The sequence below is a fragment of the Camelus dromedarius genome, chromosome 26 (genome assembly GCF_036321535.1).
Source record: "Camelus dromedarius isolate mCamDro1 chromosome 26, mCamDro1.pat, whole genome shotgun sequence".
Lineage (NCBI taxonomy): Eukaryota > Metazoa > Chordata > Mammalia > Artiodactyla > Camelidae > Camelus > Camelus dromedarius.
In genome coordinates, this window is record NC_087461.1 from 26,891,006 (window position 1) to 27,173,765 (window position 282,760).

At 51.3% G+C, this 282,760-nt stretch overlaps 3 protein-coding genes and 2 long non-coding RNA genes across 28 annotated transcripts; 3 read left to right on the plus strand and 2 right to left on the minus strand.

Moving 5' to 3' along the window:
• Window positions 1–17,288: 17,288 nt before the first annotated feature.
• LOC105093249 (uncharacterized) lies at window positions 17,289–145,064 on the plus strand. 19 transcript variants are annotated; one of them, XR_010377975.1, is made up of 9 exons: window positions 59,393–60,298; window positions 60,444–60,547; window positions 95,183–95,284; window positions 102,268–102,891; window positions 103,026–103,221; window positions 134,882–134,972; window positions 135,056–136,085; window positions 136,437–136,504; window positions 137,777–138,659. It is a non-coding gene; the product is annotated as an uncharacterized LOC105093249 (long non-coding RNA). The 19 variants fall into 19 exon arrangements; XR_010377976.1 differs by lacking the exons at window positions 102,268–102,891; window positions 103,026–103,221 and adding an exon at window positions 70,898–71,007; XR_010377977.1 differs by lacking the exons at window positions 102,268–102,891; window positions 103,026–103,221 and adding an exon at window positions 96,153–96,286.
• On the minus strand, window positions 139,458–144,728 carry LOC105093248 (uncharacterized). 6 transcript variants are annotated; one of them, XR_010377993.1, is made up of 4 exons: window positions 144,519–144,728; window positions 141,576–142,469; window positions 140,614–141,044; window positions 139,458–139,982 (listed from the first exon to the last, which is right to left on the minus strand). It is a non-coding gene; the product is annotated as an uncharacterized LOC105093248 (long non-coding RNA). The 6 variants fall into 6 exon arrangements; XR_010377991.1 differs by having other exon boundaries at window positions 140,614–140,742; window positions 140,862–141,044; window positions 141,576–144,728; XR_010377992.1 differs by having other exon boundaries at window positions 140,614–140,997; window positions 141,576–144,728.
• A 426-nt stretch (window positions 145,065–145,490) lies between the features above and the next one.
• CCNY (cyclin Y) lies at window positions 145,491–198,822 on the plus strand. Its single transcript, XM_010985093.3, has 10 exons — window positions 145,491–145,674; window positions 172,375–172,449; window positions 177,152–177,186; window positions 180,367–180,467; window positions 182,019–182,054; window positions 184,838–184,895; window positions 184,982–185,101; window positions 190,077–190,243; window positions 194,711–194,873; window positions 196,256–198,822. The coding sequence occupies exons 1-10, from the start codon at window positions 145,521–145,523 to the stop codon at window positions 196,370–196,372; spliced, it is 1,026 nt and encodes a 341-aa protein (XP_010983395.1). The 5' UTR covers window positions 145,491–145,520; the 3' UTR covers window positions 196,373–198,822.
• Window positions 198,823–211,434: 12,612 nt separating this feature from the next.
• GJD4 (gap junction protein delta 4) lies at window positions 211,435–212,931 on the plus strand. Its single transcript, XM_064479257.1, has one exon. It carries the CDS (start codon window positions 211,450–211,452, stop codon window positions 212,359–212,361), a length of 912 nt encoding a protein of 303 aa, XP_064335327.1. The 5' UTR covers window positions 211,435–211,449; the 3' UTR covers window positions 212,362–212,931.
• A 13,795-nt stretch (window positions 212,932–226,726) lies between these two features.
• FZD8 (frizzled class receptor 8) lies at window positions 226,727–230,601 on the minus strand. Its single transcript, XM_031447375.2, has one exon. It carries the CDS (start codon window positions 229,867–229,869, stop codon window positions 227,818–227,820), a length of 2,052 nt encoding a protein of 683 aa, XP_031303235.2. The 5' UTR covers window positions 229,870–230,601; the 3' UTR covers window positions 226,727–227,817.
• Between the last annotated feature and the right edge of the window lie 52,159 nt (window positions 230,602–282,760).

Genomic DNA, 282,760 nt, shown 5'->3' on the forward strand with positions numbered 1-282,760 from the left:
TGTAAAAGAAAGAGAAGCAGAGGTGGAAGAAACAGAGGCAGGGGGCGTGACAGAGACTTTCACCAGCTCAGCTGCACTCTTGTCCTGTGACGTCCTGGTGTCTTTATAGTAAAATTTCCTTCTTTATTCTTTGTTTGGGCTGAATAGTGTTTCCCCAAATTCATATGTTTTCCTAAAGCCCAGGGCCTGGGTGTGTGACTATATTTGGAGATAGGGTCTCTAAAGAGGTAATTGATGGGTGGGCCCTAGTCCTGTGTGACTGGCGTCCTCATAAGAAGAAGAGACTGGGGCACGGACTCACACAGAGGGAAGACCACGGGACGACACAGGGAGACGATGGCTGTCTATGAGCCAAAGAGGGAGGCACCTGAAGAAACCAACCCTGTCTGCACCATGACCTCAGAATTCCAGCCTCTGGAACCTCAAGACAATAAATTTCTGTCCTTTAAGCCCCTCAGTCTGTGGTCCTTTGTTCAGCAGCCCTAGCAGACTCACACAAGTAGTCTGAGCTGTTTCTGTCGTCTGCCGAGTCCTGCCGGTGCACCTGCCCTGCACTTTGATCTCCGGTCCTGCCGGGCCGGTCCCCCCCCCTGCCTCCCCCAGCTCACGCCTCCAGCGGTCTTGCTGATCCCCCTCCAGACGTGCTTCCTTAAATGAGGGCTGGGAATCCCTGCTGGGACTCAGGTGTCCTGTGCATTACAAGGACCACTTTTTAAAAATTTACTTACTTATTTATTTATTTATTTATTTATTTATTTATTTTATTGAAGTATTTACAATGTTGTGTTGGTTTCTGGTGTACAGCATAGTGATTCAGTTATATGTATATATTCTTTTTCATTATAGGTTATTATAGGGTATTGAATATAGTTCCTGTGCTCTACAGTAGGACCTTGTTGTTTATCTCTTTTATATGTGGTAGTTTGTATCTGTTAATCCCAAACTCTTAAGTTTGTTTTCTATGTCTGTGAGTCTCTTTCTGTTTTGTAAATAAGTTCACTTGTCTCATTGCTTTAGATTTTTGAGCAGGACCCTGTCTTGGAGTCCTTCTGCTCCCTGGCGTGAGCTCTTGGAGGGCAGGCAGACTCACACTCACCTCCGCCTGCTCTGGAGGTGCGAACCTGGCACACAGCGGGCCCTCAGAGCTGCTTGTTCCGTGCTCACAGTCAGGCAGCTCAGTCCCCTCCCCCCGGAGGAGGCTATTTGGGGAAATACTATTGAGTCATCCAAAGCAGTAAACCCCAGTGTTATTCCTTTTATTTGTGTTTTTAAACATTTTGCTTTGAAATCCTGTATACATTCTGAGGAGAGGGAGAGGGGTATCTAACACGAAAGCCACTTTGCGGTTTTCAGTGTATTTTCCCTTAGAGTGAAAAGCAAATGTCACCACCCATAACTGCTACTCAACGTCCGGAAAGAAAGTACAGGATTAAATCCTGCAAGTGACAGTGCGTGTGGAGTGTGTCCTTACCCAGAAACGTGACAGCCGGCTGCCAGGTGACGCTTCCATTCGACGAATCCTTCCTTGGGCCGACTCTGTAACAGGCAGTGCAGAGGGTGGTCAGGACGCTTCCCCAATTCTGTGAGAGGAGACCGCAAACCAGAGAATATCCGATGGTGACATGTACGTGTGATGCAAATTCTTGACACAGGTAATGAGCTGGGGGTGGTGGGGCAACTCTGGCTGACAGTCAGGGAAGCCACGTGTGGGGTGCTCATTTGAGCTGACACCTGGTGACAAGAATCAGACTCGTGCAGGCTGCTGGGACGAGCATTCCAGAGGAAGGGAACAGACAGGGCAGAAGGCCAACAAAGAACAGAGGGACAGAAGGGAGGCCCCTTCCAGGGCGGCCGGAGGGAGCTGGTGGGAGGGAAAATGTGCGGGGAGGTGGGAGGCAGGAACCAGATCATCTCCTGAGGCTTAGCCACTAAGTATGGTGGAAAGTCATTTAAGGGTTTTAAAAAGAGGAGTGGCACAATCTGACTCATGTGTTTGAAAAGATCATCTGGCTTCTGTGTGGGAAATAGGTGGGGGCGGGGTGGGGATGGCAGGAGTGAAGACAGGCAGGTGGCTAGGGGGCTGCAGTAATCCGGGCACACGATGGTGGGGCCCTGGAGAGAACTGGACAGATTCCAGGGAGGAGGGACGTCTCTGAACTGTGAGGGGCAGAGAGGTGGGGGAGGACTCTGGGTGAAGGACAGGTTGGTGGCTGGAGCACCCGGGTAGATGGTGCCGCCACTCACGAGATTCAGAAGCCAGGGATGGAAGCGGATTGAGGATGAGTGGGTGGGGTATCTGGGGTTCTTTTTAGATTTCAGATGCCTTGTCTGCATCCAGGAGGCAAAGTCTTTGGACAGATGGAAAGAGGTGTCGGGAATCAGAGGTGAGGTGGGGGTTGGATGACCATGCCCACCCCTCCAGCTGCCCATCTGTCTGTCTCTCTGTCAGGGTCATGGGTGCTATTTAAGCCCATGGACCGGCCGGGATTATCTAGGCAGCCAGGAGAGATGGAGAAGGTAGTGGGGCTGCCCCTTGCTGTGCCCCACGACTGAGTGACTCCTCAGAGTTGAGACATCCAGCCAAGGGCCGGGAAGGGAGCAGCCAGAGAGGCAGGAGAAAGATCGGAGCGTGCGACACCGTGGCAGCCCCGGGAAGAGAGGTGTCCAGAGGAGCGGAGAGGAGGGTGCTGCCGCCAGGTCAAGTAGGCAAAGAGCAGCTGCTGGATCTGGAAACAAGGAAGATGGTGTGACCTTGACCGGAGGGGTTTCAGTGGAACCGTGGAGACAGGACCGTGATTCTAGACGGTTCAAGAGACGATGGGAGGGTGGCTGTACCAAACAGTCCTTCACAAAGTCTTGCTCTAAAAGAGCCACAGGAAAAACGGGGCACTTCCTGGAGGGACACGTGGGGACAAAGGAAGGTGTTGGGGTTTTTGGGTTTTGTTTGGGATACAAGGTTCTGGACCTTTTTTGTATGCTAGTGAGAGTGATGTAATACAGACGGCAATATTGACGAAAAACTGGGGACCCGAGTTCTTGAGACAAGAGGGGATAAGGAACACAGACTTTGGGTTATTGTCAACAGGGTGTCACTAAGGATTTATTTTGGGAAGATCAAAGTTGTTCCTCCAACTCTGGACCACGAGATGTGGATTCATCACAACGACAGTGACCATGTTTTTGTGACGTGCCTTCTGTAAGTCAGAGACGGCTGCCATGCTGGCTTTATCACTCTGACAAACCCCAAATGAAAAATTTATTACTATTTTTTTTTCACAAGTTTTTACCAGTGAAGACGTTGAAGCTCAGAGATTTCACTGGTTGCGATGAACAGGTGGCAGAGCAGGACCCGCATCCCGTCTTGCGAGCGCAGGCGGCTCCGGATGCGCACGTCCGGGTGTGGCAGGCCCCGCCCCGCCGGCCCGCGCGGCCCTCCGCCCTGCGCTCCCTCGACCCCGCAGAGCACGGCGCGGGGCGTGGCCCCAGGATGCCGGGAGCCGGTCTCGCGGTCTGCGAGACGCGGCTCCGCACCCCCCCCCCCAGCTTTGCTCCCCGTGACTGAGCCGGTTACCACCTTCAGCGTCGGAGCCCGGCTCACACGCCAGCCACTGCCCGGAAACAGCCAGTCCTGCGGGGCCGGCGCCGGCGGGCCGCGCTGCAGGGCATTCACGTCCTGCGAGGGCTCGCTGTCCGAGCCCGAGTCGGGGAGCAGCGCGCCGCTGTCCTCTGGAGACGAGGAGCTGGGCTCTCCGTGCTTCGCGTCTCCCTCGTACCTGGAGAATCTGCCGGCCGTCGTGCGCGGGTGGCCTCGTCTGAGCACAAAAAGCTACTCACGTGGAACCCACTTCCAGTGGGGAACAGAATTTCACAGTAATTACACTTGTTAGATTTGGTGGGGGTGGGATTTATCTGGAAAAATGAAACTAGATCCTGTGAAAAACTAAACTTCTAACGATTTATATTCAGAAGGTTTAGATTAGACCACATTATAGTGAGAACTGTTAGCGTAAAGCAGTGAACTGTTTACCTGGGGAGGCGGTGAGCTTTTCTGACACGGCTGTGCATTGCAGTCTCCTTTGCTTTGTGGCTCATCTTACAGTCTGATCACGAAAAGGCCTGTTTTTAGAGAAACACCTCCTAGCTTTGTCAGTTTTCCCCAGGGCCCTTCTTGACCCTTTGATGTTCAAACCGTTCATTCCTGAAGCCCCGTCTTCACCACCCTTAGAATCTCTCTTCTGTTTTCAACAGTCCAGCGTGGGCAGACCCCCCTCCCTCCCCGGTCCATGGCGCTGCCTGTGACGAGGGCGAATGTCCAACCCGTTTCCATGAAAACCCACGCGTCTCGTGAGACTGCAGTTTCCCTTTGTGCACGTCTGCACCGGGTGTTCCTCTCTCAGACCGTCAGATCGTTGATGACTGACGACCTTGGTGACCCGCTGGGTGACAAAGACGTGGACGTTGAGCAGAAAGAGACGCCATAGTGGGAGTGCGCGGAGCTCTGTCCGTGGCCCGTTTTTGCTGCTGTTTCTCTAAGCTACGTAATTCTGGAGCTACGATGAAAACGTGTTCTCACTGCTATTTGAAGTGGTGGGGGGAGGGAGAGGAGGAAAGAGAGAAAAGAACTAGAATGATCTCAAGGACTTCCTCTCACCCCCTGTCCCGCGTCACCGCATCCTGGTCTCTTCCTTATTCCTCCAGAGTGACGTCCTCCCTCCTGCTTTAACCCCGGTGCAATCAACCCCATTAACAGCGGTTCCTATTCACCCACTCCTTCCCCCAACTCCAAGCTTTGGGGGGAAAGAAGTGGAGCCAGGAAGGTCCTGGAGGGTCAAAGTGGCATTTGGCCCATTCAACCAGGAGGAGGTGGACTTAGGCCCTGAGAGAAGGTGGTAGGGCTGCGCCTTTGGTCCCCATCCCATAATTTAAATTCTCCGCACAGCCCAGGGACCAAGGCGTAGCTCTGTGGGGCAGCTGCTCTACTACAGCCCTTGAGGGAGTGCAGTCGCCCTACCTGCAGTCTCCTGCTCCAGCTCCCCACCCACTGAAGCCCTCACCCCGCTGGCCCAGTGCCGCCACCTCCCTGCCCTGCCCTGCCCAGGCCTAAGCCCAGGTGATGACCCTGTTCCAGGGGCACCGCCTTAAACCGCAGTGGAATTCCTGTACGTCCGCGGGTCACGTGCTCTCTGGACTGTACCAATCTCTGTTAATGAGGTCAGTCTACTGGGACTGACATGAAAAGAGGCCCGAGATATATTAAGTGAATGGAAGTGTGCAAAACTGGATTCAAAACATACCATTTTGTTAAGATATTTGCACTCACATGTATGTAAATTCATGGAACTAGATGTTAACATAGAGGATTCCATGGAATCGACAGTGTGGTGCAGTGTGGATGAAAGGTATCAGGTACCACGTGGAGTGTGGCCCAGGCCGCCCAGGAAGAGCCTTCAAAGGAAGTTCTGAAAACTGATCCCGGGACCCTTGAACCCTGCTGCCCACCCTGAGGACCTGAGAGCACGGATGAAGGCTTCGGGGGCGAGGTGTTTGAGAAGTTCTGTGACTGAGGGCCGGGGGTGGGCAAGCCCTAGAGGATGGGCTTATGCAGACGCTCACCGAGCTGGGTGTGTGTCCCTCGGGGTGGGGCCCCAGGGTTGGCACTTGATTCTCGCCTGGCGAGGCAAAGCGGCTGTGGCAGGGCGGAGAGTGGGTGCTGCCTTCGTGAAGTAACTACTGTCCGCTGGACCCACGTGTATGACACGGAATATGTACTGTCCCTTGAGCTCCCGGGTCAGGAGGGAGAGCAACCTGGCCTTTAGCCACTTCAAGTCCATTTCAAGTCCAGAAGGAGGGCTGGGGAGGGCCGGCGCCTCCATCACAGAGAGTCTGGGTGAGGAGTGGATCCTGAGCCCTGAGGGCTGACCTGGGCAGGATCCACTGAGGAAGAGGCCTCACCCCGGCCTGGGGGCCTAGCAGGGGCCCCACGATGGCCCCAAAACACCCGGAGAGGAGGTGTCACCTCTAAGCCCTTGTCCACCCAGTGGCAGCCAGCTTCTGAGTGAGGAGGTCAGAGCCTCCCCTCCCCCGGCTCCCCCTCCCCCGACTTGGCCAAGCCAGCATATGGGGAAGAGAAGAAATGAAATCAGACCCGCCCCTGCAGGGAAGGGAGCCTCTCCTTTGAACGAAGGCTGGACGGATGAAGAGCAGCTCGGACTGGATATCCTATTTCTGATTTGATACTGTGTTTTATGATTGCACGACAGTCTAGTACCCCAAAACTGAGCAAGAATATTGACGAGCCTGCCGAATTTTCAGCCGGTGGTTCAGGACCATTTCCCCACCGAATGAACTTTGAAGGGCTGGAGGGAAACAAATACAGCAGCGTTTCTCCTGCACCCTGCATTGTGCTTTGTGGAAAGACTGGGCTCGTGGACAGGGTCGGAGGATGCACCAGCTCTGGTTATCTCTCGGGTGGGGGTGGGGAGTTGTTCCGTTTTCTCTTATCTGTTTCCGTTAGGGCTGAATCATGGAAGCTGAGCATGGTTACTTCTGTCATCAGCAAAGCCATGATGATGGACATGCCCGCCTATGACATCGGGGGAAAATATTCCCCGTGAGTAAAATATTAGGGTGAGAAATGTGGCAAGCTGAAAAACAGACTAGCAATCGTCTGAGCCAACATTGGGAGACTGCACTCCACTTTAGAAACTATTTCCATTTTCATGAGCTCTTTGGATGGTTACAGCAACCCTGGAGATGCGCATTGAATTATTCACGTTGTGCAGGTGTTGAGAGAGAAAGCGTCGTGATTGCGGTCCCTCCCCTTGGCCAGCAGCACTGCGAGTGACGAGAACGCTCACATCAAGCCTTCCGGCTGGAAGTCCCGTGTTTCTCCCATTTCATAACCCCGAGTGCCGCCCTGCAGAGACACCCCCCGCCAGGAAGTGTTCTTCCGGCCTCTCCCTGCGGCCGGCACGTGGTGCCCTGGTGGACGCCACACCACGAAGGCACGTGGACACAGCCCGCGCCAACAGTACCTTTCCAAACGATATTCCACTTTCAACACTGGAATCCATGCATTTAACCCTCCACTTTCCCCGCCTTCGGACTGGTAGTCTGGCAGAACTCAGCTGTTGACGACTCCCTCATTTTTCCAGTATCATGGTCTCCAACTTCAATTTTCTCATTTTATTCCATCCTCGGTCACTTTTAAGTCTCTTTGCTTCTCTCCTGGAGGAACTCAGATCTGTCCATAATCCGTTTCCATGGATTGGACCTCCCCCTGGTTTCAGACATTTCATTTCCTCAGTGGCTCACTGCCAATCATCCATTTTTAAAATTACCCTTTTCTAGAAGCTTTGTCTGACCACCTCTGGCCACCAAGACTCCAGCCTTTGTGGTCCCACAGTAAACTACACCGCGTGCTATCATGTCCTGTTTACATCAAGCGCCGGTCCTCCCCTCCCAAGAGGGGGACATCCTTGAGGGCAGAGATGACGTCTTAGCTTTTACAACCATTTAGCTGAGTGCTTGGACAAATAGTGATTTCCCAATAAAAGTGGAAGGAGTGAGTGAAGAGATTTTTCACAGAAGGACATCTCTGGGGCCTGGGATGTCAGAAATGGGAGAAGCGATGCCAGGTGTTGGGAGAGGGAGGGAGATGCCCAAGGGAGGCCCCAGGACCCTGGGCTGCAAACCAGATCTGCTGAGAGAGAGGAGGGGGTGATGATAGGCATCGGGGAGATGGAGCTGCCTCTGGGCCCCAGCCTGCATACTCCACCCATCAGATCTGGGCAGCTTTAGAGGAGGGCAGGAGGGGTGAGCTGCGGGGTGCTGAGGAGACACTGCAGACACGGCCGGAGGCGTGACCGTGAGTCATGCAGTGGTCATGCCTGGGAGAGCAGCAGAGGGAGCCCGGCACGAGCAGCTGATGGTGGTGCAGCCTTGCCCAGGGGAGACCCTCTGCAGCAGGGTGGGGGGCGCTCTCCTAGGTCCTAGCTACGGGGGAGGGCAGCACCCCCCAGAATCACTCCTGTTACCATCCTGCCAAGATGGTCAGGTGGGGGGGCCAGCCAGCTGATCTGAATCCTTTCCCCACCAGACACTCCCCCATCCCACACATGTACCCCAAATCCTTCAAAGACGACTCACTGGCCGTGGAATAAAAGGGACATTTTAGCATAAAAGGCCCTCCATGGCCAGATCCCCCAACACACCTGTTACCTGTCACCTCCAGCAACCCTCACTCCCACAAGGCCTGTCTGCTCATCACCGATTCCCAGAAAGCCTGTGCCCTCCTGCCTCTTGCTCTTACTCAGTGGGACCCCTTCCTGAATTGCCCGGGAACCACCCCCAGGATGCAGGCAGGAATGTCCCCACACCTCTGGGCTGAGCAGAGACCCAGGGCAGCAGAGGGAGGCTGTGTGGGCATGTGCGTATTCACACGCACACACAACACGTGCATGCCTCTGCACACACGCGCACACACGTGCACAGACATGCACACACGACACACAACACGTGCATGCCTCTGCACACACGCGCACACACTTGCACAGACATGCACACACGCACACACAACACGTGCATGCCTCTGCACACACTTGCACAGACATGCACACACAACACGTGCATGCCTCTGCACACACGCGCACACACGTGCACAGACATGCACACACACGTGCATGCCTATGCACACACGTGCACAGACATGCACACACGCACACACACGTGCATGCCTCTGCACACACGTGCACAGACATGCACACACGCACACACACGTGCATGCATCTGCACACACATACACAGACATGCACACCACACACGTGCACACGTGCACATGCACACGTGCACACCACGCGCACACATGCACACAGATGTAACAGCCCCTAGCATGTTCAAAGCAAGAATCTCAAGGGAAAAGCTGAGGGAATCTGTACACTAATTAGCATCCTAAGTGATTCTTAGCATCAGGCTAAGATCTTCAGAGGAACCTCAAAATTCCAGGGTACTTTAAAACGCAATCCAAAGACCTCTTTGTGTGGAAGTATTAGTTTTCTCTTGTTATGTGACATTTGCCTCATGTTTAAGGGCTTATACCACACGCATGTATCCCCTCACAGTTTCTGTGGGTCTGGGGTCCAGGCACGGCTGGGCTGAGTCCTCGGCTCAGGCTGCTCTCGTGGTGCCAAGGGCTGTGGTCTCATCCAGAGGTTTGATTAGGGAAGATGCTGCTTTCAAGCTTATTCCTGGGGGCTGGACGGTGGAGGCCTTGGCTCTGGGGCACCAGCGGCTCTCAGCCACGTGGCCTCTCCACATGTGGTTCATGACGTGGCCAGCCAGAGTCCCCTTCAGTCACTGGGGGCTGGGGGCAGGGAGTCTTATAGGATGGAATGTCATCGCCAGAGGGCATCCCAGGACGTTGGCCAGAGTCTATTGATCAGAAGCAAGTTACAGGCCTGGCCCATGTGCACGGGGCAAGGGTTACACCACTGGCAGTTCACTGGGGGTGCCTTATGGTGCGTCTGCATAACAGAAAAGGACACAGATGCTCTGAGAGGGTAGCGTGTCCAGGTCCCAGGAGAACGAGAGGCAGCGTGGACCAGTCGCACTCCTCGCTTCCAGGCCCTGTTCTTTCTGCTTCACACTGTCTCTCACCTGGTCACCACGTGCCACTTTCAACCACAGTCAGCACACTTTTCCTGTAAATAGTCAGACAGTGAACGGTTCAGATCTTCTGGGCCACATGGTCTCTGTTGCAACTGCTCACCTCTGCGGATGGGGCCCAGAAGCCGCAGATAATACGCAGTGAGTGAGCGTGCCTGAGTTCCAGGAAACCTTTGTTTATGGGCACTGAAATTTGAATTCCATGTAATTATCATTTGCTGCAAAATATTATTTTGGTTTTGATTTTTTTTCTCAACCATGGAAAAAAAAAGTAAAAACCATTCTTAGGTCACAGGCCACACAAGCAGGTGGTGGGTCAGATTTGGCCTGTGTTTACGTGAGTTCACACCTGCTGTGTGTGGAGAGGCTGGACCACTCAGCAGGTGCCCCCACCCAGCACAGTGCTGGGGACTTGGCTGGTATCTACTCTTCTTTTTTATTATTAAAATATAGTCAGTTTACAATGTTGCTTCAATTTCTGGTACACAGCATGTTTCAGTCATACATATACATACATACATTCCTTTTCATGCTATTTTTCATTATAGGTTACTACAAGATATTGGATAGAATGCCCTGTGCTGTACAGAATAAACTTATTGTTTATCTGTTTTATATATGGTAGTTAGTATCTGCAAACCTCAAACTCCCAATTTATCCCTTCCCACCCCCTTCTCCCCTGGTAATCATAAGTTAGTTCTCTATGTGAGTCTGTTTCTGTTTTATAAATAAGTTCATTTGTGCCCCTTTTTTTTCAGATTCCACATATGAGTGATCTCATATTGTGCTTTTCTTTCTCTTTCTGGCTTACTTCAAATAATGATCTCCAGGTCCATCCATGTTGCTACAAATGACATTATTTTATTCTTTTTATGGCTGAGTAGTATTCCACTGTATAAATATACCACAGCTTCTTTATCCAGTTACCTGTCGACGGACATTTAGGTTGCTTCCATGTCTTGGTTACTGTATATAGTGCTGCTATGAATACTGCAGTGCTGGTGTCTTCTCAGATTCGAGTTCCCTCTGGATACCTGTCCAGGAGTGGGATTGCTGGATCATTATAGTAAGTTTGTTTTTAGTTTTTTAAGGAACTTCCGTACTGTTTTCCATAATGGCTGCACCAAACTACATTCCCACCAGCAGAGCTCTTTTCAAAATAACAATAACTTAGGAAACATGGTGACATCCATATGCATCTAAAGGCTGCACTCTGAAGTGAAGATGATGCCACAGGGCCAGTAGGTGACCATGTTTCCCTCCACGTGACAATTGTCTTGCTGGTCATTGGTGATGGAGATGCACTTAACAAATCTATACTGAGCCCCTGTGTGGACTAAGCACCCCTGCAGACACCGAGGACATGGCGCTAAAGAAAAACAGAGAGGTTTCTGCTTGAATGAAGATGACATTCCTTTGGAAGGGCAGGCAGTTGATTAATAAGCAGGCATGTATGCAGTGTGTCCGATGGTGATATGTGCTGTGGAGAAAAATAAACCACGGGGGACAAACAGGGACAGGAGAGAGCTGTTGTTACTCTGTGTCAGGGGGCCAGGAAGTGCAACAGTGACATGGGGCAGAGGCCCAGGAAGCCAGGGAGGCGGCCAGCAGACCCTGGGGGAAGGGCATTCTAGCCGAGGGAAAAGGATGTGCGAAGGCCCTGAGGAGGGGCACCTCCAGCTAGTTACGGATCAGCAGAGCTGCAGGGGCAGACAGGACAGGGAGGGTTGTAGAAAGGTTTGGGGGCAGTGGGGGGGGGGTCACGGAGACCTTGTAAATCACCATCAGGACTTTGGTTTTGCATCTGAATGAGATGGAGGTGCCGTGGGGCTCCCAGCAGGGAAATGACGAGGGCTCCCACGTGAGAGAAGGGCTGGGGAGGCAGGACACGTGCTGCTGTTCTGTGGGCACGAGGACTTCCTGCTCCTGTGGATTCTGGGTCCAGGATGGGGCCCAGTGCTTCGTGCTCACCCGAGCGAGCAAGCCCCTCATCGGGAGCAAGCTGGCGGCCTCCGTTCAGCTCAGACACAGCAGATCTCATTCCGAAGCAGCAGGGCGAGCTTTTGAACAGAGTAACCTGACAGAGGCAGGGAGGATGAGTCCGCGCCTCAGATCAGGGACAGGGCATCAGGGGAGCGGGGTGTGCCCGGGTCGCGCACACCTGAGTTCCTGCGGAGAACTCTGGGGCCTAGGCACTGGACTTCATCACAGCCAGCCTCACTGCCACTCACCTCCTTCTGACACCAGCAGGGCTGGCCCGGGGGCAGGAGGATTTCCCGCCTTCAGCCTGGTGGGGCGGCGGGGCGGCCGGGGTGCAGGGGCCGTAGGAGGGTCTCGGGCTTCTAACCAGGTGGGCGTGCAGGCCCAGAGGCACTCTGAGACGGTCCCCATCCTTGGTTAATTCCACCACAGGGACAGCTCTTAAAGCTTCTTCATCACCCATTCTCATTGTTTCAGGATTTGAGAATTTCAAACATTTAATCTTGACAAGGTCAAGTGGATTATTCCAATTATCAACCTCAATGTGGCTTTTTTTTCTCTTCTCTTTCCTGAATGAAACTGCTTAGCCACATTTGTGAAAAAGTCTTAAAAGTTGATTCCTATCCCCTGACCAGAGGTCCTTGCGAGCTGGGGTTTACCTGACGTTGGTGTGAGGCTTTGTGTGAATTCATTGCATCCTTTTCCTCTTAACCATCAAAGCTGAAGTGTCCTCTGGGTGAGGAGAATTCCACTTCTCAGGAAATGATTAAAATCGTTTCCTTGATCTGCTCCTATTCCCACCTCATTGTCTCAGTTTTTTAGAGTAAAAATAAAAAACAAAAAAATGACTTTCGGTACTTCAAGTTTCTGGAAGAGCGTGCCCACCTTGGAGAGAAGGCGGATGGTTTGCACAGCTGGGGGTCCTGATCAGACTCCGACCCACCACCCACACCCGGGCTTCCCCCAACTGAAAGGCCAGCGCTGAAGGCCTCGCTGGAGACCTTGACCCTGAACTTTGCCCTCAGGGGTTCCGCTGAAAGGACATCTGGTGGAAAGGCCTCTTCACGCCAGTGCACGCTCGGATCTGCTGCGGGTCCGGTGGCCCTAGGGGGTAGGTGGTGTAGACGGCTCTGCTTGAACCTCCTGCAGATTTGTCTCCAGTAGTTGGGTGTTAGCGTCAGCAGCGGGGCTGCCCCCACCCTGCTCCCACCCTGTTGGGACGTGGAGGGCTTCCTTCACAAGCTTGCTTGCTCTTAGGTTTTGGAGCCTGGGAAGGAGACAGGCGTTTGGCTGGGGATCTGGGCTCAGAGTGGTGGATCACAGGGCGGAACTGAAGGACTCAGGCAATGGATTTCTGCTAGGAGTCGGGCCTCTCCCGGCATTCTGTGGTTGGGTGACAAGGGGCATCCAGAAGTGGTGACCTCAGCCTAGACTCCAGCGGTTTCTGGGACTCCTTCCAGGCATTTCTGGGAACTGTGGCAGGACAGTAAGAATGTGGGGGACACTGTGGTGACTGTAGCTGATGACTGGTGGAGGGTGGGCGGCCTGGAATATCTTCAAGGTGAGAACTTGGATGCTCGTGGTCAGGCATGAAAGTCAACCCTACCCCACGTGAAATCATGAGCCAGTGAGTCAGGTGCCGCTGGGACTGCACCCGCCTCTCGGGTGAAGACGCGGTGCTGGGTGTGCAAGGTCAGGAGCTGGGCCCCCCCGGGCTGGGCGGTTTTCTTCTGTTTGGAACCAAGTCACACCCTGTGCTTTTCAGGCCCACCGACAGCTTTCAGGAGGTTGCGGGATCATGTACTCTAGTGATTGCCTGCTCGCATCTGAAACCTTTACCAGACTGGGCATCTCTTGAGGGAGGAACTCACTTGCATACCCAGCCTGCAGTGCGGTGCTTGGTATGAAGGAGGTGGACCGTCATTATGTGGTGGGTACTGATCCAGTTCTCCTACTGGATTAAACTTGTGTGAGGCGAGGCACGCAGGGTTGGTAACATGATCTGAAGCATCATGTTGAGCAGGCGTCCAACATGTGTGTGAGATATTTCAGAGATAACTTTGCTTTCCAAGGTATGAATTTTTAAAAGTCCTGTTAACATTTAAAAAATTCCTAATTATTAACTTTCCAAGGGTGAGATGCTAGGTGATACAGTACTGTTCCTACACACAGAGGGTGTGTGTTTACTTCCTGGTGCACACGAATGCTGCTGGACGTAGCTGGAATTACAGTCCACATGGTCACACCTGCCCATTTGCAAAACAGGCACAGAGCCCAGCTCGATTCTAATTAATTCTCAGAATTCCCTGCTGTTTTCAAACCAGTTTAATCAATGGTAAATGAGAAGTATAGAGATGAGGAACATAATTTTTTTTATCCTGGAATATGCAGAATTTAAGACAAAAACACACTAGACAATATTTATGTAACACTTGACCGTTGCCTTGGATGATTTTGCTCCCACTGGGACCAGATTTGCCTTTATGCTCACCTCAGCCAGAAGCAGTTCGGTCAAGGGAACACTTTAGAGATGTGAAATCAGCTGGCCCTGATAAATAAGTAAAAATAAAGCATCTTTATGGCTCCATGTGCAGTGGGCATATCAGTGAAAGCAGATTATTTGCGAGGAAATTTTACGCAGTTGAACCAAGACACCAAAGTGTCTGCTGTCTAAAATTAACACAGCATTAGTTTTTCATCACTGACTAATGTAAAGAGAATCACTGCCTCTAGATAAACTAGGTAGATTTAAATAAAGCTTTAAGGCTTTCTCTGGTTAGTTAAGATGTTAACACAAAGACATAATTGTTAACCCTATGATCATATTTTTGAAAACCTGTCTAAACCCTTATTAACTACTGACTAGTGGAAGGGATTGGTGGAGATAGGTGGTACCTGTGTGCTCAGAAGCAGGTCTCCCCCCAGCACTGCCATAAACTTGTTGCTGACACTTAGTGTTTAATGTCTTGAATTACAGCTATGGAAGTAGCTGTCTTATTCTAAACTCTATATTTTTCTTCCTCACTTCAAAAATTGTGCAATGCTTAGCCAGTGCTTTCCATGTGGAAGGTCTTCTCCAACTGTGGGTGGAATTGGATTAAAGTGAAATAGCTCAGTGGTGGAGTGAGTGCCTGCATAAGGTCCTGGGTTCGTTCCCCAGTACCTCCAATAAATAATAATAAACAAAACAAAACAAAACAAAAAAAAACTTAACTACCCCCCCCCAAAAAAAGAAATGTAGGAAAAGGTGGGGAGGGTTTAGCTCAGTCGTGGAGTGTATGCTGAGCATGCGGGAGGTCCTGGATTCAGTTCCCAGTACCTGCACTAAAACACACACAACATTACAGTGACGTGAGTCTAGACCTGAGAGCCATGAGCCAGGTCCCGGCACTGAATGGTGGTTATCACCAGCCCAGCGATTTCCCTGAGCCTTGGGCTCCTCCTCCTCCTTCTCCACCCCTCCCGCAGCACCATCCTTTGCCCTCCTGTCTTGACTTTGTTGCCCTTCACCTAACTGGACTCTACCAGCTACACACTCCCATGTGGCAGCACATACTAACTGTCTTAATATATTATTTTATTTTTTTAAATTGAAGTATATAGTCAGTTACCATGTGCCAATTTCTAGGGTAGGACACAATGTTCCAGTCATGCATAGACATACATTTGACACTTGCCTTGAAAATATATTCATTTTCATATTCTTTTTCTTAACACATTATTTTATTTAGTCCTCACCAGTTATGAGCTGGAGAGCGGCAGCCCCACTTTTCAGCAGATACAACTGAGGCCGGAGAGGCACTGGGCGCCGCGTCCAAGGCACTCTTCAGTGGTAGACTCGGGACCTGAACCCGGATCCCCGCGATGTCCAGTGTGGTCTGGCTCTTCCTGAACTTGCCTTTCAGCTAGAACTATTTTGAGAAAGCCCCTCCCCAAACAAAGATTAAAACAGAAACGTCTGTAATTATCAGTAATTGTTATCCTGGATCCAAGTTCTAATTCAAGGAGCAAGAAGACCTCAGCAAGAGCTGTCCTCATTGTCACAACCTTAATTATTGGGTAGACATGTTGAGCGCTGCGGCTCAACAGACGTATGAGATCCTTTCCCGGGAATGCGCGCAAAGAAAGTGGGCTCTCTTCTGGGTCTGCCTCAAGTTTCCCCTGGGGCCTTGGGCAAGTGCTTTCAACACTGGTTAGTGTCCTGGGGTAAAAGATGGCACAAGGAACCTACTTACGGCACTGCTTTGCCAGGACAACTGATTGTGTTTGTCAAGGGCTGTGGATGAGAAGAAGCACAATGTTTTATATGACAAACTGCACCGCACCTGGGGCAGTGGACTTGCGGGGACCTGGGAGGCAGCTGCATCTCTGTCCTGTCTCCTTATTTTAAGGTGGGAGGTGGGCGGCCACCAGCTCTTCCTGCTCTGGCCAGAGGTTCTCCTGGAGCTCACGGAGCGGTTGGTGCTTCCCCACACCCTAAACACGCGGGCAAACACGACGAGGGCCAGGACTCTGTGGATATCTGCCATTCTCTCAACGTAGCGACACACAGTGGTAAGGGACACTGAGTCTGAGCGCCACAGCCGAGACACGGGGAGCGCCGCTTTTCTTGACTCGGTCCCAGTCCCTCTGAACTGTCGCTATGGGGCCACAGGCAGGTAGCTCCTTATGGAGCTGGGTTCCTCTCCGAGTGAGGTGCCGGCGTTCTCAGCGTACTGTTCACAGCTTCGCGTCAAGATTGCTTGCGTTGCAGAATTTTAAGAAATAAAATGATCTGAGTTGCTGATGCTGGAGTTGTGCCCGTTGAGGCGAGCGGGTCACCAAGGGGTCACGGGGCTTCAAGGTAAATAGTGGCCTCGGGAGAAGGGCCTCCCCCCAGCAGACCCCTCATTTCTGCCGGTGACGCGTAGCCGCCTCGACTCCGCCTGGCCGCCAGGGTGGGAGGCCCCGGGCGGGAGCACCAGGCCCTCTGGGGCGCGATTCCGCCCCTGCCCAAGCGCCCGGGGAAGGGGGTTCACAGTGACAAAGGAAGGGGGGCTGCGGAGAGCACGCAACAGGCGGGGGGCGTGGGCGGGCGGCCGCGGAGGGAGGTGGCCGTGCGCCCCGCCCGGCGCCCCGCCCGGCGCCCCGGCGCCCCGCGTGCCCGGTGTAGAGGGCCCGCTGCGCCCCTCCCCTCCCTCCACTCCCCTCCCCTCCCCCTCCTCTCCCCTCCCCTCCCCCTCCTCTCCCCTCCCCTCCCCCTCTTCTCCCCTCCCCTCCCCTCCCCGTCTGCTGCGCCCCTCCCCTCCTCTCGCCGCCCCGCCCCCGGGGCCCCGCCCCTCCCCGCGCCGGCGTCCCCTCCCACGCGGCCCGGAGCGAGCGCCGCGCCAGCGCCTTACGGCCCCAACGCCGAGCGCGCCGACACGCCGAACAGGTGGCCGGAGGCTGCGGCGCCGCGCGGGCACAGGCGGGCGAGCCTCGGGCCAGGCCAGGAGAGGCGAGGGCGGCGGGCCGGGCATGCAAGCCGAGCTGGCCCCCGGCCCCAGCCCCTAGCCTCCCCCCGCGCCCGCCCTGCGCCCCGCGCGCAGCCGCCCCGGGCCCGGGCGCTCCGCTGCTCGTGCCGCCGTCACCGGCGGGGCGCGGGCCGGCCCGCGGAGGCCGCATGAAAGTGACCGTGTGCTTCGGGAGGACGCGGGTGGTCGTCCCGTGCGGGGACGGCCACACGAATGTTTTCAGCCTCATCCAGCAAGCGGTGACCCGCTACCGGAAGGCCATCGCCAAGATGAGGGGCCGGGGGCGCGCGGCGGAGGGGCGGGCGCCGGGATCAGTACGGGGTAGGCCGGGCCCGGGAACTTTTCTGGCGGAGGAGTTCGCTCCCCGCGCCGGGAGTGGCTCGCTGGGGCCCCCGGGCGGGGGGCGCCCCTCGGTCCCGGGCGGGGGGGTCCCACTCCCACTGGCTCGCAGGCTTTGCTGGAGCCCCGCACCTCGGTGCCCGAAGTCGGTCCCTGGGTGACGAGTTTCCCGGCCAGCACCTCTGCGTGGTCCCGTCTGCTCCATGCGGAGCCCGGGCTGCGGCGCCCGGATCTGGGGTTGAGTGGATTTCCCTCTTTCCTCGCGGAGTGATAACATGGTCTGCTCTTAACTGCGTTCCTCTACAACGTGTCAGAAGTGAAAAGGCGTTTTGTTAAATTGTTTTACGGTTTGTGTCTGTTTGACAACAGCCCACGCCTCCCAGATTTCTCCCAAGCACCTGAGGATATTTCCTTTTCTGCAGAGTAATGTCGGGTGGAAAGCACATTCACTTTTACAGTTTCCCTTTTGTCCCCGACCTTGGAGTGGTTTGGGTCCTGTGAGCTTTGGGGCCGCAAGTGAGGGGGACGGTGGCTTTGTCCGCCTGATTGAGTGTATAGGGGGTGCTGGGGTGGCGTTCTCCAAAGTCTCTTTGAAATTTAAGGAGAAAAAAACTTTTTACACTATTAAGTACAGAGGAAAAAAATAGCATAAATTTGGCCTTTTTAAGTATAATCTTAGCGATGTTTAATTACCTGACAATGGTGGAAGATGTTGACCTTAATTGTTTTAAAATGATATACTTGGTTAAAGTTTTTTTAGTGAAAATCAAATAAAATTTGTGGAAATTGGGCACCTGTTTATCTTGAACCTCTGTGGAGGGGGGAAACCCCCTGAACCTACATTTAGCATTCTAAAGGGTTGGCAATTTGTGATTTGAATGTTCTGTGTCAATAATCGGGTTGCACATGACTCAGGAAATCAACACAATAAATCTTGAAAGGAAAGAGAAATACAATAATGTATACTCTGCAGTGGCTCAAGTTCCTGAGGGGCGGGAGTGATCCACATTTCTTTGCTTACATGCTTAATTTAAACCTTACTTGCTTAAAAATTAGTCATTTACATGCTTAAAATTAGTCACATTTTGTTAACGCACCCGATGCATGTTGGTTGAACAGCTTGTTTGGGAGACACAAACGTAGTTGTTTGATTGAGTCGTTTGTCCGTTCCACAGGAATTCTACAGCACTTACTGTGTCCAAGGCACTTCCCCGGGGTGCTGGGCACCCCCGGGACCGGGAGAGTCTGGGAGAGAGGCTCCCTATGGACCTCCAGGTGAAGGTGGCCGGCCGCGCGGCTGGCGTGTGGCGGTGCAGTGGGAGCAGATGGCGCGGGGATGCCGGGCAGACGGAGCAGAGAGGCCTCGGGGATAGGGCCGGACCTTGTTCTTAGGTATCAGCGGTGGGGGTTTCACAGTGACCTGGGAGCGTGGTCGGCTCCCCTGGAGAAGAGCTCAGAGCCGCGTGTGGAAGGGTGGGTGTGAGAGTGATGGCCTGCTGCAGAGGGAGGAAGGAAGGGCGAGTCTCAGAGTGACGGTGTTGTTGGGGTTGGATATAAACGATTCAGGGATGATTCAGGGGTTTCTAGAATTATTAAAATTCTCTTGAAGTGCAGCTCACAGGTCAGCAGGTACATTTTAAGATGGGTTTTGTGTTCTGCAGAGTAGTCACCGGCTCACAAGACTGCTGCCTCTCAGGCGGTCTTCCAGGTCCACTCGTAATTTTACCTCTGAAATGATTAGGGAGTGGCTGAGATTAAACAGGAGTCACTCTGCCTTCTCCCACCCGCTTTAACATGAGTATGGAGCAAACACATAGTAACACTTACTCTAACTTTTATTCTCTTATCTCTTCCTTACCCTTTACTGTTGAGTAGAACATGATAAATTCTGTGTGAGGACCTGGGTAGCTGTGGAGTGGCGTTTGGTTGCTAGGTGACAGGTGCCATGACGAGCTCCCATCTGGTGGGGAAGATGGGGGAAGAGCATGCTTGTGGCTTTGTGTAAAAACCGACCAAGGTGAAAAGAGAAAAGACAAACAGGAAAGGGGAAAGAAGGATCCTGAGCGTCTAAGCCTTTCTCTGCAGAGAGCATTTTGTGGTGTGGTGGGGCTAATTTTTTGACATTGTATTTGAGTGGTTTTCAGGTTAAACAAGTCAGTTCTTCTGGGCTGTGGAGTGGTGTGACTTAATACCAGAAATGTTCTCAGGAAGCAGATACTTGAAGGCTTACACTTACTTGTAGCATTTTTTTATTCCTCTAGTGAAAAAGGGTTTTCTCTTTGTGATCATTGATGGGTGCAAATGTTTTGGCTGTTGCTTCCCATCCACCCATCCTTATCCAGACCGTCTCTAAGGAGGGTGCCCTGCTAGACTTCGAGGACCCGGGTACACGGACTTCTCTGTGGACGTTTCTGCGGCCCGGCTCCCCTGTGGTCCCTGGTGGACACAGGTGCAGAGTGCCACCTGCCCCGGCTTTGTGGTCTGATGCCTTGCTTTCTCAGGGCTTTGATGGCCCCTTCTTAATTCTGAGGGGATCAGGGCAGGCCTGAGACTTCCCATTTTTCCTGCTGTGCATCCAAACTCTGACTAGGAGAAAGATACGAAAATCTCCATGCTTGGTTTTTTGTTTGTTTGTTTGGTTTTTAAAAGATTATTGATTTGTTGAATGGCTGCTGTACAAATCTCATGCTTTATGAAGAAATGTAAGACTGAATTCTTACACTCAAGAATGCAATCTAGGAGGCAGGGTGAGTATATTAGACTGTCAGTCACAGGAGAGCAGCGTTGATCGGTAACAGGGTGGTGCAGACGAATAGCAGTTGCTTCTGGATTTCAGAGATGGGAGGGGTCATGGTGGCGTCGGTGGGGGAATTTCATGTAATCACTAGGGTTTGCCTTGTGCTTGGTAAGTGGGAAGACTGGCCTTGGTTTAGGGCAGTGCTTCCTAACTGGATGGTGGGGTGACCTCAAAAGGCGCCTGCCTGGCTGAGGTGTTCTGGTTCTGTGGGTCAGAAGTGGTCCAGGCGTGTGGATATGAAGAGTGTTCTGACAGGTGGTGGGGAGGCGTTGCAGGAAGGGCAGTGGTCTGAACAAAGGTGGTTGGGCCCCAGGGCTCTTTGGCTCCTGTGGTGCCTTCGAGTCCGATGGTGGGGCGGGACCAAGCGGAGGAGGACGGGGAACACTGGGGCAGAGCTGGGGACTCCTGCCGTGTGCTGGTGCAGGAGGACAGGGCATTTGGGCGGGGCAGCAGGTGGACCAGCGCTCCTGCTCTTCAGTACGGAGAGAAGTGAGGGAGGGGCGTGGCTCTTAGCTCACTCCCCATCCCCCACAGCCCTCTTCTGCAGGGGGGGGGTGCGACTTTTGGATTGGGTTTGAAGACCTAGGTGTTTTCACATTTGACCTTGGGCAAACCAGCCCTACAGAGCCACATTGTCTCATCTCCTAACCGGGTCGCTCCCTTGCAGGGTTAACGTGAGTCCTGAGTGGGGTGATGAATGGGGTCCCCTCAGCACTGCATGTGGATCCCTAATATGCTTTACTCACCACGCAGTTTACTGCCTCTGAAACTCCCCAGTGGTCTCCTCTTCCTGTTTGGTCTTTGCTTAAGAAGGCAGTGTGTAGCTGAACTAAAGAATGGGTAGAAATGCTTATCTTTGCCTAAGCAGCACCACAACCAGAAGAGCAAATTGTGTGTGTGTGTGTGTGTGTGTGTGTGTGTGTGTGTGTGTGTGTGTGTGATGGGGGGCAGGGGACATAAAAGTCATGGATTTTGGCTCTAGGTTGATTTCTGGGCCTCTGGTGTTGGGGCCACTGCTTCTGTCCTTCAAGTGTGGAAACCTTGAGTTATTTACTAGCAATTTGTTGTTATTTGAAAAGCTTAAATTTATGGACAGTAACTTTTGAAAACGTGCTTTCCTTTTTGGGAGGGAGGGAGGGAGGACTGTTGATTACTAAAGCCATATAAGTCATGGCTTTTATGGAAAATCTTGTGGTTGGTGTGAGACTTTTTGTGAGCAGATGGATGACTGCATGTTGTTACACATTTACAAGCTTAACTGAGACTTTTAGGGACATAGTTACATTGTTGCAGAGTTTGAATGACAGTATTTTTGAGTAGTGAAACGAAATAAAATTTATTATTTCATTAACCTTTTCCCGCCTTCCCTTTCAAAAAGGAAAAATACACGAAACGTGTTTGAAAGTCTGGCCTTTCTAAAATGCACATCTCGGCGAACTCTTCTACACCCGCTTTCCCTCAGCAGGGCCTCCCCCCACCCCCAGCCTGTCCCTCCCCAGACCCCACCCCTGCCCGCCTGGACCGCTGGCAGTTGCTGCCTTTGCGCAGCATTTTCGGTTTCTTCCGCCTGGAACACGTGCTCCGTGCCTGCTCCAGCCTAAGCCCGGCGCCGCGTGCCCAGACCGCCCGAGGTGCCCCTGCCTGGGGCTTCCCCGGGACCCCCCCCCCCCCGCCCCAGCGCCTGTGCGACCCCCGGGAACGGGCTCTGCTGTGGACACTTCGGGGCGCTGGATTCAGGACAGAATTGCCTCTCGGCCCGCAGGGGAGGTGCGCGCTTGAAGGCGGCGGCCCTGCCCGGCCTGGCGGGTAGTTGTGGGGGAGGCTGGGGTGCGCGCGGCGTGGGGGACACACATCAGGCGCCTTCCCACGCGAAAAGCGCACTTTCACTTTGGAGACTGCACAGTTTTAAGGACTTTAAGGTCCGGCATGTTCGGCATATTGGCACAAAGAGATTCCAACTCAAACTAGGATTTCGTGTGATTTTGGAGTCCCTGGAAGTTATTCTTTTGTGTCAGCTATTTTCAGGGAGTTCAGGCTGTTTTTCAGACCAGGCAGAGGGATTGCCCGGTGGTTTGCATTGGGCCTGGTTCAAGGGCAGGTGGCCAGGGCTGTGTGGGAATCTGGCCCCGACACACCTGTGCTGGGTCTGGCGCTTCTCATCCTGTCAGTTGGGGCCCGTGGGTAAGTGCCAGGAGTGAAGAGACGTTTAGGACCTGGGAGTCGCAGAGGGGGTGCTGTACGTGGAGGAACTGGGCACGGAGGTGACATTCAGAGTCCCACTTGTGCATACGCTCCATCTGTCCTTGGAGGTCTTTCCCTGCCTGTACAGTTGGATGCAGGTGGGTGACAGTGAACACTTGAAAGGTGAGCAGAGCCCTTTGCATTTTTTTCAAGGATGGAAAGAAATGTGTAAAATTGGTCCAGGAAGGTGCTTCCCACAGGTGGGGGTGCTTTACTGGGGGCGAGGCCCACAATGTGCACTCTCCTGGGCCACGCACACAGCAGTCCTGGCTGCCACCAGGGTCACCGGCAGCAGAGCGGGGGCTCAATAAATTTATACCTTTTGCCTATTTTTGGTATTTTTTTCTGTTTTGCATGGAGAATAGAAACACCTTTATGAAAAGAAGTGCAAAGTTCTGTGAACATGGTAGAAAGGTGATTGTCTTTTGTCTTTTAGTCATTATTTTATCCTGTTAAAATTGTTTTCCATTTGGAAGGATTATGTAAAAATGACTTTCCTCTGTAGCTGTGTCTTCCTGTGTGTGGCCTGCCGTGTTTATGTGGTTCGTGCGGCTGAATACTACTTTTGTTTATTCTTTTTTCCTCCATCAACTAATACTGGAAGTTAGAAATAAAATTTCAAGCTTCATTCTAAATGACTTGAAATGTGAATTACTTATTTTTTCCTCTTAAAAATAGCCCCCCCCCATGCATGAGAAATGAAAACATGTGTCTACACAAAAACATGTGGATAAACGTTTGTGGCAACATTGTTCTTAATAGCCAGAAGACAGAACAACCCAAATGTCCATCAACTGAACAGAGCGTGGTCTATCCATACATTAGAAAATTATTCAGCCAGGATGAAGTTCTGACCCGAGTGTTACCAAAGATGAACCTTACAAACATTGTACTACATGAAGGGAGCCAGTCATGAAGTCCATGTGCATGGAAGGTCCAGAACAGGGGAGTAGTGGTCGCCAGGGCTGAGGGTCGGGGGTAATGGTGAGTGACTGTTTATGGGGATGGGGTTGGTTTTCTGGTGATGAAAATGTTCTAAATTTAGACAGTGGTGATGTACTAAACATAATTGCATTGTACACTTTAAATGGGTAAATGTTATAGTACATCATTGCCTCAAGAAAGATGTTAAAAAGATAGACTACATTAGCTATTGTGAACAAAGCCCCATTTTTAGATGTTTTATGTGCTGAGAGTCCCATAAATCGTGTTTTTCTGTGTCAGAGATGCTCAAAAACCTCAGGTGAAGGCTGGCTACTTCTAGGAGTTTTCCATAGTGTGCGGACCTGCTTTCATAAGCCGCCTGCCCTACCCCGTGCTGTGCAGTAAGCCTCCGAGTCCCCAGTCCCCCCGGCCCCTGTCAGGGCTTCACCAGCTAACCGTTCACCTGTTCTGCCCTGTTCTCCCCACCTGAGAGTCCCGCCCGCCTAGCTACCAGCTGCCTTTGCAGTTGACCTGGACACCCAGAGATGCCCACGGTGGAAGAGCTTTTCCAGCTTTTGGTCTGTAGTTTCAAGCTTTGGCAGATCCCACAAGCTCTGTGAGCATCACTTTTCCCATTTTCATCTTCCCACATTCAGAGGTTCCGGGCTGGGCTCCCGCTGTCCGTCCCCCGAGCCACAGAAGCCCTGAGTCTGTGTGGTTGGTCTTGGTAGCCTGGACCGAGAGGCCTGGGGGTGTGCAGTGCCTTTGCAGACAGGAGAGCCCCCCCACTGTGGAATGTCCCCCTCACTCACCTCCTGTGCAGTGACGGGCGTGTCCCCGGGGCAGGCACACACTGTCTGAAAGTTAGGCTGTTGTCCCTCAGCATTCCTCGCTGTCTTTTAGGGTAAATTACATGCTCAGAAGTGACTTGTGGCCATTTCCTTTGTGAAGTGTAGCTAAATGTGTGTGTGGCTCTGCATGAGCCGAGACGCGTGGTGTGTGCACGCACACGCACACGTACATTCACACCTCCGTGTTCTTACGGCGGTGCACGTAAAGCGGTTTTAGAGATGACGGTCAAGTCGGGACGTCCCCGCCTGTAAGGCTCTCAGCGCTCAGACACGGCGAGGCGGCCTCCGGGGCTTATTTTCCTCCTGGTGGTGGTTCTTCTGGTGGCTTGTGTTGCTTCCCTGCGGATTAGAGAGCGAATCTGTATGACTGAGTTTATGTTTCTGAAAAGTCCTCTTTGGGAAATTCTGTGATAAAAATCAATGTTTTCTTTTCTGTGTTTATTTCAGAAAACAACTCGCTATATGTCAGAAACCTAAAATTGCTAAACACTTAAATATGTTGTATTAACAGATCAAAACCACTGAAGAGAGTACAGATTCTGTGCAGCTGGCTGGTACGAGACTGGGTGTTTTGATTTAGTTCTTCAAAGTCTAAAGTAAAAAAACTGGGAAGTTTTTTCATGTTTGTGTTTTAATTTTTTTTCTAAATCTAATATTAAAAATCAGAATTAAAAAATATACCATTTTCCAGGGAACACACGAAGGCATTTAAGGTGTGTAGCTTGTGACTCTGAACTCCAGTGTGCAGGGTCCTGTGTGAAAAGTGGCTGGCCAGGCTCCTGCCCGGCAGGGCTGCGCCCTGAGCTGGGGTTCTCTCACAGCAGCCAGCAGCACCTGCAGAGGAGGGAGGTGGCATGTGCCGACCGCCACACGGGATGCGGCTCATCACTGAATCCACTGAAGCTGAATGTAGGATTTGGCACCTTTACCACTTTGTTAGAGAGCTGGAAAAAACCTTTCAGACAAACCAAGAGGACCTCTAAGTGAACGTGCATCACTTGGATGGATGGCTGCTTAAGCAGCTGCATCTGGAAAGTGGTGGTTTTTCAGCGTTTGTTCTGTCTGATGAATAGGAAATGGGTCATATTTTAAATTATGAAGGACATACTATTAGGATTTTTTTTTTCAAGGAAACCTGGAAAGCTAATAAAACCCTGAAGTTTTTATGGTGGATTCAGGTTTATCTTTTGTATTTTGTGACCCACTTCTTAGCACAGATGTTTGCAAACACACAGTTAGCTGGAGGTGGAAAGTTTGGTGGTGGATCTCTCTCTCCTAGGAGGCGCGCACGTCCCGTGACACACTCTGGGCGGTGACGCAGAGGAGGAGGTTGCATCATTTGTCTGAGAGCAGGATCGGTAACCTCTGGAAGCCCAGGATCCTTGGCTTCTAAAACCACATCCTTCGTGGGATTGTTGAGAGTTTGAGGAGAGAAGGTGAAAAAGCGTTGCAGGAGGTGAAACGGAGTAGCTGTTAGCTGTACTGCTCCCTTGCTTTTTGCTGAGAATGCTTTTTCCAGTGAAGAAGTGCTTCTAAATTGCTTCTTCTCATCCTGCTTAGAACTGCTCTAGATGTGGGAAATTGAATGTCTGGTGAAAAAGTTCTCCCTTAAACAGTTCTCAGAAAGTCTCTCACAACGTAAGAAACAAAATCCCACTGATGCTGGTTTAGTTGCTCCAAGGATGTCCACAGTGGAAGAACTTTTCTAGTGTTCGGTTTTGGACACAGTAGTTTTGAATTTTGGCCTGTCCCACCAGCTCTGTGAGCCTCAGTCTTCTTGCCTGTAATTTGGGAATGTTTTTGTTTGTTGACAGTAATGGAGATCAAGGGATTTAATGTAGATAATTCTTCTGTCATTTTATAGACTCTTAGTGAGTTTTAGCTTTTTCTTTCAAGTTTTACACGTAGATAAGGCCACTTTTAATGGCTAATTCTTCAAGGCAACTTGATTTTCATTTAAGATACCAGTTGTCATTTTTCAAGATGACTTGTTAAAAGGGTTACCACTTTATTCTTAAAAGTACTATAGAAATCCCAGTATTAGTACTTACTAATAAACCAGTTGGAAATAGGGAAAAAGAATGTTCTGATAACCCAGTAGTTAAAGCTGATTCTTCTGCAGATCAGGGGGTGTGTCTGTCTTCGTAGCTGTGCTCCTTTCTCTGCTATCAGCCCTTGTGATTTTTATAAAACACTTGCAGGTGCTACACTGTTAGATGAATGGAGATTACGTAAAGTTTCTTTGCTCTATTTACCATATTTTAAAAGGCATTGGTTACACATTTTCCATTAAAATCTTTTGAAACTTGGAAAGAGCAGCACTAGAAGTTGTAAGTACGATCGATATTTACACAATGCACAGATGTTTTAATTTAAAGACCCTTGGTGTTTATTAACTAGTGGGAGTTCTGAGAATCCCCTGGAGCTCAAAGAGAGAATCTGAGTTGTAAAATACAACGAGAAAGCCGGCGTTTTTGTGACCTCTCTAACCCCTTATTATATAAGCCTCTATAATTCACGTGCCCGTAACACTTCTTTACGCCTCTCTGGACCTTCAAGACGGTGATTTTGAGGCAGCTACTTAGTCAGCAGTAAGTGAGCAACAGAGCATCTTTTGCCTGGGTCGGTACACTGATTCGACTTTTAATACCTTAGTTCAGCTAAAGACACCCAGCGCCAGTCAGCTGGAAGCTTCACCCAAGAACTGACCTGTTCATCATCCGAGTGGGGAGTGGTGTCGGGGAGGCTTGCCTGGCTCTGGGTGTGGCCGGGCTGCGGAGTCAGGCCTGCCAGGTCATCACAGCCCACTGGCTTCGTGCTCCAGACCACCACCTCTTATTCGCCTTTTCCCCACCACAGTACTGAGACTTGTTTTCCTCTCTTGGAGGACTTTAAACAGCTTACTAATTAAAGCGGTGCTTCCTCCCTCTCAGCATATGTGTTTAGGGAAGTTGCTAAGTGGTGATTAAAATAATAAAGCTTATCTAGTTGTGCAAGACCCTGTTTGACTTTGATCCCTTCCAGTATTTGTAAACATTGTCTCACATGAGTGCCTTTGAAATCCAAAGCCTTTGTTTCATACAGGACGTGAGAGACATCCAGCGTGGGAGATTGAAATTTATACCCGTCTCTTCCATTTGCAGCTTCCTGTGTTTCGTGGTTTGTAATGAAAGTGGTGAGTGGTGCCTTGCAGAACACTCCAGCATTTCATAACAAAACCGAAGAGAAATAACTCTGGGGGAGCCCCCCCCCCCTTTACTGAGGTGTCATTGACAAATAAAATTGTGAGATATTTAAAGTTCACGCCGTGGTTTGATATACATACACATTGCGCAGAGCTCCCCCCATCAAGTTAACACAGTCACCGCCTCCCGTATTTATTTGTTTTTGGTGAGAAGATTTAAGTTTTACCCTTTTACCCGGGAGAGTTTTAGACAGAGCTTAGTCTGTTTTGACGGGTGGTTGGGGTGGGATTTTAGTCCAAAGCAGAGGCGTTTTGGGGACCGGGAGGGAAGCCGCTTCCTTTATTGATCTGGGGGAGTGGTACTTTCAGGTCTGTCTTTGCTTTCGGTGCAGAAAAGCTTTTCGGGTCAGGACAGATGACCGGAAGCTCTTGCACAAGAGGTGCTGTATCAAGGGCATTACTTACCCGCCCTTCAGGTGGGGGAGTTGTTGAGAAGGTACCCCGCACAGCGATACGCGTGGCGTCTTCTCGGCCCCAGCTGACTGAGGAGCTTCCGGTGGGGAGGAGGGGCACAGGAACCAGTGGTGTCGGCAGACGCCCTCTTTATGAAGAGTGAAGCCTAGCGCCTTGGGGCGCTTTGTCTCGGGCCCTAAGCGCTGGGCTCAGCGCTCCAGGTGTGTTTGTGACTCCCAGGGAAGTTGCTGGTGTGCCTGCAACCCCGAGCTTACCGGGGAGGACGCTCGGGCTGAGGAGGGCTAAGGAAGTGGCAGCAAGTTGTGCGTCTGCTGTGACCTCCGGCTGCGGAGCCGGCACTGGGGCTGCGGGCGACTCGCTGCCGTGGCCCCCGCGCTTTAGGCGGTTGCTGCTCCTCAGCGGAGGGAAACGGGGCCGGCCAGGCTCCCTCGCCGCCGGTGGGCAGGTGCGCGGTGACTCAGCAGTGTTGTTCCGCACGCGCGGCCCCCTGATTGGGGCCCAAGGCCGCGCGCTGCCCACGCGCGCCGGCGCCCCGTGGGTGCACGTGGTGGGCCCGGGTGATAAGGGGAGGGGCTTTCCAGCCGCCGTACAGCCCGGGTCTTCCTCCGCGAGGGCACATCGGAGGTACCCATGCCTCTGCCGGTCTTCTCCGGCCTGCCCGAGCCCGTGCACCTGCTAGGCCTCGAGCCCCTGCAGTACCCTCGGGGTGAGGTGAACGGTACCCGTCGGAGGAGAGAGCTGGGTTTCCGACCGGCCCCTGGGCTTAGGAAGAAGTGCCCCTTCGGAGTCGGAGCTGGCCGGGTCAAGGAGGCCTGGCGCCCGTGCGCTTGGCTGGACGTCGAAGCGCCTTGCTGCTCAAGTGTGGTCTGAGGACCCGCAGCACTGGCCTCGCTCCTTGGAAGCTTGTTGGAGCCGTGGACCCCGCCCCAGACTCTCAGAAGCTGCGTTTTAACCAGGTCCCCAGATGACTCCAGAGCAGTCGCTCTCCGCCCTGGCTGCAAGTAGGGGCACCCGATGCCCGGCCTTCCCTCAGGCGCGGGAAGCAGGTCTCCGGGGCGGGGTCGAGGGGTGGGGGGGTCCTGGGCCTGGTCTCAGTCCCGGTCCCGGTCCTTGTTCCAAGCTCCTCGGGCACGTCCCCGTGCCGCCAGGGTGGAGGACCGCTGGGTTAGCGCAGCCTCGCCCTCCGTGCTTGGGGTGGTTGTGTTGTGTTGTGTGACGTGGGACCTGCCGCCTTGGAGCTGTGCGCAGAAATTTCCGGAACACGAGTTGAGAGGATCAGCCAGGGCGCTCACAGGTTGGCCACATTCGTGACAGTAGCTCAGTCTTACACTTTCATTTCTGACTTTAAGTCACTCATTCCTCCTGCCTGTTCGGTTTGAGCTTTAGTTGTGGAAACACTTGATGGCGCCTTGGTAGGTATCCTTGGTCTTAGCCGTTAGCTTTTCACAACGCCTGGTCTTTCAGTGATGGAAATGAATGAAAGGTCCAGGAGGAGCAGTAAAAAGACTGCACGGGGGTCGGGGGTGAGCGGGAGGAAAGGTCACACCAGTGAATCACCCCAGTTGTGTGAGTGGGAGGAGGTCCTCTGGTGCCTGTGGTGTGGAGAAACAGGACAGCTCACACTTGGGTTTGGGTAAGGAGGGCCTGTGGGCGGTGGACCGAATGCTACTTTGGCTGCAGTTTCTTTCCCGGCTCGCTGGTGGCTCAGCCCCGTGTGCTGGGGAAACCGTGGGAGAGGAGGCGTAGGCACACCCACGGGGCAGGGGCTTCCTCTCCTCGCTGCACACTCTGCTGCCTGGGATATTTCCCTCCGACAGCCCGGTCCGCACAGCCCAGAGCCTGAGGCCAAGGGCAGACACGTGCCCCTGAACCCGAGCACGGCTGGAGGCGCTGCCTGCTGCACCCCCCTCCCCCCATCAGCTTTATTAACTTGAACGCAGCCTTGGTTTTGTGTTTCCTGGCGTCCTGGCTCCTGTCTCCCGGGTGTTTATACATTTCCTTTGTTACTTGAAGTCAGGAAGAGGGGACAGATGCCCGAGCTGTCATTCTTCATGTGGGCCGTCATCTGGACCATCTGCATGGGGGCCGGGATCTTGGCATCCCTGCAGCCCTGGCTCCCTGGGCCCTTGGGGCCGCTACTGTGTGGCTTGGGCACTCATAGTGTGACCGGCGAGAGGTGATCAAGACGGGAAGCCATTTCCTCAAGGGTGCTTGAGAGCGGTAAAGTGCAGGTCTCCGTGAGGACATTTAAAACATTGTCTTCATGTATTCTGCAGCTCCAGGGACTTGCACTGAATCTTGCAGACCTGTTAGGAATTACTTTAGTTAGAGGCATGATGTGTCTGGGGACAGTGCTCATGGGAGAATTGTTTCTTATTGAGCAGCTTCAAATAGCACTTGAGGTAGGTTGGTTAGTAACAATGTTGTTTAAAATCCATGTATGTTTAGGTGTTGCTGCATAATAAAGCACCCAGGACTTCATGGCTTCTTCAGTCAACGACTGATCACATCCCTTGATTTGGAGGGTCGGGAATCTGGGTGGGGCTCCACCGTGGCTTCTTGGGGGCATTCCGCCGGCAGGTGACCTGGGCTGGAGGGTCCTGGTTCGCTCCGTCACGTGTCTGGCGCTGGTTGGGGTGGTAGAAGCTGGGGTCTCCTGGGCCTGTTGACTGGAGCACCTGGTCGTCATGTCTCCCGCGTGCAGGGCTCAGGGCCTGGAGAGGATGTCCTAAGAGTCAGGAGAGGAGAGACTTCTCCAGAGACCTAGGCCTGGAGGCCAGCACAGAGTCATTACCCCTGTCTTCTCTGGGCCAGACCAATCACGGAGCGGCCCAGATTCTGGGGTAGGGGACGCTGGCTCCGCTTGTCAAAGCCAGAGTGTTCAGAGGGGCTTGTGACCATCTTTATTCTGCTCTTGGGATGTGTGTGTGTGTGTGTGTGTGTGTGTGTGTTGCGTGTAACATCAAACGTTTAGTCTTTTTATTTGGTGTCATGTTTTAAAATTGTCCTTTTCTTGATCTGGGCACAGCAGTAAAATGTATGTCCTGAACTTTCAAGGCTGACAGACCTAAGAAGTATTCTGAGTTCCTAACTCATGGTCTGACAGCTTTCCCAGGCTGTGCTGCAGAAGGAGACTGATGAGAACACGTTAGGTTACACGGCAGCTTCTCTGAAAGGTTCAGGGCGGCTGCACCACTGTAGATGCCTTTCCTGGAATGGTGAAGTAGCCGTGTGCACGTGAGTTCATATGCCGACGAGGCAGTGAAGTAATTTCATCCACCTGCTAATGAACGCTGTGTAGAAGGCAACTCCTCCAGTTATTAGACTCCAGCTGATTAGAACTTGAGTGTGAGTCTTACTTTTCTAAGTCAGAATTCTGCAAAATGGATTGAGTTTTGAACATCTGATAATATTTTGGATTATATGCCATTTGCCAAAAAAGTGTTATGTTTAAAGAGGTTATTTTTCTAATGTGGGTTTTGTTTGTTTTTTGGTGGAAGCTTATGGGTATTGCATCAGTAGGGTGTTTCATTTTAATCGGCTAAATTCTTCATGCTCAGCAGAGACAGGCAGACATTAGATGGGGTGATGATGGCCACCCTCTGTGGCGTGGAATGAGGGTGGCGCTGGAAGTGGGAGACCCCGTCCCTTGTGTGGTGTCTGTCCATCCCTGAGTGCCCCCATTGCGGGGGCATCTCCTTATGCTTTTGGGTGATTAAATGGAGTTTTCAAGGGTGGTTTGACTATATGTTAAATTCACTTTACTCATGCGGTTGAGCGCCCAGCCTTTGGCCAGGGTGCAGCTCCACTGCAAGGCTCTAAATGTGGTTCATTCAGATTTGCTTAAAATGAGATACTTGATGTGTAATTGGTAGGTGTCAGGCTTTGGGAATGAAGCTGTCCAGCCACTGCTTGTCGAGTGTGTCTGCTGCTCACGCCCCCTCCCCCTTGTGTGGTGACCCCCACATGTTCCCAGCGGGGAGGCTCCCCCAGGACAACTGTCATTACCACACTCTCCAGTCCGTGTGGTCCGCTGGCCCTTCCAGGTAAAAGTAACCTGTGTTGGCCTGAAAACTGGCCCTGTCCCCTTCCCCTTTGTCTCCAGCACGTCTCTCCAGGTCCTGATGGGTCACCTCTCCAGTCTCCCCAGAGTTGTTCTGTTTCCCAGCCACCTTCACTTCCTGCATGGCGGCCCTGGCAGGGAGTCGCTCTCACCTCGGCCCCTCCGTACCTTCCTCTGTCCTGTGCCCAGAGCTATATGCCTTTTTGCTCAGAGTTGGAGGCTTGCGCTGTCCCAGGACAGACGGTCTCCTTTCCGCCCCCTAGGTGGCATTCCCTCTGCCTGGCACCACGTGCTGCTGTGCGGCCCTGGAGATGTCTCTGTCACCACCCTCCCCTCCCCCCACCCACAACCCAGGGAGGGCCAAAAATAGACATGTCCAGTTACTGGGATATAAAGCATCACTGTGCACACATGTGCTTCTTGAAAGGAAGTTTATAATTTCTACTGTTATTACATGTTTTATTACTTGTAAATAAAATTGGATACACTTTTAAGAAACACGGCTTGTGTGTCCCGTCAGGAAGGATTTCTGGCGTGTTCCTTTTGCTTGCGGTGCAGGTCCCAGCCCCCACCTCCAGGAGGACTGCTGTCCCTGCTGACAGCTGTGGCTTGACACTCTGGGCTTACTGCGCTCAGATGTCACCATGAAGATTAAGTGGGACATGCAGGTTGCAGGTGGTGGATGGCTTTTCCATAAAGTGTACAGAAGAGAGTGAAATTTATCCTTTGTGGAAAAACTGCATGACAACTGTGACTAATACTGGAGTTAAGTAAGAAATAGTCCTGGTGGTGAGGAGCCAGACTTCTTTGTCTTTTGTAAGTGAACCTGAGTGGGTATTCAGGTGTGTGTTTGGCGTTTGCTGTCCTCTGGGGCGTGGAGTCTGCCTGGCGTCGCTGACAGGGCAGGCGCTGCCGTGCTAATGACAGTGTCTGGATCGAGTGCGGGAAGTGAGCTGGTGGCTTGAGCTGGGTATGTGGGACACTCCTGTTTCCTTACTTCCTTCTAAGGGTTGGCAAGACCGTTCGGGCCCCGTTCTGTCAGGACTGTCCTCGGCCCTGTGCTGGGCACAGCGGGAGGTGCGTCGGAGTGAGAGCAGCAGGGCGCCTTCCACGTGGCCGAGCCTCCGTCCTGGCGGGTCACCGGGGTGGCTGGACGATGGGCAAGTTGGGGGCAGTTAGACAGCGGATCCGGGCAGTTAGGTGAAGCTGTCAGGCGGAGGCCTTGGAGCCGTCCACGTGTAGCCCTGGACGGTGTCTTGGATCTTCCGGCTCGGCCCCGTCCGTGTGTTGGGTCCTGACGGGTGAAGTGTGCCGACCCATCCCCGGCGCTGCTCTCTCCCCCAGGAGCTGGAGTGGTTCTCCAGAGGATCGTGTCCTCCCACCACAGCCCCACGGTGGCTCCCAGCACACCTTCCGGAGGGAAGTGCGGCAGGCCTTGGGCCCCGTGGCACCATCACTGCTTGGGGGTGCCGGCTGTGGCGGCAGCAGGCTCAGTGTCTTGGCAGCTTTGCAGGGGGTAGGTTTGGAGGTGGAGCCGGGAGGGGACGTGTCTGCCGGGCTGTCAGGGCTGCCCGGGCTCAGCTCAGGGCGCCCTGAACTGGCAGGTGGTCTCCTGCGTGACAGGTGCTCACTCTGAGTGGCGTAGGACCTCATAAAGTGGGCGTGTCTGGCCAGATTTAGGAATGATCTCACAGGAAAAGAGCTGTTTTGTGTTGACTGACTAAATGGAGGAGCAGCATTTTGAAGGAGAGTTAGGCCCCCGGTTCCTTCCAGTAGAATGATTTTCTGTTCTGTGATGCTCTCAAACTGTCAGCCAGAGTGTGTGTGACTGGGTGGCGTCTGTGCCCCTGCGCACGTGTGGGTCCGTGTGCACCACGTCTGCGTCTGTGGGAGGTGGGGCGGGGGTGGTTCCTGGACTGGGTGAGCTCTCTAGTGAAGACTTGGGATTTATTTTTTAATTAGAGGCTGTCTGTTGGTGTCTCCCAGGTAATAAATGATTCTCTTATGCAATTCAATGGATGAAAGAAATGCAGTTTCTGTTTGGCTCATTAAATCTTTAAAAATTCATTTATACTAGAGTATGTTGCTGGAATATTTAGAAAAGAGGTTTATAGTAAAACTTCATTTTTTTCCCATTTTGTTTATATTCACTCAGCTATAACTTGATTTTTCCTGTTTCACGTACAGACTTCTCATTTACTTAAACTGCTGCATTGCATGAATGCTGGCTCTGCGGCAGGGCAGCTCTGGGGACGTGGGGTGGGGCGGGGCGGAGGGGGCGGGCAGAGCCTCCCTGTCCCCACCGCCACTCAGCTGATCCACGTGGGTGCTCTGCTCTTGCCAGGGAAGTAGTTTCAGCCTCTTACCCTCTTGTTTGCGTGTCAGCTCCGTTACTGAGCATGGCTCCTTGGGGATCTGACTGGTAAATTAGCGCTGGCGGAGGAAGTGGGAGACAATGCACCAGTGTTTTATTTAAACAAACACATGCTACAGTGTATTTTATTGGATTTTGTCCTTTGAATGAGAACACCAGGAGTAATCCTATTACATCCTAGAAACTGCTTGCTCTGCCAGATTACAGGCTTCAGGCTGTGCGGCCGAGTCTTCGAGAGCACATAAGTCTTTAATAAACAGGGCCGTTTCCAGGTTCATCAGTAATTAACCGGGGATATGACAAGTTTATCCCAGCCCAGCGCTGCGGCGTGTGAGCCGCCTGCGCCCGCAGACGAAATCTGCCTGTCGTTAACGTACAGGTGATACTGTAGAACATAAGTCGCTGAGAGTCCCGCCAACCAGAATAGTCTAAATCTGAGTATTTCTTCTCAGTCTGAGTTTCTGTAGGTTTGTGTGTATATAAACATAGATGCCTTTTAAAAATAGTTGAAATCATGTTGTATGATCGTTACTACTTATTTCACGTGATAGATTCATGTTTGCCCGTGTCCTTTAAAAAATGGTCATAATGTTAAAGGCCATATGGCGTTTCCCTGTGTGGATATGTACATATTTATCTAGCTATCTGCCTGTTGTTGGCAATTTGTTACCCTGTTTTTCACCACTTAAAAATATTGTAACCATTTTAGCACATAAAAGTTGGTCCAGCTTGGATTATTCATTTAAATTAGGTGTGTAGTGACTGGGTGGGGAGCCCTGAGCTCCAGTGTGCGTGTTTTGCCATGTGCCGGTGCATGCCTGGCTGGCCCGGGAGGGTCTTCCTGCCTCCTCCAGGGAGACCTCCCGGGTCGGTGGGTGCACTTGCATCCACAGCTGTGAGTCCCTGGGCCCAGGAATGAGGGCTGCAGCCTCCTTTGATAGTCTGTCCGCTGGGCTGTAATACCAGCACCCCCTCTTTGGAGATTAAATGAGAGACGTGTGTGAAGGGCGTGGCGTGCAGGCTGCCCAGTGCAGGCGTTTGGTGCTTGGCAGTTGTGGCGCGGGCGATGGCTCTTACGTCCGGGGTGTTGATTCTCCCATGTTAATGGAGCCGAGCAGTGGCTTTGGAGATGGACAGTAACCATGTCAACTTGTCACCCACTTTCAGAGAGACACACAAAGTGCTTCCTTGAACTGAGATTCTGTGTAAAACAGTTTGGCAGCCAATGTCTCGTATTAAAAAAAACCAAAAAGACCCAACACAACTCTTTTTTCCCTGAGGACGCTGTGTGGGTGGAATGCATCGGTGTCCTCGTGCCTAGATGATGGCCCACCGCGCCTTACGGACCCTGCAGGCGTTAGTCTGCACAGCACGTGCCCTTCTGCTCTGTGCTTTGGGTGACATTTTGGGGCCACATTTTCCACAACGTTCCCTCCAGTCTGACAGGATTATGATGGTGAAATTTGTTTTTTCTCCACTTAAGGACGCACACATTTCCTCTGCCTCTGTGTCGTCTCCCAGGATCCCTTCCGTGTTGACTGAATGCAGGGATGCTGAGGTCATGCTAAGGTCTGCACCGTGGTTCCTCCCGCTGCCTGCGCGCTCCCAGACCTCACGTGGACCAGTGATGAGGTCCTCTGGCCGTGGCCGTCCCTGATAGCTCTCCTCTGCCCGCTCCCCTTCTCAGGGAGATGGCTGTGTGAGCAACACTGAGTCTTTTGTTAAGATTCTGCTGTTGGAATCGTCACTGTTTTGTCCTTTCTTTTGAGTGTCACGTTCCCGTCGTACGTGAAGGCTGTGTCCTCGTTACCTGCTGAGTTTGGATGCGTCTGTGCTGGTTTAGCACTGGTCTTAGGAGCTAGGTTTTATCTTTGTGTTCTGGACATGTGTAATAGATTTATAGGGATTTGTGTTAGGTTTCCAAGGATTGAAAGAGTTGTGAGAGACCTAGTGGTTTTCAGGTCCGTGACTCCAGGCTGGGTGCGGTGCTGGTTTTCAGACTGCTTGCTTTCGAGAGCGTTTCCCAAGCCTTGCAGCCCCGTGCCCCGGTTTTGGTGTCTGATCCTTCTGAAGTAGGGATGCACAGTAGTCACTTCTTCACTGAAGTCTCATGACAGTCTCGGACTTTTGGAGACAAATCTGTATGTGCATTTCGGGAAACAGGTGTGCACAGGATCCTAGCTTGTGAAGTGGCAGGGAGTGTGAGCAGTGGGTGGATTCTGGGTGGATGTTGGAGCTGACGGGTGTGGCTTTCCCGCTGTCCCTCTCTCTCCGGCCAGCGCCTCCATTCCTCTCTAATCCCCGGAGGTAACGAGACACCTCTGATTGTCATTCCTTCCTGTCGCCTGCCCCCCGGGTGGCAGTGGTGTTGCCTGCTTTCAGAATGTCAGGACTTCACTGCCCCTCGGAACCACTCGCGTCCCCTTGAGGCTCTCACCAGTTGGGGTGGGAGTTTGTTTGGGCTCGTCCAGCATCAGATGCTCTGCTGTCACTTGGCCACTTTTCGTGAGTGATGGTGGGTAGCACTTTGGCCAGAAGAAGTGGTCGACAGACGGAGTCAGTTGGGTTGTCCTTAAGCTGCTACAGAAGAATGGATTTCAAAATGCAAAGTTAAGGAAATAAGGGGCAAACGATTAAAATCAGGGATTTAGATTTCTGGGGTTTCAGAAGCATAACTATGTGATGCTTGTGCAAGTTTTTGGAGATTGAGGTTGTTTGCGATTTGAGAAACCATTCATTTTTAAAAGGCTAAAATCATTCCTCATTCCTCACTTGTGTGTTTAAGTAAAAATGTTCCCTAACATCCCAGGTGGCTCGACTCTGGACTGGAGGATCAGCCACTCCCCTGAGAGCACTGGCCGGTACTTTCCACATGAGAGTCTGTAGAACTGCAGTGCCTTGTCTAGCATGAGACAGTTTAGTATTTGTTCCTATAAATTAATTTAAATTCCAATATCCACTGTAACCATTTCCAGCAGTTATAAGGCAGTGAGGAAACTTAGTTGGTGATTCGATTTCTGGAACCAGCTTTCCAAAGAGGACATGAAGGTGAAGTCTGAGGAGTGGGGACCAGTAAAGTTACTGTTGTGCTGCGTTTATTAGGAGGGTTGCACGCCCATGAACAGTTACGTTCCTACTCGACAGTGCGGGAAGTTCGGGATGCCTCCCCAGTTCCACGAGAATAGGTAGGTGAGACAGGGAAAGAAGAGGGAGGAGAGTCTTTGAAAAGTACATTTGGAAACACCAGGAGCCGGTTCTCTCCGCCGAGACCTGCTCTTCTGTTAACACCCAGGTCTCTGTCGGGACGTCTACCTGGGCACTTTTCTCCCACTGTTCCGTGGCGGGGCGGAGGGTGGGGTAGGGTTTTCTGTGACTTTTAGGTCTCGCCATTTATGTTGTATGGCTTGGGCTACTATTAACTTTTTAGAATCCTTGCTTTAAATATTAAGAGGGTGTTTATAAGAAGTGTAGCACTCTCAGGAACCACTTATGAGGTGCACATTTTACATTCAGTAAATATGCTTCCAAGTGGTTAAAGAATGCACTGAATAACTTGGAAACATACTAAAGCAGTAACAATACTTGCTTTAGAGTGATGGAGTATGGTGGCTTTCCTTTTTTTTCCTTAAATTTTTATAGTGTGATTGGTTATGTTTTTGTGATACAGTAAAGCTCTTTACTCTTATTTTCAGTGTGCAAAAGGATTTATTATAGTCTTAAATAATATACACCCTGAGGCAATATTCCGCGTTAAAATTAAAGTCTGTCAAATATCTAAGAGTTCAAATAAATGTACTTTAGAGAGAATATTTAGAAACCAAAATTTTTAGATGGGACTTATATCATTTAATTTGTTATACTCCCCAAATTAATTCTTTTTGCCTATTCTCCCTTGGATTAAAATAAGTTCACCTTGATCCATCAAACCTTAAGGTTTAGCACTCCGACAAAGATGGTATCTTAAAAGGTGTTTTAAGCTAAATAATGTTTAGATGCTTACTTTCAGTCCTCCTTGGAATCAAGCTGGCGTATGGGGCAAACAAGTTGCCCTTTGTGAGCTGCCGTGCTGGGGGGTGACTCCTAGTGCTGCAGGGCTTCCGAGCAGCCGGCTGGAGCGGCCAGCTCTGAAATGGTTTGATGTCTTTGTGAGAATTGCAGTTAATTAAAGGAACTAGTGTGGGGCTCATCTCCCCATCTGAGGTTGTGAAAAATGGAGCTCCTTAAGGAGACGTCTGAGCCTGGGGGTGGCTGGGCACGCCTGGCTCCCTCGGGGACGCTGGTCCTCCTTCAGGACGTGTGCAGCCCTCAGAAGCTCCCCAGCTCCCCTGCTCCCCCCGCGCCTCTCAGGCCTGTGGGGACAGCAGGTGCTGGTCTCCACGCTGCTGGGCCACACTGCGTCTGGGTTACACGCTGGCCTTAAGTCTGGCCGCCGCAATTTGCTGGGGACTCTGCTGTGATGAGGGGGGTGGGACTCCAGAAGCCAGTTAGGAGGATGACTGAAGGGAAATTGTATCCTAATAGTGGAGGCAAGGTGTGTCCCCTTACTCTTGTCTCCTTACAAGTAAGTCAAAAACAGCTAAAAATTGCAGCAGGTATGTCACAGTTTCTCAGTAGGTGCCAGGTTTAGGCCACCTTTTAAAATGCTCAAGCACCGTGAAGAGAGATTCCACTGACTATACAGTTTTGTTTCTCTAAAAAGTCCAAAAAACCCCTCTGCACTGCCGTCCTGTAATCAGGCCTGGGTGGTTGGTGTTTGCTGGGTGCACCCCCTCCCTCCCCGCTCAGGCCTTAGCTCCTCCCCCACAGAGACGTGGACTCCGGCCCTGGGTGGCGCCCCGAGTCCTTTACACTCTGTACGCGTGGACGGTGCCCAGCGGTGCTTCTTGTCTGTCCTGCTCCCCTCCCCCGCTTTCCCTCCCAGAAACCATCATTTATTGGAGAACAAATAACTTAAGGTGAACGTCTTAGAGGAAAGGGCATTGTGCATGTGCAGCATGAGACCCCGCCTTGCTCTGACGTTCTGTCACAGCGTCATGCCAACCTTCTCCTAAAAACACCATCAGACTCTTGGTTTTAAAGGCTTTTGCCTGTTAGTTTCCCTTTGGAATCAAGCATTAGCTGTGAGGGAAAGCTGAAATCTGGCCACCTCTTCTGTTTTCTGAATGTGGAGACCACCAGAATCCAGTACAAAGACTGGGAAGTGTTGAAGCGTGGACAGGAAGCACCAGCTGCCCCAGTGAAGCACCGCGGCTCACCGGAGCCCGGGTCCGGGTGGGAGAGGGAGCGCTGCCACAGCCGCCCCGCGGCCAGCCGGCTCCGGGAAACGCCCGGTGTCGTCCAACTCCTGGATGCCCCGTCCTGTGCACGTGCGGGCGCTCTGGGGGGTTGGGGGGCTGCCCCGGCCCCCGAAGGTGTGGAGCGGCGCTTGGGTGCTGAGCTGGAACTGGGAAGCGGGAGAGGGGAGAGTGATCGGCCCCAGGTTCAGGAAAAGTACAAAGTGAACGGAAGTATTTCCTTTCACGTGTCGGAAATCCCGAGTTGCCTGTATGTTTCCCCTCACGGCTGCGTGAAGTGGCGTCTGGCAACCTAGCCCTGACGCGGAGTTTCAGCTCCCTGGCTGCGTGGCGTCCTGAGTGCTGGTTCTCGGTGTTTCCTTACTGCGGTGCGTTGTGTCTCGTGTCTGCGCTGGGCATTGGTCTTTGTTAATTTAGCCAGAGAAGCAAAGCAGAAACAGCAGTGATTTTGAATTACAGCTCTCCCCCTTTTTATTTTAAAAAATACAGCTTCTGTAGGAGCCGTGGCAGGAGAAAAGAAGGGACGTGCTGTGTCCCTGGGGATCAGACAGGCAGGAGACCAAAGATTTCAGTAATGGGTCCCAGTGGAGTCTTCACAGCAGAGCAGGATTTCCTCCTAGTGTGATTCTCAGCGACCTCCAAGATATGGTTCCTTAGCACAGCCCTCGTGTGACCTCTTTCTGATTGCAGGCCTGTAATAATTAGATGTTTATCTCCAATTAATATCTATTGTATTAATAGTGCAAAGGAAATGCTTGTGCACCTTGTCATGTAAATCACTGTCTTATAGTCTGCATCATTCCAAAAGTGTTTTTTTTTCTTTTTCTGAGTAGGTAAGGTAGGTAGTTTTTTTTTTATTTTCTAATTTTTTAAATTTTTAAATTTTTTCAACAGAAACACTGGGGATTGAGCCCAGGACCTCGTGCATGCTAAGCATGCGCTCTACCACTGAGCTATACCCTCCCCTCCAAAAAAGTGTACTGAGAAGGCCGTTGACCAGGAGTTCTTCCAAAATCCAGTACTTGGGCTTGCAGAGAATTGTTGTCCATTGTTGGAAAACATTAACATCTCAGGGAAGAAATGGAAAACCAGGGAAATATTTGGTGGTTGGTTTTTGAGGTTAGGTTGAAGGCAAAGAAATACAAAATATGTATCACCAACTTTTAAAACTGTTCCTGTAGGAGATGCAGAGTCAAAAGAAGTGTGACTGTGTTTTTGTGTGGTGACTGTCAGGTACACGGCATCTCCTGAGCACAGAGGAGGCTGGAGGCAAGAGAGGGGGAGAGGGTGATGGGGGCTGATGCCGCGGTGGCATTCATGTCATTGTTTGCTCATTTCTAAGCCTTTGGCTCCTCAGCTGCAAGGGATCAGAGAAGTCGGGGACCCAAGGAAACCACCGAGGAGGTTGCCCTTGTGTACGAGTTCCTCTGAAACAGGCACATCTTCCCGAAAACCCCAAGGGGGAGAGCCATGCTGAATTTTTTTCGCACATGAATCTCCTCTGGATGGTATTGGCAGTTTTACATGGTACGTGATTGCAACGCTTGTAAATGTCCATGTGCACGTCACTCCAGAGAAGCAGTGAGTCCGGTGGGTTCTTGCAGAAAATTCAGAGAGCGGTGATCTCTGCGTGGCCGCTGTGTGTTACTGGGGCGGTGGCTCTGCCTTCACATGGGTCATTGCTGACTGACGGCACATACTGTGTGTGCTGTAGGGTGCCGGGTTTTCCTGAGTCGGAGCCTGACAGCTTTGTCCATTAGCTGTAATTTGTCCATCCCCGGTGGGCAAAAATGCTGGTGTACCTGCCTCACCATAAGGAAGCGTGATGGGTGAGGAGGAGATGCGTTTTAAAGAGGCTGCACTGGGGAGAAAGTCACACTAGGTCTTTTAAACAGCAAAGTCTTTATTAAAAATAGTTTGTCGTTTACATCAGCTCAGCATGCATACAGTTCCCCACAAAGCTGACAGCAGGTGGTAGAGCCCGCAGATCCGAGATTGTGTCTAAGCACGGAGGCCTTCTGGGCAGCGTGGACGCACTTTCTTCACCAGACGCTCTGGGGAGAGGGGTGACCCCCATGGTGCGTGCACTCTGCTCCGGTCCCAGTAGCCAGTTCTGAGGGGTAAAGACTCTTGGTGGAAAGGCTCTGTCGGCCTGATCCTGCTTCATCTCACCCTGGTGCTTGTCACTCAGCCTGAGGGACCGGGCCTCCTCCCGTCCGTGGGAGGCTCCCAGGTGGTGAGACTGAGGCAGCAGAGACACTGCTACCTGCTGGGCAGGTGGCTTTGAACCCGCTGCTGTCTTGTGTCTGTCCTCAGCCAAGGAGTGTAGAATCAGACAGACTGGTAATCAGAACTGGGGGTCACCTGGTGGCTCCCCCCCAACCTGCCCACTTACAGGGATGCCTCGAGACCCCGCAGGCTGTGTGCGCTGCCCAAAGCTGCGTGTGCTGGCTGCGAGCTGAGTGACTTTGGCTTCAGGTCTGGGTTCAGTAATGAAAAGGTACTTTGATCTCCGCATTGAAAAGCTACTGGTTCTTGTTTCTGAGTGTGGTTTTGACCGGCTTGAACACCCGAGGACATTCACCCATCCATTCAGTTCCCCATCTAATGTAGAAATACAGTAACAGCAATGTGGGAAGTTACAAGCAGTGCTTTGTAGGCATTTGGCACAGTATTACAAACACGAGGCTGGTTTCATGGTCCCGGCCTGAGTGGTCCCAGGGTAGGTCACGGCATCCCTGTCTCCTGGTGATGCTCCGAGGCCACTGGAATCTGCCATGCCTCCTCCCCTCCCCCAGCTCTGGAGGCACGTGGACCTGGGGTTCAGAACCGCTTCTTAGCTCTGGGACCTCAGGCAAGCTACTCAGCCACTGAGTTGCAGCTTTTTCTTTCTTGAAAGGGCTTGGTGCTGCCGATATCTGGAGGGCGCTGGGCAGCAAGATCTAGGTCCGAGCCTCCTCGTGTGCAGCCTCGGGGAGGCCAGCCCCGCTCGGCCTAGTTTTCTGATCTCTTTCTTGTTCTTACGATCAGGATCTCAGGGAATCAGCCATTAGGTGATTGATTACGGAATCGGCATCTCTTCCTGGGTTCCTGGTGCTAGGGATGTGAAGACGCCCCCTCAGAGCCCCCGGTCCAGTGAGAAACCCTGGCAGCGGGGTGGAAAGCGGTGCAGAGATGTAAGCACCACGTGCCCTGGGGCCCAGGGGAGGCCGCCTTCCCTGGGCTGGTGGCAAGTGAGAACCCGTCCAGGGACGTTGCCGTGGAGGTGGATTGGGGCGCGTCCACCGGGAGGAGAGGGACTGACCCGGGAGGGCAGGGCCTCGAGGGAGGGCTGGCTGTCAGGCAGAGGAGTTTGCACCTGCTCCTGTGACAGCTGAAGGCTCCACAGTGGGGGAAGTTACACAGAACTACTGAAAATGCCTTGGAAATGTCCTGGTCTTTTATTTTTTAATTTTTTTGGAAGGAGAGGGAAGCTACTCATTCTCTGCTCAGTGCTGTTTCTTTTCCAGCTTGAAGTTGTGCTGTGAAAAAAGACGAGCAGGAACAGGACTGGTTCTGTCAGCCTCTGCCACCCAGGTGGCCCGCCTCTCCTTGCTCCAAACGCAGCCAGAACCTCACTTTCCTCCTCTGCTGGCTGAAAAAACCGTCATCCTTGCACTTCCGCTAATTCGGGGCTTTGCCTTCCTGACAGAGTTCTTTGCGGTTTGCGCCCCATTTGTGTTTCCTTCTTGGCTGTGTGCCTGCCCCTCCAGAGTTCAGAGACACTGTTTTATAACCGGAACTACCCGGTTAGTCAGACTCATGGCTTTGGGTGTGCGGTCTTTCTCAGGCTGTCGTGTTTTATTGTCTCCTGTCCTACAAAAGCAGTGGTCTTTTTAAAGTGCAAAATGCACCTTTTCTTGGACTTTTCAGAGTCAGGTCTCTGAGCCGAGAGATGGTACCTGCTGTGCGTGTTATGTCCTTGTCTTGCAGTCTGTACTTTCAAAACTGGGTGCTTCCAGGTTACTGACTGCCTGACTGATTGGTTCTTGTTTAGTCCAGATTGTGGGTGAATTTGATTTTCTTCGTACTTTTCCAGCATTCGTCCGATGAGCTACATTACTCTTGTTAAAGAACAAGTTGTGAATTGCAGAGAAGGAAGCCGAGGACGGTAGCGCCTCCTTCTGCTCCTTCAGGGCAGGTCGAGGGTTCTTACGACGCACGTGTAATTCTAGAGTGATACCCCGAGGTTTCCCTTACTTCTTGATTCTGCACAGATTTGTGGTTAGATATAAGAAAGTTCCACGCGTGCATGTTTGGTTTCTCTGGACAGTGAGTGGGGCACTCTCCTAGCAGTGCTCCATTTTGCTTCCCGCTGATTTGCACCCCAGCTTCTTCCTGCTGCCACAAGTACATGCATTTCCTCTTGTGATGCATTTTCTGAACAAAGGGTCCCTTTGACTGGCAGCCCGCGTCCCTCGTGTTTGTCCAGTTGTGGTCCTGCAAAGACATTGGTTCCTCTGGCTGCTCAGTCTTGGTCTCAAGGGGCATAAAGGCTGGAGAACTGCTGTGTTTTAAGCAGCTTCTCTGCCCCACGACCGTGACCTACTGGGTGCCATGCTCCCTTTTTCTAGGTTGTACAAGTCTTCAGAATAAAGGGATTTTGGAGTTAAAAAGATTCCTCCTCTTTTCCCTCAAAGTACATTTCCTTTCTCTGGTTGGCACTTGTCTCCAGAGTGGTGATTTTCACAGTGTAATTACTGACGAGCCTTCAAGGCCGACGCAGTTCCTTGGGCTCTTCCATTTCATATGCTTTCATTTAAAAAAAAATGAACTTTTAGCAGTTACTGAAATTTGGCATCTGTTACTGAAAACTTAGTGTGAGAGTTGAGTTCAGTATTTTGAAGCCCAGGTGTCACTTAGTCCTGGACGAGGCCACACAGCAGTGACGGGTGTGAGTGTGCAGCTGATTTTCCTTCAGGTAGAACTCGAGAGGGATGTCGTATCAGCACAAGGTCAGCGTGGTTTCCAATGGCTGCATTTGTTTTGCTTCTGAATTGTAAATTCGTCCACTTGGCATCATCCTTACCAGTTTACAGTGCATTGTGTCGTGTGCATTTAACTTACGCTAACTTAATTACAAATGCTTGCTTAAAATTAATGAATAGTATGTGTTTTTTCCATGCAGCGTTCCCTTGTACGAGCCAGGCTTCCGGCGTTCAGCCAAGCAGAGGGCGGTCCCTCCAGGAGCACAGGAGGGCCCAGCAGTGCTGGGCTCTGAGAGAGAGAACCCGCACGCAGAGCCACGCGTGCTGTGCCGTCTGCTTAAGTGATTTTCAAGGATAATTTTGTCTTAAACTTAGCCTCGCTCTTGGAAGCCTGTAACAGGTGACTCTGCGCGCTTTGGTGTGACTTCTTCAGCCAGGTCTACGGGGTGAGGGGTGTGCTGGGTGTGCTTTGCTATCAACAGGAGGGGATGGTGATTTTCTTTTTTTGAGGGGGAAGGTAATTAGGTTTATTTTGTTATATTATTATTATTACTTTAATGGAGGTGCTGGGAATCGAACCCAGGACCTTGTGCATGCTAGGCAGGTGCTCTACCCCTGAGCTACCCCCCCCCCCATAATTTTCTAATGAGAATTTAAGTTAGGTCTGCTTTGCTGGCCCTGTTTCGCGGGATGTGTGTTTTCACCCTCTGTTTGTACAGGGACTGTCCAGGCTTGTCACTGAGTGTGTTCTCTGTCGGGAAGCACCGGTGGTTGGGGAAGGTGGGCTGGGTTACAGACACTGAGAGCAAAGCCGTCTTTACCCCCGGAGGTGGGAGTCCCCTGAGTTGTTTACCTCTGAGCGTTCATCCAGCGGAGCAGTGATAGAATTAAGTCTGTATCATTCTTCGTCTGCTGCGAAGGCTTCTCATGGAAAACGCAGGGCACTTTTGGGCACTTTGACTCCGTCAAATTAATAAGAAGACCATTGCGAGCCCAGCGGGTGCTTGGCCAAAGGACTCAAGTGGGTAGTTTAGAAAGGAGGGAATTAACGAGTAAAAAGCCATGGAAAAATGTTGAATAAACCAACTATTTAAAGACCCATAAATTTAAATATTGCCATTTATCTTACTAAATCGACGAAGCAAAAAGTGCACATAACACACACCCAGGGCTGCAAAGTCACGGTGCCCGTGCGTTTGGGCGTGTTTGGAGGCTGTCGTGCCCCTGTGCAAAGTGTGCGTCACCTTTTGAAAAGCAATTTGGCAGGATTATCAGGGCCTGCAGAGCCTGGGATGTTGCCCTGTGTGGTGTCGTTCACCCCTCGGAGAGTGAAGTAACGGGTGGCGGTATCCAGCCGGCATTGTCTACATTCTGAAACTGTCAGAATGACTTCAGAGGTGTGACAACAGGAAAACCGTTCCGTAAGCCACAGCTTATCCATTAGAAGAGACAGTATGTAGCCAGTAAATGGAAAGGCGATAGATAGCAAAGTGAAAAAAGGTTATGCTAGGTTAAGTGAAGAAAGGTACCAAATTAAACGTACCTGCAATTAGAACGATGTCGAACAGGCTGTAACCAGGGTGACACCCGAGTGTTGCTTGTTGGAGGGTGGGGAGTCTATAGACGCATTTTCTGTCTTTTGGTTTGTGGTTAAGAGCTTCATCAAGGTAAAGAAGAAATTAAGGACTTAGACGCAGCTATGGTTGGGTGAAAATGAGATGCGAGGGTGACTTTATTTGTAATCCAGGGGACTGCGTCAGCCCCTTTGATGTGCCTCCTGGCTCTGCTCACGGTTCGTCTGCTGCGTAAATGGTGTTGCTCTCCTAGCTGCCTCGGTATGAATGGGAAGCAGTTTTGGTAGTTAAATAACATGTTAAGGCCACATTTTGAAGCTCACATTCCATCTGCTGAGTGTGTCTGTTTTTGTAAAAGTATTTATTGCAGCTTCCCTGCTCTGTTGAGAATACAAGCCACAGAACCATGTAGAAACAGATTTTCTAAGTATTTTAGAGTAAACCTTTGACTCATCAGATGTTTTGACTCCTACTCCTCATTGTGGGCCATTTTTATTTCTTTGTTTGCAAAGATTCTGTCCTTGGAAGCTGTCAAGTTGATACCCACATTTAACAACTGATCTGTGATTGAGGTACCAGTGACTCACGCTTCTTGGGGGAACGTATTTAGCACATTTTCCATAGTACGCATCTCAGAGATACTCAGATAACTGAGGCCACGCGTTTTGGGATGAAGGCTGAAATTTGCATGAATGCTTATTCATGCAGTGTGGGTGGATCTTAGCCAAAAAGAGGCGTATCTACTCCATATATTAGTGACCTCCAGGTGTGTCTGTTGAATGTGTGTGTTTTCCTTGCTGTTCTAGAGGAGGCTTGAAGTTGATTTACAGAAAATACACTTTGACAAGCATTTATGGAATCTTTCGATAGCTGTTTCCTGTCGTGAGGAACCATGGGTGCTGTATTTTCTGCACTTTTGTTTGTGGTGTGTGTTTGGCAGGGCTTTCTTGAATCAGCAGACAGTGGTCAGTCACGGTTTGAGTTTTTTCAGTTAAATTTACATCTACCGAGGAGCCTCCTCGCTGACTGAAATCTGCGTTTTGGAGGAGGAGCTGAGCTCTGCTCCCGGCAGGTTCTTTCCCGCGTCTCTTCAAATCTTCTTTTTTTATTTGGCCTCTTTGGTTCTTTACTTGCTGGAGTCTCTTTATGTAATAAGTGAAAAAAGGAAGCCCCGTCTCTTGATTTCACAGGTGTGTGCTGAGCACTTAGCTGCCACCAGGCATTGTGTAAGGTGCTGGGACAGTGTCCAACACCAGAGTACTTTAGAGGGATTTAGAAAGTAAGATTAATCTCCGCTTTTGGGATATAGTAATTGGCATATTATAAGGCCTGAGTTTGGAAAATTAGTGAGGGGACCACTATCCTCATACATATAACACTGTCGTGAGGAAAATCTCAGTGAAGGACCCTTCCCTGCTCCCTGCCTCCTTCATCCAGAAATTTACTTAGTTGGGTGGGTTTTGGTACCACCTTGGAAGACATTCCTTTCACTGCGTTTACTTACTCCCTGCTGTATTTCCCTGTCGGACGTGTCATGTTACAGGGTGCGCAGTGCCATCCTCACCCTGAGGAGCTCGCCCACCTGGCAGGAGAGAGGAAGGCGAGCGAGTGCCCCTGACCGTGAGCCCTCTCAGGGCTCGCGAGGACTCAGGAAGCCGGTACTCACCTTCTGTATCCCTGAGACATCGAAAGCTTCTCCCCTGCCCTCCTCCAGGGCTGGTGCTGTAGAAATATTGCTATTTAGAAAACGTTTTACGTGTGAAACTTGGCATCTGAGTAGTGATACTTCCTAATGCTGAGGAAACCTACGTGGCCCAGTGGCAGCTGTGAGGTCTCGTGTGTCTGCAGGTGGCATTTCCGAGCCGACCCGGAAGAGCCGACAGGGTGTGTTTCACTGGATTCAAGTAAGACGGCTTCCTTTCATTTTGAATCATGACTGCACGGTGGAATAAAATGTCCCGCGAAAATACTGGAATTAGAGCGGTGCAGTTTTAAACATCACTTTGTACCTGTCACGTTTTGTTGCCAAATGATTGGAAGCAAAAGCGGCTTTAGCTGCTTAAGAAGATAATCATGGAGAGAGAATGCAATGTTCTTTCTTCGGGAGGTTGGCTTCTGATTTTATCTCTTCTCGAGAAATACTGTAAACAGGCATTTTAAATAAAGGGAAATACAGAGAGATCAATTTTAAAAGACGGATTAGGAAATCAGTCCAGTTTCCAGCATCCATTTTCATTGAGTTGTCTGTCTGTTTTGGAAAATTTTATGTTTATTGCTTCATTGCCAATGTTTAAAGTACTATGTATGTGTTTTTTTACATATATATATAAAGTACCTTAAAAAGGTCGACCTTATTAACTAGATACCTGCTTCTTCTTATGTTCAGAATTCTGAGGATGTGTGTGTCAACCTGAACTGTGTCCTTGGGTTGTTTCTGAATAGGAAATAAAACATTTTGAAGTTCTGGTAATAAAACCACTTGAAAGACTTCCTGTCCACGTTAGTATAATTGGATCTCTTGGGGAACAACTTGGTTTTTGCCAGCGTCAGTGCGGTTCCTCCGCTCAGACGTGCGGTCAGTGGAGGTGCATCCGTCTGGCTGTGTTTCGGCGTCGCGGGCCCCGTTGCGAGGGTCACCGGCCCACGGTGGTGGCAGCAGAACCATGCGTGTCCATCTCTGACTGTCGGTCGTTGGCGTGGTGAGGGGACCGCCCGCACCCCGGTCCTGGCACCCACGTTGCTGCAGGGCTGGCCTGCCTGCCAGCTGCTCCCGCTGCTGCTTCAGCGGCAGATGTGGGAACTGTCGCCCCGACACGGAGGGTTTCAGAGCGATTGGCTGCCTTGGGAGCATGGGCTTCAAACCTGGTAACACTCACTGTGCAAAGTCTGTTTTTATATTTGCGTCCTGTTTCTATCCTGCCGCATTCGCTTGGTTTATATTCAGCTCGGATGGGCCTGCGGGTCTGTTTAAAGCAGGCATTGTGACCTGGTGGGTGCGTTCCTGCTGGGAGCTGACCGGGCAACAGCCATGCTGGACGGAGCAGGGACCCTTAGCGGCGCGTCCTGTGCTTTGCTGGTCGGGGTGGAGGTCGGCGGTCCCGCCTTCCCGACTGAAGAACATCCTTTGTGATCGGACCTGCGACGTGGTACCGACGTGGTACCGCTGCTCAGGGCTGCCCTGCACTTGTTTCCAGGTGTGACCTGCCTTCGTGGGCTTATCCTGTGGGCTGTTAGGAAACACTGTCATTTTAATCTGCCCCATTTCTGTGAGACCATCAGGCAAGGTCTGGGCTCGCCCTGTGGAAATTTCGCCTCTTTGCGTCTGCCTAAGAGGACAGGATGCTGGCATCTGTCAGACAGGGTCTTTTCAAACCCCAGAGCATCTTGATCCAAGGAGTATGAACTTGAAAAAAAAATTAGGAATTTACTTGTGTGGAGTTTCCTGATGAAAATCGTAAATGCGTGCATGCTTTAAAAGGAAAGATGTTGATGCCAGGTCTTCCCGCCTCCCTCCCTTCCCCTCCTTCCCCACTTCCCCCTGCCCTGTCCTCGCTCCCCCTCTCCTGCTGCTCCTCCTCACCTCCCAGAGGGAGCACCCGAACTTCATTCCACGACAGCCTCATAGACTTTAGGTTTTTTTTTTTTTAGAATAACTTTCATTTTCTTTTTAAAAAACATTTTTATTTATTGTTTTTGTTTATTTGGGGGGAGGTAATTAGGTTTGTTATTATTAGTTTTTAATTTTAGTGGAGGTCCTGGAGATTGAACCCAGGACCTCATGCATGCTAGGCATGCACTCTACCACTGAGCTGTGCCCTCCTCCCTAGACTTCAGGGTCTTGAGTCCCCAGAGGAACATTGCAAAACCTCCCCAGACCCAGTGACGTAAGACTTGAAGGTCACAGGGCATGGGCAAACCCATGGCCTCACGTTGCCGCCCAGCTGTCCGGTCTGTGGGGGACCCTGGGGACGGCCACATGTTCTCTGCCCAGAGCTCCCACGTGACCGCAGCCGTGGCCGGCGCCACCAGGGCCCTGGAACGGGAACTTGACCTGCAGTTTACTCGTCCCCTCTAATTTACGCTCAGAGCAGACATTCTCGGTTAGGTTCCTGTGGTCCAGGGGTGAGTCATCTGCCCACAGTTACATACCTGGTAAGTGGCCGGCGAGTTTTGACTCCCAGGCTAGTGCTTCCCAGTCTGGGAGGCCACCCTGCTCCTCCGAGAGTGGGCCCCTGGCCCATGAGGCAACTGCTCAGAAACATCCACGCGCCCTTTCACCCCTGAGCTGAGGGTGCTTTATCAGACCCAGGTAAAGCCGTCCTGTGCCGGGTGCGTGGCAGGGGCGAGGGGAGGAGTCAGATGTCAGAGCTCTGTCTTCAGGGAGTTTACTGCCGGCTGGAGGCAGAAGCTTGGTTCAGAGACACTTAGAGTGCCAGGCAAACAGGTATGGTTTTAATCAGAAGGAGAAGGTGCTTTTCAGTTCAGAGGCCCGAGAGATGACCATTGGTTGAATAACCAGGAAAGGCTCTGGAGGGGATGACGCCGAGTAGATGTTAGTGGAAGCACAGACACGTGGGCGTGTTGGCCGGGACGCGTGGCGAGGCACAGGGCGGACCGGACAGCTTGTGTCGGGTGCGGGGAGCACTTGGTGGCTAACGCAGCCGCCGGTGGAAGACCCGTTGGGAAGATGGCTTCGTGTAACAGAGGGTCTGGAATGTGAGACCATCGCTGGTGCTTAATTTAGGAAGTAACTGGAAGCAACTGGACATTTTTCAGCAGGGGAGTTAAGTGTTTGGGGCCGCGTTTTAAGAGGATAAAGCTGGCTTTGGTGGTGAGGGAGGATCAGAGCGGGGGACCCTCCCTTCCTCATTCTGAATTAGTGTCCCAGGAAGAGAGCCGTGGAGACTCTGCGGCCGAGGGTTCAGGTACCGGGGCTAGCGGGCCTCACGGCAGCCTCAGACACAAGCGCTGCCGTCAGTCCGGGATGCGGAGGAGCCGAGAAGACCAGTGCTCTGCGGAGACACGGCAGTGGCGTTGGTGCTGACGTGAGCGTCTCCCGGTTTAATCAGACGGCTCGTCGAGGGAACTGTCCTCTCCGGAGAACGGGCAGGGCGGGTGTCGCGTGTGACGCGGGTGTGAGTCTGTGGCTGGCGAGCTGGGGACCGACTCGCGCGCGGAGAAAGCCGGCACTGAGGCTTTGTCTGCTGCAGGTCTTTGAAGTTCCCCGCAGCCCTTCTGCCAGGGTTGATGGCTGTGCTCGTGTGTAACTTTTTATTTTTTTTAAATGACCTTTGAGTTATTCGGAGCATTGTGGTTGATTTTTCATGGTATGTGAAGTATTGCTCTGTTTTCCGAACTGAGGACAGTTGAGGCCGGTTCTTTGGTCTAATTCTCTTGGGGCGGAAGTGGCTTCATGCGGACGAGAGCCACCCTGTGTCCTGTCATGGCTGTTTCCCCGCTAATCTGTGTGATTGCTCGGTTAAGAGGGCGTTTTTGACAGACTCATCCTCCCCGCCGGCCCCACCTTGGGCACAGTTCTGTCCTCTTGCTGTTGGCACCCGGCCCTCCTGCCCCCGGCCAGCCCGCCGTGCCTCCCACGTGTCACTGCACATGTTTCACGCCCTGTGTGCCCCCGACCGCAGCCTCCCTGAGAGCCAGCTCCTGCGCCCGTGCACCCGGCGTGTGCTCAGTGGACCTCAGAGAGAAGGGTGACCTGATGGACGCCTGCACAGAGGCTGGAGAGGCTTTGGGGAGTAACGTGAGATCTGTTGTAACTGATGGAATACAAGCAGACAGTCTCAGTGTAGGAGAGGCTGGTACTGTTGTCCCCCGCCCATTTTATAGGTTAGAAAAGGAGGCTTGGCGGCCACCGAGAGTGTCAGGACCACGGGAAGGGCACTGGTGACCTCATTTTTACACCTTGGTCAAGCTTGTGTGAGGACTTTGACAGAGCACGTGTGAGCGCTTGCAGGCACGTCGGAGGGGCCCGACAGAGGCTGTCACGTGATGGCCCGTTGTGCACGTTTACAGGAGTGCGTCCATGGTCCAGCACAGTCTCACGGCAAAGTTGTTGGTGACACTTGGGAGGGTGGGCAGGAGGCAGGCCAGCCCTTGGTCACTTGTGTAAAGGTTGTCTCGTTCAGAACAGAGGCGTCACCGCAGTACAGTGGGGGTGAGGATGGGTGCCGGGCAGACCGTGTTCTTCGATGCCGAATTTGTCATTCAGAGGCTTTCGATTAAACCAGCTGAAGGCGATACTTGAGGGGAGAAGTTGGAGGTAGAGATGGTGGGCTGGAGCTGTGGCCGAGCCTGTGGTGTGCAGTGTCACTGGGAGGCTGCGCCATCCTGAGGGTCGCACCTGCCACGTGGCTGCAGGCTGCGCCTCGGAGCAGTGTGTGGGCAGCTTGGTTCTTCGGGGAGTCGGGGTTTGTGGGGTAGGGGCTTCATTTAGCTTTGAAGGAGGCAGAGTCAAGGGGCTTGGTTGATGGGGGCCTGGGAGGGGAGGTGGTGAGCGTGAGCGTTAGCACAGGGAGGTCTCCACGGAGGGCCGGGCCCTTCCCTGTTAGGACCTGGGGAGCTGCACCCGGCCAAGCTGGGTGTCCCTGCCTGTGCTGCAGTGGGGGCGTGGGCTCAGGGCCTCAGCCAGGCTGGGAGCCGGGGGTCAGGCCTTTTGCCTGCCTCTGCTGTCCAGTGCTCAGAGAGTAAAGGTGGACAAGGGCCAGGTCAGGCCTTCTTTCCCTTTTCCTTCCGAGGTGACACTCAGGGTGACGTCGGAGGCCCGGGTGTGGCACACGTGCACCTCGGGAGAGCCTTAGCACCCTGACCTCCTGTGGCGCCGTGGAGCTGATGGCAGGTGGAGGCCAGGTTGATAACAGACTCAGGAAAACACTTGTATGGGTGTTTTTTCAAATTTTTCAGTTTTATTAGGTAGAATTGTTACAGTTTGGCTGCACATATACATTGCATGTAAATACATGTATGCAATATACAGCACTTTTTTTTAGCTTATGTATATGTACTGATCGTTGTTTCTAAGGACAGTTTAGAGCTTTAGTTTTTTAAACTTACATAATTATCAAAGGAATAAATCTAACCACAAAATAAGAATCAACAGAATGCGGTAATCCAGTCATTAAAGGACAGTCAGATTGCACAGGTGTTTTTAAAAAAACAAATTCATGCTTCTTACAGAGATTGGACTCTCATCACATACATTTTGTATTTTCACCTTTTATTTCTCTCATATTATGAATTGGGAGGTCACACCAAGATGATCAGTTATTACTTTAAAACCTTGTTAATGTTTTCTTCTAGTAATATTATTTTATACGTTCTTAATGGCTTACGTATTTCTTTGTATGGACATAATACTTACATAACTTTTCACCCTAAATATTTAACTTGTTTTTATAAACAAGCCTGCACTGAGCTTGTTTCTGCGTAAAGGCTTACCAACGTGTCCAACGTTAGGCTCCAAAAGAGGAATTACTGGGTGAAAGGAAACAAGCTGTGTGTATGGGCACGGCGCCTTTTTTATTTTAGAAAGGCTGTAGTTTTATAGCCTCCAGCATGCCAGCAGTTGTGGACGTAATGCTTCATTTTACCTTTATCTCTTTCATTATATAAGTTTTAAAAATTTGCTACCTTTGTTCAAAAATTGTAATTAAAAGTCTGCAGCTGTCCTCGGCTCCCTGGAACTTAGGGAGGCGGGCGTGCTGGCTGCACACGCCCAGCAGAGCTTGGATTATAGGGGTAGCAGGAGTGGAAGAGCTCTCCCACCAAACCCCCCAGAGAGCTGGAGGCCGCCTTTCAAGACGCTCCTTCACTTGTCCCAAAAGGAAGCCCTTGCTGAAGCCGCCTCTCGTTAGCTGGTTAATCCAGGTTCGGTTCAAAAGACTTGGAGTCAGCTGACTGCTCAGGTGTGCAGGGGCGCCGTCTGTCCCCACAGCCCCGTGCCTGGAGGAGCTGTCCGGCCGCTCCGGCCCAGGGCCCCTTCTCCCTGCCCCTCCATCTCGCTACCCGGGCTCGCTTCTCTCCCCTGAAATGGTCTCTGTCTTTGATTCTGTCTTGGCCCCGGGAACCCCAGCTGTTGCTGCAAGCACTCCCGGGACCTGGCCTGGAAGTGGGGCCCAGTGAGCCTCAAGGCCCTCCTCCCCGTTGCCTGTGGAAACAGGTGTGGACTGTCACCCCTCGTCAGTCTGCCCCAGCTGCTCCCCAAGACTGCCCTCCCGAGAGACCCTGCTGGGAACCCTGGGCTGCCCCCTGGGTGCAGGTGCCTGCGGCCTGGGGCCTCCTTCCTCCCTGAGCCACCAGAAGGCTTGTGGAGTTCTGAGGGCCCAACACAGTGTTTGGCTTGTCTCCCCAGCAAAACCCTCCCTCTCGTGCAAACTGGCCCCAGTGCTTGGTTTTCTGCACCTCGGAGAGTTATCCTCTGTCTTAATATAAAGTGCCTTCTAACCACGTGCTTGGTGTCTAGGTGCCTCTGGGTCAGGGACCCCCTGCTCACTCTGGTCCCTGGTCCACACTGAGCGCCTGCTGAGCCTTTCGCTCCAAGGTCTTTGTTTCCCAAACTGCTTTTTTTTTTTTTTCTCTAAAAAATTTTCAGCATCTCTCACCTCACCTGTTAAGTTGTGTATTTCTTTGTCAATGGCTGGTGGGAGTCCTGGCCAATTCCAGTCTCATTAGAATACGTACCTGCACTGTGGTTTTCCCATTAACTTTTGCTGCAGGAGTTTCTAATCAGCTTTGGGGCTGGTAGCAAATGTGGATAATTGTTTCCTGCTCAGAGTCAGATCTGACACTTCCTGTTGAAACATCCTGCTGTCTGGGCTACGAAGCAGATGGTCGCTTGCCGCTGAGCAGAGGTCTGTTCAATCAGAGCGTTTTAACCTGCTCTTGTGCCTTCAGGTGTTTCCCTTGGCAAATACCCGCTTCTGACCTGCTTGCCTCGGCTCTGGGGGTTTTCCCTGCCGAGGGGCTCCATAGACGCTTACAGAGAAGTCTGGTGAAGTATGAGGACTGAGACGTAAATAATTCAGTGCTGCTCAGTCCATGTGTTCATTCAGCGCGGGCACCGTGTGTGGACCGACTGGGTGAGCGGCTGTTTGTGGATAAGCACGCGGTTAATAGGCCCTCTCGACCGTGGCACTGAAACAGCCAAACGCAGTTTGCTTCTTCAGACTGAGTGCAGGCTGCAGGCAGGCTGCCTGGCTTTGAAGCCGAGCTCCGTCACTGAGGCCTCGCCGTTCTGTGCTCGGGTTCCTCATCTGTGAAGTGGGAGTTGGGGGCAGTAATGACGTCACCGTAAGGGCTGAGTGCGGGGCACATGAGTTCATGGCGGAAGGTGCTGAGGATGCCTCCTGGCTCGTCCATCATCACCGGAGAAACGTTGGCTCTGTTGCTAATATCATGAGCGTGTGGTCACCTCATCCCACCTGAGGGTCAGAGCTCCCGCCGCCCGCGTACCCAGGGCAGAGGCTGGAGGCGCGCCGGGTCCGAATGAGGAGCGTCCACTGGGACCTCTGCGCGGTCTGCCTGGTGTGGCTTTGTCTGTTTCTAAGGAGCTGGCTGTGCGATGTCTGGGCCAGTTTCTTTGAAGGTGTGGGTTTTGGACATCTCGTTGAGGTGGGAGTGCCTGTTACTCATTTTGAGGGTGGAGACGTTACATGGAGAGATTAGAAGACAGTGTGTTGAGGTTGAACCATACTTTTGGGGGCAGATGTGACTTTTCTCAATGCTCTGTCTGCTTTTGGCCCAGACAGCACTGACCCAGGGAGGACGTGAAAGTCTCACCATCCGCAGGTGCCGTGGTTCCCAGAGCCTGTGAGGCCGACCCCACGTCCCAGCGTTCCGCCGCGTCGGAAGGTTGGCAGTGCGGCCCTGTGGGGGCGGAGAGGGCTCTTTACCTGGTTTGCTCGGGTTGAGTGCTGTGTGCTGAGCTGATAAAGGCCCAGGAAGCTCGTCCAGAACCGTCCTGTCCCGGGAAGACAGTGCCGAGCCCTGCGGAGGAGGAGACCCCGCCCGCTCCCTCTCCGCCTCCCCTTCGCTTTGTCTCCAGCAGAAATTCCCACCATTTACGTCTTCACAAGCGGCTGTCCACACGGCCCAGCTGTGTGTGTGGTGTCTGTGTGTGTGGAGGGGGCAGGGTAGCTTTGCGTCATGGATGTTGTCAAGCAGGTGGAGGTGAGAACTGACCGATCCCTGGGACCTTCCCCCGGCGTCAGCCGCTACCAACATGCAGCCCATCTTGTTTCAGCTGCAACTCCCGTCCCTGCTGCCCCTGCTCCTGCCGGATTATTTCAAGGAAAATCCCAGAAAATGGACCTTCCCCCCCATAAATTCTGTATGTATCACACAAAGATAAGGACTCTTACCAAGCTTTTATGCTAAGCTGCGTTTTCCACCCAGCGCCTCACTTAGGGAGAGAGATTGCGTGCACTGGCTGATGCGGGTAGACTTGCCGGAACGTGGCCAGAGGTTGCATACTTTGGAGATCCTGTATTTAACGAGCAATCCAGATTTAGATGACATTCCTTGAGGAGTTTCAAAGGAATCCAACATGGCTTATCCTCCTGAAAGCTTGGTGGACGTTTGACCCCTGTTGATAAATTTTTGTGGGCGTCTTGAAAATTCTAAACCTGTGATGATTATGGCCAAAGACTGGGGACGCTCATCCTTCTAAGATGGTGTCTTCAGCTTAGGAGGGGGTTCTGAGTGGGGTGAAGATTGCCATGGCCTTGGGGGAGGGAGGGAGGGGGCAGAGGTGACACACTCCCTTGAGGCTGGTGTTCTCAGAGTGGGGTTCTCAGCCCTGAGGACTCAGCATCTCTCCGTTTTGAGGTAACTGCAGACTGGCAGGAAGTGGCAGTGATGGGGCAGGCAGTGCCCCGCTGCTCTTCGCCTGGCTTTCCCCCGCGGTCACAGGAGTGCGATGGCCGGCTGCTGACTGAGTCCGTGGCTCTGGCCACTCAGGGTCACAAACAGCTTTGCTGCAACCGCAGACTCTTCCAAAATAGTGACCAGCTCTCAAAGTCGCAGGCTGTCTTCACTCAGTTTGCGTGGTCACTGCATTCCTGGAACATTGAATGCTGTTAAAACTGGGCAAAGATACTGTGTAAAGCAAATTTAAGCTCAAGGCTCCGAAATTTATTAACAGCTTGTTACTTCCTGAGTGTCTGGTGGGACCTTCAGAATGCGAAGGTGATTTCTTCCCTCTGGGAGACTGTCCCATGCTGCAGGGTGTCTGGCTTGCAGTAAATGCCAGCGTTCCCCCACCGTTGTGACAGCAGCGTTTCCACGGGGCTGCCAGGGAGTGGCACCTCCCCTTGGGGAGCTCCTGAGACGCAGGCAGAAACCCGAGTTCCTGATGGGGTTTGTCCCCGGTGCCGGTGTCAGAGAGGATGTGCTCAGAGTGCAAGTGTTGGTTCGGGCCTGTCTGATAACAGCGACGTTCTGATGTCCAGCCTTTCCTTCCATCGCCTGCGGGGCATGTCGTGTTTGCCCAGGACAGAGTGCCCCGCTGGGTGTGGGAGCCCCACGTCCTGGGCACACTCATGTTCTCAGAGGTGCAGCGCCCCACCTGTCCCGGCACCAGAAGCTCTGTTTCTTTATCACTAACAAAATCCCCTTTCCTGACCTCGGTCTCCATTGTATCCAAGCAGTTTTGTGGAGGATGAGTTTTTGTCATACATAGAGAAACCACGCAGAAGTCAAATGTTTTGTGAGACAGGTTGTGAAGTGTTCTTGGGTCTTGGGACACAGTCTGCTGGGGCTGGGCCGGGTGACTCTCAGGGTGAGAGGCAGAACCCGGGGTTCTGTTTTTGTGATCTTTTTTCAGGACGGACTTGTTTCAACGTCCTCAAAGGTGTAAGTGTAAACTCGGCACCAAAGTAGCCCTCTCAGGGGCGCCGTGCTCGCTTTGGGGGGGTGTGACGTGAGTAAGTGTCACGGCTCTCAGGCGGAGCATTCAAGGCCGGCTACCTGTGTGGAAGCGGTTTTCCGAAGCCCCTCCTTGAGCCCCCTCCCTCCTCCATCATGAGCCCTGGCTCCTTCCGTGGTAGCACCTCGTCCCTCTGGGGAGAAGGGCGGTGCCCCAGACAGCGTGAAGCACTGCGGGGATCCCATGGAGGGAAGACGCTGGTCTCTGCCCCTGATGATCCTCCAGGGCACCCACTCACTCGAGCGCCCCGGGAAGAACGCTGGAGTCGTTTTATGGGACTTGGTTGGAGAAATGTGCCATTTTCTGCCTCTGGAAACCTCCTGGGAGTTTTGTGTTTCGCTTGATTATTTCTTAGATAAAAAGTAATAAATCCTAATTGTATAGTTCTAGACCACCCTGGATTCTAGAATGTGTGTGTGACTTTTTTTTTAATGTTTGAAAAATAATAAATCCAAATCAGGATTCTTTGTGTTTTCAGTGAGGGTAGGTACTTGAATGCGTATGTTTTTAATAGGTTGGTTGAACCTTATGCCCAAATACTGCTGTGTCTTCTATGACAGTCTCACTATAAAAAGGTGTATTAATTATTGTTACCCAATTTCCAGGATTTATCTATTGCAGTATAGAAATTACCCCCAAGCCGACTGGCTGAAGGCCCCAGACGCTCGTGGTCTCTGCGGGCAGGACTGCGGTGTGGCTCTGGCCCACCTGCTGTGAGGCTGGGTCACCCGAAGGCGCGAGTGGGGACGGGGGCCCGCCTCCCTGGCTGTCAGCAGCAGCCTCGCTCAGCTCCTCACCAGGGAGAGAGGCACCTGAAGCAGAAGCCACCTGCTGGTTAGAACCTGCTCTGGGGGTGACACCCCACCACGTCTGTTGTGCTCTGGGCACCAGAAGCAGGTCGGGGACGCGATAACTCCGTGGAAACCGGGCGAGGAGAGGACAGGGTGCTTCACAGGAGCCTTCATGCACTTAACACGTGGCTCCCTCCTGCTTGGGGTGCCAGGGAGCCTGCTGGAACCTGCGTCCCTCGTGCCAGTGCGAAAGGCTTTGATGGGTAAAGTTATGCTTTTGGAAATGAATAAAGAGATCTCCAAGGAAAATGAAGGATTTTTTAAATTCATAAATGTCCTAAGTGGATCCTGACAGCGGGAAAGCAGGAAACTTGGGGGTGCGTGTGGGGTCTCACTGTATTAACTCGTCAACCGCGAGACAATTTTCTCTTGTTTCCTACGTGAAGTAAGCGATGTGCGAGCTGCCGTAGGGGTGAGCTCGCTTCGGTAACCTCTAACGCTGGTTTTGACCTCGGTGTTAGCGTGCTTGCTGGAACCCGGCTACGCTCAGCGTCGTCTGCTCGAAAGACCCCTGCCTTGGTTTTGGGAGAGGAGTGTTGGATTGTCTGCCCGAAACCTCTCAGTTCTTTTTATCCTGGTATTTTTTTCCTTCACCCTCTTTGCTTGTTCTAAGTTGGAATGTTTGATTGCTGAGTGCATTGTCCTTCAGTGAGGGGCTTGAGGCAGAAAGTTCTCGTTTATTTTCCCTTTCTGCTGAGGGGCCTTTTCTTGTGGAAATAATCTGGGCGACTCCAGCCAGTGATGTAATGTTTTCCTGGAGCAGGGCCACTTTTGAAACAGCTCTCCAGAGTGCATCGTGCCCTCTGTCAAGCGCGCTCCGTGCAGCGCTTTGTGTTTACTGGCTACGTTTTACTCACACACTTGCACAGTTTCGGTCCCGAGTTTCCAGATTCGACAGTGTGCCCGAAGTCAAACCTGTGCTCGTGTACTTTTCTGTGCACTTGGGCGTTTCTTTGGTTTCTTACGAAAAGAAAGAACAGGTGGATTTTAGATTCAGTGCTCACTGCGGTTTCTGTTCTCAGTGCTGAGTCTCGGTTACTGGAAGCAGCGGTGAAGTGTTTCCTCTTCCTTTATTTCAGCCCTCACTCATCTCCGGTGCCTGTGACTCCAGAGCTTGCTTTCTTTCCTTTTCTGTTCTCGGGCAGCAGTGAGTATGAAAAAGAGCCGTCAGTTTGAGCCCTTGCGTAATCTCGGTCTCACACCACCTTCTGTCTGACTGAGCGGTTTCGGTCACACCCCTCACAGTTGAGGGATTTCCAGGGTTGTTGGCCCTCCTGGTCACTGAGTCCAAGGTGTGCCTTCCGGGGGGCGGGGCTGCGGCTCTCCCGGTCTTGCATTTTAGGTGGGAGGTTTTTTCCTTCTGTGAATGAGCAACAGTGAAATTAATCCGAACACAGTGCTCCCAGGATTAACACACATTTACGAATTAAACTGTAGGTTGAAGGTCCACGGTACCTAACTGCCCCGACTAGAAGGTGATTCATCGTTAGGTGTAGTTCTGCAGAGAGTGTGACATCAGAGAGGAAGAGGAAACATTGCAGGTGAGACAGCCCCTCTGACTTAAACTCCCTTGGCTTCTCTCACGTCCTCTGAGTCAGAGCTCCTCTCCTGCAGTCCAGCATGAGATGCCGCGCATCGTGGTGGAGGGGCTTTGGGGGATGTGGGGTCATTCCCCGATGCGTGACCTGGAAAAACTGCTTATTCTCTCTGAACGTGGGTTTCCTCATCTGTAAAACGGGGGGAACGCCAGTTTTCTGGGGAGACTGGCTGAGGTCCCTAAGAATGTGAACCACGTGCAGCAGCGAGTGGTCATCACTGGCCCCTCCGAGACGCTGGGCGGGATTGTAAAGCCCTTTTTCTTTATTGAGCTGACGTTCTCGAGCCGAGTTCGTCCTGAGTCAGCGCAGAGACCTGGGTGAGGGAGACTTGGTAACGTGGCCTTGTGGGTGGCAGTGGCGTCTGCAGCACGTCGTGGTCGTGGCAGCCTTAGAGCTCACAGAGGGGCAGCAGCAGGCGAGATATATGAGTAAAGATCTAGGTGGGCCCGTAACCGGTTAGACACTCAGGAGTGAGCTTAGGAAATTAGATTTCATGCCTAAAACTTCATGTGTGAAAAGGCGGCTTTGCCTTGAAAGGGAATTTAAGGACACGACTGTGCAGCACCCGCAGCCCCGCTTTCCCCCGAAAACCCCTGTCTTCTGCCCCCTCCACTTATTTTAGGGACTTGGAAAGTGGCAGTGCCTCCTGGTTGACGTGCTCAGTTTGCGCATGAGCTTGGGGGTTTCTTGCTTGTGGTCCTGCATCTTTGCAGTCAGCCCCTGTCCTCATTGCTGACGACACCGTGTTGTTGCTGCAGCGTCTCTTCCTGCTGTTCGCTGCCCACAAATGCCACTCGTTAAAACGGGGCAGGTTATTTCTCTGAAAATCATTTGTGATGAGATGTCTGTATGTGTGCAGTTCAAGTCAGGGGATTGTCTGCAATCTGACATCGTCTGAAGTAGCTTTTGGAAGTTGGTGTGTTTTCAGTTTAGCCTCGAATTTATAGATGTTGCTTGAAGATGGAAAAAGAAAGCCTGCCTGATTTTGAATCAGTGACTTTTAACAAGGTATGAAGTGAAAAGGGCAGATTCTTTGTAACAAAATATTCCTTATTGCTAATAAAGTGTTTGAGTATGTCTTGTGCAGCCATGTGCATGCATAGAAAATAGGTAAATATGAGACACAGTCCTCGCTTTCAAGGAACTTGTTTGAGAGTCAAGGAACAAAGTTGTCCCCTAGGGCGGGGGCTCTGTTATGTAGCCATTCGACTTGGAAGAGTTTTCGTTGCTTGTACGTTTCTCAATAAATCGGTGATTCAGCAACATTAAGAAAAAAAGCTATATGCCATCTGATCTGTGACAAGGATTTTTTGTTTCTTCCACAGTTTCATAAAAACCACTTACCCTGTGTGATTCAGGGGAAGCCACTCTTGGATGTTTTCGTTGTAAGCACACCCTCTGCTTGGTTAGCGGGCTGTCAGCCTGAAGTGCCCGCCCCCTTTCTGTCTCCAGCTGCCTCTTCTCCCTGGGCCTCCACGTGCACTCTGGTGTGATTCTGTGCCCCCTTTCCCGCAGCACCACCTTCTGCCTGTGGTTCTCTGCTTCTCCACGGGCTGGGTTTGCTGGTCTAGGGAAGAGATTTTGAAGCTTTTGTTAAGCAAGCGTTTGAACACCCTGAGTTCGTGCCTGTGGGGCTGGGCTGTGGGAGGGTGTTCCCTCTTCGCCGGGAGTTAGCTCTCCCGAGTCGGAGTCTCGGGACCTGGGCTGGGACTCTGGCCTGGAAAGCAAGTGGGGGCGTTTTGGTTCCACCACGTAAGTCAGCCCAGGTCAGTAGACAATTCTTTACGTTGGAAACTAAAAATGCCCACGTGCTTTAAACGAATGCTTTATCCATTTCAGTAGGCTTGAATTTTGTGGTGTGAAATCACTGGTGTATATGCTGCATTCCGGTCGGTTAGGATTTAAGGGAGGGGGAGGGGAAGAAAACTTACCACTAAATTCATGGGAATAAAGCGTTTCCTTTTACCCTTTCCATCTTGGTCTAAAGCTTTGCTTTCAATCCTCTAATAAAGTTATTCCTGCTCGGACTGGTATTCTGTAGGAGAATTGTAAATAGCTGAATGTTTACTTTCATCCCAGTGGGTGTTTTGTTAGGCAGCAGTGAAATACAAAATTGCATATTTAACCAGAGTGTGACTTATTTTCTGTTACTTTCCAGGCCACGTGGTGGGGCCTTAGGAGCGTTTGCCTGTGCGTTTGCCATTTTAAGTGGCTGCTCTCCGAGGCTTCCCTGGTGGTGACCTGGTCTCTCCAGCGTGGGGCGGGGGGCGGGGAGGGTGTTGAAGGAGTCATGGCTGGTGTGTCACCAGATGTGGCACCGGGGCTCACGTTGGCAGCGATACGCCTGTTCTTCCAGGTTTGCCCGGAGCTGGGCTGCCGGCTTCTCCACGGGTGCCCGGCGCTCTGGGTTTGCTTTTCCATTTGCCAGTCCAGGTGCCCTTGGGTCGGGGGTCCTGTGTCCAGTTCCACCCTCAGCTGGGCGTGTGCGTGGAGGGGGGCTCTGGTGCTGGGGGCTGGTCCGGGGGATGGACCCCTGGGGGGCTGACTGCTGCTCTGACTCTCGCTCCATCCTGACACATCTCAGGATGGGACATGAGGAAGAACGGGTGGTGGGAGAGGATGGAGTCTCCGCTCTGACTGAGGCCCCTGCTGCGCTGCTGCTTCGGCTCAGGAAGGATGAGCTCCCTTGGAACCAAAGCTTTGGTGGCGGGCCATGTTCTCAGACGGCCCCTGGCCGGGCACCCGGGAGAACAGCCACCAGCTGGCTGCGTCTCCCGGGAGTTCCTGAACCCCAGGCCTTTCAGGTTTCGCTGTGTGACAGGTGATAACACCACCCTTCCGAGTGTGGACGGGTGTCTGCTGTGCATCGGACCTGCCTCTTGCATTTTGTTTGAATGTTTTGTGAAGAGATTCTCTTGAGAGACAGGAGTGTTTGAGGTCAGTGATTATACTTGACCCCATAAAACACTCTGAAATGGTCTTCAGACCCGTCAGATTTGACTTAGCCTCAGTATACATACCATATTTATATTCTCAAGCCTTTCTTAGCTTTTGCTGTTGTTCTGGGGACATCTAAATGACTTTTCTTAAGAGCTTATCCCATAAATGATACAAAGGGCTGCCGCACGTTAGCGCAGCGTGCCCCGCGCTCACTGCCCAGCTGGGAGCGCTGTCTGCGTGGCAGGCTGACGTGATCGAGTTATGTTCGCGGTGCCTCGCTGAGGGTTGAGCCGGGGCTGGAGGGGACATGGGCTCCATCAGACGCTCCTGCTGTGATGAGCAGTTCCCTCCTGGTTCAACTCCTCCCCACTAGGACTTTCTCGTTTACGGGCACCTTAGAAGCTGGGTTTTCTTGTCCCACAGAAAGATCTCCCACAAAAATAAGTTGTTATTCTCTAAGAAAATAGGACTAAATTTTAGTTTACTTGGAAAGCGTTGGATTAGCAAATTAGGAGAACCGTGGATCTCAGACTTGTAGCCAGCTTCGCCCCATCTCACGAGCTGCAGGGTGCACGGAGTTGTCCCTGCCAGCAGAGGGGGTGCCCCTGTGGACGTCCCCAGTCCGCCTGGGCTCCATCCTGCTCTGGGACCGTGTGCTTAGGTGTCCCTGGTCAGGGAACTGTGAGTCCAAGGTGTGAGCTTGTCTGTGCTCACACCGATTTTGTGACGTAGGTGTGTTCTCCCCACTTTGATAGGAGACAGCACTGAAGCCTGGCGAGGTGGAATGATTTGCAGTACCTCTCAGAGCCTGTGTGTGAGAGAGGCAGGCATGGAGCCCAAGAGCCTCCCAGCTGCAGAGCTCCCTGCTGGGACGTAGGAGGTCAGGTCCTTGGGCTGGGAGGTGATGTGCGCATTCACTTGCAAGCACAGTTTGTCGGGGCGGAGGGAGAGCCTGGGGTTTCTCCCTAGTCTGAGATTGTAAGGTTCCATTTACCTGTTTTCCTAGAGGAGATGCTGTTTGTTAAAGGTAACACTCATGGGAGTTTCTCAGGAATCAGGGCCGACACACGACCACTCACCCTGCACCACGAAAGCAGCTGCAGCAGAGGCTTCTGTGCTGGGGCTTGCACATCCTTGTAAAGTGGGACTATCTCCTAACTTTCAAAGTGGTTTTTGAAAACTAATAATCCATTCTGTAGTTACCTCTTACAGTGGGAAACAAAAGGAAGGCACTTTGGCACTTAGAGAAAAACGTACTGGTGACCTGATGGTCACTTTGGGACGGAGGGAGCACCTGTGGGTGTTGGTGAGAAATACCTGACGTTTGCAAACGCTGGGCATTTTGCTGATGTATTTACAGAACTGTAATCTGCTTTCTAGAAAGATGTGATGTTTCATTTCTTTAGCTTTTGAACTAAAAGCATAATATGGAATGGCCATTAAGCATGACTACCAGTGCGTTAAAATATTAGATATGTTTGAAAAAAGTTAAATTTTAAGAAGTTGCATGTATCAGTTCCCAGGACTGTTCCTTCTGGGTCAGGGCAGATAATTCTGTTGGAAGTTCTGTTATATGAGTATTATTTTTGTGGCCGCCAGTTTTGACTTTTGAAGACTAATAGGCAAATGGGAAGAGCTTTTTGGATGGAAACATGTAAGGGTTAGTAACTGTTGTGCAGTCCACGATGCCGATTCCCGGGACTGTGGCCCTGGGCGGGGCCGGGAGGCGATGCTGGTTCCCCGGGACTTCAGCCTGGGCGGGGCCGGGAGGCGTGGGCTCTTGTCCCAGCCTTCCCACTGACAGTCCGCGGGCCCAGAGCGTGTGTGCTCCTCTCCGGAGGTTGCCTCTTTGAGTCTTGTTTTCTCTTTTGTGCACTGATGTTTGGTGTCTTGGTTTTCAGTGTTGATTTTCAGGATGCAGCAGGTGCCTAGGAGGACACAGAGGTCCTTGTCACCTCTGCCTCCTCCGCTGACCCTCACCTGCCTGGAGGTGGAGGGCCGAGGCGGGAGGCTGCCCTGGGCAGAGGGTTGACGTGAAGGGACTGGTGACAGGAGGGGCCGAGCACTAGCTGAAGCCCACAGCCTCTGTTCTCATCCCTGGGGGGAGCAGTGTGGCCTGCGATGATGATGAGCACTTGGAGAGAAGTTTTTTGAAATCCTCTCTCATCGGCAGGACCCTCAGATGATCTGTTTTTATTTAAAAATTTGACATTTTACTAATCATGAATTTTTGGCATTAATTTTGATTTTTTCCCCTAAAATTGCGTTCAAATATTTTATCACGACTGCTTTTCGATCCCCTCTTAAACTGTCTCCTGGACGAATGCCTCCTGTCTCACCCGGCCCTGCTCCAGCCACTGCCTTGCAAAGACTGTAATTCTTTGTTGTGTGTCATAAAGAGTGGTTATCAAAGCCAGGTGATTTGGAGGTTTAGACGAGAGATTCCAGAGATTGCCGGTGAACAGGTGCCTGTTCCTGCTGTAGTCAGCAGCTGGGCGGCCTGCTGGAAGGCAGGCGTAGAGGAGGTGCCAGGCTCTCCCCTGGGGGCGGGAAGAAGCCTTTTAGCCTTTCGTCCTGGAAGGTAGATGTAAACAGCCAAATATTGGATTAACTTAAACACATTTGTACTCCTTTTGAGATGGTGAAGGTGATATCCTTGCTCCTGAACTCCTCTTACTGGTGAACGTTTTTTTTTAAACTGGGCTCTCTTGTGCTAAATATTTCAGGATTTACATGGATAATGCAGAGCGTCCTCCAGCATGGGTGATGTTAGGGGAAGCAGTCCCGTTGTCTGGCCTGCTGCCTTTTGCTGTGAGACTTAGCTGTTGTGCTCTTCATTCTGGTCTCTGAGTGAGACCTGGAGGGTCCTCAGAGCAGAGTGAGATGCAGGCGTGGGCCTCGCGTGACCGGCGGGGCCCCTGGGGTTGCTGTGGCCTGTCCGTCCCCAGGGCCGCCCGGCTACTTCCCCAGGACCCGAGTGTCCGGAGGTCTCGGACCAGCAGAGACCTGCTTCTCTCAGCAGTTCTGCTGTGGGTGGCCGAGCGCTGCTTGTGTGGCAGGGACAGCTCCTTGGGAGGGACACGTGGCTCACCGGCCTGCAGCCCAGCTCTGTTTTCTCTTCCCTCCCTGACTGTGGCCTTGACTTGGGACCACTGACCTGCAGGACACTCCTTCACATTACGTGGGACAAGTTGCTTCAACTTCAGATGCTCATCTGCCAGCCGGCGGTGCGTGTGGAGCCCCTCCGGGCTGGGGGGTCTTGGGGAGGGGGCGCGGCTCTGTGCGCTGCGTTACTGGGCCGCTTTCAGGACCTTAAGCTGAGAGCCGATTTCAGCCCACTTTGAAAGGCAGGTGGAAGGTGAGGCCTCCGTGTGGAGGTGCTGGTTAGGCCGGGGTCCTGTGAGGGCCGGCTTGTCCCGCATTCAGCTGTGGGCTCATCTGATCTGCCGCCTGCCGCCTCCTCTCCCAGGGTGACAGAGCTGTCTGTGTTGGGTCATTGGTCCTGAGCGGTCGCACGAGAGCACTGAGGCTGCTGGCACCATGTGGGTCTGGTTCCTTAGGAAACTGCTCACAGTGGCGTCACTGGCAGGCCCGCACCCAGGCCTCTGGTCCTGCCGGTGCACGGGCCCGAGGTCTCCTGCTGGGAGAAAGATGTAATGAGGAGATGCTGCTCACAGAGTGCAGCTGATGTCCACTGAGTCCAGTGTGCTCTGCGAGGCCTTCAGCGTGAACTGACAGCCCCGTGAGCTAGGTGTCACTTCGTTTCAGACGAGGGGGGACTTTGGCGTGGCGATGTCTGCATAAACAGACTTGTGGAGTCAAGTTTCACATTTGAGACATCTAAAATCAGAGTTAATTGATTTTATTATTCTGTGAAGCTTGGATCTAGTAAAAAAAGATATATGCCAATTTATGTGTATTTGGTTCAGAATAAAGATTCCATCTTTGACTCACTGGGAGGTGGGAGGGAACAGAACTTGTTCATAGAATATAATGGAGGCTGGGGGGCACCGAAGCCTGGGAACAGAGTGAAGTGGGGCGGGGACAGGTGGGAGGAGCGGGGTGTGGGATGGGGCGGGAGCCGAGGGAACACTCCAGCTCTGAGCACGCTGTCGCGGTGGGCTTCCGTTCTGTTGTCGCCACACAGGTGACTGGCAGAGGAGCTATCTGGTGCCACTGCCGCCGGTTCACAAGGCTGGTGACTCTGACCTGCTTGGGCCATGAAAGAGCAGGTTAGTTTACGGGGAGACCAGACCCACTGAGCCTGGTTTTTTTTTTTTTTTTTTTTTTTTTTTTTTTTTTTTTTAGCAGCTCAGTTTGCCTTCAGAGCGTCCATGTCTGCTTGGTGTACGTGCGTCTCGGAGTCCAGAAGGGCTCTGATGCCTCCCCTGCTGCACTGCTTGGAGCCTCCCCAAGGACGTGTGCCCGCCTCCCAGCGCAGTGACCTGGGAAGAGGCCCTGCCCCCCTTCCCTCTCACTGTGGTTTCCTGTTTCCTTCCTCGTCCTCCTGGGCTGAGTGGGGGGGCGTGCTGTCCCCAGCTGCCGGCCTTCTGTTTCCTTGTGTCTTTAGCTGCAGTCATCTGTCATCTTCCTCCCCTCCTTGGCCTCTCGAGCGTGCATGCTGTGTGCGAGGGGGCCCTGGTGGCCATCCGTGCCCCCCACTCCTTCCGTGGCTTACCATGTTACTTACCTGAACTCCAGATTTTACTTGGTTTTCACCATTTTCCTTAATATCGTCTTTCTGTTCCGTTACAGCTAGTTGTCAACTGTATGTTGGTAAAAACTTGTATGCATTTCAGTGCGCAGTAATTTTAAGGGGTGGAGGTGGGGTTGGGCGCAGTGCCTCCCAGCTGTCACCTGTCCTCTCTGCGGTGGGAGGTGTTTCTTCTAGATGCGTCACTTACAGCCTTTCTCCCAACAGCCCGCTTGTCCTTGTTCTGGTTTAGGTTGTGCAGCGGTGTGCTCCTTGGACACCGTAGAAGTAGGATTAGTGAGACTTTGTATGAGGGGCAGTAGGCTTCCCTCCCGTCTTAATGGGGTTTGAACACCCAGCAGTTTTGGTGTGCTTGGAGCTGAGCAAAGGTGGCGTCTGCTTGTCCGACCCCACGGGTCTCGTGCCAGCCTTCCTGGGACCAGCGGTGCTCGTGCAGGTGTGGTCATTCCATTTTGGTATCTGAGGAAGGCATCTCCCTTCGAATTACGGATGTGTGTCACTTAGGGCGGTGAGTCCAGCGTGCAGGGAGGGGCTGGGGGAGAGGAGGTCATGTTTCTTAGTACGTTAAAACCAGCATTAAAAAAAAGAAGAAAAAAGGGAAACGGCGAACATTTCACGGAGCCAGACCCACAGCCATGCGAGGACATTCAGTCTCTGCTTATGGCACTAGACGCCCACGCCTGGCCCTGCCTCGCCCAGCCCGTCCCTGGCGCAGGTGCATCCTCAGCCCCGGGTGCTCTGCCTCAGCGGTGGTGGCACCTGCCCCGGCTTCCTGGCCGCGCACCCCCTGCGCGTGTTCCTGTTGTGGTAACTGTGGGTGCTCGCTGAGCAAGGGGAGTGACTTTCACTTTCCTGGCCTCGGGGTGAGTGCTGCTCTGGGGTGTTGGTGGCAGACTGGGTTGACTGCAGGACTCGGCCGCCGTCCTTGAAGGCGGATGTACCTACAAGGGTTTTCCGCCTTTGACTGTCGTGGCTGCAGAAATAGGAAATCCTCCTGGCCTGGCCGCGTAATCACAGAATAAACTTTGGCTCCTGTTAAAAAGTGAAAGGCAGATTGTTTGAGTTTGGTACCTTTGGCCTCACAGCTGTTGGCTCAGCCACCTACATCCACGGGGCGCAGTGAGTTCTTGGGCCAGGTAAGCCCCCCGCGCCTCCCCCGCACTCTGGCCGCTCGTGTTGCTGTGACTGGTCCCCGATCTTGCCTGTGGAGACTCGGCTGTGAGATGGGAGGGGTACGTGTCCAGACTCCTCAGCGTCTGGAGCAGCCAGTATCCAGCACTTCAAGGTGTTCTTAAACTTTGTTGTGTACATGTCCCTTTTTAGTGAGCGTAGACAGCGCTGCAGAATTACTTATTTCTGTCCCGTTTCTTTCATAACAGTGTGTTAATGAGAAAAGTCACTCTAAATTGAGTTTAACCAGACACATATAATAAATGATGGGGGACCATGAACGGTGAACTTCAGTCTTTCAGAGGAAGCTGTTTCTCTGTTCATTTCTTTTGCAGACATCTGCAGACCACGTGCTCTGTGCCGAGCCCCTTTCCAGGTGTGGGGCCTGTGGCGGCCGGGGAACCCCAGGCCCCTGACCTGGCGCAGCTGGCTGTGTGCACACGGCGTCCGTCACCGAGGTTGAGGTGCAGGGAGCAGCGGGTTTGGAGGGACCCGAGGGAGCTGTGCTTGGCCGGGTTGAGTTTCAGATGCCAGCAGTATTTAAAAAATTTTATTTTTGTAAGGGCCAAAATTCAATAGTCATTTGTCATTACACTCTCCTAATTCTGTACTTTGTAAGTCTTAAATTTTGTTAGTTTCCTGCAGTTATAATGTCGTTCACGCATTAGTTGTAAACGAATCTTTGACTTTGACCTGCTTCTCTTCCTGCACTGGGGAGGGAGGGAGTCCTGCACTGGGAATACGGGCCGACCAAACCCAGGACACCTGACACTGGACAGGTGCGCTGGTCAGCAGGTGGTTTGAGTATGCCCCCAGGCCAGGGTGGGGGCCTGGCACGCTGGTCAGGGGTCCCCTTGGGAACAGAGGGAACCAGCAGGGAAGTGGGAGGCAGTGGGTTCGAGAGGACGGGGTGACCCCTGGTTCCCCCAAGGGGATATAAGGGGCTGGTGGGGAACTGGAGGCTGTTCCCCAGGGATGAGTGGGAGCTGAGCCTGGTCCCCACGTGGGGGGTGGTTGGGTGGGGGCCTCGTCTGCGGGATCAGAGTGGGCAGGATACTAGAGCTAGGGTGTTGGAGACGCTCCTGGTTTTCCAGATGTCAAGGCAGAACATACTGTTGAGCCTTAGTTTTAGACCTTACACCACATACTGGGATTAAAACAATGCTTTTACTTACTGACTGCTCTGGAGAATGGGTGCTGCACTTTAGAAGGCAGTGGCATGTTTGAGAAGACAGGTGCACAGGCAGTTACAGCACCAGGAACGCACGTATCGTGGAACGATGTAAACCAGCCACGAGCGATGTGTGGTCGTCCAGCTGCTTCCATCTGCCAGGCCTTGGGCAGGCCCAGCGGACCGGTTGCTGGCAGCTCCGCGTGGCCGCAGGGGAGGTCGGGGCTGAGGTGGCCTCTGGGGAGCAGCCCCTCAGTGTGCAGGGCTGACTCTAAGTCGGCTTTGGTTTTCCCCGTAGAGAGGGCGTCCTTCCAGTGCGGTGGCGCTGTGACCGGCCCAAAGGCCTTTCTGCGGGCAGTTTTAACCCGTAATCTGTCTGGCCGAGAGGAGGAAAACATGACTGGATAAGTAAGTGTTTCAGATACTGACTTCTAATTAATGATACGCATGCTGAAGTGTTTAAGGGGAAAACATCTGCAACTTACTTTGAAACGCGTCGCTAAGTAAGATGGCAAGTGGGTGGGCAGAGGGGTGAGTGGGTGGGTTTGTGATAAAGCAGTCGTCGCAAACCCTTCATCGTGGAATCGAAGCTGTGGACTCTCAGGAGTTCCCAGTACAATTCTTTCAGCTTTCTGTGGGTTTGAGTAGTTTCATAGCACAATGGTGAGAGAAAAGTGTTTAGAAGTAAATGGAATGTGTTCCATTAGTGGGTAAAACTGGCATTGAAAAAGGGTTGGAAATATTTGCGCATGAGTAGGACTGTTCAACAAGGTTTTTGAGCGTGCGTGTGTAATGCAGGGTTTTCACGTGAAAAATCCACATTTGAGAGTTTGACAGCACTGGTCTCGGGTTTGTGATGGGAGTGTGGCAGTGGTGGGAGGCCCTAGAGGAGCGCTCCACCTTCTGCAGGTCTCCACCTGAGCTGGAGTAAGTAAAGGGGATTCCAAGTGCCTGACTTCGCAGTGGATTTTTCTTCAAGGGTTTAATGTTGCCGAAGAATTTAGCATAAGAATTAGAACGTACCATCAGCACTGGCTATTTTTATCTTGTTCTGTTTTCAGCTGTAGGCAAAGGAAAGGGAAATCTTATGAAAGCAACTCTTGGATTATTTACTTTTTTAGGACTTTCTCCCTTTCAGAACTACTCGTTGTGGGTATGATTTTAAAAAGTCTTAATTGCTTATGTTAAATATTTGGGGAAAAACACACATGAAGGAAAAAAAAAACTAGTTTTTCTCACTCCAAGAAAAGTGTTTATGACACCAATGGGGTGTGTGCCGTAGATCAGCATTTCTGTTAGAAGCAGTGGGATTGTCTACATACATTGCCTTGCTGAAAGGATAGCAGGCAGAGTGTACTGACATCTGCTACTGACTTTGAAAAGAATAAAAAGTAAGGTGGACTAATTGTTTCCATTTTTTCTATTATAGAGGATGTCATGAGAATCTCCCCGATTCAGTGATTGCATCCACGGACTTTACTTTCTCAGGCAGAATCTTTGAAGCCTGTTTGATAAGGTTGGGTTGTATTTTGACAGGCATTGCTGATGAAAGTCAGGGATGTGGAATGCTTGACGGAGAAGCCAGATTTGCGGGATGGGCAGGTGCTTTTGAGTTGGCACGGAGCACTGGAGGAGGAGGGGGAGTGGGAGGTGGCAGGGGATTTAGACTGTGGTTGGTCACGTGGGGGTGCAGTGCCTGACTGAGTCTGGATTTTGGGTCCTGGCGTGATCAGCACACATCCCATAATAGCTCGCAGTGTGGAGGTGGCGCAGCTCAGGTAACCGTGCCGCTGGTGCTGATTCCTGTTCTCCAGGGTTCTGTTGCAGAGAACCCCCGGTCCCGTGTCTTTGCAGATCTGTTCTTGGTGTGGGGTTTTCCCATAGAACCTGAATGTGCTGCTTGGAGCAAAGGAAGTGCACATCTTACGTTTCATTAGCTATTTGACAAATGGCACTGAGAAGGTAATCTATGCTCCCTGCCTCTGGCGAGCACCGTGCTGTCTGCTTATCATCACTTTTGGCCACTTTGGTGTCAGAAGTTGGTGTGTGATCATTTCTTCAGCTTCCCTTAGTGCTGGCAGGTCTCAGTATCTCACATGGTTTTATCTTTTGCTCACAATTTACTATTTATCTATTTTTCCTTTGGTTTTTTTTTCTTTATGAGCCCCTTATAATGGTGACTTTGTGATACATGTTGAAAATATATTTTCCATCTATCATTTAACTTTTAAAAAATGATACGTACCATACTCTACAGAAAATTTTAACTTCCCGGCTTTTGAGTTTTACATCACGAGTCTTGCTTAAAAAGGCCTTACTCATCCCCAATTGCAAAACTGTTCTCTGTTTTTAAATCTGATGCTTTAAACATGATGAAACAAAACACTTAGAATCTAATCTTAAATTAATCTGGCATTGATTTCCTGTTTGTTAAGGTAGCAACCTAAATCCCTCCCTGCAGTACCCCTGCCTGCCTGGGGGGCCAGGTGCTCTAACACAGTATCTGAAATTGCCGTTTTCTGTCTGTTTCGTTTCTAAGGTGCCCACATACTTCCTACACACAGATAGAGCAAATCTTCACTGGTGGGAATCTGACTGATCTTTAGGTACAGAAATGTGTTGTCCTGGGGCTTTTGTGAGTTCTTAGTTGATATAATATCCTGTGTTTACTTTTTGGATTGGATGACAACTGATGCATTGCATTGTGACAGAAGTTTTTAAGAGAAATTATTTTTTTGAACCTGAGAAATTGTAACTCTATGTCATAAATTAATGAGATTAAGAAATGTTTTATTTTGCAGTTCATTCTTTATGATTTTTAAAAACATGGTTTGCTTACATACTCTGTATACTTTTTTTTTTCTGAATACGTGATGGTTTTGCTATTTATGGGGTTCATTTTGTCAGCAGGAAGTAAGTGGAAAACAGCTTTCATTTCACTTTTGCAGAGGGATGATTTACTCTTTTGTGGCTTGCAGTTGATATTCGGGATTTTGAGAAACATGGTTCATATTAAGCTTGAACCTGCTTTACCAGAACAGACACCTGATAAAAACCCTGATCATGCTCATCAGCAGTTGTTATTTGTGACACCGTGGAAATGTGTTTGCATGAAAATCTTAGACAATTAGTATTAAAGGAAAATTTTGTTTCTCCTTAAATTTTGTCTTAAGGAGGAAGCGCCCCTTGCAGAGTGATTGTAAGGGGTGCGCTCAGCACCGCTGGTTGTGGCAGTGCTGGGGTCGGGTTCAACGCCCACGTGCAATGAGGAAGTCACTGGTTAGTGACGGCCGCTTAGTCAGGCTTTCACGCGTGATTGATGGTGTTGTCTTTGAACTTTGGAATAAAGTCTGAGGGAAGCACATGAGTCATTGTGCTGGTGAGACTCAGGCTTGCAGCTGAGAGATGATTGCCCCTGCGCTGCTCTTGGGACACTTCATGTCTCTGATCCCCGCTGGCTCCTTTCTTGCAGTGCCACTGACTTCCTCCAGAGGGCAGGAGAGAGGGAGATGCAGAGAGCCGGTGGATGGCGGCTGGGGTCTTCAGGGAGGGAGGGGTCGGCGTCTGCGAGCTGCTGAAAGGGGGAGGCTCTCTCCCATGCTGACACTGGGAGTGAGTGCTGCTGGGGTCCCTTTGTCCAGCGGCTCAGGTGTGTTTTGTTAACACAAATACAGACATTAAGGCATAAGATGTACACTTTATTTACTTTAAAGATAAAAACCAAGAGCCTCCAGAGGAGGCTGCCCAGACCTTTGTGCTGAGGGGGAGAGGAGGGCTGCGCTGGGTGCCTCTGGCCTCCCTGACTCTGCTTCCCTTAATGTCACCGGCACCTGGTCGCACGTTTCCAGAAGCTCGTCCCGGTGGTGGCTGCCGTGTAACGTGTCCTCTAATAGCTCTTTCACGGGGGCCTTTTGTAAGAGACAGGGACACCTCCCTGCTGCCTGTTTTCCAGGGAAGGATTAATAGCTGTGATTAATTTTGCAAAAACCTGTTCTTACCGAGATTTAGTCTTGCAAAAATTCTTCCTCTTTTGTTCTTCACCTGTCAGTTCTGAGAACCTAGGAACACGGAGCCTCAGGCTTACACCCCATTATGCTTGCCTCGTTGAATTTAGTTGGCTTCTTTGCTCCGCTCTTGTAAATATTTGCAAATTCATTACAGTATTTAGTTTTCCTGTGGTTTAGCTTAAAAAAAAAAAAAGGTTTTTGCAAAACATGCTGGCATGCTGAAGGAGCATGGACCAGCCGCTGGGGGCTGGAGGTTTTGGATCTTGTGCTCCAGTTACTTGGGCCTTGACTTTCTCAGTGGTTATCTGTGCCCTCCAAAGTCTTTGCTTTCACTTGAAGCTCAGTGGTTTTAATGACAGATAATTGTTTTATATTCTTTAATGCCCTAAAAAGTATTATTTTAGGAAGAACTTTAATTTATAGGACATGTGGCTATAGGATTTTCATGTTACTTCCAGACAGGTTGGGGACAGCTGTTCAGGTAAGCGGTATTTGCTTGGCACCTGCTCTGGTCGGCCCTGGAGCAGTGAGTGTACCGATCATGACTGTGTCAGCCGTCAGTGGAGAACAGCTCCTCAGGGAGATCTTTAGGGGCACTGAGGCTCTCACGAGAATACATTTTCTGTGCATGCAGCCTCAGACTCAGACCTGCTCTGTTGAAGAGTTCTTAAAAGATGATCAGTCCTAATTTTGTATCTTGACATTTTTCTGAATCGGAAAAAAAAAAGGCACAGAGAAAACAGTTCACAGAAATAGCTCAAAGCCTATTTGACAGGTTTGTGATGGTGACCCACTCACATACACCTTCATGGAGGTCCAGAGGTCGGTCCAGAAGTCTTTGTAACACAGAGACCTGCCCATGGGGGTCTGTGGCTGTAGAATTCTCAAGTTTGGGGAACAGATAGATCCGGGTTTGTGTAACAGGACCAGATTATAGGCATCTGCCCCTCCCCGTTGCTTTTGGCATGAGGTCATTTCCATTTACTTGGGAGACAATGAAATAAGTATTCCTGTGGAGCTCAGGGCTGGATTTGTTAGAGAATGATGCGGAGAGTTTACTGTGCCTCACACAGCAGTCTCCCTGAGAAGCCACGGAGAAATTTCCTCCTGGAAAGTGTGTGCGCCAGGTGAGAGGGGGTCTGGAGACCTCCTGGGGTGCATTTTGAATATCGCCCTTGGCTTCATCTTAGTTTTCTAAATTTAATTTTGATTTCAGGTTATTAAAAAAAAAATCCTGCTGCATTATGCAGATTTGTAGCTTTGTAATACGGTATAATGTTGGTGAAAAGTTTTCAGTCTGCAAACTCATTAAGTTGCAGACCCAGTTAATTTAACCTTTGGAAAACAAAGACAGTTTTGGATTTTGGGGAGGGAGAGGCTCTTAAGAGCTGCGGTTGTGGACAATATGCCTTTATACCCCGACGGCTGCTTTTATATTTTTCTGGGTTTGATGTGCTCATGTTTTGTTAAGGATTTCTGTGCCTGTGTTCGCGACGGAGGTAACACGTATTGTAACGTCTTTGTCTGATTTGGGTAGCAGGTTGGTGCTGCCCTTCCAACATGAGTTGAGAAGTGTTCCCTCCTAGTTCTTAGAAGAGTTTGTGCAAAGCTGGCATTGTCTTCCTTGGACGTTTATGAGAGAGTTCGGTAAGGAGGCTTTCTGAGCTTGGAGTTTTCTTTTTGGGAAGGTTTTAAATTGTGAATCTATATTTAAAAACAGGGTTATTCAAATTTTCTGTATCTTTTGGTATCAGTTTTGGTAATTTGTGTCTTTCAAGGAATTGGTCATTTTATCTAAGTTGTCAAATTTATCAGCATAACGTTGCTCTTAATGTTCTGTTACTTCCTTTTTAATATGTGTTTGGTGGTGTCGCTCTTGCCTTCCTGGTGTCAGCATGTGTAATTTCTCCTTTTCTTTGATTCCTGTAGCCAGGGATTTACCAGTTTTATTAATTTTCTAGGACCCAACTTTTGGTTTGGTTGATTTTCCCGTATTTGTCCATTTTCTATTTTGTTGATTTCTTACTAAGTTTTTCTTTCTACTTACTTTGGTTTGATTTGCTTGCCTCCTTTCAAGCTTCTTAAGACAAAAACTTAGATAATTGTTTTTAAACTTTTTTCTCTTTTGTAATATAAACATTTAGAGCTATAAATTCCCCATCAAGCTTTATCTGCAAGCCACAAATTGTGACATGTTGAGTTTTTATTATTCAGTTCAAAATCTTTCTAATTTCCCTCATGAGTTCATTTGCCCTTGAGTTATTTAGAAGTATGTCCCTTAATTTTCAAATAGATTTGAATTTTTTTTATTCAATTTCAATTTTCTATTTGAATTTTCAAATAGATTGGTTTATAATTTAATTCTGTGGCTAGGGAACATACACTGTATTTCAGTCCTTTGAAATTTACCAAGACTTGTTTTGTGACTCAGCCTGGGGTTGAATCTGGGTGAATGTTCCATGTGCATTTGAAACCTTTTTTGTTTCTGTTTTGGCCAGAAAAGGAAAGATAGGTTGAATTGAGAACAAAGCAGCATCTCTGTCCAGGCTGAGGTGTGGGAGTGATGCAGGCTGCTGGGTTCACTGTGACTTTCTTGGTGTGTTTCATGTGGGAGGGGATCTGGGGTCCCCTCCCCTGTGACTGACCGCAAAGCTGTAGTAATGAAACCGGAGGCAATTGTAGGCTATAGGAGGAAGATTGCTTTATTGGTTACTTCCTCAAATTGCAAATTCGCTCACATTCTTTGGGCAGCTCAAAATGATGGAAGTATGATGTGTCCTAAGGAAATTCTATTTTTCAGCAGTAGGCTTTTTATGTAACATACATACAGTTGTCCCTTGGTATCCACGGGGGCTTGATTCCAGGACCCCCTCGGACACCAAAGTCCATGGATGCTCAGGTCTCTTGTGTAAAGTGGGAGAGCATTTGCATATAACCTACACACACCCTCTCGATGACTTACCACACCTAATACAACGTAAATGTTGTGTAAATGATTACTGGCGTGTCGCAAATTCAAGTTTTGCTTTTTGGAACTTTCTGGCAGTTTTTTTTCTGGAATATTTTCGATCTGGTTGCATGAATCCTTGGATGGGGAACTCGTGGATACAGATGGTCAGCTGTATGTGTTTTAAGAATGATAATCTCACAGGTGGATGAACTCAAACTGTTCTATTATAAAATGACAATTTAGCCACTGTGCATTTTCCTGCAGAAATAAATACTAAAATTTGATGCCTTGATCCCTTTCCATGTTGACTTAGAGTTTTGCAGCTAGAGGGAGGCAGATTGAAGAAAAGACACTGGGATAGCTGGGACAGGTTGAATTACCTTCTCTTTCGGAATTTTGACTTTAAGGGACTCTGTCAAATAAATACGACCATTTGGCAACATAAATTCAATTTAGTTTTCTAGGAATATTGACCTAACTGAATTTCTCTGATTCCTAGATAGTGGTTTTTTAAAAAGCATTTTCCTCCTGCTGGATTTTGACAGTTTTAAAATCATGACAAATCGCAACTGCAGCCTAAAGTTTTACCTCAATACTAATGCTGCTAATATGTTGCTCAGCTCACATCAGGGTGAGAAAGGGTAGAGGAGGCACTTCTGTGAAAGTCTGATTTCAACCAGTTGATTTATATTATCTTGCTGGAAGTTTTGAAATATTTACTATGTTTTTTGGAAATCCGGGTGATGTAAAATTCTCATTGTGTCCTGATGTAATTCAGTGTGTTTTCCAGGCTCAGAATCTCCCTCCCGACAGCCGGCGCTCCAGCCTCCATCCAGGTACTTGTGCAGAGGGTCTAGTTTCTAACGGGAGCTGAATGGTTAGCAGCCTGGAGCCGCTCACGTTTGACGGGTGAGCCGTGGTTTTTCTGTGAGGTCCTCGGAGGGCGGGGGCGGGGGCGACACTCTGCTCGGGTCAGGGTATCGCCCTTGGGAGGCTGTTTCTGTGAGCACTTTAAGAAGCACACTCAAATTCTTTTTTTAAAATTTATTTTTAATTTTTACTTTTTGGGGGGAGGTAGTTGTTTATTTAGTTATTTTAATGTAGGGTACTGGGGCTTGAACCCAGGATCTCCTGCATGCTAAGCATGTGCTGTAAGCCACTGAGCTATACCCTCCCCGCTCACACTCAAATTCTTTATGAACTGCTCTTTAGTTTTCTGATTCAGACTGTAAGATGTATTAAAATTCTCCAGTGCGTATTGAAAAGCCCTGATTTTGCACAAGCGAGGCAAGGGGGATGTTGGAAGTGGTTTTTATCAGAAGGATCTTTCCTTCTCCATCCTTTTAAATTTAATCCGTCCCCAGGGCTGGAGCACAGGTGCGGGCACGGCAGGCGGCCTGAAGCGCGGCGAGGTGACCTCCGGGTGCCTCTGGGAGGTTGCTCGTTGCACGGGGTTAATTGGCTGTGTGTAACGTCCGTAGTATATTTTGAATTAAGTGGGATTTTTATGTGCCCACGTTTATCAGGTTGGTTTATAGCCACAGACCTTCGTGTTACATCAAGTCACACTGTTTGAAGATGTTTAGCGCCCATTTCACAGGTAGAATACTCACAAGTCTCTCAGGGTGTTTTTATTCATAGCACTGTGTCTTATAAAAAGTAGGCTACTTTCAGCCTTCTAAGGGTTTACGTGTGAGGATAGTTTGATGATTTTGCCAAATGGGAGGATTCAGAGTACTGCACTAGACGTGACAAACGATTTTGAACATTAACGCACCTCCTGAAAATGTGGAGTCTTTGATTGCTGCTTCCAGGTAATGAGAAAGAAAAGGTGGGTGGAGTAGTGTCTGTGTTCCGCTGGGCAGTGACAGCATTTGCTCCGGTGCAGTGACACCGTGTGAGGAGCACTTAGAAGGAGGCAGCGGTGCGGTGTGACTGCGAGCCGGTCAGGAGCATCAGGACGGGGGGTGGGGGGCGCGGAGTGCTTTCAGGCGGGGAGGCACTCTGTGGTGTGTATGTTCCCTGCTTCTGTTACTCATCTTTTAGGTGCTGATTTCGGATTGAGGAGAATTCTGTTCCTTTTATTTCTGAAGTGCCCTGTGTCGTCACAGTCTGTGGAAGTGTTTAAGATTAGGACTAGCTGGCTACGAACGTGACTTTCAAACCTGTGAAGGTTCACAAACGACCCTTATTACCAGAGTCTATTAAGTTTTATTTGTTGTGTTTAATGCACTCATTTCCTGAAGGATGTCTGTATGTTTGAAGCGCTGTATAATTTTGTTCAGTATTTGAGAGCTGAAATGTGAGCGCTTTTCCTGAAACCTGTTTATCAATTATGGTAGATTCTTAACTAGGCTGAGGGAAACGGAGAGTGAAGGGCTTTGGCTGTGCGTGCTTGTCACCTGCGGATCCATCGAACACAACACGCTGTTAAGCCTCAGACCTGGACTCCAATCACACAGACGGAATAAACGTGCTCTTTGACCCAGAATGCGTGCAGGGGCCTGGTGTTAACCTGTCTCGGTGCTGACGCTGGATGTGACATGTCCGATGTCAGGTGCCCACAGGCTGTGCCCAGGGCACCGAGTGACCACGCCCGAGGTGGTCAGTGGGGCAGGTGGAGTGGCCTGTGCCTACGTGTGGGGGGGGGTGGCTATTTCCCACACCCCCAGCAGGAAACCCCCTCTTCTCAAAGAAGAGAGTGTTTAACAACAACAGGACTGTAGGAGTTTCATTCTGGCCACAGTGCTGGCCCAGGGACGGAGAAGACCAGAGGCAGAAAGGAGTCTGAAGGGCTCCGAGCCCACGAGTCACCAGGCTTGTACCTTGGCTGGCTTCTGACGAGGGGGACACGCACAGCGGCGCTCTGGTTGGTGTGCTCAGGCTTGCTTCAGTTAAGTCAATTTTGAGTCTTCCGAAGCTCCAGGTGAGAGTGCTTTGTGCTTTCAGACTCACTGCCTGGAAGGCTGTCGTGCCCCCCCTGTCGGGGTGCGGGGCGTGATCTGGGCAGCAGTTCCTCCCCACTGTCTGGCCCGGCCACCTGAGCAGACGAGAAGCTGCCACGTGGATCACGAGGACACCCAGACGGGAGCAAGCCCACCCCTGCAGCTGGCCTCCTCTTCACCTGCTTTGCCTGTTCTCTGGGTCCCCGTAAGCACATGAGCTCGGGGCTCCCGCCCCACAGCGTTCAGGCCTGGCTTCTCTGAAGGTGGGCCTCCCTCATGCTGTGTGATGTGGGAGTTGGAGGGCCGGTGTTTGCGGCCCCAAGGGTGGGGGTCCTTAGACCTCAGCTGCCCCTTGGTAACTGCGGAGAGGGAAGCGGCCGGCACTCCCACCTGCCTGAGCTGAGTGGGGACCAGCGCCGGTTCCCAGTCCGCAGGGACGTGTGGACGTGGCCAGCCCGCCAGGGCCCAGGGTGCTGGGAGCAGGAGCAACCCCCACACACACACACCGGGCCTGGGTTCAGATGTGGTGCCGGCCTTCCCTGAGTGCCTGAGGGAGAATAGCTTTTGTTTCAGGAAACCACCAACTCCTGGCTATGAAAATCGTTACAGCTGAGAGCTTTAGGAAGTTACATTGCATCTGGCTCGGAGAAGGTTGACCATTGATGGTTAAATTTAGGCAGAAATCCACAAGGTGCAAATTGATCATCAATACCGACCCTTGGAGCTGGGACCAAATCTCAGTCGGGGAATTTATGCTTAGACACCACGTGTAGCTGCCGCGTGGCCGAGAGCAGGGCTTGTAAACCACGCGCGTGCTCACCGTAATGGGAGAGTCCGCCCATGCCACGCAGACGCCGCTCCTGGGGGTCGTTCAGGCACGTGGCCATCGCGGGAGGTGGGCGGGCACTGGCTTCTCTCGTCTGGCCTGGGCTGGGTGGTGGGTAGCTGGTTAAAGACGCTCCTCACGTGTTTCTGGTGGAGTCAGTGCTGAGAACCACTGCGTACACCCTGTCTCCCTGTTGAGGGAGAGTGACACTAGGCACTGTGCCCCCAGTGTGCGGCACCAGCCTGCGCTGTTGATGAAGGGACTTTTTGGAAGATCCTGCCCCTAATAATAGTAAGTAACCAACTGAGCAGCGACTAAATGCCGTGAGCTGCTTCAACTGCTTTAAAGATTCCGACTCCTTTAGTCTGTTTAACTAGTCTGTGTTTGGGGACTCTTGTCACCTGCGTTTCTCAGGAGGGGATTGAGGCAGGGGGAGAGGCTCAGGACTCGGCTCCAGCGAGGCGCAGGGCTCCCGCTGCTCCTGCTGTGCGGGCCAGCACGACAGAAGCCCCTCGGCTGGTGACCTGATGGACGGCGCTGGCATTGCTCTTGCCCAGGCACTTCCTCCACGCACGGCCGTCCCTTGAACCACGGCATCCGGACCCCGGTGTGATGTGGGGGGGGACGCCCGCCCGCCGCAGGGCTGCCTGATCCTGGCGCCTCCTCGCTCCGACCCCCGGTGCTTCTCAGGATGGATAACGCGGCGAAGAGGTGAAGGGAGAAACGAAAGTGTCTCGTGGTTTGTGTCCAGGTCAGCTGAGATGTGTTTTCACTTAGTATTTCCTGTGGCTCTGTGTGCTGTGTTTACTGTGATGGTCACCAAATTATTTTAAATGGTTTATTGACATTAGGATTAGAGCAGTTTATTATATCCAGTTTAGTTATTTTACAAGCAAATTTAGAAATGTACTAATACACTTGGAAACATTTTTCTTGCAAATATAGAAAAGTGTAAGCTTAAAAAACACTGCTCCTGTTAGAGATCTGAAGAGGGTAACCATCACCATTGCTCTGTTCCCGAGGGCGACTTGTGTGGGTTTCAGCGTGGGCCTGATCTGGGAGGAGGTTTTAATTGCGTGGCCTCAGACAAATGCAGCTTCCAAACACACTTTGTTGGGTTTTTAAATTTTTTTTTTCCTCCTTAAAAAGTGTTTTATGTAGGAAAATATTCCGAACAGTATAGGATTCGTTTTGCAACATCCACAGACTTCCTGTTCACTTTCTGATGAGCACACAGTTTATTCTGATTTCTGACCGTGTTCTGGATGAAAAGCCACAGTTACTACATGCGCTTTGCCTCGATGGGGATGAGCTCCCTCCCACACCTGCCGCGGGGATGGGACCTCTGCTTGTGGGTGTCCTCTGCTGGCGGCTCTCGGTCCTCACGGCGGTCCCAGAGCCACTGCCCTGAGTCAGGGAAGCTGGACTGGACCCAGCATAGAGGTCCCCGGTCCCGACGCCCCGCTGCGGGCCCCGCCCTGCGCCTGGAGCCAGCCTCCCGCATCCCTGCGGGGTCACCACACCCACCGGGCCTCGGTGCCTCTGCTGTGCCGTCGGGATGCTGACGGGAGTGTATCCGAAACACAGTGTACTAGGGGAACACACAGTGTGCGGTGCTGGGTCTCCCACCCCAGCCCCTGGCCGGAGCGAGCTGTGAGATGGGGAGTTTAAGTGGTTTCTTGACGTGATACAGCTGCGATCAATTCCTCTGCTCTGACTGATACCTGATGCACTTTGGTTTTTAAAGGATTGTGTGAAATAGTGATCTGAGTGGAAAAAAGTAGAGAGATCAGAGGTGGGGAGTCAGGCACCACACTCCTTTAAGGGGGAAACACTGCAGAGAGTCGTAGTGGGCAAAAGGCTTTGCTGGTGTGTGTGCGTGTGGCTTCAGCTGTCCTTGACGGCTTCTCCTCGAGGTTTTGTTGGTACGTGTGAGTGGGGGCACCCTCTGCCCTTCGGTCCGTACGTGCATTTGACGGGGGGAGCACTGGACTAGCACATCCTGCTCTTGGCTGTGCTTCGTAAAGGCGCTTCTTTTTCGGAAGAAGGTTTTAAAAATGCTTTGCGACATCCCAAATGCAGAGGCAAACAGTGTGACACTAGACGTTTTTGAGGTTGAAGCCTTAAAGCCTGTGTCCCGACGGGGTTGGGGTTGGGGGACCATGGGGGTGGCCCGTTGAATCCCACGTGTGAGGCCCCCGCTCCCCCTGGCGATGAGCAGTCCCTCCCAGTCCTGACCCCTCCGTGGATGTGTCCTGTGACCACGGTCGACAGTGACCCTGTGCAGAAGCACTGAGCCAGTTTACTCTTGGAACTGGGGTAGTTGTTACAAAACAAACTGTAACTTGTTTTCTGTGGAGGTGATGTCACTGGAAAGTCCAAGGGTGAATAACAGGGTGGCTGCGCATGAAACCTTACTTATTACCGTTTGGAAAATAAAGCCAGTGTTTTTCTAGCATTAGAGTTGATACGTTTGCAGTCTGATAGACGCTTAGTTGAAGGTGTTGGTGGAACCTCAGTACACATCTTTTTCATCTCACTCAGGTTGGTGGTGATACAAATGCGCATTTATTTTTTCTATCAGATACGGAATCAACCTGCTTGTTAGGTCTCTCACTTTCTTCTTTAATCTCATCCTAAGTGGCAGAAGCGTGGCTCCTGACAGCTCCCGGAGACGCCGGTCCAGCAGTGTCTGCGACGTGGGGTGTGGAACCACAGCGCCCGGCTCCCTGCTGTCCCTGCGCGAGTGGGGCCTGTCACCTCCCCGGCCCTCGTGCACACCGGGCACTTGCAGGGAGGCCCCCACACCTTTTTCCCGTCCAGCCCGGCGTGTCCGCACCAGCGGCGGTGAGGGTCTGGGGGAGGGGTCGGCTCCTTCGCTGCCCTGCCCTGCGGTCCCCAGGGGCCTCCATCGCTTTCCTCCTTTCATGTGGTTTGCACTTGGTTCTTCCCACACTTGTTTGACTCTCTCCAAAGACATTGTTGAGATACAGGACAGAAAGAAACGTGGTCTGGAGATGACAGTTCTGCTGCCTTTAGAACGCAGTCCCCTCTGCTCTGGGGCTGCCTTCTGGTCGCCGCTGGGCTTTGTGCAGGAAGAGGGGACGTTGCTCAGGAGTTAGACGCCCCACGTCAGGTCTGCTTCAGTGTCATGTCCCTGTCCTGAAGCCTTGTCGCGGGTGCCGGAGTGTCTGGTGTGGACTGAGGAGCAGCGAGTCGCCCTCCGCAGGGTGGGCCCTTTGCCTTCCTGTTGTGAGGCGGGTCACAGTTGTGTCAGATGCCCTCCAGGTTTTAGTTCAGAACGCGTGACTTCTCATTAAATGAGACGGACATCCTTAGGGACAAGTTATTCTATGTAAATGGTGATGGATCTCCTCCCTAAATGACTTGGAACATATGTAGGACTTCAGTGGTATGTATTTGTGTATCTATGGGTTTTATTTTAGGTGAGTCAAGAATTCTTGACAGGGTACAAAACAGAATCTTTCTGTCAGAAGAAAAAAAAGACAGGTGAGTGTCAGTAACCCACGGGCTTTTCAGATTCGCCTGTGAAGAAACTGCTTCCTAACACACTCTGCACCATGAACTGAAATTTTGGTTCCAATCCTTTTATTTTTTAAAAAAACTAAATCTTTTTTGGGAGGAGGTAATTAGGTTTTTATTTATTTAAATGGAGGGACTGGGGATTGAACCCAGGACCTCCTGCACGCTAAGCATGCGCTCTGCCCCTGAGCTGTACCCTCCCCCTTCCAACCCTCTTGGTTGTGGGTCCATCCAAAACAGAGACAGGTTTTTGCGGGAGTGTCATCTGACTGGGGACGGGCCCACACAGAAGCTTTGCACCAGAGCAAGTGCACACGTAGGCCAGACGGTGTCGCAGACTCAGCACGGGCTCCCGTGTCGCACGCAGCTCAGGTACTTGGATGTGCCGACTTTATGCTAATTCAGCCCAGTGTGTGGTGTTGGCTGCTTGGTGGTGCTGCGCCCGGGCCGTGGCTCCATGGCGGGGAGGCCGGCAGGGCTGTGCTGGCCACACGTAGAGCCTGGCAGGTGCCTTGAAGAGCGGCTGTTTCTCTTGCGCTCACAGGGGCACATGTCAGACGGGTTTTCTGTTTTCCTGGTGGAGCCTCCTTGACCCGCCGTGAGGTCCTTTGACAAACAGGAAGAGCCCGCGTGTGCCCGGAGGGGAGGCTTGAAGGAACCCTTGACGCTGCACAATCTGAGGGCTGGAGTTTGACCCGGATGGGATTTAACCTCAAACAGAGGTGGGATGAGGGGAGCGCGTGGCCCCAAGACAGTCACTCAGTCTTGAAAATTTTGGAATTCTGAAAAGTTGATCTGCGGTCTTTTGAAGTGCTTGTCAGATCTCAGCTTGTGGGTGGAATTTGCTGCCACTGTTGGCGACGTTACCTTGTTTTACCAGTTGCTGAGCGCAGACATGAGACTTGAGATGACACTGGGGCTAGGACTCAACTCGGGGTTTGGAAGCCACCCCTCGGCCCGGCCCCGGCGGGGCCTCGACCGTGCGGCTAGGCTGTGCTCAGCTCACTGCGGTCCCGGGAGGGAGGACGCGTCACGTCCGCCTCTGTCCTGAAGTCCCCGACTGAGGTCAAAACGTTCCTTCATGAGGTGCTGTCCTCGGTGTTCTCTGAGCGTAGTTTCGGTCACCAGGTGTTGTTACTGGCGAGCTTCCCGCACCTGTGCTGGCCTCGCGGCGTTGACCCTGAAGTCTCGGAGGGCAGGGTCTTACGCAGACCGGCTCTGCCCCCTTCATTCTGAGATGCGAGCGCTGTTCTCTGTCCGCGCGGGAAGGCCTGCGCTGCCTGGTCGTGTGTCGCTGCGGCTGGTAAACGTGTGCAAAGTGTCGAGTGTCTCAGTCATCCGGAGCCTCCCAGTGCACGTCTCCCGCGTCCTCGACGGCTCCTGCTGGCGAAGCCCCGGGAGTCTGGACGGTCCTTGCTCCCGGACTTCGGGGGACGAGGAGCGGGGGGTCTGACACCACTCCAGGGCTCTGGGTGAGGAGAGCCGCTCTGGTGGGTGGGCCTGTGGAGCGCCGCGCTGTGCTTCTGCAGACACGAGTGTGTGTCATGGAGCATGTGGGGGGAGGTTCGGGAGGCATAGCTTTGTCTTTCAAGCTGTTTCCAAGGTCAGATCTGGTGTTTGTGGAAATGCTTGTCTCCTTTCTGCCTGGAGCGGGTTGAGTTTTCGTGGCCGTGAGCATCTATGAACCTTAGAGATGACCCCCCTCATTTGCACACTCGAGGCCTCGGCGCCATGTTGGGACACACCCGCAGTCCCCTCCCTGCCCCTTTCTGTGGGGTGGACAGGGCGCCCACTCGGAGCCGCTGTCACCAGAGCCGCGCTCTCATCCCGCTGCTCTGTCCGCGCGTCCTCAGAGCCTCATCAGCCAGCCTGGCTGCTGCCTGCTGCCCCTCACCCGCCGGGGGCGTAGAGTCACACGTGTGCTTCTTGTTAGCTGGTCCATTTCACGTTTTAATTACGGACTCGTGTAAGGAGGTTTTGCCCTGGTTCTGGCGCAGCAAAGTTGTTTCTTTGCTTCTGTGTAGGATTTTTACCGGAAACTTCACTTCCAGGTTTGCTGCGGAGGGAGATGGTCCAGACGGGTGGGGTCTCTGCTGGCTGCTCTGTCTTTGTGCTTCGCGTGTGCTGCTTAGTGGCTTTCTTTTTTCCTGAGGTGCTGTGTCCCATGGTTTCCCAGAAGCAATGGACTGAAGGCACAGTGACCTGAATTTCAGATGCCTTGTCAGGGAAGCTTGGTGAGGGTGGTGCACCAGCCGTGGGTGGAAGGGACTAAGATGCCGCACGGTGGGACCTGCACTGGCCGCTTGGCGTGTTTCAGGGAGCACCTTGGAGCGCCCTTCCTTCCAAATTCCCCCATTTGAAATGTATTTGAGGTTCAACAGATGGGCCCAGGTAAGGTCTTGAGTCACATAAGGGATTTTCAGGAGAAATCTAAGTGCCAACAAGCTTTGAGACACACGGGTTAGTAAGGGGCCGCAGGCTGAACTTGGCCTCGATGCCTGGCAGCTCACATTGGTGAGCTGGGGGTGTGGGGCTGTGTTGGAGAGAGAGCCCCGCTGGTGCGTGAGCAGGGCTGGAGGCTCCGGGGGAGGGGCCCTGCCCGTGGTCAGCATCCACCACTGTGCAGCAGGTGCCCCACGCGGGTGGGGGTGACTGGGTAGGGTCCATGGCTCGTTAGGGCCACCCCGCACAGCAGCGTGTCCTCACAACGTAGGAGCCTTGGGGAGACAGACGGGCAGCAGGTAAACTAGGGCTGCAGACCCTGTTGTGAAGAGGTGGGTGGTGGCAGGAATTGAAATTTGGGTCCGCTTTCCGGGGGGACACACAAGCCAGAGAAGGGCACGCAGCAGGGAGACCCCCTGGACTGACTGGCTGGACTTGAGGTGCGTGGCGCCTGTGTGCCCTTTGTCTGTCGCTGCCACTCCCTTCCCGCTGAAAACCTCCCCCAAAGCTGACGTGTGTCCCAGAGAGAGATGTCCTGGTGATAAGATGAGGCTGGCCTCGGACACGTCCTGTGAAGATACCGTCAGGGCTCCCTCCCTGGTCCGGTTTGGGTTCTGGGAGGCGGAGGGAGTCCCGCCTCTGGCACCAGCTGTCCTGAGAGACACACAGGGCAGGCCCTCCGCCTCCCGGGTGCCTGTGGTCTGGGCTGCGCTCCGAGGCCACACTTGTGATGCTGTGTTGCTGTGGGGCTCCGAGCCGGACCCCACGCCAGGGGGGCGGCCCTGGATGTGGGCCTGGGGGCCGCAGGGGGCAGCTGCAGAGCCATTTGCCCAGGCTTCTGAAGAGGAGATCCGAGGTGCAAGTTCTCTGCCAAAACCCACCGTCTCCTGTGGCCTCTTCTGCATTAGTTTTGGGGGCGTTTCTTCTGATTCAGGGATGCTTGGCATCGCCAGGTGTAAGGAACTGAGGGGTTTTACGCAATTTGAGGTAGTTTCTGGAAGAAAAATGGGGAGGTGGTGTTTGGATTAAGTGACACGTTGTGGGGAGGTAGAGAGCTGCTTTGGGGTCAAGGTTTGTTGGTTTGGTTGAGAATTCTGAGCTGTTTAGAGTTTATCATATCTCAGGGAGGTTTTGTCTCCAGGTCAGAGAAAATCCTTTGGGTCTGAGTCAGCCTGTCTTGTTTGCTGGTTGGAGAGTAAATAGGGGAGGGCAGGGCTTTTTATTTTTGTTTTTTTTGTTTTGTTTTTTGGGTGATGCTGGATGAGAACCTTAAGAGCCTCTCAGGTTGGTTATTTCTTCTGTAAACGCCAGGAAAACGGCCCGCATTTCAGCCAGCTTTGAGAGCGCCCAACGGTGTGGTCCTCGCAGTCTGAACGGCGGGCGGGGGGTGGGGGCTGCGAGGCCGCAGGGCGGGTCTGGGCCGCGAGGCGCCGAGGCCCTGTTCACTGGCTGTGAGCTGCTCTCCTGCCGCTCCAGGCCCAGCACTGCCGGGTGCATCTCAACCAGGCTCTTCCTCGGTCCCTGTGCTTTGAGGGGTGACGTGGTGCACAGCACTGCCTCCTCGTAGCGAAGTTAGTCACGTTTCCAGCTGGTGGCTGGTATGTTTTCATCATTTTTTAAATCATTTTAAGCAAAAAGATAAAGAGAAAGTGCCCTATCTTGATCCCTTTTTCCTTCCACATTTGTCCCCCTGACAAATCTCTTTGATGCTCCTGCAAGAGGCAGAGAGTCAGACACGAGCACCATGGCTTTAGACGTTGGAGTGAAGCTGAGCTCACACCGCCTCCCTCCTCAGTGGCAGCTGCGGGTGCGATGATGTCGGACCAGGTGGGTGGCCTGCCTCTGGTCCCTCCCTCTGCCCGGGAGCCAGGCGGGCACTGGCCATGATGTGAGTGCCAGGGCGGGGCTGATAGGCTCGTCCTGTTCTGGGGACCCAGGCTCCCCCACCCCGCCCCCATCCCTTCTCCCATCACGGTGGTCCTGGCCTCCCCGAGACCAGAGAGGGCGGGGCCCTGGGGGGGCCGAGCTGAGCTGCCGCCTGGCGCCCCCTCCCGGTTGTTGGCAGGTCCATCCAGGCATCAGGTCGCTTCTGTCCGGGTCTCCAGGCCAAGGTGCTGGGGACTCGGCTCTGTGAGCGAGAATGAAGGTGTTTATGCCAGAACTTGGCTCTTGCCGTGGGAGGGGAGCACCTGAAGGTCTCCCCGCAGGTCTCCGGCGTCAAGAGTGTCCGTCCGCCCGCATTGTCTCCTGAGCTGGTTCCGGAGCCGGGGGGGGGGGGGGCGGTGAGGGGCACGGGGCCTGCGTGCCCCTGTGTTTCTGTTCGCAGCGAGGAGAGTGCCAGCCTGTGTCTGTTGCTTCTAGTGTCTGAGGAAGTTGGGTTTCAATTGTTTTCCTTGCCCCGTAGGGTTATGACTTTTATTATGTATGTTTTACGCCTTGTTTATGCAACAACTGGGCGCTTTGTTCTTTGTTTATGCTAAAAAAGCAGGAGAGGGTCCCTGCCTTGGGGGGCACTGATCTAGAGAGGAGCAGAGCAGGGCGGGTGTGCAGGGAGCTGGGCTTCTAAGTGAAGGAGGTGGTCGGGGAGAGCGCCTCGGGGCTGGAGTGCGCTTCACCGAGGCAGCGGTTTGGGTCGAGGCTGGGAAGCGGCAGGTGGGGGGGAGTTGAGCTGTGGGGGGAGGTGTCCAGGTGCGTGGGCAGGGGTGACAGTGTCTGCTGAGCACCTGTGCTGGGCGTGGGGTCTCGGGAGAGCTGAGGGCCTGCGATGGGACCTGGGGAGATCCGGGGCAGCAGGCTTGGAGGGAGTGTGGGTGCTCGGCCCGGGGTGCTGAGTTCTGACGTTTGGGAGGTAGTGAGTCACTGGAAATGACTCATCGCGGGACAGAGACGAATGTTCACTGACGGTGGAGGTGGCAGCAGGGCTGAGAGGCCGGGGGTCTGGAGGCAGTGGGATGAGTCAGAAGGTGGTTGCGTTACTGAGAACACGAGAAAGAGGAAGGGAAAGGAGGAGACGTGGTCACGGTTATGTAAGGGGACAGAATTGTGAAGCTGCACATACGTGTTCATTATGGAAAACCAGCAGGTGTAGCGAGGCCTCCGCGTGCGTGCGGTGGTTCTGGCTCTTGTCTGTGGCTCCTTCTGCCTGGCACTGTCTTCCGACTCTGGGCAAGACGACACTCCGTGGTATTCTGTGCACAGTCGTTGAGTTGCTGTATAGTGTTTCCCTGATTGGATGGACTCAGGCAACTCCTAATTGTTGGATACGTAGCCGGTTTCTTGTTCTGTATTATTGTTTATTGAAACATCTGATTGAATGTGTACGTCATGACCATGTAACTGCGCAGGTGAAGTCCTGGGTTAGTGGGCGTGTTCAGTTTTAAGGATTCTGATGCATGGTACCCAGTTCTCCTTCCCGGCACCCCCACCCCCATCAGGATACGCAGGACAGTTTAGGACTCGGAGCTGCATGTGAAGGCGCTGGCTCCCTTCCTCTCGTGAACCCTGGGTCACTGAGGTTGTTTAAAATCGATCTTTTCCCCAATTTGTCGTGAAAACCTCAAAGTACAGCTGTGTCAGCTGACCTCTTGTTGGATTTAGGGAGTGGGAGGTGGGAGGCCCACGGCAGGAGGCCCTGGAGTAGCTCCCCCCACCGTCTGCTTCAGGCTGTGTCTCTGCTGAGGCGAAGTCTCTGTCCAGGTTCCAGCTCCTGCCCAGAGGCGTCCCCCCGGCTCCTGCCAGCTGCCTCCGGTCACTTCTGCGGCCTTCGGGGTGTCAGCTTCCTGCCCGGCTGGGAGTCCCACCTCTTACAGCTTTGTCACCAGTTTGCCTGTTTAAAGCACATGCACACACACACGCGCACACAAACACACACACTCACACACACTATTTTAAAGTAAAAAGCAGACGCCGTGACAGTGTCTGCCTACCTCAGCCCACATCGTCTAAGAATGAGGGCATTCTCTTACATGTCCACAAGGCTGATATCAGACCGAGGAAAACTAAGAGTGATTTTCTAGGATCATCTAACACTGAGTCCGTGTGAAGTTCCCCCAGCTGTGTCCGCGATGTCTACAACAGTGGGTTTTTTGGGTTTTTTTGACCCCAAGAAGGATTCAGTGACGCCTCCACTGTGAATCAGGTCTCTTAGATCAGAACGGTCCCCAGTGTTTCAAAATGACAGACTTTTAACATTTTCTCTTGAAAAGTTTCTAAACTGCAGAAGGGTAGGCTGAACCCTTTACCCAGAGTGACCGATTTTCAACGTTTTGGGGCTTTGGCCTTCTTCCTGTCTGTGTGCACGTAAATCTACCTTAGCAACAGCACTGATTGTTTTCTGAGCAGAACCGTTTGAGACCAAACCACAGATATGATGACATTTCTCACCCCTGAAGAATTCACACATCGCCTAAACACAGGACTGTTTTATGTAATTCCTGTGCTCGGATCCCGTCCCGCCCAGGGGTTTTCCGGTTATCAGCTCCGTCACATCATGTGACAGATTCTTCAGTTGTCCCAGTGCTGGGCTTTTTCGTAAAGTTTTTCTCCCGTTGTCAGATTCACTCTGGGCTCATACGCTGCCCCCAGAGGTTAGACAACATGGATTTTTTTTTTTTTTTTGAAGAGAGATCAGTGCAGTTGTGTTGTTAAAAGTCTCACCTGGATTTGTCTAGTTGTTACCTTTGGTGCCACGGGGCTCGTTCTGCACCCCCTGCGTTTCCTGGAATGAGGTTAGGTTTGTGGATTGATTAGGTTTAGTCAGAGGAGGATGGTGCTGTCAGGAGTGAAGATAAGACGTTGGTTTTAGGGGGAAGATAACGGATATAAGGTTAATATATTAATATATTAATATATTTGAATTAATATAGGACCTGATAAAAAATATTGTTCAGTTATCAGTTATTCCCAGATGGATCTGGCGGGTATCGGGCGGCTTCCAGCGTCACGGGCTGCGTGAGGGCGGCTGTCTGAGATGCGAGTGCCGGGAGGGCTCAGGTCTGGAGACGTGCTTTCTGTCCTTCTCTGCAGAGAGCTTAGAGGTGAGGCGACTCTGAGAGATTTTGTCTCTGACCCTGTCTGTGGAATTTGTCTGTATGGTTATCACAGGAGTGTCAAACATCTGTTTTTAAGATGCAGTAACGAATGTCTGTTTGAGTTAAGACGTGTTCGTGAAGGCGTCAATCCATAGATTTATGAGCTAGAACATAGCACGTAACAACACGTGGAAGGAACACAAAGCGTTTTAGCCTTGAGGCATCTGGGTTCGGCAGGCCCGGGGTAGACCCCGAGACTGGGGGTTCTGACCAGTTGCGAGGCTGATCTCAGGTGGGCTCCTGCTCGGAGAACCATCACTTCAGTTCGTGAGGTTAGGACTGTCATGGAATACTCGGGTGAGTGGTTTGTCAGACTTGATTTTTAAGTAGTCAGAACCTTTTTATTAAAATAAATACTTTATGCACATCCCCATTATGCAAAGCATAAGTAATGACGCTGTCGGGAAGAGGCTGGGAGAAGACGGGCGCCTGTGATGCTGGCTGAGACCACCGTGGGCACCAGAGGGGCCACAGTGAACCCTGGGGCGCGTCCTGGCTGACAGCATTTGTCGGTGGTGACTTCCCGTCAGCACCTTACGCTCAGAGCCTCAGTTTTCTCATCTGTTCAGGGAAGAGAGACTTCAGGGACATAACTGGGTTCCTTTAATTGAGATTAAATTTTTGTAAATTTGCGTGTGAATTACTACTGTTTGTCATTACTGTATTTTGATTTATATTCCTTCTTCCATTTTTGAGTTTTTTTTTTTTTTGGCCTATAGATCTATTTGCCCAATGTTTAAGAAACCTTTAAATGCGGAAGATAAACAAGTGAAAGGATGGTAGAAGTACTTACCCCTTATACGTACTGGCACTTCCGTCATTAACAGTAATATTATTTCACTTTTGTTTAAAAGCCTGGAATTACTAGATTAAACAAATAGATTGAGTATTTACATTTTAACCGTTACTGTGCAAGAAAATACGAATTTCAAAATTTATGCATTTTTAATAACTGTACATTGTAAGTTAACACTTCTTTTTTTTCTTTTTGGATATATGTATTTAATTAAAACGTAGTTGATTTACAGTGTTGTGTTAGCTTCAGGTGTACAGCCAAGTGATTCAGTTACAGATACATGTCTTTTTTTTTTATTCTTTTCCATTATGGGTTATTACAAGATATTGAATATAGTTCCCTGTGCTAGACAGTAGGACCCTGTGGTTTATCTATTTTATATACAGTAGTGTGTGTCTGCTCATCCCAAACTCCTGGTTTAGCCCTCCACCACCCCCGTCCCCTCTGGTAACCATGAGTTTGCTTTCTGTGTGAGTCTATTTTTGTTTTGTAGATAAGTTTATTTGTATTTTTTTTAAAGATTCCACATATAAGTGATATTATGTGATATTTGTCTTTTTCTGTCTGACTCACGTCACTTAGTACGACAATCTCCAGTTCCATCCATGTTGCTGCAAATGGCATTATTTTATTTTTTATGGCTGAGTTGTATTCCATTGTATAAATATACCAGATCTTTATCCAGTCATCTGTCAGCATTTAGGTTGCTTCCATGTCTTGGCCATTGTGAATAGTGCTGCTGTGAACATTGGGGTGCAGGTGTTTTTTCGAATTAGAATTTTCATTTTTTCTGGATATATGCCCAGGACTGGGATTGCTGGATTATGTGGTAACCTTGTTTTTAGTTTTTTAAGTTCGCCATAGTGGCTGCACCAGTTTACATCCCACCAGCAGTGAGGGAGGGTTCTCTCTTGGAGGCTTCGTAAGGGTCCAGATTCCCCAGCCCCAGCCCTGGAAGGTCTGAGTCGGCGGATCTGGGGAAGGCTCCAGATCCTGTGTTTTAACTGTCCTTCACCTTTGCCTCCTCATTCCCAGCCTTCCCTTAAAGAAAGAGCTATACCAAACATCGCTGATCAGGTGGGGAAAATGGAGTGTTGAAACTTGGCTTGAACTTTTTATCAGTAATTCTGTGCTGTGGACAATTCAGGAGCTCACGGTGAAAGACAGTTCAGGGTGTTTTCATTTGGGTACGAATGGGACAGGTTGTAGAAGCTTGAAAACAACTGTGTTCTCTCCTCAGACAATTTTGGGGCCTGGCTTTATGTTCTAGTGTGTGCGTGCGTGTGTGCATGTGCACATACGTGAGCGTGCACGCACACCCAGACACCCAAGCAGACGTGTGTGACGTTTAGAATGAAGTCCCTTTGTCTTCCTTCCCCCAGCCCCACTCCCCGTTGGGGATATGGGTGCCGGTTTTGGGGTGTATTTGGGGGTATGTCTGTGGGCATATGTCCTCTTTACAGAAACGGACTCAGCGCATTTGTGCTCGTGTCAGCGCTCTTCTGTGTCCGTGTGCTTAGATGTGTTTGTAGTGATGGCTTTGCGCCACCATGGCAGGCAGCCTTCTTTTCTTCAGACGGGCTGGGACGTGAGGTTTTCAGATGTGTCGTATATGCTGCCTGCTTGTTAGAATGTCTCAGTAGATTGGATTGGGAGGATTGAGGATTCCATACTGGACAGTGGGGACCCCTGCACACTTCAGAGAGGTCAGTGTTCCGTGCGCAGCGAGGGTGCTGGTTTCCGTGGTTTCTGTCGTAACGGTGAATCAGCGTCTGAGCCAAAGGGACGTGCGAGCACCAGTGACCCGTCCTACAGAGAGGAAGCCGGACCCAGCCAGGGAGGGGCCCCTGCACGTTCAGCCCAGCGCGTCGCTGCTGATGGGGTCTGGTCCTGTCTGCGGCAGGAAGTCACCCCAGTTGGCTGTTGTGTGCCCTTTGCTGCTGATGCTGACTTGCTGTGTTCGACGTTTCTGTTCCTTTCACAGGATCCAAACTACTGGATACAGGTGCACCGGCTGGAACACGGGGATGGAGGGATTCTCGACCTTGACGACATCCTGTGTGACGTGGCCGACAATAAAGACAGAGTGAGTCCCAGGGCAGGCGCTGCCCTGAGTGCATTTTGTGCAGACTGGGGAGGGCGCGGGGCGGGTGGGGCACTCTCCTTCCTGTTTCAGACACACGTAGAAGAGCATGTGGGCCACTCACAGCAGCGTGTCTGTTACGAGCCTCGTGAATCTTCAGCACCCTGAACCCAGGGCACAATGATTTTTTTGGTGTCTCGGACTTAATTCTAAGTTTTGGAAAGTTAAAATTGCAACGTTTTAAATGGAAATACCTTTAAGAGGTTTCCATGCCGTTCCCCCTTTATTTTAGCCACATGTAATGTCTTTCTTGACAACGTGGGCCGTCATGGTGATGACTGTTTCCACAGGCAACACGCGGGGTCTCTGCTCTGAGCCCAGTGCTGGCCTTGGGGGTGCTGCCCGGCTGTACCCCCTTGTCTTCCCGTGGGCAGGGCTCTCAGGAAGCTCCCTTCCCTCCGGGGCTCCTCTCAGGTGCTGACACACTGCAGCTCCATCTTCACTGGCCCGCAGCAACCTTCGGTCTGTCCTCTTGGATGCGGAGGTGGGGGAGTGACCCAGAGCAGGTGGGGGTCTGGGTCCCGGGCTCTGCGGGGAGAGGTCAGCGGATTAGGAGCCCTGGCTGGTGAGGAGCTGCGGCCCTCGAGTTAGACTTGAAGTGAAATGACGCAGCGGGGGTGTGGGGCTGGCGGCATGTCCTCATCTGTTCATCGCAGCCAGGTGTAGCCCAGGGTGGGCTTCCACCATGGGGTTGAGGAAGGTAGATCAGCTGGCAGGCACCGCTCGTCCCCCCGGGGGCTCCGGGACCCCTGGGCCGGGGGCCTGTGCTGCTGAGCTCTGTTCACGCCAGCCCTCCCTACGGTCATCGCAGGGCCAGCCTCAGAACTGGCGGGTGTCTCGTGTTTTCCGGAAATCCTGTGGAAAAGGAAGGCTCTCAGGTCGCAAGTATTGCGAAGTTCGTGGATGTTTGATTTCCATCCCGCTGCCGTGGCCGGGAGCACGCAGGTCAGACGTGGGACTCTCGTGCCCTCTGTCCCCTCTGCTCTTTGTCCCGGGCCCCGTGTCCTTGTCCTGCGGTCCCCGGGGCCCCGCATTCTTGTCCTGCTGTCCCCGGGGAGAGTACCATCCAGAGCCTTGAATGGTAGTTCCGTGCGGTTCGGCTCCAAAGCCTGGGCAGCCTGGGAGGTTTCTGAAGCGCTAAGCCGGGTGTCCTTCCCTGGATGTCCTTCCCCGGGTGTCCTCCCCGGCCCTGGCGCCGGAAGAGGCGGGTGAACTTGTGCTGCTCTTCCCCCCGCCTCCCCCTTTTCTCTTTTTTGGTTGTTTTTCGCTTCTACAAAAATAGCAGGGCCTCCTTGACAGAGAAGGAGGGGTCACCCGCGGCCCCGCTGCCTCGGCCTCGGGTGTCCTGACGCTTTCTTACTTCAGACACACACACTCTTCCTCTTAAACACAACGGCCTGTTCTTTGGAGCTGATTGTAAATCTGCTTCCACGTGTCTTGACGGCAGCTGTGCCGACATGGCTGCCCCGAGTCTCGTTCAGGGCCTGACGTGCCCTCGCTGGCCCTGTTTTGGGTTCTCAGGTTTTGTGGCGGAAGCTGAGAGACCCCGGGAGCGTCCCCTGCATTCAGCTGTCTCCCCTCCGGTTTCCTTTCTGAGCACAGACTTAGGCGTGACCCTGCTTTGCTCTGTCTTCTGTCTGAGTGAGTGGAGCCGATGTAAATGGGCTCTGAGGTGCCTCCGTGCCGTGCCCCCTCGCCCCGGGTACGGTCCTGGGCCTCGGTCACCATGGGAGTCGGGTGTCCCCAGCCTGGGAGCTCTGAGCTGAGCGGACCCCTGTGTCTGGCAGCACGCGGCGGGGTGGCAGGTTTATGCGGCATAGGGAACGCGCCCCCCGCGCCCCCGTCTGTGCCCCACTCCGGACGCTGCTCGTGTGGAGATGCGGGTGCTCAGCGATGGGCGTCAGCAGGGCCTTTAAGGCTGGGCGGAGGCTTCCCGACAGCGCAGGTATGGCTGCCCTAGGGGGCATCACATGCACTCTGTGGCTGCTGGTTCTGCGAGCCTCAGTCGGGTCGCGGTGGTCGCTGTCCTTGTTTGGATTTGGGGGTGACTTGTTACTCAGCAACTGAGAATAGCACACCCTTTTCCACCAGGGGGACCATTAGATCACGTAAAAGCCTAGGATAAGGCAGACTGTGCGACCTCAAACAGCTGCCATTAAAACTGTAGAAAACTTATACTAAGACACGTTTTAGATTTTATATCCTCAAGTGACTTTTGATGATGGTCATCCACACTTTCTGGAATCTTTTGCTGTGTGTCCTGCACAAGGTAAAACATCTTGTAGCCTTAATAATCCTTAAAATCTTCCAGGAAGACTTTAAAGATTAGTAAGTGAAATAGGATTTTAGGCAGTTTTATATCATGTAAATTAAATTCAGTTAAAAAAAAAAAAGCCAGAGGGTCCACTGGCCACTGACTGAAACAGCACAGTCAGCCTCCACCTGCTCACTCTCCCAGTGGGTGGGTCTGTTTCCTCGGCTGACACTCACCAAGTCACGGAGCCCCGCGGTGTTCCCACGGCGCGTCCAGCCCCGGTCACCGCGGCTGTGCTGTGAGACCCCCGAGCGCTGGGCTGGGTCTGGTCTCAGTTTCTCCCTGGCTGGTTCTTCCTGATCTGTCATTTGCCGTCAGGGAGCACCCTCAGCTCCCGGGAACTCCTAGCCTTCCTGGGGCCCCTCTGGGCACCACGGCCGACTTAGAGAAGACAGCAAACGCGGGGCTTCACCTCTCCCCGCGGGCCGGCACTGGGACTGACGGTGAGGCGGTGACCGGGGGTCTCACGTGCACCTGAGCGGCACAGAGTTGGGGGACGGTCAGCAGGAAGGGTCCCTTCCCGCTCTCACCACTGCCTTCCCTTCTGCCTCTGGTGCTGCAGGTGACTTAAATGTGGTGTCAGGCACTTCCTTTGTCACACTTGGGTGTAATTTTGTTTTGACCAAGAGCAGTGTCATGTGCGTTCTGTTCTGGCGCTGGCCTTGTGTGATGCCTTCCTGTCTGTCCCGCCCTGCAGGGGAGGGGCCGGAGGAGGGCAGTGGGCACCCCCCGGGGACACACTGTGTGTCTAGAGCGGGGCCAGGCGCGAAGGGGCTGTGCAGAGACTGGCAGCTGCCGCTTGCTGGGCAGAACCTGGATTCTCTGGGGACCGTCTGGCCTGGGTCCTCACGTAGGAGAAAGTTGAGAAAAAGAAACTTGTAAAATGTGCTGGGGTTTGGGCAGGTGGCCCCCGGCACATGTCGGTCAGAGCCCAGCCTTCCCGCTCGCCTCCCCCGCCGCCCTCGCTACCGCTGTTGCTTCGCGCCCCTTCTGCGTTAATGACACCACTGCCCATCAGATGTTTCCTGTTAGTGTTTCCAAATGTGTTGTTATGAATTTTGCTTTTGAAATGCACGCATGGCGGGACTTTGAGGTAAGAGACGTGCGTTAATTTTAAAGATTCACAGTTTGATCCTGTCTCAGGTGTTTCTCATTACCTGTGTGTAACGTGTGAAGCGTTACCGTGCTTGATTTGGCATCAAGTCCTAAACAGTAACCCGCGTCCGGCAGGGCGGTGCTTCCCTGTTGGTAGAAACCAGGCCCGAGTGTGCTGTGTTGGGGCTTCTGCGCCCTGCTCCGGATGACGGATGACGGGGGAGAAGCCCCGGGGTGCTGGCGCCGGGGGCAGACCCGGGAGCGGCCGTCCTCACGTATTCTTTGTATCTGGAGTAAGGGCCGTTCAGGTGAGCTTATCTGGTGATAATGAAAGGGGTTCTTAAAGCGTGAATAGACCCTGCTCTGTTAAGAAATGGATTGCTGCTTAAATTACAGTGAGCTTATAAGTGACAGAGATCTAATTTTAATTTCTTTTGAGGCTCTCTGTTTCTCCTTATTGAATACATGATCATGTATGTGCCTGATAAGAGAACGTTCTGAGATTTGAGTTCCTTTGTTATCGAAACAAAAACAGTAAATTGTAGCATCACTTGAATTGTTTTTAGAAAGTCCACATCCTGGAGGGGAGGATACAGGTCCGTGGTAGTGTGTGTGCTTAGCATGCGTGAGGTCCTGGGTTCAGTCCCCAGTCCCTCCACTAAAAACAAACAAAAAAGTCCATGTTCTGAGGGTAGAGGTGGGGGGAGTTGCTGAATAACTTCTTTTTCATGCCCTCCTCCTTTTTCGGGGGAGGAACTAATTTCTTGCTGAGGAATTGGTCCAGAGACAGAATCTGATGCTATTCTATTTTTTTTTAAGAGCGTTCTTACTTATGCCCTTAAATGTGAATAGAATTTTCAAAGATGTCAAATTCCCTTTAATCCTGAATACATAAAATCTTAAAATCAAATTGGGTATGTTGTGGGAAAAAAAACAGGAAAGAACTGCAGGAAAATTAATGCACTGGGGCCCATTTTGCATGTCGTCATGGATACCAGTTTGTTGACATTGCATATGGTGCCTTCCTTAAAATTGACAAATGTAAAAACACACGTGCATGGACGGGGGGAGACCTCTGATACCAAGTAGGTGACAGTTGTGTTTTGCTCCTGACAAATTCAAGCAAGTTATGTGTTAGTGGAAAGTAGTAATAACTGAGATGACTGTGTCCTTATTTCAAGTGGACTCTTTTAGTTGTTACAAAATATGTAAACATGTAAAATTAATTTGAATTCAGTGTTTTACATGCAAAAAAAGGTATGGATTGCAGGCTGGGGCTTCCAGAAGTGTGTGCGGTAGGGTGCAGCACTGTGTGCTTTTTCCAAATTAAAAGTGGTTGCGTGAGGTAAGATGGATCACGACGTTGCTGGGGTTTTCACGGCGACCAGCGTGTTGGTGTGAGTTTTACTCCTCAGGCAGGTTAGTCATGGAATCTCTGTTCCTTGCCTTCTCTTGAGGTGAATGGGTGCAGCCGTGGGAACCGAGCTTTTAAAGCGAGCTTTTAAAGCGGCCCGTCCTCGCCTTTCCGTCTTGGGGAAATGTGCCTCTTAAAGAAACACCGCTTTCTGAAATTATTCCCCACCATGAAGCCTGTCTGTTTACAGAGAAACATGACAGTGGAATGCTTGTGAGAAATACTTCTCTTGCCTTAATCCAAAGGAATAATGTATTTGTGTATAAAGACACCACCCACTGTCTTTTGATGAATATTTGAGGTTGAGATTAACGGGAATAGGTGAGTTAAAGCTGCAGTGTTAACTGGAGCTAAGTGCCTGTCCCCTTATTGAGCAGAGAGAAGGTTTTCAAGCCAGGGCGCCCAGATAGTAATAATAATTTGTACTGCAGCACGTGCAATAACTTCCTTTGAAAGACAGCAAGACTTTAGGTCTTTTCAGAACTTTTAGTTAACTTAGGCAACTTGCTGAGCACCTGTGGTGTGCCAGGCCCTGTATTTAGTATGCTGAGCCGGAGTAGACTTGGTCCCTGCCTTCTTGGGGCTGACGGTCTATTGTGAGAGTCAGAAAGACTGACAGATAATGGTTCTGCACGGGGGATGGTCCAGTGAAGGTGACCAAGTCCCTTGCCCAGGACAGCCAGCTGAGGACAGGGGTGCTGGGTGATCAGAGTGACATTTGGGAAGCATCCCCAGCCGAGTGTGAAGCATGAAGGGGCCCCCGGAGGCCAGTGCACGGACTCCGTGGGAGGTGGGGAGTGGGTCTGAGTGGTCTGACTGTGGGTAAGTCTGACTGTGGGGCCATCCCTCGGACGGGGGTGCTGGGGGTTGGGGGGCTGGGTGACTTGGGACCTGATGGGAGATGAGGATTTAGTCCTGACTCCAGTCAGTTTGGGTGCCTTGGAAGTGTCAGCTAGGCAGTTGGATATTTGGAACTGAAGGGCAGATAAATGTGTGAATTTGTTTAAAAAAATCAGGTTAAAACGACATTCAAAATGTCTAATTTTAGTGGAAATAATTACATTGTATATGGTTTAAGGGATAGTCTGAAGCAGTTATCTCAGGCAGGCGCACATGAGTGGCTGGGGGTTTTGTTGCTGTCTGGGGTTTTGATTTCTCCATAGTTCTCCTTCTGCGTAATTCCAGCGTGAGGCGAGCCCCGGGCAGCCCTAAGTGCAGGTTAGAGCAGAAGCATCCCCTTTGTCGTCAGTGTGGACCGGCACAGGGAGGGAATAAGAGAGTTTGGTAACTTGGAGTAGTTTGTGTGGACCTCATTTAACTGGATGGCTTGATGAATTTCCTCCTAAATGGATTTATTTCAGTTACGTTCTAACGAAGAAAACATTAAATGCCAAGCAGAGCCCTAAATAGCTAACGAATCCAAAGGGGTTATCTCCCAGCACTTCAGCATCTTACGGGCACTGGTTTGCCCAAGCGCATCAGTGGGGTGGGGGGCGGGGAGCAGGGCCGAGAGTGTCGCAGAGGTGGGGGTGGGGAGGGGTGTCGGAGGGAACAGAAAAGGGTGCTGGCTCCGCACGGCTGCTCGGAAGCAGCAGAACTTGGATGGTGGGGCAGCCTCTCTGGGGGAGCAGGGAGGACTTGGCTCCCCGGGGCCGCCCGGGGAGCCTGGGGGGGGCATCTGCCACGTTGGCTGTGGGCTGGGGCTGCACGCTGCTTCCCTGTTGCTTCCTCAGCGAGGGGCCTCTGCGGGGGAGCTGAGGGGCCAGGCTGCCTGAGTCTGAGTCGTGGCTGCAGGACTCCTTGCTCTTCTGAGCTCTGGCTTCTCTCTCTCTCACCTCAGTTTTCCCATCTCTAAATGGAGCATAATGACTGTGCCCACCTGACAAGGGCATGTTAAGTTGAAACCTGAGAACTTGTGTTGAGGCCCCAGAAACGGTCATCACTGTCCTCATCCTTGAATCCGGCTAACCATTCTCTGAATACCATTTTCTGCTGGTTTAAAACCAAATAATCCAGGCTATCTTAGGTATTTGTTTTATAAAATAAGTTTCTGTAGATAATTCATTTTCGTTTGCTTGTTTTTACACTGCTGCCAATTTGAAGACAGCTTGGTGCATAGCAGGTGCTCAGGAATAGTTGATGGAAGAAGCAGGTTATTCTCTGCGTCTTGCGAAGCTGAGGCTCCTGGTGCACTGTTGGACTGTGTATGTTTTCTGAACCAGAAAGGAGGAAGCAAAGGCCCCAGTTTTGAGTTTTAGTGTTTGGGAGCCAACAAGAACCATATCATTAAACAACAAGCCAAACCAACGTGAAACTAAGCTCTTGGCATTAAAAACAAAGGCAACAAAAGCAAAGATAAACAAGCGGGACCACATCGAATCAGGCGGTTCTGCTCAGCAAAGGAGAAGGCGGCTACGGAGTGGGAGGAAATGTTCGGAACCACATACCTGACAAGGGGTGATGTCCAGAGTGTATGAAGAACTCAGAGACTGAAACAGCCAGACAATCAGATCAAGTAATGGGCTGAGGAACTGAACAGACACTTTTCCAGAGATGACATACAGAATGGCCACACAGAAGCAGTGTGCTCAGCATCGCTGACCTTCAGGAAAACACAAACCACACCCACAGCATCACTTCACACCCGTGAGCCCGGCTGTTGCTGGAAGCCAGACGAGTGTCGGCGAGGACATGGCGGGAGGGAGCCTTGTGACTGTGGCTGGGGATGTAAGTTGGTGCAGCCTCTGTGGGGAAGAGTATGTAAGTTTCTTGAAAAATCAAAGCTAGATAGAGCTACCATTGGGTCCAGCAATCCCACTTCTGGGTGTTTATCCAAAGAAAATGGTCACTGTCTTGAACAGGCGTCTGCAGCCCCACATTCACTGCAGTGCTGCCCACAACAGCCGAGATTCGGACATAAGCCAGGCGTCCATCCACGGTGAACGGATAAAGGACGCACACAGACACAGGAACATTCAGCCACAAGGAGGAAGGAAACCCTGTCATCTGTGACAACGTGGATGGACACCTGGCTTGGTGGACATCATGCGAAGTGCGGTAAGTCAGACAGAGATGTACTATGCGATCTCACTTACATGTGGAGACTGGAGACACCAAGCCCACAGAAACAGACGATAGTGCTGGTGACCAGGGCTGAGCGGTGGGGGAAAAGGGTGGTGGTGGTTAAAGGGTGCAGATTTAAGATGATTAAATTTTGGGGGTGGGATGGACAGCCTGGAGATTATAGTTAGTGATACTGTGTTGCAAGTTTGAAAGTTGCTCACAAGAAACATGGTGATTATGTGATGTGTGCAGTGTTAGCTAATACAAAGGTGGTAATCATTTTGCAGTATGATTAGTGCGCCAGGTCGATGCTTTGTACACCTTAAACTTACACAATGTTGTGTGTCTCAAAGCTGCTGGGAAGGGGAGGCCTTGTTTACAGTTTAAGAGTAGTTTTTGGTCAACAATGACAATTCTCCAGAAAAAGAGCATGTCTCAGAGCAGGTGCCCCAGAATGAATGCTGTGCAAGGCTGTTTGTTTCATCATAGTTTTCACCTTTTAAAATGTTTACCCCACGTTTTCCGTTCTCTCATATCTTGAGTGAAGTGTATGAAATACACTTGTTCACGTGTAGAAGCGACATCATGACAAAAGGGAGAAGGAGGAAGGTAGAGGAGGGTAGATAGTGTCTTCTGAGTAATTTTGGAGAAGTAATTATAAATGGTGGAGAAGGACGTTCTGTTTATTCATTCACAGCATTACTCATAAAGGGTAGATGCCACGTAGGAAGCGTTAGGTTTTCATTCTCCTGGATTTTATAGTAAAAGACGAGGAGTCTGCACCCCTCTGATCCTCCTGTGTTAAGTCAGCCAGTGAGACTGGAGCCTCACGCACTGCACCTCTGTACCCGCCCAGCGAGACGGGTGGATGGGAGGGCTCCCATTTTGAAAAGAGGGAGGATGGATGTGCCGTCTGCCCCGCACACCTTCTCATTTCTCCAGGCGCCTGCCGGGCCCCAGGTCACCGACCCTGCCTATTGGCAGGGGTTGGAGGAGGAAGAAGTTAGTTTGGCCAATAAGACGTGTCGGTTTTGCCTGCTGAGTTTCGCTTTGTTAGATTACTTGTACGTAATCTTCTTGTGTGAGTGTTCGTTAAAATGCCAGGAGCTTAGTGTGAAGTGTAATTGCATCACAAGCATGTTTACTGGTGCCCCACGTTCATGCAGGCTGAAATTACAGCGTCTGTCTAAGCAGGGGCTAGGCAGGCCTTACGGATGCACTCCTTCCTTCCTTCCTTCCTCCCATCCCAGTCAGCGACACCCTGGAGAAGCAGCTGGAGGTGCCCAGGGTATGTGGGGGGTGGTCCTCATCTCTCAGAGCTCTCCTTGCAGCGTGGGAAGCAGATGTGAAGGCAGCGAGTCTGGGATGCGGTGGAGCATCGGCGCGGGGTGGTACTTCCGTCTGGGTGGGAAGGACAGCTCTCCGGAGGAGACGGGGCTGGATTTCAGGGCACGACAAGGAGCCAGACCTGGAAACAGCTGGAGGCAGAGGGAGCAGCTCGCGCAGCAACTGACGTGGAAAAAAGGCTGAGGCTGAGGTGTTCGTGGACCCACAGAGGGCGGGTGTGGCTGGGCTGCGAGGCTGCTGGGAGAGGGGAGGTGGGGGGCTGTGGAGGAAGGGGATATTGAAGACTGCATTAAAGCTACTTGAGATTTGCTGCTAAATGTGGTAAAAAGCCATTTCCCTGTCAGACTGAGACGTGACATGATGAGACGTATCTTTAGAAGACCGCGTGGGGAAGAATGCCTCATAGATGGGCGAGGTGGGGGAAGGCTGCTGTCCAGTGACGAGATGATGGCGGGCAAGCCTGCAGCCAATGTGGGGGATGTGACTGGGGTGGAGACCTGTTTCGGAGCTGGAGCGTCCAGGGTCTCAGGCCGCGAGGAACGAGGGCAGAGAAGGCACTGAGGGTGACCTGCAGTGTCTGCGCTGGAGGAGCTGGGGTGAAATGGAGCCTCCTCCTCGTTTGAGTTGAAGACTTGAGGAGTGGAGTAAGGATGGGGGCCGGGAGTCAGGTCCCCTTCCTGTGGAGACATTGGACTGGTTTTGCAATGCCTTTGAGACGTCCGAGCAGGTGTCGAGTAGGTCCGTGGACCTGTAATTCTGAAGCTCAAGGGAAAACTTAGAGTCGGACGTAGGAATGTGGAAATCACTATGGTAAAGAATAATAGTGTTTAAAAGCATGTGACAAGTAGTGTTTCCACATGGCCGCAATTTGCAGTCATTCTGACCTAATAGTCCTCTTTATCGCTTCCTCCAATGGTGCACACACTCGCCTTAATACTTTCCTTGACTGTGATGGAAAATGCGAGTACATTTTAGTTAGGAAATTAGTGTAAAACCTGCCAGAGGAACTCCTTAAGTTCTCCTGAATCAGAGCATTTGAATGAGAGTGACATGAGGTTAGATTCCAAGGAAAACAGCCAGTAATGAGCCAACTCAGGGGGACCCCTCCCTGACGCGAGGCGGCCATCGTATTATTTCAGAATCTGCGCAGTCACCCGGGAGGCCTGAGGAATCCGAGCGTGGTTGGCAGGCCCCCCACTGCCCGGAGAGCGTTCGCTCATGTAGAGCAGCGAGGGCACCAGTGTGACATGGGATACTCACCTGCACGGGGGGACCGGACCCCGTGGGGGCGCCCGGTGCGCTGCTGCTCCCCTGCAGAATGCCAGGCAGCCCTTCATTTTTACGGGGGCAAATGGTGGCTGTCCTCAGGCGGCCTTTGTTTGCAGTCACGTGTGGTGTGAGCAGAGGTCTCTGTTCTGGGAACTTGAGACCCCCTCGTGGCGGTTCCTGTTCTGTGTCAGTGTCATTTTCTTTAGCTTGGACGTGTTTATCGGATTTCTAGCTGGAGCTGGAGGTACTGCAGAGAGCAGGGAAAGCTTGGCTTAAGGATCCTCCGTGAACCAGGAAGATGACAGTGCCAGCAGAGTCGTTTCATCTGAGACAGTCTTGTTCCATGTTCTAAAATTTGGTTATTTCTCTCATCCCTTTTTTTCTTAGTGTAATTTAAAGTAGTCCCAAGCAAGCAGCGTGCCGTCTGCAGGTGGGGTGCCCAGGCTGGGTGGGTGAGGAGGGTGCCCCCTCCCAGACCAGACGTGCGTGTCCTCCCTGGCAGGTCTGACGGCCCGCCTCCCGGAAAAGCCGTCTAAGTCAAGACGGTCCCCCTGCAGCCGATGAAGCTGAGCCCTGCCTCGTCCAGCGCTGTCCCCTTTGAGGCCCCCGTGTGCATTACTGATCAGCCAGACACTCTGATGTCGGCTAGCGTTGGGTTATGTAGTTTCCGCAGTTACGTGGTTTCTTTAATGATTTATGTGTGCGTTTTGAAAAAATAACAATGATATGCCACTTGTTAAAAAAATAAACAGGACTGTGAGCTAAATTTAAAAATACTACCTTGACTGGACTACCTGTCAGTCTTGGGTTGGGCGGGGTGTGTCCTAAAGCGGTGGGTCTGGTGGCTCTCGTACTGGAAATGCCGTGGGTGTTAATCGTGCTGTGAGTGTTCTCAGTGCTCGGTACTCACTGGAAACCTAGTTCTCTGATGTCTCCTGGTCCCTCCTCACGCTCAGCTGCGCGCGGTTAGACCTGAGACAAGGGAAGGGCCACACAGCACCTTCTCCTTTCCCGGGCAGAGGACCAGTGGTGCGGACTCCTTTCATTTTTCTTGTGAGTGTCTTGTCCTTCACTTTCCTGAGTGAAAGCATTTGAGCTTCGATCCGTCTACGTCTTATTCAGTGGAAGGAGAGAATTTTCATAGAGCTTAGCAAACCATCCTGCTAAGTAAGCTGCTCGGCTTTGCAGGAGGGGCTGCGTCTGATCCTGCCCAGAAGCCGGCTGTCTGTTCTGACAAGGGGCGAGTTAGGCGTCTTTGAACCTGACGTGTTGACTCCCAGGCCGCCGACTCCGCGGCGTGTGAGCACCCTGCTCACCCTGACAGCCCCCCGGCTGCTGCGCCGGCGAAGGGCGTTTTCCCTTGGTGCTGAGGGGCTGGCCTCTGGCCTCCCTGCGCTGCCCGGCGTGCTTGTGTCCAGGGACGGGTACCTACGTGCAAGGGGCTCTGCCCCCCACTTGCCGCCCGTTCCCAGTCTCTTGCCCTTTTCTAGAAGGCTGAGCCAGACACGGGCTGTGCAGCCTCGTCTGGGGGGCTCTTGACCCGGGATCACTTGAGAATGTCGTCCGTTTCGGAGCCCGAGTCCCCGTGGACGTTGCCTTTCTCCTGGGTTGTGATGGCAAGACAGATGGACCGGGAAACGTGCGAAGAGGTGTTACTCTTTTCTGGAACTTCTCGGAAGGATTCAGTGAAGGCGCCGAGATTTTCAAGGTCATTGAACCTCAAAAGAGCCACTTCAGGAACCAGCAGAAGGCAGGTTGGGGCAGGGTTCTCTGGTGCCTTCAGGGTTCCTTTGATGCTGAAAGTAGTTGACATTTTTGGAAGTTTCTTGATTAATTTGAACGTTCTTTTGAAGTTTCCAAAGCATATAGATTTTTCTGCGCTGTCATTTGCTTTGTGGATGTTCTTTACTTGTGTGTACGTGTGTTCCTTTGTTACGTGGATTTAAATTACTCACTGTCACGACACACAGTTGTGATGTTATCAGGAGATTCCGGCTCCTGTGGTGAACTCCTGAGTTCTCGGAAGACGTTGTTGTAATGAGGGCCCTCATGTTACTCGAGCATCTCACCGAAGAGACTTCATTGACTTCCGTGCTTAAACAAACTGGTAGAATAAAAGCAAATTAGAGTTTCTCTCATTTCGTAGGAATGCTGTTCCATAGGACTGTGTGGGATTCAAACTTTTTTTTCTAAAAAATACTTGGAGCCCAGTGCATGGAAATATAGGTGACAGGAAGCCGCTCTGGCTGTGTACTTTCTTGTTGTTTTGTTTTACTATGTGTTGAGTGTGTAACTTGAGGCTGTTCAGATAGCATGTCTTTTAATAGCATTGTCTGTTAGAAATGAAAAGATTCCTTTTCTTAGTGTTAATATTTTTGGAGCTAGTTTTCAGTTACCAAGCAACAATAATAATTGGTAACAAGGAAACTAACATCCCAAATAAAATGTGATTTTTCCCCCTTTATCATTGATCTTTGGACAAGTGCCATGGGTTGTGTGCGCCCCCCAGTGGTCTTTTGGTGGAATGGCTGTTTGGGCTCCACTGAGAAGTAGCCGTGGTCTCTGAGCCACTGATAGGGGAACGGTTGTGTTTTCTGCATCACAGATACATGCTTCAGAACTACTTTCTCCATGTAACTCAGCTCCAGCTCAGATACGTGGTGTTTTCCTGGTAGTTGATGAGCGATGTGTGTGGGGAACGTCTCTCAGTGGTTTGTAGAATTGGACGCTGTCATCACTGCTCCGCTGTGGTCCTCACGTGTCTGCTGAAGCTTGAGTGTTTTTGACTTCACTTTCTCCCCCTTCTTTTCCTTATTATCATGGAGAATGTTGACATATCAGAAAAAATCAAATCACTAATCTGTTTCCTCCGGCAGAAATCGCAGCCATAATAGATGTTTGTTGGTTAAGAATTCTCAGCAGTCCTGAATTTTTCCAGTGTGACGGTGTTGATGCACAGATCAGTGTAATCTGAGTCAAGGGCACAGAGTAAAACCTGTTTTTAAGAAATTAAACCTTCTAGAATACACAGAAAATAATGCCAAAATGAACGAGGAAATTAAGGATGCTGATTCAGCAGGCGGAATCTTTTCTCTTCCCCCTGGAAGAAGCGTGGGGTTTAAAACCCTACTCGAAGCTGAGGGTGGGGGCCCCTGTGTTGGCGTCTGAGCTTGAGAATTTAAATGTGAGCACCTGTATTGTCATTCCAGATTCCATGGCTTTGTTTATCGAAGTAGGGTGTGTCCCTGGAGTTCTCTGCCAGAATCCAATTGTTTAATTAAATTCTGCTGAGCATTTCTAACTTCCTGCCCTAAACTGCCTGGAATGGCTTGTGGGTCCAGCGGTGGGGGTAACAGTGAAGGTGCACCGCTCCCCTAACTTGCCCTTCGGTGGCTAAGCTCCGAGCCGTCGGGTGCAGTGAGATCACTTTCCGCATTAAGGGGTAGACGTGGTCTCTGGGAGGGTGTGGGGCACGTTGGCTGTGTAGCTGAAGAGCTCAGTTAGGCTCCTGCCTCCAGGTCCTGGGCCATTTTGTGTGTGACACTCTTGACAAAGAAAGGCACTTTTTTTTTTTCCTTCAAGGAAGACACATCCCTCCTCAGAGCCTCGTCTCTCTGCTGGGAGCCAGCGTGTCACATGTAAGCAGCCTCATAGTTTCGTTTTTATACATCACTGCTTGAGGAAATGTTCCCATAGGAAATACGTTTCAAAATCAAGGTTTTGTTTGCTTTTGTGGGGTGGGGGTGATGGTTGGAATAGGAGTGTAATGTCACCCCTGAGAGTTGTCAGGAGAATTAAGATCGTGTATTAAGTGGGAAAAAACCAAGAGAAGCAGAAATGTCACGTGCTGCACAGTTTGCTGGGCTCACGGGGGAGAGCATTCAGTTAAAGTGTGCGGTTGAAGAGTCTGCCTCAGCAAAACAGCAGTCTTGGAAGTAGATGGATGGAATTCGTGCGTCAGGGTGTGTGCAGGGCCCAGCGCGTGCGTGTCAGCCATTTACCCCAGCACTGCCGCTGTGTCACCCACGTGTCCCTGTGTCTGTGCGACGCCTGTGTCTTGATCAGATGGGAAGTCACAGTCTAGCCGTGGAAGTCAGCAGAGTGGCAGGCACATCCTGACGGTGAAAGGACAGAGACGCTAACTCAGAAAGGTGGGCGGTCTTCTAATTCAACAAAGACAAGCCTTAAGAACTGTAATTTGCACAGACTCCGTGTGCCTGCTCAGCGGCCTTCCTTTTTAAGTGGAGCAGGCACAGCTCAAAGCCAAGCTGCTCGGTCCTGCGGGGCCCGAGGGGCCTGGTTTTGAACTCTTGCTAATGGTCCTTGGGTACAAAGTAAAGGGAATCGGGTGGGCTTTGTATTCAAACACTAGGAATTTGTAGTATCTGGTGTGCGTGCGTGGGTGTGTACGCGTGGGTGTGCACGTGTGTGTGTGCAGGTGGGATGCTAAGGCATCTGTCGTAGGCTTTTCCATGTTCTGACTGAGCTGCATGTGGAAGGACCACCGTGCAGCGAAGCCCAGCCCTGTGCACACACGTGGGTTTTCACCCCTGGAGCCCCGTGCGTGCCCACGTGTGTTTTCACACAAGGCGTTCTCTGCTCCGTGGACGGGGCCAGTTCTCATCAGCGAGAGCCTGCGGCCACATCCAGGGTGGTTCCAAGCACAGCACTGTTTGTCGTGAGCCGCTGAAACACATGTTCTTGTGAAGTGCTTGTTAGGAAGCTCCCGAAGAACTTGTGACGAGTTAGGGACCTGTAACACTTCTCCTGTTTCATAAAGTGTAACCACTTTTTTTTCTTTTTGAGAGAGAGAACGACTTCGCAGGTAGGATGTGTACGTGTGGACGACTTGGGAAAGTGTATTTTCCCTTCGTTACCAGAATGGTTTCCTAATCGCAACAGAAGAGACAGTGTTGCCGCCAACGTCACCGAGATGGGAGGAGCGTGTTCCTGGCAGGTTCTGTGACGTTGCTTTGCTGCGTCTGTTTCACAAAGTGTCATCACATTGTGTTTCCTCTTACTCTTGTGTTGCCAGAGTTGTACGTTCTTGCTTTTTTCACAACCTCAGTTAATGAGACGCTTCTAAACTTAAAAACACTTCATATTTTCAAGAGTAGCTTCTGTATTTTTTAACTTTGAGCCTAGCTTCTCCCTGTGTCACCAGGTGAGCGTGTGCAGAGCGTAGTCCTCTAAGGATCAGTTTAAAAAGAACAAACCCTCAGTATTTGCTCCCCTCAGGTTATTCTAGGGCAAATACAGGTTTCTTCCAAAAACACACCGTCTGCAGATGGAGGGGTTTCTGACTTGGATTGAAACAAGCTTTCCTTAGTTATTTCTGGGGACATTTTTGTTGGGAATTAGGGGTTAACTGCACTCCTCAGTCTCTTCCGACACTGAGTTGTAAGATGGTTTGGTCTGACATGGCAACCAGGTTAAAGTGGGCTGAGATGGTTTTGACTCTTAAGAGTAGGTCCATGCACGTTTTGCTTTCTGTTTGTTCTGTGAGCGGGAGGTAATTAGGTTGGGTTGTATTTGGAGGCAGTGCTGGGGATGGAGCCCAGGACCTCGTGCCTGCTGAGCTCGCGCCCCACTGCTTGGCTACACCCTCCCGCCGGAACAGGTGAATCCAGAGCCTTCAATGGTTACCATCAAAGGGGAGTGGGGTGCATGCAGGTGGAGTGCGTGGCGGGAGTGCTGATGACATTCGCCGTTCTCGAGGTGACAGAAAGGCTGCTGAACAGTTCTTGAGAAGGAAGCACGGCCGGGGTCTCTGCCTTTATCCCTGTTCTGCATCTGTAACTGGAGTCACGGTCTCCCCGCACCAGAGTGACCCCAGCTACAGGCGCCAGCTGCGGAGTCAGGAGGGAGGACAGGTGCAGGGCGCCAGCCGGAGGGTTGGTGCGTGTCCTTCGGGAAGCGGCTGTGCGCGTAGGGGGTGCGGTTCACACCGTGGTGTGTTGGTTGCACCTGTTCCCCGTGGGGAACTGGCTCTACTGGGTTACAGAGGGTGACTGTTGCCGCGTGGGGCCACACAGCTGCGTGGCCGGAGTGCCTTGGTGCTCAGCTGGTGGCACATTCCTGGTTTACCTTTTTGGGCTGTGAACTAAGTGTGCTGTAGTTTGTGTTAATTTGTGCTCTAAACGCCTTCAGTTTTGTGCTTGATCATAAGGGTGGGTGAGAAAGGACGATCCGTGTGTCAGGAACAGCTCTGGCGGAGGCGCAGAGGTGGACCCTGCGAATCAGACGCACGTGAGTAAACCCAGGCTTCTGCTTTCAGTGACGTATCCATTTTCAGCTTGTAGCTTTTAAGCCACGGAACGTGTTGTTTCTGAAACCCATGGCCTGTGCCCGCGTCCCCCAGGAGGGCTGCGCCGGCTTTCCTGTGACGGCTGGAACAGTGGGCGTTCGCTCCTGAAGAACCGGTTGTCTCTGACTTGGAAACACACACGGTTGTGTTTTGGCAAGCATGTTCCTTTTCCGTTTCTCCTAGCCCGCGTTTCAGTGTGTCTTGCAGCATTGTACGGTGACGTCAGCCCTTAGTTTTAAATTTTTTCTTGAGTTTACTTTTCATATGGAGTTTGAACTACATGTTACTAAGATGCGTGTAGTAAACAATTTCATTAGTTTTTTAGCACGGTATTCTAAGCATCAAGCACCAAGCAAGTTTTTATGTTTTAAGACATTGTTTGAACCTTGTGGAGGAGGTAGGTGCATCGCTGGAGGAAGCTGGTTGTAAATCCGTCCTCTTTAGAGGTTTGACCTACGTGAATCACTTTATTTTTCCTTGCTGAAGTTGGCATTTTTGTACAATTGGATATCTTGTTTTTACATCTGAGTTCCCTGATTCACAACTATTTCTTCAGCACAAGAAGCAGTGGCCTGGCTTTATCACGTGTCTTACCCTTTCAGGGGAGCCGAGACTGTAAGAAAGGAGGTCTGGAGACGGAGCCCAGGCGGCTGTCTGACGCCTGCAAGATGCAGCCTGAACGCTCCTGGGTTGTCCGGTTTATTGCCGCATAGCTGCTCATGACGTTCTCTTACTGTTTCTCTGTGCACACTGGGTGCGTCCAGCGGGACTGGCCCGGAAACGGGGGCCCCGGTCTGTCCCATGTCACCATGTGTCAGCACTGTCGTGCTTGCAGTCATCTACTGCGAATGTTTCTCAAATACGCCAGACACAAAATCATCTTAAGTCGTTGTGCATTTTCAGAGCCCAAGGCTGTCCGACGTCCTCGGGTCACGTCGTCCTGGCTCCGTGGTGACTGAGGTGACAGCACTGTGGCCCCATGAGTCAGGCTGCTGGTGGGGCGGCCGCCGTGAGTGCTGGTGACCCGCCACTGGCCTCCCCACTGCCCTTGCTCTCGGTGTTGACCGTTGTGTTCTGGGAAACTGGGCTGACACCCAGGGCACAGCCCATTCTTGAGGCATTAAATTCTAGCTACTGACCTGTTGGCATCACGTGGCAGAAAGGTTGCTTCCGCCGGCTGGTTGGCCCTCGATGGTGGCTGGATTTTGTTCTTGGGTTTCCAAAGTAATTTCTCAGCCTGTATGTCGAGAGTCCTGGGCTGGCTGTTTGTAACCCAGTGGGGGGAGTTTCTGAGCGCTTGGGAGCAGACGTTTATGTTGTTGAGGGCGGGGAGTCTGGATGCACATAAGAGTGTGATTTCAGATTAGGTCCAAGGAAGGTCTGCTTCAGAACTCCAGTCTTTAATTTCCGGAACCCTCAGTCCCCTGCTACGTGTGCGAGTCTGCCTGCCCCGCGTCCTGCCTCGAGGATGAAGGGAAGGCAGGCAGCACACCCAGGGGCGGAAGAACAGACGAGGAGGCCTCCGTGCGCAGACGGCTCGGGGCCAGCGGACAGGCTGAGAGTCCAATGGTCAGTCGTCCTGCAGCGCCACCTAGAGTCGGCGCCGACGCTGGACTGGCTCCCGAGCATGGCTCTTAGACACGTTGTGTTGTGCTGGGAACTGCGAGTAACAGAGCTGCGGCTTCTTGCTACTTGAGTGGCTGCGTGGTCAGCATTCACTGCATGAATACACATGCTAGGGTTTTCAGCGATGCACCTTCTGTGCTTGAGCTGGGCTTTTTTGGAGGATCGGCTTTTACTTAGACATAAACTAGGTGGTTCGTGAGAATCCCTCTTGCAGTATGACCACCGTCTAGCTTGCTTGAGTGGCCGTACCTGTACTGAGGAACACGTGCTAGAAATGTTTACTGTAAACAACGTGCACAGATTGTACTGACACAGGAGACGTCTCCAGGCAGGCTTTCCTTGTTACTTGCAGCTGTGCTTTCGCTCACGTTGTCCCCGTTCGGTAGGATGCTGTTCCAGGAAGGTGCTTATTCCTCCTTTTGGGCCGTCGTCCACCTGAAAACAGGCACAAACACTTACATAATTGACGAAGCAGTTCTGAACCGTCTGCAGATTCGGCATAAACCATTACAGAGAGGAGGACAGAGTGTGCCTGAGGCCCTGGAATGAGGAGACAAGGTATTTAGCATCTTGCGAGGAAAGACCTGCTTGGGGTGACCCTCTTCGTAGCCTTGTCTGGAATGACGGATGCTGTGGCAGCTAATTTGACTAAGAAAAAGGTTTTGATTGCATTTGCTCTTGGTACAGACTTGACATGAATATATTAGAAGCACTCTTTCTGGGGAAAAAGGGGAAAGTTTTAGAGATGAATGGAATGACACAGTGTCTTTAAACGTGTGCCATGCCTCGCACCCTTCATGCGCAGGGGCGGGTGTGGGGTCACACCCCAGAGCCCGACCCCTGTGCTCCGGGTGCCGTTTGTCACATCAGCTTTTGCCCATGGTCGGTACCTGGAGGTCTGGGGAGCGAGGAAGCTGACCGTGGGGCTGAATGGCCAGCAGCGCTCTCGACCGCTCTGAGATGTCAGTGAGTGTGGACACGTGGGGACGCCGTGCCCTGCCTGCTGGTCCCAGGGGCTGCATCTGACGCCCCCCCACCCCCGGGCTGTGGGATCTTTGGAGCAGGGGTGCCATGGGGAACCTTCGTGCAGCTCCGATAGCCCCAGATGCCCCTGTCCCCGTGGGAAGGGCTGAGCTGAAGCTCAGGGGCTCCTGTCCGGGTGTCTCCTTGCACCGCAGCAAAGGCCCCCGTCCCTGACTCTGCTCCGCTGTGGCGTGACGGCTCTCGCTGTGTGGTCCCTCCCTCCTGCTGTGAACGCAGTAGGGGCCTGTGGACCGTAACCCAGGCCCAGTTCGGGCTGCAGATGAGTAAGTAGATGGTTCCAGTTTTTTCGTTCTTCTTGATTCTGTGCGAAGATGAGGCGTAACAGCTGTGACTTTCTGTCCGAAGCTCCACAGAACAGAGGTTTGCCCCCGAGTCTCCGCTCGGACGCGGCCGACCTGGCGGTCCCCTCCTCCCGCAGACGCGAGCAGTTCGGGAAAAGCGGCAGGACCGTCATCAGGCCTGCTCAGTGCAGAAGCTCCCTCTGGTGCCTTGTGGTGGTCGCCGGTCCCCGACCTGCTCGCGGGCTTCAGGGTGTTTGTGGTGGGCTGTGCTTCCTAACGCGCTGTCGCTTTGTTAGTTACGGAAGCGTGAGCCCCATCGGCGTGTCGGGGGCGTGACGTGCGTCTTTTCTGCCCCTCGTTTCTCAGGTGGAGTAATTTTAGCTTCAATTCAAAAGTAGTTTCTGACTTGAGGTTCCCGGTAGGTCCTGAAGGGCTGCGTTCTGTATAAGGAGGAAAAGTTCTGTTCTGCAAAATCCCCGCACTGTTTCCACCAGTCCAGGTGGCTGTCATCGGAGCCCTTCTGCCTCACGTAAAAAGTGGCTCCGGTAGGTAGTTTGATACGTGAAAGGATGCCTGCTGTGGGTTCAGCTTCTAGAAGTTGCCCTTGTTTGTTTGTTTTGAAGTGGAGTTGATTCGCAGCGTCCTGTTAGTTTCTGGTGTACAGCGTGGCGATTCAGTCGTGCACACGTATTTCACATTCTTTTCCATTTTAGGTTATTACAACATAGTGAGTGTAGTTCCCTGTGCAGTACAGTGGGACCTTGCTGGTCATCTGCTTTATATACAGTATGTTTTAATTTTATCTTTTAGTTCAAGTGTTGTCGATGAACAGTGTCGTGTTTCTGGGGCACAGCGTCGTGACTCAGTTATACACGGATACGCGTTCTTCTCCTTTGTAGGTTACTGCAAGGTATTGACTGCAGCTCCCAGGGCTGTACAGCGGGGCCTTGCTGTTTATCTAGTTTATACACAGTGGTGTGTCTGCTAAAAGTCACACTTGTTTACATTCCTCTTTCCTGGGGTCAGCAGGGGCTGCCCTTCGGGCCGGCATGGACTGTGAGGGGCGGACTGGGACGCAGCATCAGGCAGCACAAGAGCGGCTTAGAACTCCGCAGCGGGACGCGGAGCCTCCGTGTCGTGTTGACAGTTCTCCAGCCTGGTTGCGGCCAAGTGCAGCTTGTGTGGATGACACCCGCCGTGTACTGTGGTGGCTGCACGAGGCTGCTGTCTCAGGTGGGTCTCAGGTGGGCCTCACAGATGTCTGTCCGTATGTTCACTGCTGTGCATTCTGGGCAGTGAGGGGACGACAGACATGATCCTCACAGGCAGTCGTTCTGCCCAGCTGGGCTGTGCCTCTCAGCTGCAGTGCCTGGGTGGGGGGACCCCATAACCACGGTGCCCGTGTGGCCCTGAGCACGGTCGTGACATCTGATAGCTCCCGTGCCTAAAATGTACTTCATGTTTAAAACCTTTATTCTCAACTTAAAATCATCTACCTTTAGAGAAAAGTAAACAGTGCAGGCATTTATACAGATACCGTGTGTGGTTCAGCCGGACTTCTGTCCTGTAATAAGCCTTAATTAAAACAAGGACCATCAGAAATTAGTTTCAAATTTGGAACTAAACAAAAAAGAGTGTTTTATAACGATATGATTTTTAAACACTGGAAGGAACTTCAGAAATAATTTTTAGCGGGTTCCCTCCTCAGGGGAGGAAGCACAGGCCGGGGTGATGTGTGGCTTCTTGTTGGCGACAAGCCTGCCCCGGGCGCAGGGTCTCCCAGTCCCGGCTCCCTCACACCCATCTCCTTTTCAGACCAAGCCAGTGCTCATGTGTGCTCTTGTTTTGCATGAAATCTTTCCATTAGAGTGGATTTTGTGGGTAGAGTCTCGCCATAAAGTAGTACACGTTAGATAACAAATACTTTGAAAATAATATCCTATGTAAATTCAGCACTTACCTGCGCCAGGGATGGCCATAAGGACTCCTTGCGTTTTACCAAACGTGACGGTCCCCTCCGCGAGTGGGTTCTGGTACCTTCTCCATTTCACAGATGAGGGAACTGAGGCACGGGGATGCATCCAGGACAACCTGCGTGCGTGCGTCCGCCCACCCTTCGCCCCACGTGCGCTGTTCCCTGTCCGGGTGCTGGGGGAGCCTGGGAGGGCAGGCCGGGGAGGTGGCACCTGCTTGCTTTTGGTGGCTTGTGCTCCTGCCAGCACTGCCCAGCGGGCCCTTCCGCGGAGGCTGACTCAAGTTCTCAGCTGTTTTTCTGGCGGCCCCAGAAGCAGCTTCACCAGGCTCCTGGGAGGTGTCCACAGCCAAGCTCCCGGCCCAGGTTCCAGCACCAGCCCTGCCGAGTGCTTCCTCTGTTCCTAGGGACCAGACCCCCGGCCAGGCCCTGCTGGTGCAGGAGGTCCTACTGCCCAGTGCCCAGTGCCTGCGTCCCAGCCCCTGCACGCAGCGCCCTCTGCTCCCGGGGCTGGGTGCCTGCTGCCGGGACCCTCCTCCAAGGCTCTGCTCCACCCCCACCCCACCTCCCGTCCCGTGTCCCCAGCTCCACGCCCGCCTGGTTCCCTGGTTCCCCGTGTTCTCTGTGGTGATGTCTGTTTTCCTTACTGGACCCTGACTGTACTTTCAGCATGTATCAAGTAATATTCAAGATCAAGCAAATTAGATAATAAAATAATTTTGGCAAGTTTATTGTAAGTAATACTGTAATTTAAACTAATATCTGATTATGAATTAGTACTAGTGCATATTTGCACATATTTACTGAAGAGTATAAATCTCAATCTTTTTTAAAAAATGGAATGATTTCTCTATTAAGCTCCAAGAAAGTTAAAATGAAGCTGGAAGAAGGCAGGAGTTGGCCCCATGAAGTAATTAGTAAAATTTACAGCTGTTGGGAACACTGCTTATCCATTTAGAATAAACAGGTGTCAGCTGATTTTCATGCACTTCAAGTGGACTTTTTTTTGAAAATAATTTTTTTAATCAATGAATGCCTAAATTCCTTTCTTCTCACCCCAGGTTAAGGAAGCGTAAACAGTGCGTGGGAGTGTGCATGTTCCTCGTTGTGGCTTTTCTTATTTGTGCTTCTGCCAAGGATCCAAAAGACCTGGTCGCTGTTGCACAGGTTTAGGGTCAGAGTTTGCATCAAAGCATAAGTCCTTCCAGAGTGTGGCACGTGCTGCTCCCGCAGGCACAGTTGTAAGTGTTTAACGCAAGGCTGTTTCCTCCCCGCGTGTTGACATCGAGCGTCTCGCACGCCTCCGCTCTGCGCTTTTGCAGTTTTTATGTGGCATCTGTTCCCCGACCCCAGAGCACTAGCGAGGCCGGAATCCAGATCACAGTCAGGACAGCGGGGAGGTGCCCCTGTCTGCTTCTGACTCCTCCTGCGTCTTGAGTTACCGCTCACAACGCAGACTCGCTCCCAGTTCCCAGCGTGTGCATAGTTAGTGGAAGAGACCATCCCAGGAGGCTCGGCAGCCACAAGTAGGTCACCATCACCAGATGCGTAATCACTGTCACTGGGAAGCATTTGGAAGTACCTGGTAAGCACTCTAACAGCGTAACAGCAAGCAAACCCCTCTGGATTTTGACAATTGATCCTTTTGTGTTGAACGGTGATTAAAGTGACTGTGGGCACAGCTCTGGAACCTTCCTCTGAACGTCTTTATCCAGAAGAGGCGATGGTCACCTTGCACTCGGTATGAAATGCACGCCACCTTCCTTTTCGTGCGTCCCCCACTCCTTCAGCTGTGCTAAGTTTTAATTAACGTGCGTCAGTAGTATGAGAACGTGAGCCTCTATGATTACGTCTCTAGTAGCCACATTTCAGTCTTTACTGACAGTATAATCAGATCCCAGCTCCTGGGATAAAGGCCAGTTATCTGGAAAATAGTGGAATGAAATGTGTTCCAGTTTTTTTTTTTTTTTTAAATTTTGAAGGTTAAAGATAAAAGACAAAATAGTGGAGGGAGGCTGAGAGAGCTAATGTTACCGTGGAAGAACGGGTTTACCACCACTCTGTTAACATTACTTTTTCTTTTGGTGACACGTGAAGGTGATTGTAGAAACTAAATTTGACAAAGGAAGGGAATTTTAAAGAAAATGCTCTTTTCCCCCCTTCTGTCTCAAATTTGTATGTCGTAACAGTTTCTTCTGACTTTTGACTACTATGTGAAAGGGCTGTTTTCAAGTCATCCTTCTCGAATGTTTGTTTTGAGCTCATGCTGAAGACGACACTGAAAATGTCCTTTTGGTTTTTGAATTCAGTTCTGAGGAGCAGAGGGGATTTCTGTTCTCTTTTCTGCTTTATTTCACTGCTCCTTCTGCTTCTCTTCATATTTGTTCGCTCCCTTCCTGGTGGCTTGTCTTCGTGGAATTTAAAGTTTCTTTTAAGTTGCAGTTTTGGTTTTTAAGCCAAGTTTCCCAGCCTCCAGGTACCTCAGAGGTGGGCCCACGGACTCCCCCTGGTGGGCACCGTCCACATTGTATCCCCAAGGCCCTCGGGAAAGCGGCTGGTCACGTAACATCACGGCTGTTTTTAGGACTGAGAATGGCTTCAGAGTTCTCCCCCCTTTATCTCCTCCCCTCTGCGTTCTGCCCTCTTGCGCAGGTTTTGTAGTGATGTCATGCCCCCAGGAGCCCCCCAACCCTGGTTCTGTGTGATCAGGAAAAATGCAATGTGAAAATGTTAACAGGTGGCCCTGGAAGAGACATTCTCATCAAGGCTTTGTGTTGGGTGCAGCTCAGCCTCTACTTTTTAGGGGTTTGTAGGGTGTGATAAGAAGCCGAGCTTGCTTTTCTTCTGAACACTGTAATGGAGGCGGGGCTGGAGAGTGAGCAGGTTGGAGTGCAGAAAAGTCACCTCGTTACACGGGGGAAGTGGCTGTTTTTCTAACAACAGGTCTGAATGGCAAATGCCGTTCAAAGTTGTGCTTAACAAATGTTGGGCAGGGTGTTGGGCTCTGAAAAGCATGTGTCCTGTGCTTTTATATTTTCATGGTGGGAAAGAATATATGGTGATTTTTTTAAGTGCTTGATTTCATGGTTCTTACTGGAAGCAGGCATGAGCATTCGGGGGTGGACTGTGATTTCAGAGAGAAGAGGCGAGGGTCACGGTGTTTCGGCGTCAGCGTTAGGGAAGGGCAGGTGCGGAGAAGCTCGCGGTGTGTCCACGTAGCAGTGGACCATCCTCCCTGCAGAGCAGCCCACGTAGCAGTGGACCATCCTCCCTGCAGAGCAGCCCACGTAGCAGTGGACCATCCTCGCTGCAGAGCAGCCCACGTAGCAGTGGACCATCCTCCCTGCAGAGCAGCCCACGTAGCAGTGGACCATCCTCGCTGCAGAGCAGCCCACGTAGCAGTGGACCATCCTCCCTGCAGAGCAGCCCACGTAGCAGTGGACCATCCTCGCTGCAGAGCAGCCCACGTAGCAGTGGACCATCCTCCCTGCAGAGCAGCCCACGTAGCAGTGGACCATCCTCCCTGCAGAGCAGCCCACGTAGCAGTGGACCATCCTCGCTGCAGAGCAGCCCACGTAGCAGTGGACCATCCTCCCTGCAGAGCAGCCCACGTAGCAGTGGACCATCCTCGCTGCAGAGCAGCCCACGTAGCAGTGGACCATCCTCACTGCAGAGCAGCCGGCAAGAGCCCAGGACGGAAGACCCTGAGAGCAGACGTCAGAGCCGAGTTTAGGAAAAAGCAGCACGTGCTGGTCCAGAAGGCGATGGAGAAACGAGAGGTGAACAGATTCTGTGATGGTTTGGTGTGCAGTGGACCTGACTTAGCAGCACGGCAACCACGATGACCTGTCTTTGTTTTTCATCGGTGGAACATCTGCTTCTCCATCGAGGGTCACAGATATTTTTCCACAGAAAGGCAGGCCGTATGTCTTGGGTTGTAGAGTGAGTCTGGATTCAAATGGCCTGAGTTCAACTCAGCTTTCTGGCTGTGTGACCGTGGGCAAGTTACTTAACCTTTCAGTGCATCTGCAAAACGGCGGTGATAAAAATAGTGTGTCTTAGAGGGGGCGGAAGCAGTGTGCGGTGGGTGACGTGTAAGTCCTTAAACACGTTAGCTGTCGTTCCTTCATTTTTGTGTGTCCGTGTAGCCATTCCCAGAGGCCAGCAGTGGAGTTATCTTTATGATGCTTCTCTGAACTGTTTTTCGTTTCATAATTTTATTGGCACCAAATGTGTTTATTTTCACATAATCCCTGTTAGAACCATGTAATCACACTCATATTTCTATAAAGCTTGTCAGTTTACTGTTAGAGCAGTTAATAAAGACAAGGTGTGAATTGCTAACTCGCGCCTCTGTTAACGGGAGGCAGCTGTGAGGACGCTGCCGCCAGTGGGCGTGTGTCTGTTGCACCGGCACACTCGTTTCTCTTCTGGATTTCTCTCCTCCTGCCCTGTAGTCGCACCTCCAGGTAACGTGTCACAGAGAGCAGCTCTTCCTTCGCAGCCGGTGCCCAGTGGGCACGCCCGGGGCCGCGGCAGGGTCCTCTGGGGTGGCCGGGGTCTAAGGTCCCGTCTGCAGCTGCGTTGTGCATGGAGCTGTTCTGCGGGGTGCAGTCTCCCCACTCCCTTCCAGACCCCTCCTCCTGGGCTCGTGGGACACGTACTGTTGTCGTGTGGGAGCCTTTTATTTTCAGAGGAGGCGAAGTTTGTCACAACAGGGAAAAACATGGAAAGATATGATTTTTTTTCAGAACTTAAGTGTGACGAACAGATCTCTGTGGGGACTGCGGGTGACGTAGTGAGGACCGCGTGAGGGACAGGCTGACCGGCAGATCACAAGAAAGAACTTCGATTTTCCCAGGTTACACGTCCAGCTGCCAGGCTTTGCTTGTCAAGTGGCTGTGCTTCCACATTGTCTCCTTTTTCATGGTTGAACGTAAGTTGTTCCCTCCTAGACAACGGAGTCCTGTCACTTGCCCACAATGTTAATTTTTCTGAGTATTATGCCCATAAGACCCTCCAGATCTTTCTCTTTTTTAAAAGTGATCCAAGCTAACAGATTTCTCTCTCTCGGACGCGTGCTTCATCTGCTTTATTTTTTGTCCCTGCCCAGAGCCCTAGGGCTTGTCACTTAAATGAGCACTTCTGTTTTAATACTCCCACCTCTTCAGCGTCTCTGCCGGAGCCACAGCTTTTTATTTGAAATGCAACTCTCTGCATCACAAGCCCAGGTCTGACCCACTCACACAGTCGGTCACCTTCCTCTGGGCTCCTTGTTACAGTGGAGGAGTTGGCACATCTGTGACGTCGGGTTGCCGGAGTCCGGATGTTAACAGTATGTTTTATTCTCTAGAATTTGTCTGTCTGTCTTTCCATGCACCTGACCTCCTGGTGACGCTGTGGGCTCAGGGTGTCCCCGCCAGGCGGTGAGACAAGATGTGTCCCCCAAACTGCAGGACCGGTCCCCATGCGGCTGCCACGTGGGGGTGCCTGCTCGGTCCTGCTGTGTCTCTGCTTTGTCCCCCACCAGCAGGGGTCCTGGGCTTGGTCGTTGAAGAGGACTTGGGGCCGCAGGGCACTGGGCCAACCCTCTGGCTGGATGTGGCAAGTGCTGAAGCCCCTGGCTGCGTCATGCAGAGCCAAGTGGTTGGTGAGGTCACCACGTGTGGTGCCGGTGCTGGCTCCTCCCTTCTCAGTTTTCACTACCTGTTCCCGGGCTTTTCGGCCGCATCTGCGTGGAGTTGACGGTGTAGACATTTCCTGAGCTCACCCTGAAGGCCCTCGTTTTTCTAGGCTTCCCCGGATACTTAAGCAACTTAAAAAGATTCCTTTTCATCCTTGGGGTCCCTCCCCAGCCCAGGCAGCAGCCCTGCTATGCTCAAGTGAATCCGTCCCCCAAGACACATGGCCCTCCTGGCCTCCTGGTCACTCTCGGGGATGCAGTGCCTGGTGTCGCCCTTCCTGTGGCCGCACAAGCGAGGACTCGGGGGACCAGGAGCCCTGGAGGCCCAGCTCAGCCCGTTTAGTTTAATGCTGAGCGTCCATCGCTCCCCTGCCATGTGCAAAACCCGACGACGGTGTCCCATGTCGGAGGAGTCACGGCCGGGGACTGTGCCCAGATCATCCCCATGGGCAGCCCCGGACGTGCCAGCTGGCCCGTGGGAGCCTGTTAGCAGTTTGGCGGGGCCCCTCGGATCCCCAGTGTCACGGGGTCTCATCACGGCCGCCTCCGCACCCACCTGCAGGAGAGGGGCGCACACAGCTCTCAGCGTTTGTTTTCAGATGAAACACGTCAGCGTTAAAGATAAACGATAAAGTGCTTGTGGAAGCTTTTGGAGCTCCTTTAAGAGTCGCTTTGAAGCTGACTATCATCGTTGCGTTCATTACTGTCACTCTGCGGTTCAGCTTGGCTTTACAGGTTTTGAATCTTGGGTTCCCATATGTGTTTTACGATGACATAGCATTATGTGAAGTTTCAGCCTGTTTACGTGCAGTCCTCGGCCCAGGTGTGCGCCCCGTGGCGGTACCGGGAGGGAGGGCATGTTTGTGTTCATGAACGAACACGGGGTAGTGTTTTCAGTGAGCTTTGCGTGTCGAGGGTCCACCCAGGGTGGGTCTCTGTGCCAAGAACACTGACGCGGTGCCTGCTTGGTGCCCCTGTTCTTGGGGAGTCAGCGTGTGTCCCGCTGGCTGGGATCTCAGACGGTGCAAAGCGTGGGTTCCACAGACATCGTTTCTTGATTGAACGTTTTCAAAAGCTAACTTGTCCTGGGGTTTCTCTCGCAGGGTGTTCGCAGCTGCTAATGTTGGTTAGAAGACAGTGAAGTGTGTTCTGCTTGCTTGCATTTTAGCTGGAAAATCACAAGGAGGCAAGGAGGTTATGGCTGCGTGTCAGCCTGGTGCCCCGACTGCATCAGGGCAGGGCTGACCTGTGGCCAACAGGCTTCAGGTGTTCCTGGATTTGACTGTCACGTCCGAATCTGTTCCCAGGGGTTGGAGGGGGGGGTTGCTTTAAAGATTCTACTGTCACTGCTTTGAACTAGTACCAGTGATGTCTTAGGAAATAGAGCAGCTGAAGTCAGAGGATTGCAACGATAGGGCCGCCAATGTTCTGAAGTCGCCATCTTTTTTAACTCAGCCACTCTGCCATCCATGAGTGTGTTTGTGGGTGCTTGCACCGTGTCCTCCAGGCCCAGCAGCGAGGGGGGTGGTGAGTGGACAGGGCCCTGTCCCCAGAGCTCACAGTGGCCATCGCTGTGGGGAGGGCTGCGTCTGGGTGCCGGTCCACAAGATTCTGCTGCGTGCGGGCAGAACCTGCGTCCACAGGTGGAGGGCCGTCTGGCTCTGTTTACAGTGACTTACCCACCTGCCCTTCCTCGTCAAGTGCGTGGCAGTATCCAGGCGAAAGGATAATCAGTGAAGCTCTCTGCTCAAATAAGAGCAAATACTTCCCCGTTTCCAAAGAATGAGGGAGGCGTGTGGCCCTGGTGCCAGAGGACTGGGAGAGGTGGATGAAGCGGGGAGCCGGGGGCAGCAGTGCCATCAAAGGCCTGCGGGCACTGCGTCGGAGCCGCGGTCAGCATTCCATCGAGTCACGGCCAGAGAACTCCTCCTGGGTTCTTAGTGGGCGGTGATCACGCTTGGTTTTATTACCGAATTACTGTTACGCTCTCTGAGGTATGAAGTGATATTAATGACCATTTCCAATGAGAAATAACACTTTATAGCCTTGCTATCATTTACACGTATTAAAGTACGTTGTAATGTGGAAGAACACCCCGGGGAGAGATGAAAACGTAGGAGTTTAATTTGAAATGCAGTTGGGAAATTATTTGGACAGGAGAGAAAGCTTTAGGGCAAAATTTCCATAAAAACGTACATTATTTTCTAAATTATTCATGAGGGATGACAGTCTGTTTTTAATCTACCTGGACTTAATTGTGGTCCCCCCCCCCAAAATAAAAAGTTTGGTTAATTGTAGCCACTCATCTGAACTAATCCAGAAACAAAAATGAGAAGTTAGTAATGACAGCTGTTTAGGAAAACCAGTTTATTTTTTGACTGTAACCACGTGCTCGGTGCTTCTAGCTCTTTCGTGAGCAGGCGTGTTTCTGCCCCGTGTCTTGGGAGGTCATGTCCTGGTGACTGTGACACGTGCTTTCATCAGGCTCCAGAATTGTCCCAGCGAGTCTCCAGAGAGCCGATCCATTAGAGTGATTTTCTTTTCCATTTCAGATTCTAGCCTCCAGTTTTACTCATGGTGTGAAATATTCTCTGAGTAACGGGGGAGAATTAGAACATGTCGGCTATAACAACACGTTCGAATAGTTTGCTCTAAAAAACCGTTAATCAGTTTGTAATCTCTGCTCACAGTACGTCTCCTCCTCCTGCCCCATTTCTTAGGGGAGTTTTTATTCATTCATTGTCCCACTTCCAGGAGCTGGAGGGGCCCGGCTGTGCCCGGCCTGTCAGCCTCCTGGCCCCGTCACTGTGCGCAGGTCCGGGTCACCCTCAGGGCCGGGGGCAGAGCCCGTGGGCTGAGTTTGGGGCCCGAGCCCCAGAGACAGTGCTGGGCCTGCCTTGGCATCAGGCCCCCTGGGAACGTGGAGGCCCTGCCGGCTCCCGGCCTGAGTGCCTGTGAAGGCCGGGAGGCTGAGCGGCGCCAGCTCCCTGCCCCCACGGACGGAGGCCCGGAGCCCCGGGGGGCGGGCTGGAGATGCTTTGAGCCCCGGGCTCCAGGACAAGACCAGGCGCCCAAGGCAGGCCTGTCCCCCGGCCACTATTTCTGATTGGTTCCTTCACGTGCTGCCGAGAACACTTGCCTGTAGGAGATTCTCAGTAGCTTTTGGTGGCTGCGCTGTCTGGAATCCCGTTGCCTGGGGCCTGCAGTTACTGGCATTTTCTTTCCACCGTCTGCACTGCCTGCTGGTCCAATTGTGACAGGTGCACACTTGGCCTGGGTCACTGGCCCTGAAGCTACACCCTGGGCCTGGGTCACTGGCCCTGAGGGCATTTGTAAACTACTTGTGGAGAACCTTTGCTCGATCAAGCACTGTACCAGGGACTGAAAGAGTAGGGCTGTAGTTCTCACTTTAAAGACACTCACACTTGGTAAAGAGCCAGGGATGCTGGGCTGCAAGTGCGCAGAGGCTGTGACCCAAGCACTGACGTGAGGAAAGTGAAGCTTCGTTAGGGCTTGTGGGGGCTTCCTAAACAAGCTGATCCCCAGGCTGAGTGTTATAGGCAGAAAGGAAAGTGGGGAGGTGTTACAGGCTTACAGAGGAATACGTGTGAATAACTGTTGTCTGGAACAAACTATAAGCTGTTAACAAACAGCTTGGCTGGAGCATTCAGTGTTAGCTTAGAAGGCTTGGAGCAAAGAGATGAAAATGAACAGTTAGGGGTCAAATCAAGGGGAGCCTTTTATGCTGAACCAAATAACTTGGCATTTACTTTCAGTAATAAAACTCCACGGGGAAAGATTTTAATCAGGGGAGACAGATGATCTGATTTTCGTTTTAGAATGGTCACTTTGGTAGCTCTCAAAGAGTCAGTTGAAAAGGGTCAAGGTTAAAACCAGGGCAGATTTATTAGGAAGTCATTCCAATAGTTTTTATAATTATTTATTATAATAGAGTGGAATCGAGTTTTGCATATAACTTAAATTCTAAAATGGAAAAAGTACAATTCAAATATAGGAAGTATTACTCTGCCAGATTCTTCAGTTTCCTCACATATTGTAGCACAGAGTCCAGCAGAAACATTTTTTGACTAACTTTGAGTAAATCACTGTTGAACATCAGATAAATAGCTGCTCTATGCATCTTTTAATCTTTACTCATTCCAACAAGATGCTTAAAACCAAGAGAAATGCACTGGAATTGACAGCAACTGAGGGAACCATGTGACTCGCTACTCATGCTCACAGTGGAGTCTGTGTTCACTGGGAGGGCTGGAGGTTCTCCCACACTTTTTAAATTCTTCTCTGTTGTCTTCTCTTTGTTGTTCCTTTTCTCAAGAGCTCACTGATTTCAGTACATACGTGGTGAGACCCTTTAAGTGTAAGAAGGAAACATTTTGATGTAGCCAGAATCTTTTCCAGCATCCGGTATTCTTTAGGTCTATTCATAAATCATCTGGTTTTGAATCTTTGAGGTTTGGGAGATGTGTGGAGTTAAAAGCTTTTACTTGCTCCAGCTTTTGTCTTTTTATTGGGAAAAGAATCTTGTCTTCCCGACTCATAAACAGTGTTCAGATAAAGTCTGTCTCTACTCCTCCTGACCTACTTTTCTCTCTTCATCTGTGTGTCCAAGTCCATAGCACTTCCCAGCTTAAGGTGTGACGGTTGCATCTCATTTTAGGCATTCAGTCACTCTTTGTGGTAGGTGTGTTCTCAGTGAGAAGGTCGGAGGGTCAGAGTGGTTTGTGATGATGGAGTGGGAACCAGGATCTGCATCCAGGGGTTAAATTCACGGCTTTTCAAGTTGTTGCTTCAGAGTCAATTACACCTGCAGTGTGCCCATGCTAACCCTAGAAGTTTGGCGTCAGGAGGAGTTCAGAGTCACTTAACTAGTTTTAAGGCTTCTATTGGCTTCAATGAACATTTGTGAAAATTATGAAATGGTTCTCCTTGGAGGACAGGTGGGTTCCCACACAAGTGTGGGTGCCTAGCATAAAGGTGCATGTGCACATGTGTGTTTCTCAAAGACACAACTTCCAGCTCCCTCCCTAGAGATGCATACATTCCAGAGCGCTGTGCCAGGTGGGTGGAATGCGGGTGAGCTTGCACTCCTCACGCCTAGCTGGGCGCTCAGTGCGGGGCACAGTCTCTCTGAGCTGGAGACCATGCCTGTCAGTGACAGAAACACTCCCAAGTAATTTGAGCCCAGCTTCCAGGCGAGAAGTTTCTATTCCTAATTTTTCTGTTTATCCCAAACATCTCCTGTCCTGCCCACCTCCCCACCACATTGCTTCTGAGTTACTCCCTATCTGTCTTAATACATCACCAAATAAACATAACATTGCCCTCAGTTTCTGTGGCGCACGCCCCTCTTACCGTGCCCCACAGCCTTCGTGTTCCCTCCCACTTCAGCGTCGTGCTTTCTAAGGGAGCAGTAGCCAGTTTTGATGATACAATTTAAAATATATTTAAATAGGATATAGCAGTTCCCAAACGTGGGAAAATGTGATTTTTGTCCTAATAAGATCAAATGGAGAACTTGAGAACTGTGCACAGAAACGGTTGTGAACTCTCCTCCTCCTGGTTCATTGAACTCTTCAGCTATTTATGTCCCTTTCATTTTCTATAAACACTGCTCTGTGTGCACCTGTTCTGTGGGACAGATCTCTGCTCTTTTCAAAGATGGAGTGTCATTCTGTGGGTTTAGCAAACAGTGTACTTGAAGGGCAGCCACATTAAAGTGGGGTTAGAAATATGTCACAAAGGAGCTTGTTTCTCAGATTTGCTTTCTCATAGGAGGCAGGTAATTGCTCCTAAGCAGCAAGTTACTATTTTCTTAAGAGTCTTAAGATCACTCAGGTAGCAGTGGGGAATGAATAGACCCAGGTATGGCAAACAGTATTACATGCCCCCAACAGAAAAATAATGACTACCCTTATATTAAAAACCTCTAGCAAAGCTTTTGAACACGTGCTTCTCAACTCCATTATGGCTCTTGCTTAGACAGGGATTCTATAAAGATACCCACAACTCAGTTTTGCTGAATTTAATTTTGAGCTTATTATTTTAAATCAGAGTACCACTGCCTTGATTATAAAAGGAATGTAAATCCCAAAGACAAATGTTCAAACATAACGTACAACATGACCGTTCATCACACAGCAGTCATACCTCTGCAAAGTAGGAGTGCAGTTGAATCCTGTCATTGTGGGAAGCCAGCTAATATTCTATTTTCTTTTCTTGTAAGGAGAACTTCTAAGATCTGTTCTCCTAGTAACTTCGAACTGTGCAGTAGTGTATCATTCATGTGGCCGCGAGTGCTTTACGTGACATCCCGTGACATGTATCTTGTAGCCGGAAGTTTGCACCTTTTGACCACTTTAACCCCCTCTCCCCACCCCACCTCTGGGAACCACCAGTCTAATATCTGTTTCTGTTTCTTGTGTCTATCAGTGTGTTCTCTTTCTTTGGTTTTGTTCTTTTTTTTTTACCCCACATATCCTTTGGTATTTCTTTCTCTGTCTGCCTCATTTCTCTTAGCCTTCAAGATCCATCCAGGTTCACAGATGGCAAGATGTCTTTCCCTTTGATGTCTCCGGTGGCTGGAGAGCACTCTGTTTTATCACACACATACACCACAGCGTCTTTCCCACTCGTCTGTTGGTGGGCATGCAGGTCATTTTCGTGCCTTGGCTGTTGTGTGCGGCCCTGCAGTCAGCATGGGGGTGCAGGTATCTCTTCCAGTTAGTGTTTCCTGGGGTCTTTTTTGGGGAGGGGGGTAAATAACCAGAAATGATATTGCTGCATCATATAGTAGTTCAATTTTTAAAATTTTGGGGGCATCTCTATACTATTTTCCATAGTGGCTGCACCAGTTTACATTCCCACCAGCAGTGCACGAGGGTTCACTCTTCTCTAAATCCTCACCAGCACTTGCTACTTTTGTCTTTTTGATGAGAGCCATTCTGATAGGTGTGAGGTCAGTGTTCCATTGTGGGATACTAGGCATTTATTGGTATTTTGATGTCAGCTTGTCTCTCTTCGTACATTTAAAGAAATTCATAAATATATTTTAAAATAGGCAGCTCTAAAGACATTTTTATACAGAAAAATAATGAAAATGACATTGAAATTTTATTCTGTAAACCAGAAGAGGTTAAAAAAATGCACCTGCTTCCTAAGTTTGTTTTTGTTTTTTGTTTTTTTTTTTTGACATTTAAAAATCTTTAACCACTGTTTCCAGAGTGAAGAATTGGACAGCAGAGTAAGCCTTTAGTGTCTGCTTTTAGTACTTTCTAGGGTCCTGGGTTGTCCTGTGACAAGACCAAGAGCAGTGGGCAGTGTTTCCTTTCAGTCTGTAAAGAGGATGTCAAAATTAGGCAAGATCAGAGTGAACTTGAATTATTAGCTGCAAATGAGGAGGCTGTAGTTTGAAACATTGTTTTAGTTAAAAAATGTAAATGTTTTTCTGTGTTTTCACAGTAGGCTAATTTGTAAAAACTTATGAAGTAGTGAAAAGTCTTCAAATTTCAGTGGCTTAAACCAATAATACTACACTCACTGACTGCCCTTTGACTTTCCTAGTCCAGGACGTAGGGGCCGCCTGCATTCTGCTAGTGGATGGGAAACGTGAAGGGAGGAGTTCACGACAAGCGTGTTACAGGCCAGGCCTGGAAGTGGTGTGTGCTGTTCTGCCCGGTTCCTTCCTGTCAGGCTCTCATGGCTGCATTTATAGCAAAGGAAGTTTGCAAATGTAGCCCATCTCTGTGCCCAAGAAACAAACGGAAGGTGTTTGGTGAATAGCTAGCCAGGCTCTGCCATCCATTACCTTCCTGATTAAGGACTAAAATCAGCTAATGAATTTGGTTGCTTCTGATCCACACAGTTTATAACTGAGGTTACTCAGCCTCTCTGTGCTCCAAATGTCCATAAAAGTAAAACGTTTTCTGTTTAACTTGTCAGACTACTAAAAACTGAAAAATTTGAAATTTGTAGGAAAAAAAGTTGCAGAAGAAGGCTTATGTAGGGTCTCGGTGTGCACAGGTTATTCAAGAGTTAATTAATCCAGAATCTCACCTGATACTACTCTTCTCACTGATTTTTCTGTTTATATCATTGTGCTTTCATGGTCATTGATCAGACATCATAGTTCTAAGGTGCTCATGTATGCCTGAAAGGGTAGCATTTTCTTTGATTACGTATCTCACTGTAGAGTGATAGGACGAAAATAATCCAAGAGAGAAAACAAAAATTTAAAGGATGTATGTTTCTTGTTGACATTTCAGATAAAAATTGAAGAAAATTAAAGTATTTAACTTTTTATTTTCCTCTAAATTTAAAGGATTCATGTGTAAATTTAATGTCAACCTTCAGTTAGTAACCAATGACTTCTTTTCTGGGAAGTCAGCATCTGTCGTATTAATCCTCCAATGAGAAATGTGCAAAGACCCCTCCCACAGAAGACACGCAGCCACTGCCCTCACAGAAGCATTGGCATTGCCGCCCGCAAATCTCACCCTCTGATTCCTGGATTTCTACCTTGATCGGAAGCAGACAAAGTATTCCCGTTCATTTTACCCCATCAGAAGAACTCAAAATTCCGTACTTTTGTAAACATACATGAAGTCTGATAGTCTACTGTTAGTTCTTAGATCTAAGAGCAGTTAAAGCAGATGCTTTTAAGTATATTTAAGGTAAGTGTGTTTCTACTAGAAAATGACAAACAATCTGGGCAGAAAACTTAAATTCTTACGATTGCAGAATAGTAAGTTTTATATGCTAATACAAGTAAAAGATAATCTGCCAAACGTGAATTTTTCACTTACAGCAGTTCCCTTAGGAGAGTTCTTAACGAGAACTTAAATGGATACACATATGAAGAATTCAAGCATAGCCCTCCCCCAGACGCAATGTATTTTAGTCAATGTAAGGTACTTTAGAATATAAAACAACAATAGAAAGAAGTCAGAGAGGTTAGTGATGGTGGTGGTGGGTGTGGCTCTGGTAGAAAATTCGTTTGATCATTTGACTATTAAAAATTCATTTGGTTTAAAGAGAAGGAAATATTTAAAACGTCAGTGAATTTTAGATCTTCAACAGCTAAACCACTGTAAGCAGTTATCAAAAGATGATCATGGAAAAGTGACATCATTTTGAAAGTAGGACGTACTGTTCACATTGCTATCCTACATGGATCATTTCTGTACAGCATGTGCGCTGTTGTGGTTTATGCTCTATGTCAAAGCACTGACACAAAGTCTTCCAGTTTCAGAAATACAGATTTATAATCACACTTAACTCAGCTCACGAGACGCTGGTTTTTCATTTCTTGGTAACTAGTCCTCACACACTGCCACTTGTAGTACGAAGTAGTTTGAATTCCATTAAATTGGATATTTAGATTTGGTTGGTAGATTTTAAATCTGTCTAACTTGGTGGTTATCCTACTTTAACCCTGATTGGCAGTTTCCATTACAGTTGTGGCTTATTTAAATAATATGGAATATTGTGGAATATACATTATGGAAGAAAAGATGGAGAAGAAATGGTTTGGAAATTCAATTGGTCTTTATTCTGAAAAGCATTCTTTCCTTCATCAAAAAATCAACGAGAAAGATGAACATGAAAAAAATCATGTTGTAATTCAGGAGGAACATTCATTAAAACTTAAGCAATTTAATACACAGTGCATAGTGTATATAGACAGCTTTGTTACAGATATGTGCACTATTTTTGAATAGACTGTCGATTAAACACCTGAATGGTAGTAGTATTTTAATTAGTTTTACTATTATCTTGCCTGGTGGCTTTCACAGGAATTTGGTTTTAATTGTGGAAGAATAAGGGAGACGCCTAAAGGAAAGTTACCCTTCCCAGAAAATTGGTAATAGGGTCAGAGACAGCACTCATGTTACTCTCTTTACTTTAGTTTGTTTTAGAGTGCTTGTACTGATGCTCACAGACAGTGAGACATTTTGTACATTTGGCAGTATAGTCATACTTTCTTTGAGTTCCCAGGAGGTTTTTTGTTTGCTTTCCCCAGGTTCGAACCACTGTAATTTTGGGGATCCTTGACTCATTAAGAAGGTGGAAGATAGTTTGGGGTGATGTCTCTTCTGTCTGCTGCCTGCTTTGATATCGGCCACTGTGCCAGCTTAGACCCTGAACTTCTTACACCCAGGTTACAGGAGAGCGTGCGTACCGCTTCCCTGACCTTCTTTCTACTGTAGACACTGTGAAGTCTGAATTAGCTGACTTTAAAATGCTTATCTGATGGTCACAGACTCCTTGAATGATCTGCTAGTGACTCCTATGGATAAAACTTCCCTTTAAAAATTAAAATTTTTTGTTTAATAAATTTTAAATGTAGTATCCTTTTCATGCTTCCATGATGATGCTTCTCCTACTTCGTGTCCTAAGTCTGACCACCTTACTCCCTGCACTCCTGTCACACCTGCCTAACTTCCAGAAATTTATGAAGTTGTTCTGGGGCTTTATAGAACTATTATTCTTTGTGACTAGAACCTCCTTCTTTATCTGGCAAGCTCCTACATATACTTAAAAGCCCAACTCCAAAGACAGATTGATTCCTCCTACCCCAGGCCTCCTCTGGAACCTGTTACAGTAATACAGCACTGCTTCTGTTTCCTGTTCACATGCTGGTCACCGATACCAGTATAATTTACTTCGGGACATGGAAATTGGAATTGAGGATGCATTATTCGTTTTTCTTATCATCAGTCCACAGCTTTCCAACTCAATAAGTAGTAGGGGCTTATAAATATTTGATAAATCAATCAGTAAAGCTTGTACACTTACCAGACTTTGGTCTATTCAGCAGAAAACCTGCCTTTATTCAAAATTATTCCATATCAGAACAAGGCATGTTAGATTTGAGCCTGACTAATAAGTGACCTGACTTGAGCCTTCTGTTTTATATCAGATACCTGAGTGGGCAGGTAACATTCTGGAAACAGTCCTCATGAATACCCATGAAGGACATCTGGCGGCAAAACGCAGAGGAGAAAAATAACAATAAAAACCGAGTAAGCTGAGAATCAATAATGTATACTTTGTATTATTAAAGCGATTTTTTATGATTTTGAGCTTCTGTTCAAATCTAATTTCATGTTTTCTGAGAAAAAATACTTAACCATAATAACAGCTGGCTTCATTACATTAAGTGCAAATACTACTTGTTTGTATGTTAACTTGGCATTAGTATCTGCACTAGGTAGAAGAATTTTAAATTATATTTGAAGAAATCCATTAAAACCAATACCATCAATATATTGGCATTTGTGGTGAGGCTTACAGAGCGGTGGGGTTAGGTTGATACCCCTGGACAGAAAAGTGTGTTGTTTTGTGAATCAGATTATTCTCCTTGGGGTACTGTTTTGAAGTCAAAGCTTGAGTTCCACATTCACATCTTGTTAGTGGTGTTTTTAGTTTAAGCTTGTGGCTTAATTAAAGCTCTCGGTAGTTCTACTAGACTCTTCAGTGCCAGTGCTGGGCTGCTGCACCCGACGCCTGTTTCCACGCGGGGGCCCCGCGCTAGCTTCCACAGCGGCCGTGCCATCGCGCGCCCGTGGCAGCGCCGCCCGGGCGGCCCCCGACTCCGGAGCCGGCCGCCTCGGTGCTGGCCCGGGGCAGGGAGCAGCGGTGGCTCGGGACGGGTGAGCGGGTGACGGGGCGTGGAGTCGCCCGGGAACCTAACGCTGCCTGACGAGAACCCCAAGACGCGAAGCTCGTGCGGGTTACTGCAGCGCTCGGTCTTGGGCGCTCCCGCGGCGCTCCGGGTCGGGAGGGAGACGGGACACTGTGTTTGCTTCCCACTGTGTAAGGAGGCAGGCGTCTGCGTGTGCTTTAGAAAAACATCCACTGATAACTACGTAGTACTGAAATGTTCAATTTTCTTATAATTTCCAAAACTAAGAGTTCCATCAAAAATAGTGACATTTTTCAAAGGGCTGGTCTGTGTGTGTGTGTGCGCTCGTGCCTTTTAAAAATTTTTATTCTTTACTGAAGTATAGTCAGTTTACAGTGTTGTGTCAGTTTCTGGTGGACAGCGTCGTGTTCAGTCATACGTGTACATGCATATATTCATTTTTGTATTTTTTTCATTATAGGTTACTGCAAGATATTGACTACAGTTCCCTGTGATACACAGTAGGACCTTGCTGTTTATCTGTTTTATGTATAGAATATCTGAAAATCTCGGTAAGATTTGTTTTCTTATGTTTGTTTTCTATGTCTGTGAGTCTGTTTCTGTTTTGTAAATAAGCTTTGTGTCTTGTTTTTAGATTCAAAGGGCTGGTCTTTCAGGTTTTCCTTTATCCAGGAAGTTCCCTTACATGGCCTGGACCCCTCATTGTAAGGCCACGTGAGACTTTCCAGATACGACCCATGATGTGTTAAGGACATATACTCAGCCAAAATAGTATTTTCAGCTACTGGTGTGTACGTGGTTGTGAAATGTTTATCGACTAAGGAAAGAGGTAATCCACAGAGCTGGGGGGACAGGTGTGGAGCTGAAAACTCAGACACCTGTGAAATAGGACCCTGAGGGTGGAGGTAAAATCCTGCAGGATTTCTGAAGTGGCATCTTTCCCCGCCTCATCTTTCTTAACTCACTTACAAACCAAACCACAGGAGAATGACAGGTCTAACAGTTTGTCACCACTTGTGGGGGAGGTGAGTCTTACAGAGCGCTAGGAACCTGGACGGAGTGAGGAGGTGAATAAGGCCTGGGAGGGTCATGACCTAGCTATGACACACAAGGGGCATTGTTACAGTGTGAGGAGTGCACCTGGGGGCACAGGGGCGGCAGAAGGGACGTGCCCCTCACCCAGGCAAGGACCACTGCGCCCACCCCAAGGGTGGCTGGCGGGCAGAGGCAATGGTGGTGAGCTGGGAGCCTGGCCGGGGGCTGCTGGGGATTGGGGGGTCTGGGAGTTAGGAGAAACGTCTGTCGGAAAGCTTGGCCAACAGAGACCGAAGCCAGGGAGACAGCAAGGCTAGGGACCCCAGGTGATCTGAGCAGAAGGCACCTAAACTGAGAATAAACAAGAAACTGACAGTTAAATCGGCAGAGGGTCACTGGAGGGAGCATGGGGACATCGCGACCACGAGGCTCCCCTGTGCACCTTGACCTGGGAAGGTGCTCCCTCGCTCTGTTGGCCCCACGCCCTGGCTCCTGGGTCACGTCAGGTGTGCTGTCACTCCAGGTTCACGGCGAGGAAGCTGGGCAGTGAGCCCGAGCCCCCCGGGCACAGGGACACCAGGAGCTGAGCTGGGACTGGAACCACCCACTCTGGAACTTTTTGCCGCCAGGTGAGCCTTGGTCCTGTCATTTTCCAGTGCTGAACGTCTTCAGCCTAGAAGGCTTTTGTTTCTAGTAAATGTATTCTGTCTTCATGGGCAGCGAACTGGGGGACAGGGACTCGTGTGAACAAACCCAGTGGAAAACGCAGGCTGACTCCAATGGCTTCCTCAGCAGTGCGCGCTTAGGAAGGAGCCTGAGTTTCAGCGGACTTGGTCTTTGAATGTCTTTTCTAGAGACACCGGGTGTCCAGGGCCTCGCACGGAGACGTCCATTCAGCAGGGCAGGTTCTGTGCTGACCCTTAAGCCGGCGCTGGACTAACGATTCTTCCCCCAAATGAAAGTATTCCTCTGTCTTGCAGGCAATGAAGCGAGGGCTTTTGCATCTATGTTTGAATCTACAGTGGAGATTTCAGAAAATCACAAAAATGTAAGATGCCTTTGTTTCTGTTATTTAAAGCTTTAAAAAAATTAACTAGATTGATAGAGAATGAATCTTGGTCACATTTTACTTTTCAACTGAAAGTTCCCTGACTTGATAGGTGACTCTTCAAACCTGAGTTATGTCTAGTTAGTTGCAAACAACGTAGCTCAAGGCACTTTCTCTCCTAGAATGTTCTGCAAACACGTGGTGAACACCAGGGTGGGATGGGCTCCCCTTCTTCCTAGGTCACCTCTTACGGTGGGGAGTTCTCGCAGAGGAACTAACTGTGGAGCTTTCAGGAAGGTGCTCTGGGTCTAATGTGAGGGACAGAATGACACTGTGGCCATCAGGAACTAGTAAGGCAGGTTTATCAAAATAGGGCTGGTGTGTTACCAGAGCACAGTGTTCTGAGACGGCAGCTGGAAGGGGACAGGACCGGGCTGCAGTCTGGACCTCCTGGGTGAAAGTCTCTGGGAGACTTTGGGGGCTGAGTGTGAAACAGCCCGGCAGACAGCAGAATGTCACTCTGGGCGTGCTACGTCCGTGAGCCCTGCGTTTGAAGAGGGGAGAGCAGACTTGTGTCCAGGTCAGCTCTGCCTGATACACCCCCTTCCAGACCCTCCACCATTTCTGTGGCCACTTGATGAGAAATGTGTTACTTTTCAACTTCCTGAAGAGTCAGATGTATGTGTGTTCAAAGGGTCACTTTTCAGTAAATCAAAGTGCATCTGGGAGGATCAAAGTGCTCTCGCCCATGTTCACATCCAACACCCGACTGAGACAGTTAACTCTGACTTTGGGGAAGTTTGACTTGAGGCAGTGTTTTTCAAATTCAGGTATTTAACTGGACTCTTTTAAATAAAAAAAAAAAATCTTGACCTCAGAGTTTTGACGTAAGGCTAACTTTTACAGTATTACATATATGAGCAAATATAATATCAGATATAAACTATGAGGATGTCGTATTGATGTCTGAAGTCAAAACAAGATGCACAAATGAAATACAAACAAGACCATAAAACTAATAAAGATTCAAACTGGCAACACTGAGGGGACACAGATGATGGTGTTTGCTCAAACTAAATTGTGCGTGTTAGGTTCACAGCAGAAGGATGTGGCTTTAAGTCCAATTCTATTTGTGATTGAGTGGTGTAGACAGACGGGCTCTGTCTGCTAAATCAGACTAAGTGGGCTTCTCAGGGTGCCACCTGCTTGTCCTCTGTTTCTGGCTCCCATCGATGGCTGCCCCATCCTGCACTCCTCACCCCTGTGCATCAGGTGACTACACCTTCCTCTCATGACCATGCATCTGACTCAGCATTCCTGCTGACACCTCCAAGTCTGTCTAAGCAAGCCAGGACTTCAGGGAGAAGAGAATCTGGAATCATGGATTTCTGTTTGGGTCAGAGCACAGGGCACACCCCAGATGCCACGCCTCCTACAACGTGGACTCCACTCCTGCCGTGGCCCCCACCCACCGGCCAGGCCCAAGTGGAACCTTCCCCTCCATCGCTCTGACTGCTACCTCCCCTCTTGGAGGGCCAGTGTCAAGTCCAGGCTCGTATCAGGACTAGGTGGAGAAAGCAGTCAGTTGGCAAACCCTAAGACAAGGGTTTTCCCGCAAGACAAGGATTCTGAGCACTGGCCAGGCTTGGGGGTGCCAGGCAGGCTTCAGAAGAACACCAGGGCCTGGGCCTGTCTGAGCTCAGGCAGATGCCCTCGTGGCTCAGCATCACAGCCCGCGCGGGTCAGCGCCTGGCCAGGCCTGTCACCAGGCACACAGGCTGGTGCCTCCTCTAGACCCAAATCCAGACTAAAGCTGAATGGAAGGAACATTTGGGACCCCTCAGTTACCTGACACCAAACAGCCCCATCTGCAAATCCTGGGGACTCCTGTGAGACTTGATGTGTTGAGAATGAAGCAGCATGAGGATCACACCTAAACTTTCACAGATGGTCAGCGTGAGTCCATCACAAACCGAGAATTTGGCTGATTATTGTTGGGACTGAGGAACCTGAGAGTTTGGATTATCCTGGATGCCTTTCCTCTGGATTCTCTACGAAGCAGACTGAGGAAACACTGTACTGACCTGGGGCCTCTCTGCACCAGTCTTTTTTGGAAGAGTTCTCAGGTACCTTGACCCAAGCATGATGTGAGGAAATATGTAGAAATGGAACATGAGAACATTCAGTGTGAGGGGGGAGGAGAGGGGAAGGAGTGAGGAGGGGAGGGGTGATTCAGAACAAGGAAAGCAAGACGCAAGAAACATCATTCAAAACATATTTTAGTTAAAGTGTCTGTGAGAGAAGACTCGTATCTCTGCTTTTAAGAATGCTGATGATGGATAAAGAAGCTGTGGTATATTTATACAATGGAATACTACTCAGCCATAAAAAAGAGCAATGCCATTTGCAGCAACGTGGATGGACCTGGAGATTGTCATTCTAAGTGAAGTAAGCCAGAGAGAAAAAAATGCCACATGATTTCACTCATATGTGGAATTAAAAAAAAGAAAAAAAGACACAAATGAACTTACTTACAAAAGAGAAACAGACTCACAGACATAGAAAACAAACCTACAGTTACCAGAGGGGAAAGAGGGTGGGAAGGGATAAATTGGGAGGTGGAGATTTGCAGATACTAACTACTGTGTATAAAAATAGATAAACAGTAAGTTCTTCTGTAAAGCACCCGGAGCTATATTCAATATCTTGTAACCTATAATGAAAAAAATGTGAAAACAAATATATACATGTATGAGTGAACTATTACACTGTACACCAGAAATTGAAACACTGTAAACTGATTGTACTTCAATTAAAAAAATAAAGTGCTGGTGACAGGCTTGGGAGCTGTTCACAGCAAGTCTTCACACTGGGAGGATTAGGAATATATCGGGAGTGTTAGCAGACTGGAGATACCTGGCAATGAAGATAAGTGTGAAGGAACAGTCTGGGCTTATTCTGTACAAACCTGTTTATTTTCTTGACAAAGGGGAAAGTTAAGTGGAGAAGCCAGCTGAGGGTTTCTGCAACAGTTCTGGTTGTGGATCTCTGAGTCATTTCTATTATCCCTTATTAAACTTAGGTTTGCAATTTTTGTGCTTAAGTAACCTCCTTGGAGACGTTCCACCTGTGTCTCTCCCATGTGCTTGTGCAGCTGGAGCTCAGGGCCCTGGGAAGAGGGCATCACAAGGACAGTGCCAGAGGACTCCAGGTGTGTGCCTGAGTGGGCTTCAGTGCAGGTCTGAGGACAGACAGAGGCGTCGTGTCACTGATGTGGGGGACACGATTGCCTGTGTGGAGCCGAACTTCCCTAAGTGTTAAGGAGAAAGTAAGGCTTTTCAGGGCGGATGCTCCAAAGCCCACAGCTTCTCAGAAGGAGGAGCACAGGTCCGGCAGGTAGGTTGCTGGAGGGGATCTGGCTCAGAAATCCCACTTCAGCGTCAACCTCCTGGGCCCTACCAGTCTTCTTAGATGATTCCTGGAGACAGAGATGCCACACTGCATGCAGGGCTCCCCGGACGTGCCTGGGGAAGCCGCATGGGGACCTGTGGCAGACAGACTGGCAGACGCTAAAGGCTGCACTGGAGCCGGGCTGGAGAACGCCCACAGGTGCCTGCATCAGCCAGGCACTGGGGAGGGCCGTCGCCTCCGCCACAGCGGTGCCCTGCGGCTGCGGGCGCTTCCCAGCGAGGGACGCGGCTGTGGGCCCACACTGCCAGCAGGTGGGGAGTGAGGGTGTCAGCCCTGAAGAGGGGGATCTGGGAGACCCACTCTACCCTGCTCTCCCATCAGCCCTTCCCTCTCTATGGTCTCACGCTCACTTGCACAACTCGACTGTCCTTGTTTTACTGTAAAAATGTGGTTGGGTTTTTCGTGCTGGGAACAGAGCCAGTTAACTGAGGTAAAGGTACGTGGAAGTACCTGGCTCGGGGAGAGGTCAGTAACCCACCACCACACCCTCCATGTTGGACTGGAAGGCCTTCTGGCTGAGTTGGAAGAGCACAGCTGGTGAAATAACCTTCCTACCCCTTTTCCAAAGCGTCAGGAGTTGTGAAAGGAGGTCCAGAAAAAAAAAAGTTTTTAAATAGGGAAGAATCAACTTCTACTACCTCCACCCGCTCCGAGGTGTAGAAGTCCCTTGCTGACTGTTCCGAGGGCCCGCAGGGGCCGGGTCACCTTCTGAGGGAACAGGGTGAAGTCCTTGGGCCACTGCGAGCCTCACTTGGAACTGTTAAAGCCTGCAAGACACAAACCTAACTAAGATTAAACCAGAAGGGCCCAAATACTAATAAATATTAGTAGGGCCCACCAGAGGGCCCAGGAGAGGCAGGAGCCAAGCAGGCCCCAGGGATGTGACCTTTAATCTAGTCCCACGGAGTCAGGGCAGTGGAGTTGCTGACCCCATGGAACCGTTTAGCTTGTTCATAAATGTCCTTAGTGCTTCTTTGATGTCCTGGAGTGGCTGACGTATGTATAGGCAGCGCTGCTGATTACTGCAGAGACACCCCCTTGTTCAGCCAGAAGACGACCCAGGGCTATGCTGCTGCCAAAAAACGACACCGGCAGGTCCTGGAGGTCCCTTAAGGCATCACCAGTTTTGGAGGCCAGTTGTGGCCTGGGTAAGGTGTCTGAGGTTGCTTCACGACAGGCAGAACCCCCCAGGGGCGGCCAGTCCAATGGCGGCCCCGAGTCCTGCCAGGATTAGCCCAAGTGCCCAATTCTGTCTGTTTTGCAAGGTGGCATTATACATGGTGGCTCCTAGTCCTTTAGGTCCCAACTGTCCCAAAGTGCATTCTCCCTGGAAGTGGACATTGTCTAAGCACGGATAGGCCACTGCCCGGAGAGGCTGGGAAAAGGAGGAATTTGGGTTCCCTTCGAAGGGCAGTTTATTTTGCGGTGGACCACAGAGGAACAGGTACCCAGGATGGGTGCAGGCTTGCCAGGGTGAAGTGGAGTTAAACCAGCGACGTAACAGGGAGGCCCGGCTAGGTCTATTACTGCATCCGGGGGGCAGGTGCAGCCATGATAGAGAACAGTATGGGGAGTCTTCAAAAAATGAAAATAGGCTTACCATATGATCTAGCAGTCCCACTCCTGGGCATATCTCCACAGGGAACCTTCATTCAGAAAGACACCTGCAGCCCAATGTTCGTAGCAGCACTACTTACAATAGCTGAGATATGGAAGCAACCTAAATGTTCATCGACAGATGCATGGATAAAAGAAGTCATGGTGTATACATATACAATGGAATACTACTCAGCCATAAGAAAGAATAAAATAATGCCATCTGCAGCAACATGGATGGACCTGGAGATCATCATTCTAAGTGAAATAAGCCAGAAAGAGAAAAAAATACCATATGAGACCGCTCATATGTGGCATCTAAAAAAAGAAAGACAAATGAACTTACTTAGACAACAGAGTAACTGTCACAGGCATAGAAAACAAACTTATGGGTGGGAAGGGGTGGGAAGGGATAAACTGGGAGTTTGAGATTCGCAGGTACTAACTACTATATAAAAAACAGATAAACAAGTTCATAGTGTATAGCACAGGGACCCCTATTCAATATTTTGTAGTAACTTACAATGAAGAATATGAAAAAGAATATACATATGACTGAAGCATTATGCTGTACACCAGAAATTGACACAAAACAAAATTAAAAACAAAACAAAATATATATATATATATATACACCAGCCCATGATTTCTTCCGTACAGCCCCTTTCCAGCATTCTCCCATTCCTGTGGGGAACACGGGACGGCTGGGGAGGCCAGGGGCTCAGTCACTCAGGCCGTGGCTCGGTCAAGCTCTCGTGACTGAGCTGCACGTTCTGCCGCTCCATCACCTTTGTTACCTCCTTGGCGTACAAAGGATCCGTCTTGCAGTGGTCCCTCCAGTGAATTACTGACACCTGGGCCAGGAGCGGCACTGCTTCTGAGAGAGCCAAGATCAAACCTGTATGTTTCATGGGAGAATTGCTGGCAGTTAACATTCGTCTCTTTCCAAGTGGCAGCATGAGTGTGTAGCACGTGAAGTCCAAATTTAGAATCAGAAAGAACATTTAATTCCTTACTCCCCCCGCCCCCCGCAGAGCTCTCATTCACTACCAGGTTCAGCTTCCTGGACTGACGTCTGGGGTGCTGGGCTCTGGCTTCCATGGCTTCATCTGGACTAACATCCTGCCATTTAGGTTCCCATCACTACAAAACCACTCCTGTCGGTAAACCACTAGACTTCAGGGCTGTCAGGAGGTTCGTCTGGATCTGCTGGGATAAGCTCGTTCTATTGTCTCTGTACACCGATGTGAAAGATCTCCATTTTCAACAGCTGGGAGAAGAGTTGCTGTGTCTAAGCCTTGGCACACCTTTAAAGTACTGTCGAGGGTGTCCATTAGGAGAGGATATTTTGCTAACTCTCCCCTGGTTAACCAGTGGTGTCCTTTGGCTTCTAACAGACTGTACCTGATGAAGGGTTAAAACCTCTAGGTGTTGTCCCAGGGTTAGGGACAGGTTAGCCTAGAAGCCTCACTGGCCAGTAGGGCCGTGGCTGCTACTGCCTGTGGGCAGCTGGGCCATTCCAGGGCTCCTGAGTCCAGCTGTTTGGAAAAGTAAGCCACTGGCCTTTGATCTGGTCCCAGCTTTTGGGTCAGGGCTCCTAGTGCTGTCATTGACCACTCATGGACATGGTGAAGTCTTTGTCTAAGTGGAGAAGCCCCAGGTGTTGCTGCCCTGCTCAACTCGGGCTTTAGAGTCTCCAAGCCCACTGGTGGTGCTGCTCCACTACAGGCTTCCCTGCTTCCCCCAGGCTTTGCCTGTAAGGCTGTACTCTGGCATCTAGATATGGCAGAACCAGCCACTGCAAGAAAGCCTTGGAGCTGTCTCTTTGTGGTTGGAGACGGTGAGGCACCAACTGCTGTCTCCTGGTCTGTGGCCAGGGCTCACACACCGGAGGCCGTAACCAATCCTAAATCCTGGACACATTGTGAAATCTGAGCCTTTGTTGGGGAAGACTTGACATCCCTTTTCTGCCAGGAAATTTAACATGTTAACAGTATTCTGATCTGAACCTTGCCTTGTCTCACTATTCATAGATCATCAACATACTGCAACAAAGTTCCATCTTTCAGGCTGCTCCCTCAGCTCCCTTGCTGAGGTGCTTCCAAAGAGATGGGGGCTGTCCCGAAAGCCCTGTGGAAGCACTGTGCAAGTGTGCTGAGTAGCCTCCAGGGTGTCAAGGTCCCTCCATTCAAAGGGAAAAAGGTACTGGGAGTCTGCATGTAGGGGGTGACAGATGCATACTTGAGGTCTAACAGAAGTACTGAGCGCTAACCCCCACCCCACACACACTTAAGGCCTCTGGCTTTAAAGGATATGGCCTCTTCGAGAGGTACTTCCCTCCAGGCTTTAACTCTGTTTTCAAGCGGGATCATGCTTTGCCTTGCTTGGTACCGATTTATATGAAACCACAGGTTCTACCTATTCCCTACTCTTGGGGAATATTTTGATGACCAATAGGCAGGTCATCTGGGGTTACCAACAGATTTATTCCCTGTTCTGGTTATCTGTCTTCTTGGGCCTCACTCTGTTTTAAGAGTATACTAGCTCCCAGTTGACTTAGCAGATCTCTTCTCAGGAGGGGGTCAGGCAATTCTGGCTAATAGAAAAAGGAGTGAATAATGATCCCACCTCGCAGGTTAGGGGGGTGTAAACTGTCTCACCTCCGGCCGCCCATCAATCCCCGTTACAGTACAGTCCCATTTGGAGAGGGGGCCGCAGGTCAAGCCAGGTCAGGATCTCACAAGGACATCCACCCATTCCAACAAACAGCAATAGTACAGTTCCGAGTATGAAACTTTTTAAAATACAGACTAACACAAGTATAAACGTTTAACGAGACAGAGAGGGAGCACAGGTTAAGAAGAGGTTACACTCGTCCAGAACTGGAAATGATGTTTGCGCTGCCTTTGGCAAGACGTCCGCACGTTGCTGGTGCCGAGTTAGTTACCTTAATTTTCTTCCCGGTTAGTACCTGCGTCCGCCACTAACACGTCCTATTTCTGGGCCTCAGTTTCCTCACACAGAGAACGGGCTGCGCCTGGTTTCTCCTGCTCAAAGCGCTCTGGACCCTCGGCTCCTCTCAGGACGCCTCCCTGGCCACTCGGAAAGGGTGGGAGGGTTGCTCGGCTGCTTTATTCTGTCCCCCAACAGGTGAAGGTGCACCGTTGCAGTGCAGTGGGGCTGGCAGGCCGGGGACCACCCCCCGAAGTCCCAGAACGCACACCGACAGCGTAGGCAGGGGAACAGGTGAGGCCGCGCTACCTAGCGGATACCTGCGGGGAGGCGGGCGCCGCCCGGGCCCGAGTGCACTCCCGTCCCGCTGCGGCGGCTCGGGATGGGAGAGCGGCCCGTCCTATCCAGCTTCCGCCCAGCGCTTAGAAGAGACAGACTAACCCACCCTCCGCCTCCCGCCCCCCATCCCGCAGCCGCGGCACCGCACTCCGGTCCCGGGGTCAGACCCTCGCGCCACCTCCGAGCTGTCCGCGCCCGCAGCGCCCGCCCCCTGCTCGTGGGCACTTCCGCTTCTGGGTCAGAGGGCGGGGCGGTGGTGCAGGGCGGGCGGGGCGAGGAGGGCAGGGTCGCCGGCGCGGCAGGGCGGGCCCAGCGTCTCCCGCCGCCCAGGCCCGGACCCAGCGTCGCGCCTCCCGCCGCCGCGTCCCCGCTGCCCGCGTCCGCTCCGCCTCCCCGCGTCCCGAGCGGCCGCGCCCCCTGAACCGGAACCGTTTGCGGCCGCCGGCTCGGAGCCGGGCCGACCGGGAAGCGGAGGCGGCTGCGCGGCGCCCGCCATGGCGGCGGCGGGGTGAGCCGGTCCGGGCGGCCGCAGTCGCGCGGGCGCGGGCGCTCCTCCGCCGCGGACAGGCCGCCGGGCCGGCGAGGGGAGCCGGCCGCCCATGGCGAGGCCGCGCCGCCGCCGCCGCTGCTGACCGGGGCCGCGCCGGCCGGGCCCGCCATGGGGAACACCGCCTCGTGCTGCGTGTCGTCCAGCCCCAAGCTCCGCCGGAATGCCCACTCGCGGCTGGAGTCCTGCCGGCCGGACGCCGAGCTGAGCCGCGAGGACACGGGCTGCAACCTGCAGCACATCAGCGACCGAGAGAACATCGACGGTGAGTCGGCCGCGCGGGTGCCCTGGGCGGGGGTGAGCGGGCCGGGCCGCGGGGACGCAGGTCACATGTTGGAGTCTGAGTCCAGCCGGCGAGCTGGGCTCCCCGGACCCTCGCAAAATGACTCCTCCTCTGGCCCTCCGACCCCAGCGACGCCGCAGGGTTGGGGTGAGGGGTTGCAGTCCCACGGCTCCACCTGAACGCTTTACGTTTTCTTTAGTGTTACTGTCAGTGCTTTGCAGGCAGCTTTGGGCCGGGGGCGAGCCGCAGTCCTGCGAATTCCGGACTGATCTGAGTGACTTTGGTTTGGACTGGTGTTTGCAAAGGAAGTTAGAGGACTGGTCATTGCACCTAGTGATGGTTGTCTGTTTTCCTGGTCTTGCAGTAACTTCACTAGTAGTATTTTCGCTGTAAGGTGCGTGGCTTAATATCTACAGATGGGTAGTTTGTACATCATGCCGTTTATGCAATTTTCAACTTAAAAAACTTGAAAGTGAAAATACATGTTTGTGACGTGTTGAAATTTCTTTTTTTTAAGCCACGTAACCTCACGTTGCTGTGGTTGAACTCATCTGAAAAACATTTCTTGTGTGAGTGAATTGGCAGAACCCTGTCGTGATTCCTTCCTGTCACTTTCAGGCTGCTTCATTCCATCCAGTGTGCAAAGCCAAGTTTAAACTCACCGAAGGAAAGGATTTTTTCATTGTTTGGCCTCTTTTAATTTCTTTTAAATAGTGATTTCATCTCTTTAGCATGGAAGCTTTATAAAATGAGTACCATGTGTGAAAGAATACACTGTCTGGTTTATGGCAGGCGTTTAGTAAATTAGGGTTCAGTATGACATATCTAGTGGTGGTATTTCAAGCTTCCATTATGTTAGCCTACTCTTTAGCTGCCTTTGAACTACAGCGATTTTTTATTTCATTTAAAAGCATGTAGAAGGATATTAAGGCCAGTCTGTCTTGATCACTGCTATGGCCCCAAACACCTGAAAGAATAAAGACTGAGTAAGTGTTGTATTTTAAAGGAATGAATGAATGAATGAACGACTTTGTCATAGGAAATCATTACCCAGTCCTATACAGTGTTGACAGGCAAAAATATTTGGAAATAATTTCTCCTTTATGTTGTGTCCTAATTTTGGGTAGAGGCTTTGAGTTTTAAATAATGGGTTGAAATAATACAGATAAAAGGTGGTCCTGGCACTCCGGCGGGCCGTTCTGACGGGTGCGGTGGTGGCTGGTTTTAGTTTGCTCACGTGACGTGGAGCCTCTTCTCATTGTACTTGTTTGCCTGCATTTTACAAGTGATAGTTTTAAAATTGTGGTGGGAGCTGAGCTCTACCAGAACAGGGGCCTGGGGCAGGGCAGGGCCTCTTGCGCAGAGGTGGACTCCCCACTCTTCAGGATGGGCGGTGAGCAGCTTTTCCTCTGGGCGGGTTTGGAACCTGCGACTTGTAGGGCTGTGTGTGGAGGGACTAGTGTGCTGGCTTATCAGAGAGCAGAGAAGTCACATGGGAAACAAGGCCACAAAGCAGGACATCTGCGTTAGGACTGTCAGCAGGTGGGAGAGGCAGGTGGGCTCGCGCTGACCGAGCACCTGTCCCGGCCGAGCTCGGGGCATGGTACAGGCCCCTTGGCCCCGAGGGAGGGCAGGCTGGGGCTGCACCTTGGAGCCTGAGTGGGATTTTGGTGGTGGCAGAGGAGGGGCCTTTCAGGATGGCGAGGGTGGTCTGGATACCTCCCACCTATCCGTTTAGTCCTGGGAGGGTGGAGGCTGGCCACCCACGTTTCCATCCAGGTGACTGTCCTGCCCCGGCATCCAGCAAAGAAAGCGAAGAAAGAAAACCTCTCATAAAAACGTGTAACTGTCTGAGGGCCTGTTCTGCCTGTTTTCCCAGAGCTCAGAGCACCTCATTCCGGTCTTTGCCCTGAATTCCTTTCACGCAAGTAGGTAGACCTGGGTGGTGGACAGCATTCTTTGTTTTGTGCCTTAATATATATACCCTTTTGAGAAAACTGCTCCATTGGGCTTTCCCCTGTTAAATTTATCTTACCTGGTATTTTTATAGGATTCTCGTTAGTGTGTACTGAATCAACTCAGGTGAGCTGAACACATGCGAGAATGAGCAGTTGCAGCGCACTTCTGGGGTTGAGCCTGCTCGTGTGCAGTCGAGTGTTTCCTGTGTCTGCACGCTGTCGTGCGTGTGTGTGTGTCAGAAACTGGACCTCAGAGGAATCAGTATTTTATTAGATTAGAGGTGATCAAATGTCTTAATAAAGTACGTCTGAATTCTTTCTTGTGTAACTCTAGACTTTGCCGACCACTTTTGAAAATGTTTGGAAGTGTGACCTGTACACTGTTCTGAGTCAGAATTCCCTGGATGGCTGTTTGAAAATACGGATTTCTAAATCAGGGTCTGCAGGGCGGCTCTGCGGAATGTGTTTTCAGTAAACTGCTCAGGTGGCTTGTGCTAAAGCTGTAGCTCCTGTGAGCCTCGCAGCAGCCCCTGGATTTCCCGGGTGAGGGCGTTTGCTCAGAGAAGAGGTTAGTTGTGTCTGTCACCCCCCCCCCAACCCTGCCGTGTTCTTCAGACACTGATAGGGATTTGCCCTGTGACTGGAAGCTGGCTGGTGATGAAACCTAAATTGAACACTTTTTTTTAACTGAAGTATAGTTGGTTACAAATGTGTCAGTTTCCGGGGTACAGCTTGATGTTTTGGTCGTACGTATACTCGTCTTCACGTTCTTTTTCATGGTAGGTTACTACCAGATGTTGAGTGTGGTCCTCTGCGCCGTGCGGAGGAAGCTTGTGTTTTGCCTGTTAATTACTTGCGGTGGCTGGCATCTGCACATCGTGAGCACTTTCACTTGGCGAGCTCGGGACGTCGCGTGATAGATGCGTGCCCGTCCACTCAGGGTCGCTGGCTGTGCGGCCGCCCGGTCACCCACAGGTGAGCTGAAGTGCTGCTCACCTTCCTTGTAGCTGCTTGTCTTCCCTTGGGCAGCGGTTTACTGCCTCACCTTGGATGGAAGCTCTCAAACCCTGCTCACTGTTGATGGCCCCGCAGGAGTTTGCTTCACTTGCCTTGCTGTGAGGTTTTTAAAGAAAGGCTGGATTTCTTTTCCTGCCATCCCCACCCAGCCTGTGTGGCCCTTCAGAGCAGGGACCGCATATGGGTGAAGTTGCTAACAGCCCTGCCAGCCCAGGAGGGGTCACAGAAGCAGCGCGGTGCCTGGTTATGGCCCACTGACCAGTGGCAGGGGACCCCCTCCTTTCTGTTCCCACTCTTGCCACATTGGCTCCTGGCCTTCTTTCCCGAGGCTGGACGCAGTGGTCTGCTTGGCCTCCTTCTCTGTTTTCAGGACCCCTCCTTCGCCGTCTTGCCAGGCCAGCCTGCAGACGCGACCTTGAACAAGCCCCTCCCTCCTTGGGGACCTTCACTGTGCTCCCTGGCCTGGGAGGCTCCCCACAGCCTCACTTTGACCTGCCCTTTCCGACTGAATCTGCACCCATTGGGACTGTTTTTTTCCATCCTTTCCACAGTTTTAAATGTGGGACTCGGGCTGAGCAGGGTCAGGACAGGGCATTGGCTGCAGGACCTGGGGCAAGATGTGGGGACGTGCCCCGGTTTGGGAGTCAAGCGGAGAAGGGTGCCAGTTAGGACAGGAACTGGGAGAGGCAGCTGGAGGGGCCCGGGGAAGGAAGAAGTTCAAGGGGGAGTGGGTGGTCCGCAGTCCTGTGTGTTTAGCAGGTGCATGAAGGCCGAGTGAGTTCTGTTCTGTTGGATGAGCTAACGGTGGCAGTTTGGTGTGTCCGTAAAGACATCAGTGGCAGCAGAAGCCAAGTTGCAGCCATGAGGTGAGACTGCTCATTTGTGAGATTTAAAAGTGAAAAGGCCTGTTTTAATTTATTTTTTTCCCCAGTGGCAGATTCTTCAATGCTTTGAAGGCTCAGAGGACGCAGCTTGTATGAAGGGGAAGATTGGAAATAATTCAGAGAGGCGTGGAGGAGGGGAGGGCTGGGTCCTCCAGGAGGAGTGGGCAGGGCTCAGGTGGCCTCCTCTCTGCTGTTGGTACGAGGAGTCTCATTAGCTGTTGCGCGGGCCAGCTCTGGTGGTTCTGCTGAGTTAATCTTGTGAGGTCTGCCTGGTGTTAGCTGCTTCTCTTCACAACTGTGGGCGACTCACCATCCCTGGCCTTAGCCCTGGGGCCTCCTGGTGCTCAGGTCCCCCAGCGGGACCCTCCATTGTGGGTCTGCTCACCGGCTCTGCCTTTGCGGGGTCTGCCTTCGTTCCCTGCCTTCCTCCACCAAGTCTCAGATGCTCTCAGGTGCGTCGTGAGCCGTGTAACTGCCCTGCGGAATTGGAAGTCGTGCTTTTACTTCCCCTGCTAGTTGTGTAACTGAAAGGATCCTTACATCCACGAGTGACTTTAGATGTAATGAAACATAATTAGGAAGTTTGTGTAAGTATCAGAGGACCAGCCTGAGTTGGGCAACTCGGGTTTGCATCCAGCTCTGCGTCTCACTGGGTGTGGCGTGGGGTGGTTATGTCCTGTCACCCCACCCACCGCCACTTACAAGGTGTGGATCAGGGCTGGAGGCCTGGGCCTGGCACAGAGTAAGTGCTCTGGGGTCCGCGCAACAGTGGTCAGTGATGGGCTCGTTTCCAGCAGCATTTGGCTGACCCTCTGGACAGATGACGCAACAGATGAGGTGGACCAGCCAGGGTGAGCGAGGTGGGGGCTCTGCTCTGTGCTCCCAAGTCCATGCACGGTGGGATGTGCATGGCAAGGAGGTAGAGGGTGCCTGTCTGTGACCGTGTTGTTTCCCCAGGGCCCTCTGCAGGTACAGTTTCCTTTTTCCCTGGTGATCACGTCGAAGGAAGCACATGTTTCTTCCAGGAAAGTGGTGGACACGGAGTCAGTAGCATCATTTTGTATTTTTTTTTTTAATTGGCAACTAGTTGGAAGTAGCACATAAGTAGATACTTACAACATTCATGGCAAGAGGTGCAGCTTATGAAACCCAAGAAGGAATATTACCACGGAGTGGATTTTTTTTGTTATTAATTTTTAATGTATTTGACATTGTTCCTGGGTAGCCAGTCCCTCCATTTGCTCAGTAGGAACGCAGATGTCTCCTAATGGAGAAACTTCCTCAGAGCCAGATCAAAGTCACAGCCTTATCGCAGACCTGGTAGCCTTTTCCTCACCTGTATTCTGTTGATTAGAAGCAGGTCCCACCCACAGGCAGGGAAGGGGATTATACTGGGGAGTGAGCACCCAGAGGTGGGAACCTTTGCAGGAGAGGGTCTCAGACTGCGGGTTTGTGCTAGGCTTCAGAGCTGTTCCCTCTGTGCTGGCCGACGCTTCCTCCCTGGGCTCCTCCAGGCTGGAGTGGGGCCCCACAGCCACTTCTGTGAATGGGTTTACTCTGCTCCCAGAGGAGTCATGGCTGGAGTGACCCTCAGGGCACCGAGGCCAGGTGAGCAGGGCTGTGGGCCTCCTTCCAACCCATCCGTCAGACACACCTGCTGCCTGGAGAGGAAGCTCACAGTCAGGTCACCGGTGCAGAGTATCACATAAGTATCACATAATAAACAAGCCCCGCAGAGGACAGGGACGCCTGCTCTTGCTCTGCGTGGCTCTCGCTGCCATCTTCTCAGTGAGTCTGGACATACCATGGTAGTGACGTGGCCCGGACCTTTCCCAAGCCCATGGCTCCTCTCATGACTCTGTAGGCTCCCGACTGTGGGAACCAGGGAACGAGCCTTGGGCTGGAATGATAAAAAAAAGTTCTAGAAAGCTACAGACTCAGAGGTGAGAAAGCTGGTTAGCCAAGGATGGGTAAGATCCCCGAAGGGGGCAACCTAAGACAGGCACAGCCGCCTGAGTCCCAGAAGAGTGTTGTGAAGCAGCCGTTTCTCATACGCTCCGCCCTGATAAGCTGTGAGGCTTGCTGGTGCCAACACGGACATGACTTTCCAAAACATGAAGGGTCTTCTGACCTTGAGCCAGACGCTGCCTGCCAACCTTGTCCCTTGTCGCTCTTCTTTGCTGTGTAAGACTGCGCAGCTTAATAAAGCTTCAGAGTAGCCATCAGCCCTCTCCGCATACGGTGCGTGTGTGTACATGGTATCGTGACACCGACAGACTCCTCCCCAGGACTCCCGCCCTCTGGACAGTGAATGACTGGAAGAGACCCTGGCCTTCATGCTGGTCCTTGGTGACACTGGGAGATGAATGTTCTCAGTCACCCCTGAAAAGGGCAGGACCTCGGAAGGAAGCTGTGTACCTAGCTAAGTGTCACACCTGCAGAAACCCACGAGCGTCGGCCTCCTCGACGTGGAGGGTGGGCGGCCAGGACGGAGGGAACGGCCGCATGAAGCCTAGCACAAAAAACAAGCGAAACTGCATCAATGCAATATGTTACTGGGGAGTTCTTGAAGAAAACTTAATAAGTAGGAGGTTGAGGCTAATTGTGGGGTGCCTCTAACGGGATGTGATGCTGAGGAATTCGGACTTTATTCTGTAAGTCTTAAAAATCAAGCAAAGAAACGGCACGAAGAAGTGTTTCAGAGACGTCAGGCCACCGGCAGAGCCGGCCAGGGTGGACCCGAGACGGGAGAGTGTGGGTTCTGACCGGTGGAAGTCCCACTGAGGTGGAGTGAATTACTCAAGACCATGGAAAGTCAAGAGAGCGAGAGGGAGTCGGGGACCAACTCCACGAGCCTCTCAAATGCTCCCACGTTTATTGTGTACAATCAAAGGAACAATCACCAGCAGTTGTGTGATGGAATGCAGGAACTTAAGGAAAGACAGGGTGGGATCGAGATTGTAGAATCCACAGTGAGTACAAAGGCTTAGTTTACCTTTAGGGAAGTCATGGGGAGAGGGGGAACAAGGTATATTCTTCAGATATGTTAATTACAAAGACGACCGCTGGACCAGCCAGTCCCTCGTCTGGGGGATAACAGACCATCTAACAGCAGGCACGCCCTGCGTCTATACCTGAGGGCCTGGGTCCTTGCTGTGCAAGGAGCAGAGTGCTATCTGAAGCCTCAACTGTGCAAGCAAGGCATTGTCTCCACTTTTACAGCAAGGAGACAGGAGTGTGGACGCACAGGTGCCTACTAGCAAAGCGGTTACTAAGCACATTTGTTCTTCTTAAAGGTGACAGGCAGCTGGGGTCTGTTACAATTTGTTAACCCAGTCATGGGCTCCCACAGGAGAGGGGAGGAGGAGACCCTGGGACCCTGTGGGAGTGACCAACGTGGGTGGGTGCCTCGGGTGCGTGGGCGCAGCGCTGGGGCGGAAGGGAGAACTGGGTCACGTGGGACCGTGCCGTGCTTTGCCATGTGTTTGAGGCATTAAATCGGGGTCGAGTGATCCAAGTGCTGATTTGGAGACCGTCCAGAACTAAGCCTGATAGACACAGCGCCCACTTCAGTGTCGTCCTTAGTCATTCGTGTGTATAAACATGAATATATTTTTGTTATATATGTTATGTATGTAACGCTGTAGGTTCTAATGCCTTCTGACAGCATTGTTTCAGCTGGCTTCCCCCTGCTGAAGTTAGGAAGTAGGTTGGCTGGTTCCCGATTCCTAGACAAACTTCCTAATTAAAAGAAAAAAGGAATAGGCTGTCATTATTTGGTCCTGCAGATGAGTGAGTTCTTCCTTGCTCAGTTCTGTTTTTCTCTCCAGGAAGACCTCTGTCCTTGGTTTCCCCTCGCTCTTAACTGGGGCGCTGGCCTGTCTTGCCGGTGTTTCCCAGGCTCTCTTGTACAGAGAAGCTCGTGGGAGCACTGTCTTGTATGTATATCCCAGACATTTTCACGTGACCCGCTTTGCTCTGTAGAGAAGCTGCATCCCGAGTCCCTTGTTCGTGGGTGGGAGTGTGCACAGCAGTGCCCGCGCAGTGCGTGTCCGCCTGTGGGAAGAAGGCTCTGGTTCTGTCTGCCTTGTGTGCAGTGAGGCTGGCTACGGGGCCCTGGTGGGGAGGGGCCAGCTCGAGGGTCTGGGTTCTCCCGGGTGTTCTGGGCCTTTCTCACGGAGGCCACTGGCTTCTCGGGAAGGTGTGAAGCTGCCGTGAGGGTGCTTTATGCCCTGACCCACACAGGCAGCTTCTGGTGACTTTACACCCACTCTTCTGGCACGTCTTCAGTTTGAGGTTTAAGAAAAGATGACAGTGTCTGGAGTGCGATGTGAATGGGGTGAAACCCACACCTGTGATGGGGATTCTGGAGAGTGGAATGTGGGGTCTCTGATAATGGATCATGAGGAAAATCACCATCATAATGCAGAATCTCATTTGAAAATAAAAACAAAGTCTCACCTAAAAATAGAAACTGAATGCTAAGGAAACTTTAAAAAAAAAAAAACAAAAAACCACCAGCCCTCACGCTGCAGCTTTGCTGTCAGACTTAGCCGAGTGTGAGTGGAGAGATTCTTAACCATGGACTTGGCGTCTAGATGAAAATGCGTCTGAATTCGCATTTCCAGGTCTTCCTTGGTTGAGGGGAGCAGTGTGTCACTGCGTCCTAATTCAAGTCACACCGCAGACCCGAGCTCGCCGTGGCCAAGTGTACACGTGAGCATTTCCATGTAATTTTTTTTAAATTGACGCTTAGTCCCGCTGTGTCAGCGTCTGGTGTCCCGCGTCATGCCCTAGGCAGGCATGCACATCCATATGCTCGTTTCTTACTCTTTTCTGTCTGATTCTCCGTGAGCAGCCTGCTGGGTGGATGGGCCTGTCATCTAAAATGAGCCAGGCCGTGTTGCCCTGGTGCCTGCTCCATGCTGGGGCTGCGTCCTGGGTGCGGGCCAGAGTCCGGAGGGCCCGGCCGAGGATGGGTGTGCAGCCCCATGGGCGCCTGACAGGCCCCTCCGGGAGGCCCACTCCCGTGCTCTTCTCGGCTTTTCTTTCTCGGGCCGCGTGTGGGGAGAGGAAACTCCTTCCTTCCTTGGCATTCCTGGTCTCACGGGCGTTCAGCGACGTTCTCGTCTCTGGAAATCCCCGTCCCCATGCTGCGGGGCAGAGCAGAGGCACCGTTAATCTTGCGTGGGTGTCATGTGCTGCCCCCCCAACTCAGCCCCAGCTCGTATCCCCTGCTTTACTGTGGGGCCAGTGCCTCCGGTCTGACCCGGGAGCCCTTCCTGTGCTCTCCCCTCCAGCGTGGCGGCCAGAGCTTGCTTGCCCGCCGGGAGCGCCGGGGCTCTTGTCCGGGACTCCTCTCCTTGCCCCTTTGGTCTGCTTTCCCAGACTGCACTGCTGCTGTTCGGCGCCCTGTCCCACTGCTGTGGGTGCAGTAACTTGTCCTCATGCAGGATGCCCGCCTTCTGTCTTCTCCCTGCCTGGCCGCCCTCTGTCCTGGTCCACACGATGGCCAGTGCCTGGGGTCTGAGTCGTCCCCCTGCTCTAAGCTGGACACTGTGCCTGTCCTGGGAGATGCAGCCCCCCCTCAGTCAAAGGTGCTGCCTTCACGTGCCTGTGTGCACGTGGGACCACAGAGGCGTGGGGTGGGTGGGCCCTGTCCCCGCTGGTCTGGCTACTGAGGACCCGGGCTGGACTGAGAGCTGGCTCCGAGGCCTTCCGTAACCTCTGCGTCACGCAGCCGGCTGGGTCTTGGTTCCTCTGCTCTGGAATCGTCTCCCCTGCCCCTGGTCCCCAGGTGGGTTAGCCCACTCACATGAGCACAGCCACACCTCAACCTGGCAGACGTCGCATTTAGCAAAGAGCCTGGGTTAGATCAGATCTGGGGTCCTGGCTTCGAACAGGCTTCCTCACTTCTCTGATCTGTTTCTTCCTCTGACTCAGGCATTTGAGAAGATTCAATGTAAGAAGCCAGGTGCTTAGCACCTAATAGCCGTTCAGAAAATGTCAGTTATTATGTTCATAATGAAACAGTTGAGAACTGTTATTAACTTGGGAGGAATGCTAGTTTATGTTTGCCGTTAGCCAGTTCTGGTTTATAATGGATGGGGCCCAGAAAGAGACTTCTCACTTTTCATTGTTTGGGACAAAGCAAAGCTTTTTTTTTTTTAACTTAAGAGTTAAAGGGATAGAGAATTTTTCCATTCCAAACAAAATACCTTTTAACATCCAGTTTTATCTTTTGAGCATGTTTCTTTCCCTTTACTTTATCTGTTAAAAAATGTTGACTCATTTAATGTCTGGCTAGAGTAAACGCCCTTACAACAGTTTTCTCTAAAAGCACAATAAAACAGTGTTTGCTTTCACCTAATTGCAATCTCTGAAGCTGACTTCAGGCTTCGTTAGGTGGTGCTCAGTCATCTGCAGTGACTGCTTTAACGAACGGGATGAAGAAGCCCCAGATTTGTGAACCTCTGTTCTGGGCCTGCTTTGTGAAGTGCCGAGCGCCCCGCCTCCCTCGGCCTCCCAAAGTAAGACTGGCCTGCCGCAGGCGTGGTGTTTGCCCTCCATTCAGTTCAGCTTTCCACAGATAGTCTTCTTTCATTTATTCAGTCATTGTCTGCCGAGAGAGGCTTTCTGGGGGAGGGGCACGTGTACTGAGGGCGTGGGTGACAGGCAGCAGGTACTTGGGTGCGCTGCAAGCTGCCGTTCTATCAAGGAGCTTCCCCCCGAGGGTGTTGGTGGCCACAGAGTTCTCAGCTTGGTGTCTTGCCTGAGTCCTTTGAGCACCATGCAGGGAAACTTGTGTCCAAGAAGAGCTTTGGCCTGCCTTCATGCCTGGGTTACCGGCCGTAGCCCCATCAGGTAAATGATTAAAAATACCAGAATTCCATCAGAGACATGATCCTTTGAAGATTCTCAGGTTGGCTTTTTCTGAACTCCAGTGAGTGGTCGCTTTTCCAGGCAACTAATAGCAGTCACGAGTAGCAAGTGGTGGTGGAGGAGGGCGGCCCTGCTGGCTCCGAGCCCCACCCCCCCCCCGGGGCAGGGCGGCCGTCCTGCTGCCTGTCCCGTGCCGCACTAGGCTCGGTCCTGACCAACCTGGCGTGGGGAGCAGCCCCGGCTCCTCCGGGGTAGCTGTGTGGGTTGGGCGAGTTAATGCGCCTGGAGCCCTGCAAGCTCTCGGGTGTGAGTGATGGTGTTGGAATTGTGGGGAATGACCCCCTGCGAGTCTGCCGAGCTCTGGCTCCCAGAGCGCTCGCTCCCTCGTCCTCTCTCCCGGCGTTCTCAGCATCTCAGAAGGGTGTCCGAGTGGTGGCCTGAGACCACCCAGCACCCGAGAGCATCAGCAGAGCCTTGTCCCATAGTGCATCTGAGTAGACGGGCAGGGACGCGTTTTCCTCTGTTTCTGCAAAGGTCCTGAGGCCTTAGCTCTGAAACCTTCTCCACAGATGTGCTGAGTCACCTGCTTTCCCAGCTGGCAGCTGGCTATTGGTCTGATAATGAAGGAGACAGCAAAAATACAGAGAGATAAACCAGCGCCTTATAAACCACCACAAGTCAAGCTGCACTGTGTGTTGGTGCAAATATCCCAGCGTACCTCAGTGGCTGCTTCTCTGTTAATACGCGGTCTCTGGGGGTAGATCACGGTGACTTTGGACAGGCATCCAGAACAGGCTGAATGGGGGGCAGGGTGTAGCTCAGGAGCAGGGCGCACGCCTAGTGCACACGGAGTTCTGGGTTCAACCCCCAGCACTTCCTTTAAAAATAAATAAATGAATAAATCTAATTACGTCCCCCTCAAAAAAAAAAAAAAAAGAATGGGCAAACACTGTTTAAAATACTCTGTTTAGGAAGGCAGGATTTTGTGCAGTACAGTGCTCTTCAAATTTCTTTAACAATGTGTTATAGTAAAGTGTTAACCTGGAAATTTTCTCGTGCTGAGCCAGTGGTTGCGCTGACCTTAAAGCTGATATCCATCTTCCTGGAACTCTTTGTCTCAAAAATGAAACGTTAACTTGAGGCCAGGAATCTTTCCGGAATGCCTGCACCTCGGCACAGCATCGTGGACGGCCGTTGCTGCGTGGATGAGCGCGCTGGTGGAGGGGACTGCGGTTTGCTCTGAGGAAGGAGTCCGGTTCACCCGCCGGGGGCACCGCGGGCTGTGCGGCCACTGTGTAATTACTGGGTTGAGCTGAGACGAGGAGAAGCCATCATGTCCCTGGGGCTTCCTGTCTTGGCCCGGACGATGGAACCACAGCTGTTAGAAAACATTTCTAAGACACATCGGGGCCCTCTTGGAAAGTGTGTCTGCTCCTTATGCAGAGCAGAAGTGGGGTTCCTGTAACATCTTAGGGCTTGACGGTGGGAATTAAATGCTCTGGACCCTGTCTCGAATTCACTAAGCATCATTGAAAACCCGCTGCTCAAGCCACCTGACACGGCTTAGAGTTTGTCCTAGGACGCAGCTGGTACCTGCAGTGACTGAGGCATTAAGATCTTGGATGAGGGACTGGGGCCGCGGTGGGGTCTGTTGTGGCAGCGGGGCGGGGGCAGCACACTGCCCGGGTGCTGCACAGTGGGTTCCCCGCCCGGCCCTGCAGCCTGTGTCCCAGCACTGGGGGGCCCGGGCATCAGCATTTCCCAAGCTCCTCCATGGGTCTCGCGTGCAGCTGGGTGAGCACCGCTGCCCAGAATGCACTCGGGGGGAAGGGCCGTCCGAGGGACGGTCACGGTCCCACTCTCACATCTATTTCCCGCCTACACGCATGGTAAGATACCATACATTGAAAAGGGAAGGAAGGGAAATGGAAAACTGAGGCTGAAACATAAAATGAAGATGGAAGTGAAGCTTAACACGATTCCAGAGAGACCTGAGGACCTGCTGCCACTCGGGGCCTGTTTGCAGCAGCCAGGGCCCAGGGGAGTCTGCCTGGTTTCGCTGAGAACCAGTATTTCCTGGGCCTGGTCCCTTCAGCCTGCCTTGGTACCAGGGCCGGCAGCCCGCTCCAGGTGGGCCCTGGGCTCGGGCTTAGCTGTTGTCACACGCACGCACCTGTAAGGGTGGTTTGAACCCGCCTCGCCGCGTGCCCGGTGGATCATGGAACAAAGCTCTCCTCCAGCAGACAGAGCAGCCGGCACACCTTTCAATGCAGCGTTTACAGAGCGGTGCGTGGTGAGAAGGGCGGGCAGGAGCAGGATGCTCTGTGCCCGTTTGTGTGACAGTCTACAGGAGACGGGTCCCGGTTGGAGTGACAGCAGATGGGGCCTGCCTGTGTGTGGGGCGGGGGTGGGCAGACTACCTTGATTGTGGTGGTCACGTGGTGGGTAAACTTGTCAGAACTCATTGAAGTGTACACTCAGAATGGGTGTGCGTTTAATTGTGTGCACAGTACCTGAGTGAAGCTGCCTTCTTAAAAGCAGACGGAGTGAAGGTGTACGAGGAGTGAGTGGACGAGGGTCAGCCGTGTGAGCTGAGGGCCGGTGTCACTGCTTCCACGCGCAGCAATGCGTTTCCGTCGTGCAGATACAGACGTAAAATACTTGTGCTTGGGCGCGTGCATCCTCCCAGGCCAGCAAGGGTGCAGTCGGAGAAGCCACTTCCAGAAGAGACTGCATTACTCTTCGTAGTTTTCACCCCCCTCTCTGATGCATGTGTGGTTACGTCCAGCCTGCAGGTTCACTCTACGGTGGAGACAGCTCTCCGGATCCACCCACTGCTCTGGCGCCGTGTGTGGCCAGGGCCTGCCCTGGCGTGGAAAGGCTAATGAAGCTAATGACTGTGCTTTCTCTTCTTAAAAAAAACTGAAACAAAGTTTTTCTTTTTAAGCCCTGGCTGAGCCCCTGCAGGCCGGCTGCAGAGGTCCGGTGAAGTTGGGGAAGGGTGATGGAGGCTGCGTGGCCGAGACGTGGGTCTGTAGCTGCTCCCACACCCGTGGGTAGCCGTGGGCAAGCGACACAGCCTTCCAGCCCTCAGTTTCCCCATTCTAAAGTGGGTACCATGGTAGAATGTTCCTGAAAGAGCCTGGCGGTGAGAAGTAACTGAAGTAATGCATGTAGGGCCCCTGGTGTGACGCCTGGCGCGTAGTAAGTGCTCCGTAAACGTTACTGAACGTGCTAACGTTTATTGGTACACAGACGCGCTCTTGAAGTGTACCCAGGGGAGACTGCCTGTGACCCCTGGAACCGTGTATGTAGTAATAACACAGGTTACGAGGTTATTGAGACCAGCGTCTAGGATTTGCCAGGAGCAAGGCAGCGTGTTGGCAGGAGGCTGTCGGGCCTTGGTGAGACGGGCTGAAATCTCGGCTCAGGTTACATCCTTCATTGAGATTTAAGGAAGACGGCGGACCACGTGCTAACGGCTGCCTGTGTGCGGGGACTCAGCCCTGCGCTGCGTCCTGGCAGGGGCCCCTCGGCTGGGATCTGACGTCCCTTCTTTTGGTAGGACACCCGCCAGTTCCTTGTGAAGGTGAGGGGGGTCGCTGTCACAGTTTGTGGAGCGTAGGCTAGACCACCTCTGTTGATGGGCTCATTGTTTCTGTACACACGTTAGCACATTCTGTCTGATTATATGTTAGCCTGTTATTCGTTTAGTAGCCGTTTATTATGGGCTTGCTGGATGCCAGGCATTGGGCTAAAAAGTTGAAAAAACATGCTGTTGCTGCTTGTATGATGGTTCCAGCTGGGACGGGGAGGTGTGTTAGAGCAGAGCTGACGTGCGTGCCAGGTGCACTCTGAGCTGTGGCAGTGAACCGCACCGCCTAGGGGGGCCTGGGGGCACCAGTGAGTGGAGGGAGGCTTTGTGCCAGAGCTGCCAGAGGCCAGTGGGGCCGGAACCGGAGCCTGGGGTAGGGTGGTGGAGGGGGAACCCGGAGAGGTGGGCAGGGCCGTGTGAAGCCAGGTGTGTAGGGGTGGTGATCCTTTGGTATTTACCCCAGGAGCAGTGAGCAGCCACTGACTGGGTTTAAGACGACAGGGCAGGGGGGAGATGCCCGGGGAGAAGCGAGTCAGAGTTGGAGACCAGTTAGACGGGTCTCAACGGAGCCCTGAAGGGGTGACACCTCCACGTCCTTATCCAGATGATTCCCACACACGGACGTCCAGCGTTGGCCACTTGCCTTGGCTCTGGACCATGGCCAGTAGACTTGCAGACAGGGCCGCGTGGTCTGCGTGTCAGCTGCTTGGCTCTGCCAGGTGCCGCAGAAGCCACTGCGGACCAGACATACGCGGGCTGGCCTGGCCGGGCTCCAGGAGGACGGCCTCTTGGAAGCCTGTGGGGCTGGGCTGCCACCCTGTGCCCACCCTTCCTCCCCATGCCTTCCCCTGGTGCTCCTCGCCCGCGTGTCCCAGGACAGGCTGGAGGGTTCCGAGCACAGCTTGTGCCTGTGTCCTAGACCCCGGCCCGCGGCATCCAGGTTTTGAACATTCGAACCTTGGAGCATCTCCTTGAGAAAAGGGATTTCCAGCTCATGGAAAAACAGACCCTAAGAGTAGAAGTGATGCAGCTGGACGTGAATTGCAAGGTCAAAGGGCATGTGATTGAGGGCGGGGCCGTCCCAGCCAGCGCACTCTGCACTTCTCCTGGACGTTCTGCAACATGTGCTTGCTTGTCAGTGACACGTGTTAACCGTGCTGCTGGAGGGAGCGTCTGACTTACAGGTTAACACAGCAGAAGTGTGTCTGGGTCTTCACGTAGCGTTGCTGTATCCCTGTTTGCACCTCATTTTGGTTCGTGTCTGTGGCGGGTGCACTTCTGCTGTCTCGCTGTGGGCTGTTGAGGAATCAGCTGTGCTTGTTCTCCAGCAAGGGGTTGTGATTGCTGGTCCAGAGTTCATGCTGTGTTGGCAGCAGCACCTCCCTGACGAGACCCCATTTGCTAGAAATGCAAGATAAGACCAGGCCTGTAACAGGCAGTGAAAGGTGGAAACGTTCACGAGAAAGGCATTTTCTCCCCCCCTCCTTTTTTTATTAAAGAAAGGGGTATTTTAAAGTTAGGGTGACTTAATTGCTTGAAATGTGACATCTCTGAAAATGTCAATTTTGCAGACATCCCTCATCCTGAAGGGACATGAATTCTAGCAGTAGAAATTTAATATAGGGACTGAACTCTGATTTCCAAGTGCCACGGTTATAACAGCCTGAGAAAGGCCCTGCCCTGTGACATCCAATCCTTTGAAAGATGGGCTTGTGTCGCAGGCCTGTCCGCGCCTGCAGGGAAGGTCGTGGCTCGGGTGGGCTCTGCGGCAGGACGGAGTGGGGCCCCTTCACAACACGCCCGCTCTGCCCTGCTGCAGAATGGGGCCATTGTGACTGGGGGACAAGCTGGCTTTTAGACTATTGTTAGCAGAGAAGCAGGAACAGTCTTGTTTGAAATGACTGTCACTTGGGAAGGGACAGTGGCCAGAGGAGTGAGAGCTTTCCCAGCTGCTGCGTGTGTGTGGCCTCGGGTGGTCCCACTGAGCTTCTCTCCCATGTGTCTGCATTGTGGGCACTTCCTGCGTTCTTAATTCCAGAGCTCTGCGAGTGTGCCTTTAGCTCAGGAATCAGGCTTTAAATGGAAAAGCAGCGGGTTATTAGCATAAACTTGGTAAGAGTTTTTATCTGTTGTATCTCATTTTAAAGTGTCGATTCTGCTTTTAATAAAGTCAGTTTCAGTTAGTGACTCACTGTAAAGTTAAGGAGAAGGAAAATGTGTTTCTCTGGAAAACAAACTTGGCTTTAGGGCTTAAAGCACTAAGGAGAATGCCCAACCTTGTAAAAGAATATATGAAAGGGAAAGTTTCCATTTACGGTTTTCAGTAGAAAAAATTTTAAGTGGTGGAACAATTATAAAGAAAGTAAATTTTGAACAATAGTTTTAAAATCTGCATCGAGCAATGTGAAAGTGTATGCGGCTTAACCCACGGGCTGGAAGGGTCATTGAGCCTGCGAGACCAGCACTCTCGGGCCCGTCAGCTCCATGGCCGGCAGAGAGGGCATCAGTATTGCCCCGGACGCGGAGGGCAAGTCCTGGGGCGGGGCCTTTGCAGACCTTGCCGTCGGGGCCTGTTGTCCTGCAGGGGTTTCCGGTGGTCAGTGGGTGAGAGGGCTCTTGTGCCCAGAGGTCGTTAGGAATTCTGGGCGGCAGAGGCTGAATGTCGGGGGACCAGTTTAGCGAGACTGCCTGAGCTCTCTGAGCAAAGGCACTGGATCAGACGGTGTCAGCGGAACAGAGCTCAGGCAGGCTTTCCAGGCCCGGGAGAGCTGTCCTGAGGCGGAAATCAGCCTGCAGCAGGATGCACTGCTGCTGGTTGCCTGTTTTACAGGCAAAACCTCATCGGAACAAAGCCGCACCATCACTGACTGTTGGCTCTGGCCGCTTCTGCTCCGGGATGCAGAGTCAAGTCGCTGCTGTGGGGACCGTGGGCCCCCAAAGCCTGATGCGCTTCCTCTCGAGGCCCCGCTGGAGAACGTCTGCTGACCACCTGGGGGATGTCAGCTTGTGCAAGTGGGAGACACAGACGTAGATGTAGGAGAATAAATGCAGAGTTCATGGTCGGTGGCCTTGATGTTAAGCAGTGTGAGTTGTTAAAGGGACATAAAATTAACTCACAGATGATCAGCCTGTAGTGTGGGGAGAGAGGTGGCTTTATGACTCAAAGGCCAGAGTCACACAGGAGCTGCTTGTGGGGAGGAGCTTGGGTGGGAGTTAGGGTCTCTCTGTGGGACCTGACGTTTGAACCTAGTTTTAGCTGACTGTAAATAGGGCTTTGCCTGGAGGAAGAGGACTTTTTAGCCAAGGGAAACCATTCAGAGAACAGGATGTGAAGCAAGCTGATGGGGGAGTGGGGGTAGAAGATACCGTCACACTTGGAACATAGGGCACAAGTGATGGAGTTTAGGGGGTGTCGGCCCCCATGAGGACTGATGCCAAGACCCTCAGGAAACTGTGGGGCGGGGTCATGACCTAGTATTGTGTAATTTCCTCCATCACTGAGTATATACTGTTTACAGTTCTTGCAAGTTAGATTTGTGCTTTTCAGGGATAATCCTCATAAAGCAGTGTGGAGGCGGGATTTGGGTGGAGGCGGCTGGCGGTGCAGAGCTGAGTTAGGAGTGCACCGCTGTGGTCCAGGTGACATGGTGGGGACTCAGGTTCGAGTGGTGGGCACCCTGACTGTCATGAGACAGGGACCTCTGCGTGCAGTTGAAAGGGCAGTGACTGTGGACTGGACTCTTGAGGATAGGGGAACTGCAGGGAGTTTCTAGAATCGGTGCTTTGGACAGCACAGTGACCTGCAGGACCACTGGACCCAGCGTGGGGTTAAGTGTGTTTTGGTGGTAGGAGAGTCCGTGTCTGGATCACTGGATGGAGCTGCCCTGAACGGCTGGCGGCCTCGGTCTGGAGGTCAGCAGAGAAGCAGCCTTAAAAGTTAGCGTTTGGCAGGAGTGGAACCAAGAAGTTGAAATTGCAGGGGAGGCGAGTGTGGCTAAGGAGAGCAGGTGGGTTGGAGTCCGATTCCAGGGGCAGCGCTGCCCCTGCCCCCCTCACCTGGGGTGGACCTCACTTGACGGGGTCCTCAGGGTCCTGCTCAAGGCAGCGTGCTGGGAACTGACAGGAGTTGGGGCAGGAGTGCGTCTTGTGTGAAATAGGAAGGTGTGAGGGTCAGAGGAAGACACTTGCATGGAGCCAAGAAGCAGGAGCAGTAGCCACGCCTCTCCAGCAAAGCCAGGGTCTGATCAGAGCTGCTGTGGTGGCAGATTTGGGGAGGAGACAGAGGCCGCACTCTAGGGAGGGTGAAGGTGTGTGGGGGGGAGGGCCCCCTGCCCCGCAGGTCTGCAGGAGGCAGGCTTGGGGGCCAGGGGTGAGAAGAGGCCTGTGCCCGGGAGGCTCCCACCCTGAGCCGGGTTCCCCTGGGCAGTGAGCCAGTTGGCGTGTGTTCTCCACTCTTCCATTGTGAACAGCTCCAGCCCTGTAGGAAGGTTGGAAGAGAAGAACCAGCTTCGCTGGTAGTTAACATTTTGCCACATCTGCTTTATTACTCTTTTTCCTTCTTACATACATTTTTTTCCCGTGAGCCATCTGAGAATAAGTTGCAGACAGTGGGCACTTTTACTTCCAAGTATTTCCTGTTTTATGAACTCATTACTGGATGTTCTGTGTTATCTGCTTAGTGCCCTTTACTCTCATAAGAAAAGGTTTGGGGAAGCCCTGTTAGAAGGTAACCAGAGCACCCCCTTGACCTCCTAAAATATGCTGTGGTTATTTGCCTCATGGGAGGCTTAAACACTGAACATTTGGGACTTGGACTATATTGTAAACATCTGAAATACAAACTAATTCTTTAGACATTGGCCTGTGTTGATTGGTAGCTGATCTGCAGAAAAGGTAGAGGGAAATGATAGCTATTTGGACCTTTTTCAAATAATAGTAAATATTTGATTCCACAGTGTAATGCTGTGTTATTTATTAGTTGTCTGAGAAGTGAGATAGTTCAGTGAGGTTCGAAAGTCTTCTCTTCAGAATACTTACATGTTAGATAAGTCCCTATTTGGACACTGGACAGACGTGTCTAGTGGAAGAAAATGTGGACTTTCCCCTCAAATACAGAACAGTTTAGTCCATTTAGATAGTACTGCCCTCCAGAGCACATTGTGTGCAGGAAGTATGCTGTACAGAGGAAATTTGTTATTTGTCTATTTTATATATAGTGGTTAACATTCGCAAATCTTAAACTGCCAAATTTATCCCTTCCCACCCCCTTTTCCCCGGTAACTGTAAGATTGTTTACTGTGTCTGTGAGTCTGATTCTGTTTTGTAGATGAGTTCATAGTGTCCTGTTTTTTCTTTTTCTTTTTCTTTTTTTTTTTTAGATTCCATATATGAGTGACATCATATGGTATTTTTCTTCCTCTGTCTGGCTCACTTCACTTAGAAGATAATCTCCAAGTTCATCCATTTGGCTGCAGATGGCATTATTTTATTCTTTTTTATGGCTGAGCAGTATTCCATTGTATAAATATACCACATCTTTATCCAGTCATCTGTTGATGGACATTTAGGCTGTTTCCATGTCTTGGCTGTTGAAAATAGGGCTGCTGTGAACACTGGGGTGCAGGTGTCTTTTCCATTAGCATTCCCTCAGATACATGCCCAGGAGAGGGGATGCTGGATCAGAGGGTAGGTTTTCTTTAGTTTTTTAAGGAATCTCCATTCTGTTTTCCACAGTGGCTGCACCAAACTGCATTCCCACTGGCAGTGTAGGAGGGTTCCCTTTTCTCCACATCTTCTCCAGGATCTATTATTTAAAAGCAGAGGATAGGAGACCTCACTTCTGGTCAGTCACTACTATCATAATCATCTCAGTTATTTGTAACACTGCACATCCCATTTCTTAAGAAAAACACGATAAAACTGAAAATAATGTCCAATTTAAATGTGTAAGATTACAAGGGCTATTTGGTAGCAGTGTTGTTTCAGTCGCTTGGGAAATTTATAAGTAATAACCCAAGAGTAGTGTTTCTGCTGTGAAATGCCAGAGATAGTTGGCATCTGATGCCCTGGGGCGAGTGCAGGCTTCGTGAGTCCTGTGCTCTGGTTTTCTCAGTTGGTTTAGCCAAGGTTGGCTGTTTGTGCTGGATCTGTAATTTCTCCAGGGAATGTGGCTGTAGCCACAGGTGGTTTGATGAGGAGATAACAGGAACAAAGGATGCACCTTTAGCCCAAGTGTGTCGGCTGATCCCTGGACTTCTTGGGCACAGGCACGTGCGTGCTGCCCGAGGAGCACCCTGTCCCGTGCCCCACGCATGTGCTTCCTGGCCCCACTAGTCTCCAGCCAGTGACAGGGGCACTTTGCACGGGGGAGGTGGTGAGCCTTGGGTTCGTTGTCATGGGGGCTTTGGAGGAGCAGCAGGTGGCTCCGTGCATCCGGCAGGTTCTACCCCATGTTAGACATCCTCGGGTCCAGGGGCCCCGCCTTCGTAGAGCTCGCATGGCCACGGTACCACTGAGAACGCAGCAGGAGACACGAGAAGTGATGAGCAGGGCGTGTGGGGGGGACACATGCATGTGGCACAAACCGGAGCTGGACGCCCAAGCGGAGCGCGGACTCCATCCTCACTGAGTGACTTGGGGCTCTGGCTTCTCCCGGTCTGTGTCCTCCCCAATAAACTGAGGGTAATGGCACCGGGCGGCTTGTCCGAGTAAATTAATCTGCCTGCAGTTGTTAGAGCAGCGCTGGACTCGCAGCCGCTGGGCCTCGTGTCACGACCGTGCTTGTAAAGCGAGGCTGCTGCTCCTACGCAGGGCAACATTCGAGCGGTGGGGGCCCGCGCTGTCTGGCGCTCGGTAGAGGGGGTCTGCTGTGAGAAAGGACATCTGTGGTGTGTGGAGCCTCCGGAGGCCCGTGCCTCGCAATGCCCGGTCAGCCTTGGGCTGGACCTCTCGCCCAGGGGCGTGCATCCCCAGCACGGGGCAGCTCTGACAGGTGCCGGCTGCCTGGGCCGCTCCTGCCTCACCCCGAGCCGGCCTGGGGGGGAGCAGTTGGTGTCCCACCCCCACGCCCCCAGCCAGGCGAGCCTCACCATGCGCACCTGTGTCCTCTCCAGGGGCCGGGCATGGGGCCCCTGCCACTCCTTCTCTCTCCTGGTTCTGCTTCACCGGTGTCTGCAGTGCTGTGCTCAGTAAGACACCACCGTCCCTTTCTGATTCTGTAACAGAGCGAAGAGAAGTATGTGTCAAGATGAGGCTGATACTGGGTCTTGTTCATTAGCTTGATAATTTGTGTTCCTGCTGGATTAGTTTGTGTAGGGGGCCGGTGAAGGAATGGGGTGGAACTGGTCTTGCTGAGTGTCGGAGAAGAGTTGGGATGCAGTGGTTCTGCGAATGGAGGTGCAGCCACTGGCGGGCGCTGAAAGTGTCGCCCGCGCGCAGTCTGCACCACAGTCGGCCTCGGAGGCCCGGAGGGACTGAGCCGTGTCTGTGATTCCCGGCTTGGTCTGTCGCCGAGACTGTTTATCCCTGCGTAAACCTTTGGGTTAAATGTGCTGGAATGAGAAGTGACGTGCAGACTTCACCTCCTGCTCAGATACCAAAATAGCCTTGTGGTTCATATCAGATCAGCAGTAACCTTGGGGTTGGTCTCCTTAAGCCAGGCGTCACCTTGCTTGTCTGGAGAGAAGCAGTATTCCTCTTCAAGTGGTAATAAATTTAACCTTCACTTGTTTAGTTTTTAACGTTTGTCTTCTCGCTTCATGGTATGAAGTTCCTAACAACTCTTTTTCCTTCCCATCTCAGTGACCACCGAAGTTTCCACCATTTTAGGATAAATTTCTCTGTTCTTTGAGGTTGGAAATTTAATGGTAAGGTTTAAAACTCTGTGGCATTGGTATACTTGAAAAGAGGAGCTCTGTCATTCTCTGCATTTTGAGTATGCAGTATAAACATGCCACAGGAACACAGACAAAAGTCAAAAAGAAGAGGGAGAAAACACTCATGGTTGTTTTATACAGAAGATGTAATGGTGAACGTTTATGTATAGATTCTTCTAGTACTTTATGAAGCTGGATTTATTTAAAATAAACCCACTGCCACCAAAACAATAAAGCCCAAACCTGGATAACGTATAATTGTGGTGACTCTGGGTGCAAAATTTTGGATCTTCCTTTTCACTTAGTGTGGTAAATAGAAGTGTTTCGCCAGTTACAAATGCGTTAAGCTTTTTAATGAGCGTGTTTTCCGTTTAGTACACTTGCCACCTGGTTACTCAGTCCCTTGTCACTGACATGTAGATTATCGATGGTTTTCTCTTTCCTCTTTCAGTAATGCAGTAATGACCATCTTTGGGATTAAAGCCTCGTCTGCGTGCGAGGTCGTCTCAGTAGGGTAGAATCCCAAGGCCGAAATGAATGACTTCAAGTTTTAGATTGCAGTCTGCAAAATTACTGTATGAGAAGGTACATGGTGCTGATATTTCAGCAAAAGCTTCCTGTTGGGTATCTAAATTGAGCAGCGTTTGGTAGCTTATTTTAATTCTTTCTAATTACTTTTTTCCTCTCAAGTGACTAGGCTTTTTAAAAGATTTTGGTTAGGGAGGAGAAAATCTGGTCTATTTAAGGCTCTTGACATTCTTGCTAGTAGTACCCGTATTGGTGGTTTGCCAGTGCACTTGTGGCTTTCCAGGTTTTTTACTGTGACCTTTGGTGAGTGAGAAAATGCATTTTACACCTGAATCCAGAATGTGTTTTATATTCACAGACACCCATGAAATAGTACTTATCCCTGTGCACTCTCTATTATTTATTACGTTCTGAACTATTTTGTTGTTTACTTCATTTTTTTTTTAAAGTTGATTCTTAGTCCTCTAAGTTGATTTCATAACCCACCGAAGGGTCCGTCTTGCAGTTTGAAAACCACTGTACTGTGTCATTACATGGCAGGTAGTGAATCCAGTGGAACACGGGGTCTGTTTGGACTGCTTTACTTTCTCTGTGCGGGTAGGAGTCCCGTGTTATCTTTCTAGTGGCATCTGGGATGCATATGTCCTGCCGGGGGGCACACAGCCGTTGGTGGGGTGGGCTGGTGGGGACTGGGCCGGTGTCCAGGCAGCAGGTTTTAGCCTCACCAGCACAGGCGCTGCCCCAGGTTGTGTCCGTGTCCGGGGAGAGGTCTGGAGGCCGGGGAAGTGCAGGTTTACTGAAGGCTATTGACCCTGAATGGATAGTGGGGCCCACCCTGGAGCAGAAGTAGCCAGGGTGGGACCCAGCTTTCACTCACGTCTGTTCCTTGAGAAACCGGGTGACCTCGACGTGGATGGGGGTCTTAGAAGCAGAAACAAGGTGTTGGTCCATGGAGGGAGAACACCTGCCCAGCTGCCTGGAGGATGCAGGTCTGACCACCTCTCTTGGCCTCACCAGCTTGCCTCGGCCTGCCGTGTGCCCCGTGCCATGTGTTGGTGCCCGACCCTGTGTGCTTTCTGGATTTCCTCTGCCAGATTAGAGGCAGGTCCCCAAGTGCCTGGAGGAGGAGGCTGGCAGCGACCCACACAACGCCCTGCCCCCTCTGCCTTCTCAGAAGGACAATGTGGGTGACTGTTTTACCCGAGGGTTTCAGAGGGGTCCAGTGCGGCTGAGAACCCTCCCCGTCCATTGGCTACAGCAGCCACAGAGGCCGTGTCCATGACCTCGCCTGGATGCTGAAGTGGACGAGAAGCTGCTCCCATCCCCGGGCGGGAGCATCGCTGCCGTCGGAGCTGATTGCTGGTCCTGTTTCCTTCAAGGGCAGCTCATTGTATCCCTCGGACAAGTGACCGTTGCCATTCTCAGCATAGTCACGATGCTGGTGGGAACATAAAGATAAGAAGCTGGGTCTGTTGTTGATCGTGGATTCCCTGGAAGTTGAGGAAAATAACTGCCTCAAGTCGAATTTCACCAGGTCTGGCAGATTGCAGTAGGAAAAAGTGGAGGGAGTGTGGTTTTTCCCAGCCCGAGGAACCTGCCGGGGCCTGCTTCCACCACGTCTCCGTGTCTCAGCTTTTGCAGACGAGTAAGGGTGCTTGTGTGTGACTACCCTCACCTGTGCTCGGGGCGTGCATGGACTGCCACTGTGGGTGGTTCTGGAGGGAGGACCTGTGTGTCCTTGTCACCTGCGTCTCCGTGTCTTCAGCGCAGGGCTGAGCGCGCCCACGGAGCAGAGAGAGTTGGGCCCGAGCTGCTGTGGTGCTGGGCTGACTGCCTGATGAGCAGTCAGCCCTGGAAACAAAGTGGAGGGTTTACGCATTTTAGCTTTTGTGATGGTTTTGACTCGGGTTGTCTGAAGCCAGCCGCAGGTCAGCGATGGCTGGCCCTGAGGCAAGCCGATCGCACCTTCCAGGGCGGCTACTCTGAATGCAGACCTTGTCCTGACTGCCCACCGTCCACCCTCTGAGGCCACTAGGTCAGTCCCTTTCCTCCTGTTCCCCAGAATCGGACTATTTGAAAGGCAGTTTGTACTTACAGACTGAGGTAGGAGGAAAATGCTAGATGTGACTTTTTCTTCTGAAAACGTAAGTTGCACGTCGGGGCTGAGAGCTAGGAGAATACCGTAGGCGATGGTCTTGTTTGCAGTCGTGATGACCGACTCCAGGCTCACAGACGTGCTCTGGGAGGACACACAGGGACTGGGCAGCAGGGTTCAGGCTCCGCTGGGGAGAATGGGCTGTGATGGGGTCGGCCCTTCTGTGTCATCTGTGTGTTAGACCGCCCGCCCGCTGCGCATGGGAGCTACTTTACTGTCCCCTGGCATTCCTGGGCGCTGCGCTCGGGGCCCAGGCTCGGTGCCGCCCCGCCCCCAGGTGCTCTCTCACATAGGTGCCAGTGTATTTGCCCCACATTGTGGTTCTGTTTTCCATCTCCGGTATGATCTCCTTTTATAATCTTATTTAGGTTTTTATTTGGCTTATTCAGTTTCTTTAAGTGCTTGCAGATGGTTTCTGACCTCAGGAGCCACGATTTCCGTTGTCAGAGCTTCTGGCACCTGCTCTGGAGGTGGCCCCTCGGGGAGCATGGGCAGTGACTGCCGTGCCTCATCTGCAGTCACTTCCCTTCGCATCCTGGACGCCTGGGGGCTCGTGGTCGCTTTGCCCACGGTCTCTTGCACTTGCCCCTGCCTGTCCTTACTCTGGGGCAGCTGAGCCCCTTCTGCTGTCAGCTTCCCTAAACGATGCTGTGCTTGCTGAAGTCAGTGTGCTGGGTCATAAGACACACCCGTGTTTCATCTTCGTACGGGACCCTGCGTTTTATTTTTTGACTCTTAAAAAGGGGAGATCATAAATGCAGTGAGTAGGATTCTATCTAAAATTTTCCCACCTGTTTTTGTCTTTTGATCCCTCCCTCTTTTTTGGTTGGGGTAGACACAGTAAGATGTGATATATGTGTGGTTTTTGTTTAAAATAAATTGGAAGCAGCCTTCCTTCCTAAGGGGAGTGGGCTGTGTTTTGTGTCCCCCTGGGGAGGTTTCTGTGCGCGTCCTTCACTGCCGTGGAGGGAGTGGGCTTGGGGGCATCGGCGTGTGGGCCTCAGCCGGCGCGCTCTGGTTGTGGGTTCTGGTGACCGCTCACCTGCAGGTTGTCGCTTGATGAAGTGGTGCTCTGCCTCTCTTTCCAGGGCAGAGGGCCTCTCAGCTTTGTCCTGCCCTCACGTTTGTTGGAATTTTCTTTCCTGACCTCACAGATGATGCAAGGTCTTCCCCATCGGGAGGGCGGTGATCAGCTGTCCTGGCGCCCGTGCCCTGGCAGGAGCATCCTGCCCAGGCTCCCTCTCCGCGTCTGTTCTGAGCAAGCAGAATCGCTCCCTTTCTCCGCCCTCAGGAGAGTTTGCAGCCTTCGCTCTGAAGGATTAGGTTTTGCCTTTTCAGAAAAGAACAGCCTTAGTTAAGCAGAGCGCTGGGTGCCGATTCGGCGGAGACACCCTGCTTGATCACCTTTAGCAGGGAGCTAGCACTCACTCAGCCGGAAATGCAGGCGAGTCTGTGGTGGCATGGGACTCTCTTACTGAGTGTGACAGCTTTGTCCTGCCTTTCAGTGGTGTCCTGGGTGTGGAGCAGACGTTTAAAAACAAAGTGGAGTTTTGGGCTAGTAGATGTCCAGCCAAGTGTCTGATTTTCAGGTAGGACTCTCTCAACGTTCTAAATAGCAAGTGTTCTCAGTTCTCAGTTGAACCTAGAAGAAGCCATTACCACAGTAACCGTTGGTTTTTTTCCAGAGTCCTTGAGTGTATTAGCAATTTAAGATTGGAAACATTGACAATCTTAGCTGCCTTTAGTTATCAGATGGGTATTCATACGTTTCCTTTTTCTTTCTTTAAAGATTTGAACATGGAATTCAACCCTTCAGACCACCCTCGGGCCAGCACAATATTCCTCAGTAAATCTCAGACGGATGGTAAGTTACTAATCTTTCTTTCTCCTTCCTTCCTTCCTTCCTTCCTTCCTTCCTTCCTTCCTTCCTTCCTTCCTTCCTTCCTTCCTTCCCTCCCTCCCCTCCCCTCCCCTCCCTTCCCGTCCCTTCCCTTCCTCAGGTTGGTAACTGTCCCGTCTTGATTTTTCACACTGGATGTGAGTCTCCGGATGAAAACAAAATCCCGCTGGTGGCTCCTAAGGATGCTGTTTGTTGGTGGTTCCCTTGAGGTTTCTATACTTTGTAGGAAGCTACGTCTTTAGAACTCCGTTTGTAGCAACTGTCCTCGCTTTGCCTCAGCTGGATTAGTTTTCGGCAGTTTGTACCCTGAGAGTCAGGAATTTTCCTTTGAGAACTGGTATTTGCCTACATTCTCCGAAGATCAGAAGTATTAGATAGCATGTAAAATAAAGCAAAATATAACCTGAAATACAGGCGCCTTCCCTCTGTCGGGTCCTCTGGGCTGGACTGACCCTGTGCATGAGGACAGAGGTTTGCCTTCTGCCAGACTCCTGCTCGCCAGTGTATTCTGGTCCCAGGTGCCTGTGGAATTTCTCCTGGGGGTTCCCCCTTTCCATCCCTGGCCTACCTTCCTGTTCCTGGCCCTTGGCTACACCACACGGGGGACAGTCTTCTCAGTGGGATTCCCGTAGAGAAGAGTCGCACAAGGAGTCTGTTACCCGATGGCCCAGCGGGAGGACGCAGAGTCACAAGACGGGTCCTCTTTGCCTCTTGCCCTGACCCGTGCAGATCACTGAGCCCTAATTCGGAGATGACTCTGAAGAGACTAAGAAGTGATCAGACATGAAAGGCAGTGAGCTCACTTAGCAGAGCTGCTGACTCTTGGGGTATTTACGTGGCGGCAGTGTTGTGATGTGAGCTCAGAAGCACAGTAGCTTCTGAATCTGGGGGCCCTTCTTTTTCTTTCCTTTTCTTTTTCACTGGAGTACCATCAGTTACAATGTGTCAGCTTCTGGTGTCCAGCGCAGTGTCCCAGGCCATGCACATACAGACGCATACTCGTTTTCATATTTCCGGTGGGCTCTCCTTGCGGGTGACGGACTGTCTGCAGGTGAGAACAGGCGAGGACAGCTGTGCCCCAGCTGCGCTGCCCTGCACACCCTCGTCCTCCGCCCCGCCCGCCGCCCACGCCCCGGCCCTGCCTCGGAGCTGCCAGCCACCGTGAGGCAGCGGGACCCCCTTCCCGCTGCTTCCTGAGCTCTGACCAAGGCTGCTGCCATCTCAGCTCCTCGTTTTCAAAGGCGAGAGCGGCTACTCCAGTCTTAGGACAAAGCAGCCAGACTGTATCTTTTTTATTTTAATTAGTTTGCTTTTCAGAAAAGTTCTTTGCTTTAAAAAAGAAGTTAGATAGACGTGAAAACCCGTGTGTGTGTTTCTCACGAGCTCCTTGAAATAACAAAAGGAGTAAGAGCGACTTTTCTCTGGAATGGCTTGAGGCCACAGTGGAAACACTAAAAATCCAGAAGTTAAAACATGAGCTCTGGGTTTCTTGGCCCATCTTTCAGCAACACCAACACTGGGGAGCGTCTTGCGGCCTGGCCGGCCCCTGTTTGGGTCCCGGTTTGGCCCCTGGCGGTGCGCAGCTCCCGCATCGTGACACGCAGCCCCTCCGGAGGACCACCCTCCTTGCTCTCCTTTACTCTGGTGCTTGGAGGCAGCCGGCCCCGCCCCACCGGGATCGCCATCTCCTCGCTGCGGCTCCCAGCACTCACGGTCGCCGCGTCTGCGATGCCCCCTCCCAGCACCCTGGGCAGCACTGTGTCCCCCTGTGGCCTGTCGGGTTCCGCAGGGGCTGCTGTGCAGGGAGACACTGAAGGATCTGTAGGAGCCCAAAGCTCGTGCACCGCTGCGTTTCATGCTCATGGAAGATAACTTTGAAAAACTCTCAGCTCCCTTAAAATGTTTTTCTGGTGACTGTAAAAATTTTTCATCCTATCAAAGGATTTAATTTCTCTTGTATTTTAGACATTGGTATTTGAAAACAAAACCATCCCTCTTTTAAAAAATGTTTCAGATAAAATCTTCGTGCTGTGGTGACTGGATAAGCCCCAGCAGGCATTAAGAACGCAGGAGCTCTCTCTCCCTGAGCAGTCGGGAATTTCGTGCCACTTCTCTGGTCTGGAACTCGTGTCCCCATGCCAGTGCCTCACAGCCTTCCCTCCTGGTGCGCTGCGGTGCGCTTCCTGAAACTCGCCGGTCACACTGCCCTACTTCACTCCCATGAAAATGTGGATCTAAATGTAATTTAATTTTTATTTCTCGTAATTGGAAGGAAGTCTCTAAATACCATACATACATTTTTGTTCTGGGTTGCAGTCTCATGTTTAGCCCTCAGTTGATCAAAACAATACAAACGTTAAAATTTTAAACATTAAATAAATAACTGTTAAACTGAAATGTGAAATAATTTGGGGGGAAATTTGTCATTCTGAGGTGTTCCCGTGGATGAGTGTCACGTGTAAGTGGAGCGAGGTGCTGTCTGTCACATCCTCTTGGCTCCGTGGACATGTGGTGCTGGGGAACTTTGTTCATGGACATAAATCGATGGGAGTGGAAGGAGTTTCGTCAGTGACATCACTGAATTCTTTGTGCTGCATCTGACTTGCATGTCCACAAGGCCAAGGGATTGACTATCCAGAATCATTCCTCAGACCTTCGGTTCAGTCTTGTTTTCCTTCCATTTGTGGGCACTGAGGAGCTGGCGTCCACTTGATCTGCAGAAGAGTTTCTCTCCCGGTTGTAGGAGCTACTCCCCCAGCCACTGTGCAGGCCCAACTGGGAGAGTTGGATTAACGCAGGGTGACACTGGATGGGGGCCTGCTTCAGGACAGGTCCCGCGGCCCCGCTGCTCCCGGGGAAGCAGGGCACGTGGGTGTTCACAGAAACAGCGGGGGCGGGAGTTACCGTTCCAGAGCCCGACAGCTTGTCCTTAGGGGTTCTGTGGTGTCTTGGTGAACTGCTGGCTTTCACTCTTCCAGTTGGAACCAGTGGGACTTCAGGGCAGTGGCCTGACTCCCCGCGGAGGCCTGCCCCCTGGGGGGTGGGCGGGAAGGCGCCCGCTCTCACAGCCGTCTTGCTCTTCCACTGTGGCGTCGTTGTTTGTTTATTTTACAGCTTTCCTGTAAGACCCTTCAGCCACAACCGTTGAAGGTTCTGTATTTCAGCCCGCTCTGCTCTTCTTGAATAGTTCTTAGTCTTTCCCATAGAACCCACGTAAGATGCTCAGATATTTCCTGAGACGTGGTTATCTTTATCTGCTAGAGGTGGGGTGGTGGAGGGTGTCGAGGTGACCTCAGGGGTGGTTCCCAGAACTGGGAGACACAAAACCTCTGCACAGACCTGCTGCTGGGATGCCCTGGGAAGGCCTAAGTGTCATGTACGGAATTTGCTGGAAACCTGTCGGGTCGGCTGCTGTGGTGGATGGTGGCCCAGTAGTTCATCATGAGTGAATTTAAGGAAGACACTCGTGTACAGGTCACACCCACCTGTGCATGCGCAGCATACATGCCAGGACGTTACAGCCCAGGGCTCCCTGCGAGACCTGCGTTTCCCTTTTGTTGTGGTCCACATGTGGGTGCGTGTGTGCACAAGGTCAGAGGCGCCACCTGCCTCTGCACTGCGTGCCCCGTGCCCCGTGCCCCGCGCGCTGGTCCGGCCTCACTCTGCGTGGTGCACATGTGGCCTGCGGGTGGGCCCTCTGGTGGCTGGCGGTCACTGCAGAGAGGGTCAGACTTCCGAGGAAGAGAGAAGCGCCTCCCAGGGAAGCAAAGAACAGAGCGCTCCGCAGTCACAGCAGCGGGAGGAAGCGAGTGGAAGCCCACCTGTGGGGCCTGCGCTGCCGGGAGCTGCCGGGAGCCGCCCCACGGGGGGGGGGGGGCCGGGTCCTACGCTGCTGTTCAGGGCTCCCGGGGCCCAGGACGTCACCTCCTCGAGGGACACCTGTCCTCTGTGCCCTGCACAGCGGCCTGCGCGGTGTGCGTGCTGAGTAGCTCGCCAGTCTCCAGGCGAAAATGCAGAGCGTGCTGACTTCAGTGATGGAGAAGCTCCTCCGGGTTCTCTGTTCCCCACTGTGTCTTTGAGGCTGAGGGCCCCTGTTCTGAGACGCTGGGTGCAGGCCGTGCCGCGCAGCCGGCAGGGTGAGAACGACCTTTCCGAGAGGGTTAGGTGGGTCTTCGTTGTGGGTTTGCTCCGCCTCCCCGAGGGGCAGGATGCCCTGGGTGGCCTCTGGAAGCCAGGTGTCACCCCAGCACCCCCTGGAGAGCAGTGAGGCCACCGCCGACGCTGTCCTGAATTTACTGCTGTGGTGGGTGGTGTCACTGTGCTTCATGCAAGCAGCGTGGACCTTGGTGGGTCCTTTGCTGGGCTAGAGGTAAATAGTCCTGTTACTTGTTGATCATCTGAAAGGGGTGGGTGCGGGCAGGTTTTATGGGATGTGCTGATTCGTGTGTACTTGGCTGGCAGGCCGATCCCCCCGCTGGTGGGCGGCGTGCTCTGCTGGCCCAGGCCACAGCTGCGTTGTGTAGGCCGCACTTCCGACCGGTCATGGAGCATCTGGGTCCGGTGGTGGCCGGAGGAGGGGACCTGACGCTGAGGCCCGTCCTTGGCCACCTGTGAGGGGCTGCCATGCAGGCTAGTAACATCTCTGTTGCATCTTTTGTTTTCACAGTGAGAGAAAAACGGAAGAGTCTCTTCATCAACCACGTAAGTGGGGCTGTCCCCGTGCTCCTCGCGGTGACTGCCCAGCGCTGAGAGCACTCGCACCCGGGTCGGGGGTGGGGATGGAACCCAAGTCTCGTCCACACGCGGAGGAGCTCCCAGGCCCAGGGACCCGGGCTGCTGTGTTTCTGACCGGCCCTCCCACCCGCTCGCCCAGGGGCCTTTCTCCCCTAGGTCAGTTCCGCTGGGATAAGCACAGCTGTCTCCTGCAGGCTGGCTGCCTCCCCTCCCGCTGCCGCCTCCCCTCATGTGTGTAGGGCCGGTAGTCTGCATGTGCTCAGAGGACGGGTAAACTTGACCACACTTTAATTCTAAAAGGATCTGTAAAATTCAGCTCTAACCATGTGGCCACTCTGAGCAGTGTGTCCCTGCCCTTCTGGCCAGGCAGGAAGATGCTTCCTTCTTCCCTGAGCAGTGGGTGCAGCGGCCGGGGGCCCCCACGGCACCCCGACTTGTGCCCCAGGACTGTGGCGCCCAGCCACCAAGCGAGGTACAGCCACAGCCTCCTTGCCTCTAAACTTATGTCCGTCTCCAGGAGAGAACACTGTCTCCGTGAGATGCGGGTTACCACACACGTACGCCGCAGTCTCACCTGGAGAACCAGAGCCCTTCAGGAGAGGGACGGATGCTGGTCAGTGCAGGTGGAGGGAAATCCCCCCCAGCCAGCACCACAGTGGCCAGTGAAAGGGGCAGAGGCCTTAAATGTTCCCCAGGGAAGGAGCAGGGGAGAGGGACCCTGCCTGGCTGGGAAGGAGGGGGTCTCTCACTGGCTCAGAGTAGCCAAGAGAGGCTGGAAGGTTAAGTAAGAGGAGGCTGCTTCTGAAGGAATTATTGCAGGTTTTAAAGCTTGAAACCCTTTGAGGGTAAACCCCTTGGGGAGCTTTGACAGGAAGTTAAATCAGGGAAAGTTATGAAGATTAATACTCTAATCAGGACCCATGTTTTAGACGTAATTAGATCAACAGTCACAGGAAAAGTTAATACATTACGAAAGAGACACTTGGGTAGTTTAGAAAGACTTACATAAAGGGCTTTATTTGAAGTGTGTGGTTATTGAAAAATTTGCTGACGTTTTGGCTGTGCTCTTTCTTTAAACTAGCTGTTTTAATGAATCTTTTAATTAAAATGTGGAAGACTTATTATAAACTGTGGGTGGCATTGTAAGTGGCTGGGAGCCTGGAATCACTCTCCTGGAACTCAGGGAAAACTGCGCTTTTACTTTAGCCTAATTTTTCTGTGACACCCTCCTGCCCCTTGATGACAGCACACCTGAAGTGAATCAATCATTCTAAGTTAAAGAAAAATGATATTTAAACAGAATGAGTCAGGGGTTAAACGGCCAGCCTCCCTGACCCCAGCGACACAGTCACAGTATTTGTCCTAATACTGAGGCAGGTGATGCTTCTGAGAACTTTGTGAGGAAATGGAGTAACTGGGAGCGTTACTGATCAGTTATGCAGAAGTCACACTGTGAGCTGGACTTGGAGCCAGACGAAGCTAGGCACGCCCTGGGTCCATCACCTGAAAGGTGGGGGACCGTGAAAGAGTCTGGAGGCCCTGGCTCTCTGATCTCGTAGAGCGGCTCCTGGCCGCGGCCCCTGGCCTGCCCGCTCTGGCGGGGCTGCGCGCTGGCCGCGGCTCCCTGTGGACATGTTGCTGTTGTTACTGCTCATGGAGTTGGGTCAATTCTGTTTACTTTTCAAGTTCAGTAGCAAAACTGATGGAACTCTTTCTGGCAGTTTGAGTGTGGATACAGTTTTTTCATAAGTATTAAGCCATAGACATCGAGGGATGAAGTGAGTGTGGTCCAGGGCCTGAAGTGGTAAAAATTCTAAACGTTGCTTTTGCCTCTTTGGGAGACGTGCTCTGAGCAGGGCACAGGCGGAGAGCAATGTGAGCTTAGGAGGAAGGGCCCAAGATCAGGCCGCCTCCTGAGCATCCTGATTGGTCATTAGGTCCTGACCCCGCGTGCTTCTCCCGTAGAAGCGGCGTGCGGGGGGGCCACGGAGCTTCAGCGGTGCGGGGCCCCTGGCTGGGGTGTAAGGGGCTGTGTGCCCCCAGTGTGGCTATCACCACCAGGGGAGCTTCTGTTTATAGCACTGTCTTCCATTTCTTGGGCTGTTGCATATTTCCATAATTTTCCATAACTATATTACAGAGGAAGCCTTAGTAAATAAGAAGTGGACGTGGAAGTATTGAGCAGGGCGTCCGGTCTCTGAGGGGCGTGAGGGCTTCTTCATGTTTGGGAACCACGGGTGCTGAGGGCTTCGCCGGGGCTGGGAGGTCAGGCAGGCAGGGTCACTAAGTAATTGTCTCTTCGGTTGCTGAAAGTGACAGACTGTCAGCTCGGCGCCAGGCGAGTGGGGACTTGCTAGGATGTTTTGATTTTTCTTCTACCGCTTCGAGCAGGAGTCACCCAGATTGATGTGTACTAATCACACTGCCCGCGGAATTGCCGGAATCTATTTACTATTCAATTAGATGTCATCAGCGTGTGGTTTAAATTCTGTTTTCCTTAGCAGTGCATTTCAGAAGTAGTTGTTAGTCCTGAAGTTCTGCAGAGCGCCCAGAATGCCCGCAGCTGGGAAGGACCAGGGCTCAGACCGCCTGGCGCCTGCAGGAAGGCCACCCGTCGGCTGCATTTTCAGAGGCATCAGATAACTGTCACCTTGAGATGCCCTTAAGGAGGGAATACGTCTTTATTTATACCTTCACTCCCTGAAATTCAAGGTTGGGACATTCTCAGTTGACATTGGCTGCATTTTCCGTGGTCCTCAGATCAACTGTACCCCAAGAACAGAGAAAGACAGGTGCAGTGGGCTCTCTCTCGTGTTGGTCCCGACCTCAAACCCAGATGTCACCAGTGTCGTGAGCAGTGTGTTTCCTGTTTCTCACGGTGATTTTTCTGGGCTCCGCAGTTCGCCCTGTGATGCTGGGTCACGGGGGAGCATTCTGATGCAGGTGTGGGACCCGGGTGGTGGAGGTGACTTTGCGTGTCGAGGAGTGGGAGTCTTGCTGTGGGAAGAAAGGGGGTTTGTACTGTTCTCGCTGGTAGTGCTGGCATTTCTTGCTAAGACCCTTTTCCTCTCCAGGCCGGTCTCTAGGTGAGGGGTGATGTCTGGGAAGACTTTGAGCCCTGTTTAATATCCCTTGTCCCGTCTGCAGCACCCTCCAGGACAGACGGCGAGGAAGTGCAGCTCCTGCTCCACCATCTTTCTGGACGACAGCACAGTCAGCCGGCCGGACCTCAAGTGCACAGTCAAGTGGTGCGCACCTCCCACTCCCCGCCGGGCGGTGGGGTCTGGGGGGTCAGACCGGGCAGGGGAGGCCACTGGCTACTTAGGAAATCTTTTTAAAAGGGGATTTGGGGAAGTAAAATGTGGGGTGTTCAAAATATTTGTGCATATTACCATTTATGTAAGTAGACCAGAATTTTCAACGACTTTAAATACGGGTTAAAGCACAGCTTTGATTTCTGTGCGTTCTTGCTGCCTTCCCCTTCACAGCTGTGCAGTGCTGTGCACTTCACGGTGCTTGGGGCCCTCGTGGACTTGGGGCTGCAGTAGACAGTGGCCAGCACTGGAAAGTGCACCCGCCCGACTGGGAGAGGAGCCAGACCCTCCGCCTTGGGGCTCACTGAAAAATGGAGCATAAGGGAGGAAGGGGGTGTGTGGCGTCTTTGGATAAAATCCTTTCCCTTTCGGGCTTTAGGTCCCTAATTTTAAGATGGCCGGTGGGGGGGAAGGAGCACCGGTTTTTCCTGGAATGTTCCTGCCAGCACTGTGGCAAGAACCCTTGACTGAGGCCACAGGGGCCCCGATGTGCTGGCTCTGGGGTTTGGGCTCGGCTGTGAAGGACCTGGGGTGCTGTGCCTTTATCTGTTACGACTTTCATTATGATGTTGATTGCAGCTGTGAAACAGTGAAAACAACTACAATGTTCAGCAGTAGGGGACTAGCTAATAAAGTTGAACAATATGATGGAATGTAGTCAACCATGTTTTTCAGTAACATTTTAATGGTAAGAAAAATGTTAATGCAAAGAAAAGTGGGACCCACACCTGCCTGCTTGCATGTGTGATTTACAAATAGAAACAGGCATTTGTGTGTCTCAGGCCGACAGTAATCATCTCTGGGCAGAGGAATTGTTTTTCTGCATACTTCTTTATTTTCCAAAATTTCTGCAGTCTGAAGACAACACATTTCATACTCAGGAGAACATTACTTGAAGAAAATTCAGGGGATGGGAATGTTTTCATTAAATTCAGATCTTTTAAAATGCGAAATTAAGTTTTAAGATATTAAAATGTAAAGTATCACAAATAAGAGTTCCAGGACCATTTCAGCAGATGAACAAGCAAGTTAGGCAGATTGCCCAGAGGTTATTGATTTAAGAGGAAAAATGGCAAACCACTGCGGGTAACACCCACATTTTTCTGACAATTGTAAAGAAGCCACTGACTTTCTAGAATGTCAGGTGCGGCGTTGGAGACTTCAAAGGTGTTTGATGTCACCACTGAGCTTTCACATAGCGCCTGTATTTAAAGGGAGGAAAGCTTAAAATTTCAGATAAAAGAGAAATTTGTTCCCGAATATCACTTGAAGTTTTGGTGTTTCTGGAAAAGATTTAATAATTGCATGGAATGAGTGCCTGATTGAGGAGAGCATTTTCTTCATCAGCATTCTGAATTAAATGGGGCTGTTCAGATGGATCTTTTTACTTTAAAATTTTAAATGTTTATGATCAAATTGATGCAAAATAATGTAACACCTTGACTATGATTATGAAACACTGAACTCCTGCATTTTATCTTACAGTGTAGCTCTCGCAATATATTACCACATCAAAAACAGGTACGTGGATTTTGATTGATTTTGTGCTGAGAACATCACACGTTGTCTACTGTTACGGTTTTGCTATTATGTTCTCCTTCCTTCAGCCTTTCAGTTTTATATTCTTAGTGCATTTTCATAGAATTTCTAAAGTTAGCATGATTTACCAACACTTCCCAGGTGAGTGCGGGGCTGCTTCTGAGAGAGGAAGCCAGATGGAGCCCCCAGAACAGAAGAGTTTCTTGATCATGTTCAGTCTCCTCGTTACTTTATTTTCTGTATAATTTGCTTAAATACTCTTTTATAAGATATTTTAACACTTTTCGGTGTGTAACTTTAACATGAGAAGAATGTTTAATTTATAGTTTCAATTCAGTAGAAAAAGTTTTGTTGTCAATTTAGTTATAAACTATTTCAATGTAGTAGAAATCCTCTCCTGATAGCCTGGAGACAGTTCAGCTAATTTAAAAAGCCAGTTAAAATAGGGAGTCCTAGAACGCTCATTTAGAAGTTTTCCTTCAACGTAAGACATTAAAGTACGCTCAGTGTGTGGCGTCCAGGTCCTGCTCTGCGCAGAGGGCACTGATGACAGCAGTGCTGGAGCACGGCCTCTTATCAGCCGCCCCGGGGACTCTTCCTTTCCACAGTGGGTCGGTTTCTGTGTTTGTGATTAGCACTTAGGAAGCCTGTGACATTTGCAGAAGAGTCCGAGTGTGGACTCGTTCAGGTTTGGAGCGCTCCTGACACGCAGCTGACTTACCATTAGTGGTTTCCCGTTACTGGCTCTTTCCAAAGCACCCTTCGTTTCGTGAGAACAGAGACACGTGGTCCTGTCTTGTTGAGTAACGTGGCATTTACGCATGTTCCATCTACACAGTCACAAGGACAGCTGGTGGGAACCAGCTCCGGGAGCCAGCAAGGCCGCCTCCTGGCTGGCGGGGGGTCTCGGGCGGGGCCGCACCCCTGAGTCTGTTTTACGAGAGTGGTGCCAGGCAGGGAAGTCCACGGTAAACAACAGAGCTTGTAATGGACATGTGGGAAAGCACAGATGCTGGAAGCAGACACCTGGAAAGGCATTCTCTGTAATGACCTTTCCCTACAGTGTAACTGGGATTCATGGTCCATATGGTGCCTGAGAATTTCAGATTTAAGAACTTACAGAACGTAGGATGTTGGAACTTGGAACCTTGGCCAGAGTGACTTATCGGTGAAAGTGCAAGTTTGTCTTGCTGCTTATTCCTGTGATAGTATTTCAGAGTGTTTAAGCCTGTTAGTCCTAACCAGCAATGCAAGGCCATCAATGCCACTTAGGTATGTTCTCAAACGAGTTTCACATTAGCCTCGCTGATTCCTCAGCCCTGAGGTTATGCACGGACGTCAGTGTTGATTTATGGCCGCAGCCGATGCTGCTAAGGCCCGGCTTTATTAAGCACTCACTCTGGCCACCCTGGGCAGCTCTCTACGCGCCTTATCTCATGTAGTGTTTACAGCAGCTCCACCAGCTGGTACCGATACTGTCTCCACTTTACAGATAAAAAAACCGAGGCACAGGGGGTTTAAATAATTTGCCTAAGATACACAGCTAGTAAATTAGGGAATTAGGAGTTGAGCCCAGCAATATACTACTGAGACGTGTGATCGTGTGCCCTGCTGGGCTCGTGGGAATAAATGGAGCCGAAAGTGGAGAAGGTCCGGCTGAAAAGCCGGCATTTGAAAGCAGCCTGGTTAATTTACAGATTGTCGCCTGAAAGTGTCTTGAGACTAGATGGCACAGCTTTTAATGGAATTGAGAGCAAAACCCACTTCTCTGAAGAGCCATTTTAAGTTAAATTCTGAACTCTCTTTATATTTTTGACCCTACATTTTTATTGTTAAAATTACTCCTGGTGAAAGTTTCCCGAGTTTGCTGAATGGCATTGCATATGTGTGTGTGCACATGTGCATGTGCGTGCGTATGAGTGGGTGGGTGTGCATGTGTGTGAGTGCACACGTGTGTGCATGTACATGCGCGTGAGTGGGGGTGTGTGTATCAGAGACAGATCTGTAGCCTTTTGATACTTGCAGCCTAATTGACATTGGAAACACAGACTGTGGAAATTGCATGCTGTTACCAAAGCAGTGATTTCCAAATTTGGTTTTTAAAGAAAAACTTTTAGGCAAAACTCAAATGATATGAAACAGATAGAAGCAGAGCTGTCCCTGGGGGTGACGCCCCCAGAGCCCCGCCTCCCCGTGGCGCTGCGTGAAAGCCGCCGCTCTGCACGGGTCCAGGCGTGTGCCTGTGTGGGAGCAACCAGGCACATTTCTCCATGTGTCACGCCTTGTTCTCAGGGCACAATCATGAAACTGCTCGTTAGTGAAGCGATTGAGTTGCATGTTGTGAAGATTTCAGACGCATCTCTAGGACGCACTGAGTGGTCATTCTTACCCTCAGACTTTTGTCCTTCCAACTACCACGTAGTGATGTTTTCACAGATCCGCCAGCCTTTGCTCAGAAACAAGACGTTAAAGAAGTTTAGGTTTGGTTCCTTTGAAAAGTCAAGAAATGAGAATCTAAATTTTCCCTTAAGTTAATGAAACTAAGTGTGGTTCATAACCTTTATTTCATGGGCTATTCAAAAATGATTAAATATTGTCCCCTAGAAAAACAGATTACAATTCATGAGTAATCGATACCATCTCTCAACGTTCAGCACTGCCTGTTTCTTGAAATACCAGTTGAATGAAAACATGTTTCTGTTTCATTTTGACTGGCATTCGTTCTTGCAGAAAGTAGACTCCATTTCCTGTTGTTTCCCCACCAGGGACCCAGATGGACGGATGCTCTTGGATATTTTCGATGAAAACCTTCACCCTCTTTCGGTAATCTGCCCCTCGGGTGTCAGGGTGCCGTCCAGTCATGTCTCTGTTGCTCTTGTTGGGTCACCTGAGAATATCTCCTTCCCCAGAAATCCGAAGTGCCACCAGATTACGACAAACACAACCCCGAGCAGAAGCAGATTTACCGGTTTGTTCGGACACTGTTCAGCGCTGCCCAGCTGACTGCGGAGTGTGCCATAGTTACCCTGGTGAGTGCCCGCAGGGCGGGCGGCCGTGATCGCTGGCGCCACTGCTGGCTGTCCCTGTCCTGGGTCTCCTCGAATCAGACCGCACTCAGAGGCGGAGAAGCTGCGGAGACACAGGCAGGAAAGTGGAGTGGGCACGAAGGGGCTCCGAAGGACCGGGCCCCTCGCCGACATCCCGGGTTCTGGGCTGGCTCCCTGCAGGGGTTTGGTGACTGGGATCAGGAGCGATGAGCCCTGACACCGGGAGGAGTGATGTGATGGCTGCCTTCTTGTCTGTGGTTTTCCTGTAAACGTATGTCTGTTAGAAATTCAGAGACAGTGGGACGTGACCTGCGCTGAGACCGGAGATAAAAAGTCTCCACCCTAACTTGCATTCTCAAGGCCTTAGGGATGGACCATTGGTCAGATCTCATTTGGTCAATAGGGCTGTTTCTCTGGCGCCTGTTGTGGGCCTTTGCTGGGCCAGCCTGGGGCCTGTGGGCAGAAAGCCACGTCCGGGCAGGTTTGGCCTGGAGCTGACAGAGATGCCTTTCTCTCTACCTGTCTCCTGGACTTTACCTTGGCATCATGGATCACTGCCCAGGGGAGAGAGCCTCTCTGCCTGCAAGGAGATGGACTGTAGCCTGCCTGTGGCAACAGCTTCCAGGATTTGCAGACACCCGGAGCCCAGTTAACCCAAAGAAATATTTCAGAGCTTAATTAACTCTGTTTTGAAAGAGGAACAATAACTTTATATCACTTACTATATTTCTTTAGCCTTTGAGGATATACTCAAAGCCTTCCCTCCTATCGATACTGACATAGGAGGAGATTTAAAAAGCGGGTGAGGGCACTGAATTGCACCTGCTGATTTATGATAAGCGAAGCCTGAAGGGCACTTTGTAACGTTCCCGGCACGGCTGCGGGAGTGGGAGTCCAGTCCTTGCTCAGGGCCGTCGGCGGCCACGAGGTGGGCTCTGTTCGGAGAGCATGGCAGTGGGCTGGGGAGGAAGTCAGTGATGGATGGAGAGGGTCAGGCCAGAAGGAAAGGAGTGAGAAGAAATGGGGGTGGCAGAGTGCGGACTGACCTGATGAGGAGACATGTTACGAATTGCTCATTTTCTCATCCCTTTGCTGAGATGCAGCCCACACACCGTAAGGCCCACCCTCATGAAGTGAGCGTTGCAGGGGGTTTTAGTATATGGTGCAGCAGCCACCTCCGCCTAACCCCCCAGAAGAGACCCCTTCCCCGCTAGTGGCCACCCCCCATTCCTTGCCCCCAGCCCAGGCCCAGGCCCAGGCCCACCGGCTGAGGACATTTGTGTGGGTGGATTATGTGGTGCTTAGTCTCTGGTGACTGGCCTCCACAGTCACGCTTCCAGAGTTCACCCAGGTTGGAGCCTGTGTGGGATTTCCTTCTTTTTCATTGCCAGCTGATGCTCCGTTGAGTGGGTACACTGCCTTTTATTCGTCCACCCCTCAGTTGATGGGCACTGGGTTACTTCCGCCTCCCGGCTGCTGTGATAACGCCGCTGTGAGCATTTGCACTAGCCTTCGGGTGGGCGTATCCTCGTGTCTCGGTGCACACCAGGGCTGGGGCTGCGGGGGCGCGCAGTGACTCTGTTCGCCCTTCTTCTGTGTCGCTGCTGGCAACGTCAGGAGCCCACAGTTTCTCCACGTCACATCCCACACGGCAGTGAAATTAAGAAAGTCAGTCCACTTGTACCCTGAAAACTACATAAAGAAATTGTTTACTCAGGTTTTCTTCAGTTTCTTTTACCAATCCCTTTCTGTAGTTTCAGTGTACAAATCTTACAGGTCTTCTTTTGTTCAGTATACTCCTGGGTGTTTACTTCTGTTTCACACTTCTGTAAGTGGAATGACTTTCTTAATTCCGTTGTCAGATTGTTCACTGCTGTTGTGCGGGAACGCTGTGCAGCTGACCTGTTCTTCCGTGTTGTTTAACTCATGTTAGTTCTCATAGTTTTTATGAGGTTCCTGTGTGCAAGATCACGTCTGCAAGTGGAGGTGGCTCTGCTTCCTCCTTCCCGAGCTGGACGGCTCTTCCTCCTGCAGCCGGCCACCCAGGTCAGCACCGTGCTGACCAGAAGTGAGAGTGCGTGTCCGGGTCTGGTTCATGATCCTGCTGGAAACCTTTCAGTCTTTCTCCGTTAAAGAAGATGTTAGCTGTTGAGTTTTTCATAGATGCCCTTTGCCAGACGAGGAAGTTATCTTCTGTTCCTAATCTGTGGAGTGTTCTTGATCTTTAGAGAGTATTGGATTGTGTCAGAGCTGTTTCTGTATCATGAGATTGGTTGTGTGGTTTTTGTTCTTTATTCTGTTGATGTGTTAAGTCCACCTTGCATTCTCGGTCCTTCTGCGTAATTCTTTTTCTGTGTTGCTGGGCTTGGTTTGCTTCTGTTTTGTTGAGGATTTTTGCATCTGTATTTGTAAGGGATATTGGTCTTTCGTTTCCTTGTGATACCTTTGGTGTTGGAATCAACATAACTGGCCTCATATAATGAACTGAAAAGCGTTCCTTCCACTTCTGTTTCTCTGAAGAGTCTGGGAAGGATTGGTATTCTTATTTAAATAATAGATAGAATTCACCATTGAAGCTGCCTTGGCCAGGGTTTTTTTTAAATAGTATCTTTTAAACAATTCAAGTCCAGGTGATTTACAGTATATTAGTGGTTCAGTATTTTTATAGGTTATGCTTCATTTAGAAGTGTTGTTAAATGTGGCTAATTCCCTGTGCTGCCCTCCACACAGGGCTTTTCTTTGTTGAAGGGTTTGCGTTACCAGTTCAGCCTCTGCCTGCTCTCGGCCTATTCGGACTGTCTGTTTCTTGGGTCAGCTGGTGTCTTTGTGGGGATTTGTGCGTTTTACCTGAGTTGTCCCGTTTGCTGTAATTCTCTTTATTTCTGAAAGGCTACTGTGATGTCTCTTTTCATTTCTGATTTTCCTTACTGGAGTCCTTTTCCTTTTCTTCTTGGCCGGGTTAGCTGACGGCTTGTCGATTTTGCTGGTCTTCCCAAAGAACCGGCTTGCAGTTCTGTTGGTTTTTCTGTTTTCTCGGCTCCACCCGTTTGTCTCCCCTCTCATCTTGGTTCGTTCCTTCCTCCTGCTGGCTGTCCCTTTAGTTTCCTGTCTTCCTTTTCTTCTGGTTACTGAAGGCGGAAGGTCAGGTTACTGATTTGAGGCCTGCCTTTCCTAACACAGGAGTTGACAGCGACCCGTTTCTGTGAGCTGAGCTCCAGCTGCGCTGCACAAGTTTGGGGATGTGTGTTCATTTTCATGATGTATTTTTAAAAATCGACTTTTAGCTTTAGATTTGTAGGAAAATTGTGACGGTAGCACAGAGTCCCTGCACGCTTCACACCTAGTGTATTGCTGGCCTCTGCAACGTTGCGCTGCACGTGGATGTAATAAACGTGTAATTATTGACACCTCATGTTAGTATGATGTATTTATTAATAACTGATACGTTACTATGAACTAAGGTTCGTGCTCTATTCAGGTTTTCTTAGTTTTGCCCATTTAAGCATTTTTCTTTCTGTACATGCTTTTTTGGGGTATTTCCTAGTATTTAATATTTTACAGACATGATAAACTATGACTAGTTCGAAAAGTATAGATGATTAATTTAATGAAATTCTTTCTTTCTGCAGTTGATGCCTTTGCAAATGCATTTGATGTAAAACTGGAAATAATCAATTCATGATTCAGAGAGGTGTGAAACACATCAATAAGCAGGCTTTTACTAAGGGAAGCTTTGAAAGGCATTCTTAACTCGTGACCCAGCTTAGTTGATGAGCTCTGTGGGTATTTCTGATGTCTGCCTTCTACGTTTGGCAAGTTTTAAATCCTATATTATGTGATTTCATTTTACAACTTCAGCTGGAATTCTTTCATTTAAAAATACCACTTCACACGCATTAGGATGACTATAATTTAAAAAAAAAAACAAAATAACAGGTACTGGCAAATATTGGCAAGGATGTGGAAAAACTAACCCTTGTGCATTGCTGGTGGGAACATAAATGGTTCAGCTGCTGTGGAGGGGAGTGTGGTGGTTCTACAGAATACTGAGCAGATTATCACACAGTCCGGCAGTCCCACTACTGGGGACACACCGGAAAGAGTCAGACGTAGAGGCTTGAACGGACGTCTGTGCACCAGTGTTCACAGCAGCATTATTCACAGTAGCCAGAAGTGGAAACAAGTCACGTGTCCATTAATGGATGCTGGGCAAACAGAACGTGGTCTGTACCATTATTCGCCTTAAAAAGGAAGGAATCGTTGACACCGGCTGCAGCATGGGTGACCCTTGGGGACACTGTTCTCAGTGAAAGGAGCCAGTCACAAAGGGATAGGTACTGTGTGAGTCCACCTCCATCAGGTACCTGGGTCGTCACATTCAGGGAGGCAGGAGGGGGAACGGGTTGGGGGTTGCATAGGCACAGAGTTCCAGTTTGGGGAGATGAAAAAGTTCTGGAAAAAGAGTTGGATGGTGAGGGTTTCACAACACTGTGACTGTTCTTAACAGCGCAGAACCGCACACCCAAAACGGTTAAGTGCTGCGTTTTGCGTTGTGTGTACTTGACCATCATAATAAAAACCAGGTTTATCAACACTGTGTAAATCTACCATCACATCCGAATAAAAAGTTTAATGAAAAAGAGTAGAGATTAAAAAAAAAAAGTTTCTTCTTTCATGTTGTTTGCTCTCCTTGTCGGATCTCTGGTTGCTCGCTGGGTTTGTGCCGGTGTCGCGGTGGGTGGAGCGAGGAGCTGGCCTGTAGCTGCTGGCGTCGGTCCAGCCGCGCCCACACGTCCAGCGTCGGTGGCGCCTTCACGCCCGCCTGTCCTCAACTCCTTGAGCCCTTGACTTTTTAAGCGAGTGACCGGGCCGTGGGGACCTGTGTAGGAGGTGGAGCACGTGCACTGCCTGGTGTGGGAGGCGCTGGCTCGTCACCCGGGGGCTTCCTGTCTTGCAGGTTTACCTCGAGAGGCTTCTGACCTATGCAGAAATCGACATCTGTCCAGCCAACTGGAAGCGGATTGTCCTGGGGGCCATCCTGCTGGCCTCAAAGGTGTGGGATGACCAGGCAGTGTGGAACGTGGACTACTGCCAGATCCTCAAGGACATCACGGTGGAGGACATGTGAGTGCTCAGACCCTGCTCCTCCCCCTCCGCCTCCATGTCCCTGGGCCCTGTGCCCCTGGGCCCTGTCCCCCCGGCCAGCCCTGTCCCCACCGCAGACCCACCTCAGGCCCAGTGCCTGCTCTGGGCAGTAGGTGGCTAAAATGTTACCTGTTCTTATTCCATTTCGGGGAGGAGACTTTCACTGCTTTTGTCCTGTTTTGCAAGTTCCGTTGCTTAAAATGAGCCTTGTGTCCCCTTGCCCCCGTGTCATCCGTTGTTGGGGTCTCAGAGCTAGGGATGTGGGAGGTCGGGTCCAAGCCTCCCGTAGGTTCTGGAGAACGTTCAGGATGAACCCTGTACAGTTCCTTACACTTTGTTGGCATTTCTGACTCAATTTTTGCTATTTTTCTCATACTGTTCGTTTGGCTTCCTCAGGGAAGCTTTGGGCTGGAGGAGGTTCCACCATGTGCCCATCCACATCTGTGTCCCCAGACCCAGGATCCTCGGGGCACAGGGTCTGTGGTGGCCGCTGGCTCCTCACCGGCCTGGCGCCTGTCCGCTAGCTGCTGCTGCTCTGGGCACCCATTTCTAGGTCGCCCTCGGGCACAGGTCTGTGTTCTTGGGTCTCTTGCACAGATTCCCTTCCTGCTGCGGACGCTTAAAGTCCTCCCTGCATCTGTAATTCCTTCCTGATAGCAGGAAAAATCAAGTTCTTGATTGCATCTCAAGGTGAAAATGGTCTCTGAGCTGGTCATCCAGGCTGTGAGCAGGTGCATGGGGTGAGAAATCCTGCCTTGTTTCTGCCCCTTGGCATCTGTCACCTGTGCTGAGGTGTGTGTGTGGGGACGTGGTCCAGGTGCCCCTCCCACTGACCGCGGATGTGGGTGGCGGTGGTGCTCAGGGTCAGCAAGAGAGCCCAGGACGTCCCCCCGTGGGGTCAGAGGAAAGGCCTGCGGACGCCAGACCTGGGCCTCAGACCGCTTCTCCTTTCTGTCCCTGCTCTCTGCGGAGGGTGCCGCGGGTCACGGGCAGACGACAGATACCACTGAAACTACCTTCAGGGCCCAGCTCGGGGTGTTCTGCCCATTCCCGCTGTCATGCAGCCGTCATCACCACCAAGCCTTGGAACAGAAGGAGAGAGAGAAACGCAGCTGGTGGGGAGATGCCTTCTGTGCTGCTGTCCTTAACACATTGAGACGTCGGCCCAGCTGGGTCTTCACGTGGACTCGGGATCACTGGAGAAGCCCTTATTTTATTGAAAGCCTCGAAGAAGTGGTTGTAAGCTGTTTGTCAGGAGTCGAGCCTTGTCCAGTTTGTGCATGTCTCAGCTGGGTCCTCCCAGCACTCCTAAGACGTGCACTCACTGTTACCACTTGGCAGCCCTGCGTCCCGAGGCCTCGTGTAAGACCCTGCTCCGGCAGAGCAGGCGAGCGTGTGGGGAGCCTCCCAGCCCCGGAGCGGCCAGACTGAGTGGTTTCCACAGGAACTCTGGAGGGGTGGGTCGGCATGTGCTGCACTCGGTGCGGTTCAGGGCCGGCTGCGGAGCCAGGCTCGTGGGGACGCGGGCTGTATTTTGTAGCATCTGCACCGAGCCGCAGATTTACTTCTGGAATTTTAAAAAAGTTAGTGCTTGAGTCAGTCTTTTTCAGTGATACCCTGTGAGTCCCCAGGAGTCAGTGGAATTGGCTGTCACTCAACTAAATGGCTGAGGCTGGCTCTGGGGCCCCTGCTGGGGGGAGGGGGCGTGGGGGGCTGTCGTCTGTCCCAGCCAGCCTCCGCTCCTCCACGCTGGCCTGGGCCTCCCCTTCTCGCTCCCCAGGGCGAGATGGTTGCGAGTTGCAGATGCAGAGATGTGAGATGTGCTTTTTGTTGCTGCTTCTGGTGCCCTGCTGACCCATGTCCCCTTCTTCCTGGCCTCGCCTGTGTGTGGCTGTCCTGAGGTGGCCTGCCCCGTGTCGCCGAGCCCAGGCTCCCCTCCAGCTGAAGGGTCTCTGACACCGAGGACCTTGGTGGGGCCCTGCATGCACCTCTGGATGGGGCAGCTCTGGCTGGGAAGTCTGGGCTCGCTGATGCCGGCGCTCAAAACAAACATTTTGAGGCACGTGTCACGAGGGCAGTCGGGGCACCGTGTTTCACCGATGCCCGTCAGACGGGCCCAGGTTGGGGCTGCCCTGGCGGGAAGACTCTCTCTCGCTCGATGCCTTGTTTGGTTTTTCCATGACAGACATGCTCAGTATGGAATTTACCACTGAAACTACCTTCAGGGCACAGCTCGGGGTGTTCTGCACATTCCCGCTGTCATGCAGCTATCACCAGCTCTTCCTCCGGACTCTTCCTCTTGTAAAACTGACCCTGTCCCCATGCAACCCCACCTCCCAGCCCCCGGCGGCCTCCACTCTGCCTCCCATCTCTCAGAACCTCACTGCTCCAGTGAGTCCACTCGGGCCTCATCTCAGTTGAGCCACGAGGCATTTGTCTTTGCGTGGCTGGCTTCTTTCAGGGGTCATCCACACTGTAGTCTGAGTCAGAGTCTCCTTCCTTTTTAAGGCTGGGAAGACTCCATTCTGTGTGTAGACCGCTTGTCGACGGACTTGGGCTGCCTGCTCTCCCGGCTGCTGTGAACAGCACTGCCGTGAACAGGAGGAGCGCGGGCGTGCAGACACCTCCCCGGGGCCCTGCCCTCCGCTCTCCTGGGTCTGTGCCCAGAGGTGGGGTTGCTGCGTGGTGGCTGGTCTTTAAAGTGAGCCTGTTTTTCCAGAAAAGCCTACAGGCTATTAGGTGATGAAAACAACTCCCTTTAGGTGCATTTGGGGCCCCATTTGCAGGTTGCTAAGTGGCAGTTAGCCATTCAGTTGGGTTCCGTTGGGTTTCTTTACAATGTTGATCTAATGTGATAAGTATTTCTGAAGTATTTTTTGTTTGTTGACCTGAACTTATTTATTACAAAGTTTCACATTTGAACTGTTTTTAATTATCCTCTTGAGGGCAGCAGATCCGTCAAGCCCACTCGCATCACTGTTCGTTTTCTGATGATTTATATCGCATAGCAAGCTGTCATATGGACTGCTGCAGTTTGGAAATTCAAATTTGGGGAATTATTTTTATTTCCTAAATCTGGCTTCAGTTTGAAAATGCAGCAGCTCTAAAATCTTTATTTCCGTCCAAACTTACACAGAAACATTCAAGAAAACACTCCACTATTCAGAAAGGCTGCTTTTCCCTGAGGAGCACTGGGGAGCCGCCGCCTTGTAAACAGATTCCTCCTGATTGTAATCCTAGATGCGCCCTCAGCAGCAGGCGGTGGTGTCGGTGCCGTCTGGGGCGGGAATAGCGGACTGGCTATCTCCCGTTTGTACCGAGAAGAGAGGCTTTCTTCCCCACACCGGAGTGCGGGCCGCGGTGGCGCCTCTTGGCCCCTGGGTGGCAGTGTGCCCCAGGCCAGCCCCTCTGCCTAACCGCATTTTACTAAGATCTCACCTGGTTCCTGTGTTTCGGAGGATGACCTCTTACTGAATCTCACATTAAGGGGACACAGATAACAGTCACTGAGAGTGGGAAATTCAGCGTAACTCCTCTCTCGAAGCTGCAAGGAAGGGAATCCGCTCCTGCGTTAAGGACCTGAGTGTGGCCTCTTGGTCTTCCCGCTGCGCTGCAAGGGCACCGGCCGGAAGGACAATGCGCTGAGGCTTCTCAGGTCGCTCCTTCCTGGGGCTCCGGTCCGGGGATGCACATCGCGCTCGCATCCCCGCCGCCCTGCCTCCTGCTCCTGCTGGTGTCGCCGCAGTGCAGCCTGGCATTGCCCTCCGGGGCTCCGAGGGCTCCGCAAGGTCCCTCGAGGAGCAGCAGATGCACTCGGACCGGGGCTCCAGTGACGACGGAGAGATGACCAGCACGCCCCAGCCTTCCTCCCTAGCCCCGCTGCCCCTCTGGGAGGCCTTCCTGGTCCCCCACCCCCCTGGCAGGACCAAGGCGTACAGATGGACCATCACCGAGGACGCTTCCCCCTGCCCCCACCCCCCACCCTGGCTGTCAGTCAGCCCTGAGAGGTAGGCTGCTCTGTCCTGGCCACCACCACCACCGCCTCCATCCAGGTGTGAGTGGGTCGGCTCCTTTGTGGACCGGGCTCTGTGTTGAGGGTTCTCAGCGGGCCACCAGGCCTCTCAAGGGAGCTTGTTTGAGATGCGCTTTCTCGGGCCCACCTGGCCTGCTGACATGCCCTGCAGGCATTCTCTGTGGAGGAGGCAGGTCAGCGGCGCCCCCTTTTCCTGGGAAGGGCAGAGCCCATGGGCCCTCCCTGGACTCCACTTGGTTCTCTGTGCCGTCTGCCCCGCCCCCCCATTTGAGCCAGTGGGCCTCACGGAGATGTGCAGTCAGACCCTGCACCCACCCAGCGGTCACAGGTGGCTCTTCTCCCTGGTGGGGTCTGTCTCCGCAGTGGGGGGTGGGGGGCCAAGAGCCGAGCCGCGCTGTCCATCTCTCCCGCAGGAATGAGCTGGAGCGGCAGTTCCTCGAGTTGCTCCAGTTCAACATCAACGTCCCCTCCAGCGTTTATGCCAAGTATTACTTTGACCTTCGTTCTCTGGCCGAAGCCAACAACCTGAGCTTCCCCTTGGAGCCCCTGAGCCGGGAGAGGGCCCACAAGCTGGAGGTGAGGGGCATGGGCGCCCAGGGCAGGCTGCGCGCTCGCGGAGGAATGGGGCACGGTGCCCGCATGCAGTCCGCACAGCTGCTGGTTGTCAGTGACCTTCCTAACAGTGGGCTTCTACTTATTGCGCATTGAGTCTTTTTTTAAATCAAAAAAAGCTTTTTTGAACACCTGTTTTTAAAAACATTAAAAAAAACCAAAGAAAGTTTCCTGGCATGCACTTTTATGAGGAAAAAGATACCAGATGGCCCAAACAATTGGGATTCCAGAAAGGTTTGATTCTGCTTTCATTTTTCATTTTTTCAAAATACTCTCTTCACGGCCCGCTTAGAGTTGGGGCCGCCCCGCTGTCCCCTCCTGGGCTCAGGGCTGTGGTCATCAGGCTGCGGGCCTCTCCTGCCTTGCACTTCTGACAGGAAAGATGGCAGAGGCCCTGCACACCGCCGTGGTCTCACCTCACAAGTCTCACCTTTGCCAGGCGCGGTAAGCGGCCCAGTCCTGTCCCAGGCTCAGGGAGACCCGGGAGCATCAGGATGGCCAGAGTGGAGCTCTCCCAGGGCCACAGCTGCCAGCAAAACAGTCAGGAGGTGGGGAAGAGGGCTCTTAAGGAGGCAGACATTTAAAATCAATGAAACTTTAAAAAGCTGATGGTACATTAGTCCCAAGAAAGAAACTTAGCAGAAGTTGGAGAAGACTGGTTGCCCAGTGCTGGGTTTAAGTCGCAATGCAGTGAGGTTTTCAGAACTCAGCCATGTGGCCAGTGGCGGTTACTGCAAGGCCGCTCTTCTGTTCAAGGGCAGATGTGGGAAACCCTTCCTCCGAAGGTCTTGCCCCAAGGCAGGTGATGTCAAGCCTTGGCAAGGACACATGTGAAGTGGTTAGGCTGGCGAGGAGCGTGGGTCCCCATCCAGCCCACTCTGTTGCATTCCTGGTGTGCTGGTGGCCCCGTCACTCCTCCCTGCTCAGGAGGGACCCTGGCAGCCCCTTGGCCCGCAGGAAAGCCAGCCTGTGGTTCCCTGAGGAAAAGCATCTCTATCCCAGGTCTGCCGCTTATGAGCACAGGCTAGACCAGTGTCCCCCGCAGGCGCTCTGAGTGGAGACCTCGCCTGACCCTGAGGCAGCAGCCGGGCAGGGGGAAGGATGTCATTCGTGTCTCTCTCAGCAGTGGAAGCCCCTTTGAGATAGTTTGTAAGGTGTGGGATGTCATCCTTTTCCTGACCAGCGGGTTAGCAGACGCACCCATGATGGGAGGACAAGGAGTCCCCGAAAGGTGTCAGGAGTCGGGACGTGTCCGAAGCCGGCGAGCGGGCGGGACTCCCGTGGGTTTGCAGTGCTGAGGGGCGTGGGCTCCAGGCTGACCTGATGGCCTCTCTCTCACCCTGCAGGCCATCTCTCGCCTGTGTGAGGACAAGTACAAGGACCTGCGGAGGCCCACAAGGAAGCGGTCAGCGAGTGCTGACAATCTGACTCTGCCCCGGTGGTCCCCGGCCATCATCTCCTAACCGTGGGCGTCCGCGCTGGAGGCCGTGCCATCCCGCAGCTTCTCCTCTAGTTGGAGCAGAGACAGACCTGGGGTGGCTGGTGTGGCTTCTCCTTTCGGCTCCTTTGTGAGGTCCTTGTGCCGCCAGGCTGCCTTGATGACCGCCTCCGCGCGCCCCGGGGTCCCCAGCGGCCGGGGCCGGCACCGGCACCTCCTTGCGGAGCAGAGACTCTGACCCTGGAGGAGGGACTGGGGCGTCGCACGGAGGCAGGGAGAGGGGCTTGGCCGCTTTTCAGCCCCGAGTTCGAGGGCGAGGTCCGCGGTAGGCGGAGGCGGGAAGGCCCGCGGAGAGGACCAGGTTGAATGCGCATTAAAGGCGAGCGCCGGTCACCACCCGGACCAGTACGTCCTGAGATGTCTTGCATTCCTTCTTGCTGCTTCTCGAGGTGTGGGGGGATCTTTGTTCGTGTTATCCTGTCTGGCTTTCGGGCCCACAGAGCAGAAAGCATGGTTTGTACCAACCAGGCACAGACACGAATAAATAGCGCCGGCTTGTTCTCTGCGCGCCCGCCCCGCGCGCTGTCTGCTGAGCTTTCTTCTGCCCCGGGAGCGCTCGCGCGGCCTGCGCACCTTCGCTGTGGGACCGGACCCCCTCCGCCCCCGCCCCCCGGAGCGGTCAGACCCGCGGGCCGCTGCGCTCCCCCCCCCCGCCCTGCCCAGCCCGCCCCTGCGCCCCCACGCCCGCCGTGCAAGCAATAGTCCCCCAATTTTTATATGTTTACTTTAAATCAGAGTTAGTCTATTTGTATAACATTTTTTAAAAATCTGAAATTAAAAAAAATGGGTTGGGGGCGGGTATCCAGGGAAAGGTCATTGAAGGGAAAGATGCCCGTGTTTCCCGAGGTATTTTTCACAGAACGATTGAATAAAAACTCAACTTGCATTTGCATCGTGGGTGCTTAGCGCAGTCACGGAATTCTTCCATTATGCCTGCCCCCGGTTTCCTTTTAGGTGAGGCTTTTCTACCCAGTGACGTTAAAGGGTTGGTGGTGGAGTTTCCCGTCAAGTCTCTGAGTCCGGGTCTCACACACTCGGCGTTTTGCATGTTTCCTCGGGTCACAGTGACAGGTTCCTTAGGTTTCCCTCCGTGGAGTCTCGCGGGTGAATGGCGCTGATGACCGGTGTCTCCTCCCTCCTGTGGAGCTGGAGAACTTGGCGTCCTACTCCCTCGTGTGTGCCCGAGCGCGTACCCTGCTCCCCACAGACGTGCAGTGTTGGTGGAGAGCTCGGAAGGTTGAAACCCGGGAACACCAAGCCACGTACTGGTCAGAGTCCCATGTTGTACCACGTGTCAACCGTTTGGGCCAGAAATACCGTCAGGTTCCTCCTGGCTTAAACTCTGAAAGGCAAACAAGCAGAATATGGAGAGTTGATCGCGTTTCCATTGTAATCGTGTTGACATCCTCTGTGTGGGTTCCAAAATCAGCTGCTCTCTTCAAGTGGGAGTTGGATTTAGAACTTAAATGGAGATCAAAAATGTAGAAAGTATCATTTTATATTCCCTTATCTATAGAGCTTAAAAAGGGACATATTTTCTTAGCTGAATATGAATACCTCTCAGACATGAGTTAGTTCCTCCCATGTAAAGTAGCTTACTTCACCGACCCATTTCAGGAAAAAGGTTCTGCTGCCTTTAAGCAGAAATCTTATTTTTATCCCTTTTATTTGAATGAGAGAGATTTGAAAATTGAATTATGTAAATATTTCAATGCATCTGCTATTATTTTGTGGAGTTTATTAAACTACTTTAAAAAATTGTATAGTCTATTTATTGTACGGATGTACACACAGTCTGATGACTTAAAATTTAAAGTGGACCCCAGAAAACCTGACTCAGCCTTGTGTGGACTGCTGAGTATTGTTTAGCCTTGCGCGCTGGACTCTACCTCTGTATAGGAGAACTTTCCGAATTTGTCAGTGAGCAGTGATCTGTGTTGACTGTGTTTCTTGCGCTGAGTATTTTAAAACTCTGCTGTAAGTGTAGTTTTCAGTTTTACTTTTGCATTATGAATCCCTCAACACAAAGGTAGACACTTTAGGTTTGTTTTTTTTTTTATTTTTCTACATGATGATGAAAACTTAACATTTTGGTCTCTGGTTTGTTCTAAGTTTGCTGAAAAACAAAAACCAAAAAACAACAAAAACAAACAAACAAAAAAAAACAACAATGACCCAGTGCAGTACCAGTGATAAATCTCCTGATGTAATTTGTCTGCAAGATGATCCATGCCCTGCGGTTAAAGCTGGATTGCTCTTTAGGAATACATTGTCTTAGTGTAGTTTTTGAATGGACAGTTTTCATCATTAATGAAGGACGAAGAAAACCACACAATTTATTGACTTTGATTTTAGATTTGACTTCAAATGCAAATAAAGTCATTGGGAGAGTAAGAACACATCCCGATGAACTCCTCCTTTGTGGTCTGTTTCATTTGTTAATTTTCTAACTGGGAGAAGGGGGAGAAGTCAGGGACTTGGGACCAAATTGGAGGGCAAGGTGTGGGCCCTGCCAGGGCCCCAGATGCGCCGCGTGCCTTCGTGCGCCGGGTGGGGCTGCTGTCGGGCTCCTCCTGGTCTCTGGCAGAGCCATCTCCATCTTAGGGTGTCCCTCGGTTCTGGGGGTGTTGCTCCCCAGCTGAGCTGCAGAGCAGAATCTGGGGAGTGAGTGATTTTCACCCTTTCTGGCTGCTTTTGGTAACCTCACCTGGGGCCATATTTTACAGCTTTGCCTTTTTTAAACAATAAAATACAATTCCACTGCAGGTACTCACACGTGTTAAATAAATAAATAAATACGTACAACAAATAGTGCCTGTTTTCCTGCTGCATTTTTTAAAAATTACATTGAGATAAAATTGAACAGGATGCTGAGTGAACCCGTTCTTTTCGAGGGCGGTGGGAAAGTGTCATGGATTCTGGAGTCCCGAGTGGTCCACAGGGGCCTGAGGCCTCTTAGAGGCCAGCCAGAGCTGGTCACTGTGTTGTGATGACCTGTTTCATCCACAGTCCCTTGACTTCGCTGGAGTCGGCTTTTTAAGACTTAGGTCTGTGCATCTTAGAGACGTGGAGGCCAGCCGGTAGCCCCGCCCTTGTGGGAGGGAGGAGGAAGTAGCAGATCATCAGGTGATGGGGAAAGGATGCTGAAGAACTGATTTGGGATTCCTCTTCAAGCTCCATGGGCTGCAAGGAACGCCGTGCTCACAGCCCCGAAGGCCACGCCTGGAAGACACGTGGTCCCCGGGTGCCCAGCAGCCCTTGTCCGCATTAGGGAGACATGCTTGGGCCCAGCAGTTGCCAGACTCAGACTGGACCGGGTCAGCCGCTTCTGGGTCCACCTCCTTCTGGCAGGTTTTCTTGCCATTTGCATGTCTGGAGCTGCTCGAGGGCAGCTGTCACTTTCCTTTAGAGACGGCCCTCTCTGTCTGGAAGGGGCCACAGGAGGCGCCCGTGTTTCTGTGTCACCCCGAGTTTGGGCAGTGGGTCGGCGCCCGGGTAGTCCCGGCTCCCACACTGTCCATCATGGGTCCGGGAGGAATGTTCTGGAAACCGTTCCTGTAAGAAGCAGCCCAGACATGGTGTCTGACTGGATGGGCCCGTGAGCTTTCTGTGTCCTCTAGGGCCTCCGCCTGTGGAGACAGCTTCACTCCTTTCAAGAACTGTGTTTAAGTGGAAAGCAGGAGAAAGGAATGGCATTCCAAAAGAACTGCCGTTTTGGACAAAAATGCTAGATGTAATTCAGGCGTAATGTTATGTTAACATTGGTACTGACCTGTATCGTCATGGGACCTCGGGTTATGTCTCAGCCCCAAATTAAGTTGCTGTATGACCTTGGACAAACCACTTGACCTCTCTGATCATGTAGTGGGCTTGGCTGGCCAAGATGCACTTGCTTGTGTTTCCACCGCCTGTCCCTGTTTCTGAACACTGCTCAGCCATTCTTGCATCACGATTGTTGGATGCTGCTCTGCTTGGAAGTAGGAAGGCTGGACCCACCGAAAGACAAGTTTGAGCTAAACTGTGAGCTTCCCCGGGGGAGATGGGTTGTGTCTTCAGAGTCCCCTCCCACGCAGAGCGGCCGTCGGCAGGCACAGCTGTCCAGGAGGAGGGCGTGGGCATCCCTGTTCACCTGCGTCCTTCCTGGGTCTCTCCGGATGCACCTGAGTCTCAGCTTGGCCTCTAGCTGGGTTTTGCTGGACCTTGTGGTTCTTGTCCTCAGTGACAGACCCTGGAGGTCTTGAACTAGTGAAGTTGGGTGTAGGAGTCCTCCCCGGATGGTTCTGTCATGAGAAGGGCCCCCCTAACCCCCGAGTGATGCTTGTCCTCCTTAGACCTGCCAACAGGAAGCTTGGGGGCCCGCCCTGGGCGAGGGCTTCCCTCCTCCTCTCCTGTCACGTGCAGGTCACCAGCACTTGGGTCTGCGTATGAGGACTGGTGTTTAGGGGGACCAAGAGAGCTAGGGTCCACTCCACAGAGGGAGCAGCAGCCGGTAAAGCAGGCCCCCTTGTTGTCAGCTCCTGGCCCTGGTTCCCTGCAGCATCCTGCAAAGAGCATAGCCTCGTGAGTGTAAACACAACTGGAAACAAAATTTCTACCCTGCAGCATTATCTAGGAACCGTGTGTTGGTTCTGCAACGAGCAGTCGTGCACGAGGCTTTAGCGCACAGGTTATCCCATGGAGCAGGGACTGTGCCGGACGCCGTCTGCAAGATGGGGACCAACCCGGGACACGGGCACAGCCCTGTGCGGGGTGCTCTGCTGGCAGGTGGGCAGTAGGTAAGTGTGTCAGCACACTCTGGCCTCGGGTCGGTCGTGTGAGGGTGGCGGTGGAGGGCACCTGTGAGTGGGGTCTCCATGGAAGAGCTCTGGGGAGAGCCCCTTGGGCCAGGAGCAGGTGGGGAGGGAAGGGCCTTGCCGTGGATTTCAGGACCAATGGGGACCAGGGAAGAGCTGAGTGGATGGGTGGAGGGGTGGTAGCGGCTCTGCGGTGCCCCGCGCGCCCCTGGTGCGCGGGATAAACCCGGCGTGGGGGGCACAGTCCCGCCTCCATGCCTGCGGGCTGATGGAGCGAGCGAGGGCTGTGTGCCTTCACTGGTCAGACGTTCACAAGGCAGGCTTCCCCCGTGATGCCCAGGTGGGTCTTCGCGGCCTGGCCCGCAGTCTGGACTGGAGGTTGTCTGTCCACTAAGTTAGTCAACACGCCGGGCACCTGTGACCTTCCAGGCACGGTGCACTGTGGGATCGGTCAGGACCAAAACCCGGGCCCCCACCCTGGGACAGCTGCACTGCTCTGGTCTGGATGGTGGTTCTGACATGACAGGAACGTGGACTCACGTGTCCCTCGTGTCCCGGGCAGAATATCGAGCCTGTCCTTGTTATGGGGACGGATATTGGGCTGCTGCCAGGACCAGCGGGACCAGCTCTGGATGGACTGGCTTGACGACTCGGTGCTCCTTGGGAAATTTTATGGCCACGAGGGTCACCCGTCAGTGGGAAGGTGTCCCGTAATGCCTGGAGCACCAGATCGCCAGCATTGCAGCTGGTTTGTGGGGGCCCACCCCCACCCCAGCCCAAGGCCGGATGTTCAGGGGCACAGACAAGGGCTGGATTTAGACGCACCAGCTTTGTGGGAGTCACTTGTACTAGTCACCTCCCTGGGAATTCAAGGGGGCTTTGTCGTCACGCCTCTCTGGTTTTTCTGCCTGCTACTGTGTGAGCCTCACCAGGCCCTGGAGGCCCAAGCGACTGGCATTTGAAGTGACCACTCCAGCATCCCACCGTGTCCTGCGGAAAAGGGCTGTGTAATGGTGCCAACGTGAGGCACATGCCCCAAGTCGAGTTAGCATAGGAGGCTTGAGGAAGTCTCCAGGTGCGAATGGGCAGCTGCACCGGGAAGGGACGATGACCGAGGACAGAGGGGAGTAGAAGGTCAAAGTCAGGGAGCGGGGGGGGTGGTGGCAGCTTCTCCTGTGTCTGCATCACCAAGTCCTTGTGCAGAGGACTCACCTACATCAAGGAGGGAAGCTGCCTTCCTCATCATCCATCAAAGGTGGGAACCTGCTGAGGAATCGAGGAAATGTCTCTGGGGCGCAGACCTCTCTGCTGGAGGATTTCTAAGTCTGTCTCCAGCCCCGGGCTCCCGCAGGAGGGACCCCTCCTTCTGGGCCACCCTCACGGACCAGGGCGGGGGGCGGACCACGCAGGAAGCACTCCTCCTGGTAGAGAAAGGAGGTTCTTGCCTGAAGTCATTCTTTTGGGAAGTCTGTTCCTTCCTCAGCAGCAGAGGGAGGCAGTGTCCCCACAGCCGGGTTCAGGAGCCCACACACGCCGCTCCTGTGACCTGCTTCCAGCGGCTGCTTTGAAGCAGCTGTCCTTCGGGGCATCCTTCCGTGCCTTCAGCCCCTGGTCGGCCTCAGTGTTCCAGTTTAACAAGAAGGAAGGAGACACAGGAAACGACTAGTTTTAGACTTTGGTTGTCCCTGAAAAATGTTAGCAAACCGTCCCGGGAGACGCCCTGTAATGCTCAGCCTGCTCGGCTCATTGCTGAGGCTTTTTGCTGAATAGGCGCTTCTCCCCACTGCGCCCAAAATAAGACAGACAAATGCTGCTCCCTGGGGAACCCAGCAGAGTGCGGAGGCCTTGCTGAGTCGGGAAGACACTAGCGTCTGGGGAGACTGACTCAGCTGGAGGGCGTGGCAGGACACCACAGGAGAGGAAGCTACGCAGAACCCAGAAACCGGCACAGAAGTTTCCCCGAGTCTTTGGCTGAAAACCACGCTGTACATGTAGAGGGAAAAAACCCACGTGGTTTGGGGCTGGCGGGTACACACTACTGTGTGCGGAGCGGGTAGACAGCAAGGCCCTGCTGTCCGGCCCAGGGAGCTGCGCTCAGGGGCCGCTAGTAACCTGTGATGAAAAGTACATGCGTGAACATGTGTGACTGAACCACCACGCTGTACACCAGAAACTGACACTGTGCCATAAATCAACTGAACTTCAATTTAAAATAAATTAAAAAAAAAAAAAAGAGCAAAAAAAAAAAAAAAAAGAAAAGAAAAGAGAAACTCCACAGTCAGGAAATGCACAACTTCAGGGGAGCTTTTCAAGCTGCACAATTTCCAGATCTCAGAGGGCAGGGCGACACTGAAGCTCCTGGTAGCCAGAGTGAAGACATCTGGTTACACACCCAGGGATTCGGGAAAGGCTCTGGAAATGCAGAGCCACAGCGGTAGGGCCAGACCCGATCCGCTCTAGTAAAGTGTGAAAGGAGCCTCAGGAGGATCAGCTGCCTGTCAAGTCAAAACTCACAACTTTCTGAAGGAAGATAAAATCCAGACATTCTCCAAGGTAACACACAGTGTCCAGCAGTCAATAAAAATAACTAGACTTGCGGGGAACAGGGAGATTTGACTCACAGTGGTGAGAAAAATCAATTTCGAGAGACCCAGGAATAGTAGCTCCAGATGGCGGAATTAGCAGACAGGCCTTGAAGACCAGTTACTCTAAATACACTCAGGAATTTAAGAGAGAACAAATCCGATGAGGCTATACTGACATTAGGGAAACAGACTTCAGGACAAGGATATTATGAGAGACAAAGGGGGACATGTCATAACGATAAAGGGTCGGTTCATCCAGAAGACGCACAAATCTTAAAGCGTGTGCATCTGATGACAAGCCCTCACATCGCGTGACACCGGTCGGCCAGGGAAGAACGACGTCCGCAGCTGCTGCTCTGCACGTTTCTGACTGAAGCATAGCCCATTTCCGACGTGTTGATTTCAGGAGAGCAGCGCCCTGATTCAGCCGCACACGCGTGTGTTCCGTTTCAGTTCTCACTGCAGTGTGTAGCTGCTGTTCAAAATTTAAACAGGAAGATACTACACAGGCATCTGCAAGGGCCTCTTCGTCACCACAGATGTACTAAGTGACCTATCCTGGGGCGTTGTGGGGGCGGAGGAGGGGACAGGGAAACAGCTGAACAAAGTTGGCTTTGACCTCAAAGAGCTCACACAATAGGCCTGAAATACAGAGCCCACACACAGATGGAAGGATTAAAAGATACGTCTTACGCATTTTCCTTAAACGTCTGCCTTTCAACTTTTGAATCAAATGCATCATTAAGCTCTTGTCGGCTGTCTTCCGTCTCGGGGTGCGAGCGCTCGGCCTCACAGATGCCGCACGACCGCTCAGTCATCCCCGCTACGCCCGAGCGGCGATGTGACCCCCTCCCAGGTTCCACTGGAGCCCGTGGAGCCGGACCCTGGAGGAGGGTCGCTGCTAACACGACGTGAGGCCGAGCTGAGGGCTGGGCGCCCGGCAAGGCTGTGATGGCCTCTGCGGGCCGGTGCCTTCCCCCGTTCTCACGCCCGCGGAGGCAGCAGTGCCCTCACCCACGAGAACGCTTACAACAAAAGAAAAGAGGATTCGTTCTCTGCATGATTCACACTCATTTCCGTTAGTTAAGCCGGTAAAGCCCCACTTAAGATGAGACAGGGGCCACTCCTCGGGAAGAAAACCATTCTTCAGTATCCGCCTAATACATGCAACTTAATCTTTTAAAATTCAGTCACGTTCCCCAAGGACACTGCCTGGGGGCAGCATGGGATTAGGATGGATTAGACTGGAAAGAGCCCTTCCTGAAATCCAAACTCTGCGAACACGGGGGGCTCTTCATCACCTTTTAATAAATGATCACCCCTAACTTACTGATGCCCCTTCTTTCCAAGAAAGATGAAAGTAGCTGGCCAACGAACCTCCGAGCTCGCTGGCTCCAGGAAGGAGCACAGAGGCCCGGAGATACGTTCCTTCCAGTCTCGGCTGAGTGTGGGAGCGTCCCCGGCCCCCAGGTGCTCCCATCTCCGTGTCAGGTGCGCAGACCAGGGCCTCGGGACCGGTTAACTGGGACAGAATCCCAACCTCGCACCTGCACCACTGGTCTGAGGCAGTGACGAGACATCATGGAGCCCTACGCTCCGCATCTGTAACGTGCCTCACTCTCGGGTGCATGCACACACGTGCACACATGCACACACACACGTGCACACAGTCATGTCCACACTCGTGCGCACACACGTGCACATACCTGCACACATGCAACACTTGCACGCACATGCACACACTCACTGCATGCATGCAAACACGCACACACATGCACACAAATACACACAGTGCACACACACTCACATACACAAACACATGCACACACTGCAGATCTTCCTTCTCTCCTTCACGCCCCCTTGGCATCTCTCTCACAGCCCTCATCTTCCATCACTGCTACCTGACCGGGCCTTAGGTCTCTCGGGGTCTAGAAGGCTGGCCGCTGTTTTTTGTGGGTGGGAATGGACTTGTCTGCCGCCCTCTCCTTGAAGGGCAGGCTGTGTCTTACTCCCCTATGTCCTTAGTCCTGGCCCAGTGCCCGGCACGGAGGAGACGTCAGTATGTCACTGTGGATGAAACCCTCACTCTTTTCCCGAAGGGCTCCAGCACCTTCTTTGGAAAACCAGACTTTTTAGTAGCCCCGTACCCTCCCAGAATTCGTCTCCCAGACGCGGAGGCCCGCTGGGTGAAGAGCTTTGATGTCAGGCCCTGGGTTCAGTTCCAGCCCCTCCATCACCAGTGGGGTGACCTCATGCCATCACAGGAGGACACGTGCACCTGGCCCTGGTGTGCTAGCTCCAGGGAAGGCGGCGTTTTGTCCCTGTGGGGCCCCTGCCCCTGCCCAGACCTCACCCTTCAGTTCCAGTGGTCATTTGCCACCTGATCCATTCCTGTGCTGTCACCCGTCCCTCTCCTCATGCTCTGCCCTTCCCCTCACCTGCAGCCTTTCTGCTTTGTGGGCTGTCTCTGTCTCCATCACCGCCTGGCTGCCTCCTGCGGAGTCTGGGCTGTGCCAACCGCCCTGCCTGATGGGATGCATGTTCCCTTCTTCCTTAACTTCCTCCTTAGGAGAAAACTTGCCCTGCAGACACAGCTGAGGGGACCCCTGTTCTCGCCTCGCTGGTGGGCGGGGAGGACGTGGGCTCCCAGATGAATTCACTGTCGCCTGCTGGTCCAGACACCGCCACTGGGGGCTTCCGAAAATACCCTTCCTCCAACAAAATGGGCTAATCACTTGGCCCCAATCAAAGCGCTTTGAATGTTTGGAGGGTTAGCGCTGAACAGTTGTGAGTTTTAAAATAGATGGGATTCCTTCATTCCCCTTCTAGTGTTTCGTGGTGGAGAATAGGCAGAGACACACAGAGGGGCGGAGGGCGAGCCCCCCAGATGGGGGCCAGGACGGCGGGGGTCGGGGGCGCTGCTGGACCCGGTCCCAGAGGCAAAGGGCCACGGCACAGCACGGAGCAATAAAGAAACACACAGAGTAAGTACGAAGTGTCTCCAGCAAAAGCTGAGTCCTGGGGTTTTGGCTGCTGTGAGATGGGTCGTGGCGCCACTCACCCAGAGAGAGAACAGAGCAGGGGAAATCGAAGTCCTTTTCCCCGCGGCCAGCGCCCTCCTGCCAAGGCGGGCTCAGTGCAACACTAGAGACACCAAGACCATCTCACTGCTTCTGGAGGTTTTAGAAAGAAATCTTTACACCTATTCTGTGTCCGACGTGCCCTTTTCATCTTGACCTTTCTCCTCGAGGCTGGATGCACTGAGCTGGCTGGAGTCTCATGAACTCTCAGATGAGGCCAGAGATGTGCCCTCTGGGTCTGTCCAGTGACCCCCGCCAGTAACCCCCACCCGCCCCGCGAAGCTGATGAGAGCCCTCACTTCTGCTTTTATTTTTCAATTTCCCACTAACTTTTCCAGAATAATAAGGGCAAACCATGAACTTGGGGAGGAATTTGGTGACTGTCCTGCAATTTTCAGGTCCTGCCTCCCCAGCTCCATCCCCGAGGGAGGCCAAGGGCAGGAACCCAGGGGAGCTGCATCCCCGCCCCCAGACGCGCCAGCCACTCACAAGTGGAATTCCTTATGTTTTAAGCCGTTGTTTTCATGTCTGTGTCTCACTTTGCTTGTCCCAGAGCACAGCCTTTTTTTTTTTTTTTTTTTTAACTTCACTGATGAGAAAACTGAGGCATGCAAAGCTCTAGCTATTTGCTCAAGGTCACAAAATTCCACTTGAATCCCCATTCAGGCTAGGCTGTTATATCATCCAGCAAACTTCAGTCGTGGCTTTCCCAGTATTTCAGGTCTTCAGCCAATATCATGAACGGTCTGTTAGGAAGTGAGGATATTTTCCTTTCTTTGATACTTGAACCCTGGAAATGACCCTTTCAACATTTTAACAAAACTACGGTTTCTCCAGATTTCATTGTTCATGTCAAAGCATTTGACTAAAATATAGCCAATCCAGCATTCCTTTCAAGGGGGTCAGAATGTTTTCCGGGGATGGAAATGTGTCGTGTGAATGAAGATGAAGGCAGCTTTGTTGTTCCTCCTCTGGGAATCTTTCTAGGGTTATTACTAGAGTCAAGAATAGATCAGAAATGGAGAAAAGATATCAAGACTGGCTTTCATGGGAAATTGAAATCACTCCTTTTAAAAGTTCACAAATTCCACCCTGGGGATAGATGCCCCCAGCCTTGCAGGACGGGCCCTTCCCAGATGGCGAGGTGGCAGCCCCGAGAAGAGCGCGAGGCAGCTGTGACCGATGTAGGCAGGCCCACACCGTGGTATTTTATGACAAATTAGCTGACATTTGTTAAGCTGATGTGGCGGCAGCAGCCTGAAGCTCGAGGGGGCCGTGAGGTGCAACAGGAGGACGGCATCTCTGAAGGCGTCTAGGGGCCAGTCAGGGGTGGAAAAGCCACTGATTCGCGTTTGGCACACCCACTGTGCGCCAGGTGCTTTTTACACGCTGCCTGTCTCCCACAAGCCCTGCTGCAGGGCGAGGCTCTCGGGAAGCCTCAGTGGCTCCCTGGTGACCAGGCGGCTGCCCTCAGTTTGCACCTGGCCCTTTTGTCTCTGCGGGAAGGGCTCTGGTCACTAGCCCAGACCAGAAAGACCTACAGAATGACTGTGTGACCGTGGGACACGCTGGCATCAGTGGTACAGGGATTCGGGGTCGACCACAGATTCTTCTGGGCTCCAGTCACGACGGGTTATGCTTCATAAAAGAGACAAAACATGGCCATTTTGGCATTTCTTTCACAAGTGAAGCAGTTCTGGGGATGTTTTCCTTTTAAATAGGGAAGTGGACAAGTCTGGTTGGCAGGACTTCTCCCCCTTGGGTTAAATGTCGCCGCTCCTATGATAGCCTGAAGGGTCAGCTCTCCTGCTGGGGACATGTGTGCTCAGCCAGGGGCCTGGAATGTCCCAAGAGGGTAAGAATAGCCACAGCGAGAGGCGGCTCGGGCCGGCCTCTGGTCACTGCAGTTGTCAGGAACGCTCAGCCTCAGACAGCTCGGGGCCGTCGCCACTTGAAGAAGGGAGAGCTGACCTCCCGCTTCGGGGCTGGACCCTGCCTTTTCACGTTGCCGGCTCTCACCTGGAAGTCCTCTGTAGCTAAGGTACATTCATTCCTGCAAAGATCTCCCACCTCCCTGGAGAACACTGGCTCTGGCTGCCTGGAGTCTGGGCCTGCTGGCAGCATGGACCGGCCGGACCTGCTGGGCTTCCTCGCCATCACCTTAAGCTGCAACGTGACCATCGTGGGTGAGTGTGCAAGCCCCGTGGAGCACACGCTCTGCCTCCTCTGCTCCCTTTCCTGGTCCTTCCGCCGGGAAGGGCTGCCTGTTGCTGGGGCACCGGAGCGGCGGCTCAGTTCCTCCTAATTCCCCATCACTTAGGGAGAAGCCACCGTCATTTGAGGACGTCTTGGGAGTCAGACATCTTTCTCTCAAGGCGTCCCTTCTTGCTGACACCTGGGGGGCTGAGCAGGTGGAAGGTGTATTTTTGTGTAATTTTTCTCCGGCTACATTACCAGGAGTAGGTACATTCCAGTCAAAGAGAAATTCATGCCTTGAGTGAGCTTTCTTGCTCATCTTTTTAAGCTTAATTTGAAGCTTAATTGAAGCTTAATTTGTAAAGATTAGTAAATTCTCTCGTGCATTTTAAACCAAGTCCCAATTTTAATTAATTAATTAATTTATTTATTTATTTATTTATTTATTTATTATTTATTTATTTTAACAAAGAAAGAAGAAAAGTGTTCTCAGTTTGCTGCAGCCTAGTCAAATTTTCAGAAAGGGGTGGGTATCCTAGTAAAAAGGATTGAGAAAAGGATTAAAACATGCCATGAAGTGGTTGGTATTTTTCTCATTCCTTGTTTTGTAGAGTTTAAACAAAGTCAACTTGGTCTTCAAAGTCTGAGCATGTTACTTCCTTGCATGATGATCCTCTTCCCCTTGTACTTAACTGCCTCCCTTTATAATAGACTTTAGTGTTTCTGAGATCGGGTGATGATTCTGTGTCTCACCACAGAACAAAATATTTACAAATTATTTTGACTGGGTCTTAAACTTGATCCAAGGTAGTTGACTCATGACATGAAAACTGGACTTGGAGGTTACTTTGACTCCTGGGTTAGCCATGCTGATTCATGACAAACCTCAAGTCTTAATAGGCGGAATTGGGGGAAAGGAATTCCGAATTACTGGAAAGTCTGAGAACTTGAATGTCCTTCAAGAAATTCAATTGCAAGGACCATAAAGCAACATTAAAGACAAGCCCTGTGATTAAATAGAGGTTGTGTGGACTATTATTGCTGCAGAAAAGTGTGTTACAGCTCAGCTGTGACAGCAGCCTGGATCCAGGTGAGAGACCAAGCAGCGCTCCACGGGAGAGCTCAGGTTTATCACAGCAACAGGCCCAGAGGAGTCAACACTCCAAGCTCTGGACCCCGTCTGTAGGTTTACACAGGCCTTTTATAGGCTGCCAGTTTACACTTTGCAGCATCATATGCAAATAAGGTATAACAGAAGTTGACTAATTAGAAACAAGCTTTGTAGAAATGGACCAATCAGGAGGGAGAGAAATAACCAATCAGGAGTGAGCTCAGGGAACCAATAGAATTTTAGGGGTAAGTAAGCCGTTTCAGAGGCAAAAAGTGAGATAGAGCCTCTGGGCCAGGGAACCAGATGGTGCCGGCAGGAGAGCAGTGGCCCTGCCCGGGGGTCCTGCTGGTCTTTTTTATGGGGCTTCCCGCCTCATTATCACAGAGAAAACGCGCCAAAGTTAAGAGCTTGGATTTGCTGTGCGCTTACAGGACTGTGCTAGCACTCTTTAAAAAGCTCATTCATCTGAGAGGAGGACTTTATTTACAGCAGCCCCTTTCTAGATCTTTCTGTCCAGGAGACACTACCAGGCTGAACCAGCAGAGCAAGATTAAACATTTTAGTATCTGTGATTTTCTTTCAATCTGCCAATTTCAAAGCATTTTACAATTACAGGCACACACCTCCATTCATCGTGCTTTGCAGATACTGTTTTTTTTTGTTGTTGTTTTTTACAAGTTGAAGGTTTGTGGCAGCCCTGTTTTGAGCAAGTCTGTCCATGTCATTTTTCCAACAGCACTTGTTAACTTCATGTCTTTGTGTCAGATTTCGGTAATTCTCACAGTATTTCAAACTTTTCCACTATCATTATATTTGTTGTGGGGATGTGTGGTTAGTGGGTCTTTGATGTTACTACCACCACTGGCTGAAGGCTCAGAGGATGGTTAGCATTATTTAGCAACAAAGTATTTTTTGATCAAGGAATGTACTTTTTAAATAATGCTATTGCACACTTCGTAGACTAAGACACGGTGAAAAGGTAGCTCTTCTATGCTCGGGGAAACAAAAAAATCCACGTAACTCACTGCATCACAGCGGTCTGCACCTGGACGCGCAGTATCTCCGCACAGACCTCGGCGCACTAAGTGCTGGTTAGAGCTGTCCGGCGAGCTAACTGGCCGCCACCGTGGCTGTGACTGAAACACACGCCCGCCCACCGAGGTCTGCACTCTCAGCCCCAGGACGGCTTAACAGCTGTTGCTGGGAGGAGCTGTGTCTGTCCGGCTGTAACGGTGCTTCCCTACTTCCTCTTTCCAGGGAAGATCTGGCTGGTCTTCATGGTACTGTTGAGGATGGTGGTGCTGGTCCTGGCTGGGTCACCCGTTTACCAGGACGAGCAGGAGAGGTTTGTATGCAACACTCTGCAGCCGGGATGCGCCAACGTCTGCTACGACATCTTCTCCCCCGTGTCCCACCTGCGGTTCTGGCTGCTCCACAGCGTGTCTGTCCTCCTCCCCTCCGCGGTCTTCAGTGTCTACGTGCTGCACAAAGGAGCCGAGCTGGCGGCGCGTGGACCCCGTGGGCCGGATGGTGTCCCCGGGGACCACCACGCCCCTGAGCTGACCCCTGGGGCCAGGCGCTGGCTACCGGTGCCTGACTTCTCTTCCGGCTACCTGGTCCACCTCTGCCTGCGGACCCTGACGGAGGCAGCTTTCGGTGCCCTGCATTACCTCCTCTTTGGATTCTTGGTCCCGAAGAGATTCTCATGCACGCACCCTCCGTGCACCAGCGTGGTGGACTGTTACGTCTCTCGGCCCACGGAGAAGTCCATCCTGATGCTCTTCGTCTGGGCAGCCTGCGCACTGTCCTTCCTGCTCAGTGTTGCCGACCTGGTCTGCAGCGCGCGCTGGAAGACCCGCGGGCGACCCGGCCGGGCACCGAGGAGGCCGTGGCCAGTGGCCGGGGACGCAGCGCTGGAGGGACACCGGGACGGGGTAGCCGAGGGGCGAGGGGCGTGCGCTCGCCCGGGGCCGCGGACGGGAGGACAGGGCGCGCACAGCCCCGCAGGGATGCCCGCCGCGCCGGGGCGCCTGGAGCTGCCGGGGGAGGACGAGAGTGACGCGCTGTCCTCGGCCAGCGACCAGCTGCCGGTGCCCAGACCCAGAGAGGCGGCCGCCGCCGGGGGGGAGGAGCGGCCCGGCCCGCCGCGCGCCCCGCTCCCGGGTCCGTGCAAGTCCGAGTGGGTGTGAGCGCCGGAGTCCCGCCCCGGGAGCGCGGGGCACCGGGACGCAGAGCATCCACCCTCAGAAGTGGGGGCTGGCGGGACAGACGGACTCCCCCGGAGGCCCTGCTGCGGGGCACTGGAGATTTAATTCCAGTGACGCCTTCCGGCGCTCCAGGGCGGGTGGGAGCTGCAGGGATGCCGGGCGCGCAGCAGGTCCGAGCCTGCGCGCTGCGGTCTCCCTCGCCTGCGGCAGGTGCTTCTTGAAAAGCACGTTCTCTTGCGTTCACAGAGCTCGTTCATGTTTTAAAATGTTTTCTGGTGAATTATTATGAGGTTTGAAGCGTTCTGGTTTGTTTTCCTGCTTAGCCAAGAAGGGTGTCTGTTACGCATCAATAGGGGCACGTTAGTTTCACTTCTCCCAACGCCTGTAATAAAATTAACGCCGAGTGCGCTGTGATCTCACACTTCCCGCTTCACTGTGTTGTGTATGGGCGGAACCTCGGACGCAGGAAATACGGCCGGAAAACACTGGGGGCTTGCTTTTGTGGGCACCTTGGCTTGCTACTGCATGTGGGTGTGAGGTGCACGGGATGGGGGTGCTGGCTGGCTGTGTCGCTGGGTCTGTTGGCTGAGTGGCTGTCCCTACTGAGCAGAGGGAGCACTTGGGCTGCTAGGACTGTCACACGTTTCCCAGCCCGGCTCTGCCTGTGGGAGGGAGCCATGACCAGTTAGGGCTGCCCCGAGGGCCTTCACCTCCCGTCCTGGGGAGCAGGTGAGACCCTTCTCCAGGTCTGTGCTGAAGCTCCTGGAGGGGCGCCCTAGAGACACCGGCCTCCCCTCTCAGGTGAGCTCCGCATGGGTGCCTCTGTTTCCGCCTCCCCTGGTTCTCTGGTCCAGGTGCTGCCGAGTTCATGGAGCGTGAGTCTGTTTGTGCTTGTGTGCAGCCTTCAGCGGCCACTCGAAGGACACAGCGAGGCGGTAAGGGCTGCTGTGGAACAGGGTAAACCTGCTCACGTGCGTCAGGGGGTGAGAAAGAGGAGGACACCCCGGGTGTCCTCCTGGGGTGGATGAGGAGCCTGTGGTCCCCGAGGCGGAGGAAGAGGAGCTGCCCTTTACGCCGGCAAATAGTGACCAAGGAGGACCAAGGCATCCAGGGAACCCAGCCTTCAACTGTGACCGCCTTGTCTCTGTTCTCACACAGGACACAGTAAACCCCCTGGTTTGTAACTTAGGTGTTGAAGCCTTTACAGATCTTTTCTAGTCATTTTAAGGGGAGGGGGAATCTGAGACTGCATCCAAAAGGTGAAATAAAAAGACGGTGTGGCTGTCATCCTGCTTTCAAGACTCCAGCCTGCTTCTCACATCTTCCGCACACGGGGTGAACGCAAGAGGGCTCATGGGCTGGTGTCCCTGAGTCACCCACTGCCCGCGGCAGAGGCGGCGGGAGTTAAGGTGATCGCGCCCGGTGTAGCTGCTCACTCCAGTCTTAGACACTTCACACGGAAGCTTCGTGAAAGTACGGAGTTTCTTGATCAATGGGCAGCATTCCTCTGGGTGGTGGTTCAGGGATCCTTCCATCCTCTGGCTGCACCATCGTCTGCCTGCGGTGCCAAGATTTCTGTGGCAAAGACAAGACCTGTTCCAAGGCCAGGCCTGGAGGAGGACCACACAGCCAGCCAGAGCTGGGACCTGACTGCTCAGGAGGCCACAAAAGATGGCCTAGTTAGACAGCCAGCCCTCCGAATCCACCGGTTCCAGCCTCAGAGTCAAGCCACCATGGATCTAAAGTATTTTTGAAAAAATTCCAGAAAGTCCCAAAAAGCAAAACTTGAGTTTGCTGCATGCAGGCAACTATTTGCCTAGCATTTACAATGTATTAGGTGTTATAAGTCATCCGGAGATGGCTTACAGGAGGATGCGGCAGGTTATGTCCAAATATTAGGCCATTTTATGTAAGGGACTTGAGCATCCAGGGATTTGGGAACCAATCCCCCTGCAGACAGTAGGGATGACTGTCCAGGAAGAAGGAGGGAAGGTTTGGGCCAACAGCTGGCCAGCGTTTGCCTCAGGCAGCAAACGTTTCCTGGGTACCTGCCCCACGGGAGGGGCTTAACATATCCTCAGTGGCCAAGGAACTGGTCGCAGGGGAGTAAGGCGAAGCGTGGCCGTTGGCTGGGGTCCTCGGACGTCCTGGGGCTGCAGGGAAGAGAAAGGAGGTGACGGGGATGAGGAGAACTCACTGACAGGGGCCTGGACCCAAGTCTCCCGTGCTCGGGACTGTCTCTTAGATATGGGCCTTTCAGACCATGGAGGACCTTGGCAGGTGTAAGCGCCCAGCCGTTCCGGCTTTGCTCGGTGGGCGCGGCGGGCTGGGTGCCGTGGAAGTCTAGCCTCCCGGGTTAGATTTCCCGACGTCTCCCCGGGCTGGTGCCCGGCGGGGGCGGGGGCTGGCTGTGGGGCCCAGCGTGGACGGACACCCTAACCCCGAGGCGGGCCCGCAAGGAAGAAGACGAGGGGGGCATTGGTGAGACTGCGCCCAGGAGAGGCCTCCCGTCCGGAACTAACAGAGCGCGACTGTTCTGGCAGGGACCTACTTCCAGTTTCCTGGGTGTGAATCAGGTTTCCGGCAGGAAATGAGGAGGAGGGTGGGCTTTGCAGTGAAGGGGGGGGCACCTGGCTCCCCGGGCACAGACCTGACCCCGCATCCCTCCTGCCGTGGGGATGGGGTGCCCTCCACCCCCAGTCCAGCCCTTTCCCTTGTTCTGTGGGAGAAACGTTTCCTGGAAAGGAAACAGATGTCTCCCCTCGCCCCCACTTGAAATACACAAATGTGTATTTTTCCTCCGTCCTGTCAGTCACAGCGCGCACCTTCCTGTGCTGCGACCCGAGAGAGACGCGAGCGGCAGAAGGCGGAGCCGAAAGAAGTGACGCAGTCTTCTCAGAAGCTGAACTCACGTGAAGGGAGTTTTCATGGAGAATTCAGGAAATAAAAAGTCAAATGCAAATACTGGATTTTAGTAAGAGGTCTCCGTCCCCAGACAGGTGAGCACGAAGGACGGAGCGTTGCAGCGTGGCCTGCGGCCGCCGGCACCCACTGCGCAGACGGCCCGGAGTCCCCCTCCCGGGTCGCGGGGGGCCCTCTCCCCGAAGCGCCCCTCCCTCCCGGGGGGGGGGTTGCTCCTTGCTTTCTGCACAACCCGTGGTGTCAGCAGGCTGAGAGATGAGGTTTCAAGTCGGTGGAGCTATGTCGATAACCATCAGCTCTGCACCCAGCATTTAATCTCTTGCTCTTGTTTCTTTCTATGATGCTTTAAAAAAAAAAACCCTAAGACCAGCTTATCACGTGGGAGGCCAGCAAATGGGCGGGAAGAGCTCCAGCAAAAGGTATTGGTCCAATTCTAACAGCTCCTCCTACAGTTCCTGTGAGCTCTGCTTTTCTCGGCACTGAGACGGGCACCTGAGGGCTGCCTGACTCCGTGGGCTGGTTGGGAAGTTCAGGTGAGATCACGGAGGCGGACGCCCACCTGCCCCCATATGGCCGTGTATAAGGTGTGTCCTGGGCTGTGAGATCTCCACGCCTGACAGGTCCCAAAACTGGCATCTCCAGGAGTGGCGGTGACAGGGCACCTGCATGAGGAGGGAGGTGTCCACAGATGGGACAATCCCACCTCCATCCCACCTCCTGTCTGACCAGCAGAGGCCTCTCTTGGACCGTGTTAGGATGTGGTATTTATAAGCTCCAACACCTTCATTTATTTCTGGAGCCTCTTGGCCAGTGTCAGCCTTCTCCTTTCTTGCTCATCTTTGCTCAGAGAAAGCGGGATTTAAGAAGCCTCAGATCTGGGACTCGTGTTAGGTTAACTTTGGATGATGCAGGGAGGTGGGGTGAGACTCTCGGGCCGATGGAGAAATTGTGGGCCATCTGTAATTTAACAGTGTTTCATACCCGTGGGTTGAGATGGCCCCTTCCTTATTTCTAATTTACTTTCTATATTTTTTGCCCACAAGTGTCTGATTGTCCTTTTCCCTGGGTTTTCGTATGGCCAGGCTGCAAACCGCACGTTTGGCCTGAGACACCGATCATGATAAAAGAGGTGGACCTGGGAGGGTCCGGGGTGACTACCCAGGAAGCTGCATGCTGGGCGTGGCAACAGGCACAGACCTTTCTCTTCTGGGACGATTCCTCCCAGCTGTTCACTCATCAGCCAAAAAAGCCCCTTCTGGCCTTGGCTCATCAAATCAGGCACCTGCAAAGGTGCGTGAGGTTTCCGCCCCCCTTGGTTTAGGAAATGATGTGTTATTTTATCTGTAAGAATTTTTTCTCTCTTTTTCTTGTGCTTTAGAAGGTTAAAGTGCTTTTGATCTCAGAAACATTATTTGAGAGGCAATTAAATGTCTATAAATTGGTCTTCCTCACCTGGTATATTTCATCGGAAAAAAGCCTCAGGCATTATTAAAGTTTATACTAAGCGTATTGAATGCCGTTTCCTTCAGAAATTCAGTAATTTTATGGAGGGGTTTGTGGGATGGGTGGGGAGAAGGAAGTCAAGTCTTAGGCTAAAGCAGGTTCATCAGATTTTGTTCTGTGCCCAGAGTGGTTCTTCGGAGAGAAACTGAGAACATGGTTCAGCCTGCACTCCAGGGAGGAGGCACTGCTTCCACTCTAGCAGCGAAGGGCTCTGGGAACTCTGGCCTTTCTTTGTGTGTCTTTATTTCCTCACCCACAAGAAGAGTGTCACCTTTTGGAAGAAGGACAAGTGTGAATACGGAAGACAGCTCCTGATGGCCGTGTATTTATTAAGCGTCTTTTCTGTGTCTGGGACTTGGACAAGGCAAGGGAGGAGTCGCAAGAGGAAGACAAGGAAGGCACATCCTTGTGCTTGAGGGCATCTTGATGAGATGACTAGGGTATAAGTGCAGGGAACATATACTTAAAAATTAAATCTCATGGTTCAGACTTGGATATTTCACCATGAAATTTCTATTTTTTCTAAGTAAACCACCATGGAGCTGAATGACACTATATTCAATGTCGTGTAGTAACCTGTAATGAAAAAGAATATGAAAACGAATATATTGTGTGTATATGTATGACTGAAACATGATTCTGGGCACCAGAAACTGACACAACATTGTGAACTATGTTTAGCCAATTTTTAAAAAGTCTTAAAACTTTTTTATTGACTATACTTCAAGAAAAAAGAATGCCAAAAAAAAAAAACCCCAAAAAAATTTAAAGTCCAAATGCCTTGTGAGAAGCTGTTCCCTGCACCACCAGTTACACTTTGGTGACCTTGATGGGTCAGAGCAAGGATGGTGACAAGGGGAGGGGAAGGAAGACAAGCTGGTGGCGGGCACTTCCTTGGGAGGGAGGGTTGGCACCAAAGTGGGAAGACGGTGACAAGGAGGAGAGACCAGACGCACAAGGACCAACTATGTGTAAGAGACGCCACGGGGCAGAGAAGGGAGCCCAGGCAGCCTGCGGTCGGGGCAAACGCCAGGCTGGAGGCAGAGTCTGAGGCCCCAGCAGAGTGAGGTTGGGAAACGGCACGTGGGGGAGGGTGCGGATGGGACCTGGTGGCCTCGAACATTTGGGAAAGTGGAGGCCTGTTGTCTTGCCTTCGTGTGTGTAGATCAAAGAGGTCTGAAAGCCTAACTGATCCGTGGGTAACTCCCTACCTCTGAACAGGGCCAGCAGAGGCCTGAAAAGACCCCCCTGACTCAGCCCGAGGTACGGGATGGTACGTGGTCACCTTTGGGATGTTGGGAGACCCCGCCCAGGTATACCTCCCTGGTGACCTTGCCAATAACCCTGCATGGGTTTCTTTTGGGGGGTGGGTGTAATTAGCTTTTTATTTATTTACTGTTAGTGGAAGTCCTGGGGATTGAACCCAGGACCTTGTGCATGCTAGGCACACGCTGTACCACTGAGCTACATGCCCCCCCTTTCTTCTTCTCCTTCTCTTTCTCCTTCTCCTTCTCCTCCTCCTTCTTCTTCTTCATTCTTTGTTGTTGAAGTCTTGTCAGTTTCAGTGTCCTGCCGATTTCAGGTGTACAGCACGATCTTTGAGCGGCACATGTACCCGGCCCATCCTCCTAACACCAGTGTTTCCCAACACGTTGTTATTCACGAGGTACCGCTGGGTCAGGAAGCACACATTCTATGTTACGTTTTTTCATACCTCCCCGAAATTCTGTGGCTGCATCATGTCCTCTGTTCTGGGTTCTTTTCCTGGAGTCTTGCTGGGATTGGTTACTAAAGAATGAAGTTCATAAAAAGATGCAGGGTGGAACCTGGTACCTGAGAAGGAAATATGGAACCCCAAAGACACCCTTTGCTGACTTCTCAAATGGGTGCCTGCCCAAAGCCCAGTAGGGTGGCTTCAGATGGGCTCTGGTCCAATGGGGGAAGCAAAAATGGACCTGAAGGGTCTCATAGAACCGGGTGGAGGCATCCAGGTTGTTTGAGTAAAGTCTTGATTGTGGCGGGAAATCACACTGCCGATAATCCAGATGGAATTAACACCTTTTGTTGTTAACTTGACACTTTTTTCATAAGTTAGTGAACGGCTTACAGTAAAACTAAGTCAGTAACTCGAGGGGCCTGGAAAAGCGTTGCTGACTCCCCTCAGCCCCACCCTCACCGCCCGGGGCCCGGAAGCCTCCGTGCTGGTCTTGCGCCAACCCTTCTGGAGTCGGCAAACATGGCTGTGCTGCAAAGTTGTGGAGTTCACCCCATTCATCCTTTAATTAGACTCAGCTTGGATTTCAAGGCTTCCGTGTGATTTGGAAAAATCCAATCTTTGGTCTCATACTGTTAAATCCTCCGAGAATTCGAAGTGCAAATACACAAATCATAACACAGTGTTCAGGTCTGTTCATCCTACGGGCATGTGAGTCACCTTAAACCTAGAGCCTTTCAAACTTAGTCATTTCCTTCATGTGAAATCCAACTTTCCAGCATGGAAGTGTTGACGGGCAAGGTGTTCCAGTGACCGGAGCCCCGAGTCTCCAGTGGGCAGGTTGTGCGAGGATTGCCGTGAAAAGATCGCTCATGTGACGGCGGGGTTTCACTGCAACTCTGATTAAAAATATTTGTTTTGCTTCACCTGAAACTTTTCTTCCTGTCAACTTTCTTCTCTATTTTTCCTTGTTTCTTTATTCTCCTTGCTGTTTAATTCTGCCGTGAGTTAATTTTCTCCGTGGACCGATGGGTTTCACATGAAGAAAGTGTCTGCACGTCTGAACACGGATGGGGCTTCGAACCCCCTCCTGTGTCGTGGTGATTAATGGGTGTGTGTTGAATGAGTGGATTTTAGAACAGCACACAATTTAAAAAAATAATAGAAATTCTCCCTTCTGAGCAGGTTAAAGCACTGACACTTCGCCATTGTAAGTGCAGCGGGGGTCACGAGCGCCTCACTGACAAGTGTAATATCTTGAATTTCCTTCCCTTTTTGTATGTAGAGATTTAAAATGTACTGCTTTTCTCTCGATCATGTCATTTGTTTCACAGAAGGATTGAGTGAGACGGGCAGAGCACCTGTATGTTAATTATACCTCAATTTAAAGAAAAATGGAAAAAAGGAGAAAAAAATAAGGGCCATGCAGTCATCATCGCCCTCATCCCACGTGGAAGAGAAAAACTGGCAAAACTCCTCAGGACCCTGGATGTGGCTGTGCTGTCTTGGACAGGACACCAAAAGCACCTGCCACAAAGCGCACACAGGCAAGTGGGACCACGCTAAAATTAAGAACTGGTTCATCACAGGACACGGTCAGCAGTGGAAAGGTGACCTACGGACTGTGTGAGAATATTTGAAAATCATGTATCAGAGGAGGGGTTATTATCAAGAATATAAAAACAATATACAGCTCAACAGGAAAAATGGAAAAACCTGATGAAAAACGGGCAAAGGGCTTGAACAGACATTTCTCCAAAGATGACACAGAAATGGCCAACAGGCACATGAAAAGTTACTTGGCATCACTAATCATCAGAAAAATGCAGATCAAAACCACAAAACCTCAATCCACCCGAAACCCAGAAAATAACAAGTGATGGCCGGAACGTGGAGAAGCGGGAACCCCGCGCACTGTCGGTGAGGCTGTAAAGTGGGGCGCAGGCTGCAGAGAGCGGCGCGGAGGGTCCTCAGATGTAGACCCGCTGTGTGATCCGGCAGTCCCACTTCTGGGAACACACGCGGAACACCGAAGGCAGGGTCTCAAAGGGATGCTTGCGCACCAAGTTCCTAGCAGCATTATTTACGACAGCCAAGAGGTGGGGGCAACCCAAACGCCCATAAGTGGATAAGCTGATTAACAAAATGCGGTGTGTACATCCACTGGTTACTAGCCAGCTTTTAATAAGGAGGAAATCCCGTCACACAGACCACAACATGGATGAACCCTGAGGATATTATGCGAAGTGAAATAAACCAGCCAGAAAAAGACAAGTGCCGTGTGAGTGTGCTCATAGGCGGGACCGAGAATTGTCCAGTTCATAGAAGTAGGAAGAACGGTTGTGCCAGGGACCGAGGGGAAGGGGGGAAAGGGGGATATTTAATCCGTACTTTCAGTTTTGCAAGATGGACAAGTTGTGGAGATCTGGCTCACAGCAGTGTGAGTATGCCTAGCATCAAACAATGGACACTTAAAAACTGCTTAAGATGGTAAAGTGTGTTGTATGTTTTTTTTGGTCATAATAAAAATAAATAAAGCAAAAATGCACAAGGAAGCATCGCTACAGAAAAACAAGCTTCGATGACGCTGGCCGCCTCCCACTGTTCCAGGCAGTGCCGCTCACCTTGTTCTGTCTGCATTCACTCCTCACAGTTACCCTGAGACCCAGTGAAGCAGGAACCTGTCTCATTCCCATTTTACAGAGGGGCAAACTGAGGCAGACAGAGGCTGAGAACCTGGCCCAGGCAGGGCGTCCTGAGTCCGTGTTCTGAACCTCTCCATTTCGCTGGCTTTCTGCAGCTTCCTGGAGAATCTCTAAGTCAAGCAGGTAAAAACAACGTTCATTATGAGATATTTTCCATGATGATTAAATTGAGTTATTAGCTTCTTTTTGGTTCCCGTTAAGTATAGCCACGTATGCGCTTTAGCGGTATGACAAGAGATTCGTATCCCTCCCATGGGTTTCACCTTTGACCTTCTGCTTGGACTGTTTCTTACAGAAATAGGATGCAGTGTAGCAGTTAAGATCTATGTAGACTCAGGAAAACCTCAGAGTTCACTTGGGGAGTGAGTTTCACTTTCTGGGGCTTTGGTCAAGGACTCACCCCTTCCTCCTGGGTCCCCAGAGGAAGGAGATTTCTGCCCTGAATAAACATTATCCTACAATTGTAAAACGTGTGCAAAGTTCCAGCATCAGGGGAGGTGGTGTCACGTTCCTTTAAAAGGTACACGTATCCACACACACTCAGGATCCCAGCACCCCCCCCCCGTCTCCAGGACGACGAGGTGACTGTCACCTGGTTGTCGAAAGTCACACCCAGACTAGGTCACCACTGGGTGAGTCCGCTTTTATTGGCTCCTTGGAGGTTTACCGGTTGGGTCTAATTTCTTGTTTAAAAGAATCCTACGCTGTGTACCCAGTTCTCTGTTACGACTTTACAAGTGGAAGAGAAGGCAGGGTTATCCAAACAACGCTGTGCCGCGAGAGCTTCGGTTCGCAACAGCAAAGCATGAAGTTCTCCCTTCCGCCCAGCTGGGGGCACCCCTGTCCTCTCCCAGATGTTTACTCAAGGTGACAAAAAGAAAAAAAACAAAACTACTTCCGTTTAAATGAGGCAAATTGGATGACAAGAGCCCTTGGCTCAGCTGATTTCTATCTGTATTTTGTGGTTTCATTTTTAGATCATATCAGTTCCACTCACTGGCTTTCAACGCTGCCTACACGTGCGACTCGTCCCCCCCGGCTGGTTTTAGAAAGCTCGGGCTCCCCAGGAGCTCTGGTTCACCTGCTCGGGGTGCTGCTGGCCGCAGTGGCTGGTGGAGGCACCCCTTGTGCTTGTGGGTGTCGGCAGGGGTGAGAGCCACCGCCAGGGTGCTGCTTACTTAGAAACAGCTTTGTCACGGAACGGACGCTGGAAATTGTTTTTCTGATTTTAATTAGTGTATGGTTCACTTGAGTGTTAAATAAGGCTCATAAATAGGTACCTTTGTCCTGGGTGAGTGGTGGGGCTCCCCAAGGCTTGGAAGGCTGTGGAAGCGCGGTCATTACTTATGAACTATCCCGACGTTGCCCTGGCCTGGCCGTCTGCCCTCACTCCATCCTTCCTGCCGCCCCTTCAGGTACCGCCGTCCTCCTGGGCATGTCCCGGGGCCTTGGTCTGAATCCACGGCGCTCCTGTCCCCTCCCTCCAGAGACTTCGCAGTGCTCACCGGGGCTGTTTCCTGCTCCCTCTGGCTCTGCTGCCCTGGGGGCCTAGTGCGCCCCTTCCTCCCAGAGGCCCCAGGCCCCTGCTGACCAGGGCAGGTGCTGGCACCACTCTCCCCGGTGTGACTCCATCAGCCACTGGCCCCTTCCCTCCTCCGGTCACTGCACCTCACTAAGTAGCAGGCAGACTGTGTCCTTGGGCCTTGGTATCAACTAGGAAGTGTGATCTTGGCCAAATACTGTGTCACTGTGGGTGCAGGCCCAAACCTTCCCGAAGTTGCCCCGGCAGCCTCTCAGGCAGTGCTCGTCTGTTCCCGTGTGGGTCAGCACCAGACCGTCGGAAACCTGTGCTCTGGGACGATTCTGGGACTGGGTGCACACGGCCGGGCAGCTGATGTCAGGGACGAAAGCATGTGGCGGCCGGTGGCTGCAGGGACTTACACAGAAACCAGGGCAGCGGAAATGAGCTGTCGCTACTATTAGGAGTGACACGTAGCATCCGTGGCTTCCAGGCCCAGCTCTGCTGCTGGCTGTGTGACCTTGGGCAAGTCCAGTCCTCTCTGGGCATCAATTTCCGGCCTGTAAGTGAAGCAGTGACCTGTGCATGCGGGAAGCTGCGGGTGGCAATCGATGTGGCTTCTGAGTCCACCTCCCTCAACACTAGGCCTTGCCACTGTTCCTTGTCCACGGAGCAGCGAGAGTCCCGATAACCACTTAGGACCCCAGGACCCTGTAGGTGACCTCCGAGAGCGTCTTCCGTCCTCAGTCCCTTGACCAGCTCGCCTCCTCCCTCCCAGCCCCCGCCCAGCCACTCCGATCCCAGAAGGAAGAAGCCTTCGGATGTGGGCTTCGCGAAGCTGCCTTTCACACTCTGCTCGCAGGCGTGGTCTTCCCGCCCCTGGTCTTCCGTCTCCCCACGCCTTCTCCACTGCTCCCGATTCCCGAGTGATGCCCTCTCTTCCCTTTGGCTGATGTGGATCCTGGCGCGGCTTCTATTCCTTCTGTTCCAGACAAGGGGGACCCCTGCCCCTCCCAAGCCAGCAGTACTTGTCGGGGGTGCAGAGTATCGTCCCCCGGACTCAGCACCAACTTCACGGTGGGAAACTGAAGTGTGCGGAAATTAACAAGCCACCTCCAGACAGTCTTCCTGGTTTATTCTTCCTCCCATTAAATGTGGTGAATCTTTGGTGAGCGGCTCATTCCTTACATAAAAGCACCTCAGAAGGTAATTTTTAAAAAAGACCGTTGAATTTCAACACAGCTTATTGATAATTTTTAACATAACTGTTATATTGAGGATTTAATTCAATGGAGGTCTTGTGGGGCCTTAAATTGATGCAGTTTGGGGATCTTTTTCTTGCAGGAAAGAGTTCAAAATTCTGAACACAACAGCTGCGGGCTGTCTGGGCGGGGACCAGGGGCTCCGCAGTTTGGAGGGAAGGACCTGCAGTGCTGGTCCCGCGCATCCTCGGTGCTGGAACTCCGCGGCACCGCAAGGTGGCAGCAGAGCGTCGCGTGGGGAGACACGAGGCGCGTCTCAGGGGACCTTTGTCACCTATGCTGACTTGCAAGCTGTGCCCACAGCTGCTTGAGGCTCCATGTGTGACTTTTCTCTTGGCAGAACCATCTGATTTCCTCCCCCGAAACTCTGAAGGATTCCAGAGACCTTCAGGGCCATCAGCGCAGGTGAAGGAACTGTCACGGTGACAAGGTTTGCCCTTATCCATTTCCCCTCCGTTTTATGGTATTTTCAAATTGCATATATTATAAAGCGAAAAGAAAGTGTTTCACATAGCTTCTCGCACAAGTAATTTTAATAAGCGTTGGCTTTTCTCATGGTTTTAACCACATGAGACTTTATGGACATTCATCTCCCAGCCACAGAGTAGGCCTGTCCCTTGCTTTTCCCATCCCTCAAACCGATTTGTTTTTGTTTCTAAATCCCATGAATAGATACCATTTGGGTGTTGGCAACCTGGCAACTTAAGCGTTAGCTTTCAAGGCACACAACCAGCCCCTGCGCTCTGAGATCAGTCACTACAGTCAGTCCCTATGAGCACAGGGGCCACAGGCCCCGGCTGTCCCCCTGCGGGCGGGCCTCAGGATGCTGGGGAGGTTTTCCGGCGAAGCTTTTTGCTTATATTGAACACATTTAATAGCCGTTTTGTAAAGGTTATCAAAAGCGGCATTTTACAAGGATATAATGAAGAAATAAAGGGAAAAAGCTCCACTTAAAAAAGAAATGTAGGCACTGGGGACTGAGCCCAGGCCCCCACGCACGCTAAGCATGTGCTCCACGGATGGGCTGCCCCCTCCCCCCAGGGAGACAGCTTCAAAGTTGAACATAAGTCCCAAAGCAGGAAGCCAAGTGCAGCTAGTCTCTAACTCTCTCTCCATCTCACACATGTGCAAGGACTACGGGAACTGCCCTCGAAGTTCTTCCTTATAACCGAAAATGCCGTTCATGGACACTACAGTACCTGCGAGTCACCACATGGGTTCGACTCAGGCCACTCCTTGGTTCCCAAGTTACAAAGCAGTCATCCTTTAATGAATAAACTCTCAGAAGGTGCAGATTTTTCCAGTGGCTCTGACTTTAAAAAACATAGTCGGCATGATAACTAACGTCGGGGTTCTTCCTGCATATCTACCTCGAAAAATCCAATTAACCCCACGAATGACTCTGCGAGGGACTTGCAAAATGTTTCTACCAAGAAACTCCTCTTAAAAGCCTCTTACATGAGAAAGATCGGTCAAAGAAGTAGTTTCCATCCTCTCAACAAAAATAAAAAAAATTTAAAGCACTAAATATTCCTATTAGGAAAAGTAAAGAGAACAAACTTCTTAGCAGGACGCTGTGAACCGGACCCCACCCACCCCACCATGTTGGATGCCGCCATCATTAGCAGGGTAACTGCCCATTTCTTATCTTGATTGACAGGTTAATAAGGGACCCGGGGCTATCTTTTCAGTAGGAACACACAACCTCACCAATTACTTTTAAATTATTGCTCATCTGTCAGAAAATACCAAGCGTGAGGAAGAAAAATATCTGAAAAAGAGAAATGTCTGAAGCAGCTTTTACTTCCGGTGCTTTCAAAGTTCAGTCCAGAAAACTGGCCAGAATGTAGTCAAAGAATTTAGGCACTGATGGCTTTTTTTTTTTTTAAAGGAAAACTTGTAGTTTATAATAGTTCATTGGTTCAATTAGGAGCGAGAAAGAAGGGAGTTTTGTAATGCAATTGTCCAGCAAAGGAAAACGCTTTAAATTGGGGATTAAGTGCGCAGACCACCTGTAGGGCATTCAGAGCCTTTTTCTATAATGTCTCAACCCATGCCTAGCTGCCTGCAGGCTGGCTAACAATGCCGGGAAAAGCTGTTTAAAAGGCTGTGCGCACTTGTGCCTCTGGTCTTCACGAACTGTTACAAGTCTTCCTCTCCCCCGCTCTCTCTCCTTTTTAAAGTAAAAGTCCCACAGCCCTTTAATGGAAGAACTTTAAGGCTCCGCGGTGGCCAATTGGTCTGCACCAAGAGGAGCCGGGCAGCAGGGAGAGACTTCAGACTATACGGCACATTTGGAGAGGAGAAAAGATCAAAGGTTTTCCAACTCAAAAGACCAAGTTCCCTACAGATTAACCCTATTCATTTGGCTCCTCTTAAAGGATGTGCTGAGCCACTGGGCAGACAGGTAAAAAGTTCAACAATTGCCAAAGCATTCTTCTGCTAATTCAACAGCCTTCTGCTCCAATAAATTAGCTTAGTCTTGACAGAGGAACAATAGCTTTTTCTCTAGGAAAAGAAGCGCATTGGACGACACAAGCCTGGAAGGTTATTAAGATGTTAACCCGTTAGTTTAATCCATGAAAGAACGCCTGGTCGGCTACCAGATTGTCAAGTGACTTACACCGTAACGTGTGATCGATGCTTTCAAACGTTAACCTCGACCCTTCAGTGTGCTCGGTCCTGCAAGAGCAGGTGCCTCCAAAATCACGGACGCCAGAAATGAACGTGGGGTTGGAAGCCTTTAGTGATATTACACAAGATAAATAACAAGGCCGGAGTGGAATTCCGGCCTTGTGGAAGGTCCCATTTACATACACTAAGGTGAGTGTTGTTCACCACGGATCAGAAAAGAGATGCCATGAAAAACACCACCTTTTCGGAAAGGTGCTAAAATCTCAATTTTGAGTGCAGTTCGACAGTGATACTCTGCTAACAACTTATGAACTAGTTTAACAGATCATTTTCTCCATGTCTAACGTCCGTGAACATAATGAGAAACCAGAAAATGTCCATGTTTCCAACGTGCCCTCCGCAAGCTCTTTAAAGGTAACAGTTTGGAAGAGGCAGGGGGAGGGGGCAATGTTTAAATCATTTATCAAAAGTCATTTTATTGACAAAATAGAATACTTATATTTGTTCTTACAGGGGTGGCCTCTAAACTTTTTACAAGAAAATGTACAGACTGTATATCTTTGGATATGTACATATTTTACACATTTTTACAATTAACAAATAATTATATAAATACATCCTCTAATGTAAAAAACCCGTATTTACTTGGGGTGTATAATTAAGACATTTCTTGCTTGTGTACTTAAGGCATTTGCCTGGTCATTAAGAATACCCGAACCGTGCCATCCCGTTAGGCCATGGTCATCCCTCTTCTAGGACATGTTAGACGTCAGAGTTTACGTGGGAGAATCGAGGGAGAAGACAAGGTCCCTCAGGTGAAATCTGTAGGTCTGGCTTCAATCTCAGCGAACGGCAACCAGCGAGGGCTCCAAACCCTGGGTCCTGGAAACGCGGCAGCGAAGTTCACGCTCCTCTGCCAACAGAAACGAACGCCTGCCGGGAGGAACCCCTCGGCCGTCGGTGGAGGAAAGGGGCCGGGTCTGGGAGCCTTCAATGCCAGGTACTTTGTTCTAAGCGAGTCCTCTAAGTCCCAGCTAATGGATACCATTAAGAGTTCATTATCATGCTAATAGCAATCAACACGGTGGAGGGGTGGGAACCTCTGCCTTCGAGTGTCCCCCTCGCAGCCTCGGTCGCCTCGCCCCTCCCCCTGCCTCCCGGGCGCCCCCTCCCCTCCGCTCAGACCTGGGACAAGGGCATCTGCTTTGGATACGACACGGAGCTGGCCGTGCCCGACCGCCACGTCAAGCCGGTGCTGACGTCGCTGTAGAGGGAGCCCGCCCCGCCGCCCGGCCCCCCGCCCCCGCCGGGCCCCGCGCCGCCGCCCCCCGGGCCGCCCCCCGCCGCGCCCGCCGCGCCCGCGCCTTTGCTGGCCCAGCAGCAGCGGGTGCACAGCGCGCGCCACGACTCGAGCGTCTTGCCCGACCAGACCCACACGCCGGAGGTGATGCCCACCACCAGGCACATGAAGTACTTGAGCATGAAGACGGCGTAGTCGGGCCGGCGCGCCTGGTCCGGCTGCAGGTCCCGCAGGCACGGACAGTTGTGCGTGGCCTCCCAGCGCGGGCGGTTGTGCTGCTCGTAGAAGAGGCAAGCGACCACGACGGCGGCGGGCACGGTGTAGAGCACGGTGAAGAGGCCCAGGCGGATCATGAGCTTCTCCAGCTTGTGCGTCTTGGTAGGGCCGCCCTGCTGCTTGATGACCGAGCGGATGCGGAAGAGAGACACGAAGCCGGCCAGCAGGAACATGGTGCCGATGAAGAGGTAGATGACCAGCGGCGCCAGCACGAAGCCGCGCAGGTTGTCCAGGCTCTGGTTGCCAACGTAGCAGATGCCCGCCACCGGGTCGCCGTCCACCGAGCTGAGCGCCAGCACGGCGATGGACTTGACGCTGGGCACGAGCCACGCGGCCAGGTGGAAGTACTGCGAGTAGCCGGCGATGGCTTCGTTACCCCACTTCATGCCCGCCGCCAGGAACCACGTGAGCGACAGGATCACCCACCAGATGGAGCTGGCCATGCCGAAGAAGTAGACGAGCAGGAAGACCACGGTGCACAGAGCCGGCCCGGTGGTCTCGTAGCGCACGTGCTGCTCGACTGCGCCCAGCTCCTCGTACTCGCCGCGCCCGCCCGGGCCGCCTGCGCCCGCGCCCGCTGCGCCCGCGCCCGCCGCGGCCGCGCCGCTCGCACCCCCCGCCCCGCCCGCGGGCCCCGCGCCACCGCTGCACGCCACCTTCTCGTGGCCCGCCACCAGGCGCACCAGGTAGCCGACGGACACGAAGAGGTAGCAGGCCGAGAGGAAGATGATGGGCCGCTCGGGGTACTTGAAGCGCTCCATGTCGATGAGGAAGGTGGACACGGTGGCGAAGGTGGACACGAAGCAGAGCACCGACCACAGGCCGATCCAGAAGACAGTGAAGGCGCGCTCGTCCTGGCTGAAAAACGGATTGTGGCAGGGCAGCGCGCAGTTGGCGATCTGGCCGGTCTTGACGCGGTTGTAGAGAGGGTGCCGCTCGCTGGACACGCTCACCATGGGCGCGCGGCACTGGCAGCCCGGCTCGCAGGGCGCCGCGCCGCCGCCAGGGGGCCGCGCCTTCCCGCCGCCGCCGCGCGCTGGGGGTGCAGCCGCGTCCCCGCCGCCGCCCCGGCCGCGGGATGGGGGCCTGGCCCCGGGCGGGCGACCGTGGCCGCTGCCGGAGGGCGGCTGCTCGCCGGGCGGCGGCGGCGGCGGCGGGCGGCGCGGCGGGCTGGGCGCGGCCGTGGTGAGGTCCGTGCGGTTGTAGTCCATGCACAACGTGTCGGGGTTGCCCTGCTCGGGCAGCCGGTCGCAGCGCATGCGGTCGGGCCAGGCGAAGCCGTACTGCCGCATGAGGGGCGCGCAGCCGGCCTTGGCGCGCTCGCACACCGACCGGCAGGGAGGCAGGGGCTTCTTGTAGTCCTCCAGGCAGATGGGCGTGTACATGCTGCACAGGAAGAACTTGAGGTCGGGCGAGCACTGGATCTCCACCAGCGGCCAGAACTGGTGCACCTCCAGGCCCGCCTCGTCCTGCGTGTCGTGGTTGAACTGGTTGGGCATGTAGGTGTAGTTGTAGCCGATGCCCTTGCACAGAGGCACGGTGATCTCCTGGCACGCCAGCTCCTTAGCTGAGGCGGCCGCCGCGCCGCTAGAGCGCTGCAGCAGCGCCAGGGCGGCCAGCAACGAGGTCACTTCCAACAGGTAACCCCACTCCATGCTGCGAGCCTCGGTCCCGCGCCCTCCGGGCGGCGTGCGAGAGCTCCGGGGGAGGGAAGGCCGGGCGCCCAGCCGGGCTCTCTCCTGCCTCTCCCGGGAGAGGCTCTGCCGATAACCTCGTCCCTTCTCGGGACGCGTCCGCACGGCGCTGCGGGAGCCGAAGGTGGCTGCCGAAAGGCACCCCTGTCCCCGGGTCCGCCCACACACGCCGGCCGGGCTCAGCCCTCGCGGGGCATAGTGGCCGGCCCCCAGCTCATCGTCCTTCCCTTGCTCGCTTTCTCCGCGAGCGCCGGTGACTTTGCCGGGCACCGAGGGCGGCGGCGCTGCAAGTTTCCTCTCGGGCCGCGGTGCGCAGTCAAGATGGCTGGGCCAGGCCGCTCCGCGCCAGGTCAGCCCCTGCGGCCCCCTTTCGGCGTCCCGGGGCTCATGCTCTCCCCCAAGGCCGCGCGGCTGCCGCCGGGGTTCGCGGCCCGCCTCCGCCGAGGCCGCCGCCCTCTGTCCTCCGTCGGTCCGCCGCCGGGATGACGGGCCCCGCCTCCGGTGGAAATCTGCGCCGCGCTCCGGCAGGCAGTCGGGCGAGGTGTCGACGCTCCCCTTCTCGCGGGACACTCGGAGCCAAATCCACGCCGGAAGGCGGAGCGGACACCTGAGCGGCGCGCCCGCGCCCCGCCGCCACCTCCTCCTCCTCCTCCTCCTCCTCGGCGGGAGCAGCGCCCCTCGCCAACTTCCCGCTCCGGCCCCGCTGCGCCCCGGCTGGCTCATGAATATTTATACGGCGCGGACTCGGTCTCCGCCCGCGGCCAGCGCGCCAATCCGGGGCGCGGGGCGGAGTCTGCGCGCTCCCCAGGCCCAGCCTTCCTGGGGCGGGCCTGGCTGTCCGCGCGGCCGTGCACGCTGTCTGCGGCCGGAGTTTGGGTAACCTTGGGGTTGACCGCAGAGACGGAGGCTTTGCCACTGCCGTCCCCGCGGCGCTCAGCGCGTCTGCGGTCGGGGTTCCATTTCCTCGAGTCTGCGCTTGGGTACTGGGGACGAGGCGTTATGCAGCGCGCGCTTTCCGAGGCCCGTTTTGATCAAGTCAAACCCCTGCTTTCCAGGCTCCCCGAAAGTGGGCGACCTGCTGGCGAGGGGGCCCCGCGCCCCTCCGAGAGCGGGGGTGTGCGCGGGAGCGTTTTGGGGGACCGAGAAGGGGTCCCCTTCTTAAGGTTCTCAGAACGATGGTCGTGGACGCTTGGTAATGTGGGAGGGGTGGAACGACTGCAGTTCACCCCGGCAGGTGGGGCAGGGCCGGGGGCGGCCCGCGAGGAGGTGCCCGGGAGCCCAGCTGCGGGCGCGCGAGAGGCGCGGGCACCCGGGCAGGCCCGGGGGCGGGTCTCCTCCCGCCTCCGCTGAGTGACTGGGGGAGCCTCAGTTTCCTCAACTGGAGAGTGGGGGCACAGTACAGATATTCAAAGGGGTTCTACTAATTAGGTGAGGTAAAACACATAAAGCATCCGGACACAGTGCTCCCTTATGAAACCTCATTCCCTTTCTTTAAAAGAGAAAAAGAGAGAGGAAGAAAAGGGAGAAAGAAAAACTTATAAATAGGACAGACTGGAAACTGCGGCTGGATCCTCTCTCTTCGCCTCGTGCTTTTGGAACACCAGGCGTCTCTCCCAAGTTGACTGTTTTTGCCAGCGCCTCCTCCTCCGCGGTGGGAGGCGGCGCCCAGCCCTGGCGCGGACGCGCGGACACGTCCCCGCGGTTGCCCGGGCCGGCGGCTGGGGACGCGGCCAGCGAGCGCCGCCCCCGCCAGCTCGCAGCCACCTTCGACGGGGAGGGGCCCGAGGGGCGGGCGGCCTGGCAGGTTCATTTACGCTTGTTAGGACGTCCCAGGGGGTTGTCTTTCTCTTAGAATGGAGTGTTTATTTTTTAATTGATGTGCTGTTTCATTTAGCGCTTGTATGGAACTCACGCTGGGGCTGTAATTACTGTAATCTCGGGAACAAGCATTTCAGTTAGCCAGGAGGGTGGCAACAGCCTCTCTCTCCCTCTCTCTCTTTTCCCCTCCCTTCCTCCCTCCTCCCTTTCTCCTACCTCTCCTCTGTTTCTTCTCTTTCACTCTGTTTCCAGATTTTCCCTGTTTGTCAGGTTTCATAGCAGGAACGAGTACGATTAGAAAGCTAAAGTTATTGAGGGCATGGGGACGGAGGCACTAAACGAAGGCACGTTGGAGGCCAGGCCAGTTTTTTTGGGGGGTGGGGGTGATCCGTTTGAAAGCAACTCTGGCCATGAAACAAATAACTAGCAGAAGGGTAAACTGCATAGAACCTGTGTCCTCCTGCCCCTGGGCTCTCTAGCTTAGTTTAGCAACCGCATTCTAAAAAGCCAGGCAGAACCTCCCTCCGCCCCCAGCCCCGACCCTGGTTTGGGGCAAGTTCTGTATGTTCACCACAACTTCTAGGCATATCCACAAGGCTGTAGTTGTACCCCCATCATCTTTTTCTTTTTTTTTTTTTTTCTTTTTAACGAAGTCTAGTTAGGACCTCTTCATACTGGGGAAAAAAACCCCAAAAAACCCAAAACACTTCCTTCCCACTTTTGTTTTGGAAAAACTAACTCCAAAGGAATCAGAAATTCAAAGGCTTCAGAAATATTAGCTGATACAGCAGAAAATGGTCTCTAGTTCTCAAAAATGCAAAGACTCGACCGATACTTGGTCTTCTATGGGATTTGTTTCCCTTCTTCTAATTGGAATTCCGTGGTTTGTTGAATGTAGAAAGTCACCTCTCTTCTGTGGGTGCCTTGTCCATAGAGGACGATCCATCAGAATATTCAACTGCAGAGTGACATCAGGTAAAACCTGGAGACAGAGTTCTGAGCACAATAGTGGAGGCAAGTCCCCGTTCTGAGGACCAGCCTAGGCCCTGCCTCACTGAGACCACAGATAGAAGGGGCTCGCTTCCAAAAGCAACATCGAGGGTGGAAAGTTTCTTTTGATTTTCTTCAGCAGGAAATGTCAAATAGTGGAGTTTAGAATTCCACTGTATAAATTTCCTAGAATTGGGTAAAAACAAACTGACATTTGAAAATTGAGGCGGAAAAGAGTTGATTTTGGCATTTCATTGGCATTGAAATTTTTTCTTTTTTCTCTTTTGAGACAAGATGAAAGCTTTGATGATGCGGACTGTGGCAAGTTTGGGGAAGTGTATTAAGCTTGCAGGAGAAAAGCAGACAAAAAGTTCAGAGCCTTCAAAAATCATGTTTTAAGCTCTTTGGGGTGAGATTAAAGCCATTTACATAAAATCATTAAACATTTACTTTTAATTGAGGGGAAATAAGAATAGCATTTACATTTTAGTATTAAATTAAATGGCAACTTGACAATCTTTGAGAGCAGAAGAGACTTAGGAAGCCAATTAGTCTGTAAAAGGCAATGATGGGTCAGCGAAAAGAAACCAGAATCATTTATCCATATTGCTGGCTAAATAATGATTTTTTCTTTTGTATGTAAAGCAGCTGTTTTTTAAGGGAGGGGAAATAGCTTAAGTGGTGACATAAATAATGCAGGAAACTTTCTAGAGGGATTTCTGAACAGATGTCTTGTTACTGAATAGCCCATGAGCACAATAATATAAACAAGTTGAAGGCGTGACTCTAACTCAAGGGAGGGGATATTTTGCCAAACATCGGATACCTAGCTGGATAGGAGACCATCGATATATTAAATGTCACCAACTTACGAAACTTTGGGGAAATTATGTTTCAGTGGATTTTAATTTAAAAGTCTAACCTAAAATTCTTGATACAAGAGTGAGTCTATTTATTCATTTATTTTTAATGGAGGTGTTGTGGATGGAACCCAGGACCTCGTGCATGCTAAGCATGCACTCTACCACTGAGCTATGCCCACCCCATGAGTGGGTCTAACATGTACCAATAGAATGACGCTTTGCAGAGGTTAAACAGAGAACTCTTCAGTAACTAATACAATTTCTCGGGCATTAAATGAAAGCTTCTTTTGGGGAAACGATCAAAGTCTATATTGTTAGAGAATATAAAACTCTGTCGAGTAATATTGGAATTTCTTAGTGTTTTAGAATCTGTCTTTGGAAGAATTATGTCTTGAGTCACCCACCATAGATGGAAAGAAAGGTAGAGGTTAACAGGTCTTGCTTCAATCTCTGTTAGAATTAAAATGCGGGAGATTATTTTTATATTCTTCCATATTAATATTCAGCTCCACGAGAGGTCCTGCGTTTTCTCCACCAGTAGGAAGAGGCTCAGTCTGCGGTCACAAGGCGCGTGCTGGAGGGATGGAGGCACCTGCGCAGGTCTGTGCCGCTGGCCGCTGGCCGGGAGGGATTCCCACCCTACGTGGAGCTGCCATTTTGGAAAATGGCAGCCTCGCTGTCATTTAACTTTATAACGATTGTGAAATATGTTTTTTAAAAAAAATCATTGATTTCCCCTACCTCATTGACACTGAAATATGGGCCAGATGCTGCAACTCTCGCGACACAGGGTGCCTTGTGCATTGGTTCAGGAACCTTGAGGGGAATGAAGACCTCCCGCGGAAGACTGACTGAGCCAGGGAGGACACGCTGAGCTCGCGCGCCTGCGCAGCCGGGAGCGGAGGCCGCCTTCGGGTCCCTCCGCGCAGCGGCGTGAGGCCTGCAGGCCTGCTCTGGGCTCTCGGCTTCCCTTTGGGCTGCGTGGGGCCTCCCGCGGCTGAATCATCACGTTTCACAGGACAGCAGCCAAAGCAGGCGGAGTGGTGGGACCTCCCACTGGGCCGCTCGCCTCCTGGAGAAGAAAATCCTTGCCCTCGGGTCACACTGGTCTGGACCTGTCACACCCCAGCTGCAGGGTCAGCTGGCGGGTGAGGCTCTGACGGGAGCTGAGATGGGCGGTGGGCGGTCCGGGCGCCGCGGCGCGCGGGGCAGACACGCAGCAGTCGGCGGTACGTTAACAGTTTGAGATTAACTTTCAAACGGCGTCATTTACCAACATGCCTCGTCTTCCAGAGTATTTTGTTCAGGGCTATGAATTAAGTATGATCTAGATCCAAGAAAACCTTGATATCCGCATTTTCCCTCCTTTTGAAGTTCTCTGTACAGTGGTGTGAATTAAATGTCGAACAGTTTACGACTTGTTTTATTTATAATGTGTGTAAACTGTGTAGTGTAACTCCTTTCCTTTTTGTTAAGCCCCTCCCCGCCCTTTTGGAGACTTCCTTAAAGACATCGATACGATTCTGGAGCTTGAGGATTTTTTTTTCTTTCTTCTTTTTAGTCTTATATCGTGTAACTTTTTTGGGTATTGACACACTTAAATACAATGGAGGAGAAACTGTCTTGAACCTCATCTCTGAAGGGCTTATTGATGTGAAAGAAGCTTTGTATCAAAAACATTTCGGTGCCAGGGCTGACTTCTGGCAACACTGATCCATTTAAGATGGTGGTCTGAAACGATAATCAAATTTACATTAGTGATACAGATAATAATTACCAGGGTGCTGAGGGCATGGAGGTGGCGAAGATGACAGTGACACGTCTTTCCACTTTGTCTTTGACCAGATCCAGGTGAACGGATGTAATTTTTATTCAACTGGTGACAGCACTTGACTTATTTTTCTGGTGTGTGTCTTGCTTGCTCTCAGGAACAAGTGTACTTACGTAGGCGTAACCTTACAGTTTATAATATGTATAATAATTCATACAATAAAATAAGAGACAATGGATGCGTTAATGTGTCTTTTGGAATAATATCACATCATTAATCTGAATGCCTGATCTGCTTTTTCAAAATACAGTCCAGTAGAGTGCAGTTTGAAAAACCCTCTTCTAGAATGTGTTCAACACACACTATTAAGTGAAACAAAGCAGGCTATGAAAGTGTATGGTGTGAGCCCAGCTGTTATTATGCATGAATAGAAAAAAGACTAGAAGGAAGTGCGTCAGAATGTTGCCTAGAGTTATGTCTGAGTTGAAGTGAGTAGGAGTGATTTTGCTTTTCTTTCTTTTTTATAATGATCTGAATTTTATACTGAGGAAAAAGTTATCTTGAAACAACCCTGGATTTAGCATTTATTATGTGTCATTTTCTTCTGTTCTTTATTTTATGGATTTTGTCTTTTCTCCTTACATGGACCAAAATGACCGAAGAGTGAGGACCAGGCCTTTGCACTCTTTCCGCCACACAGATGGCCACAGTATGTCGGAGCTGATTCACAGATTGACTCATTGTCCTCACCTTTGGTTGGATCCTCTTAAAATCTGTCCCAGAGCTGTCCTTCTGGTTGAGAATTGCGGTTTTGAAGGGGGTGAGGGAAGGAAGGGGGGGGCTTTGTCATTAGAAGACTGCAGAATTAGCATGGGAGGTGGAGGCCCAGGTGTCACCAGTTTTGCCTGACCTGGGCACAGTGTCCAGTTTTGCCCTATGCTGATCCAATCTATTGCCCATGACACGAGGCCATCCCTGTGGTGTGTACTCTCCCTGGGTCCCTTTGCAAGTGCCCAGAAGGCTTTCCTGGAAGGGACTGCCTCTTACTCCTCATGGGTCACCACTGGGTCACAGGCCACATCACTGAGCCCTGGCCTGGCCAAGGAGGGGTCCCTTGAGCAAAACTGGGGCTCGGCCATCAAGGGAGAGGGCAGGGGAAAAGCCTCTGGGAGGCGAGCTAGGGTGTCTGCTCGAACCCGGAGGCCTTCTCAGCTGAAAACAGAGGCCCACATCTCTTTGAGATGAAGGTCTGTGCCCAAGGTCAAGGGCTGGGAGCCCAGCAGCCTCTGAAGAGGATGCTTATGCCCTTTGTGTGCTAATTATCAGCAAAGCAGGAGCCCTCCCTCCTCCTCCTTCCCCCAAAGCCACAGCAGGTGGGATCTGTTAATTAGGTTCCAGTTATTTATTTCCTGAGCAGCATATTTTGCTTGAGTCAAGCCTGTTCCGCATCAGAAACCCAGTTGCCTTTAGGGCCCGTCGCTGGCTGGGGAAGCAACTCGCCTGGCAGGACGAGCTGGGTGGCTTAGTGTTTGCTCACGTCCTGCTCTCGGGCAAACTCCCTGCAGGGTAATTACCTGAAGGACCAGCTTCCTACACGGATGGGAGCACGAGCCGAGAGGAGCCCTTGCTCCTCACCTGTGCGGTTTCCAGAGCCCCGTGGCCTGACTGGCTCCCAGGATCCTGCGGAGAACACGGCCTCCCAGGGCCGGCCGGCGTCTCGGGCTGTGGGGATGCTGACTCCCTGCCGCTGGGGCCCCCACCAAGCCTGTTTCTGGAGACTTGCACCCCCAGGAAGATTCGAGTTTCCATTCTTTATCTTTCCACTGGCACTTGGTGTCTTTGCTTGCTTTCGCTTTCTGGACCTAATTCTCTTGCCGTCACTCCACGTTCTCAGGGAGATGCTTGTGGTGTAAGGACCGAGTGGCTCCTGCACTGACCTTGCAGTTGCCTTTCTTCTGCAGATGCTGGCTCCGGGAGCTCCCTCCTCACCAAGTCCTGCCCACAAGCCTTTCAGTGGGACGTGGTTGCTGACCTGCCAGGACAGGCTGCTCTCCGGGAAGAAACGCACCAGACACCTCCCCACCTTGTCACACCACACGTTAGCCCACCCCGTCCGCAAGTCTGCCTCAGCCACTGCCGCTTCGGGAGGGGACCTCTCCTTCAGTCATGCTGGCTTTGTCACAATCTGCTACTTCGGGGCTAAAAAGGAAGGATTCCTGTTTTTACCTGTCGGCCTATTACCCTGTTGATGATTAAATCATTGTGTTTCCGATGGGATCCGTGTGGTCTCTGAATTAATTCGTATTTCAGAAATGTCTACATCAACTGTGGCACCGTGTCTTCATTTGTGACACCTTGTCCTCCGGTCTCAAAATAAACAGAACAGAAAGATTCACTTTATGTTTTATTACTCAAAAATCTGAAAGGGTTCATTTCCTGTTAGGATTCTATTGGAGCTTGATTGCTGTGTGGTAATAAAAGATCAAGGTTTCTGCTGGAAGATAATTCATTGAAATTAGACATCCTAATTTTTTTTTTTTGATTAGAATAAAAAACGTGGGTGTAACTAAACAGAGTGAATCCCAACCTACAATTCATAATTGCAGGATGGTGAATGCGAACCTTGTTCCTGAATCCCCAAGTGAGCCGTAAAAACTGTACTGAGAAGGCGAAGTTTGGATTCTATGCTAATAGTTACTACCGGGAGTAGTCCGTTCACTTAAGAACGGAAGTGACCGGAACAAGGATGGAAAGTAGTTTGATCTGTGTTGCGTCGGCGATGTGCAGAGGGGCGGTGAGGAGACTGGGCGGGCCGGGCCGGAGTGGAGCAACCGTGTAAGTACGGGTTTCTGCAAAAGCCTCTGGTGTGTGGCTCAGGGCTCGCCCCCATCGTGTTGGACGTTGTGGCAACTAGCGGCCACTAACCCAACTCAGACTGGCTCGTGCGAGGTGCAGATTTGTTGTCTCGCACAGCAGGTGGTCCTGAGGTAGGGGGATTCCCAAGTTGGTTGGCACAGGGCTCAGGTTCTTTCTGTTTCCATCCTGCCTCCCTTAGGGTGTGGCGCTGGTGACCTCAGGGTCAGTGGATGGCTGCACATCCAGAGACAGTGTCCCGAGGAGGGACAGCGAACAAACGACGGGGTATGTCGCTCCTTTTCTCTTTCCTAGGTGAAGGACGCGCTCCCAGACTCTCCTGGAAGGCTTCATTGGTTAGGTTATACTGGGATGAATCCCCATTCTTAAACCATTGATGAAAGGATTACCACACTTGACTTAAAGAAATCAGGTTGCCCTATCTTCTGGAGCTGAGAAAGTACCTGGCCAGGTGGAGGAGGGCAAATAACTGAAAAAAATTAGGGTTATGAGAAAGGAAGAAGGAAGGGGAGATGGGTGTTGGTAAGGCAACCAACACTCTGCCACACGACTGTATCCATCTCTGCCTTCCTCCTGTCTAAGCCTCAAGGAAAATCTGCAAGATAGAGACTAGAAGTCACGTTTTACAGATGACTGGATAAAGAAATGGAATACTGCTCAGCCATAAAAAGGAATGAAATCATGCCATTTGCAGCAACATGGATGGACCTGGAGATGATCATATTGAGTGAAGTAAGTCACACAGAGAAAGACAAATATCATGTGATATCACTTATATGCGGAATCTAAAAAAAAGGTTACAAATTCTATTTACAAACCAAAATCAGACTCCCGGACATATAGAAAGCAAACTATGGTTACCAAAGGGGAATGGGTGGTGAGGAATAAATCAGGAGTTGAGGAGGAGGGAAGGTATAGCTCAGTGGTAGAGTGAGTGGTTGGCATGCACCAGCACCGCTATTAAAAACAAACAAATAAACCTAATTACCTCCCCCATCCAAAAACAAATGAAAAATTAGGGGCTGGAGATTAACAGACACACATCACTGTATATAAAATAGATAAGCAACAAGGACCTACTATACAGCACCATAATCCATATGGTGTTTATTTTTGTGATCTGTGTTTAGTAGGTTTCTAATTTTGCTTCTTCCCGTGTGCATTGCCAGTTAAGATGTTCGGTGTGAAATAGTCCATTCTCTCTCTGCATTTTAACACCATTTCTTCTGTGTTCCTACGTTTACTTCCGGTTCTAGCCAGCTACATGGATTAGTTTTCTTTCTCTGCGTTAATAACATATTTAGTTGCTATGGTTTTATACACCTTAGTTTCTAGTAGGTCCTCACCTTACTCTTCCTTTTCAAAACTGGTCTATTCGTGTCCATTTCTCTCTGAGAATTTCAGGACCACTTTATCAAAGGTTCTGTGAAAACCCTGTTGTATCTATGGTTTGATTTCCTTATTGTTCATAATTTGTAGCATTTGAATAGTTTCCTTAAATAATCTTGCCAGAAGTTTGTCCATTTTGTTTTAGTCTTTTCAAAGAATTTGTGTTTGGTTTTGTTGAATCCTTCTAATTTTTCTTATAATTTCTTTTTTGAACCAAGAATTATTCAGAAATGCTTTTTAAAAATTACACTTTGGTCAGAGAACATGTTCTGTAAGATGTAGAATCTTTTTTTCCTTGAGATTTATTTTGTGGCTCAGTTGACTGTCAATTTTTGTAAATGTTCCATGTGTGCTTGAAAAGAATATGGGTTCTCTGTTGTCTTCAGGGTTCTATCAGTGACCCTGTAATCAGTCATTGAGAACTGTGAGTTAAAATCAATCCCCTGCTAAAATCGTGAATATCTAGTTTCTTTCCTGTAACATCGTGTGTGTCTGTTTGAGGCTGTGTTTCTAGCTGTATGAAGGTTCACAGTTGTTGTATTTTCCTGGTGGGTTGTTCCTTCCCTTATTGGGCAGTAAGCCACTGTGTCCCTCTTTCTTCCTCCCTCTCAAAGTCAGTTTTGCTGATGCTTATGTGAAGCTTTGCTGCTGTTATTGTTAGTAGTTTTCAGATACTTCCTCCCCCTCAATTCTTTTACTTTCAATTTCTCTGTGTCACTGTTTTTTGGGTGAGTCTCTTGTTAACAACATATAACTAGAATTTCAAAATACAATCTGTAAGTCTCTGTATTTTATTTGGGGAGTCTAGTTTCTTTACATTTATTATGATTACCATTATACAGTACTTCATCAATTCTAAGCTGCCATTGATTTTAAGATGCAATGCTATTTTAGTTGCCATTAAGAAACAGAAAAAATATTGCAATTAAAGTGACACCATGCTTACTTTGAACTTATTAAAAAAGGTATTTTAGAATTAATTATGAATTCTTAAAAATCATGTGTTAATCTTATGCATAAATTTAAGTGAAATAAATCAATAGAGTTTTTTTCTAAATGTTGTCACGTTGTCTGACTCGTCTCAGTTAGTTTCTGGCTCAGGGTCACCAGTGTTTTTGCTTGTCCACGCCCTGTCCTCTCCATGCTATCAAAAGCAGCATTTCTCAAAAGAGCTGAAAGCCATTAGAATTGGCTGTTAAGCTGGCTTTGCAATTATGTGGAAGAAACATCTTTAGCAGTCTGGCTTTGGGAATGTCGTTGAACCTGTTTTATTCATCACCTTCTCACTTCCTCCCCATGACTCTTGGATCTGAAGAGTTACAGTACTGCTCCACTATTGTTTTCAGGAATTTCTTTCGAGACGCTGACAACCATCCTGCAAGTTTGGCTCTTTTGATGTGTGTGCGGTCCTGGCGTCGACGTCGCACGTGCCACACGGCCGACGGGGGCTTTAAGCATCATCAGTTGAAACATGCTTTCTGATTTCTGAGATGCTAAGATGTGAACACATGTGCACTTTAGAACTGATGCAACGTTTTATACTTTATTTACATGAAGACACAGATGTTATTTTTATGCTTTATTCTGCTTTCTCTTTGACATACCTTTTTTCCTTTTTGTTCTGGAGCATTTTTACCTTCTTTCCTGCCTTCTATTGGACCAAGTTTTCTGTAGTTTTCTTTACTGGACTGGAAGTCATACATTTTTATTTTTATTCTTTTCAGTAAACTTCCGGTTTTTAGCATCCATGTTTGACTTGATAAAGTTAATCAATATCTCTATTCACCTCCTTAGTAATTCACTAAATGGACTGCTTTGACCCGACACCCTCCTCCTCTAATGTGTTACAGTTTTCTAGTATGAGAGTTTCAACTTGTTCTGGTTTGGTTTGGTTTTGGTAGGAGAGGCTATTAGACTTACTTATTTTTATTTTTCAGCAGAGTACTGGGGGTGGAACCCAGGACCTCGTGCATGCTGAGCACACGCTCTACCACAGAGCTCTACCCTCCCCCACCAGCTTGTTCTGGGCGTTTCCAGCCATCCACACTGGTCATCGTCTTTACTACTGTTGTGATTTTATTATGATCAGTGCTCACTCAGATTTGCACACACCTTGAGCAATGTCCTTCCTTATCTTTACTCTTTATTTTTATTTTTAAATTGAAGTGTAGTCAGTGACAGTGTGTCAGTGTCTGGTGTGCAGCCCTGTGTCCCAGTCCTGCATACATGTACGCATATTCGTTTTCACGTTCTTTTCCATTACGGGTTAGTACAAGGTGTTGAACTTGGTTCCGTGTGCTGTATGACCCTTACCCTTTATGTCTGCTTCTTCCTTCTGAGTTCAGTGTCCTTCCTGAGATACACCGTTTAGTTTGAAATGTCTGTGTTCTGCCTTCACTCCTGAATGGTAGCTCAACTGGGTATTGAATTTTGGGGGGAGAAGGGTATGTGGTTTCTGGTATCAGGTGTGCTGTGTAAATGGGTTCTAATTCCAGCCATGCCCTCAGTTAATATTTTTTTTTGTTTGCTTTTGGGGTGTTTTTGGGGAGAGGAGGGGAGGAGAGGTAATTAGGTTTTTAATTAATTTGTTCACTTTTAATGGAGGTGCTGGGAATTGAAGCCAGGACCTCGTGCATGCGAAGCACGCACTCCACCCCTGAGCTGTGCCCTCCGCCCCAGCCCTCAGTATGGAAAACAGGCTCCGTCTGGCTGCCTCCTGCTCAGGTCAGCAGGCGGGGCTCGCTCACCCCCTCCACTGAGTGGAAGCCTTTCCGTGGCTCTGGCTAATTCCATGTGTCAGCCCCGCCGGACATGTGGCTTTGGCCCCTTCCTGGCCTTCCTCCCCTGCTCACACCTCCAGCCTTCAGGTCCCTCTTCACTGCTGGCTGTGGGGCATTTCTCGTCCTATCTTCTGAGTTCAGGTCTACATCACATTTTTGTCTTGTGTTTCTAGGTGTTTTATGGCAGGAATGTTTTGCATTAGCCCGGTCTGACTCTCCATGGACCTTCAGAGAATACTGTATTTTTCTTTTCACAATGTATTTTAAAAATATTTAAAATAGTTGACTATATTAAAAAGGGAAATTTGAGTACTCAGTTCAACTGCCAGTTCCATGGAACCGTGGCTTTAACCTCCTGCTCTACTGTATGACTTTGAAATCCATAGCTTAGTGACCGCCTGGGCATGAGCCCCCAGCCTGAAACTCAAGAGAACAGACTTCAGGCAGGATGTCTCCCCTCCGAGGTTTGCCAGCCTGTGGCGACACACGCCTGAGGTGTCAGAATGTCCCTCTCCATCGGGGCTCTGGGCTGTCACTCCCAGATTAGCCAGAGCACCTCTCCAAACGTCAGAGAGCCCAGATTAGAAAAGTTGATCTAAAAGGACAGGTCAGTTAATCATTATGCAAAAGGAAAAGAGAATACATTTTGGAATGTGTGTTGGTCAGCTGGTTTCCTTCCATGTGAAGGAAAGGACCTCACTGTTTGTCTGTGCTGTGAGATCAGGGAGATGGAAGCTGTCCTGGAGGCATATGAAATGACGTAGCCAAATGGCTTCTGTCTCTTCCCATCAGTTAGCTTTTGGTGTGTAAGAGCTCATCCCCAAACAAGTGGTTTCAAAACAACAATCACGCTCCGTGTGGGCTCCTACCCTCCGGGAGGCTCGCCCAGGCTTCTTCTGACAGGCGGGTCAGCCTTCCAGACGGCAGCAGGGAGGAGGGCAGCCTGCCGCACAGGGACTTGTCGAGCCATTGCTTGTGCTGCGCTGGGTAATGTCCCGCGGGCCAAGCTGACCATGTGACCAGAGGAGCCGCAAGTCAGGCTGCAAGACAGTGAACGTGTAAGGATGGAGATGGCCTTTGGCCACTGGTGTACCACGATCCGGCCGTCACGTCAAATAAATACACTCTTTTTGGTGTCTGTGCCTGTTTGTTAGACCCAGGAGAGGGTGTTTCTCTCACTGTCTTTTTGAATGAGAGAGGAACACTGGAAAATACAGAAATGCATGTTATTGGAGGGTGGTAACAAAGACGCCTGTGTTTGGACACCACAACGCAGTTGCGCAGCAGACGGCAGAGCCGGGTATGCACTCCAAAAAAGACAGCTTCTTAAATGAAAGAAGTCAGTTACTGAACCATACGTACTTCATACCTCCCACCACGTACAAAGAGTAAATTCCTGCAGGGACCTCACGACACATCCCGCACACACACGACGCACTGTCACGCTCGAGCCTGGGGCCAGCAGTTACGTCTGCGGAGGGGGTGTGACTGAGCGGCGGGCAGCAGGAGTCTTGTTCCTTTTTGGGGGTATCATTTGGATTTTGTACAAAATGAAGGCCTTTACATATTGTGTATTTACCAGTGAATTTAGCTTTGAACTTAAACAAAGGCATAACTTGGTATGACTCCCACGAGCTGGGCTTCTGTCTCCTCATCTGAGCAGCCCTGGACGAGCGGCGCACTTGCGCCCGGGCATTTCAAGGTCAGCAAACCAGGTGAGCGCGAGTTTCTGGGACTTACTCGCTTCACAGCCCAGCTATAGAGCCCAGTCTCTATAGCGCCAAAGTGCCAAGCAGCCAGAATTCCTGTCTGTGTAAGTTTTGGGGTCTTGGCTGCAAATACTGTGCAAAATGTTATGGTACCATTTTTTTCCTGAACAGTTTCAACATAGTCTGAAGTTCATTGCTAATTACTTTTTTGAAAAACATTCGTGTCTAGTGGATTACAATTTTGAGGCTGACACCAGGAGAGATTAAATTTTTGCTGTTTCCTGTTCATTCCAGTCAAAATCTTTATCTTCTAGAATTTCTGATGTTTCCGGAGTGTAGTGTGTAAAGCTGGTCCACTGTCCTCAGGGCGAGCTCTCCGTCTGCGCCGTCCCTTTGTGGCTCTGGGGGAGGTGCGTCACGCCAGGCAAAATGCCAAAGTTATCTCTTCGGCAATCCCACCCAATTTACACAACGAGGGCGAGGGTTGCCTTCATGTTACTGACCAGCTCGAACAGAAGCGAAAGGAACCTGAGAGTGAAGACTCACAGGGCGCTCACCCCCGTGGCCCTGCCTTTGCTCCGCCTCTGGAGGGCTGCCCGGTCTCTGGGGCAATGTTACCCTCTGAGTTTTGGGCTGGCATCACAGAGCCCGTGACACTACTTGGATGTGGACACACCTCTGAATTGTGAGAAACGGCATGTAGGTGGTTTCCATAAAGCCTCTCGATTTGGGGGTGTGCGGGGGGCCCTGTTTGGACTGTAGCTCTTAGGGCACCGTAAGTCCGTGTAAGCGCTGGCGTCCCTACGAGGCGAGATAATACTGCGACCAGTGCAGCTGTAAAGTACTTTGCTGTCAGCATTTAAAATGTCTTCCACACCAGATAAAATAATTGGTTAAAAATCAGAAAACTATTAAAACATTTCACAAATTAATTGTAAGTTGATGATGATTTACTGACAGCAACGGAAAGCGAAGCAATTGGTCTGACAAAGAACATTCTTGACAAGACAAGTCAAGAGAGTGGAGTTGGTCCGAACGTTCCCCGCGTGCCAATGAAATATTAATATACACATGAAACTTTCCCTGTTAATAAATTCATTTATTGTTAAATATTTGGATGTTATAGTGAGAGTTCTGTAAATATTTAACTTGGAAGTTCACTCAATTTTCCTAAAAGTGAATGAGATTATTTTATAGCCACAATTTCAGTCCAGATAAATGAATACAGTTTAATGTTTATGTCAAATCCATCACTAAAAGTTTCAGTTAATACGGCCATGTTAGTTTCTGGGACGGTGTTTATTCTAAAGGTCCAAATTTTCATTCAGCAAAGATGACCCATCTGCTGGATTCTGGTTGACACTGGTTTCATGTTTAAAGTCTGTTTCGTCCAATAATACGACGTTGGAAGAGCATAGACTTGTGCCCGTAGGACACGCTGGTTTGACCTTCTCTGGACGCCTCCTCTGAATCCTGCATCCCTGATGCACAGCTCTGTCACGTGACGACCTCCAGCTCTCGGATTCCCCTCACTTCTGTCTTCTTCCTCCTGGGTTGACTGACACGCAGGCATGGCTGCTAATTAGCTTCCGGGAGGGAGGAGGGAGACTCGTACGTCCTCTTGTCCTCTTGTCCTCTTGGTGTGGTCCCAGGAAGAGCCGGTCCCCTGCCTGGAAGAACGTCAGCTTCCACTCATTACCTCCCGTGAACACAGCCTGTCCCTTCAGTGACCAGCTGCTGCTTCCACAGCTTCAGGGAGGAGCTGAGCAACTTGCCAAGTTAATCTTCACCCCGCCAGGGTCGCTCTCGGCGGGGTGACGCCCGCGTACAGACACTCTTACCTGGATGACTTCTTGAAGGTACACTTTGCAAGATGGAAAAGTTGACAGTGAAAAGGGACCATCTTTCCCACCCCTTGTGGCTGGTTTTTATAGTTTTTTGAAAATTGTGCTCTTGGGGTTACCTCATGGGACTGTTTTTTAAGACCTCTGGCCAATTTTGAATTTATTGAAAACAAGATATATTGGCTTGTTTACATTTGAGGATTTTATTCTTGTTTGTTTGTTTTTTTGGGGGGAGGTTATTTGGTTTGTTTACTTAGTTGTTAACCTATTATTATTATTTTATTCATGGAGGTACTGGGGATTGAACCCTGGACCCCGTGCACGCTAAGCATGTGTTTTACCGCTGAGCTCTACCCTGCCCCCTGCACTTGGGGGTTCTATATGGTCACCTGGTTGTAATGAGGAAGTAGGTTCTGAAAACATTCTTTCCAGGCGTTTCCAGGGAGAACGGCTTTCCCACCGCCATGCTCCCTCTCTCACGGCGTCTGGGTGCCTTTCTGTCCAGACCGAGATCTCTCGGCTGTGGCATCTAGGTGTTCCTATTTAATTCTTTCTTCCCCTCCAGCAAAACATGATGGATTTTCCTGGAAGCCAGTGTTGACTAGGTGAGACTGTGTGTCGACATGAGCTTCCGGGGAAGGTTGACACACGGGGCGCCTGAAATCTCTGAGGGCAGACACAGGAATTTCACTCAGACTTCCTTCCACACACGACACCAAGAAGTATGGAAATGAAGGCTGTGGGTCTCACGTCTGATGGAACAATATGCTGTCTAAATTCAGCTAATTGTAAGGCATTTAGTGTTGAAAGACAAAGATATGCTAATCTTATTAAAATGTGCCTGGTTAAATTTAGCTATAAATTCCATTCAGTGTCCTGCTTTATGCATTCTTCCAAGTCAGAACGTCTGGAAAGAAACCACCCACCGTGCAGGATACAGCGTCAGTAATTTGGAAAGGTGAAAAGTTTAATTATGAGTCTATCTTCTGGGAAAAATGAAACAAGGCTGAATTCTTAATTTTTTTTGTTTGTTTAGATTAAACCAACCGAAGGGCTCTTTCCCGTTGTTTACACTGACGTTACTCTGACAGTCAGAAAGGCTTTTAGCATTTTTTTCTGTTTCATTTGAATTGAAGTTGTTTTTAATATATACAAATGAGGGAAAGAGCCTTAGCTAGAGCAGAGTTCAGCGCTGTTTAGACAGACGTGAGCAGTTTTAATTTTCCAGATAATGGAGGACCACAGCCGACTGAATCGTGGCCAGGGCTGCACCGCGGACTTAGAGGCCCAGGGTCTCGGCCCTGGCTTCTCGCTCCTTTTGTGGAAACTGGCAGGCCTAGCGGAGCCTCCTGACAGCTCAGTTTCCTGGTGTGTCTCCCGGGGTGAAATAAGCTGCGCCGGCTTCCTCGCCCTGGGGAAGCAGAGCGTCCCGTGAAGGCTGCTGCGATGTGTAAATCGAGAGGCAGCTTCCAGAGGACACATCTTGCTAAGAAATGCACAGAGCAAACGGAGCTCAAGCACAGACGCCTCGGGCCAAGCTCGCAGCTCCGGTGGCTCAAGGCTGAGCTGCAGAGAGTGGGTCCGGGGATGCAGGCTGGCGAGGCTGCGCTCAGTGCCTCGCTGACAGCCGGACACTGTTTTTAAGTTTTGCCTTTTTTCCTAAAGGTGAAAATCCCCCTTGGATTTCTTTTGGTTAGCAAAACCCAGTATTAGTGTAGGTTTTTTTTTAAAAACTGAAGTGCAGTCAGTTACAATGTGTCAGTTTCTGGTGTCCAGCATCATGTTTCAGTCATGCATAGTATAGGTTTTTTTGTAAAAGCAAAGTGGCATAAGGTGAACTTTCGAAAAGCAGGGGATACCTGTGTTTAAAAAGGGCTTTTATTTTATTCTTGTAAAATAAAATATATATTCTTTATGGAGTATTTATAAGCATTCATATGTAACATTTATAAAATTTGGATAAACACAAATATATATATTTATTTACACACACACACACAAAACACTACTATCCACAATCAACCACTCAAATATAATCTCCATTCTGTTTTGGTTAGATTCCAACCACTTAGCCATCCGTCTGTGTGTGCGTTAACGAATATTAGATCACACAGCGCCTATTTTTATAAATGTATAATTTTTATACATACCATTATTACACCATCTTTCATATCATGAAAATAATTTTATTTTTGAAAATCCACTCATAATTTATGGAACCAGGACCATATTGGGCATTTGGCTGGTTCTGTTTTTTTAATCATTATAAGCAGCGCTTCAGTGAAGAGTCTCTAGGCACATCGACGATTGTTTACTTGTCTGATTTAAATGTATTGTGATAATGTATTTAAAGACGGTATGTCTGTCTCACATGAGTGGATTCTCACGGCATCGCAAGAAAGATAATATCCAGAAAGCTTTGATTTCTGATTCTTTTTGCTATTTGAAAATGATAATAGTTTAGACCTGTTTAAAAATACACAGTATTCAAATATTTACATTTGTCCTGGAAGATCTGCTTGGCACCAGTGGTTATGAGTTGGTGGTGAAAGCAAGAGAAATTAGAAGGATAGAGTCCTCTCTAATGATGTCATAAACGGCCGAATCTGTTTTCTAAATTTCTGTTGTAGAAGAAAGATTTTGGAATTAGGTATTTTGAATGTGCTATGTCTGCTTCACTAAGTTATTCATTTTCTTTACATTACAATGTCCCCACGAGAAAAATGGCTACAAGGTCCCTTACTTGGGTTGTTTGGAAGACGAAGTGAGACCTTACTTGGGTAACGCTTGGCGGTGACAGTGGCGGAAGCTTGGCTGGTGCTGTGTGATGTGGCCGGTCCGTGGTAGCTACCGGGTCTCACCTTCCTGAGCCAAGTGTCAGCCCAGCCCTGCCGAGTCCACCACGTGTGTGTCCCATCGTCTTTGTCCCTTCATCTGTCTCCGGCTGCTGGGATTGCTTTCAGTTCTTGGCTCTCATAAATAATGCTGCTATAAACACAGGGGTGCGTGTATCTTTGAATTAGTGTTTTTACTTCCTTCAGGTAAACGCCCAGTGGTGGCATTGATGGATCATGTGGCAGTTCTGTTTTTAATTCCTTGAGGAACCTCCATACTGCTCTCCACAGTGGCTGCGCCAGTCAACACGCCCACCAACAGGGCGCGAGGGCCCCTTTTCTCGCCAACGTTGGTTATTTGTTGTCTTTTTGGTAACAGCCATGCTAACAGCTGTGAGGCGGTGTCTCACTGGGTTTTGATTTGCACGCCCCTGATGACGCGGGAGGCTGAGCACCTTTCCCTCTGTCTGGCGTCTTCTGTGAAGAAATATCCATTTGAGTCCTGCCCGTTTTTTAACTAGATTGCTGTTTTTGGACACCGAATTGCTGAGCTATTTACATTTGGATACTAACCCCTGATCAGATACATAATTTGCAAACATTGTCTCCCGTTCAGCAGGTTGCCTTTTGTTTCGTTGACAGTTTCCTTCAGTGTGCAAACATTTTTATTTAATGTTGCCTCCTTTGCTTATTTCTGCTGCTGTTGCCCTTAAGGAGACATACACAGAAAAAATTACTGACACCACGTGAGCAGCTTTCCTCCTGTTTCCTTCTAGAGTCTGACAGCTACATCTGTTGTACCGCAGTTTCATTCCGGTTTTCTGTTCTTCCGCTCTGACCGGCTCTTTGCGGTGTTTTCTGTCTTGGGCGCAGCCCTCACTCTGCCCTCCGTTCTTCTCCTGAGTTCAGGGAGCATCTTCACGACCGCTGCCTCGGACTCTTTACCTGGAGGCTTGCTTATCTCCGTTTGGCTTGGTTCTTTTTCTGAGGCTTTTTCTGGTTCTTTGTCTGGGACACACCCCTCTGCCTCCTCGCTCAGTCTGACTCTCTGTGTGTGTTTCTCTGTGTCGGGGGGGTGGGGGCAGCTGCATCTCCGGCCTTGGAGGAGGGGCTTCTGTTGAAGGTGTCCTGCGGGCTCGGTAGTGCAGTCCTCCCTGGCCACCAGAGTCTGGTCGCTCCACAGGAGTGTCCCCTGTGTGGGCTGTGTGCTCCCCCTGTAGTGACTGGGGGCGATTCCTGCAGGCCTCCTAGCGTGTGGGGCTGGCCCTGGCCCAGAGGCTACCGGGCTTCGCCGCGACTGTTGCAGGTGCTCTAGTGTTTGGGGCTGGCCCCCAGGGTGGGAGCTGCTTTGGGGGAGATGCTGGCCCTGGCTGAGGACACCCACAAGTTGTAGGGCAGGGGCCACTTTGGAGGGCCTCCAGCACCGGCCAAGGGCATCCACTGGGTCTGGGGGCCATGGGGCCATTTTGGTGGGGCTTTGGTGTCAGCTGAAGGCGCCCACCAGGTCTTGGGGCAGGAAGCCACCTTGGGGGAGTGCTGGCCAGAGTGGGTTCACAGGTGAATCTGGGATGGGGTGAGCAGTGCTAGTAAGGCAGACGGGAGAGTCAGAAGTGGCACCCCCAGTGCCAGGGTAGCTAGAAGATGAGCAAAAAACTGCCCCCCAAAAGTGGTGTCCATCAGCAATTCTGTACCCTCACAGATCCACTCCCCTTGGGCACACACCCAAAAATTAGCCCATGAGTTCCCCTTCACGCACCACCCAGGCACTTTACAAACCGCTGCCTCGGTGCCAGGACTCAGAGCAACTGAGGTTTTGCACGCAGACTTGGAGAGCGAAGTCTCAGTTTCCTACAGCCCTCCCGCTCTCCTAGACGTGAGCCCCGCCGGTTCCCAAAGCTGGACGTTAGGGGCCTCGTCCTCTGGCGCAGGTCCTCGGGCTGGGGAGCCTGACGTGGCGCTTGGACGCCTTGCTCCTTGGGGAGGCTGCACGCAGCTGTGATGCGCCCCCCGCCTGTGGGTCCCTGCGCTGGGGAGTGGGACTGGCCAGACTACCTCTCTGCACCCCCACCTCAATGTGGCTTTTTCTTCTTATACTTTGTGTTGGAAAATCTTTTCTGTTAGTCTTCTGGTCTTTCTCAGAGATGGTCACTCTGTCTGGAGTTGCAGTTCTGGGGTGTCCGTGGGAGGAGGCGAGGCTCAACCAGGTTTGTGCGGGTGTCATCGAATGATGTCATCACCTCAGCACCTGACTCCCTCCTCCTTTAGTCGGAGCATCCCGGGGCAGGTGCCCAACCACCCTGGTACCCTTCCCCTGCCCCCGCGATGAGAAGGAGCCTGGGCCAGTCCACTGGAGGGAAGCGGAGACCACCCAGGAATAGCCAGCCCCCAGTCAATCCATCCTTTTTTTTAAATTGAAGTACAGTCAGTTACAATGTGCCAATGTCTGGTGTCCAGCATCTTGTTCCAGTCATGCACATACAGACTTTTCATATTCTTTTTTCTTTATAGGTTACTACAAGATATTGAATATAGTTTCCTGTGCTCTACAGAAGAAATTTGTTTTTCTATCCATTTTAAGTACAGTAGTTAGTATCTGCACATCTCGAACCCCCCATGTGTCCCTCCCCACCGCTTCCCCCCAGTGACCACGTTTGTCTGCCGTGTCAGAGCGCAGACCCTGCGGTGACGCAGCAGAACCGCCCGGCCCGCCTCTGACTTGTGGGTGGAGTGGACGCTTCCTTTTGTCGGCCACTGATGCTTGTGATTTTTTATTATGCAGCGTTTTTGTGGCAACAGATAACTGAAAAAAACACATTCCTACATCATAGGCTCAGACAGAACAGTCACGCTGCTGTAAAACAGGTAGCAAAGCACCATAAGTTGGAATAAATTTCTTTGTAGGTGGCTGTTTTCTTCATAGGTAGGCTGTGGAGACTAATATTTTAATATAAGTTGGTACAAGCAAACAACAAGGTAAGATTGAAGGAATTCCAATGTCACTTTGAAGGATGCTCAAAAACATAGGGATTGAATAACAGTTTGTAACTGACAGTAGGAAAAACTTAATTTACATAGAAACTAGAATTTTTGTTATGATTACAGTGACTGAGAAAGCAAAAGTGCACAGCTTTTTTTTTTTTTTAACTTCTCTCCTTTCTCAAAATTTAGAGAATCATCATTTTCAAAGTTAAGTCACTCTCCCTTGTGACTTGCTGGCATGCACTGCAGCAGAAAGCGTCATCTTTGTTTCCTATCATTACTACGTTCAGACACTCATGTGCAGACAAATGATGCACGATCCTTTATTACCAGCCCTGTTAAAGTATTGATATTAGAGCAGGCATCGCACTCCTGGACCCACAACACTTGGGAGGGGGGGAAAATGATACAAAGGAAAGTAAATATTACAAAGGAAACTGAAAGAGATCGGTCAGGGATGCAGGAAGGCAGCCGAAGGAGGAGAAAATTCCTAGAAGAGTGGTCAGCAGGGGTCAGTGCTGCTGGAAGGTTAGGAGGATTCTTCTGGAGAACACCTGCTCAGTTGACAAGGCGCCATCAGGGGTGGTAGCGGGGAGGCTGATGGTGTGTGGGAGGATGTCACGCTGCCCTCGGACGCACAGACCAGGTGCAGGGTGCCAGCGCATGCATGCAGGTGTCCCTCTGAAGAGCCTGGCTCTGAGAGATGGTAAGAAGGGGTTGTAGCCAGGAGACACAGCACCAGGTGTGCTCTTCTTTTGTATTTCACGACGGAAATATCTGAAGACTATTTATGTTCATGGTGAAGGATCAGTAGAGAGACCAGTGCGGTGAGAACAGAAAATGAGCGTGCTTAAGAAAAGACTGCTGTGGGGAGGGAGTGATTCACCGCAGTTGAAGGTCTTAGAAACGATTCCGTTGTGGGAAACTGAGACCGACGTGCGATCACAGGAGGGGTGCTGTCAGATTTAGGACGGTTGAAGCGTGTTGGCTGGGCTCTCCTGGGACTTTGAAGGACATTGTCACTGATGTGGAATTGTAAGTGGACAGAACTTTCTTTAAGCACATTGCAGACGTCGTTGCACCGTTCTGCATTGTTTTTGTCCGAGTTCCAGCAATTTGATCATGAACCGCCTCTGTGCGTTTTGTTTCTTCTTCTTTTGTTTAAGTCCTGCTTGGGTTTGCTCATCTTGGGTCATGAATTTTGAAACCAATTCTGGCTGCTGTGTATTCTGTCCATCCTCGCTCGTCTCTCTTTCTGGGACTCCAGTTACCTGTGTTACAGAGTTATTCCAGAGCCTCTTATGCTCTGTCCAGTTTTTTTCATTTTTCAGTGTTTTGACTTGGAAATGTTCAGTGTGTCCGTCTTTGAGTTCAGAGATCCTTTCTTACGTGGTGTCAGTCTGCTCTCAGCTCACCCACTGACTTCTTCATCTCAGAGCACAGGTCCCAGAAAGACAGGAGGGAGCCTCCTCAGGAGAAGCAGAAGGAGCAGAGATTCATTTCAGACTCTCGTTTTCATCTCTTACTTGGAGCACGAGGAAGAAACCAGCCACCTGCCGGTGGAGACGGGAGAACCGTCGTCTTCTTACCTGGCTTAACGTGAAGCGGGAGGGATCCCTAGGTCACGGCTCTAACTCCTCTTTGATAAATAACCTGTGGAGAAAGCTGCCGCCCAGAGGTTCCTAAATGCCACCAGCCTCCTTGTAAGTAGAAGCTTTATTCACAGGGAAACGGCTGCAGAGGAAGTGGCCAGCGTAGGGCCCCACCGCCAGCGTGGCAGCGAACTCACAGGCGAGGGGTCAGGGACAGTGCGCCAGCACGGCCAGCGCGCAGGCCCGGGGCGGTCCCTGAGCACTGCACAGTCCGGCAGTGCTCACACTTTTATCAGCATCACCTATTGGGAAATGCAGTATCTTCACCTCCTTTAATCCACATGCCTTCTCTTCAGTGAGAGTTTTGTTGAAGGAAAGTGAATTAAGAAAAAGTTGTTTTGTGTTGATCATGATTTCCCAAAGATCTCAGTTTAGGAAATCACACGTTCAGACCAGGAACTGTCTTCAGGCCGTGGCTGTCCTTATTTTCAGCGCTTAACGCAGCACCTGGCATATCGTCCGGGCTTAACAAACGCATCTAACATAAACTGGATGCCATTTCCCCGCTTGCTCCTGACGCTGTCTGGTTTAAAGTCGAGATGTTTAAAGCAGACCTAAACTTTGCAGCATTAGACGTATATACACGTCACCATTAGCCGAGAAAGCAAGCGCACATAGACTGCCCTTAGCGTAAGCCTCACGGAGCCACCCCTCCCTAGACGGGACTGACGCATCTCACCAACGAAGTTAGACAACGGTGATCGTTTTCCACACCGGCTGAACATAGCATAGGTGAATTTTCCTAGGATGAAATCTTTCTCATGAATTTAGAACCAATTTTTGACATTAGTTACTGCCTGGAGAGCCCAGCTCTATATTATAGACTGGATTAAAATGCTCTTGCCTTCGCCTTGGTCCACCGTGTAAAATACACGCTTTACCTTGAACTCCGTAGGTGCCGCCACCGCAGAAACAGCGCCGTTTGCGGGACCCTCTGCGCTGAGTCTCGCGCAGACGCCAGTTCATGGTGCGAAGACCTGGGCAGCTACATGAGTTGGGCCCGAACCGCACCTGCCTGAAGTAGCACATCAAAAGCGGAAGGCGGGTTTCCCTTCTGTCATCAGGGTGGCCGCTCTTGCCTTTCCTTTGCGTGCGCAGACAAAGAATACTCGAGAGATGGAAGTGCCACTCCCCCGTGTGCACGGTGGGGCAAGGGGGCCCTGCCTGCGACAAGCCGGGGGCATCTCTGGGTCAGGCAGTGATGTGGCAGTTGTGTCTGCTCAGCAGCAGCAGCAACAGCAGCCACAGCTGTGCCTTTAACGTCACATCCGCGGTGTGGACCACAAAGCTGGTAGGCGTCCTCATTTGTAAACAGTTCCCCTTTGGCTTTGGGGCAGGGGCGGTGCTGTCCGATGCACCCACTGCTGCCGGGGGCGGGGCCTCCACATCTCCGCGTTCCAGACTCTCATAACTTTGGGGCGTGTGGAAGGGCTGGCTTCCCGCTCTCACTCCTGGCACACCAATAGGTGCCAGTGGTTTTAGAATTCTAAATGCAGGATAATTTGAATTTACAACGTTCTGAATCTAGACAAATCCCAGTCGTGTTACGACTGCTCTGATGGAGAATGACACTGTGAACTTCGGCACTTTTGAGGTTGGAGAATAGTTATGATTTCATTTTTTAAAAGTTAATGAACTTCGTTGTTTAACACTTCAATTTTTAGATTAGTTTTAGGTTCACAGCAAAACTGAACAGAAGTTCACACAGGCCACTCATTCCGTTTCTGCATCAGCTTCCAAACTCTGTGCTCTAAATCTCTGCATCGGCTCTTACCCGACTCCGGCCGCCCACCTAGCCCACTCCGTCTCCCTGCGGCGGGCCCCGTCCGCGGGCTTCTGGGGCTGCGGAGGCTGCCCGCCACTCCCCCAGAGTCACTCCACAGCGCCTCTCCGGGGGGCAAATTCACAATGGGGATCCAGGCTTGACCGTGGGTCCTGTCCTAGGTCTGCGCTCTCACCCTGAGCCAGGACTCTCCTGTGTCCACTCACAAACCACTTAGCCTGTTAAAGAACCCTGCTTCTTACTATCTGCTTTTGCACCACAGTTGCGTTTGCTGTGCTGATTCACTTGTGCATGGGTTCGTCTAGTCCTGAGGTATCTGTTAAGCTCCAGCCAGGTACACAAAGCCCTGCTGAATGCCGCCCCTCCCGGGGGGGGGGGGGAGGCCAGTCGCAGAGGGAGGGCGAGAACTTATCCTGCCTTTCTTCAAGGAATTTGCAGTCTAGACGGAGACCCAGGGCTTTATTTGCAGAAAGGTTGAGACTGCGTGTGATTAAGGGACAAATGTTTGGTACGAGTTGGTACAAGCACTGTGTGATCTCGGATGTCAGACGTGGGAAGAGAGGAGAGTTTCCTTTGATGGGAGGATGGCTTCAGAGGGAGGTGTGTAGGGAGGCAGCCTTGGAGTGAGGATAAAATCTGAGAGGCGGGGAGGGTGAGAAAAGCCGAGAGGGGAGGGAGCGGGCGTGGTGTGCGGAGCCTGGGCTGGGGGGGGGGGGGCACCTGCCGGCCCTTCTTTCACTGTCTGCAGCAAGATTTTTATTTATGTATTTAACACCTTTACGGCGCTAAGGCTCTTGCACAGTGGACTACACATGTTTCAGACGTGCAACCTGACGAGTTTTGACAGATGTGTAACTGCAGCAGGATTTTTAACCGAGACACAGAGACAGAAGCTGCCTCTTCTGCCTCTGGATAAATGCTAAGACATTTAACATGGATATACCCGCAGTTTTCTGTGACTCTGAAGAGGTATTTAAGTCTCCACAAAAACACTGTCCCCTCCTTTGGGCTTGTCTGCCTTGAAAAGGGCCCTGGAGGTTTGTAAGAGTCTGACCCTGAGTTGGTCTCTCACATCCCCGAGGTGTGTCGTTTATACACACGGGCGGTCTTGAGACTTGTCCTGGAAAAGAGGGCTTGTTTCCACCCCCCCCCCCCCATGCCAGTGGTACACAAAGTACAGTTCTCAGACTTAGCTGAGGCTTGAAGACGATTCAGTCTGTTGGTCCTAGAGCCTGACCCTCACGTCCCTCTGTCTGTCTGTGGGCTGCCATCTTTCTTTCTCCCTCCTTCTTCAGTCTCTGTTCCATCTCTCCACCTCTCCTCCAACCCTGCATGTATGTTTGTAAACATATAAAAACCATATCCTGATTTTTAGGGAAAATTGAATCAAAATAGCACTTTTTACCAGACTAATGATGAAGTAACCTTAATAGAAATACATGAGAACAAAACACTATGTGCCAAGAAAACAGAGAGCAGCAGAGCCTACAGAGAGTTTCAGAATAATTGCAATTTAAAGAGTCTTGGAATTATTTCCACATTCAAAATCCAATTTTTTTTTTTATTTGAAAAGTTTTGGTCGAGGGAAAATTACTCCTTTCCCCGCTGAGTTGTAGTTAGAGTTATCCCTTCTTTGGCCGTTTGCCACACATCTTGGCAAATAAACCATGGATTCTAATGAACATCAAATTCCATGAGTTGAGGAGTATTAACACAACTCGCGATTTTGCTTAAATCAGGCAAATCACCACGTACACGGAGAGTGAGACAAGGATGGTCTTACAGAGTGTGCCCCTGGGCTCTGTGCTCTCTGCAAACGCTGACTTGCCGTGGGTTTTACGTGCCGTCCACAGCACCCACAGTTTGGGGCTCACTCTGCTTCCTGAATGGTACGTGCTTCTCTGCACCCACCCTGATGCTGGATCCCCAAAGCCTTCATCCAGCCTCTCCCCCCCCTTACCTCCCAACCGCCCCCAGTGCCTTGTGCTGAAACGACGTCAAGTAAGTACCCATACTTTTAAACAGAAAAGCCCATTCTGCTTCCTGGGGACAAGTGACTGGTTTTCGTCTTTCCTCTGGAGAGCTCTGGTTCGCCTGGAGTGCTGGGAGCTATAGGGAGGGTCACCAGAAGGCACACGCAGTCAGCAGATTGGCCAATGAGTAGAGCAGCTAGTCAGCAGACAAAGGACAGGGCTCCGGGCCCACAAGGCTGGATGGGACTGTTCATGCCGTCCTGGGCCCCCGACGTGGACACGGACACGCCAGCCCACTGGGCGGGCTCAGAAGAGTAAGTTTGTCTTTTTGCTAAACCAGGTCTTTCTTTAGCTGGTGTGGTCTGTCTTTACTCAAACACCAGACAGGTGCTTGAGCATCGTGCCGCTGGACGCCACGCGTTTCCTCACCTCATCTCAGCTGCCGTCCACTTTCTTCCCTCCCCCTGTGCAAATAAACCCCCAAGACACACACAACCGAACAGCAAGAACCAGCCCCAAAGCAACCAATCCACCAACCAGCCCTCAACAGTGAAAAGGGAGAAAAGAAAGCACAGTGCAGGTTTAGTGACGCGGATCTGCCGTCAGCGACCTCCGCCGTCCCCGCTGCCACCAGGAAGTGAATGGAGGGGGAGGCCAGCACCGTTACCCGCCCATGAGGAAGTGGCCTTTATTCTCTGCATGGAGGTGCCCTAAGTACATGCAAATCCATGCAGATAAGCATCGGAATCTTAAAGTGTTGCAGGCTGCAAGTGACCTCAGTTGCGGTGTTTCCGGCGAGAAGTCTCGTCAAATTCCTTTGCGGCTTCGGATGCAAGAGTTAACCCATCAGAATAAGGTTGCCTTTTCTGGACAACGCGGATGTGGTGCCCTGGCATTGTGAGGCTTACCCACGGACTCCTGTGATACGCTGCAAACGCGAAGTGGTGATTATTAAGAAAATGAATTTATCAGTAACACCGTGCCCGGGGGCAGTTCTGAGCTCAAGCAAACAGTTCCTCAAACAGAATGACGCCTCTTCCCCCAAGGAAAGCATGCATTTGGCATAAAGAAGGCACGGTCACATTTGCTTTTTAAAAACGGAACTAGCTTAATAGTTAACTTATTTCCTGAGTGGAGTGCAGGCCTGGAAAGAAGGCTGGGGTTTTCTCCTCTCCCCGAACCCGTGTGCTGTTTCACCTTCTTGGGATGCATGTTGGAAACAAAGGAATGTTTAAAAATGATTCTCTCAGGCCTTGTGTTAGAGATGCAGCTCTTTTTGAATAATTAGCTGCATTTGTTAAATATTTGAAACCCTCTTTACTCTGAGGTAAAGAATGGCCTCGCGGAAGATGGGTGAGCGACGCGGGTTTTTCAGAAGAACACTTCTTATCAGTTAATGAGGAGAGGCCTGTGCTACCTCCGTTTCCTCTTATTTGGAGCTTCTTCTCTAAAGAAATACTATTTTTTCTTCAAACATTCCCGTTTCCTGTTTCCTGAGTGACATTGTTTCAGAGATTGGCACCCACAGCAGGAGGCGGGAGGTGGTGTCACTTCGAGCCTGCGTGAATCACGGGCACAGCCCCGAGAGCCATGCCCGGGGCCTCAGTCCCCCCCCACCCCCGGCAGAGTGGCCTTTTAACTGCGCTGTTTTTGGACTTTTTTGGACCCACAGGGAACCTATTTCAAGTGTTACTCGTGTCTCGGAATTCACCTGGGACTTAGGGCCAGGAGAGCAGGCCTCAGGTTTGCTGCTGCTGCCTCGGTTGGGTGCGCGTGGCATCCTTAGCAGCTGGTAAAGCTTGTGAAAGGCCTTCCTTTCTGACCACTTTTTCCTCATCGTCCTGATTTGCCTAATTGCCGACAGTCTACCTTGTTTCCTGGTGGATAAGGCTCCTTCATCTCCTGGGGACTGTTTTAATTACCTCGGCCTTTCCCACAGCCCGTCCTCTTCCTGCATCTGTGGACGCTCTCGGCTGGACCGGGTTTTAGCACAGAGCAGCATAACGAGCGGCAAGTGGGGCCCGGGCGAGAGTGGCAGGCGGTGCCGCCTGCACCACGTGACGTGATCAAAGTCTTCCGTTCCAGTCTGTGTCAGATTTTTTTGCCTTTAACTCTCACACCACCTGGTGATATTCTTATATTTTACTCATGTGGAAACCAGGACTTGTCATGGAATTAGTAAGAGCCAGGTCCAAGCTCAAGGTCTTCTCGACTCCAAGGGACCTGCTCTCAACCTTCCCTGTAGAGAAGTCTGGTCCCTGATCCCAAAGGTCCTCCAGCTTGACGTCCCAGGGTCCTACACTGGGTGATCACCCTCCAGATATCACAGTCACCTTCTGTTTTAGAAGAAGTATAATTTTAAGAAATTGGAATTTTGTTAAATTCTTAGTTGAATGACCTCGGAGTAAGTGTAGCAAAGCTCCTCACTTATTCGTGAGGGGGGCCATTGCCCTGAAGTCTCCAAGCGCAGGAAGCACGCAGGGCGAGACCGACGGCTTTGGCTGGCAGGTGGCCACCCTCTGCGTATGGCTTTTTGGGTTGCCAAGGGCCTCCCGCCACGTCCAAAATAACTGCTTCACCAGGCTGCCATGTTATTAGCCATTCCCACCCCTACGCATTCATCTCTTTGGCTTAAAAATTGTCTCTAGAACTCCCTTGATAACCTACCAGTGATAGGAGACTGATTGAAATAAGGCACATAAGCTTTAGCCTGAATGATCTGATGGCATTAGAAAAACTTTGAAATAATAGGAAAAAGATAAATTATAAAGTATTTTATTTAAACATATTTAATAGTGTCTAGTATCTGGTGAAAAAAACCCCCAAAAACCAAGCACTGTTAAATAAGTGAAAACAAAGGACAGGGGTTTGGAAAGGCCGGGTAAGCAGACTCGAGGTGTAGCCGGGGTGGTGACCGGCAGGGAGCAGGCTCAGTGTGGGTGGTGGGCGAGAGAGAGCGGGACGGATCCGGTCACGGGGGTGGTGGTGGGGCAAGTGCAGCTGGTGCCTTCCCTCCGTCACCAGATCAGAAATCAGGCAGACATTTGCCCACGACCTGCTCTCCAGGCACTTCCTGGTTCCACTGTCTTGGGCCATGGTTTTACGTCTTCTGTTGAAACGTACATATTTCAGACACGATGATCACACACCCAGAGAAGCTAAAGAAAGAAACAGATGTGACACTAAGACAGAGGGACAAGCGTTCTAGGCTTCTGCCTTTGCGGGGCATGGAAGCCGGAAGGCTGCGAACTCAAATCCTGGGGAACCGGCTGCAGCGGGTCGTGCAGACAGTGTGAAATTTATGGGCCCCGCACGCAGACGGTTATTCGGCCTCTTGTACTTCCTGTTCCCAAATCCTGTTTTAAGTTGAAAATGGTAGAAAGAATAAATTATGTGATAATGAAAACTTCCTTCCTCTTTTATTTGTGATCAGGAACTACCGTTTGCCTGTGTGTCACGGGGCTGCGGCGGCGGCAGAGCAGGCGTGGGCTCCCACACCTGAAGAGCCAGAGCAAGCAGGGCCAGGCCAACGGGCAGCGGCTGCCGGAGGAGCCAAAGGAGCGGGCTGGGCCCTGGGCTTTTGCAAAATGAGCCCCTTCGGGGCCGAGCACGTGATGGCTCCTGCACATGATGGAGGCTGATGAACAGGCAAGGGCCTCCTGCCTGTGATGGAGGCTCTGGGCCTGGACCCGCTGGGGCTAAAGCAGACCCGCTGCCTGGGAGCCGTGCACCGGCTAGAGTTCCCGAGATGTTGGTCCCCAAGGTGGAAGGGTCACAGCGGCCAGCTGGCAATTCATGTGTGTATATGCCTGACTGGGACAGGATGGCAGACACCAGAAATGGACACACTGTAACTGAGTGTGCTTCAATTAAAAAAAAAAAAGATCCATTTGGTGATGGACTGGATTCCAAATAGGAAGTGGAGTCCAAATTTGGACCAGATGATGAAATGTGGCCCCTACCTTCTGACAGGCAAGGCCAGGGGTGGGGTGTGGGTGTGTGTGGGGTGTGGGACCCTCCCCTCCTCCTCGGGAGCTGGCGATGTCTATCCCTGAGGCTCGGCTAGCGGCTCCCACAGCAAACACGTGCCGGCACCCAGTCAGCCCCAGCTGCACGCACGTCACCAGGCGTCCGGCTTGTCCCTCCATGCCTGGAGACGGGCCTTTCAGGAACCGCCACCTGAGAGCAGGGAACAGAACCCACGTGTCTCTGCCTGCTTACTTTCACTTTAATAAGTGGCTCTGAGAGCCAAGCGGCTTGCCTAACTATTTATTTTTCAGCTAATACCAGGAACCGACTAGAAATACATTCACAAGGAAAACACAGTAATTAATTTGTCACTGAAACCTGAGGGGTCCGGCTCCACTTACAGGTGATAATGAATGTTTTGCATGTAATTAGCAAGAATAATTAGCACCTTCCTGGTAACAAACAGACTGCCTGGTGCTCTGCAAACAAAATTAATTGTCGTCCTAACAGAGGCAATTGTGTCTCTGCTGTCTGACAACGTCCCATATTTGCGCCAACAGCTCCCTGAGACCGCCTGGCTTTGTGCGGGTAGGAAGGGAATCTATGAATTGCACCTCTTCCATCTGCTTCCCAGAAATTTCGGGACCACCAGGGGACTTGTTTGTCAAAACCTGCTAAACAATTTGTAATCTTTGACATGTGTTTCACTGTATTAACGGATGAACTGTTCACATCAACTTACCGGTCAAGCCAGGAGAGCTCCTCTAATCAGTCAAAGGCTGACATTTGAAAACTCCGGCAACTTTTCCCCCTATTTTCCCTGGGAAAGGAATAGATAAAATGCTGAAGTGGAAATGAAGGGGGCAAACTCCAAGCTGGGTTCTCCTGAAGCCTCCTGAGAGGTCTCTGCCCCTGGAGGGAGGGGTCTGCACGTGGACACCTGCCCATGCTTGTGGGGCTGCATTTTCCAGTCCTTTGAACCATTTCAAATGACATAAAACTTGCACACACACTGGGTTCCTTTCTCCCTAACTTGGAACCATGTGTTTTAAACTCCTAGAGATTGCAGTTTGGGAACATCATTTTCACGACCGCGAATATTCCCGCGAGGCCCAGGGTGTTCACAGCAGCTGAGAAAGCCTCACTTTAAAGAGGACCCTCCGACAGACTGCGTCCCGAGGGGGCTCGGGGAACGAGGCACCGCACAGCCTGGATGGAACTGGGTGTGGAAGCACAGGCTGTCTTCAGACCCCGTCCCGGGGAGTGGCCCCACTCTTGCTGGGGGCACGGGGGTTCATGTGGGTGCCACGTGGAGACCCTGGGGGGTTCCTCCCGTGCGACTTCTCCTGGAAAGCGTCTGTCTGCCTTCCTGAGACTCGGTTCTCCCGGGGCTGCCCTGGCATCACCTCCAGCCTTCCCACTTCTGCCCTCGTGCTGGACCTGGCCCTCCAGCTGTCCTCCACCCCCTGCCCTTGGCCCCCACCTTCAGGGCACAAAGGCCATCGTGTCAGAGCTTGGCTTCCATCTCTGTCTCAGGTTTCCAGCTCCTGGTTGGTGACTTCAATCCATGCATCACTTTCCTCCAAATGCCACACACTGACCTGGGAGAGACTTGATTCTCCTCGGATTTCTGTTCACGAACCGCCCCCCTACCCCGGGAGCCTGCCATCTCTGGGTGACCTCTGTGTCTTCCACCCCACCCGGTCTCTAGCCCGAGCCAGCATTTCTGGGTAATGCGTTTTCTCTCTGTTCCTCTTCCTTCCACCTGCCCGGCCATGCTCACGCCCTCCTTGGGACAGTGCTGCCTCCCCACTGGCTTTCCTGTTGTGGGCAAACGGCTTCCCTAGTGCTTTGGTCCAAAACCCGAACTCCTTCACTGAGATTCAGAATTCTCCATATCTTAGCCCCGAGGCGCCCAGACACATCTGGCATGCTGTGGCTCCAGGAAGCCCCCCGGCCAGCCCCGCCCTCCTGCCGCCTATCTCTCCGAAGTCTATTGGCCCCCAGCACCTGGCCTACTTTTCCTTCCCTGCAGAAGCCCCCCCCCCCCCCCCCCCCCCCACTGGAAGCCCTGGAAACGGTCTTGTCTGCGCCTGGTCTGCTCGCTCGGGGCAGAGCCAGCACCTCCCTGCGTTCACCCTCTGTGCCTGTGATGCTTGTCTCTCAGTCACATTTCTCAGGGCCCGGGACTGCGGCAGATCTTAAAAGTTGCTGATGATTCAGTTTTGTATCAATCATATTTAAAAAAATTTTTTCTTTTCAATCGTTTACTTATTTGCCTTTTATGGCAGCGCAGCTGATTTGCAGCATGCCCGTTTCCGGTGCGCAGCGCAGTGGCTCAGCCGCGTGTGTGGGCTCTTCGCCACTACAGGTCGCCCCACGGTACTGGGCTGCGCGGGAGGGCCGCGCTGTTTATCTAGTCGACGCACAGTGGTGTGTGTCTGCTCACTCCCAGCTCCGGGAGTAGCCCTCCCCCCCGACCTGCCCCTTTGCTGACCGCACATTTGTGTTCTGTGTCTGCGAGTCTCTTTCTGTATTGTAAATGAGCTCATTTGTATTATTTTTTAGATTCCACGTACAAGTGTCACCTGACACTTGTCTTTGACTTACTTCACTTAGTATGATCGTCTCTAATCACGTTTTACTTTCACTTCAAAACAATTTTATCAGCAGAACTGTCTTTTAAGATCATTTCCCCTGTTTGGGGCTCAGCCTGAGGCTCTGGGCCTTCCACTTCCTGGGCTTCGGCGCCTGCTCCTCCCGATGCTGGGCGCCCTGGAGCGAGGACGCTAACTCACGCAGGGGAAAGGGCATGTGCCCAAGGCCGTGCCTCTGATGCTGCTGTAGACACAGGGGTCATCTTTCAGAGAGTGAACGGAGCTGTCGGGTGGCTGCAGGATTTCCCAGGTCACACGGCTGGAGAGCGGAGAGCAGAGAGCGGACTGCAGGTCAGGGAACAGGCTCTAGCCCTTGCCTGCTGCTGACTTGACTGGCTGTGTGACTGAGAAAACTGCTTGCCTCTCTGAGCCTTGCTTTCACACCAGCAAAATCCCCCCATCCTTTCATTCACTGGGTACTCGCTAAGCTCCTACTGAGCAATTTTGACCAGGGGATCCTCACGTAACGGTGCTTGTCTAAGGCGCAGGTCATCCCTGTATGACAACTCACATCACACTGCCCTAAGATTAACTCCACATTTGTCCTCCTCAGACTAAAGGCCTCCGTGGGAGAGGCCACGCCCACTGCCTCCATACTTCCCAGCACCCAGCACAGTGCCCTTGGGGCAGGAAGCGTTCGGCCAATCATTCCCAAGTGACTGAGTGTAGCTGTTAAAGGACAGTTATTTTCCTTCGAGTCTCCGTATAGGATCCGGTCTTTGAGCGCTTCCTTCGGGGAGGTGAAACACATACTCGGTGGAGACTTCCAGCTCTGGTCAGTTGCCTACCAACTGTAAACAGATTGAGTTGTAGCTAATATTCTGGCCCTGAGGCACCTCTGTTGTGTGAATGCACCCTCAGAACTTCGCAGCTGGGTCTCAGTTTGACCACATCTTACATGGATGCCACATCTGTATCTCACTGATCGGGCTGAAACGGTGACATGAGTTTTTGGTTAAAGTCGACTGCGCTGGGGTTTACGTTCCTCGGCACTTGGGAGGAGAAAGGTGCCCCACAAGGGGGAAGACTGCAAATGCCAGAAACGTGGCAAGGGGGGAGAGATGAACCCACGATCCCCCTCCTCCAGTAGACAAAGCTGGGTTTAGCTTCCAGCTGCGTCTGTGCCTGCCAGGCCGAAGTGGCTGCTTGTTTTCTGGCACAGCTAGAATTTGCATGTCCTGTTGATCTTGTTTGCCATCCTTCTGAACTGAGAATGTGGCATTGACTGAATTCTTAAAGTGAATATGGAGATTTTATTAGGCTAAAAAATTACTTTTTTGGGGTGTTGACTTTTTAAAATTGAAGTACAGTTACCATGTGTCAACTTCTGGTGTACAGCACAATGTCCCAGTCATCATGTGCATACATACATTCATAAAAATTACTTCAAAGTATTTTCCTTTCAGTGTTCAGTAAAGATGAGTGAATCAAGAAAGCTTTCTTTTTCTTGGGAATAATCCCAAGCTGGGCTTCCATCAGGTGTTCAGGAAAAGAAAATAAACGTCTGGTTAGATTTTTTTCGTATAAGCACTAAGAACTGTAAGTGTTTGGAAGACCTATGATGCTACAGTAGGATCCGGCACTTTCAGAGTCCCAGGTAAAACGGTAAGTTAGAAGGCTCCCAGGTTGCCTTCTCCCTCACCACGTCCGTGCGACCTGGCTCTGGGAATGGACTTTCTCCTCTTGCTTATGGGGCCACTCCTGTCATTTCCCGTCCTGTGTCAGGGGACGGGACAGGGACCATTGGTAGCCGTCTCGAAAGAGATGCTGTTTCTGGCTGCTGTGAGCTGCTGGGGCAGCTGGGGGGCTGTTTCCTAGCTGGGAGTTTTGCACAAGTGCAGCAGGAAGCCTTGCCACACGTCAGTGGAAACGGACAAGTTCATTTGATGAGTAATCAGACTCTATGGAATTCGTCATTTGAGAAGAGTGTGTTCAAGAGTATGTGAGTCCTGCCCGTCAGAACCGGAACGTCTTTCAGTCGGGGTTTCTGGAAGCACATGCATTAACCAGACCATCCTTAATCTGCATGCGTTTTGTTTTTTCATGTGCATTCAGACTTTGACTAAGAGCTCACAATGAATGACTAGTAGAAGGAAACTAGGTGCAGCGGGTACAGAAGCCAGGAGGTGGACACACTTAGTCTTTGTTATTTTCTGGAAGCAGAGAGTCACATCTGCATGCTTGTTTTCGTACAGTTTTTGGTGCAAGTGATACCTAAAATGTCCATCTTAACTGTATTATAGTCTCCATGTGGAAAACAGTCATAAACACATAACATTTGAAAGCCAAATTCTAAAGCTTCCTCATAGTAAAGCTAAAAATCAGCTAAGGAATAGTGAATGACTAATGGGACAATACAATTAAGTTTTATTTTCCTGAACAGAATCAAGCTGTTTTTCTTGTGGGAATGCTATTACATGACAGAGAACTGGGAGGCTACACCAGACGTTTGGTTAAAGCTCTATTTAGCTTTTAAGCCTTGACTTTCTGAACTTTCAACTTAGGAGTCGAACATTTCCCCGTGTTTCTTTAGCATATTTAAATGAATTCCTCAAGACTCCTGAACTTAACATTGTGTCAACCTACAATAATAAATGGATGTGAAAAGCAGTCAGCGTAAAATCAATCTCTATTTACTTTCCAAAAAAAAAAAAAAAAATGGATGCACATATGTGCTGTTCTGGAAATTTGTGGCTGCCGGTCTAAGAAGTTAGAAACAGTGGCTGACTTGAATTTGAATCAAAGAGGCTGCTGTTTTAATATCAGAATCCCTGTCCTACCGGAAAATTCTTCGTGGCAAAATTTTCGATGAGTTTACTTTCAGCGAGAGCATTTTCAGTAGCTTGTAACTGATTCATTGAGCACATGGGGAAGGTTCATCCTCCCCTCCTGATTTCTGTATGAACGTCGTTTTTTAGTATGTGAACTCCTTGTGGCAGTGGGATGGGGCCAGCGTGCTCTTGGGTTCCGGACGTAACCACGGCCCCTCCCGTCCCCCAGCCCACACAGTCTTGAACTCAACTTGGTAGTTTGATTTTCCCTGAACCACAGCAATGAACTCAGAAAATGACTTTAAGGTTGAGTAATTATGTCTCCAGGTGTCCGACATTTAAACCTTGACACTGAAACAGGAGTCTGGTCTCTGGATTCACTTATGATGAATGTCCTTGAAATATTCCACTCCGTTCTGCTGCAGGCTGTGCTTCAACTGTGGACATCATTAGGGGATGGAAAAAAGGAGTCTTTCCTCCTTAATAATTGGGAGGCAGGCGTTGCTGAAAGTGGAAAGGCTTCCCCTTGAGCTGGCGCGGTTGGATCCTTCCCCTTCCACGCCTCTCCCCCAGCCGCTGTCTCCAGGGGACACTGGGGGCCCCCGGTGGTGGTGACTTTCCTTGCCGAAGTTGTGCGCATGTTTATTTACCGTCACAGTAAGCTTCCAAGAGTAGGCCTCCGGAAGCCTTCTCAGTATCCCAAAGGGGTAGGTCAAATCGCCGCAACTCTCAGACTCCAAACGCAGTCACACGAGTGGGCAGCACGCGACCTAGACCATCCACGAGCCAGGCTGAAGTAAATACCACAGCGGTGATGAGGCTGATGCCAGAGGGTGTCCGTCCTTTGCCTTTGGAAGTCTCTGCGTAATGATCTGCTGTGACTGGGGAGACTCGCTGTGTACTTGGATAACTGTTTAGTGGAATAAACTTTCCAGTGGAGTCCCTTTCTTATTGCTACGGTAATCCTCTCCCAAGGAGAAACATTTTGTTGTCTCAGGGATGTCCGATATCTCCTCTGTGTCTGGGCCACAGCTGGGCCACTTCTGCCTCCATTATGTCAAGCACGATGCTTTGTCTGAGAATCGGTGCTCGTTAGCTGACCTGATAGACCATCTGAAGGAAGGGGGATGAGGCAGAACTGGAAGAAGTAACTGAAGCTGCTCCAAAAGCAGTTTAGAAAAAAGAATTAGTTCAGACGTCAGAGAAGTCTTTAGCAACAGAATCAAGCGCCACATCTACAGACGGGGCTGGAGGCGTCCCAGGGCCCCATTATCTCACGTCTGTGAACCTTTAAAGGAGCCTCCTGGCGTTCAGGAGTGAGTGTGAGCCCCTGGACCACTCGGCCTGCTTACACTGGACAGATGCCACTGCCAAACTGAAGACCCTTTTCAGTCTCTTCTTCCATCCTCAGGCGACAGTGGCATCCCAGGATGACAACATGCGCATCAGCCACCGCCACTGGCTCAGCCCTTGGCAGCTGGGCCCCAGTATCTGTGCGCTAACGACCCCCTCCCTCAACCAACCCCTCCCTCAACCAACCCCTCCAGAGCAGCCCCAGGCGTGGCGCAGTAATTGGCACCAGGTAGGCGATGAATGTGCATTTTCATTTGATGCTCACAAACCCAAAATAAATGGTGCAGAGATGAAGAAACCAGGACCCAGAGAGGGGGGTGCGTTGCCACAGCCTCCATAGGGTGCGTAAGGCACATTTCAAGCCACTGCTGGCCTTTAGTTTCAACGGTGGACTGAACAACCGCACGGGAGGCCCCAAAAGCCCGTCCGTTACTCTCTGGTGTCCCGTCCTCAGTGATCCAGCGTGGAGACCGCACGCGCTGACGGCAGCCCGCCAAGCGCCATGTTCTAAGGGGAGCTTGCTGCATCTGTACTGGTGGGTTCTGCAGCGACCCGGGAGAGCCACACAGCCATCAGACAAGGAGCGGAGGCACATAGGGAGAATTGACAGCCCAGTTTTCTCAACTAGGAGGTAGCAGGGCTGGGGGGTGGCCTCAGGTGGCTGGAACCCGTGCAGCCACATCTGGGGGTTCTTGCCCTCAGCTGCAGGGTCCAGCGGGGCCAGCTTCTGCGCATGCTCTTCCAGATGCCCGTTCTTACCAGGAATTCACCCCATGGTTAAGGCTTTCCTAGGGGAGGCCTGGCCTAGCTGGAAGTGTTGCAGGAAAATAGGACAGTAATCTGCCTCTGGGCAAGGAACGAAGCAGCACTCTGAGAGCTAGAGAATTTAGGATTTATCACACCAGTGGGGCCAAAAGAGTTAACACCTCAAGGTCTGGACCCAGCTGTATGTTTACACAGGCTTTTATAGGCTGCCAGTTTACACTTTGCAACATCGTATGCAAATGAAGTATAACGAAAGTTGGCTAATTAGGAACAAGCTTTGTAGAAATGGACCAATCAGAAGTGAGCTCCATGCAAATGAAGTGCTACAACTGGACCAATCAGAAGTTAGGGAAATGGACCAATCAGGGGTGAGAGAAATAACCAATCAGGAGTGAGCTCAGGGAACCAATAGAATTTTAGGGGTAAGTAAGCCGTTTCAGAGGCAAAAAGTGAGCTAGAGCCCCTGGGCCAGGGAACCCAATGGTGCTGGCAGGAGAGTAGTGGCCCTGCCTGGGGGTCCTGCCGGTCTTTTTATGGGGCTTTCCGCCTCAGGGGCTCCACCAGGCTGTGTTCCCCACTCCGTCACCCACGCCCCCGCCTCCAGTGTGCAAATCCGCCCTCATAGGGCCGCGCACGGAAACATCGACTTTGTGGGACCCCCGGAGAGGAACCGGGCCTCGCGTCTGCGCATCCCGGCCACACTACGGGGCCGGCTGCCCCAGGCCGCCCCGGCACGTGGGTCGGGCTCCGCTTGTGTCTCCGCGTCCCTTTTGAGCTGTGGACACGAAACCCGGACACAATGCGTTTGGCAGTCAGTCCGCCTCAGCTAGCTAGAACCTGGGCCACCCCCACACTGGCCTGTCATTCGCCTCTCATCACATCTGGGGCCAGGCCTGCTTTCCAGAAGCCGTGGTCCTACCGTGGGGTAGGCATTGTCACTCCCGGGTCCTGCCTGTCATGTTAGTGTCGCCTTCTTTAAGGATGTGTTTAACCTCCAGATTTGATGACTTGCCTTAAACTCTGGGACTTCCTTCTGTTTCTGATGAGCCATTATTCTTCGAATAACACTGTGAACATTTTGATAATACAAACCTCCTTTCATTAAAGGAAAGGCTTTTGACAAAAAATGCAACCCCAAATACACTTTGTAAATTATGTTCATTAGCAAGAAAACCAAAACACAAAATGCCAAGACTCCGCACTTTCTTTATGTAGCTGATTGTTGGAGTACACACACAGACACATGTACAGACACATGGAAACACACACACACAGGCAGACACACAGACACATACAGACACAAACACCTTTGAGAAAGTTTTCCCCCACAAAGTCCAGGGTCAATTCTAGCAAAGTCTATATGCAGCTTTGTTTTCCACCCCACTACCAAGGGAAGTGGTGAGAAGTCCAGCTTCATGACCGAGCTGGGACAATCCTAGAACAGATAGGGAATTGCTGTATCTTGGCAGGAGGACAAACGGCTCAGAAAGTTGCTGTGGTCTGTTCTGCAAGTGTTGGCTCCTTTGTGCCAAAGATTTCCTAGTCAAATCTCACAGTGTTCAATGGCCTACCCAGAGGTATGTTTTTTATTACATAGCTATCATTTGACCATATGTATAATAAAATAATGTAATAAAACAGTTCACTGTTTAGAGAGAGAATGTTATAAAATGATAATTGTCATGTTCTCAAGGCACGTAAATGAATTTATTACTCAGGACAGATGCAAATGTCGAATACTGTTTGAATAAGAGGAGCCCTTGTGACTACCCTTAATTATTCCTAAAATAAATTTAACATTGATCCGGCTTGTTTTCATGATTTAAAAACGGGAAAGAGTGCAAGGAATATAAATATGGAATTAAAATAAAGCTCCGTGTAAGGACACTTGGTGGTTGTCAATTACTACGTTCTAATCATTGCTTTGCTAGTAGGTGTGTTTGAGCACGTGTGGTCTATGCACATGTGTGCACGTGTACCTGTGGATGGTGTGTGTGTGCATATACGCAGGTGATGTGTCCGTGTGCATGTCTAGGGCACGCACATGCCATATGCATGTGTGAATGCATGTGTGCACATGGCATGCAAACGTGTATGTGTTTGTGGGTGTGTACAGCATATGTGGTGTGTGTATGCATGGCATGTACATGCACACGTATGCACATGCATGCGTGTGCACACGCAAGTGTGTGAAAGACTGCATGCATTGTGAAGCCAGAAACAATGCAAGTCTGCATATGTGCTCTGGCAGCTGGCTCTGCCTTCCCAGATCTTGCTGTGTTTTGACATCGTCTGAAACAGAAGCTTTATTGCCCCAGGGCTACTAATTGCACAGACCACATTTTTCTCTCCGGATTTCTCATGACATTGTGGGTGACACACAACATTAACGTCCAAATGCTGAAAAAACTTTTTTAATGAGACGACAGCACACACAGCTGTTTTCAGATGCAGATGTTTTCTCATGGTAACCGCTGACTTCCAGCAAGACCTCCTGGAGGGACGGGAGAGGCCGAGGAAGTGGGATGCTCTGGGACCAGTTCCCCCAGCCAGCCCGCCGAGTCCCACCCAGGCCAGGTGCACCTCATCTTCCTAGTTTCGTCTCTCTGGCTTTGCTCAGCTTTTCTGTTTTTGCTTTTCTTACTGTTTCACCTTCCCTAATTCTACCCCGTCAAATTCCAGGGTTTTCACAGGATGACACCTGCCACAGCCCCTCCCATTCATTTTTCCATTTCCATCCCACATGCAGGCACTGTGACAAGGACTTTTCATATTTTATCTTGTATGAGCCACACAATAACCCTGTGAAGTGGGCACTGGTCCTGTCTCAGTTCTACTGCCTTACAAAACAGTGCAGGATAAATGTTTGCCCAGGCTCGCGCAGGCGCCGGGCTCGCGCAGACAGACGCCAGGCAGAAGACTGAGGGGAAGCCCTGCTGCGTCTGCTGCCACCGCGTTACGCTGCCCGTCCCCCTCTTCCCGGCACACCTTTAGCCTCCAGACTAGTGATGCATATTCTGAGTTTTAATAAGAGGCCATCTGGTCTCCGGAACTTGCTTCCTTTGTTTCCTATGACTGATCCCATTTGACCAAAGAGGCTGTGATTGTGCTGTGTCTCTTAGCTGGTGAGTTTGTCTCTTGGTCTTTGGGTGTCTTCCTACCATTTTGTTTAGTTCTTGCTTGTCCTGCTTTTATTATAATCCATCCACCCCTTCCTTCTTGCTGTCTTTCCCACACCCCATCCCTTTCATTTCATCTCCTGCTGTGTGGAAATTAAATTTTGTTTCTATTACTTACTGGTTTCCTTTGAAGGTACGTAAAAGACATGTAAAATGTAAAGTAAATCCGTAACTTTCTTTCTCCTCTGGAAGAAATGCGAGGACCTGTAGCGCCGCACGTGCCCGTGTGCTAATGCTCCCCGTCTTTAGGATTAATCTTCTATTTTCTAGACCTCACCAACTGGATGTCACCAAGGTTGCTTTTTATCATTTAGATTTTGCACTTTTATTCAACTCGCCAGTTTCTGTTTGCCAATTTCTTTGCTGGCCACTTCTTCTTATACCCTAGATTTTTTTTGTCTGGAATCATTTCACTTCTTCCTAAAGCTCTTCCGTTAGACATTGTTCAGGTTTTTTAAAATCTGAAAATGTTTTGATGACCATTTTGTCCTTGCAAGAGAGCTTTGCTTGATACACCTTTCTGAGCTGGAAGAAACACCTGTGCACCGCCTGGAAGGCATTCCACTCTCACTGAGCTCCCACTGCTGCTGCTGGGAAGTCTGCTGTCCGCCTCACTGACCTTTTGTTCGTGATCTACATTTTCACTTAGGACGCTACTAAGATCTTTGCTCTCCTTAAAATTGTTCTTCAACTTGTCTGTTTTGAAGAACTGATGTTTTTGTTTTGTTGACTTGCTTCACATACTTTGTGCTGACTTAATCTGTGGTTTCATGCTTTTAACTGATTCTGGGAAACTTGAGCTATTACCTCCTGTGTGTGTCCTGTACGCTACGCCTCTGCACTCTTTGGTGAAGGAGCCAGTTAAATGCATGTTCGAGCTCCTCCTTCTTTCCTCCACATCTCATGACTTCTCACCTTTCCCCATTCTGCCTCCTCTGTGCCACATCATAGTCATTTTTCAGTTTTACGTTCCAGTCCAGCCAAGGCATGTGCTTCATTTTCCAGGGTATTTTTTCAGTTCTATTTTCTTACGATCCCGCTTGTGACTTCCCTCTTACATTTTAACCTCTGAGCCTCACTGGCGTGTATGTATGTGTGAGGCTGAGAATGCTGAAACACATGCAGCTGCTCTTACTTCAGTAATCAGGCATGTGAGCACTGGCCCAGATTTTCATCCTATGTAACTTCACGGGAACCCTCCCAAGACATGATTCAGATGACTGACCTTAAACAACCGCCTCCCTGTTCATCCATCAATCATTCACAAACCCATCTGTTTCTGAGTAGGTTACTGCAGTTGCACCGAAATACCTAGAATCTGCAGTCCTGGGGGACGTGTGTTGCAATCCTCATCAGTGGGAATTTCCTTAAGGAAATGTTAGCACAGAAAACAAGCCTCTCACAGTCAACTGTGAGTGTGTCTTCCATCATCTGCTTTGCCTCCGACAGAGCCAGAGACCATGGACGTGATGAGTGCAAGAGTGGAGCTGGTGGTTCACCCAACAAGGAAAATTCTTCTTGGGATGGAAGAAGCAGCCCCGCGTTTCCCCTCAGCTCACGTGTTGACCGTGAGTGTGCTCTTGTCGCTCGTGCTTGGCTTGCCTCACGTTGCCGAGCTGCCAGCTGTTTCCTTCAGTTGGGTCTGTGTGTCATCATTTAGAAGATGCCTTTGGGTGGAGGCATTTAGAGACCTTCCATAACGTGGGGAGCTTATGTTCAGGGGTGAGTGTGTGGTGCATGCGTGTTGGGTATTTACGGACAGTGAAGCAGGAAAGCATGAAAAAGGTGTGGGTCCCCAAAGCCGTTCCTATCAGTTTCCAGCACCTCCCTCTTCAGCCCACGTCCTTGGGGAGATTGTTCCCTTCCATGGTTTTCAGTGGCACCTGTATGCCATTGATTTTCGAATGTGCATGAACCAGACGCCACACCGGACATACTTCCTGGCCGTCTCCGCCTGCATTTCTCTAGCCGCTTCAAGTGTCGCAAGTACAAACTCAAGATGATCTGTCTTCCTCTTCAAATTAGTTTCCCTCCTTGAATTCTTTTTTCATTGCCGTGTAGTCAGTGTACAATGTTGTGTCAGTGTCTGGTGTCCAGCGTCATGTTTCAGTCATACGTGTCCATGCGTACATTCCTTTTCATATTCTTCTTTATTGTAAGTTACTACAAGGTATTGAATATGGTTCCCTGTGCTGTACAGAAGAAACTTATTGTTTACCTATTTTATATATAGTAGTTAGTATCTGCAAATCCCAAACTCCCAAACTCCTTAACTTCTTCATTCTCTTAGAGATTTTGCAATCATTTAAACTCTTGTCTTCCCTTAAGCCCCTCAGCCAGGTCTGGTTTATCCGTTAGGCTCCATAAGCACACGCCTAGGGCCTATTATCATAATAGGGCCCATGATAGTTTTAGGGGCCCATGAAAATGCTTAATTTCTTTTAAAATATGAAGAAAAGGTGGGGGAGGGTATAAATCAGTGGTAGAGTGTGTGCTTAGCATGCATGAGGTCCTGGCTTCAATCCCCCAAATAAACAAATAATAAACAAACAGATAAATATATAAACCTAATTATCCCCCCAAAACCCCCCAAATTAAAAAAAATGAAGAAAAAATTTAGGTGAAACAATCTGTTCCAATATGTAATACTTATATTTTCATTTGATACCATGACATCATTACCGTCATATAACGGGCACATTTTATATAACGTATTACATACAATGTACATTTCATGGAAGAAGGGGCCCGTGATGACAGAGGGGCCCAGCCCGCAGCCACTAGGCCATCGCTGAGTCTCGCCAGCTCTCCCGCTGCGCCTGCCCCTTCCCTCTTCGTTCCTCTCCGCCCGATCAGTTTAATTTAGCCTCTCACGGCCCCACTCTGGACCTGAGGCAACTGTGCAGCCTCGTGAACGTGGCTTCCTTTGTGTGGCTCTGTGGCCGACCTCGGGCGCCTTGACGGCCCCGCCCTCCTGGGCCCCTGGCCCCTGCAGACCCCCAGGTGCCGGTCCCTCGGGCCTCAGGCACCCGCAGGCCCACCCTGGGCTCCCCGCAGCCCATGGCTGGGAAGCTCTCCCGGCCACCTCTCCTTCTGAATTGCAGTGCCAGCTCTGTGTGTATTTTCCCAACCAGTCTCATATTCCTTCAGGACAGATTTTCTTCTCTGTTTACCCCGCGGAGCCTGGCGCGGGGTCGCGCATCTGTTTCATGTAACTGCTTGATTTCCATGCCTGTGTGCTGTTCCTCCAGCCACAGCTCTCCGCCTCCCCAGCCGCCTCTCTACAGCCCACTGAGCTTTCAAAGTCCCACTCAAGGCCTGAATTCTTCCTAAAGCGTTTCCACTCCAGCCCCAGGGACACCCTCCTCCGCCGAATTCCTGCTGTGCTTCCTGAATGGTTTAGCACCTGGCTTCGCAGCGAGGCCCTTTCTAGAGCGGGAAGGAGAGAAAGCACTTGGGTTACAGCCCTGCCCGCCTTGTAAAGAGATTAAGACCACTTAGATGGGCCTATTTGGGGCCCAGTGTATATTTTTCATAATTAAAAGTGACCAAAGATGAGCTTCATTGGGAAATGCAATGTAGAGGACGTCTAGGCGGCCCAGACGCAGAGCAAGACAGCGTTTGTTGCTGTGGTTGAGGGAATCGCGGCTCGTTACTTCAGCTAAAACGCGGGCACCCCAGGTCCCCAGACTGCCTTAAGGAACCGACGGCAGCCCTGCTCTGCGTGGTCCCCAGCGGTAACCTAACTCTGCTCCAGGAGCTGGGAGCTGGCCCCACACCTCCTTTCCCTGCCTGATTGCTGTGATTAAGTTTTGCCCTTGTAACACAATACTTGGCTCCGCCCCATGACCGGGACCCCAAGGTCTCGAAGCTGTTCAGTTCCTGGATAACTGAAGCAATTCACAAGTGACCTGAAGGTGCGGGAACAGCCGTTACGAACAGCAGCTGGCCGTGTGGGCTGAACGAGGGCTGTTTCTGGATTCCTGCAGTTGTAGGTATGGCGCGGGAATTCTCGCTGTGGCACGAGGGAAATATCTAATGACAGAAAATTGCTTCTTTTGGACCGTTTTGAACCTGGTTTTAACATTAGGGGAAAACACACCATCTCTGCTAAGTGCAGACCAGACAAGGCATTTCAGTGTGTCTGGTCCTGGTGGGCGAGCGTCGAGGCTTCCCCAGGCCCAAGGAACAGTGAAGGTGGATGGGAAGGTCGCACAGACTGGAGTCTTCCGGGACGTCAGCGTAGCGGGCCTGGAAACTCCAAAAGCAGGGGGAGTGGGCGTCTGGGGCCTGGGGACCTGGGTGTGGGGACACCCTCCCTTGGGGATCCGGCTCTTGCAGGAGAAGAGGCTTCCGGGGGTTGTTAGGCTGTGCCGCTCGGTGCAGGGAGGCCGTTCGGACAATACACATCTCGTAAAACACGGCATTTATCCTCCCAAATGAAGCAGGTTGTGATGGGCGGTGGGATAGTGCAAAAGCCCCAAGTTTCTTGTCTCCTATAGAGACAAAAAGTCCTGCTTTGTGATTGTTGTTGGTAGTTAGATGCACATTTCAGTATTATTTTGGAAAACGTGGTTGCCGTCATAAGAATTATAAACTGAAGGTCTGGCTTCTGAATCCTGTGGAAGAAAAGGAAACTCTGCAGCGTGTAAACGCCCCCCCCACTCCCCCGACTGATGAACAACCCGCCCAAGAGACATGGTAAAAGTAGGTCTAAAGGAAGAGGACATCAACAAGGTCACATCAAACAGTTATAAGGAATCTAACATGAGCTATACTTACTAAAAGATTTGTGGCCTGAAATCGAGTTAAAGACAATATTCAACTCTCCTGTCTTTAAAAAGTCTGCAAATAGGGGAACTTGAAACGCTGCATTAGGGCTGGGACACCTCGAAGCCTGGCTTGGGCACAGGGATGGGGGCAGCCCGGGAGGTATGACCCAGGATGAGAAATGGAAACAGAAATGCAGGCAGAGTCCAAAGTGTTGTCCTAAGCAGCTCACCGCCGAGGCAGGACGCAGGTCACCTGACAGGCGCAAGGGATTCAGCATGAAGTTAATGAAGCGGAGTCTGGGAAGAGTTTCCGAACCACTGGGTAGTCGCAGGATTAAAAAAAGTGCCTTTGCTTCACTGTAATGGTGAAAAGAGCTGATTAAGGAATAAGACCAAATCAAAGATGCTGTCTGCAAGGGACACTGCTGCAATAACTGATGGGGAGAAGGTAATAACTCTGGGGGGTGGACGCCAGGGAAAGAGTCATCTGTGCCCTTCCCAATCCTCACCTGGCTGTCTCCTGAACACTTTCCAGTCAGACTTCTGCCCCTGCTGCCCTCACTGCCTCCCTGGATTGTTATCTGAGTCCTCGTGGGCTCTGGGAAGCGGTACCGACCAGGCGTCCATCTCTGGGAAGTGGAACCCACCAGGTGTCCACTGGGCTTGTCTTGCCTGACTTACAGGCACTGGCTCGGTGGGTCACTCTCTGGCCTTGGCTTCCAGGACACGGCTCTTCTCCTCCCACCCCCTTGGCCTCCCTTTCTCAGCCTCTTTTGTTGATTCTTCCTCATCCTTTCAATCTGTACATGTTGGAGTGGCCCAGGACTCAGTCCTTGGACCTCTTAAAACAATTTTAAAAATTGCTCTCTGTATTCACTTTCCAAGGGAACTCATTTAGTCTCATGACTTGAAACCCCATTTATATGCTGATGAAAAAAGGGGAGAGGTTTGGTCTGTGTTTGAGCTGCTTCCTGTCGCGCTGACCAGTCTCAAAGGCTGGATGAACGCACCATAGCGGCCGAGGGGTGAGTACCGTTGGCCCAGCGGAGATTCTCCATCGTGGGGGTTTCCTGTGCGGTGTGGGGTGTGTGGCAGCACCCACGAGACACCAGTAGTGACACCCGCCTTCCCCAGGTTGTGGTAATCAGAAGTGTCTCTGGGGGGGAGGGCACAGCTCAAGTGGCAGAGCGCGTGCTTAGCATGCATGAGGTCCTGGGTTCAATCCCCAGTGCCCCCTCTGAAGATAAAGAAGGAAATAAACCTAACCGCCCCCCCCCCCACCAAGAAGTGTCTCCAGACATTGTCCACTGTCCCCTAGGCATGTAGTTACCCTGGCTGAGAACCGCTGGTGTAGACAATGAAAGAGGAAGGCTAGAAAAAATCCCCATAGGCCAGGAGGAAAGAGTGGGTGTGAGTACTCGAGAAATTGAGTCAGTTTACAACTTAAATATGAGGAAGATTAAATCTAGAGAAGCAGGAAGGTCCTGAGTGAGGCCGGGCCGTTCTTCTTCTGACTGTGAAGAACTATTCTGTGTAGAGCTGGTACCAAAGCCCACTTTGAGGAGCAGTGGAAAGCCTCCAAGGGCCAGGCTGATGGCTGAATTTGCACAGTTTCTGTCTGTGAAGGGAGGGAGTGAGCTAAGTCGCTGGCAAGAGAAGTTATAATTCTGGGTGTTCATTTGCTTGATTGCCGACCCCCCTGAATAATATTCTTTTTCCACTCAATGTTGCCAAGTGAAACTGAGTATTCCTTAAGGATGCAACCCACAAGCCCAGGAATGTTTAGCTCAGGTGATATTTCTCTAGGGCCAATCAGTATGGTCAGTCGGATCAGCTGTTCATTCATCAATCACAAAATGGTGATTTTAGGTCGACTGTGCAGGCTTCGGTGGGCCACATACTGTCTTAATAGCTGAGCAAATTAAACCGAAAGCTGAAGGTTAACTTTACAGAGGCACTGAGATTCGAGCCCTCCCCACTCTGCCTTCCTCTCCTCTCTCGTTAATTTCTTTTCCTCTTTTTTATGTTAGTATTCTTTTCTGAATTCAGAGAAAAAAGCAAGGAGCAGAGTAGTTACTATGGGGAGACGGCCATCTATTTTTGACAGAAATTAAGAAGGAATTGCAGTGTTTTAAACAAATCAAACCCTGAAGTCTTGTTCCTTTTCCAGTGGAGCACAGTCAGTTTGCAGTGCTGTGTCAGCGTCTGGTGCACAGCGTCATGTTTCAGCCACGCTTACGCACACGCATGCTCGTTTTCATGTTCTTTTCATCCCAGGTCACTGCAAGACGTGGAGTGTAGTTCCCCGTGCCCTGTAGAACCCTGGGGCCTTCGCGTAATCATTGGTCTATTGTGGGGGGAACTCCTTCTGGATTAGAAAAAGATGACAAGTTCATGTTGTTCTTAACATTTATCTTTTGTAAATCTTACATTTGTCAGGCTGTGGTCTTATTATAGGCCTTTTTTCATGTGCCGAGGCTAACTGTGAATGCAATCTGAATAATCTTGTGATTTGTTCAGAGTTTTGTGCCGTGTTTTGCAGTATTTCCTGTAATTTAAATCCATCAAATGCCTGCCTTGTGCAGTTTCTGTTGAACCAGTGATTATTATTATTTGAACTCACAAATATCAAAATTCAACAACATCAATCTGATTTTGCTTTATGTATGTTCAGATGGTTTTAAGAGAAAAGGCAAGGTGGAAAAATGAGCATAACGCTACATTTATTATGACGACATTGCAGGAGAATGTTGAAAAGGAAGCAGGAAGTTTGAAAAAGTCTTGATTATGTTTCCATAAATACATGTTCTGAAGATGCAGCAAATTCCAATATGCAAAAGCTACTAAAATAAACCTGTTCTTTTTTTCCTTCCCCTGGAGTTTTGCAGAAATTCTAACTACATTTTTCCTCTCTCCCTGCAGTATTATTCATTTGCACGTTTTGAGGCTGCATATTTAATAATAGAAGCAGAAATCTAAAGGCAAAGCTTTATGCCGTGGACCACAGGTCTGGACGTGTAAAACTGCTGATGGAATCAGACACAATGGAATGAGTGTGTTAGCCCCACGTGCTGCACCCTGACGACTTCTGAAGGAAGTGGTCCAGACTTCGCAAGTTCTCATGCAAGACAAGAGGATATTTCAGTTCATAAGATAAAAACGTGCCTTCGTGCACAGTTGCATTTCTTATGCATAAGAGAACTGAATTGTGCTCTCAAAGATAGATTGAGAATCTGCTCTAATAATCAAATTCTTAACATTACAGACCAAAGGCAAGACTTTACCCAGGAAAAAAGTAAACATCGTTCAAACAACTTGGTCAAGCAACTTGGTTAAACTACAACTATGCTTATTTTGTCCCTGAGTTAAAACCCACCGATTAAAAAGTGTTCTGGAGATGGCAGCTTGGTGTCTTCTCTGACTACAGGGCATCTTTTCAGGATGTTCCCTGTGGAGGCACGGTCCCGAATCTCAGCTCTGGAATCCACAGTTCATCCCGGGAAAGTCGGCAGACCTTCCGAGCCCCCGTCAGCTCTCCCGACGTCCCGCCCTGACCTACTCGTTGTCTTTAAGGGCGATGGTTATGGCAAATCAGGGAAACCTCTGAGGGTGATGAGTTACTTTAAATCTTAGACCAAAAAAGGGGGAAAAAAAGGTAGATATTTTTTCTTTAAAGTTTTGTTCTTCGGTGAACTTGTGTTTTTGCTACAAATTAATTTCTTCCTCTGTCAAGGTTCCTCTGGGAACCTAAGTTCCAAAGCAAACCTAAGTTCTCTGCTCTTTTCCCTCTAAAGCCCCCTCATCCTTGAATTTTTCAGAAGTTGGTTATGACTGTCGTGTTTTATTTCAGCCGTGGGGGAGAAGCATAAACCAGCTGAAAACGCAGAATAGCAGGAAACCTAGGTCCCGCTGAGCACTCGGCCCAGAGCTCCGGGCCCTCCTGCCCCAGCGTGGCAACACGATTTCCTCACAACCCGCCTTGCGTTTAAGTGATCGGAATGGTGATTGTTCAGTCTTCAACCAAAACAAAACAAAACAAAACACCCCATGGAGCAGAACGTTCTTTTTTACTGCCTCTCTTTCCAGTTTTCTTTCATTTGCGGGACCGGCTCAGAGGGCCCAAGTGCACAATGAATAGATGTGAGAGCCGTGGGCTGAGATCGCCCTTCCTGACCTCTCTCGATGGGTTACGAGGAGATGTGAGTTACTGTAACACAGGGGTTCTCAGTCTGGGGCAACTCTTACTCCCTAGAGGACATTGGCCATGTCTGGAGACGTTTCTGGTTGTCCCAGTGGGGGTGAAGGGTGCCACGGGCATGTAACAAATGGACACAGGGATGCTGGCAAATGTCCGGTGAGATGGGACAGCCTCCCAGCATCTCAGTAGTGCTGAGAAACCCTGCACAACGTTGTGATAAGCATTCCTGAGGTTTACCAGTTGGTTAACTTGCACTTTTGTTTCAGATGCTTGGGTGTTGCAGAAACACAGAACCAGCACGGAAGTGGAGACACTCCTGCAGGCTAATAGAATTATGCAGCGCATAAGGGCTGGGGTAACTTTGAAGATTGTCCAGTGATGACTTTCTGTTTTAACCTTCCCCATTAAAGACGAATTCTGATTTTATGCCAAACTCCAACGAGAAGACCGAGGGTAGGGCTGTGTCCCCAGGCAGTTCCTGGGGCTCCTTTCTGAAACCCTAGGCTTCTGTGCAACACAGTTTGAAAAATATTCACTAGGCTGACAGTTCCTCAGTCAACCTATAAGAAAATGGAAGGTTAGAGAGATTAAATGATTTTCCTAGAATCTCACAGCTGGCTGGGGATAGACCAAGGTCTTCCAACTCAATGCTCTTCCAAAACAGAGTAGACAAACAATGAAACCATGTGTAATTGCTCTTTTTGAAAGTAAGTTTTATCAAGCTGTCTCTGTGTGGTCTATGGAAGCAGGGGAGACAATCACACACAAGATCGCCGCGCTGAAGCCGCTTTCCAGCAGCCTCCCTCTTTGGCTTGCGGATGGCCATCTTCTTACCATGTCTTCACATGGGCTTCCACGTGTCCCTGTGTCCAAATTTCTTCTTATAGGGACATCAGCCATATTGGACTCAGGCCCACTCTAATGACCTCATTTTAATTTAATTACCCTTTAAAGATCTTATATTCAAATGCAGCCACATTCTGAGGTCCTGGGGTTATAACTTCAACATACGAATTTGGGGGACACAGTTCAGCCCATAACAGTGTACAGATATCAGTTTTGTGTTTGCTGAAAAGAGTCACCACTACTCAACTTTCTCAGCACCACCTCATTATATAAGACTAGCTCTTATTTGTGGAAATGGAAAAAAAACTTACCTACCCCTTTTAACCAAGTCTCCATGACAGTGATCTACAGAAAGGATTGTAAAAACCTAATATTGGAAAGTGATCCAAAGATACTCGATGTGCTGTGAGATCCTTTGATAAAACTCAAATAAAATTTGCACACAGGTGGGTCTGGACTATAATTATATTGGAGTATCGTTCCTGCCACAAGCACATTTATGGCAAAGCTGGGAACTCCCCGAGCGCTTTCTGCCTGGCAGGAATAGAGAAAGCCGACCCGAGGAAATGGAGGGGAGGGATTCGCCACTCATTAGCTTTCTGAATTTATCCAGAATATGAGCTTTGAGATTTTATGCCTGCCGCCTTCTGCCTTCAGAAACATAAGAGATTAGGTTCAAACTCCATGTTTGAACTTTGGAGAATGGGCTTTCTAGTCTGGCACTTGAATTGTGTAGTTGGGGACTTTCATGTAAAATATCCGTATTCAGTCGTACAGTGTGGGGTTTGTTCAAAGCAAGTGAGGCTTCCTAACTTTGGGAAGATGTGCAAATCTAGGTTGGGAGAATTCTCCACACAGAAGGAGGAAATTCAGTGGTATGACTCTGGGCTACACGGTGGCTTGGACCTGGTCTAGTCTCTGCTGCGAATGCTCGCAGCCTCGAGCTAAGTTGGAGCATGTGTTTGTGTAGTATGGGGTATGTACATATAATACATACACAAACATACATGTAGTGTCGTATGGTGACCCTAGTTAACAGCAATCTATTGGATATTTGAAAATGGCTAAGAGAGTAAATCTGAA

Coding starts and splice junctions, on each gene's coding strand:
- GJD4 (XM_064479257.1), top strand. CDS start 211,450: ATGGTACTGTTGAGGATGGTGGTGCTGGTCCTGGCTGGGTCACCCGTT.
- CCNY (XM_010985093.3), top strand. CDS start 145,521: ATGGGGAACACCGCCTCGTGCTGCGTGTCGTCCAGCCCCAAGCTCCGC. Junction 180,468..182,018: donor CTCAAGTGCACAGTCAAGTG/GTGCGCACCTCC, acceptor TTTATCTTACAG/TGTAGCTCTCGCAATATATT. Junction 194,874..196,255: donor AGAGGGCCCACAAGCTGGAG/GTGAGGGGCATG, acceptor CTCACCCTGCAG/GCCATCTCTCGCCTGTGTGA.
- FZD8 (XM_031447375.2), bottom strand. CDS start 229,869: ATGGAGTGGGGTTACCTGTTGGAAGTGACCTCGTTGCTGGCCGCCCTG.